This window comes from Cryptomeria japonica, chromosome 4 (assembly GCF_030272615.1).
Source record: "Cryptomeria japonica chromosome 4, Sugi_1.0, whole genome shotgun sequence".
Lineage (NCBI taxonomy): Eukaryota > Viridiplantae > Streptophyta > Pinopsida > Cupressales > Cupressaceae > Cryptomeria > Cryptomeria japonica.
The window spans coordinates 405233867-405522224 of NC_081408.1; the positions used below are offsets into that span (position 1 = coordinate 405233867).

The following is a 288358-nucleotide window of genomic DNA, read 5'->3' on the forward strand; positions in this document are numbered from 1 at the left end:
CCTTTGTGACAGTAATAACAAGCTTCTTTTTCACTTCTTCTATTGTCATTTTCCTTTGTGACAGTAATAACCTGCCTCTTGGATGTGATGGTAGTGGAACTTAACTATGTTCTATGTTGTTCTAAGTGGTTGTACCAAAATCATTATTGGGTTGTAGCTTTGTGTAATGATAGTGGATATTACTCATATGACTAGTTCACTGTTCTAGAGGAGTCTATCTCATTTGAATCTTATCTCTACGTTATTGGTGATTGCTAGGCAACCTTTATCGGGCTCTCATTGGTATTTTTGAAGATCTGCCCCTTAGAACATTTTCATTCATGAGTTTAGGTTGCAAATACTCCTTATTACTATGACTTAGACTGCGATCTTGTCCTTGTCAAATCTACACTAAGACTAGATATCCAAAAAGATTGTGAAGTTCTTCCTTGACACATTCATTTTTATTGCTTGCTTAGGTCTATAAATGGCCTTTTTGAACATTCATACTCTGTTTTTAAGATGCTCTTAGATTGGGCTTAATTATGTCTTCATCATTGCATCTACACTATTGTGGTAAGGGCTATGAATGTGCCTTCTCTTATGAGTTGTCACAAAGATTGTTTTCTTGAACTTTTAGAAGAGTCTTATTGTTTTCAAAAGATTGTCAGGTAGTCTTTATTGCCTCTCATAGATTGTTGAAACTGTCTTAGACCTTCCTTATTATATCAACTTCATGATCTGTGTTCTTTTACTCTAGACACCTTCCGCAATGAGTTCCAGTCACCACTCTTTGCTTCAAGACTATTGTTGTATGGTCTTGTTTTGATAGTCTTGTATGACTTGTGCTAAAAGACTTTGATTCTCTTTGACTGTGAATAGTATTGCCTTTACCCTTGCCATTTTACACATACTTTTTCACTGTACATTGTTCTTAACTGCTCATAATGTAGCAAGGTTTTGACTGTACTCACACTCTACAAAGGGGCACCTTAATATTTGATGATCGCATCTATGAAAACTCTTGATTTATATCATTGATGGATTGCTATTTTTCTTCATTCAGTGTCCCAGACCCTAGGCATCGTCAAACTGTTATGCCCCTCTTATTTGGAAGACTGTGATTTTGAATTAGCTCCATCATATTGTCTTCATAAACTTCAGGACTTATTGGCTACCACTATGATTGGTGATGTGACTGGTGACCCTTTTGATTTAGGTTGAATTCTAAACCCTATTTGACAATGGATGGCTTTTGTTGTGGCCGAGATCTCTAGGCTTTTTTGACAGTGATCTTGTGATGACTACTCATTTGCAAGGTTATTTCCCTTCAGACCTGCACTTATAGTCTCTATTGTTATAAAAGAACTTGTATATCATCTACTTACAGTCATAAAAAAGGTCCTTCATGATTTCTTTGTGGCTTGTTAGCATGGGTGATTTTCAATATGCTGCTATAAATCCTTTCTTAATAACAATGAAAAAGATCACTTTATTTCATACTTTGAACTGCATCTTTTTGAACTACATTTGTAACACCATATAATGCCTCTCCTTTTGGCACTACGTAGCTTACAGACTTGTGCCTTTTGATGCAACTCACTATTCCCGACTTTGATATATGTTATTGAAAGTATTCATTGTAAACTATCAAAGGCCTCTAATAAATGCATGTCCTGAGTGCTTTACCCTTCACTTATATCTACTCTATGGCTGGAACGTAGATTTTTCTTGTCAAAACTGTTAACCACTATAATGTTGATGCTCTTAGCACAACAATGATTGTCCTCCCTTTGATACCATGTGATGGTCATATGCAACAAGATTTGTATAAAATAATAACAACGGGAAAATCACAACGAACCTGTTATAAGTATCCCATGTTGCAATAACAGTTAAAGCGTAGAAGGCACATGGACACGAGCTGTCTCAAACCCTTGAAGTTTCTCTCTCAACATGCAACCTACCCCATTAGTGCTATTGTTATGCTACAAAGTGGCTCTGAAACAATCTTCCATTATGCTATCAATGCATCATGAAAGAAGCACTCTCAAAATAAAACACTCCCTCTCCTCTTTGTTGTGTGGATGATAGGGTTTGGTAAGGCAACTAATCCAAGTTAAGATTTTTCAAACAAAAGGCTAACTTCAATGGAAAGAGAAGCTAGTGCGTGCTCCTAGAACTTGAGATTGGGTTGGAACCGAGCTGCCTAGACCCGAAGTCCTACCCATACCTCTGGATCCAGAAGGATAAATACCTACCTTGACCTATCCTAACATGACACTAGCTAAGTAGCAATGTAAACCACACCTGCTTAGCCTATGCCCCTCTATGCCTTATTTTTATGCTCTGTATACGTTGTACGCTGTCAGCCCGTGCTTTGCGGCTTCTAACTGTTCCCGGGCGTGCAGATAAAAGTATGACAAGTCAAATAATTTTTTTTAAAGGGCCTTGTGCAGCGGGGGAAATATTTCCACCACGAGACTGCGGGGAGGGCCCCTTTAAATTTTTTACTTTTTAAATATATTTTATATTATTTTTAAAAAAATTTATTTAATAAGTTTCAATTATATTTTGAATAATTTTTAATATATTTTTTTTATAATTTTTTTTTTCAAATGAATATTAGTTTATTGGACATGTATTGATTTTTTATTTACTTATATACAATTAAAAAAATCAATATATTAAATTAAACCTTCATATTTTAATTCTAATCTTAAAGTTAAAATTTAATTTAATATTACAATTGAAATATGGGGATTTAATCATAGGTAATATATCATTTAAGATTAGGGTAGAGATATAATTAAGATTAGGGTTAAAATATAGGGGCTTAATTATGGTTAGAATATTATTTAAGATTCAGATTAAAATATAGTTTAAGATTAGGGTTAAATATCATTTATGATTAGGATTAAAATATAGTTTAAAATTATGGTTAAACCATAATTTTAAACTATATTTTAATCCTAATCATAACCATAATTTTAAACTATATTTTAATCCTAATCATAAATGATATTTAACCCTAATCTTAAACTATATTTTAATCCTAATCATAAATGATTTAACCCTAATCTTAAACCATAATTTTAAACTATATTTTAATCCTAATCATAAATGATATTTAACCCTAATCTTAAACTAGATTTTAATCCGAATCTTAAATAATATTCTAACCATAATTAAGCCCTTATATTTTAACCCTAATCTTAATTATATCTCTACCCTAATCTTAAATGATATTTTACCTATGATTAAATCCCCATATTTCAATTGTAATATTAAATTAAATTTTAACTTTAAGATTAGAATTAAAATATGAAGGTTTAATTTAATATATTGATTTTTTTAATTGTATATAATTAAATAAAAAATCAATACATGTCCAATAAACTAATATTCATTTGAAATATATATATATATATATAAAATTATTCAAAATATAATTGAAACTTATTAAATAAAATTAAAAAAAAATATATTAAAATATATTAAAAAAAGTAAAAAATTTAAAGGGGCCCTCCCCACAGTCCCGTGGTGGAAATATTTCCCCCGCTGCACAAGGCCCTGTAAAAAATTTATTTGACTTGTCATACTTTTATCTGGACGCTCGAGAACAGTTAGAAGCCATAGAGCACGGGCTGACAGCGTACAGTGTATACTGAACATAAAAATAAGGCATAGAGGGGCATAGGCTAAGCAAGTGCGGTTTACATTGTTGCTTAGCTAGTGCCTCCTAACACACCCCATTCTTTGTTCTCCTCACCCCATGTGAGGGCGAGTTTGCCTTAATACAACAATATTCCCTCCAAAAACCATTCAGTTGTACAAACATGAATATCTTGACCCCTTTGACTCAAGACCTTCACTTAAATATTACCTATGCAACATGGGCATAACAATATTTATGTTTTGACATTTAATGCTCTTGACAAAAACTATGCACCAATAGAAAGATTTCAATATGACAAAAAACATTTAATTGATCATGCAAAAATGACTAACAATAATATTCTAATTAAAAAACTACATATTTACATTTCAAAACATAAATATTTATTTAAGATTTTAAAATTATGACATTTACGGCTGGGTATTTAGAATAGTGGCTTATGCTTGCGGTACACAAATAATATACTAGCGCTTGCACCAAATAGAGGTGCAATGGTAAAGCCGATAGTAATATATACTAAAGTTTTGGAGTTATAAATATAATATAAGATATTTGTACAATGTACGACATAAATCATTATTTATCTAGAGGCTGAAATGTCTTTTTTCCATCTACATGTCATTTGAAGATATCGTTGCATGATATCTCCACTTATACATGAACCACTCTAAAATATTGTTGTATGACACTATAAGATATTGTTATATGACATAAGAAATTTTTTACAATGACATAAATCATTATTTGTCTAGAGGCTGAAATATATTTTTTCCATGTACATGTCATTTGAAGATATCATTGCATGATATCATTATTTGGTCTTGCAAGAAATTTCCTTGGGGATCTGCTCACACACATTGCACATTGAAACCCTCTTGTGCTTTGGACTTTTAAATAATAATCCATACACAAATAAGTGGAGTCTGCCTTAAAGGATAGCAAACAATTCTTAATTCTACAGTCGTTACAGGGCCTAGACATGCTTCACATTTGAAACAAATATTTTGTAATGTAATTGTCCCTATTTCATTTTTTTCTTTTTGGTTTGAAGTCATTGCAGAGGGCTGAAAGTCTTATGTCTTGTTTTGAATCTCGAACTCTTTGTTATAAGGCTGAAAACTTACTGTGTTTTGCTCTATATTTTATTTGGCACTATATGCTACTTAAGTCATAAACAATAATATAAAGCAAAATCCTTAAAATAAATCATATATATCAATTTTATTCTTTCATAAAAGAAAGTGAAACTCTTTGGGAATTTTAACTCGTAACATAATTTGGATCTATGATGGGTGGATTTGATTTTTTAGTAAGCTTTTATAAAGAATACTAACTTCATCAATAAATAAAAGGACACTTGATGTAACACCCAATGCTCACATGTTTTTAATGGAAATTGTCATTATGATTGAAGTCACGATTATAATAAAAAAATTGAAACACCCGAGCAAGAAATATGAATATGAGTATTTCATTTTTTTTCATGTTACATCTTTCTTACTAAGACATGAATCATAATTCAAACTTTTAAATTATAATTAAATTCTTGGTCTGGTACTATTGGCAAGCACAATTAAACTCAATCTCAATATATTGAAATTGTGATTATATTGAGTTCTTCATTAAATCAAGCCATGATTTGTTAACACGTAGTAGAATCATATTATATAGAAATTATTAGCATGTTGTTGAAACATATTAGTCTATAAAATTACTTAGTAATAAGTGTAAACTTTATCTTCTATCTTTAATAATTAATGCATACAATGTAATTTTAGATCATATGATAGTTTAGAACAAGTTATCTTTAAGGGGACGAGAGGAATGTAGTTAGCTTTAATGGTAAAAGTACCTAATAGTTTTCAAACTTTTGTTACATATACATCTACATAAGCCCTTTTTATTACTTAATGTTCCATTGATATATTTGAATCTATATTTAAATTGTATTTGTTTTTATATTTTTTTACTATTTTTAAAATTATTCTAAATTTTATGTTTTTTAGTTAAACATCTACTTTATATTTTTTAGTTAAGTATCTACTTTATGTTTTTATATCTATGTCTACATAAGCCTTTTTTATCACCTACTCTTTCTATCACCTACAATTGCATTGATCTATATTAATTTATCCCATGAAACTTCACAACAAAAGAAAAAAGCAAAAATTGAGAGTTCTCAAGTAACTAATGCTTACGCTCTAAGCTATCTAACATTTGGACAATATGGCTGGCACAATCCACCCAACTCTTTTCTCTTCCATGACTTTTCCAATAAGTAAATATAATAAGAAGCAATGGATGCCATTAGTAAAGAGTTTATATTTTCTTTTATAAAATCCAAAACTAATGTTGGTTCCCACTCTGCTTTTTATTTACTACTCATGCATAATTCTATTAAGTAATTTCATTAAGATAGTCCCAAACTACACAATTTGATTTTTTTGGTCTTTCTCAAATAGATTTTTTAAATAAATTTTTACATGAGTAATATATAGAATATAAAAAATATATTCTTTCATATACTATAAATTTTGATGGTATTTTTACAATGTAACTCCTTAAATATTTTTGTTATTTGTACAATATCATATCTTAAACTAAATTCATTTTTCTCATTAAATCCAAAAAAATATCAAATCTATCATTATGGGTGTAGAAAAAACTGTAGGACTTTAATTAGCTAGTTTTCGACTAGAGTTGCTCCTGTTTTCCTTATGTGTGATCTGCAACTGTCAGTCGATGGTATATTATATTCTAACATTTTCTAGAAGGTAAGGGCCAATACGAACTCAGAGTCCATTGGATCCCAAACAAAGAATGAAGAAGAGGCATAGGATGGAACCAAAGGCCTCATTGAATGCATCATCATAACTCTCCATCTCAATATGGCATTGCCAGTTGGATGCTAAGTTGGAAAGATGTAGTACTAAATCCTTTTCACAATCGATCTTAATGCCTATTTTTCTTTGATTAAAACCAAAGCCTTATACTCTTTGATCTTTTTTTGTTAATAAAAAATGAGAATTTTTTTTAGTGCTTTTATTCCAGAAAGATCAACTACTTCTGGATCTAGAAAACATGTGAGTGGAAATAAGGTTTTGTTTTTTTAGTAGCTCGTGTCGAGGCCAAAGCATGAATAGATTGGTTGCTCGATCTGAACCGACTCCCAAACTATCTATATGTACTAAACCTCTGTCTAACAAAGAGATAGATTTCCAGTGCCTTACTATACCGGCTAAAACAAGATAGAGAGGTTGATTCGTAAGGAGCAGGTCATTACTTTGCCTTTGCCCAGGCAGATTCGTTTGATCCAGCTGGCCCAGATATAGATATGGTTGAGCCAACACTCATAACAATGAGGAGTGTGGTCATTTTATTTCCACCCCGCTTTCCTTGATTCACTGAGAAGCGAAAGTCATCGTAACAAGGTTGTAGGGGAACCCGTGAGCTATCTGGTCATCAATTCTTTCAAATGGTATCCATCGTAAACACACATCTCATTTTCTAGCCTGTCGAAAGTTTAAGGAAACCGATCGGGCGTGGCTGCTGAAAGTTTAAGGAAACCGACCGAGCGTGGAACTTTTCTGATGTGCGTGAGACAATGCCGATGGGGTATGCCTGTTAGGATGAAGAACCAGATTTAAACAACAGAGAAAACATAATTATAAACACACAACACAAACAAATGAGACACACAGATTTATCGTGGTTTGACAATTACCTACGTCCACATTGAAGCAGGGGAATCAATAGATTAATAACCAATCCAGTTTACACACATACACAGCTACAAGCAGTTCCAGAAAAATTCACTCTACAAATGAAATACAATCAACTCTTAAAGAGCTTGCAAGGAGAAGTTGAAGAGCCAAGAGTTTTGGCAGCAAGATGAAGGAGTCCGTTGGACTTCACTCCAACAATCTCCCACTGAAGGCCAACAAACTACTGTAACAAGTAGATTCCCCCACTCAGTCCTGCAATCAGTTATTGGAAAGGCCGAGAGAAGCTCGACATAAATCATTAGTGAGCACATCAGTCGGATTCTTGTCAGTATGAATTTTATCTACATGAAACTTGCCTTCTTCGACCATATGGCGAACATAATGTCTGTGAACATCAACATGTTTTGACCGAGGTTGAGATGTTTGATGTTTAGTCATAAAGATGGCACTGCTATTATCACAAAACAAAGCAAAATCTGATTGTTAGAAACCCAACTCGCTGAACAAGAGTTGCAACCATACCATCTCTTTTGCTCCCTCAGAAAGAGCTATGTATTTAGCCTCCGCAGTCGATTGAGCAACTGTATGTTGCAATTTTGAAGCTCAACTAATCGCTGCCCCGACAAATGTGAAAGCATAACCTGAAGTAGACTTTCTTTTGTCTAAATCTCCGACAAAATTAGAATCAGTAAACCCTTGCAAAACTGCCTTGTCCTTTCCAAACCATAAACAAAAATCAGAAGTACCCTTGAGATACCGCAAAATATACTTGACCGCCTCCCAATGTGATTTGCTCAAATTAGCCATAAATCTGCTCACCACTCCCACGACACGAGCAATGTCCGAACGAGTAGACACCATAGTGTACATAAGGCTGCCAACTGCAGATTTGTATGAAATTTTGTCCATAAACTCCTTATCTTCTTGTGTTTTTGGACACAATTGAGAAGACAACTGAAAATGAGAGGCTAAGGGTACGCAAACAGACTTAGCATCTGCCATACCAAATCTGTCGAATACTCTTTTAATGTAATCTTGCTGAGATAGTTTGAGTTCTCTCTTTTTCCCATCCCGAAAAATAGTCATTCATAGAATCTTCTTTGCTGCCCCTAAATCTTTCATGGCAAATTCCTTTGCTAAGTGAGTTTCAAGTTTACTCACAATCTTCATGCTCGTGTCGGCCACTAGCATATCATCCACATAAAGGAGAAGTATGACAAATTTGCCATTAGGAAGCTTTTTAAAGTAGATACAAGGATCAGACTCGCTGCGAGTAAACTTGTGATTAATCATGAATTTGTCAAATTTAAGATACCATTGCTGGGGGGATTGCTTAAGCCCATAAAAACTGTGTTTCAATTTGCAATAGAGGTGTTCCTACCCCTTTTTAATGAACCCTTCCGGTTGATGCATAAATAGTTGCTTATCAAGATCACCATGGAGAAATGTCGTCTTCACATCCAATTGTTCAAGTTCAAGATCCCAGGTTGCAACTAAGCCCAATACTGCTCGGATGGTAGTCATTTTGACTATTGGCGAGAAAATTTCTTTGAAGTCGAGGTCTTGCTGCTGAGCATATCCCTTTACAACTAGTCTTGCTCGAAATCTTTTGCAACCACCAACTTCATCTTTGAGTTTATACACCCATTTATTTCTTAATGTCTTTCTGTCATGCGGAAGTGGCACCAAATCCCATGTCTGATTTTGCAATAGTGCGTTCATTTCTTCGCACATTGCAGCGTGCCAGTTATCACAATCTGCAATTTTACAAGCTTCTTTGTATGTTGCAGGCTCTGTTTGATCAGAGATTAGCAAAGTAGGTTCAACTTCTTCACAAAACAATAAATCATTGTTGTAGAAATTTGCAAGAGGTCGCCTCTGTCTGGTTGATTTCCTCAATCGATTCTCTGTTTGAGTAGTAGAATCATTCAATTTATGTGATCCCCGTTTATGCGAGTAGATATCATGCCCACTGTTAATTTCCCTGTCTGCAGGGCAATCAACAACCTATGGATTTTTCTCGACATTGGGTTCAGGCAAGTCGTGGGAGAATGGGCTCATAGAGATGTCTAGCTTTGCCTGCATTGGACGAGTGAGCAGGGAGAGAGGCCTATGAGAGAAGCAGGGTCCAACGGAGGAGGCTGCCACATCACCGTTGGCAGGGAAGCCATGCGGTGGTGGCATGAGCCCCGTGGATGCTTGTGAATGCGAGGCAGAATGTAGGGAGATCCCGTGGGGTGGAGGGCTCGTGGAGAGAGGGCCTGCGGGGAGCTCATGGGAAAAAATGTAGGGAGCTCACTGTGGCAAGTCACGTGAGGGATGTGGCAAGGAGGGCTGTCGTGAGGAATGTGGGGAGTATGTAGCATAACATGTAGGATGTGATGGAGTTGCAGACCACCGTGGAGAATGCCCAACCAATTGGGAATAATGTTAGACAAAATGCTCACCGTAAGGGTGATCTTCCATGTTTTCTGCGACATGAGTGCTATTTTGGGGAGGATGTGCTTTGTTCTGCAGACCCCCGATTTCAGAATTAAATGGAGAGCAGCCATTGTCAACACTCACTTCTTCATTCTTAGTCTGAGAATTGTATTCAATTGAGGTAGATCTCATAGGGGCTCCCACTGAATGAGAGACCAGAGGCAGAGTGTTGGTAGTCGAATTTTAAAACAAAGACATAGGGACATATTCTTTCTCTAATTTATTTGAATCTTGTAGCACGGGGAAGGAGGTCTCATGGAAAATTACATCCCTGTTACGAACAATCTTTTTATGAACTGGATCCCACAATCTAAACCCAAATTGCTCTTCGCCATACCCCACAAAAATACATTTCAGCGACTTTGGATTCAATTTGGTTCGCTTCTCCTTGGGTATATGCGAGAAGGCTTCACATCCAAACACATGAAGATGTGAGTATGAAATCCTGTTCCCTTGCCATTCCTCTTCCGGAATACCAAAATCCAATTTAGATGAGGGACTTCGGTTGATTAAATACACTATTGTGTTACACGGTTTTGCCCAAAATTCCTTGCCTAAACCTGCATTAGACAACATACATCGTGCCTTTTTAAGAATTGTTCTATTCATCCTCTCAGCTGCACCGTTTTTTTGAGGAGTGAAAGGAACAACCTTGATTCTTCTAATCCCATTATCAACACAAAAATCATCAAATTCATGTGAACAAAATTCTCCACCATTATCGGTTTGTAAACATTTAATCTTATGCCCAATCTGATTTTCAATTAAAGCTTTGAAAATTTTAAATTTTGAAAAGACTTTAGATTTCCTAGAAAGCATATAAATCCATACTTTTCTTGTACAATCATCAAGAAAGGTGACAAAACAGTTAGCTCCTCCAATGGAGGTTACCTCGGTAGGCCCAAAAACATCCGAGTATACAAGCTCTAGCGGTGTTGTCTTTGTATCGCACCCACCTTTCAAAAAACTGATTCTCTTTTGTTTGCCATAAAGACAATGTTCACAAAAGGCTAAGTCAACAAGTTTGAGGCCCGGAAGCCGATTTCTTATATGCATAACATGGAGTCCTTTCTTGCTAATGTGCCCAAGTCTTTGATGCCAAAGATCCGCTTTGCTGTCCTCAATCACCATTGCAACTCCCACTTCACCATGAGTCTTAAATATGTATAAACTACCCACTTTATTACCATTTGCAATCAACATGGTACCATGAGTTACCTTCCATGTATCCGAGAGAAAATTTACATTAAGACCTTGATCAAAGAGCTGTCCAACGGATATCAAATTCCGCTTCAATTTTGGGACATGACGAACATCTTTGAGCAACCATGTTTTACCACCTTCTAATGGCAGCAATACATCCCCCTTGCCTGTAATTTCACAAGCTTTGTTATCTCCTAAGAAAACATTTCCAAAATGACCTTCATGGTAGTTAATGAACGCTTCAAGACATGAGGTAGCATGATGGGAGGCACCAGAATCAAGCACCCATGAATCCGGAGTAGTGTCGATTATTGAAAGGAATAGAACACTATCATCTTTATTGTAGACTGTATTTGCTTCATTGTCGCGCACCCTCTCTCGTGCCCTTTTGAAGTTTCTACAGTCCTTCTTCACATGACCAACTTTGCCACAAAACCAACATTCACGATTTCTATTTCTAGACTTTGATCTCCTTGTTGATTTCGAATGTCTATGGTAATTATTTCTGCCTCTATCATGACTTCTACCTCTATTTTTGGTGCTGACCACCGTTAAGGCTTCACTGGATGAAGGTTCATCATTCTTTCTTCTCAAATCCTTGCTAAGAAGAGTAGCTGCTACATCATTAAAAACCAACTTATTTTCACTAGATATAGATGTGCTAACAGTTGTTACAACGCCATCCCAGCTGCTTAGCAAAGAACATAATAAAAGAGCAACTTTGCTCTCATCATCTTGTGTCATCTCCACCGAAGTCGCTTGACTAATCAATGTATTAAATTCATTGATGTGGTTTGCCACAGCACAACCTTCCTTCATTTTCAGTTTGTATAAGCGCTTCATGATAAACACTTTATTTGCAGTCGATGCCATTTCATACATGACTGTGAGTCTATCCCATACATCTTTTGTTGTTGCATCACCCGTGACATTGAAGAGGACATTGTTGGGCAACGAGAGAAATTTTTTTGCTCTTGCCTTCTTGTTTAATTTTTCCCATTCTTCATCAGCCATCGTAGTTGGCTTCTTCGATTTCCCTTTGAGTGAAAGGTCTTGCTTTATCAGCAAAGACTCCATCTGCACCTTCCATAACCCGAAGCTCTGACCAGAGAACTTCTCTATCTTCGCTTCTTCCATGATTATGGAATTTCAAACACCAAAATCTTAACAACGATCTAACCTCACTCTGATACCAATTGTTAGGATGAAGAAACAAATTTAAACAACAGAGAAAACAAAATTATAAACACACAACACAGACAAATGAGACACACAGATTTATCGTGGTTCGGCAATTGCCTACGCCCACATTAAAGCAGGGGAATCAATAGATTAATAACCAATATGATTTATACATATACACAACTGCAAACAGCTCTAGAAAATTTCACTCTACAAATGAAATACAATCAACTCTTAAAGAACTTGCAAGGAGAAGTTGAAGAGCCAAAAGTTTTAGCGGCAAGATGAAGCACGTTAGACTTCACTTCCAACAATACCTATCAACTAAATATTTGACGTGCAAGCGGGTACAATGGCATTGCTCACATCAGCATGTTAAATTCGAGAGCCGCTCATAAGGGTCCACCACAACTCCAGAAAAGCGCTCATTTGTAAAAATATCCTCGTCGAAGTTACATATCCATCACATTCTGCATTCAGTTGCGTGATGTTCTGAAAATCATCCCTCCAGCATATAGCAACTTTAGATTTATAAGCATGTCAGTCTGAAACCTGGAATATTACCGTGTTTAAGAAATCGAATAGGTAGTATACCACGCGCACCTTGAATATATTCGCTCTGATGAAATTTATAGGTTTCAAGGACTTGTTTGTTCAAAGTAATATGAGTAGTAATTTTTCGGAAAAGTAAGAATTTCAGCATAATTTTGATAAGAAATCAAGATTCTCGAGGTTTAAAGGTTTCAAATCTTGGAAAAATGGCGTCTTGGGCGGATGAGCCAGTGGCAGAAGAGAATGTGAGCGCTGCCCCTGTTGTGCGCACCTCTCGCGGCACATACGTACCTCCCCATTTGAGAAACCGTGCGGCCGCTCCAGCTGTTCCTTCTTCTTCTAGTCCAAGACCTCCTCAGCAGAGCCAGACCTGGAATCGAACGCGTAACGCTCCAGAGGCCCGGTCCCGCAGCGTTGGATGGGGAAACGATACATCTAGTAGCAGCGGATGGGGTCGCGGGGGCGAGCAAGAGCGCGAGGTCAATCCCTTTGGGGAGGAGGAACAGTTTGAGAATGACAGGAGTGAGAGTGGTACTGGAATTAACTTTGATGCCTACGAGGACATCCCCGTGGAGACGAGCGGAGACAACGTTCCGCCTCCTGTGAATACATTTGGAGAGATTGACTTGGGGGAGATTGTCAACGGCAATATTAACAAGTGTAATTATGTGAAGCCTACCCCCGTGCAGCGACATGCCATACCGATTGCTCTCGCTGGTAGGGATCTGATGGCCTGTGCTCAGACGGGATCCGGAAAGACAGCGGCCTTTTGTCTTCCCATAATTGCGGGCATTTTGAGAGGTCAACATCCGATTAAGCCCCGGAGCGTTCGCAACGCCTTTCCCCTCGCCCTTATTCTTTCTCCCACCAGAGAATTGGCTTCTCAAGTGAGTGCCCCTTTTCATTTATATTAACATGGTCCAATGCAGTTGTTTACTGAAAAAAATTCTAAGGTTCAGGTGGTGTCATATAGTTTTTGGTTAGCAGAGTACATGATTTAGAATTTTCTTTTACAACGGTCGAACAAATATAATATAGGATTTTTTTAGAAACTTCAGGTGTAGTTGGAGGGAGGGACTGAACCTATGCGGCTACTGCATAATCTCACATTTGACATATGGCTCCAAATTTTTTCTTCCTTTCTTTTAATATTTCCTTTCAGCCTTTACCACCAAAATCCAATGATAAAAAAAGTCACGGTTTGATAATTACTTTAAATAAGCAGGAAAATAAGAAATCATGGGACAACTGGGTTAAATAAAAACTCGTAAAATATTTGAACCGTGCTTGCCAAAAGAATTAACTAAGCCACTGCACGGGACCATGCCGTCACTTCTTGCATCTTATTTATGATGGGCCTATCTTGTTAGTAAATTGTTTTCTCTACTGTTCCTCTATTTTCTTCAAGCGATTACCCCGTTGTTAGCACAAATTCTTTTGCTGTTCAGCAGGGTCAGGGAGATTGTGATAAGGTGTAATTTCTAGGTCACACGGGTTGTTTTACGCTGCCAAATTGTGTATATCTGCTCTCTACAAGTTTTTCCAAAGTTGAGCTTTCAACCTGGAATTCCTAGTCAAATGATTGTATCCTCAGCTTCACTAGCACACAATCAAAATCAATCTGAGTTTTCAATTGAATTTTGCTTCGTGTTTTAGACTGATTCTGAAGGAGTGAAGTTCTAGGACATTTTTTAATACCAAACATAAACTAGTTCTACCTTTCCGTTTCCAAACTAAAAAGCATGCGTTTCAAATAAAATTCGTTCTATATTAAGACATGTCCTTTTGCTTATGGGCAGATTTTTTCCTTTTCTTTTTTGTGAAAAAGTAGTAAATTCACAAAAAACACTTTTAAAAGTTACTCTACTTAATTGTTGGATGATATTGGAATTAGAAGTATAGTTATTGGGCTTCAGTTTTATAGGTGGAATCCTTTCAAATGGAGCAGATGACGATATGATGTCTGTTTAGGCAGAAAACCATCTTGTATGATTCAGAAGTTGAGGCTAATTCTATGAGACTTCCATTAATCTTTGTGATATGGACCTTCTCATCTACAAATCTGTTTCAGTACAGTGAATGCATTTCGTGTGCTCTTTATTTCGAATGCCAAGCAATGTCAAAATGAAGTGTGTAAATATGGAAAATGTATTCTTTTCATCAGGGTTTATTTAATCCTGTTCATGACTTTATTCGTTAGATGGTTATTGTCTATCTATGGTCTCAGTGCGCTGCATCCATATCTGGAGAGGATAGGCCAAGAAATAGGTTTAAGTGAAATGTAGTTTTGCAACTGATCATGATCTGAAAGATGTTTCAGCATTGGCTATGGTTGCGAGATCTGTGGCAAATTATTATATTAATGACAAACTTGACAAATTGGACTGACAAATGGTTCACTTCATATCTTTAAAAGGAATTTATATTTGATATTTCTGAATTTTATGTATAACAACTCAGGGTGGTATGCTGCAGTGAAAAAGGGGAGGAAATAAATCTTATTCTGCTAGATATTAAGAATCCTTTTCAATGTATGTTTGTTGCACTTGCAAACATTAGGTATTTGCTAAAGGACTGTTGACTTCCATGCGCTTCTTGTTCATGCTACTATTATTCACTCTGCTTTTTGTGCTTTGCAGTTTGTACTATGAACAAATATATGGACAAGGCATAGTAGAAATGTTATCTTGTTGATTCTTTCTACTTTGTTTTATAAACTTGTGTATATACAAATAAAGACACATGAACTGATATAGTTGTAACTCATGGGATGGTGACATTATTTTGAAATGGTATTTGCTTCCTTCATGATATACACCTGAAAGCTCAAGACTGTAAAATTGTTGAAGTTTCAAGATTTGTTTTGCTTATGGGTGAGATCTACTTGTTTGTTTCCAGATACATCAAGAAGTTCGAAAATTTTCTTATCAAACTGGTCTTAAAGTGGTGGTTGCATATGGAGGTACTCCCATATATCAACAGGTTTGCCGATTTATATGCTTTCAGTATTTCAATAGATACATGTACTGAATGCTAGATATATCTGTTTTGATTTTCCAAGGGAACATGAAAATAAGTCAAACATGCAATTTTATTAGGAGGCAAGAGTTTTACACTATAATAGCAAGGTGTGGTTATGTTGTGTGGGCGTGTTTATGGAATCTTTAACTTTTAGTTTTTGCAACCTCTATCTAAATGATCATGTTTGTTGCTTCTAAATTGAAATCATCTCTCTATTTTCTTGTCAGATGTGTCAACTGTTAAGTTTCTGTATTTTCCTTTCTCCACCTATACTGGGTTGCCTTCTTTCCAAGTGTGTTTCATCTTCTTACTAAACATGCTGTTTTTCTGTCCTGTGAAATGTTTTCTCATTTATGTATTCTGTTCTACATAAACAAAGTAGCTATCTTTTCACCAAAATATAAAATGTCTAGAATCTGAAACACAAAATCACTATAAGCACCATTCAAGACTGCACTGATTTATAATTACAAGCTTAGTATGATGCGTCAAGCGAAGAGACATAGTATATTATTACACAGGTAATTGGTAAATAATTGAATGAATTAAATGAATGATCGAAAGATCAGTTATAGAGTTACAAGATCGATGTTTCCATAATGAAACAATCGATAACAGAAGCAAAATCAGAAACTTCTAATATTTACAATATCATACAATATTGACCATTAAATAAATAACTAAAGATATTATTCTAATACCCCTTAATGGTCAATTTGTCTACTACACCAAGGAGCCCCTTGAACTTAACAAACTTATCTGGATGTAGGGACTTGGTGAGAATATCTGCAGTCTGGTCCTCAGTAGGAACATATTGCAAATCCATGGATCCATCTTCAACAAGCTTGCGGATGAAGTGACAATGAAGCTTAACATGTTTGGTGCGCTCATGGAAGACTGGATTTTTGGCGTGTTTGAGCACCCCTTGATTGTCACAGAAGAGGGGTTTAGGACCTATTTGAGACACTTGGATGTTTGAAAGCATCCTTTGAAGCCAAATTGCCTCACAAGCTGCCTTGACTGTTCCTCGATATTCAGCATCTGTCGAGGAAAGAGCTACGACCTGCTGCTTCTTATTGACTGGTCCAAGTGACGGCACCTATGCCCAAATTGAAGACATACTTGAATGTGGACTTTCTGTCATCAACAGAGCCTGCCCAATCTGAGTCTGTGAAATTGATGTGTTTGGGATTTTTGGTTCGTCCATAAAGGATACCAAAGTTTGAAGTGCCCTTGACTTAGCGCAAGATTCGCCTTGCAGCAGCCCAATGATCTAATGTAGGAGCTGTCATGAAGTGGGATATGTAACTCACTGCATAGCTCAGATCAGGTCGAGTGGCGGTGAGATATATTAAATTGCCCACTAGTTGCTTGAAATCGGATTCATTCTCAACTGGAGAGTTGGATTTGGCCGACAACTTCAGACTTTTCTCCATAGGTGTAGATGCAAGTTTGCAGTCTTGCATTTGGAACTTGTCTAGCAGAGCTCTGCCATATTTAGACTGAGAGATGAAGATGCCATGAGACTGCTGCCAAACCTCAACACCTAGGCAGTAGTGTAGAAGCCCAAGGTCGGTCATGTCAAAAGACTGACATAAATTTTGCTTGATTCCCTGAATCAAAGATGCCGAATTGGTAGTGATGATCATATCATCAACTAATTTAACCAGAAGGATGATATCACTGCTAGTAGTCTTGACATACATATTTGAGTCAAAAGGACTCCTCTAGAAACCCTGATCTGTGAGGTACTTATCAATTTTCATGTACCATGCCTGAGGAGCCTGTTTTAGGCCATAGAGTGCTTTCACTAATTTCAGCACCTAGTGTTCTTTTTCGGCAACCTTGAATCCAAGAGGTTGTGTCATGCAGACCTCTTCCTGTAACTCACCATTCAGGAAGGCACTCTTGACGTCCATTTGATAGACCTTCTAGCCACATTGAGCTGCCATGGCTAGGACTAATCTGATGGTGCTCATCTAAGCTGTCGAAGCAAAGGTCTCCTTGTAATCAATCCCTTTGCGTTGAGAGAAGCCCTTGGCAATGAGATGAGCCTTGTACTTATCCAAAGTACCATAAGCCTTGTATTTGACTTTATAGACCCATTTGCATCCAATGGGTTTTTTCCCTGGAGGAAGATCTGATAGAACCCAAGTATTATTTTTCAGCAAGTTGTGGTGCTCGGTAGCCATAGCTTGTTCCCACTTAGGTATCCCTTTCGCCTCTGTGTATGTTTGAGGTTCATACACACTATGAGTGTTGGCCATGAGAGCAAAATTGACATAATCAGGATTTTTACTCTTCTTCCGAGCAGTTCTACCCTCGATGAGCTCATCATCATGAAGATTAGCAATTGTCTTAACTCACCATTTAGGCCGGAGAGTAGAAGTGCCAACATTGGATGTAGGAGGTGCAGCAGGATTAGGGTCATCAAACAGAAGATCAGATGAATCCTAAGGAAAGTCAGGTGGTGCAGCTGCATGTCTAGGTGATCTTGTAGGAGAAGGAACCGGTGTAGGTGTAGGAATTGGAATAGTTGGAGACCTCCCATTAGGTGGACCTAATGGAAGATGAACACCCAAGTTTGAAGCCTTCAATGGCTGATCCTCTGTAGGTCGGAGAGTAGAAGTGCCAACATTGGATGTAGGATTTCTTCAACCGGCATACAAAAATCTCATCATCATGTAAAAGATAACCCTCCGGTTGTTCCATATACACCTCTTCTTCAAGGTTACCATTCAAAAATGCAGATTTGACGTCCATTTGGTAGACCTTGTAACCTTTATAGGCAGAGAAAGCTAAAAACATTCTTATTGCCTCTAACCTAGCAACCGGTGCAAAGGTTTCTTCGAAGTCAATACCTTCCACTTGAGCATACCCTTTGCAAACTAGTCTTGCTTTATGTTAGATTATTTTGCCTTCTTCATTCATTTTGTTCCGGTAGACCCACTTGGTACCTATGACATTCTTGTCTGCCGGTCTAGGAACAAGTTCCCAAGTTTGATTTTTTTCAATTTGTTTTAGCTCTTCATCCATGGCATCTATCCACTTTTCAGTTTTGCTAGCTTCATCAAAAGTTTTGGGCTCAAGTTCTGTCATGAGGCAGAAATTTACCTGCTCATCATTCCGGGCTAGTCTCCTTCTGGTCTGCACACCTTCATTTTTATCTCCTATGATTTGTTCTTCCGGATGGTTCTTCTGCACATACCGGTTGGAGTTCTTGTTTGGTGCTTCTTCCACTGGTCCATTGTCAGATTGATTTTCATGCTCATCATCTAAAACATCAATATAGGGTGCCGATGCAGATTCTTTCTTATGTAGGTCTTCATCTATTCTCACATTTATACTATCGACCATTTTTCTCAATTTCTTGTTGTAGCATTTGTAGGCTTTTCTATTGGTTGAGTAACCCAAGAAGATTCCTTCATCACTCTAGGAATCAAAACTTCCTAATCCATCAACATCTCTCTTGATGAAACACTTACTTCCAAACACTCTGAAATGCTTGAGTGATGGTTTCCGGTCATACCATAACTCATAAGGAGTCATTCTACTGTTCACTCTTAGCTGTACCCAGTTTAATGTATAGACAACAGTATGAACTACTTCCTTCCAGTATGTATCCGATATGCTGGCCTCATTCAACATCGTTCCAACCATTTCCTTCACCGTCCTATTCTTCCTTTCTGCCACACCATTTTGTTGTGGTGTTCTTGCTGCTGAATATTGTCTACGGATTCCATGTTTCTCACAGTAGTCAATAAACTCATCTGAAGAATATTCTGCACCCTAGTCTGATCTTAAACGCTTTAACCTGTGTCCACTATCATTTTCAAAATCTTGAATCTTTCAAATGCTTGTGATTTTTCATGCAAAATGTCACCCAAGTCATCCTTGAGTAGTCATCAATGAATAGCATGAAGTATCTCTCATCGGTCAGAGCCCTTGTCCTTGTTGGTCCACACAAATCTGTATGTACTAACTCCAGAGGTCTTGAGGTATTATACTCTTTTGTTTTGCAACTCACTTTGATTTGCTTGCCTCTGATGCATTCATCATAGAAAGTACTTGCTGGTTTAGTTATTTGTGGAATATTTCTCACATACTGGTTTTTACTTATCTTCACCAAATTATCAAAATTCACATGACCTAATCTCCGATGCCACAACCAGCTTTCATCAACCTGTCCCATCATGCATTGGGACTCATAGCATTCCTTTAGATTGTAGACATTACCATCTGTCCTCTTTGCCTCTGCTACAACCTGATCGGTATGCTGCTTGCTTATCTGACAACCGGTAGAGTCAAATGTGAACTTGCATCCTTTGTCACACATCTGACTTACACTTAGCAGATTATGCTTTAGTCCTTCCACGTAGTACACATCATGAGCCTTGAGCTTTCCATCAATATTCAATGTACCATGGCCCATAATCTTGATAGAGGAGTTGTCACCAAACCGGACAGAACCACCATTCCAATCATCAAGCTTGATAAACTTTTTCTTGTTTCCGGTCATGTGATTTGAGCAGCCACTATCAACTACCCATAAATTCTTCCTTTCAGCATGTAGAACAGTTTGCACAATCAAGCTTGACTCTGTCTTGTTCTTCTCCTTCTCTATCCAAACCTGTTTCTCTTCTTTCTTCTGCTCTTCTGTCATCTTGTGTTCTGGTTTAGTCTCTATCTTCTGATCCGGTACTGTTTTCGTTTGCTCGTCAGTTCTCAGCTTACAATGCCTTGCTATGTGACCAAAATTTTGACACTTGTAACATTTTACATTAGCATTGAAAGATGTATCCAAAGCATTCTTGTAGGACATCTGCACATTTCTCCTACACTCATAACTCTTATGACCAAACTCATTGCAATTATAACATGTGACATTTGTACTTTGTAATGCAGCAAATGAGTTTCTACTCTCAAAACTGGGGTTGACATTCATTTTCCTACAATCTACCATTCTATGACCGAACTTATTACACCGGTGACAATAACCATGAAAGTTTGGAACATACCGGTTAGATTGCCTTGGTCCTGCAAATGATTGCCTCATCGGGGGTCTTCCTTTCATGCTGCTAACCCTGGTGAATCCTTCATGATCAATTCTTGCATTTCTCCTTGGATCTGCATGTTGGTGCATTGAGTATGACCCCTGGTTCATTGATTGTGTATACCGGTTTGTGTGGCGGTTCTTAACAACATCCGCATATGTCTTCTTACCGGTATCCTTGCTTACAGTGAATGTCTTCTTCTCTTCACCTTCATTTGAAGAAGTAAACAGTATCTCCTTATCGGATGTGTCTTTGCTGTTTGAACTTTGACCCTCTTCAAATCCTAAGCCACCGACATCTTTAGATTGCTTTTGTTTGCTCAACATCTTGTCTAAAGCTTCGGTGTTGCCTTCATATTTGCTTCTCGCTTTCATCTCTTCCTTGCTTTTCTCTAATTCCTTCCGGAGCTTCACAATTTCTTCTTCTAGGTTCTGATGCTCCTTCTCCTTTTTACTCAAGTCGGTACTAGAAACTTCACAGACCCTCTTGGCTTCTTCCAATTGAAGTTTTAGATTTGCAATAGTTTTCTTGGATTCTTCAAGAGATTTCTTCAACATCTCTTGTTTTTCAGCTGCAACCTTTTTCACCCTCTTCAGATCTCTCCTTGTTTTCTTCAGTTCTTCCAAGGTGCCGATGAGCTTTGCTTCAAGGTCTACTTCTCCTTCTTGCTCTTCTTCTTCTCCTTCTTCATGTACCGGAACCTCTTGGGCCATAAAAATGTTTGCTCTGACTTCATCTTCACTGCAACAGTCATCTGAGACACTCTCCTCATCTGTGGTATCATTTTCATGTGTGTAAAGACTGCTCTGCTTCCAATTGCCTCTTCTACCATGCCAATAGACATTTTTCTTCCTGTCCTTACCATATGATCTGCTACCACTTGATTGATCATCTTCATTCTTGTCACCATAGGGACATTTTGCAACAAAATGTCCAATCTTTCCACAGTTGAAACATTTCAGGGGCAGCTTGCCTTTGTATTTGCTTGAACATGTCTTGAGTCTTCTGACAAAGTTTGCCATGATATCATCAGAGTCTTCACTGGTTCCATCTTGAGCAGACTCTTCTTTTCATCTCTCATATTCAAACCGTCAAGCTATGCTCTCAATGTCTGCAACTTGGCTTCCTTGACTTTAGCATCGCCTTCAAACATTTTCTGCAACTTATCCCAAGTTGCTTTGGCAGATGAGCAATGCATGACCTTAACAAACTCATTATCAGATAACCCACTAAGAATAGCATTTTTAGCTTTAGCATTGTTCTCATATTCCTTCTTAGCATCTGGATCAGTATGGGGATTATTAGGGACTGTATACTCATTCACAACCGAAATCCATACATCATAGCCTAGAGAGGACAAATAGGTTTCCATTCTTCTACTCCAAAAGATATAGTTGACACCATCAAACATAGGGGCTTTTGAGGAGGCTGATTCATTTCTTGCCATTGTGAACACTTGACAGGATCTACCCAAGCTAGAGAACGCTTTAACAAAACAAGGTACCTATGCTCTGATACCAATTGTTGGACACAATGGATCACTGAGAGGGGTGTGAATCAGTGATTTAACACTTTTCGTCTTGGCAAGGATATACAGGTACTTTATGAAACAAACAGAGTGCTGACCGGTAAGCCAAACTATGCAAACTAATGTGTGTGAAAGGATTTGCTATAACATCAAAACAATTCAAACACAATAATGCATCACATAACAATAGATATACGAGGACAACCCAATGTGGGAAAAACCTCGGTGAGAATAGCTGCTGGAGATCTTCTGCTCCAATCTAGCCTCACAATATAACTAATTTGATTACAATTTTAGGGCACCAACCCAAGGAGCACCAACCCCTGATTAATGAGCACCGACTCAAAGGAGCACCAACCCTTGAACAATTAATAGGCTACAACCTAAAGGAGTTACAACCCCTGCACTAAGCACCTACTTAGTGAAGACAATATGAAGATTCAAATACAAAAATAAATTCCTTGCTGCAAATGAAGTTTTGCAACCCTTCAAGATTCTGCTCTACCGGTTTCAATCTTACCGGTCTGTGTAACCTCCACACGCACTGCAACACTTCCTTTATGCTCGTCCTTATTCTGTTGAAACTTCTCTTCCTCTGTCTGCTGGATTCACTTCACACTTGCTCACACTTTGTTAGGTTCTGTCATTGCCGGTTTGTTCTCTGCCGGTTCACACACCTTACTGGTTTCTCCTTCTACACACAGTCACTTAAGATTTCTTGTTTTACACTTAAGCAATCTTTTCTATCTCTCTTTCATTCACAAGTATAATCACATGTCATTCCGCAGCAGCAGTCTCATCTATTTAGACTTGTATATTTAAAAATAAGTTTTCCCACCAAAACAACTTCAAACTTTAGGCAGTTAGGGTTTCTTTCCTTCGACCAAATTTACATCAAATCTTATATGATCACCTGCTATGGGGAGATGCATCTGTACACGTTTTCATTCATCTAATGCATGTTTTCTAAAAATAGCAAACTTTACCCTGCTTTATGGCCTTGATCTTGGTCGACCTCATTTCATCCAGTTGTTTCTAACTGAAGGTCAATCTGCAATCGGATTTCGTGCCTCGATCACCATGCCAACAACTACCTGATCATTCTTTGTCGTCCATTCTTCCTTGAGCCGCAACAGTCAGATAATATCCCATGATTTGTGGATTTATCATTTAATGACCACCAACTGCATGGACAGCCATGTCGATGAACATTTTATCAACCTTTGCATGTTTGCCACCTCAGTTCCCCATGGCACACATCGACATACATTCAACTCATCGACAAAGAGTCGGTTCAATCCTAAACATCCCTACCGGTACAAACCCTTGTATCGGTACAAACCTTTACCGGTATGCCTAATGCACAGGACAACTACTTTTCTAGGAATCACATCATACTTATAGTTCATCTTGCCTTTCGGTATGTCTTCATGCCATTCGTTCCGTTCAGCTCAATGGGTGTTGTTGTGATTCATCTAACATTCCGCCTCTTCATCACAAACAGCCAGCCATCATATCGGTTAATACTTAGGCATGCCAACTCATTCCTGCATCTCACCTCATACCGGTGCCTTACCGGTTAATTCTCAGGCATGCCAACTCACTCCTGCATCTCATCTCATACGGGTGATATCATCTGTCAACACATAATCATACTTCTCTTCTTTCTGCCGGTTCTATGTTCTTCATATCGGGTTGACACACACTACCGGTAGCCTGCAATACCGGTTGACATTAATGACAACTCAATGCCAACAGGTAAATCATGCATTTGGGCCTTTTCTTGCATGTCAGCTCTTTACAAATCTATATGATCAACATATGTGTCACAGATATTAATGAGGGCCTTTTGAACATGACAAAGAGGCAAGGGCTATGTTACAGGATTCGTGCGTTAGGGTCTGGGTTTGGGTTCAGGGTTGGCCTTGGGTTCGCCCTAGGTTCAAGCCTAGTACCCGAGCTAAACCCTAGGGGAACTCGGGTCAAGCCTAGAGGAACCTGGGCATTTCCGGCACCATGGGCCTCCAAAAAAGGGCTCCACAAGTAAAAAAGGCACATTTAAAAACAAAAAACGCCCCCCAGCCTAATTTTTCCCTACCTTTCCTTCTTTTTGTCATTTCACCTCATTTTTTCAACACAAAATTTGCATTCTCACCATTTTTTTTTCTCCTAGCTGGTTTTGAAGGTTGCTGATTTAGATGCTACAATTGCACAGTTTACCCAAGTCTCTATACATGAGGCAACTTTGGCACTTGACATAGATGTAGCTAGTGGGAGTGGCAATTTAATGGATTGTGGTTCAAATGAAATTGAACCAAATGTTGACCTTGATGCTTCTAATGAATATGGATATTAAATATGGATTGCAATTTGAATTTTTATTGTGTAATGACATTTGGAGGATTGAATATTATCATTTTTGAAAATTATGAATATGATATTACGAGACATTAAAAAATTATTTTTTGGCAATTATGGATTTATGAGTATCACTCTTCTTATTGTTATCCCCGGGGGTTTTAGTCCTTGGCTCCACTCCAAAGACGTCGTGGGGATGGGGGACACCTTGGGGATGTTTCCAAGGCGTCCCGCCCCAAAAAAATTGAAAGCAAAACGTCCCTGATCGGTGGGGATGTCCTGGAAACGCAGTGGGTCCCGGGGACAGCCGGCCGTCCCCTTTTTTCCAGTGTTCGAAAAACATAAAAAACACCCAGCTTTAAAATATTTCTAAATGATGTTTGTGTCCTGCACACCCCTCTAACCCTACCATGAATAAACATAACACTCCATGAGTAGCATTTGACTTCATTTTTACATACAAAGAATTTTGCAGCCAAGTTAGAAAGACAAAGCTGCAGGGTTTGAAGTTGCTGTTGGAAAAACCAGCATTGATCAGAGGCAACGATCATATTTTCCATCATAATTTTCTACAGTATTTGACTTTTTTGACTTTGTCATTTTGACATTTATAGTACAAACTTGTATTACTATTTTTCAATTTTATATCATATGCACATTGACATGAATTATGGAAGCAATTAAATGTTAATTTGTTCGACTCTCATGTAAACTCTATTGTTGTGTTTTAAGGATTCTATAATGTATATGTCAATATGATGAATGCTTAATCAATATCATCATACGACTGTCCCCTTTGCCGTTCCCTGCCATCCCCAAATATGGCCTCAAAAAATCCTGTCCCGGAAATTTGGTGGAACATAGCAAAGAGGCAGGGTGCTTTGATGTAGAAATTTTATGTCTGGTTTTAGGAGGCATTTACTTATTAGACATGAATTTGAACATCTATATCTACCCAAGAATAGTTTGGGAAAAATGACACAACAATCCCCTTTATGCCTTTCTTTAGGGTTTCCTGTTTTTATATATAAACAAAAAGAAGTCAAACTGAAAAAATATCTACATGGTGTACTGAGAGTGATAAAATGCATTATCTGAACCCATAAGTGTGTCTTTGCTAATGTATCTCAAATATTTTCTCCAATCATCCTCTAAAGGTCCACACACGCCTAAATTAATTGTTTTTAATTTGAAGTCAAATGGGCAAAAGCTCACCTAGTGTGTGCATTTACCACGTTAGGTGAGCATTTATCACTGTCTTAAGTGGTGAAAGTGACAGTTTGGCATGCTGGCACCTCTGGAACGCCTTTTGGCCAAAAACATGAGTTTTTATAAATTCTCCAATTTTGTCTTTTTGATGCTCAATATGACTAGTAACATTTGGCCCTCCTGAGATATTATCTGAAGTCTGAACATGTATTGAGGAGAAAGCCACACAAATTCACTGACATATGAATGACGATATAGAAATGACAAATGAGATGAATAGAAAATGACTATGTACATATAAAATGGTAAAGGGGAAAAATTTGGTAAGGGCATAACACTTGTTCAAACTACAACCTCCTTATGAACCACTTACAGTTTGGAATAGATTTTAATAAATTACCTATTCCCAATTTTACAGTTTTTTCATTAAATCTTATGTTGAAGACATTGTTGTTTTTTAAACACAACTTGTAATGTCCCCTTGTGTTATTCTTTATGAGATAGGGAACAATTAACTCTATCGATCAATTGCAAGAGACTTCTTTCCTTGCAAATTTCAAATAATGCTTAAGGTAATAATAATAGAGGCTACTTGATTGCAAAATAATAGTTTATGATATCAATTAATGAATGATTGTCCTTATAAAATATAATTGATACCACTTATATTCAGATATTATATGATATATGTAAACAAATATCACTGCTATATCCGATATGGTACTTGGATATATGCAAAATGATCTTGAAATCTATATATATATATATATATATATATATGATCTGCAACTATAATCGAATTAGATGCTGCTGCCCCTGCTATAGCTTGAAGAATATGCAAGTTTGTGATATCCAATCTGCAGAGATGAAGAGAGAGTGCTGCTCTTTCTGATGTGTCACGGTGTATTGTGTGCTTTGAGTCTCCTTCTGATGATTATAGCAATAATGCGATGGAGCTGTGTCTGATTTGGCAATGGAACTATGCTGATAATGATTTTCAATCACTAACAGTGATTAGAGATGATTGCTGTCTCTGATTGTTACTTGAAACTTGTGCAATAATGGTGCTGTTTCTGATATACACTTGGAAGTATGCAACTGTACTGCCAAAGGCCATGAATGCTCAAGAGAGCAAATCCGTTAGGATACAAATAAAAGACAAGATAAATTCCAATGATGTCTGATTGATTGCGTTTGAACTACCTTATGTATATTGCATTATGGGAATGGTTACATTCTAAGAGACATGTCTCATCTTAATTAGGTCTCTCTATAATTAGATCGCACCTCCTCATAACCTAAGCAGATCGATTTGATATGCAAATCGTAACTTGTCATGCTTAAGGACTATTTGTTAAGTCTTAACTAATTGCCGCCATTCATTACTCCAAACGCACATGTTATCTTTGTCTTAGTTGATATCCTTTGGTTGTTATTTCTTAATCTCTGCTACATTAATTCAGATGGGTTGTCATTACTCATAAACTATTGCTTGGTCTAATTGCTTGAACATGGTTCATGGGAATTGATATTCCTTCTGCCTTATTTCAGTGATGATAATGATGTAGATATACTTATCAGGCTTAATCTTCCTTCAATGGATATTGGATCGGTTTAGTTGATGCCGTAGTCTGATTATCTTCCGTTGACATGGATTATCAGATCCTCTTACGCAATGATATGCTTCTTGTTAATGATGATACCTTGTCAAATATCATATGACAGCAATAATAAAGAACAGATGTATATGGTCGATGAGGTATGGATATGTATTGTCTTCATGATGAAGAGGGATTGGCATAAAAGATCTCCATGACTACTTGCGTATCACCAGCATTATGGTCACTGCTTTAGTATGGATCTGTAAAGCGGAAAAATCGAACCCTAGTCGTTCTCCCCTCCCCAACTCCAAGGAGAGAGAAGGGAGAGTCACTAGGGTTGATGGTTTTCACTTAGGAGAGACTTTACATTCAAAAGAGGGGTTGAAACCCACAAGATCCAATCCCACGCAATGCAAGATTGGACTCTATATGAGTTTCAAGGGTTGTGATAGCAAGGATACCCTCTTTTGTAAAGAATGTAGATAGAAAGATTGAACTAGGAATGCATGTAGAAGCAAGAAAGATTCACTTATAAATAGAGATAGGGATATGATATGAAGCTGCAGACCTGGAATTAGCAGTAAAATGTCGAGACGGTGCTGTCCTGCAAATTTGAGCAAAAGTTGACGGGACGATGGCGCCCGGCGTGCACACGGTCCTCCGAAAAATCCGCGAAACGAAGGGGGATCTGTTCGTCTCTGCACAAGGATTCCAGATCTTCAATTTCAGCCGCGTACCTGCAACCTACACACAGAAAAGAGAGGACGATTGGGGGGTTAGGGATGAGGGGTTTGCCCTTAGGTCAAACCCCGGTTTTGGAATTAACCAAGAAATGAGAAATGCTGTAAATGTAATGTAAAACAAGTACTAATACCTTGTTGTAAGGATGTTTGTATCCTTATATGCGAAGGTATAGATGTTGTTGTATGTTGTATGTTGTATGTTGTAGTATGTGATCTCCTCTTCAATGGTTGAATCCTTGTCTTGAATGCAACACTTAGCCTTGAATGGAGACTTAGAATGATCAATTGCTTGAAGGAATGCTTGAATGCTTGAATGTCGTTTTCGCGTCTTGTACACATATGTCCTTCCTCCCCAAAATGGGAGAGGAAATGTAGTTTATATACTTGTCAATTAGGGCTGATCGACTGATTTTCCCGACCTTAGGCCGACCAGGAAATGTTATTTTCCAATTTGCAAACAAAAAGGCCCGAAGTCCCATAGGAGACCGGGCCCAAAATAGGGCCAGGGACCAGGGCGTTGGGCGCCATGGTCCTGGGGGACCAGGGCGCTGGACGCCCTAGTCCTGAAGGACCAGGGCGCTGGGCGCTCTGGTCCCACCTCTCGGGACAGCAGGGTGCAAGGAGGGATCAAGCAGGGTGCTGGAAAAATGCAGTTTTTGATGTCATGAACAAGTTTCGGGGTCTCCATTCAGGTTTAGTGTTGCGTCGCCATCGTGAAGACCCAAATGCAGTCGAAATTGCAAGTGTCGCAATTTTAGGATGCTACATTTAGCCCCCACTTTAGCGGGAGTATAAGCGTATGCCAATACTTCCGGTAAAGTATAAGGAAACAACATTGAAAAACTTTCACCACGTCAAGGAGGCAAGATACACCAAGCCCCCAGTGGACTAAGAATCTTACGACTTCGATTGACAAAGTAAAAGGGAAGATCACGAGGGAGAACCATGACTGTCAGTAGTATGGTTCCCTCACTATGAGTCATGCAAGAAAGATATCAAAAATTTTCAAGTCAAAGCTAAATTTGTCAAGGAATTTTCAAGTATCTTGAAAAGATATGAACGGGATGTATGCCCCCCTACGTTAAAGTGATCGCACACGCCTCACCGGGGGTGATTGCTTTAAGGTAGTGATACATATAAGAAATGAGAAAGGAGCACGTTATCACAAGGATTTAGCCCCCAAGTGTGAGATAAGCCCAAGGATAATAAACACAAAACACAAAGCACAAGGTAACTTCGCTTTCCTCGGGGTCAGTATGCTGTATGATAATGCATGTGTATCATATGTATGTATGCATAATTGTTCTTCATTCCCCAATCAAGGAAGGTCACCTAGAAAAAGGGAACACGTGTCTTTTGAGTCAACATGAGAGAGACCAAAAGAGATCTCAATGCTTTGCATCGTCCTCAAGTAGACAACACTAAGGACAACAAATAGAAGAATGAGAATAACACATAGAAGAAGTAACAAAAGAGAGGAGGAGAGAATCTGCTATGCTAATGAAACTAGTCTAGCACGTCATCTACCCCCTGATCTTGCTGATCAATATTTCGGGAAGGCAGGAAACACGCTAGAGGAGGATCATCCAACACAGCAGATGGAGCTATCACAAGATCCAAACAAGGGCTATGTTCATGTTCCAAGCCACGTTGTTCTTGTCTAGGAGCTAGGATAAGTGCTTTAGAAAATTCGTTAGATAAATTGTTATCAACATCAACATATTCATATTCACTATCAGAATGAAGAGGAGTAACATTTTCATCATGAATAACATTTTCATCTATATCATCATCAAGATTTATAAAAATAGGATCTTTAACTCGCACCGGATCAAGACCATCATGCACCTTATGTTCAGGAGATTTCGGCTCAATCGTCGGCTGAGGAGAAAATGGAATAATACTGGCTGAAGGTGTTTTTGGGGATTGCAAAGTTTGAGAAGCAGCTGCCTGAGCTCTAAGACGACGCTTTCGTCGGCGTTCACGTGCAGAACGATTTCGTCTAGTCTTAGTAGGAAGTTGAGGAGAGTGAGGAGGAGGAATGTTCTCATCCTTTTCACTTGGGTGTTTAGGTTGTGGTCTCTTAAGTTGAACAATAGGAGAAGAGGAAGCTCTCTTCTCTCCATAAGAGGAAGGAGGAGGAACTGCTTCATATAAGGGAGGAATTTTTGGTTTAGGAAGGAGACCAAGTCCATCATGACGAGGAGGTATAGGTCTACTTTTAGGAAATTTATTAGATATAGGCATAGTCACATCCATAGGGATGGGTTGGGAATCTTCTTGAGGAAAGACATTAGTTTTATCTTAGAGATAGGATCATATCTTTTTTCCACTTTTGATAAGATTTGAAAAGATGATCACTTCGCGGTGGAAGAGATTGGAATTGTTTAGGCCAAAAGTAATCAATAGGAACGCTAGGAGTTTTTTCAGCTGGTTTAAAGAGACTATGATTGACAGTAACAACTTCACCATTATGGGGAAATTTCAAACACTTGTGAATAGGAGAAGCAATAGCTTTCATGGAAGATAGCCAAGGATAGCCTAGCTTCACACGAAATTGTTCGGATGATGGAATAATAGCAAAGTCCACATCAAGGGATTTGTTATGGACCTCAATAGGTAATGTAATAGAACCAATTGCAGGAGAAGAAAATGCATCAAATAGTTTCACAACCACATTTGTTTCATCATAGATCACTTGATTCAATTGCAAAGTAAAAAGAAATTCTTCAGTAATGATATTAACCATACAAGAAGGATCAATAAGCACCCCACGGCAAGGTGTATTCTTGACTTTTGCAACTATATATAAAGGACCATCAGGTGCCCTGATAGTTTCACTGGAATCAAAGGTGATGGAAGGTTCTTTAGGGATTTTCTGCTGCTCTACAAAGTTAATCACATTCGGAGTCATAGACACGAGATCATCAGGTGAGACAGAGGAATCAGTAGTATCAATCGCATTAGAGGTATGAGAAGGCAATGGATCAGTAAAATTCTGAAGATTTTGGTTAGGAGGAGCTACAGATGTATTGCCTTTATCATTCACTCCAGAAACAGAGATAGTATTATTATCAATCAAATCTTGAATTTTACCCTTTAAAGCAAAACATTTTTCAGTATCATGCCCAGGTTGACGATGAAATTGACAAAAAGATTTGTTATCAAAATAAGGTGAATTAATCTTTGCAGGATCAATTTGCCTTATAGGAGGAAGAGTAAGCACATTTTGTTCCAATAACTTATTCATAATACTATGCAATGATTCATTCAAAGGAGTAAACTTTCTTTCTTTCTTGAAAAACTTAGAAATAGGAGACACACCTGATGCTGCATTCACATTGTTGTTGATGATGTTTTCATTGAATTTAATGGACTCTCTGTTCGGTTTAAACTTCCCAAATGGTTGTTGACTACTATCACCCTTATCACTCGGAGCCATAGGATGTGATTGTTCCATTTGACTCATAGTCAGTTGATAATTGTGAAGAGTTGCGCACAACTGTTGGAAAGAAGTAAACTCAGAAAACAGGAGTTTTTCTCTAATGTCTTTTTGTAAATTAGAAATAAAGATTCTTTGAATATCATTGTCAGGTACTGGAAAAGAAATCTGAGCATACAAATGCTTATATCTACCAATGAAATCAGTCACTTTTTCTTTAACACCTTGTTTACAATGCATTAAATCAATCAAAGTAACTTTAGGACTTATATTGTTTTGAAATTGTTGAATGAAAGCATTTGCAAGTTGTTCGAAAAAAGTAATAGAATAGGAAGGCAACGAGCAATACCATTGTAGGGCTTTGTCTCTTAATGTTCTAGTAAACAGTTTTGCAAGCAACCTTTGGTCATAAGCAAAATCAGTACATATTGTTTGAAAGGTCTTAACATGTGTTAGAGGATCACCCTTACCATTATAAAGCTCCAAATGCGGAATTTCAACATGTTTAGGGGGAATAGCTCGAACAATGTCAAAAGAGAGTGGACTCGCAACATCAAATGTGGGCACACTAAACTTAGATTGATTCATAGAGGCAATTTGTTGCTGTAAAGAAGAGACAGTTTGTGCAAGATTGTTAATGGTCGCTTTAGTCGAAGAGTTCATATTAGACGTGTTAGATTGTGATGGAGGTGTTATGTTATTGAAAGAAGGTAGAGAGTAAGGTGGCGGGACACTATGATAGTTAGTCATAGGAGATGATTGGAAAGGAGGAACACTACAAGGAGGAATGGAATGATTAAACGAATTGCCCCCTTGCGTCATGTTCATTTGTGGTGATATAATAGGAACACTTATTGAGGGAATGAATGAAGAATTTGGATTGAATGAAGGAAGAGGGTTGATTGAAGAAGAGGGATTGCCCCCATGACTGGTGATCATAGGGGGAATATCTTGTGTTGAAGTAGTCATTATGTTTGATGTAAAAGTAGATATACTAGCAATAGGAGTTGTCAAAGGAATAGAATGATTAACTTGAGTAGGAGGTTGTGTATAACCTAAAGTTTCGGCACAACTTTTCATAGGCATCACATTTGAATCCACAATGTGTGCAATACCACGCAAAATATCAATTCCATTTTTATCACTTTGAAGCATATGTTTTAGACCCTCAATTAAAGGAAGAGCTTGACTATCAGGGTATTCTTGAGACATCCACTGTCGAAAATCATCAAATTGGTTATCCAATTTTGAAAGTTGTTCTACAGAAACCTCATGGAGAGCTTCTTCATCATTAAGAGGATTAGAGGAATTACCCATGTCCTCGTTAAAAAGACCATTCAAATTAGGTTCCATCTCCTCAGTAATTAAACCTTGGAAGGACTTAATTCTAAGGCTTCGTCTAACGGGAATAGTGTAAGTAGGGCTTATTGTTGTAAAACTCATGCACTAAAGAAAGAGAGAAGATTTTGAATTTTAGAGGTAGCAAATTTCAGTAAAACCAGCCAATCTTCTAGATGCAAGCTGTTAAATACAATCAGGACAATCTCCCGAAATTTCGGAAAAAATGTCCGGGATCGTGGCGCTCGGGGTGCACACGGTCCTCGCAACTTTTTTCGAAATTTGCAGGGATGAAAGTTATGATGATTTTACAGCTAACCTGAAAAAATTGAGTGATTTTACGATCTGTAGATAGGCCAAATTAAAGTTGCAATCTCAAAATTGAACCCTACCAAGATTGTCGAAAAATGCAAAATTTGAATTTTGAAAAAGAGAGGGAAACTGAAATTTTGAATTTTATGATTTTAGAGGGAATACCAAAAGCAATGCAAGTTTTGAAATTTGAAAGTTGACTCAATTTCACGCAAAATTCAATTTTGAAAGCGGAAATCAAGGTTGTTGTAATTAAGCACTTAATTTCAAAAGTCGCAAATTGCAAAAATTTGAATAAATCACTGAAATTTCGAATGAATGCTAACACACTTTTCAGATTTAGGGCAGTAAGAAACACAATTTTGACACAAATTTCAATTTCAACAATTTTTGAATGATTAGAAGCCTCAATCCAAGCAATCGCTAGACCAACTTTGACTGTAATTTTGAAAGTGTTAAAATTGATAAAATCAGCCAAAATTCTGGACTTTAGCAGAAAAACACAGTAAGATCTAGCTCCCGAAATTTCGGAAAAAAATGTCGGGGACGATGGCGCTCGGGGTGCACACGGTCCTCGCAACTTTTTTCCAAATTTTCAGGGATGAAAGATATTGTGATTTTATTGCGGAATCCAAAGTTACAGCTGATTTGGAGATGTTTTGATCAGTGAAATTGTCGGACAAAGGTTGAATCAAGAGGGTTTCAAAAATTAGGGTTTTGACACTTAACCACTTAATTTTCAAAATTAACGCACACATATGAATTGATAATTTGTAATAGAAGGGCAGATCTGAAACAAGCATTAACAACTAAACATTTCACAAGTTTAATTACTTAAAAAGAAAATTTAGGGTTTTTATGCAATTAACCTCTAAAATCTTGCAAAAGATCAAACATGGAAATGTAATCAAGGAATCCAATTTTCAGATCTAACTATGAATAATCAGAAAAGATGTTCACGTTGGGTTCACCAAAATGTAAAGCGGAAAAATCGAACCCTAGTCGTTCTCCCCTCCCCAACTCCAAGGAGAGAGAAGGGAGAGTCACTAGGGTTGATGGTTTTCACTTAGGAGAGACTTTACATTCAAAAGAGGGGTTGAAACCCACAAGATCCAATCCCACGCAATGCAAGATTGGATTCTATATGAGTTTCAAGGGTTGTGATAGCAAGGATACCCTCTTTTGTAAAGAATGTAGATAGAAAGATTGAACTAGGAATGCATGTAGAAGCAAGAAAGATTCACTTATAAATAGAGATAGGGATATGATATGAAGCTGCGGACCTGGAATTAGCAGTAAAATGTCGAGACGGTGCTGTCCTGCAAATTTGAGCAAAAGTTGACGGGACGATGGCGCTCGGCGTGCACACGGTCCTCCGAAAAATCTGCGAAACGAAGGGGGATCTGTTCGTCTCTGCACAAGGATTCCAGATCTTCAATTTCAGCCGCGTACCTGCAACCTACACACAGAAAAGAGAGGACGATTGGGGGGTTAGGGATGAGGGGTTTGCCCTTAGGTCAAACCCCGGTTTTGGAATTAACCAAGAAATGAGAAATGCTGTAAATGTAATGTAAAACAAGTACTAATACCTTGTTGTAAGGATGTTTGTATCCTTATATGCGAAGGTATAGATGTTGTTGTATGTTGTATGTTGTATGTTGTAGTATGTGATCTCCTCTTCAATGGTTGAATCCTTGTCTTGAATGCAACACTTAGCCTTGAATGGAGACTTAGAATGATCAATTGCTTGAAGGAATGCTTGAATGCTTGAATGTCGTTTTCGCGTCTTGTACACATATGTCCTTCCTCCCCAAAATGGGAGAGGAAATGTAGTTTATATACTTGTCAATTAGGGCTGATAGACTGATTTTCCCGACCTTAGGCCGACCAGGAAATGTTATTTTCCAATTTGCAAACAAAAAGGCCCGAAGTCCCATAGGAGACCGGGCCCAAAATAGGGCCAGGGACCAGGGCGCTGGGCGCCATGGTCCTGGGGGACCAGGGCGCTGGGCGCCCTAGTCCTGAAGGACCAGGGTGCTGGGCGCTCTGGTCCCACCTCTCGGGACAGCAGGGTGCAAGGAGGGATCAAGCAGGGTGCTGGAAAAATGCAGTTTTTGATGTCATGAACAAGTTTCGGGGTCTCCATTCAGGTTTAGTGTTGCGTCGCCATCGTGAAGACCCAAATGCAGTCGAAATTGCAAGTGCCGCAATTTTAGGACGCTACAGGATCATACCTCCTCCATGTTGTCTTGATGATGATGTTGAAATACCATCTTATGAGCATATTAGGTTATGCATATTTTGCTGGTTATGTTGATCATATTTGATCAATGCAATTAACGGTAGGGTCATGATCTTGTATGTGTAAGATGGGTTATTAGCAAGGTTATCATACTTGACATCATGATAGCTTGGTATGCTGTATGCTCTTAAAGCCTTCATTCCTAGATGGGTGGATAACATATCAAATCTCCTATTTGTTGATGGTGTTTTTGCGCACTATGCAACACAGGATAAAATACTAAGTATTCTATCCTCTCTTGAACAAAGATTCCCCAAATGCTGATCTGCGTGATCAAATGGGATGACTCCAAGGTTCCATATGTCAGGTCTTGACATGCTCTTGGATAGACTCAGTTGTTTGATGTAATATTGCTAGAATCTTAAGGTGGACTTACGTTGAATGCTTGAATGCTTTGAATGCCACTAGAATGTGGAAATTTCACTTGATTTAAAAAAAAAAGGAAAAAAGGTTAGGATTTAGGAAGCTGATTTAATTCTAGGAATGCAATAGCAATGGACAATCTTTGGTGAAACCCAACTAAGTCTTGCTTCAACATGTAGCGAACATCCCTACAAGGTTAGTGTGATCTTCTAAGGATAGCTTTATGATTTTCAAATCACCACTACAAGCATAGATACCATCAAGTTGATGCATATCAATGAAGAAGTAGCAATTAAAGTTAAGCTTAGCTAAGATGGATCCAGTTGACTACACAAGGCACTTTACAATCAACAAGGTTCTAGTAGTATGGATATACGAATTTCACCATTGATCATGCACAAAGTTCTTCCTTTCATCTAAACAACATGAAAATTAAATTGAGAAGTAGAGACCTTGCAAATTGTCGAATCAACATATAAAGTTCACCATATCTTCAATAAAATCAACATGCTTCTTACAACAATGTCTTGGCAACAATCTTTGTCTTCTCTTCCTACTCTACTCTAACACCTATCTGCTAATAAACTCTTAACTATCAACTATTATCTATTAACCTTTACAAATGAAAGAGTGGAGCCTTATATAGTGCTCTCTATACAATTGAGTGGCTAAGATTGATTCACAATTAATGGCCAAGATTGAAAGATAGTAACCCTAATTAGGGTTTGTTACACCCATTGCAAAGCATTTAATGCTTGACCAATGATAAAATTACATTTGATGGGACACATTTCCTTATTTGAAAATTCGACCAATAATGACGACGGTAGGTGCATCAAACTTTGTGCCCATGTGGTAGTTATTGTCTTTGATGGATGAGCTAGGTACATTAAATCTGGATACCTTATCTTAGAATGATGTGATTGGATAAGTGGTGACTAGGTGCCCCCTCAGCTTGCTTGATCTTTGTAACTAATCACAAGTTGTAGGTGAATGAAGCATATTTCTTGATACTCAACATTATCAAGCGTCTGATGTGATGATGACTTTGCTCAAATCGATCCTCTAACTTTGATTAACTCTTCTGAAATTGACTTCTGCCTTGATCAGTTGCATTCTCCTTGTCTTGTGTGACTTCGTCTTGGATATGTCTTTGATCTTCCTTCCCTTTCTTGATTACTCCTTTGTACTAGCAATGCTTCTTGGATTTCCGGAGGAACTTCAAGATTGTGAAAATTTCCTTCTTGAGTGCTTGATGTTGATCTAGACTCTTTGCCTTGATGTTGCCTGTAGAACTTGACTCTTTGCCCTGGACATGTCGAACTCCCCATGTTGCTAGCTTTGAATTTGTGATGATTTCCTTGGTGCTATCCACAACCTACTCTTTCATCTTCTTCTTTAGTCACCAGCAAAACAAACAAAAGACTATCAAACATACTTGATATATGCTGATTTTACAACTCTCTTTCATCTGATACTTTACTCTAAGTGGCCTGATTTTAGATCTTTCTCTTTCATCTGATACTTTACTCTAAGTGGCCTGATTTTAGATCTTTTGGAGGTTTGACTAAGTCCGAGTTTCTTGTAATCAGGTCTGATTTTCACTTTATATGCCTAATTTGATCAATTCGCTGATGTGGGAAGTCAATTCGCTGTTAAAAGTGATCAAGTTTGATGCCTCAAATGACGTTGCCGTAGTCTTGATGAAAATCTCCACCCATAAAGAATGAATTCGCCTTCTAGCAATGATAATCTTGACTGATATGTATGATTTGTATCGCTGCCTTTGTGAGCTTGCAATATCGATTGTGTGCGTTTGATTAAATGAAATGATCAAACATAACTTTATAGTTGCTTGATAGGGTGCGATGTCTCATCACAAGGCCGACTTGTGATCCAACATTAAATGATTTGCAATTAAAACAAGAGGCCGACTTGAATCCTTGATTCAAAATTTGAATAAAAACTTCTCTTTTGATATCGTGGGGCCCATTCAATGTATCTCAAAACGATTTTCCTTAAGTCATACATCTTTGGGAGCAATGACAATTGCTTATTTCTTTAAATTGCCTATTTCCTTTGCTTAAGGAAGTCCTTCATGTCTTGGTCGCTGATTTCCTTAGCCTAAGGAAGTAATTCCAATGCCCGATCGCTCATTTCCTTAGCCTAAGGAAGGATTTCCAATGCTTATGTCGTGCTTTAAAATGGTCAAAGAAAATCTCACTATTCCATAATTCGTGCCTTAGAAGCAATCAAAGGAAATCTTTAATCATTAGTCCGTGTTTTGATTGGTCAAAGAAAATTTTGATGTTGGTGTTTGAAATGGCATTGTTAATGCCTTGGAAACCTTGTTTATCTCCATCGTAAGATTGGTGGGGCCCATGTTCGAATTTTTGTCATTGATGTCTGAGCTTGTCAAGATGCTGATTATGCATTTTGGTCAAATTGATTTGTTTACGCTGTTTGAGCTCTCTGCCTTCTTGATTGAGGTGCCTGGTTGCTTGTATTCTTGTTTGAGCTGCTTACCTGCTTGCCTGGTTGAGCAGCTTGAGCTGCTTGCTTGGCTGTCTACTTGAGCTGTATGAGTGTCTGCATCAGCAAGTTGTGTATCCACGTGTCTTTGTCTGTAGTTGAATCAGAGTTTTTGCCACATCTTCTACTTGTGCCAAGTCAGGCAACTTGCCATGTCATCTTGTGTTTCCAGTTAAGGCGTCGAATTTATTGAAGGCATCGAATTTTTTTCACTTTTCGAATAATCTAGAAGGCGTGCTCCCAATATTGGTGGAAGACGTTATCGTGTTTTCTTTAAAAACTACTATGGCTGGGCATACAATTTCTTTTATTCTCTTGGCAGTATTTGTTTTTAAAGGCTGCGGCTATTTTTGTGGAGTTTGTGGTGATTTAAAAATCATTCCCAATATATTTAAAATACGAACTCAGAATTTTTTTTTTTGGTATGGCTGGAAGTGTTGAGCAGTTTTCTGTCAGAGATTTATTAGTGCTGGATGTTTTGTGTGGGTGGGAAATTAATTCGAAAATAGGGGAGTCTTTGTCAGATATCATATGGCATCATAAATAAATTATTTTCTTATCGGCAGGAATATAGAACATTTTTCTGAGTATTTCAGAGATGCAGGAAGTCGTGGGCGGCTCATTTTTTGTTATTCCTGAGCTGCCGTTTTTTGAATATGATTGTGCGTAGTGTGTAAATTTATGGTCTACATGGTTTGGCTGGAGCGAATATATGTGGAGCTGTTTCTGTTTGTATTTTATGGAGTCGTGGGGAATTTATCAGATGGTAGCATACTGAGGAAGAATTAATTAGAGAGACGTTTTTTTTTTCATACCTCTGTTGGCGTGGGTGATGTTTTGATGGGAGATTTAAAAAAAACGAATTCAATGTATGAAGGATGGGAACATGCTGTAGCAAACCCATATTGTTGAAATCGAAAAACTAAAGTATTTATTTTGCCATATGTATTGTATTTTTGAAGGTGTCGTACGCTCTGTTGGAGCCGTTTTCTCAATTCTGATATTTATGAATCCTTCTTAATTGATTAAGTGGCTTCAAATGATTCTTTTTTTGGTTGGACAAAAAGAGCTGAGCTTTTTTTTTGCTGTGGAGATAAGTGATAATGATCTTCTGAAAATTCTGTGTGTGTATTGGGTGCTGTGTAGAAGACTGGGAGTTATTGTGTTATGCAGAAGAATGGTTGATACTTGTCTTTAATGCTGGTGTTTTCTTTTTTTTCATGTTGTCTTCTGGAGCTCCCAAAATGATCGTGGCTGTTTCATATTAACTAAGGACTTTGAGCTGTTTGTGCTGGCACTGCATGTCGAGTGGTGGATGTGCCGTGAATCACAAGGGTGTTACTTCTTTCTGCAGAGTTGTGCTTTTCTGAAAATAATTAATGTTTGCTTTTGGTCAGCTGGCACATAGTTGTTAAAAAGGTCAAATTTACTTTTCTGAGGTAGTGTGTGTTTGAAGCAAGAAAGAGCTGCTGCAAATTGTTTTGGTGGTAGAGTTCTTTTTCTGATATCTGAGATTTCTTTCAGTTGGAGTGATGTTTGCTTAGTATTTCTTGAGGAGTGGCTGGTCTGAGAGTTTGATAGTTGTATTGGAGGGAGTTGGTGCTCTCGCTTGTATAAAGGGTGGAGCCTCTGCTGTACATGGTGCTGCGAGGAGAATTGGAGCTCTCCTTTTGATTGATACTTTGTAATTTGGGTTGGAGCCCATTTGAAGTTAATGAAAGTCTTTTAAAGCCGTGGTTTTTTTACTTGAAAGGGTTTTCCACGAGATATCTGGTGTTTTGACTTTGTGATTATTCTTGTTGTGTTTCTGCATCATTTTTTTTATAAAAAACTATTAAGTTTCTACAATACTGATTCAGCCCCCCTCCTCTCAGTATTGTCTGTGTGCTTCTCAGACCAAGCAATGCAATATGGTAGTTGGGGGGGGAAGTCAAAAACAATGAGGTGGAAGGGTGTGGTAAAGAAGGGATGAAGAGAGATGTGGTAAGGAATGCCACGGGGGTAAGGGAGGAAGTAGAAGGTGAATGGGGTAGGATGTGCGATAGGATAGTGTTGTGACGTATTCACACATCGCCCCATTGCAAATGGGGACCCCTGCTTTTTGCCTTCTGGGGTGTGTTTTCTAGGTCTTTTAGGGTTTTGTCTTTTAGCCTTTGCTTTTCGAGTGTCGCCAGGGGGATCACTAGGATGGCAGGCTCTGCTTGAGCCGAGGTGAGTCTTTGGGGCCCTAGAATTAGGGTTTCTTTGAGAGTCTTCCTTAGGGCCTGGTTTTGCTCTTGTTGCTAATTGTGTCTTGCTTGGTGAGTGAGTATCATCCTTGAAGGTCTGAGTTAGGTCGAGTTGGTGAGTGATGAAGTCTGGAATGTCCTGATCCTAAAATTGGCTAAGTCTGGAATGTCCTAATCTTGAAATTTGGCTAAGTCTGGAATGTCCCGATCTTGAAATTTGAGTAAGTCTGGAAAACTAAAGAATCCTCCAAAAATTAGATTTTGCAAATTAAATTCCTGGAGGTCCGAAACCACTCTCAAACATCCTAACAGTATATATGGAATATAACTTAAAATATTTCTTATACTTAAATGTTATATTCCATAAAATGATCTTGACGGAGAGTCCAAAATGTCAAATTTCGCTCCTGACCCTTCCAAAGGGTCCAAAGCGAAATTCTCCATAAGACATTCTACTTTGACCAAAACCTAGAACTAACGCATTCCTAGGCTTGAATGAAGGTAAAAACGCTTGTTTGAATGAAGAAATGTGAAAATGAAGTCAGGATCTTGGCCAAGAATAGGGATTTCGCTCCTGACCCTTCCAAAGGGTCCATAGCGAAAATCCTTGAAGACCTCAAATTCTCACTTATCAAGGCCAAATTTCTAGTTCCTAAGGCATGTTTGGAGGTATTTTTGAATGTTCTAGCCTTGTCAAGATTGAAAGATGAAGGATTTTAGTCAAGAAGATGAATTTCGCTCTTGACCCTTCCAGAGGGTCCAGAGCGAAATTCTTGAAAACACTCATTTTTCCTTTAGCAAGAGTCAAGACCAAGGTGGAGATGCATGAGGAAGGATCTATGTTTGCCTCCCAAAGAGGATGAAAATAGGAAAATTCAAGGATCCAACCCAAAACATGATTTTCGCTCCTGACCCTTCCAAAGGGTCCAGAGCGAAAATCTTTGTAGCTCTCATTTCCTTTCAAATTTTGACTAAGTGTTGGTTTCTAGGGCATGTTGGGGGATGAATTGGTATGTTCTTGCCTTGAGATGGAGTTGATTGATTTTGAAGAACAAGATTTCGGCCTAAAGGAGAATTTCGCTCCTGACCCTTCCAAAGGGTCCAGAGCGAAATTCATCATAAACTTCATTTGCTACCTTGGTTGACCTTGAAACCTTCTTCCTCAGGTGGAAAATGATCTAAGTTTGCTTCTTGAAGTGGTTTGAAGTTTGAAAAGTGAGTAATCTAGCCTAGAATGAGATTTTCGCTCTTGACCCTTCCAAAGGGTCCAGAGCGAAAATCTTCCTAAAGCTCATTTCCTCCCTAGTTTGACCAAATTTTGCTTTGCAGAGCATCTTGAAAGGAAGGATGGACGTGTTTGGACTCTGGAAATGTGTTAGAGCTTTGAAAAAATGAAGGATTCTAGCTAAGAAGGTGAATTTCGCTCCTGACCCTTCCAAAGGGTCCAGAGCGAAATTCCTTGCAAGCCTATTCTTTTGACCTTGTTTTGGCTTAAGACCTTATCCCTTGGGTGAAGAATGATGTCTAGTTGTCTTCTAGAGTGGATTGGAGTTGAAGAAATGGAGAATCAAGCCAAGAATGAGATTTTCGCTCCTGACCCTTCCAAAGGGTCCAAAGCGAAAATCCTCCTAGACCTCATTTCTTTCCTTATTTGACTAAAATTTGATGTCCAAGGCATGATGAGAAGGAGAATGAACATGATCTTGCCTTTGAGTGTTTGGTAGCTATGAAACTGAAGGATTTTAGCCAAGAAAGGAAATTTCGCTCCTGACCCTTCCAAAGGGTCCAGAGTGAAATTCCTTACAAGCCTACTTTTTGACCTTTCTTAGGCTTAAAACCTTGTTCCTAGGGCGAAGAGAGATGAGATTTTACCTTGCAATGAAGTTTCAAGTTGAAAGAATGATGATTTTTGGTCAAGAATGAGATTTTCGCTCCTGACCCTTCCAAAGGGTCCAGAGCGAATTTTCTCAAAACCTATCTTTTCCCTCAAATTTATGCCAAGTCTAGTGTGGGTCAAGATTAGAGGTGTCTTTAGGCATGTCCTTGAATGGTCAATAATTATCAAGTTTGAAGGAATTGAGCCAAATGATGAAAATCGCTCCTGACCCTTCCAAAGGGTCCAGGGCGAAAATTCTTCAAACACCTATTTTCCCTTGCAAAATCAAGTCAAACTTGGGTTGGATGAGAGAAGAGAGTTGTTTCCTTGCCTTGTGAGGTGAATTCAAGATGAAATGATGGATGAACATGCTAGAAAACTTGAAAATCGCTCCTGACCCTTCCAAAGGGTCCAGGGCGAAATTGTGCAAAACCTATCTTTTCCCTCAATTTTATGCTAAATCTAGTGTGGATCAGGATCAAAGAAGGCCTTAGGAATGACTTTGACTTATCAATGATTATCAAATTTGAAGGAATTGAGCCAAAAAGTGATTTTCTCTCCTGACCCTTCCAAAGGGTCTAGAGCGAAAATCTTAAAACCACCTATTTTCCTTGCAAGTCTAGTCAAATGTTAGGTTTTCATGGCTTGGATGGGTGCGAGGAGACATGTTCTTGCCTTTTGAAGTTAATTGGTGTTGAAAAATGAAGGAAATTAGCCCAAACCAAGGATTTCGCTCCTGACCCTTCCAAAGGGTCCAGAGCGAAAATCTTAGGATCACCTACTTTCTTTGCAAGACAAGTCAAAATTTTGATTTTTATGGCCTAGTTGGGAGTGAGGCAATGTTTCCTTAGTCTTGGAGGTGAATTCAAGTCGAAATGATGGAGGAATGAGCCTAAAACAAGATTTTCGCTCCTGACCCTTACAAAGGGTCTAGAGCGAAAATCCTAAAACCCATCATTTTCTCCAAAATTTGTGCCAAGCCAAGCCTAGACCCAGGCAAGATAAGCCCTTAAGATTGCCCTTGAATGGATTTTGGCCACCAAAAATGTAGATTTTGAGCTAAGACAAGGATTTCGCTCTTGACCCTTCCAAAGGGTCCAGAGCAAAATCCTAGAGAGGTCCTGTCCTGTTGGTGTCTGTTTTATCATCTACCAAACATTAGGATAGGATACCCGAAGGTATTCTATCCTCTCTTGAAAAATCACTACTGATTCCAAGGTCTATATGTGCGAACAAGCGACTTTAGTGGAATAGCTTCTTGGGTAGTGTATGCTGAAATTTTCAAGGGGGACTTACGTTTGACAAGTATTCTTTTGAACTGCTAGACTTAGATGGATTTAGCAATTTAGGCTCTTCTTTCTTTTTTTTTTTTGGGTTTTCTGGGATTTAGACTTTCAAAAGAAAGGGAAAAAGAGATAGGGTTCAGGAAGGCTAATCTAATCCTACGAATTCTGGAGACGGTATCAACTGGATGCTTTCGAGAAACCAAACCTTGCTTCGCCACACTAGGGACAACTACACAAGGCCGGTGCAATCTTCAATGGGTTGTGCTTATGATCGAGATGTTGGGATGCACAGGGGATGGGCTCAGACTAACTTTGCACGGTAGAATGGAAATCATCCATTTACCAAAAGTATGAGCGGAAATACACCATCAATTGATACTTATCAAATCCTTCATTCAAATTAACAACAATGAAAGCAAATCTAAGTTATTTCTAACTAAGTGTTGAGGCAATTGAAACCATGCAAATCATTCAAATAACAGAGATTACAAAGCAGCGCACATGCAATATATTATTTGGAAATGACCTCAAGCAACAATACATCAAAAACCTCACCCTCTCCAAATGAGAGGAGGTAGCCTTATATAGTTCTCAAAAATAAATGAACGGTCGAGATCAAACAGTGATCAAGGGCCCAGATTGAAGGCTATAAACCCTAATTAGGGTTTCCCAAAACTAACTACCCTCGACCAATTACATTTGGGACACTTGTCCTTCTTGCTAAAAATAAATCTTTAATGAAAATAGAAGGTTGTTACATTGTGACGTGTACCCTTCTAGAAGCTTCTGGATGAGTCAGGTTCATTGAACTTGGACATGCTGACTTGGAGTAATCTGATTGGTCGAAAAGATGACGAGACACCATCTCAACATGTTGGATGTCTTCCTTGAATTCTTCAATTTGTGTCAAGAAATTGTCTAAGTATGGAAATTTGATTCTTTCTTGTCACCATTTAATTCTACTTGGGAGCTTGTATTTTTCAATTCCTTCCGAAGATGAAATCCTTCAAGAAGTTGGAAGTTTATTTAACTTTTCCATATTTTCACCAAGTCTGAGAACTTTTCTTTCTTGATGCCTTGAGATTCTTTCAAGTGCCTCGAATTTGGAGGAGAAATCTCTTCGCAAAGTATTTCTCATACTTAGCCAAATTTTGTCCCTTTCTATGCTCGGACGAACCTTGCTTGTGGTCCCGTTTTCAATTCTGAAATTGCCCCGAAACTCCATTTGTGTTTTCTGTGATGATCTTGCCTTCAGTTGCCAATTTATGTTGCGTGGGAGGAGGGTTAAAAAGCTCTAGGTAACCCCTTGCAAATATGAAATGATGGGATCAAGTTGTTCAGGCATTCGCTGTGATCATGTCCTTCTTCTCGATACCCTGACATGCCTTCAACATTTCCCATACTTAGCCAAATTTTGGCTATCTTCATGCCCGGATGAACCCTACCTGTGAACTCCAACTGCGATCTCTATGATGATCCCGCTTCTATTTCCTCTTTGAAGTATGCCCTTACTAGGCTCTTCCTCTGAAGTTTGGAGGCTCCCTTCCTTAGCTTGTCCAGCCAGGAATGATTAACGATGGCATCGTACTCCTCCAAGTGGTCCTGATACAGACTGTCTGCTTCGTCCTTAGCCTTATACACTGTGTTGTGATACTCCGGGATCCTGAAGGCCTCTCTGATGGCCTCATCACTGATGTTCGCCAGTATCCTCCCATCAGGTGCGATGATGTCCTTGCTGGTGGGGTTGTAATGCTTGGCACACTCAATCACTAGTTCATTACACTACATGGTGGGAAGGAAGCCAGCAGCATGTACAATACTGCTCTTCATCATCTTTCGCGCAATGATGGTAGGCACAAGGTTGTCCAGACCAAACATTCGCTTCTTGAACTCCCTCAAATTGATGTGTCTGCGGTTGGTGTCGCCGATGTTCTTCCATTTTGAAGTCATCCTTGACTCTGGAGGAGCATCTTTATCTACCTGGAACTTCATGGTGTCTAAGACCTGCAGATGAATGATGAAAACTTCAAGTTAGAAAATTTCTGCAAAATTTCGAAAAAAATAATGGGGCCGCGAAATGGCTAAGTGTTGGAAAATTTTCCATTTTTCACTCTCATACTTAGCCACAAAAATTGAATTTTCACCTCCAGACCTCAGCCTTGAGGCCGGTTGAAGTCACCATCAAGTGTTAAAACTTTCAAAAATTTTCATACTCAACCAAAAATTTTTTAATTTTTTTTTTCAAAAAATTTTGAAAAAATATTTCTTAAGTTCTTGAAAATATTCAGAAAAATTCATAAATCTGCGTTATGAATCTGATTTCACCTTCGAATGTGCAGAAACAGGGCTAGAAATCTTCTTGAAAATATTCAGAAATTTTCAGCGAAGGTTAAATAATCTTCTCACGCCTTGATTGTCCTCCAAAAATCTGCGAAAAATCTGGTCTAAAGCGATTATCCAACTTCCAAAAATGTCAAAATCCTTGTCGAGATGATCTTCGAACTGAACTTTTACCAAGCTTTCCTTAGTAATTTTGAAGTTGTTGATGTAATAATGAAGTTAAAAATGAAGTATCTGTAAGCAAGGTTAAATTCTCAAGTAGAAACCTTTAAAAAAAATACTTCTAATTTCATCTCCAGTTCTTTCGGAAAGTTTTTGGTCATGTTTCCAATTTTGAAAATATCTTCCAAAAGTTTCTATTTTGGTTTATAAGTTCGAAATATTAATTAATCCTCCAATATTCTTCTCTGGAAACTTTCTATTTTGGTTGAGGTTGGAAAATATCTAACAATCCATGAATTTCCCTTTTTAGAAACTTTCCATTTTGACTTTCAAGTATGAAATCCTTGTTAATCTTCCAATATTCCATTTTGAAAAACTTTATATTTTTGTCTTCGAATTCGAAATTTTAGATGAGTTTTCTATGACATCATATTGATTGTGTTTGACTTTTCAATGCCCTGGTGAAATTTTTAAATTTTGAATTTCCAATTTTCTTGAATTTTGGCGCACTTTTGGATATTTTCCAAGGTATGGCGGACTTTAGCTAGAGCTCCTCCTTGGCCTCCATTATGGTGAAAATTTGGCTAAGGCATTGGGGCGGACTTTGACCCATGTTCCCACATGACCTCCATCAAAGTGGGGCGGACTTTAGGCTTAGCTCCACCATGGTCTCTTCAAACATGGTGGACTTGGGAGTGAGCTCCTCCATGGCCTCCTTAATGGGCGGACTTTGGTGGCGGCTCCCATCTTGGGCGGACTTTGGTGGCCTCTCCCCTTGTGAAGATCTTGGGCGGACTTTGGAGGTGTCTCATCTTGGGCGGACTTTGGTGGTGTCCCCAACTTGGGCGGACTTCTATCATCTCTCCCACCTTGGGTGGACTTTGGAGACACCTCCTGATGGCTCTCTAACCTATGGCGGAGTTTTAGACTTGGCTTCTCATCACTTGGCATGCTTGGGCAGACTTTAGGCTTCACTCCCACCTTGAGCGGACTTTGGAGACACCTCCTAGGGCGGACTTTAGGTATCCCTCCTCTTGGGCGGACTTCAAGCATCTCTCCCATCTTGGCGGAGTTTTGGTCTACCTCCCAACATGGCGGACTTTTAGACATCTCCAACATGGGCGGACTTCTAGACCTTTGCTCTTCAAGGCGGACTTTTGGAGGCTCTCAAGAGGGCGGACTATATATGAAATATAACATTTAAGTATAAGTGGTTTCTTATACTTTAAGTTATATTTCATATATATTGTCAGGATGTTTGAGAGTGGTTTTGGGCCTCTAGGACTAATAATGCAAAATCTAGTTTTTGGAGGATTCTCCAATTTTCCAGACTTAGTCAAATTTCAGGATTAGGATGACATTCCAAACTTAGCCAAATTTCATGACATTTCAGGATTAGGATGATTTTTCGAGCTGATTATCCTTTGAAGGTGCCATGACCCCCTAAAATATAGGAACTTAGCTTTTTGGGTCAAAACTTGAAAATTTTGGATCGCGGTCGAAGCAGGTCAGTGGTACAAGCGTAAACCCTAGGTTTGCATCCCGAAAAAGCAAAAAAGCCTAAAATCTAGGGATTTAGCTTTTTTAGATCAAAACTTGGAATTTTCGAGTTCCGGTTGAAGCTGGTCAGTGGTACAAATGTAAACCCTATGTTTGCATCCCGAAAAAGCAAAAAGCCTAAAATCTAGGGATTTAGCTTTTTAGGTCAAAACTTGGAATTTTCGAGTTCAGGTCGAAGTTGGTCAGTGGTACAAGTGTAAACCCTAGGTTTGCATCCCGAAAAAGCAAAAAGCCTAAAATCTAGGGATTTAGCTTTTTTAGGTCAAAACTTGGAATTTTCGAGTTTCGGTCGAAGCTAGTCAGTGGTACAAGTGTAAACCTTAGGTTTGCATCCCGAAAAAGTAAAAAGCCTAAAATCTAGGGATTTAGCTTTTTTAGGTCAAAACTTAGAATTTTCGAGTTTTGGTCGAAGCTGGTCAGTGGTACAAGTGTAAACCCTAGGTTTGCATCCCGAAAAAGCAAAAAGCAGACATCCCTAAAAAATAGGAAAAACTTTTTAAAAATAGCCATACCGGGGATCGGGCTGAAAATGCCAAAAACGAAACTTCTTAAAAAATAGGAAAAAGCAAAAAAGCAAACTTTCTAAAAATAGAAAGTTGTCCAAATTCATCCAAATCAATTGCGATCTTCGTCCTTTGGCCTCTCTAAGCACTCTGGTGGTGTTCACACTTCGGAATCACATAACTTGCAAAAACTAACTTTCAATCATCAGGGCCTGAAATGCTTGAACTGGACAAGGCTTGGTGAAACTGCAGCAAAAGGTCATAGGATACTAACAAAACCCCAGAAAGCAGGAAAAGAGAGGGTTCCCATTTGCAATGGGGCGATGTGTGAAAAAGGTCACAACATTTAGCGCCAACCCGAATAAATGTTCCTGAACATTCCTAAGATAAAACCCATTTCAAACTTAGAACCAAAAATTAATTATAGCTAACTTACCCGCCGGCTCATTGGGCATTCAAAAAGGAAAGAGGAATCCTAAACTGCATCAAGATCTTTCATCCTTAAATTATAAGTGTGTGCAAATGTGTTCTTTCCTGTCTCATAAGACCATTATGACTCTTCGGTTCCATCATGGCAAGTTGCATAATTTAAGTGCTTTGCCTTAATTCCAAAAGCATCCTTGGATAAAGCCTCGCTGCCAGCGAGCATCCATAGCCCCGGCGAGGTTATCTCTATAATCTCACGGAGATTGCTCTACTTTCGGCGATTTATACTTTGATTTGAGGGATACACCTATAGAGATTTCCGCACACCCAAAAGCCAAGTATTTTGATTTTCTTTCTTTTTCTTTCTTTTATTCTTTCTTTTTTTTTTACATATTTCGACACTTCGGCTTGCAAGCAATGAAGCTTACCATGGGCTTGAGCATTATAGTGGCGCTGAAGTAAGACTTTTGATGAATTTATTTATGTTTTCTTGCCATAACTTCCCTTTGGGAGACCAAAATGACTCTGAGAATTCTTTAAGTATATAAGATATAATGACTGAAAGACTCAGTGTCGAGATACAATTGATGATTCCCTTTCTAGTCAAATGCTCATCCTAACTTTGAGATACTTTAGAAACAATTAATCTAAAATTCAAAAGCTCTTCACAAATATTCATCAAAGGAATACCCCAAACATAACTTAGCGAGGTCAAGCCAATGTGTGTGTGTGTTAAGCAACATCACCCTTTCACCAATGGGAATCCTCCTTTATTACTAAACTAAAACATGCGGAAGTAGGCGAAAGAAAAACAACTAAGCTTAACAAAAGCAAACTATTCTGAAAAAAAAAAGGACAACTAAACTAAACACACAAAACAAAAGAAACCTACTCAAACTAAAAAAAATAAAATTAAGCGAACCACACTCAAAAGACCTAAGTATATACAACTCCTAGCATGTTTTCTCAGGACGTGTAGTAGCAACAAAGCAGCAGTCACAGTCTGAAGTTTTGCAAACTTATCTTTAAACTCGGAAAAATATTCTTTCACAGTACAAATTTGAAACTCAAGCAAAACTTCGGGAAAGATTAGTAACTGGGGTAATTCATCCAGACCATGATTAATCCATAAACAAGTTGTCTTTCCTGAATCTCTATAATCAAAATGATATTCTTTGTAGTCAATAGTAGGGAAAGATACAACCTGGTGGTCTTCATTTGCAGAAAGGAAATCTTGCTCATCATTCACTGATTCATCAGGAGGTCGAAGTTGATGGTGAACCATACCACTTGCATCTGAAATATGCATATCAACGTCACGTTCCAAACTGGGTGGAGTGCGGCGGGGATTAGATTCAAAAGGGAATTCGGAAATTTGGAATACTTCATGTGTTGGCCCCTTTTGAATCCCTAACACTGGATTGAGCCCCAACCCAAATTGTTCATCATCTTCTGCCTCTGTTACCATTACTTGTTCACCAGGTAGCGTTCCATTTGCTTCGATTTCATCTAGCAAGTCCTCCATAACTGTGAACATTGGATCAAGCGCCGACCCGAATTGCACTTCATATTCTGCTTCCATCTTGGTAGCCCATTGATCATCAAATATTCCATCTTGTCTTAAGCTGCGAATTTTCCCTTTAAGGCCTTCCGGGGATCAAGCAAATGTTGTCAAGTTGAGAGATAGATCCAATTGAGGGATTCAAGGGGAGACAAAGTGAGAAGAAAGGAATTGAGTGAGGGAAGACAAGCTAAGAATGAATTTCGCTCTTGACCCTTCCAAAGGGTCCAGAGCGAAATTCTTCAAATCAACTATTTTTTCCCTTGTATGAGGCCAAGACTTTGATTCTTAGGGCATGGTTGAGGATGGAAGGATGTTATTTAGCCTTGCAAGATAGATTGGAGTGAAGAAGATGAAGGATCAAGCTTAAAACTTGAATTTCGCTCCTGACCCTTCCAAAGGGTCCAGGGCGAAATTCATAAAATGTCCTTTTCCTTCAAGATTGAGCTAAGCCAAAACGGTGATCAAGGCAAATTGGACCTAAAGATGGCCATAGGCATGTGTTTCAATAGGTTTTGAGTCCAAGAGGTAAGGATTTTGAGCTAAAGAGTGGATTTCGCTCCTGACCCTTCCAAAGGGTCCAGAGCGAAATTCCCAAAATCACCTAGTTTGCCCATGAGGAAGGTCAAGTTGTGGATTCCTAGCCTTTGGTGAGGAGAAGGATAGTGTATGAAGGCATTTTGGAGTAGAGACATGGTGGAATTTGTCCAAAAATGCAAAATTCGCTCCTGACCCTTCCAGAGGGTCCAGGGCGAAATTCTTATAGGGCCTGTCCTTGGAAAGAGTCTTGAACTAACTTCATTTTAATATCTTTTGTTGATGATTTAAGGTGTGAAATACTATGTTGAAATGAATTTATTATGTCCTTAATCATCTTTTGATTTGTTTTTGTAGATGAAAGAAGATCAAGCCAAGACAAGGACGACCTTCTCCAGTCCAGCATCAACAAGGACGGCCTTCTCCAGTCCAACATCAACAAGGACGACCTTCTCCGGTCCAGCATCATCAGGGACGACATCTTCCAGTCCAGCATTTGAAGGAAAGGTACACCATCCATCCTGCACATCAAAGACAAAGGATGTTAAAGCAAGGGTTCATTGAAGAAGCAGACAGTTCTAGAAGAGTTAACTAAAGTTAGCTTCTCAGCATCATCAAATTGAATATCTACCAAGTTGCAAGTGTCAGACAAGGTGGCATCCCAGTCATCACTCCTCATGTCGGATTGGTCCACCCCAGCGTGTCCAGATTCAATGTACCTGGCTCATCAAAATGGCACAAACTTCGATGTACCTACCTTGGTTATCCATTGGTCGATTATTCCAGAGAAGACATGTGTCCAAATAATGCAATTATTTCATTGGTTAGAATTGAGTTTGTTGTAACAAACCCTAATTAGGGTTTTCATTGTAAAATCTTGGCCATTGATCTCAAGTTGATCTGAGCCATTGAATTGTATTGAGGGCACTATATAAGCCCTGGCTCCTCATTTGTAATGGCTAATGGTTAGCTAATAGACAATAGGGAGAAAATAGTTGATAGTCGGTGAATAGGTAGTAGAATAGCAGATAGAATAGCAATTAGAGTAGACTAGGAAGAGAAGACAAGACATTGTTGCCTTAATTGTAAAGGCTTCTTTTTCATTGAAGATATGGTGTCGTTTCGTTGCAATATGCATGGTCTCTTGTTGAATCTTCATTTTAGACGATAGATAATTAAATTGAATGAAAGAAGTCGTTGAATGCACCTGTGTGGAATCCGTATAATCCATACCACTAACCTCTTACTGATTGTAAGTGCGCTCTGCGTGGTCAACTGGCATAAAATGAGCTTAATCTCAAGTCGTCACACGTCTATTGTTCATGCATTAACTTGAATGATGATCAGTATCTGATGGTGTCCGATTTGAATATATTTGAAGCATCCCCCAGAAGATTGCACTGAGTTGGTGTTGAATTGTTCAACTTGATGGTGAGACCCAGCCCAGTAGGACTCCACCTAGTCGTTCATCCATCTTCTCGCATTCTAGGTAGTAGAGTAGATGTCCTGAACCCTGCATCTTTTGTCATTTGTTTGTCTTCTAGTTAGTTAATAGGACCTGTGATTCCAGCAAATCAGACGTTTAGGTCGTCAAGTGTAAGTCCCCTTGCGATTCCAGCAAAATCACATCATACCACAGAGAGCTTATCCACATGTAGAGATCCTAGATAACAGAACCTTGGAGTTACTCCGACTGATCCTTCAGCGAGATCTTCAGCAGTCGGGAACTTTGTTCAAGAGAGGATAAGATATTTTGGTATTTTATTCTGTGTTTGCATGTGCATAAAAAACACATCAACAGATAGGTGACGTAGTGGGTTCATAAAGGTAGCAAGGGATAAGGTAAAGATGGTAGGTGGAGGTGATAAGGAAGGTGTTGGGAAATAGGGAGGCATAAGGGATAAAGGGGTGTAGGCTAGTATAGGATCGGGTTATGGAGGGTGGAAAGGAAGGTGTGTTAGGATAGGTTTGGGGTAGTGGAAGGGTAAGCTAAGGGAAATAAGGGGGTAAGGAATGTGAGATGAGGGTTAGAGGGTGTAATAAATGGAAGTTGGGAGGTATAAGAGGTGGAAGATAGGTATGAAGTGGGGGTGATGGAAGGTAGTAAGAAGGATAAGGGATGAAAGGAAGAAAGGGTGCAGGGATGGGAAGTTGGGAAGTGGGAGGAAAGGAAGAATGGTGAAAGGAAGGAAGGGATAGATGATGTAGGTGAGGTAGTAATGGTAGGTGAAGGGTGAGGGAAGTAGAAATGGAAGGGGGGAAATGAGGGGAGATGGAAGCATGTGCTAAGGGAAGGAAGAGGGAAGTGAAAGGAAGGGTAGATGGAGGATGGGAGAAGGTGAAGTGGAAGGGATGAATGTCAAAGGAAGGATGAGAGGAAAGAAGGTGAAGAAAAGATGGAAGGAAATGGAAGTGGAAAGGGAGATGGAAAGGGGAGTGATCGGGCTTGTGCACCCATTGGCAGTGTTGGGAGAGGCAGGTCAGAGGCTTAGGAGGGCAAAGGAAGTATTGTCAATGCCCTGGTTGGACAAAGGAAGTGGTGGCAATGAAAGGAGATCTTCATGCCTTAGCCACATTTAGCATTTCATTTCCATTAAAGCAAGCAAAAGATGAAGATAATCGTGAATCATTCACTTCCTAAGCCATGAAAACTGACTGACCTCACTTAATCTAGAGAGAGAGACTTGATTTGATTAGCTTTTGACCACTTAAGATACTACACCTCTTCCAAATGAAAGGCTAATAGCTAAAAAACTCCACAACCATCCTAGAAAGCAGAAAAAAAGTAGGGGTCCCCATTTGCAATGGGGCGATGTGTGAAAACGTCACAACACTGTCTTCACTATTATATCTTCTGTATGTTTACTTGGTTCCTTGATAGGAAAATCGTGAAGTCTTATGAATAAGACAATTTTCCATAATGTCTCTCATGTTACAAATATACAACTACCTACTTGAACTATGTTCCATTTGTTGTTTTCCTAACTACTAGCTAATTGAAAGTGTTTCAAGGCTGCCACTCTTGATCACATAAGTGTTTAATTGCTTCTTATTGTAAGGTTAAAGATGGGGACATCACACAACTGCCCTGAATGAACCTTTTAAAGCCTGTCCTATGTATAAACATGGATTTAATATCACACAATTGATTAGTACTAATATTTACGTATGCAATGCATTTCACTTCTGAGCATGATAGTATTATGCACATAGAGAGGAGAGAATATATGTGTAATCTTATGTTGCATGAGTTCTGAAATGATGTTTTTGTGATGGTAGAACCAGAACTGATTTGATTTACTATTATAATTACATAGCTGGTTAAAAATTGGTAACCACAAAGTAAAAAACAAGCGAAACAGCTTGGTAGTACAAATTTATCTACTCTATCAATTGACAGGGCTTCTCTCCTACATTTTGGTTTTGTTTTGGGAGGTTCTTTAAAATAAAGTTGAATTGGAGATTGAAAGGATTTTTTATTACAACTTAGATGTTTCCTATGAGTGCTTCGGAATTTCCTGAACTAAATTTGCCATTTGTTAACACATTTTGGTCACCTTCTTATAGCTTATAAATTAATAATGGTTACTTAATATGTCACTCTGTACGGAACTAGAGCTTTGAATGTTCCCACCTAATGGATCCCTAGAGAGTGCATCCTAAATTTTCTCACTAGTTGTGCTAGCAGGTTTCTGCAATTATATGGGCACGACACATCTCGTCTTCTACCTGCTACAGTTTTTTAGGTATCTCCCTCTAGAACTATAACTAAACATTTGGGAGAGAAACTAGTAGATTACCAACAATTTCTATCGTATTGTGGCATCTCTTAAGCCCACCCTTTTTGGTAAACTCAAACAGAAGTTGCTCACAAACTGTGCCTGCTTTTATTTTTCTTTATACAGATGCTACTGTTTCTTTTCTATTGTTTTGGAAATTTCTAATTCCATGGGTTCATCACAGCCTCCAAAAAATTGGAGAGAAGTAGATGTTCCTTGTAGTGGACTAAATCTGGTTAACAAATTTGTTTTTAAATGTTATCAGTTACAGTGTTGATCTCGACTTTAGAAACTTCTACTTTCAGTAGGTCCATTAATTGATTGGAACATGCTATACAGATCCGTGAATTGGAGAGGGGGGTTGATATTGTGGTTGCAACTCCTGGACGTCTTGGAGATCTTCTTGAAAAGGGCAGATTATCATTATCCATGGTGCAGTTCTTGGCTCTAGATGAGGCAGATCGCATGCTCGATATGGGTTTTGAGCCACAAATTCGTAAAATTGTTCAACAAACAGATATGCCTTGTCCAGGCCAAAGGCAGACAATGCTTTTCAGTGCCACTTTTCCTAGGGAGATACAGGTACTTCTATATAATTTATTCCAACACATTCTTGAATTTGGTTAAAATGAAGCAGTTCAAGGCAAGCCTTTACTTGTGGATGTGATGATATTGTTAAATGTAGACGCTCTTGATACGTTATTGGTGTCAATTTGTATGCATAGTTTTAGATAATTAAATATGGAACACAGTTGATAATTGATAATTCAATGTCAATTGCCAAATGTTAAATATAAATAAAAATGGTTTATATTAATGCAACAGCACATGGACAATCAATATAAACCATCATATTGTTCTTCATTGAGACCATTGACATCATCAACTGGCTCATAAGAACCATAAGGGGTGCAAGTGCCACTTCTGCTTGCTGCCTTTTGTTGTGTATTGTTAATGACTTTAAAAAATCAGCTTTTAGGAGTCCATTTTTAAGATTTTAACCTTTTTCATTAAAATGTTGTTTTTTTGGTTTTTTGGGTGGGATCTCCATGGGTTCACCTAGGTCCCCTGGGTCTGTGGGTTCAGCTCCAGTATGTTAGAGTGTATCTGGGGGTCAAATCCACACATCCAGGGCATAAGCTTGGCTAAACATTGGCTGGGATCTATTCCTGGTCCAAACTAGGCTGAGTTTGGCTGGGGCTCTTATTGGACCTCGTAATAGGGATTAATAGTCTTCATATTAAAAACATGTGCTTTATTCTGCTTCATATCTGATGACCATTAAAATTCTTACTGTAATCAAATGGGGGCTATGTGCTAGAATTATTTACTATTGGATTTTAAACTCTTTTGAATAATTTGTGGGGGTTCAGTTTTTTCAAACATCATAATCTACTTTATGGCAGGGGTTGGCAGGGGATTTTCTATTGAATTATATATTTTTAGCTGTTGGAAGAGTTGGTTCCAGTACAGATCTGATTGTGCAGAGAGTAGAGTTTGTTCCAGATAATGATAAGCGAAGCTATCTAATGGATCTTCTTCATGCTCAAAAAGCCGAGGGAACTCATGGGAGGGTAGGTACAGTCAATATTGTAGCTGTTATTACTTAGAGCAACAAGTAGATCATATAATATTCTTGATGCTGAAGCCTAATAATTTCACTTGGTCAAATGTTCTATTTTCCTGTTCAAGCAGAGTGCTTTTTAAAATCTGACATTTGTTGAACTTGCGTTTTTTTTTTGATTTATTGAATAAAATGATGCTTCATGGAACACAGCAAGCATTGACCCTAGTGTTTGTGGAGACAAAAAGGGGAGCCGACTCATTGGAATATTGGCTATCATCCAACAATTTTCCTGCAACAAGTATCCATGGAGATAGATCTCAACAGGTTGGCTGATATCTCAATCTTTGTTGTTGATCTGTCAGAATCATATTTCTCATTTATTATGTTTGGAAGTCATTTTGTTTTGATCATTTCTATTATTTCTTCACAACTCTTCTTTGTGTGAGTAGTAGAGTCTTATTGATCTCATTTGCTATTGTTTATAGTGTGGAAACATTACGTTCCAATTGTCTATTATTGCATACAATATTGTTTTCTATAAATGATTTTCAGAACCGTTGTTATAATTTATCAAAGTGAATTTGTGTGCATTTCTTCTACAACACTACCTGCCACGTTCTATGTATTTTCTTTTAAGGAATTTCTGGCATGTTGTTAGGTTGCAGTTGTTGCTTTCCTGTAAGCAATATCTTGTTTGGATCCAGATAGATGGTGGTTTCCTCAGAGCAAGAACAATATGGATCCAGCTGATGGTTTTTCTAAGAAATGCCCTTTTTATAGTGCTCCTTCAGAAAATGCTTTATCCATTCGAATTTAAAAAAAAAGTTATTTACATAAATTTTGACATTCATGTCCTTCCATTTGATACATTTTCTTGCACACTGTTTCATTCTCACCATTTGAAGGGCTCTTAGATCCTTCTATGTTGAAAGGGGCAGAGTTATATATTGAATACACAGTGCCTGGTTTATGTTTCAAATGTTTAATTCTGCAACTTAGGCATTCTGTAAAATGTGTATTTGTTCTGGATATGCAAAGAATATTTGCCTCAATCTTTGGAGGTTGTTTTTACGAACCACTCAATTTAATTGGATTCATAAGTGATTTAGAGATAAGGTTCAAATTAGAGATGAACTATGGAAAAGGATGCTAATTAGTATAGCCTTTCTATTTGGTGGAAGAAATATTCTGCAATGCATTGTGTGCCATATAACAATGGATTCCATGTATTGTAGCATATATTTGAATTTTCAAGTATTTGATTACAAAATACTCTTGGTATAAACCTTAATTTTATTCTTCCTTGGAGGTACACAATTCTCTTTTTGTCCTTTATTCATTTCTTAATTGATCTTTACCTGGTATCAAAGCCACTGACCTAGTTTTTATCCTTTGCTTGTGGCTCGCACGGTCCCTTCTAAAGAGGTTTGCAATTTATGACATTCAGACATGGAGTATATGAGTCTGAAGAAGGCTTTCCTCTTTCAACAAGAGAGTGTGTAGAACATGGTTTCAATAATTTATGGAGTTAAGATTTGAAGTTCTATCGAGTGTTTTCTCTTCCTTTGTTGTTTTTGATTTGAGATTTGACTTATGATCCATTTAGATTCAATAATTGAAAAACATGCTGAAGCAATGCCAGCTTGTTTCAGATTCAATAATTGAAAAACATGCTGAATGCTGAAACTTTGTGTAGTGGTCATTCTGTTCTGTTGCAGTTTCAGATTTGACTCTGTATGTCCAGCTTGGGCAACATTGGGAAGCAGTTTGAAATTGCCTCGCTCTGTTTGGCTTGCAATTTAACCTGAAAACAGATCTCACTGTTATTTTTGTCCAGATTAAAATTTAACCTATCATACATATAGTTTCCATGCCAATTTTTCCTTATGCGACAGGTCATGATTCAACTTCTATATAATATATATGGGTGATGCCATGAACCATCCCTCAAAAAGTTATGTTTTGGGCTGATATTTAACATGATGGCAAATTGTTTTTATTTTAAATTTATAAGTTATTTTTTCTTCTGCCACTAGACCCAATTATTCACTGTATCAGTGTTATATCCAATCTATTGGTCAGGTTTATGTTAGCTAATATGTTGGGAGCCACTCAGTAGTAGTGCCAATGTTTTCCACTAAAAACAAACTATCAATTGACAACAAAACCATTGGAAGCTTTATCTCTGGTTCTGAAAGATCCCCAACCCACGCTGCTCTGATTTTTCTGAATTTACCAACTTGCTGATTGAAGGATTTTATGAGTGTTTTGACAGTTTTTGATGAGTTTGATTCTCACAAGGTATTTAGGGGTTTTTTGCTTGCTTCTTTGCCAATGAACAAACAAATGCAAATATATTGAAATAATAGATTAATAAATTATTTCAAAATTCTGATATTCATAACAGCAACACTAATACCAATTCGAATAATTTATTGCAACCAGAATAGTGAATAGCATACAAGGAGTCCCCATGCTAGCCTGAAAATGTGCTTTTTATTGATTGAATTGGTGAAATTGGCAATACAGGAGTACCCTGATGGTGACAATACCGCCAATGAGGTTTATTTGCATCAACTATAATGTTCAAAAACAATTATTGCAAGACTGGACAAATCTGCTGCTGATTCCTTCGGGCTCCCAGACAAGATCATTGAATTTAGCCAAGTTTCCTCAATAATTTGCTGATATCATCCACCTATGCTGTTTTAAGCTTGAAGAAATGATTTATTTGCTGATTGCTACTGCTAGCAATGAATTTCCAACCAATTCCAAACCCTAAACGATGCTGATTTATTTATTTTGACAACCTAGGTGCCTCCAAGGAGTATGGCCTACCCTAGGAAGCCACGTGGGAGTTGGAAATGAATATGGCAGCCTTCGATGGCCTCTAATCCCTGATCAATTCACTTTCACCAATCTGATAATGCTGCTACAGGATAAAAAGAAAATCACTAGGAAGGATAGATATACTTACCTGCTGGTGGTATGCCCAATACCACCATTGCTCAATCCTGTTAATCGATTGTGCCTCTGAAAAGTTTTCATTCCTCAAAGTTGCAAAGATGCTGAATTGAGTTGTAGAGCTCAATCTCCAAAAAATGATTGTAAAAATGATTCCAAGATGCTCAAAATGGCCTCCAACATGTTGATTTATTGGCCTCAAACCCTAATTCGTTTTTAGGGTTGCCTTGCATTTTTTTTTATTAATTTTTTTCTTTTCCTTATCTCCCTCAACCCCCTTAGGCTCCCTTATTAATAAAATTAAGTTAACTCATGTCTCCTAGGCATCATGGCACAAGGGGGCCCCAACTTATTACTTTATTATAATAATATAAAGTAACATTATAATTATTTATCAAAGTTGCATGGACACGGATACAGATACGACTATTTCTTGAGACCTCTCATTTTGAAACGGCGGGATACGACATTCATAAAAAACACTTACACATATTTAACACAATTTTCTAAGTTATTAAAGAAGATTTTCATTACAGCAAAAGCAATATGGACACATAATTGTGACATTCCAAAGTACTATATTTAAATATAGTTTTATTATTAAAGAAAAATTCAAATACATTAATAGTTTGGTAGAATCACATGCTATAAAAAATATCATCACTATTCTCCTAAAATTGGAGATCTACATCATCAAGATTTTTTGAAGAGTTAGGATAGTTGGATCGAGTGCGACCACCAACTAGACTCTCAGAACCCACTAAAGAATCACCAGAGGATCCTCCTACTATGTCAGAATTCTCAACATTGGGATTGAGATGTGTCAATGCATTTATGGATACATCAATGTCACTCATCTCAGGTTGTACATCCCAATGTCTACTAGGTCCTTTCATGTAGTCTGTGGAGGAATGCGACAAGAGACGAAGATTGGAATGCACATACACAAGGTCCTCTGCTTTGCTGGCTGCCAACCTATTTCGTTTCACAGAATGGATGAAGCCACATGTACTCCAATTCCTCTTAGATGCAGAAGAACTTGAAACCTGTAAAAAAAAGTTTATATTATAAGTTTTATAGACACACAATCAAATAAAAATTAAAATAAAATTAGAATATAATTCATATAAACCTAAACCTGTGATAGAAGTTTGATAGCGAACTTTGCAAATGTCTAGTCGTGGCACCATGGAAGTTCCACCACTTTATAGGGTCCATATCTTTTTTATCTGCCATAGCATCAACATCTACATAAGTTCCATCAGAGGATGAAAATGCCCCAAACTCATCTCGAATCTCCTTAGCAAGTTTAGGATTTGTAAACATTTTTTTGAAAGCTTTTTTATATCCTTTCACAACTTCAACATCCATATTTGGTGCTGCCCTATTTGGCAATGCTAACATATCAGCATGATAGTACTTGGGGTTCAAGGCATATGCCAAAAGTTGTGAAGGAGTTGTCATTTTATCCCATCACTTCTTGATTATCTCATATATTTGCTTATAAAACATTTCAGAGGGGTCTTGTTCTTTTGCTAGAATGATATCTCTAATTTTCTCCACCATTGTATCTATATGCAATCATAGATGTCACCCAATATTGGTTGATCGGTATCACAACGTCGAATGAGGGTGTATATTGGCTCAGTGAAAGATAGCAAGTAATCTATTTGGGCCCAACAATCATCATTGAGAATTAATGTTTTGATATTAGTTGCTCTATTTGTTTGAGATTGCCTCCAAATTGTCCAAACATCACTAATCACTATACTTTTCAAGGCTTGTTTGACATTGTGATGAACCCTTGCTGGTTCAATTCTTCAAACTGCTGTAACTCAATATTCTTTTTGTGATTTTGATTATTAGAGATGGTCTTTTAGAAGTAGACAAAATTTGCAAAAGGGGTTTCTTTAATTTTCAATACATATTGAAAGAATACATGAAATTAATCAACTGAAACAAGGAATTGGAGAATTTAGAAGCATATGCGTAGGTCCTTAGCCAATTTATTGAAATTAAAAGATTCAAACCAGCAACTTACAAAGTTCTGATTTTTATTTTGAAAACATATCAGATTTGCTCTTATTTAATAATAAGGCGCCAAAACAGTAAGAAGACGGCACCATTAAATGAGCAAGTTGTGTGTTTGGGAAAGAGACTTCCAAACCACAGAAGAATTATCAGCAATAATACCAAATAGAAAACCTACAACAAATCTGCCTTGTAAGAACCCAAATCTGCCCCAATTTGATTCAATTTGACTTCTGAATGAAGCCAACCAAGCTGCAACAATTCGATTGATCTTTCACAATCTCAAAGCTACTGAATTCTAAAGAATGCACGCTCTCCAAAATAGGTCCAAAGCATAGCCGCCATAGCCATGTGTTCAGAAGAAATGTCAAATGCTCAATATCAATGAATGAGGTCTAATTTTATCTTGGCCGCCTAAATATCCAAAAGGTGCGATTTTCAGCAATTAGGGTTTTAAAAATAATGACTTGCTTTTAGGATTCCCAACTTAATCCTAAAAGGGATGCCCAACTTAAGAGATATAGAATTTTCACTTAAATAAATTTAAGTGATGCACTTTATGATTTTATTTTAATATTTCATTAAAATATTGATTGCTTGCGAGAACCACTTAAAAATTCATATATCCTACATTATCGCTTAGAAACTAAATCCGTCAGAAGTTGGGGCCACAGTTCGCCATGCCAGTGAAAATAGGACCATGTCTATTTTTAGCAGTTTTTCCCTAAAAAAATAGGAAATCCTCATATGATGTCAGAAACTGATGAAACAAAGACCAGAACTGAACTCAACACTGAACTAGAAAAAATAGACTGACCACTCCTCAAGATACTGCATCACTGACCCCCTTATCCATACCTTGTTAGCCTACAAGGGTCCAAAAATAGGCTAACTCCTCAAACCACTGCCTGTGACTAGGACGGGGACATTACAGTCCGCCCTCCCCGAATGTGCTTGTCCTCAAGCAAACTCAAAGCTGGATGCTGTAAAATAGTATCACTCTCCCATGTAGCATCCTCTGCCGGCAAATCTTTCCACTCAACCAAATATTCGTTGATGACACGCCTCCGTAGATGACGCTCTCTGAAATCCAGAATGGCCTCAGGTACTATCGCTAACTTCCCCTCATCATCCAAGGGTGGTAAATCTGCAGAAGGAACTATGTGTTGTCCCAAAGCCTTCTTGAGGCGCGATACATGAAACACATTAGTACCCTACTGTCTGCCGGTAACTCCAACTCATAAGCCACCTCACCAACACGCCTGACAATCATGAATGGTCCATAGTAGTGTGGCTTGAGTTTATCTGCACTCTTCTTCCTCAGGGTGGACTGCCTATAGGGCTAAAGCATCAGATATACCATATCTTTAATCTCAAATGCTCGCTCAACCCTCTTCTGATCAACATATTGCTTCTGTTGATTCCGAGCCTTCTGGATGTTCTCACGAAGAGCTCTCATAATGTCCTGGTTCTCTTGTAACAGATGCCCAGCACTAGGCATTCTGCAATCGCTCAACAATAAATCCAGGAAACTCGGTGCATCATAACCATACAAGGCTCTGAAAGGTGTCATTTGAATAGTCATGTGGTGAGTGGAATTATAACAATACTTGCACAAGTGTAACCACTTCACCCAAGCCTTCTACTGCCCTGAAATGTAATTCTGCAGGTATCCTTCCACCCATTTGTTGATAATCTCTGTCTGACCATCAGTTTGGGGGTGGTAACTGGTACTCGGAGTGAGCTTTGTCCCGCAAAGTCTGAATAACTACTGCCTGAAGTGACCCGTGAACCTGTTGTCCCTATCATTGACAATACTCCGAGGTAAACCATGCAATCTGAATACCTCACGAAAGAAAAGATCGACCACATGTGCAGCTGAATAAGTAGTCGTGATCAGGAAGAATTGTGCATACTTAGTCAACCGATCAACTACCACATAAATGCTGTCTCTCCCTTGAGCTTTTGGCAAGCCCGTAATAAAGTCCATAGACACCCATTCCCACTTCCTGTTAGGAATAGGAAGTGGTTGAAGTAACTCTGTAGGAAAACTGTGCTCCTGCTTGTTTTGTTGGCAGACAAATTACTCTTTGATGTACTGAAGAACATCATACTTGAGACCCTTCCAAGCTGCCTATAGGTCTTAAAGTAACCGGAATGTCCAGCCATAGGTGAATCATGGAAAGCCCTCAATACTATGCGCTTCACTTTAGAACCTGGGACTAGAAATATCAACTCTTTGTAAATTATGAGGTCATTCAAAACAGAGCACCTGCTGTCCTGTACTGTACCATCAATAATACTAGAGGCCCATGGCTTCTTGGCATACTCTGCTATAATCAAGTGTTTCCAATCTTCAGAAACAGCTGCCATGGAGCTCAAATGGGGACGGCGAGATAAAGCATCAACAACAATGTTCTAAGTCCCTTTGACATAGGAGATGTCAAAATCATAAGACTATAATTTGCTGACCCACTTCCGTTGACGCTCATTTAGATCCCGCTGTCCAAGGAAATGCTTCAAGCTATTATGATCAGTTTTGACACAAAACTTGCTGCCAACTAAATATTGCCTGAACTTAGCCATTGCATGCATGATAGCCAACATTTTCTTATCATAAATACTATAGATTCTCTCAGGACCCCTAAGCTTTTTGCTCTCAAAAGCTATAGGATGACGATCTTGCATAATTATTGCACCAATACCCTCTCCACATGCATCACAATGACCTCAAAAGGTTTGGTAAAATCTGGTAAAGCAAGAATTGGACATGTAGTCATCAATTGCATGAACCATAGTTGGACTACTTGCGACTCGGCTTGACTCGCCAAGCCCCTGGGAAAAAAACTCGAGGAAAAGTCGGGAAAAACTCGACAACTTAAAAACACGCTTAAACTTTGTAAAAAATGCATTTTTTTTTGCAAAATTTAATGAGAAGATGCATCCAATGAGTCAATAAATGATAACACAAAAGAAACAAGCTGATTTTAGATATATTTAAATGCAAAGTGTCTACAAAATCGCATCCTCATGAGGAATGCTGATGGCTGGAAGCCTGGAAGCAAAATAGTAAATTACTAAATAGTTTTTGTAAAAACAAAATTAAATACATCGTTACAAATTACAATTACAACTTCCTCTTCCTAGCTCTAGCAAAAACTTGGGGAGAGGTAGAACTAGATGGTCTAGTCGTATAAGTCTGCTGTGGATGTGACTGTGCCTCCTCGCTCGGTATGGCTGACTGAGACTCATCCTCCATCTAGGATGAAGCTATGTCTCCACCTGCTTCTGGCACTAGCAATGAATCCTCATCCTCATCCTCTTCCTCCTCAATGTCATCCAGCCTGAAACCAAATCCACCCTCCTCCTCCATAGCCTGCCTCTCCAAATCAGTGATGGCAGTGTCAGAAAACAATGGAGGCTGCTCCTGTGATGTCCAATCACTGTAAGGATCTATATCATCCAAGTCAATTGGACCACCTTCTAGTTCCTCTACCTTCTTTATGTGCAATCGAAGATTATATTGCATGTAGACAAGGTCATTGAGCCGTTTCTGCGCTAACTTGCTCCTCTTCTTCGTGTGGATTGCTTCAAACAAGCTCCAATTGCGCTCACAATTGGATGAACTGCAAGGCTGACATAAGACTCTGAGGGCAAATTTTTTGAGATGTGGGGTGTTTCCACCCCAATTTTGCCACCAAGCATCTGCAAAATAAATAAAATGGAAAATTTAGAAAGCAAAGAGAAAAGAGAAAACATAATTTATCAATCATTTTAGTCTTTAGATCCCAAAATCCAAATGGCAAATGTTATACCTGGGGTTTAAGTGGTTCTTCCTCTCCTAGCCAGCTCTGAAGAGAATGGCTTCCTCATAATTTTGGAGCTCACTCACAATGAGATCTCTCTCCTCAACATCGGGTACCATCCTCTCAATGCATGTACTGAGGCCCTCCATGACTTCTCCATTCGAATCTGAGTAAGAACCCCCAAACCTAAAACGAGGGTTGAGGAAGTACCCTGTTGCATGAATGGGTTGGTGGAGCTGATTGTTCCACCTCCTATCAACAATTTCCCAAATGGGATCAAATTTGAGTCTATCCCCCTTGTAGTAATTTTTGATAGACTCCTTGGCCCTATCCATGGCCTCATAAAGATATCCCATTGGAGTTTTATCGCCATCCACCAAGTGAAGAACTCGAACCAAGGGCTCTGACACCTACAATTGAAAAATACAAACTACAAAAAGATTAAAATTTAAATAATGAAGTTACAAATTAGTAATGAGAGACTTGGATCAAGAATAACTAAAATTTAAACCTTCACAATCTCTGCAGCCCTTTGTGCAAATTGGCTGTCGAAGACTATGCATGCGACAACTTCTCCTTTAGGCTTCTTTGAATAAGGTGAGTTAAGCCATTCTCCACTCACAAACATTTGTTTCAAAGAAGTCAATGCAGCAAGAAGGCTTTGCAACGTTAGAAAATCGTTGCAAACCTTGTGACACCAGCTCTCACCAAATCTTTCCCTTGGGCGTGCTGTCTCATCAAATTTAGGACCCAAAGGTGATTGTAAATATATTTGGTGATCCTCCTTGCATCTTCCACAACTGGACTCACCCACTCAAGTTTTTCTATGTCCTCCAAAAGAAGGTCAAGGACATGTGCTGCACAAGGTGTCCAAAAAAGAGTGGGGTGCCTCTCTTGGAGGATTCTTTCTGCAAAAGAAGAATTTATTCTTAAGAAATATGCAACCATGTAAAACAAAGCCACAACAAATGAAAATATTGCTAATGCCTAAAGGTGATAATTTAAAAGGATTCTACCTGCTGACACATATGTTGTTGCATTATCTGTGATGATTTGCACCACATTCTCTACCCCCACCTCCATGACGATATGCTCCAACATTCTAGCCAATGTTTCTGCATTTTTCATCTTGCTGGAGGTATCAACAGATCTCAAGAACACTACATTCTCCTTGCAAGCAACCAAAAAAATGATGATGGTGCGGTTCTTGCCATCTGTCCACCCATCAGAAAGAATGGTGCAGCCATAATTTGCCCATTCAATTTTTTGATCCTCCATCACTTCTCTTGTCCTAGCAACTACATTTGTGAGTAACCTGTAAGTGCAAAGTGAAATTAGGTCTTAGTACACAATTTTGATTTAATAAACAAGAAATCTAAAAAATAATTAAAAATGAAATCAAGTGGACTATGTAGTAATTTACTAACCTCCTACTCAAATCCTTGCGAGAAGGGGCCTTGTACCCCTTTCCTGAAACTGTCACAGCAGTCACCAAATTCAGCCAATAAGCATTGTCCGCCACATTGAATGCAATGTTGTTGAAGTACCAAAAATCAGCTATTGCAATGTCAGTTTTTTCATGTACCTCCTTATTCCATCCAGTGGCCTCTAATGATGGTTGTGCTCCAGGTGTGTTCCTGGGCACAAAATAATCACCTATGGACCTTAATCGTGATGATGGAAGTGGAACAGTGCCAGATACTCTACTAGAGGAAGCAGAAGCAATGGGCGAGGTGATGGTGGGTTTGCGGATACGTGGGCCATGCCGAGAGCCCACTATGCCCTCAAGTGCTTCTTGTTCCTCTTCAAGGTCAATAGCAACACCTTGAGATTCAGCTATGGCTAATCTCATGGCTAGCTTTGCCCTCTCCCTTTGCAATTTCTTCTCTTCCCCAGCTGCAAGTAGGGCATTCATTTGTCTTTTTATTTCTTCATTGGTCCCAGGGCATGCTCTAGCATCATGCCTGTCTATTCCTGCAAGGTTGTATTTGAGGCGGTTGATGCCTCCATGAAGTATTTTCTCACACTTTATGCATATAATTGACCCAGGATGGGGTCCCTCATAGGCATACCTCCATGCCCCATCTCTAGCACCTCTAGGACGGGTGCCTATATATCCAGATGAGCATGGATCTAGTGGCCATTGCTCCCTTGCCATGATTAATGCTTACTTAACCTACACATACAAAGTGAAAAAAAAATTTAACATTGTAGTTAAACAATTTAGCAAACTATCTACATTAGTTTAAATAAATTTAGACATCATTCAAATCTTTTTAAAAAAAAAAGTAAGTTTTGAATTTTTTTTTGAAAACTAGATTCTTCAAAAAAATTGTGAAAATTCAACAAAATCTGTCAAATCTAGTGTTAAATCTTGTGCAAATAACTTAGAAATGATATAGACTATCTAGGAATCATTTCTAATCCATCCAAATGCAACAAAAAATAAACAATTTGTTTTAAAAAAACATAGAAAGAAAAAAAAAAACTTACCTGGGAATCTGATTTTCCCTTCAAATCCCCTTCAAATCCACTTGGAATCACTCAAAAATCACTCTAAATCACCTTGCAAGTCACTCCAAGTCAACTTCACCCTTCTCAACCCAAAACCCAATCGAAAAACAAAAAATGAATTATGTTTTTGCCGTTTTCGGCTAAGAGAAACAAGCAGGCAAGTTTTTGTCATGGACTCGCCGAGTTTTCTGGCGAGTAGAAGTAAAATCTACTCACCAGGCTCAAAAACTCGGCGAGAGTTTTCGGCAAGTGTTCCATCTATGGTATGAACTTCTCAAAACACTTTTGTGCTAGAGGTGTCCAAACAAATGTACCCTGTTTGTCAAATCAGTAAGTGGTGCGGCGTGCCATGAGAAACCACTAACAAACCGACAGTAGAAGGTACGTAAACCAACAAATCCCCTGAGCTGAGTCAAGGTCTCAGGTGTAGCCCAATCAACAATGGCACAAAGCTTATTCGGATCCATGCGAACTCCCTCTTTGCTGATTATGTGACTCAAATACAAAAGTTCTGCCATTCCCAATGCACACTTGCTTTCCTTGGCGTAAAAAGACTCCCTGTCAAGTATGCCTAAAACAGTATCCAAGTGAACCAGGTGCTCCTCCCAAGTTCTACTGTAAACCAAAATGTCATCAAAGAAAACCAGAACAAATCTCCTCAACTGAGACTGGAAGACCTTGTTCATAGTGGACTGAAAAGTAGCCGGTGGGTTGGTTAACCCAAAAGGCATAACCAAAAACTTAGTGTCCACAATGACATCTGAATGCAGTCTTCTCAATATCATGCTCCCTGACACTGATATGATGATAACCTGTCCTCAAGTCAATCTTAGAGAAATAACAAGCTCCGTGAAGCTCATCTAACAACTCATCGATGCGAGGAATGGGATACCTGTTCTTTACTGTCTTTCTATTCAAAATACGGTAATCAATGCACATTCTAAGTGTGCCATCTTTTTTCTTCACCAAAACAACTGATGAAGCGAAAGGAGACTTACTCGGCCTTATGTGTCCCATCGATAGAAGTTCTTTGATGGTCCTCATAATTTCATCTTTCAACCACTTGGGGTGCCGGTAGGGTGTAATCATGATGGACTTGGTGCCCTCTTCAAGCTCAATAATGTGCTCTATGCCTCCATCAGGAGGCCTACTAGGAGGCATGTCACTAAACACCTTTGTATGCTTGACTCTAAGCTCTTGAATATCTGAATGGTATAGTGTTTTATGCTACTCCCCATAAGTAGGCATTAGTTTACACTCTACTGCCTAATCCACCATGTCATGTTTGACAAGTCTCTCCATTCTTTTAAGAGTGATTAATTTTATGTTGCTGGCCTTGATAGCTTTAAGAACATGATTAGTCCTATCAATTTTGAATTTCATCTCCATATCTCTAAAGTTGAGTGTAAATTCACCTATTGCATAAAGCCATGTCATGCCAAGGACCACATCCATGTTTCCCATGTTAACCACATAAAAATCAGCGTTGAATTCATAATTATTGAGTTTCATGGGTAAGTCTGAAGTCATTCTATCACAAGTCAGCACATTACCATCAACAACTTTCACCCTGATGCCTTCAAACTCTTGAGTTTGAATCCCACGCTTCTCCACCAACCGTGCATCTATGAAATTATGAGTTACATCTGTATCAAGTAGAGAAATGACTCTTTGATCAGCCAAGAGTCCACACAACCTAAAAGATCCTTCTCCTTGCATGCTAGACATATGAGCTTCCCGTAGATCAAACTCTCCTTCATTTTGAACTCCCTTCTCTGAATTTTCAGTCTCTAAGTCATCTTGATTAGCTTGCTGGTCTGTGTTATTAGTCATGTTTTCTCCCTCATAAAACCACTCCATATTCCTATTTTGACCCTTAGGCTTGAGGGGACAATCATGGTTTTGATCATAAGGGCCCTTACAATGAAAACACAACTTCCTTCTACGCATTTCATCAAGTGTTTCCCTATCCAAAGGTGCTGCAAACTTCTTCCCTTGGTCCACATTTTCTGATTTCTTTTGATCAGACTTGCTGTCATTAAATGATGAGGACAGTTTTGAGTTGTTTGGAGTGAACTTACTACGAGGAGCGGTAAGTTCCATGCTACGTGCCTTCCTCATGGCTTCTTGCAAGGTAGGGGGATCAAAAGCCTTAATACAACCCTTCATAGGCTCATAAAGACCTTCAACAAAAAGAATGACCAACCTTCTCTCTAAGATGTTAGTTACCATAACAGAAAGCTTCTGAAATTCACTAATGTAAGATTCCAAGCTGCCCATTTGTTTCAGCTGAGCTAAATCTCTGAAATGCAACTCTGGATCTCTTTTATGAAAACGCTCAACCAATCTTGTCAGTGAATTCTTGGTATGTAGTAATAAGGTCATGATGCAAAGTCACCATCCCATGGTGCCACCAATCATGGGCTACCCCATCCAAATGCAAAGCTGCCAACTTAATAGCATCTTCTTCTGACATAGGACATAGGGTCAAGAAGGTATCCAACTTGCTAATCTAAGCTCTGGCTATAACTCTACCGCTGCCATCAAAAGTAGAAAGTATGAGGTTGTTGATTGCATATTTGAGATCATTAGTTTTGTTCCAAGGTTTCTGATTATTCCAATTCCTGTTATGATCTCTCTTCTAACTAATAAACCTGTCAAAGTTAAGGTGATCCTTAACTCTCTGTGGTAACCTATCCCACTCATCATGCATTGCCATGATATTGTCACCAAAAACCACATCATCTCTAGCTTTGGAATCAACCTCATCTTTAGGTTCAACTCTTACAAAATTGGGGCGTGTGGGTCTATCATATGTGTGTGTGTTAGTCACACTAGCTTTGTAGCGACCAACAATACTGCCATTCTCTTCTTGATTCTGATCATTACCTTTAGGTATGGAAAGTTGTTGTATGGCGGTAGTCAACTGTTGCAACACTGTTGCTACCTATTGTTGTCCAGTTGCTATACCTCTCATGACCTCCCTTGCCTCGTTGTCATCATTCTGTGTAGTGTTTCTGGTGGCTTCTTCATTTCTGCCACCCATATTTTCAATTCGGTGCTGGCCAAATTGATATTGGTTTGTAAACCGAATCTCCTGTAGGTATAAAACCTATGATGCCATAATTGTTGGTGATGCATAGAAAATCCCCTAACCCTCCAAGATGGCAGGATTAGAGTTCTGATACCACTGTGATGAACCCTTGCTGGTTCAATTCTTCAAATTGCTGTAATTCGATATTTTTTATGTGTTTTTTATTATTAGAGATGGTCTTTTAGAAATAGACAGAAGTTGCAAAAGGGGTTTCTTTAATTTTCAATACATATTGAAAGAATACATGAAATTAATCATCTGAAACAAGGAACTGGAGAATTTTGAAGCATACCCATAGGTCCTTAGCCATTTTATTGAAATTAAAATATTCAAACCAGCAACTTACAAAGTTCTGATTTTTTATTCTGAAAACATATCAGATCTGCTCTTATTTAATAATAATGTTAAGGATGTAGCCTCATTTGGATTGAAGCAAGCAATATATTATGAGTAAAATGATACCTACATATATATGTGGTTGAATAGAAATACATACATACATATACACACACATATATATATATATATATTTTATGAAAGTAACATTAACATATTATCATTTTATCCGATGACTTTCAAATCATATTCGATATTATTACTATCGAATTGTTATTGTTAAGCATGATAGTATTGAACGTGCTCAACAATAACAACGGTTGTGAAGCGCTATGGCTACGTAGGGTCATGACCCTACGTGGCATAAAACCACGTAGGGGTCATGCCTCTACGTAGACATAACCCTTCACCGATATACATATAACCAATGATATCGATGCTTGCTGGTAATGTAATCAATAACAATGGCAATTACGTTATACAACAAGTAGTCGATAATAGAATCAGTTATTATATATATCAGATATGCATTGAAAGAAAAGACTATTGTTTTCTCTATCACTGATCTATATTCCTTAACATGGTATCAGAGCCAAGTTGGTAGAGAAATAAATAAAAGATAGTGACATTTTTAATTAAAATTCAGACTTGCATTCAGAATCAAAGGAAGAACAATCATGGTGAACAGTGTTAGAGTGGAGGATAAACTCGAAGGCGCATCCAACTTTGTCTCATGGAAAATTCGAATAATAGCAATTCTTCAAGAACTTGAACTAGATGCATTCATAGAAGAAGACACAAAGATGCCCGAAGACGAACTAGAGAAAAAAACCTGAAAAAGACATAACAACAAGGCTAAGAAAATAATAATTGATGCTGTTAAAGATCACATTCTTCCAACCATATCAAAGCTAACTACAACTTATGATATGTTCAAGACCATTCAAAATACATATGAAATAAATAATGCAAGCAGATTGCTCACTTTAAAACAACAATTAATGCATATCAACATGAACAAAGGAGAAACGATCACATCCTGTTTCATGAGGATTTCAGAGTTGAAAGACCAATTGTCGACTACTGGAAATAATGTAGATGATATGGAGCTGTCTCTAATAGCACTTAAGGGATTACCATCCAGTTGGGAATCCTTTATTCAAGGCATTAGTGCTCGACCGACACTACCGAAATTCGATCAACTCAAGAACAATTGCACTCAAGAAGAATCTCGACTAATTACAAGAGAGATGGGTCCAAAAAAAGAGGGAGAAATTCAAGCACTACATGCTAACATAAGCAACAAAGGGAAGAAGAAGAAGTTCAAATGGAAGAGAGGAAATAATCACAAAAACAGAGACTTCTCCAAGATTCAATGCTACAGGTGTGATAAATTTGGACACACTCACAGGTTCTGCCCAGAAAGAAAGAAAGCCCAAGCAACCATAGCTGGAGTCAAGGAAGTAGAGAATCCTCTATTCTTCTTAGCCTTATCAAGCGAACTAAATTGAAACAAACATATGTGGATAATCGATAGCGGAGCATCACGACACATAACCGGATTTAGAGATCAATTCGAAACCTTTGAAGGGCACTCAACTGAAGAAGTTACAATAGGAGACAATTCTACCTATCCAGTGAAAGGAATTGGGACCTGCTCAATTCAATTAAGAACAGGAGTTACATTACAATTGAAAGATGTTCTTTTTGTACCGGGTATCAAAAGGAATTTGGTATCTATTTCAGGACTAGCTGATCAAGGATATCGCGTCACCTTCCATGAAGATAAAGTTCTACTTTGGCCTAAAAATTCTAACATAAAGAATGCTATTCCTATAGGATCTAGAGAGGGTAGTTATAATTAACTATGTAATACTCAAAAACAAGCACTAAATCAGGAAGTATGAAATTCTAATGAAATTTGGCATAGAAGATTAGGACATCTTCGATTTAGTGCCCTACCTTCTATAGGAAAGATCACCACATGATTACCCAATCTAAAATCTGATCATGTTGGAACTTGTAAAGGATGTGCTCTAGGGAAGAACTCAAAAGGGTCCTTTCCTTCAAGTGAACACAAATCAAAAGTTGTAATAGAACTTGTCCACACTGATTTGTGTGGTCAAATGTCATTACCATCACTAGGAGGATTTTTGTATTACGTGATATTTGTTGATGACTACTCTAGGAAAACTTGGATCTATTTCATAAAACTCAAAGAATCAAATGAAGTGTTATTGAAATTCAAAGAATTTAAAGCCTTAGTGGAAAATCAAACTGGGAAGAAAATAAAGACTCTAAGATCAGATAATGGGGGTGAATATATCTTTGAAAATTTTAAAGAATTCTACATTTCTGTTGGGATTAAGAGGGAGTGTACAATACCTTATAATCCTCAACAAAATGGAGTCGCAAAAAGGAAAAACAGAACCATCATCGAAGCCGCTAAAGCCATGATGCTTGATCAAAATCTACATATCTCATTTTGGGTTGAAGCCTCAAATACAGCTGTGTACATTCAAAACAGATGCCCTCATTCAATCTTAGAGAATATAACACCTGAAGAAGTCTTTACAGGGAATAAACCAGATTTAAGCCATCTAAGAATCTTTGGTTGTTACGTGTATATTCACGTTCCTAAAGAAAAGAGGACCAAACTAGAACCCTTCGGGAAGAAAGGCATATTTGTTGGCTACAGTGAAACCACTAAAGGATACAAAGTCTATATTCCAGGACGAAGATCCATTGAAATCAGTAGAGATGTCAAATTTGAAGAAGATGCTGCTTATAAACTCTCTCTAAGCGCAGAAGATGAGCAAACCACAAAATCAGATGAAAATCTTACAATTGAGAATCAGAGGGAGAACATCATAGAAGATCATGAACCTGAATCATCGAATTTTGAGAATGCTGAAAATCCTAACAACAAGAAAAGACCACTATGGGCAAGAAAGATGATTGAAGAAAATAATGTGGAACTTGATGAAATCTTCAGAGAGAATAAGAAAACAAGAAGTCAATCATGCTATGTTGCACTCATGACCGAGCTTACAAAATCTGAACCATCAAATGTTGAAGAGGCTTTAACATGTCAAGCTTGGAAAGATGCAATGATTGGGGAATACCAATCTATCTTAAAAAATGATGTCTGGGACATTGTACCTAAACCAAAAGACAAATCAGTTATCTCTTCAAAGTGGTTATTCAAAATCAAATATGCACCAGATGGTAGTATTGAAAAACACAAAGCCAGATTTGTTGCCAGGGGGTTTTCTCAAAAGGTTGGAATTGATTACGAAGAGACATTTGCTCTAGTTGCCCGATATACTTCTGTAAGAACCATTATTGCCATTGCAATGTCTAAAGGGTGGAAGATACATCAAATGGATGTAAATACTGCATTTTTGAATGGTGTTATTGAGGAAGAAGTATATATAGAACAACTCGAAGGCTTTGCTACACATGATATAAACCTCTATGTGTGTAAACTGAAAAAAGCTCTCTACGGCCTTAAGCAAGCTCCTAGGGCATGGTATGAAAGGATAGATAGTTATCTCTCCAAGCTAGGATATTCCAAAAATGAAGTAGATCCTAACATATACTTCAAAATATTGGATGGTGACATGTTAATACTTGTTCTCTATGTTGATGATTTGTTGATAACAGAAGAAGATCATGTTATTGCAAAATGCAAACAAGATCTTGTGGCTGAATTTGATATGAAGGATCTAGGTCTTCTACACTATTTTCTGGGTCTAGAAGTATGGCAAAAAGAGAATTATATTTTCCTAAATCAAGGAATTTACACCACTGATATCTTGACCAAATTTGGTATGATGGATTGTAAACCTCTATCCACTCCAATGGAAACAAATCTTCATAAGCTCAAAGGTGAAGCGGTAGATTCAGAACCTACAAATCCTACATACTATAGACAAATCATTGGATCTCTTATGTACCTGGTAAACACTCGCCCTGATATTTGTTACGCTACTAATGTGTTAAGTCATTTCATGTGCGAACCCAAGAAGATTCACCTAATGGCTGCTAAGCATATTTCGAGATACTTGCATGGTACTATTGGACTTGGCCTGAAGTATGAAAATGTTGAGATACAACTCCAAGGGTATTCTGATTCCGATTGGGCAGGCAGTTCCATTGATCGTAAAAGTACAATAGGGTGTCGTTTTAGTCTTGGATCGGTTATGATATCTTGGTTTAGCAAAAAACAGTCAGTAGTTGCTCAGAGTTCCACTGAAGCTGGATATATGGCTGCCTCCATGGGAGCTCGTGAAGAAGTGTGGTTAAGGAAATTGCTAGTTGGACTATTTGGGAAGCCCCTGAACCCCACTGTGATTCACTGTGATAATCAAAGCTGCATCAAACTTTTTGTAAATCCAGTTTTTCATAATCGATCCAAGCATATAGAAATCCCTTACCATTACATAAGAGATATGGTAGACAAAGATGTTATCTAATTGACCTACGTCAGTACTGAAGAGCAAAGTGCCGACATATTCAACAAACCTCTTGCAAAGTTGAAAGTGGAGTACTTTAGAGGTAAACTTGGTATGACTAAATTATAATTGAAATTTCTGATATTGAATCTCAGTCATATGTAATTTGATATATTCATGAATATCTTGGATGCAATATTGCATGTATGTGTTATGTCATGAAAGGTGACGATCATTCATGTGATGTATGTGTAAGATCGCTATTGTAAGGTGACGACCTCAACAATAGCCTGATCTGTTATCAAGATTGACTACATTAAGTTGCTGTCCCGGAATGTGCCAGAAATCTTGATACTAAATTTGTTATGTTGAGTTATTGATTTGTTGTCATTAAGTGTTGTTTCGAAATGTGTTGGAAATTATGATAATAATCATATCATGATTGACTACATTAATTTGCTGTCCCGGAATGTGCCGGATGTCATGATACTAAAATTATTGCACCTGTGATAATGACAATTTTACAGTTGTCACTAGGATCAAGGTTGTTATCTGATAAGACTTCATGTAGTTGTTGTCCCAGAGTGCTGGATATGAGATAATCCATATCTCCCTGAGATATGAAGTATTTCACTGGTAAGCATTACTGAGTGAATGTATATGCTCATGCCAAATGAATATATATCTAGAATGTTGTTCCGTAAACATAATTATGAAATTCAATCCTCTTTTGCTAAGAGGGAATGTTAAGGATGTAGCCTCATTCGGATTGAAGCAAGCAATATATTATGAGTAAAATGATACCTACATATGTGTGGTTGAATAGAAATACACACACACACACACACATACACACACACACATATATATATATAATGAAAGTAACATTAACATATTATCATTTTATCCGATGACTTTCAAATCATATTCGATATTATTACTATCGAATTGTTATTGTTAAGCACGATAGTATCGAACGTGCTTAACAATAACAATGGTTGTGAAGCGCTATGGCTACGTAGGGTCATGCCTCTACGTTGACATAACCCTTCACCGATATACATATAACCAATGATATCGATGCTTGCTGGTAATGTAATCAATAACATTGGCAATTGCGTTATACAACAAGCAGTCGATAATAGAATCAGTTATTATATATATCAGTTATACATGAAAGAAAAGACTATTGTTTTCTCTATCACTGATCTATATTCCTTAACAAATAAGACGCCCAAATAGTAAGAAGATGGTGCCAATAAATGATCAATCTGTGTTTGGGAAAGAGACTTCCAAACCATAGAAGAATTATCAAAAATAACAGCAAATAGAAAACCTACAACAAGTCTGCCTTGTAAGAACCCAAATCTACCCCAATTTGATTCAATTTGACATTTGAATGAGGCTAACCAAGCTGCAACAATTCGATTGATCTTTCACAATCTCAAAGCTACTGAATTTTGAAGAATGCATGCTCTCCAAAACAGGTCCAAACCCTAGCCGCCATAGCCAAGTGTTTAGAAGAAATGTCAAATGCTCAATATCAATGAATGAGGTCTAATTTTATCTTGGCTGCCTAAATACCCAAAAGGTGCGATTTTCAGCAATGGTTTTAAAAATAATAACTTGCTTTTAGGGTTCCCAACTTAACCCTAAAAGGGACACCCAACTTAGGAGATATAGAATTTTCACTTAAATAAATTTAAGTGATGCACTTTATGATTTAATTTTAATTTTTCATTAAAACATTAATTGTCTGCGAGAACCAATTAAAAATTCATATCTCCCTCATTATCGCTCAGAAACTAAATCCGTCTGAAACCGGGGCCACAGTTTGCCATACCAGTGAAAATAGGACCATGTCTATTTTTAGCAGTTTTTCCCTAAAAAAATAGGAAATTTTCATATGATGTCAGAAACTGATGAATCGAAGACCAAAACTGAACTCAACACTGAACTAGAACAAATAGACTGACCACTCCTCAAGATACTGCATCACTGACCCCCTTAGCCATACCTTGTTAGCCTACAAGGGTCCAAAAATAGGCTAACTCCTCAAACCACTGCCTGTGACTAGGATGGGGACATTATAGACATCCACAAGCCTTTTGAGAACAATGTAGTGTGTGGCAAAGCGTGTCTCAACCACCTTCATTTAAAATATAATAATTTTGAAAAACATATAAATCTTACAAATATTTCAAAAAAGATAAATAATAAAAAAAATGTATTTAAATTTTTGTAATACAAAAAAAAGTTTATCTTTAGTAACTCTAGCTTGGCGAATTGTCTATAAATGGCCTGCGACATGTGATGTTTACAAATAAACATCTGAATTTCTTTGGCTTCTTCATAAATCTTTTGTATCCATTGAAATTTGCCAATTTTTTGGAGCATCAAGTTCAAAGAATGAACTACACAAGGGGTCCACCAAATGTTTGGATACTTTGCTTCCACGACCAACCGTGCTGCTCTACATACTTTTGCATTATCTGTGATCATCTGAACAACATTTTCTGGCCCCACTGACTCAATTGCTTCAATTAGAATGTTGACAATAAATTGAGTATCTTTCTCTTCAGCATTGCATTCCATTGCTTTCAAAAACATTGGCCCCTTTGGGCTCATTGCAATCACATTGATTAGAGGCCTATTTCTAGTATCCTTCTGTCCATCACAAATGATAGAAACTCTTGAGGTTTTCCATGAAGCTTGAATCACTTTCAATTGTCTATCAATAATATCTTTTTCTTTAGCCAAAAGGGTGGTACGAACCTTCTCGTAGCTTGGACTTTTGTATCCTTTGGGGGCTTCATTAATTGACCTAACCATCTCTTGCCAATATGGAGAGCGAACCACATTAAATGAAATTCCAGTCGCATACAAACAACGTGCAATATTTTGATCTGTATCTTCTCTACTTTGCAATTAAATGCCTTTTCAAGAGGTCCTAAATTGATCCTCTTGTGACCAGTAGATGTTCCTGAAGCTGGATGCAAAGGGGATCGATTTAGATTTAGAGTTGACCTCTGATTTGATGTTTGAACCCGATTATCAACTTCATCCTGTTCTTTTTGATATTTTGCAATCTTCTTAGCTGACAATCCCTTCCTTGGAGTAACACCAAGATCTGGACCAGGGCATGGTTCACATCTATACCTTTTATGTGGTAAAGGTGCCCATGAACCCTCGTATACGAACCATTATAATCAATTAAACATTCATGACACCTCCATTAAAAACCTCCACCACCTTGAAATCTTTCAAGGATGGTAACATATTTCCACAATGGAGATTTAGCATTTGGTTTGATCCACTTGTCGTTTTCTGACGCTCCCACATCAAATGATGATGATGATGCCATGATTAAAATCTTGCAAAAAAATAATAAAAATATAAAATATAAAAACATATAAATTGAGTTTATAAAATACATTATAATTTATAATTTTAATTTGAGATTGTAATTTAAATAATTTATATATTCAATATTTACTATTCAAATTTAAGTTTACAAAAATATACAAACTAAAAATCTATAATTATATAGGCAATAATTTTTAAATTTAATCTAATTGATAATTAATTTAAAATAAATAAAATATATTTTTTTAAAAAGTGAATATATTATGTATATAACTATTATTTAATTTCATCAAAATTATATATTTGTATAATACATTTAAATTTTAATTTATTATGAATAAACTAAATATAAACATGAAAAAAATATTGCTTGACAAAATTGTATGTATTAGACTATTAACATAAAAAATATAAATATGATTATGATAATATAAATCTATAAAATTATTATATAATTAACATTATTCATCATAGTCATCTTTTAAATAAAAATATAATTATGATGAATATTGTAAACCTAAAATAATTTTATTAACTTACATTGTTCATCATAACCATATTTTTAATTTAAATAAAAATTATACTTCCAAATTAAACTTTTTATTTTTTGATCGGTAATTTTGTTATATTGATTTTCAAAAATAGCTACATTCAACCAGTGCCATTCAGATTTCAACATCAGCCCAAAATTTCAGTTCAAAAACCTATTGTGCAAAGTTCCAACTAGAAATAGAAGTAAAAATAGTACCGTGCAGTCATGCACAAAATATTACAGTGATCCAGAAATATTGTTTTTAAAAAAAAAACCATATAAGCATAAAACAAAAAAACAAGTTTTTGGCACCGTGATCGCTCAGTCCGAATCGCTTTGGTTCGGCTTCTTCACCTCCTCATCTGCAATCTCTGCCAAAGCTTTCCCTTTGGCTGCTTCAGTCTTCATCTTCGGATTGCAGTCCAGGTTCCCAAAGTCTGGGTCACCTTCGAGGCTAGCTAGGAACTGAACCGCTCTCCCCTCCTAGAAACGGTCACGAAGCTCTCTTCCCACCTCCATGCGCGCCACCACCTTGAGTGCCTTTAGGACCTCGTCTGTTCGTATCAACTTGACACAGAGCTTCATGGCCTCCCAGCCAATTCGAGCTCGTTCCCTGCATTGCTCCTTTAACCGATTCTCCGGTCCTCTGACAAACGGTAGTATCTCCTTCGCTGCCTCTCCTTCTCGGATACGAATTCCGGTCTGAGGGATTACCCATTCCAAGATGGAATCAAGATTAATCAAGTAGTCCCTGTCAACAAGCTTTTTCATTGTAAGCTTGACTTTCTCCACTCCGGGTTCAAATTCGCAAGCCCAGGCCATTATCAAAGAATAGACCTCCATGTTTGTCTTGTACCTAAAATGGATATGCACCAATTCCTCCCCCAGCATTAGCTGAGCCGCACTCCACAACTTTTTTTCGTTATATTTAAAAAGGCCTTGCATTCGTTTGTCCGACACCATCCCCAGAAAAGGGACCAATTTCTTCTCTGTTCTGAGAGTGAAATTAGCCTCCATTGGACCTGCTCAAACCCTGTTGATACAAAAAATAAACTGTAGAGACACAACAAACCTTCATTAATCCGGATTTTAACTAATACATTACTCAAAATTCAAAATAGTTATAAATCCGCCGTCGTTTGCGACGAGCCATCAATGCATAATCTGTGATATTAATGGAAAGATATTTCATGGCAGATTTACTGCCCACCGCCATTGTCTCGAACAACTACTTCGTGCTTTTGAGCTGCCACATTAATTACGATGCCTGTGATAGTGATTACTTGTCCTTTCTAGCTATCTTGCTAGCTTACTAGTTTGTGCTTCTCAGATTGCATTAAATCCACTTCCATATTCTGCCATTTCCCGACCACCACTTTGCCACTTGACTTGTCATGCCACATCCAATATTGGAGAGGAGGTCCACCACTGCATTGGCACCTCTCCTGACATGGGAGACCCGAAAATCCTCAAAAGAAGTGAGTTTTTCTCATATTATCTCCACCCAATGAGATAGTTTCCACGAGGGGGTGGTACCCTTCACTATTGCGTTGATCACCACTTGGGAATCCCCTTCCAGGTGCACTTTTGGTACTTTCATGTTTATGGCCATTAGTGCCGCCTGTGCTTCAGCTTTATTATTTGTCCCATTCTGAAGTCGTCGAGCTTCCTTGAATAGGATAACCCCTTTATCATTTCTTGCGACTACTCCCACTCCTGAGATTCCTAGGTTTCCCCTAGAAGCCCCATCAAAGTTTATTTTAATCCAGTCCTTAGTAGGCGGTTCCCATTTAGCCTCTTCTTTTGCTGATTCTGAAAGGGGATTAGCCCTCCAGGACCCATTAACGGGTTGGGCTTCCAAATTAAACTTTATACATTCTAAAAATTAAACTATTTTATTTCAATCTGTAAATTAAATTATAATATATGCTGACCCAATCATATTCGATATTTTTAAACAATGTAAAGTTAAACATTTAAATTTAAACTCTAAAAAAATCAAATCCAACTTTGAAAGCCTTAACAAAAATTAAAATACAATAGACGCAGAAGCTCGACACGGCACGATAGAAGCTCAACAAAGCTGAGGGAAAAAAACACAACAGGAAATCTATACTTGCCTGGATTAAGTATCTCCTTCGTGCCTAGTTGAAGTCACTCCTCTGTGCCTAGATGAAGTCGCTCCTCCTTGCCTGGATGCAATACTTGCCTCAAACCCTTGAAAATTTTTGGCGAAAATCCCCACCAACTTAGAATGCGTTAAGAATGCGTTCGGTAGGGTAATTTATAGGAGTTTTAGAGTATTGTTTTTATATTTTTAGAGATTTACTGTAGTTACATGCCGACTTTTTTATAGTATTTAACTGTAGTTATTCGCACTTGCGTTTCTATTATTAAAATTTTCACTATAGAACCAACTGGCAGCCGTATCCATCCGAATCCGACGCAGCTCAAATTAGGATTTTTTTTCAACGTGCCGATACGGTATCTAGCTCGTATCCGAGCCGTACCATTTCCGTATCCGTTTCAGGTTCGGGGATACGGGTATGCCTAGAGTGAAGCTGTCGTTTCCTGCAACTCTGTTATTTATTTATTCCAACCAACTTAGGAAATATCAAAATATTTCCTAAATTATTCATAAAATCCAAATCTAGACTCAGAACTAAATTTTGACTGAAGCATTGTGATCACTAATGCTGCGTGAGTCATGCAAGCCAACTGACAGTTCCTCCTAAAAAGTAGGGACTCACCCAAAAAAATAGGAACCTCGTTCCAAACTCCAGAAACTGCTCAAAAGGCTCTTGCTCTACTTCGTGGTCCCTTGGGTGGTCATCCAGTCAACTACCAGTTCTTCCTAAAAAATAGGAGACTTCCCTAAAAAGTAGGAACTGTCGTGTAAATGCTCAAAATGGCTCACAAAGCCTCTGCAAAGCTCTATGCCCCTCAGAATGAGTCCCCTAATCATCTGGTTGACCTACGGGAACTCGAGTGATAGGTCAACTCTCTGCTCATCTCTTGTCGCCTAGAAAGGGGACATTACAGGTTCATTCTCCATAGTAGCTAAAGGGACACATTTCCAATGACTGCAGATAGTAGTCAAAGCTTGATGTATTCTTAAGTTATCTTACAAATTAGTGGATCCAGAACATCCCATCAGGTGTGAAAATGAGTAATGGAGCAATGGGATGAATGCCAACTCATATATCAGAGGTTAAATATAAAAAATAAAAAATGAATACGTCCATCCTTTTAGATTTCCTTAAACCATTAAAGCACCCTGCAGCATCACTAATACAAAGTTCTTGTTGACTTTAAGGAAATATCCTGGTAAGATAAGAAATCTGCCAAGTTATTTTCAGTCTCCGTTAACAGGTTTTCAGTTTTCATAAATGAAAAAATGATCATGAGATTTGTTTCTACGTATAGCTTCTTTGCACTTCTTTTGACAACAATGTAGAGGGCATATATATGTTTTGTTGTTTTTTGGATAGCTGGCACATATGTTACTGAAATTCTCTCAAATGATCTGTCTGATGAGTCTCTTGATTGTTAACATTAACTTTTTTCATTTCCTGTCTCATCATGCTATTCCTAAGACATTCCTAAGACTTTATGGTATATTTAAAGCACTAGACTTGATAATTGATGATCTGATAAATACTCGCATGTGTAAATACTAAATGATTATTGCTAAATACGATAGTATGTTATGACGAATTGTGATAATTCAATAATAGTAATGCATGTGTCTTTGGGAAAACTAATCTCTCATCATGCAGTGAAGAAAGCAGGTAGCACATAGTAGAATAACCATTTTTGTCCTACAACTAAGAGTACCACTTCAAGCAGTTGAAGGACCACACGTCTGCAGTAGAGAAGATGGGACACCTGTAGCTGAAGACACCTGCATCCACTAGAACTAGGAACAATAGTAATAAATGTTGTCATGTAGTATGAGGAGAAACTCCACGATAGTTGATAATGGAAGACAACAATTTATTGCATACATCATGCCAACTATTTAAACATGCTAGCAATTTTGGTCTTCAATTATAAGCTAGAAAAGTTAAATTATGATTCTACTTTTGAAGTTTCCTATTTTGTGTCTTTATGATGATAATCCTCTTCCTATTCCTTATGAATGAGTGGACATTTGTAGTCTAGGAGTTCGATTTGACTAGAACAATTAGCATTAGTTAGTCAATATATTATAGAATATGCGGAAAAGAATGAGGCAACTCCATGGTTAAGCGCGATTGAGTTGGAGTAGTATTGAGATGGGTGGCCTCCCAGGAAGGCTCAATGCTTTACCTCTATGAGCATCACCTAGATGCAATGATCGCTAAGTGTTCCATTCATTCTCATGAGATATGGGTTCTTGTGAACCACTACTCATAAAACATGGGTCAATGAGTTTGACTCGAAAACTACATAGTTGAATCCTAATAGCAATATCACAATTTGACTTGTGGAAAATATCTCCTACTTATCAATTGATGAGCTATAGGGGCTCTATAATGAATGGTTCATAAGGTACAACACTTGCTGAAGGTTTTGCAAATGGGGCGCAAGCTAAGTGGGCTTAACTTTGGAGGAAAGTCCATGGTTAAGCGTTCTTGAGTTGGAGTAGTACTGGGATGGGTGACTTTTTGGGAAGGCCCAATGCTTCACCTCTATGAGCATCACCTAGATGCAATGAGTGCTAAGTGTTCCATTTATTCTCATGAGAGATGGGTTCTTGTGAACCACTATTCATGAAACATGGTCAATGAGCTTGACTTGAAAACTACATAGTCGAAACCTGATAACAATTCACAATTTAATAATAATTTATTAGCAATTAATATCTTTTTTTCTCGCACAACAAAAAAAATAGTTTTCTATCATTTAGTATTGAGTTGCATGTGTGTGAAGAGTTGATTGATAATCATGCAATTTAGTAGAGTGCAACTACCTATTGTGACCTTTTCACACATTGCCCCATTGCAAACAGGGAACCCCTCTTTCCTGCTTTCTGCGTTTTGTTAGTTTAGGGTTTTGGTAGCTTGGCTGACAATTTTGAGCTTTTAGTGTCTGAGTCTCGAGTTTGAAATGTGATCATGCCTAATTGCTATTAGGGTTTTGAAATTTCGTATAGGATCAAGTGTGTAAAATGTTAGATGTTTAAGTGATCCTAGATTTTTGTCTAAGTGTAGACTTATGGAGCGTAGACGTGTTTTAAACGTTCAAGTCGGTGATATTTTAGTGTTTGAGAGTTTTAAGGTCCTTTAGGGGTTGTTTTCTCGCTCCTAGGAGGCAATTCAAGTTGAATTTGCACTTTATCCCGATGAAATTCCTTTTGTCTCGCTCCAATTTTGGTAAGTTTGCCTAATTCCTGGTGCGTTTTATTGAAAAATTGAAGTGTCTAGATGATTTTGAGTGATTAAATCGTTAAATTCCTGATGAAAATCCATGCTTAAAGGGTCTAAACGTCAAAATTCTTGATGGGAGGTGCTTTCCCCCCACATTTCCAATGACCCATGATTTTCGCCACTCAAAATCTTGATGGGATATGAATTTCCATTGGATTTCCGATGGACCTCTTTTTTCCCCCATTCAGATTCCTGATGGAGGGCGATTTTCAACCAAGGAGGGTAAAATTTGACTAAGTGTTGGGAAATCCTCCCGATGACGCACGTTTTTCCCGTGGAGTGCAGATGACTTTGAAATTCATGTCTCTGATGCAGATCAATTTTCCACCAAGGCAGTTTTATGATCAAATTTTGAGGATTTTTATGCGGATAACTGTTCCTGATGCAGGGTGAATTTCCCCAAGGTAGTTTTGATGAGATTTTGATTTGGATGACTATCCAGATAGGGGTCGATTTTGCCCCAAGGTGAATTTTTGAACTTAAGTGATGAAAATGAATTGGATTTTTGACTTCAGATGGATGCCGATTTTCCCTTGGAGGCATTTTTGTGCAAATGTGATGAATTTTGATTGGGCTTTTTATCCCAAAGAGGGGCGGTTATCCCTCAGAGAACAATTTTAATAATTTTAATAAGTTTTAATTGGATTTTTAATCCAAATGTGGGGCGATTTTCCCCGAGGAGTCCAAAGTTAATTAAATTTTGAATTTTTTTAAATAAATGAGCCCCAAATTTAATTGTTTTTGCAATGATTAGCGATTATTAAAAAATAAAAAACAATTAATTAATGACCTACAACAATAATTAATTAAAAAAGCGCTTTCTAGAAGCAAGTCGATTTTCCCAAGCAGGCTATAAAAGAAAAAGTTTTATCCCAAATTGCTTGTGTGGTGAAAACTCAAGGAGAAAACAAGTTTAAAGGAGGGTGGCCAGCATTAAAATAATATTATACTTGCTAAGTGTTGCATCCAGATGGCTGATTTGGGCGATTTTTCCAGCTGGGCGAATTTTGTAAAATGTCATTTTGACACCATTGGAGTTGGAGTTTGTTTTTGAAGCTCACTTTTCTGCCTAATCAAACCTGGGCGATATTTTTTGGAGACCATTGGAGCAAGCTTGAGGGGCGATTTGCATACTTGGGCAATTTTTCAAGGGTGGCGCCATTTTTGGAGTTGGGTGATTTTTGTTTGGAGGTCAAATTCCTCCATTTTTGGGGCAATTTCTCCATGCTTGTTGGCTGCCATTGTTCTCAGACCTGAGTTTGTTGCCATTGCTGAAGGTGGTTTGACCTCCATTGCTGGCCGGAAACACAATTTTCAGACATTTTTTCACCTGCCAGCTATCCCACACTTAGACGATTTTTGTTGAAGACTGTTTTGAGGAGTTTTAAGAGCATTTACAGAGGTCACCATTGATGCTGTAGGTTTAAAACTCCCTTGTTGGAGGCTGTCCTCAGACCAAACTTCATTTCCAGCCCCCCTCATAGTTGGACGATTTCATTGGGGAAGCGTTTTTATGACATTTTATGGTCATTTTCTGAGTTTGCCATCATTGTTTGAGGTGCTGGTAAGTCTGAAACTTCATTTTTCAGACTTGTATTCAGACTGATTTTCTTTTACCAGCCCTATATTTATGCCCAGATTTGACTATTTTGACCTTGGGAAGGCTATTTTCATTAAACATTTGCATTGTATCTGGCTGCAACATAATTAAGTGACTGATTTTAAGTGTTGCAGGTTGCCTTCAGACTTACTGGCAGCCATTAGTGAGTTCGGAAAGGTGTCTTCAGACATTTTTAGAGTGAAAATCAGGTTTTTCACACCTTCCCTAAGACATTTCCAGATTTGGTATACTCCTTTGAACCTTAATTTTGATAAATTTTCTGAGTATGCTAATGTCTTCAGACTTAGTCAAGTCTGAAAATGGTGATTTCTAGAGGTTTTATGAGGGTTTTGACCCTGTTTTCAGAATTCGTTAGAAATGTAGATGAAATTCCCGATTTCCATTCCTACAAAGTGTTCAAATAATTAGAAATCAAAACTTATCTAATTCTGAAAATAGCTATGTAGATGAATTTTCCAAAGTTATTGACTTCCAACTTCGTACAAGTACAATGTCAAAATCCGGAATTGGAGTTCGGAAGGAGCAATTGAAGATGGTCCAAGAGGGATTCTATTCGGAATCCAAGTGGTCATCCAGATGGAAGGCGATCACAGACACGAACATGCACTTCCTGAATATGGAGCAGATGCGGCAAAGGATGTACGAAACAAGGAACCGAATTCCCTCTCCTACCAACGTGAATATCATGAGGAGTGGTATCTATCATGCCGTTGGATTTCCACAATCCATACAGTGCAACGAGTTGATCCTAGAATCCGCAAGGCATTACGATCCTCTATCTAGAATGATCAAGACTCCCAAATGGGTGACTATTGCCTACTTTGCTGAGGATGCTATTGCCGAAGTGTTTGGAATCCCATGCAGTCCAGACATGAAGGATAAGACAAAGGAGGAGTATGAGGCGAAGTATAAATCTAAGGTGGATGCATGCAAGACCATTGTAAACAAAGAGTGGATGATTGAGCCGAGACCTCATCATTCCAAGGCACCCAAGACACTCATGTGCACAAATTTGAAGGAGGAATATAGCGACTTGGTATTCCTACTTAACCGAGTGATGGGGATGCCACAAGGTGCATTATATGATGGATGGATGTTCTATTTTATCCAGGAGTGTCTGAGAGGAACGATGATCAATTGGTAAAAAATCATCAGTGACAATCTGGATTTCCAGTTGAGAAATGTGGAGAGATCCAAGTCATTCGCCATGACTGCTTACCTTGTGTATATACTTGCATGGTTTGTCACATACAAAGGATTGATATGCAGAGGTGAAGTCGGAAATGGACAAGGGCAATACGGGAGCTATGAATGCTATCCACAGTTGAGCATGTATAGAATTGAAAATTACAGGAGGGTAAATGATGCATTCACCATGTATATTACGAGGATGTTGCAAGGCGGAATCCACAAAAGGTTGTCCAAAGAGGCAACAAAATTAATTGAACAATATGGATCATGGTTCATACAGTTTCCCACTTTCACATACCTAAGGATTTAGAGATTCCAATCCGAACCTTACAAGCTTCCTAGGTATCCTACAGATAGAATGATCTTATTGGAAGTGGTGAGACAACTTCTGGAATATGGTTTCATTCAGAAGGAGAAGCATAGAACTGGGATGACTTTTCCTATTTCCATAGGAAAATCATTGGAGGTGTGCCAATTCGCTGCTGCAGCTAGTACGGTGATTGAAGAGATTGCATTTTATTGCCTTGGAACATACAAGAATAGAGAAAGATTTGATTCGCACAAGAAGGTTGGAAGGATCAGAGGAGATAGATTCATTCACAAGCAGGACATTGAAGATTATTGGGCCAACCTGATGGACGAGCAAGCAGTAAAGAGAAGAATGTGGTCCAGGATGTTCGTGGATTTCATGAGAAAGTGTGAACTCTTTCTCATTCCTGATCAAGTATTGGATGATAAGGATCACCCTCATCCACAATACGAAAATGAAATGAAGAGGTCTATCCTATTGCCTAGTCAGTCAGAGCAGGAGATGACAAATTTGAATGAATTGATGATAGAAGTCATAAGTTTCTCCAGAGGATGGGTAGACAAACAGATGAATAGATTAGTAGATATGGGTGTTACCTTCATATATGAGAAGATGAAATAAGAGGATTCTTCTTCTGAAGATGATCAAAGAACAGTTAGTGATATAAGGATTCATGTGGATGAAGAGAGTCAAGCTCCAAAGCGAAGGAAGAATACACTAGGAGAAACTAAGGCTAAGGGGAAGAAGATTGAAGAAGTAAAGAAGAAGAAACAAAAGCCAACCATTCCTTTATCTCTCCTCAGTTTCTCATCAATCAAGGAGATTGATATGCTTGAACAAAGTAGAGAATTTGAACAATGTTCCAACACGATGATTATACCAGATAATACTCAGGAGTTGCATGCCACAGCCACATCCACACCACCTAGTGAAGATGATGATCAACCAGGGTCTCCCACTGTCCTTTTGGAGGTTAGCTTGGGAAAGAATGTGTATGATTTAACTAAGGACAATGATGATGATGTTATCTTGACATTGAGGGAACTTGATCAGGAGATGTGTCTTGATGACGGGATGGAGATGATTGCTATTCCCGATTGGTTGATGAAGAGCATGGAGAAAAGTAAGAAGATGATAGAGGCGCAACCCATTGATGATTTTGATGACTACCTGTTGTGACCTTTTTCACACATCGCCCCATTGCAAATGGGGACCCTCTCTTTTCTTGCTTTCTAGGGTTTTTGTTAGTGTCCCGTGGCCTTCCGCTTCAGTTTTGCCAAGCCTTGCCCAGTTTTGAGTAGTTCAGGTCCTAAGGATTGAAAGTTAATTTTTGCAAACCATGTGATTCCAGAGTATGAACACCACCAAAGCGCTTAGAATGGCCAAAGGACGAAGATTGCAATTGATTTGGACGAATTTGGACAACTTTCTATTTTTAGAAAGTTTGCTTTTTTTGCTTTTTTCCTATTTTTTAGGAAGTTTCGTTTTTGGTGTTTTTAGCCCAATCCTCGATATGGCTATTTTTAGAAAGTTTTTTCCTACTTTTTAGGGATGTCTGCTTTTTGCTTTTTCAGAATGGGAATCTAGGGTTTGCACTGATGCCACTCACCTGCCGCGACCGAGACCCAAAATTTCCAGGTTTTGACCTAAAAAGCTAGTTCCCTACATTTTAGGGGTCATATTGCTTCAGATGGTTTCCCTAAGTATGGATTTCAAATTTCAAGTTAATCTGGTTAAATTTGGCTAAAATGTGAAATTTTGAAATTTTCCAAATTGTTTTCTAAATATGGCTAATGGATAAGGTTGAGCGTCATGACAGGTGTTCAGAAAGTCCGCCCAAGCAAAGGTCCGCTATGTTGGGGAGATGATCAAGGTTCGACATGATTGGAAGCCATCAAAGTCCGCCCTATGCCTTAGGTGGGGTCACCTTCAAAAAGTCTGCCATGTTTGAAAGGCTCCAAACTCCGCTCTATGATGGGGGTGATCAAAAGTCTGCCATGTTAAAGAGGCCACAAAGAGGGAGCTCTAAACTCCGCCATGCCTTGAGAAGCCTTCAAACTCCGCCCAAGAAAATAGATGCAACGTTGAAGGCCTTCCAAAGTCCGCCATGTAGAGATGTTCCTAAACTCCGCCTTGGGTAATTGTTGTGACCATTTCACACATCGCCCCATCGCAAATGGGGACCCCCTCTTTTTGCTTGTTTTTCGCTTGTTTTCGCTTTCGTTTTTAGGGTTTTGTTAGTCAGTTAGTTGTCTGGATTTAGGGCTAAGCCTTAGGGTTTTAAATTTTGCCTTTTCAAGCCAAAATCCAGTTATTTTCGAGAGCTTTTGAGCTTTCTTTTCTAGAATGCAAATTTTGAATGCAATGATTTCGCCAAAATGGTCTAATTTTCAATTGGAATGTTCATGCAGAGCTTAAACTTGTCTAAGTGTTGACCGTCAAATGTGAATTTTTGTCTGATTGAATATTTTGACCAAATTTTGACTTTTTTGAATTTTGATCCTAGGCATTGGAATTGATTTGTTTTCGCCTCGTGAAGTGTTAAAATGTGAAAAATCTTGTTATTTTGGCCTGTAGGAGCAAAATCGCTCCTGTCCCTCAGTGAAGGACGGGAGCTCATTTCCAAATATCTCATTGTCCTTGCAGAGTCCAGATAAAGTTTACGTTTGAAGTGATGGAGAACGACGAGACCTTTCCATTGAATATAAATTGAAGATTTTCGTGAGCACAGAAATGCCTCCAGGAGGAAAATCGCTCCTGTCCCTCAGTGAAGGACCGGAGCTACAATTCAAATTTCACCTTGTCCTTGCAAGATTTCGATGACTTAACAATTTGAAAGGGTCTAAAGGAAGATGCTTTGCCAAATGAATATAATTTGAGATGCAAAAAACGAAGGAAAATGACCTATATTGACTAAATCGCTCCTGTCCCTCTCCAAGGGACCAGGGCGAGATACCTTGTAGCTCTCGTCCCTCTCCCAGGGACCAGAGCGATTACCTTCATTTTGCAAAATCCAGACAAGGGTCAGGACAAGTTTACGTTCAAAAACAAGGGAAAACATGAGATGAGTACATTGAATATAAATTGAAGATTTTTGGGACGTCCATACCAGTGTTAAATGCCTAGTTCGCTCCTGTCCCTCAGGAAGGGACCAGAGCGATTTTTGATATAATTGCCTTTTTTGCAAAATTACAAACAATGTCAAGGCATGGGCGGATAGAGGGAAGAAGGACGAATCCGTTGAATATAAACTTAGAGCATGGCAAAGTGAGATGAAAGCCACAAGGGAAGGATCGCTCCTGTCCCTCTTCAAGGGACCAGGGCGATACAATGGTGATGATACGTCCCTCCAAAGTTCAAGGTCGTCCCTCCAAGGTTCAAGGCCGATCCAAGTCAGGACGAAGGGTGGCGAGGACATTTCAAGGCATTTCCATCAAGCGCAACGTTGCAAAGGTCATCACATGGAAGGATTTGCACTCTAAAGACCTAGATCGCTCTTGTCCCTCTCCAAGGGACCAGAGCGATATCTACATAATGGCGTAAATTTCAAAAGGCAAACAAGTTTCAAGTTACCAAGAGGGTCGAAAGGACATCATTCCACGCAACGAAGTTGATTGCAAGTTGGTACAAACAAGAACAAGCACATAATGATGAACTTCGCTCCTGTCCCTCAGGAAGGGACTAGAGCGATATTGATATATTAGATTAATCCATGCAAGATTTACGTAAAGACAAAGATACACAAGGTTACATATGCTCCAGGACATCGTTTGAAGATAATTTGCAAGAGTTTTAAACGTCCAAACATTGCTAATCGAGGTAAAAGTCTCCCATCGCTCCTGTCCTTTGGACAAGGACCAAGGCGATACTATCAAAACACTCACGTTCCTTCAAAGGTCAAAGCGAAGCGAGGTTAGGAAGTGCGAAGGACGACATTTGGAGGACATTGCAAAGAGGATCGAAGTTTAAAAGTCGCCAAGATCAAGGAGAAATAATGGATCGCTCCTGTCCCTCTCCAAGGGACAAGGGCGATGGTCCCTTTAATACATCCAAACACATAATGAAAGCAAATGGAAACAAGCGCAAAGGACACAAGCAATGATATTTCGAAGGTCAAAGATACAAGATGAACATGAAGACATGGAGATCGCTCCTGTCCCTCTCCAAGGGACAAGGGCGATGTTAGATAGAACACATGATATTTTTGAAAATCACGTTAAGACAAGGACGCACAAGGTTCTAAATGGCATCTGGAAGATAATACAAGGAAAGGATCGTACCAAAATGGAGAGTTTCAAGCAAAGAACTTAGGATCGCTCCTGTCCCTCTCCAAGGGACCAGGGCGATAATGGTCATGTGATGCATTCGCTCGCATAAGAAAGGCAATCAAATTCGAAGGACCACCAGATGATCGATTTGGGACGTGGAAATGAAGGAGTTGAACGTTGAAAACGCAAGAATCTAGACCAAAATCATGGATCGCTCCTGTCCCTCTTCAAGGGACCAGAGCGATGAGGTACGTCCCTTTATTTTCATATTTTTGGCGCCAAATTAAACAATTCAAATTTTCTTTAAATGCTAAATTAATTTAAAAAATTGAAAATCCATTTTTTATTGGCATTTAATATGGCGTTAACATTTATTAATTATTTTTGCCTTATTTAAAAATCGAAATTTGCAATTTAAAAACGCAAGGCATTAATAGTTAATTATTTAATTAATAAAAAATCAATTTGAGCGCTCATATATGGAGGTCGGCCTTGTTATGTCATTGCAAATCATTTAAAAAATGGTTTTGTTTTTATTAAGTCGGCCTAAGGGGTAAAGGATGCAAGCGCTATATAAGGGGGGTAGAATTATCATTTTCTACATCATTATTTTACCTTCCTTCATGCGAGTTGACAAGAGGCGAATATAGTGCGAGTTTCATTTATCCAAGGTGGCGAAGACACTCCAAAGGTGGTGCGAATTGTATTGAAGACCAAGGGTGGCGCGCTTAGACATTCCAAAGGTGGTGCGACTCCATTCCAAAGGTGGCGTAGACATTCCCAAGGTGGTGTGAGGCGTGCGAAGTGTGTTGAAGAGGTGCGAATTGCATTGAAGATCAAAGGTGGTGCGAATTCGAAGACCACACCAAGAGCGAATTTGAAGATCCATCCAAGACCACGCCTAAGGCGAATTTGCTAAAGACTTGGAGATTTATTTGTGCGAGTTTGAAGATCACATTCTCTCCAGAGGTGGCGAAATCAAATTTGAGGGGATCATATTGAAGATTATCTTTATACCTCAATTTTGCCTAGGCAAATTTTGTTTTTGCATTCTAGAGTTAGCTCTATATCGAGGTATGGCGATTTAATTATTATTGTTTTATTCATTCATCGTCATATTTCAAATTTTCAAATTTTGATTTTTTTAAATCTCTTAGCTCAATCGTTTATTTTAGGAAATGATAACTCTAGAGACTTATCATGAGGTTTCCTAAAATCTATCTCTCTTATCTACGTTATTTATTGCAAAATCTATTTCTTATAGTGAAATGTTGTGTAGGTATGGCGACCCCTAAGGCGGGAGCATCCACCAGTCGCTCGGCTCTCATGAAAGAAGATCAGAAGACCGAAGAAGTGGAGACCAAGATCGTGTCCAAGTGGAGCAACGTTGGAGATACAAACTTGGGAAATTTTAGCACGAAGAAGTTTCGAGAGGTCCCTTACATCGGCAAGCCATCACCTGTCGCCCGGAGAATAATAGAGAGTGGCATCATTAAGGCGGCCGGTTTTCCTCCAGCTATTCAGTGCCACGAGTTGATGATCGAGTGTGCCCGTCATTACAATCCACAGTCCAGGACAATTGTGTCCAATGAGGGAAACACTTTGGCGTACCTTTCAGAGGAGGCCATAAGTGAGGCCTTCCATCTTCCAGAGCACAGGGACATGATATACAAGAGCATTGAAGGAGCCAGATCAGTGTACGATGATGATCCAGATGCTTGCCTAAGCATAATCAATAAGAACTGGCTACTTAAGAGTCGTCCCCGTCTAAGCAAGGTACCGAACACACCGCATCGGATTGATTTCCAGGAGGAGTACAGAGATTTGATTACCATGCTCAACAGAGTTACAGGAGCACCTCATGCCTTCTATTTTGAGAAATGGATGTTTTATTTCATCCAGGTGATTGTTCAAGGAAAGGGTACAATACATTGGGCTAGGATAATTAGCCATTGCTTAGACGTACAGTTGAGAAGACTCAGGGCTACTAAGTCCTTCCACATGAGTTCATACGTCATCTATGCCTTAATCAGGAGCGTTGAGTACGCAGGACTACCTCACAGAGGAGTGATTGGAAGAGGACCCGACGAGGTCAGAGTTTGTGAATCCTATACCTACTTGCATCATCCACCAGGGAAGAACTACAAGTTAATCAATGATACTTTCACGATGAACGTCACCAGGACGTTGGAAGGAGGGATTCACAACAGATTATCTCAGGATGCCCAGGAGTTAATCAAGAGGTACGGTGCTTGGTTCATTCAGTTTCCCAAGTTCACTTACATTAGAGTGTATGGATGTCCTTTACCTCCATACATGTTGCCGAGGTACCCTACAGATAGAATTGTGTTACTTGAAGTAACAAGGCAATTGGCAGCATATGTGAAGGCATTCAGACACAGACATCAGAATGGAGTTCAGGTACCTATTATTTTGGGTAATTCAGTTGAGGTATGTCCCAATGTCTCAGCCATGGATGACGCAGAGAGGGAGTTAGCCTTGTATCCTTTTTCATCTTTTGCTTGGAGGAATAGTTTTGACCCTCATGGACATTTAGAGGAGACGGTCGGTAGAAGATTTAGATATGAGTACCAGATTGAAGATTTTATGATGAACCTCCTAGATGATCTCGAAGTGAAACGAAAGATACATTCTAGATTGCCTTTGGATTTCATCAGGAAATGTAAGATTTACAGAGTGGCCGACCAAGCTCAGGACAACGGCAGGCACATCCAATCTTCATATGATAGAGAAAGCAAAACAATAAGTTTGAATTGGAATGAGCCCGAGGCCGTGGATTTAGATGATTTGATGGCACCAGTCTTGTCTTGTACTCGCAGATGGGTAGACGTTCAGCATCAGAAATTGAGAGAACAAGGCATAGCTATGTCTTTTACTTTGGAAGAAAAGCCAGCCGAGGGTGGAGCCAGTGTTAGTGAAGGCAATCCTAATCCTAGGAATTCAGGAGAAGGTAACCTTCGATGCGCCAGTGAGGGCAATCTCCATCCGAGAGGATCAAAGAGAAAAGAGAGATCAGAAAAGAAAGAGCCTTCCAAGAAAAAGCTAGGTGCCGGCAAAGATCAAACACCAGGTACTTCTTCCAGACCAGAGGATAGAACAGTTCGAGTGGAAGAGTCCATGGAATCGATGGTACAGAATGACAGACAGGAGGAAGAACAGGCACAGCATGTTTCATCCGATGGATCCCTCCAAGACTATGATTTAGATAATGATAACGAAGTAACATCTCCTCCCAGACAAGAAGAAGTAGTACACAAAGAAATTCAAGTTCAAGAGACAAGATCAAATATCCCAGATTGGTTGAAGGAAAGATTGACTAAGGTGATCGTAATTGAGGACGAGGACAGTGCAATTGATCTAGAGAGCCTTGTTGGACGCTCACATATGACAACAGAGAAGAAGAAGGCTACAAAGATGTCCAAGATGATTCGAGATGAGACTGGATCTAGAAAACTGCAGATAGCTACACCGGCAGCAGACAAATATGAGGGTGAGATCCTAGCAGAAGACTATCATATACAGACTATTGAGTTGGGACCATCCACAGCAGAGCAGACTCTAGATGATGCCACCGACACATTTGAGGCATTGAAGGACAAGCTTAGAGAAGAAGTAGAAAAGAATAGAAAGCTTGAGAGAGAGGTCGGTGCATGGAGGACATATTTCAGTCACATCAATGAACCTTTGGGACGTCAGGATCCAGTTAGATCACCATTGCAGGCATTGCCCCTTCAATCAATCAATGAGGCAGAGAGATTCAGGAACCTGGTCCAGCGTACATGTGGTTGGATGGATAGATCTCACATGGTGGCCATTGAGTTTGTTACAAGGATGTCGAAGATCACCCATCAGGCTATCCAAGTTCTTGAGATAATCCACAGATTGATGGCAACAGTAGCTGCATTTGCCCATACCAAGGACGTTGTCATTCCTGTCTTGAAAGTTATAAGACACACATCCAGGAGAATTTTAGCACAAGAGAGGATCTTAGAAGGTGATTCTCACAGTTTGTTTCAGTGGTCAACCTTACTCCATATAAAGAGTGTTCTCTTTGAGGACATCAGTGTTAGATGTGGTCAAGTTGAGGAGGTGATCAATCCGATCCAGGACAGAGTATTTGAGGTACTTCGTACCATTCTTGGCAGAAGGATCGAGGTCGAGACAGATGTGGATTTACAAGAGTTTGAGGATAGAATCACGATCATCTTTCGCAAGGACGCAGATGTTACAGATGAGCAGTATGATCAGATGTATGCCACCATGCTCTTGATTGATAGAACAAAGGAACTTGAACCCACTTGGGACGCAGCTCTTCTAGATGCATTTGATCAGGTTATCCACTTAGAAGAGAGTATCAAGAATCTTCCCGAGATTCCAAGCACAGAAATCGAAGGAATCGTGGCAAAATTCATTGCATATGCTAAGAAAGAGAATTGGAAAGGGAATAAGATTCTAGATGAAAGGTTGTTACAGATGACATGACATCTTATTTCTCATTGGTTGATACCTCCTAGATTTTTGTGCCAAATTTAATATTTGGCTATGTATTTAATGTTGTTCAGTAAAAAGGAGGTCATTTGTAACAAACCCTAATTAGGGTTTAGGTGTCACGATCTTGTCCATTGATTTACTTTCAATCTGGACCTTTCATTGTAACTGGGGATGCTATTTATGCCCCCATTTTTCATTTCAATAGAATAGATGTAATAGAGTAAGAGAAGAATAGAAAAATAGTGAAATAGAGAGATTAGAAGTGTAAGCAATTTTATTTTGTAGCAAGATTGAGTCTTGAAGAGAGAAGTTCAAGCAATTGTTGTATATGATGACTTGGAAATCAATAAAATATTGAAGTTATGGTGTTTTGTTGCAAGTTTCTTGAGTTATCTTCATGGTTGTTGGATGTACTTGAATCACGCTCAATCAAAGTAGTTTGTTAATTTGAAAGACTAAGTGTGAGATTTGATATTTGGTAGGATTCGCAATCCAAACCACTAGCTTCTTGCTGATTGTAGGAACGCCTTGCGTGGTCGACTGGAAAACATTTTGAGTCCTTAACCTTCAAGCATTTTCGCATCTAGGATATGTACCTTCGTAGTAGTGTCCTTGGTCTTTGATGCATTGAACACCATCATTACCTTAGAAGATCGCACTAATTTCAGTTGAGTTGTTATCTTATGGCAAAATTGAAATTGGTTGAGTCTTGCCAAATCTCATTCATGCTAAGTCGTTCATAGGGTTAGGCTAGATTAGACTTTCTTAAACCCTGTCCCTTTTCCATTTTTTGAAAGTTCCTTTTAGATTAGTAAAATCTTCGAACCATTGAATCCGTAAGAAGCCTTGAAGGAAACAGCAAATCACATCATACCACTAAAAAGCTTGTCCACACGTGGAGACCCCACTAAAAGAACCTTGGAGTCCATCTAACTGATCCTTTTTGCAGATCTTCAGCAGTTAGAGACTATTTTCTCAAGAGAGGATAAGATGCCTGTCGGTATTTTATTCTGTGTATGATTGTGTACAAAATACACGTCAACAGTAATAAGCCCAAAAGTCCGCCTTGACTAGGATATGCATCAAAGTCCGCCCAAGGAGAAGCCTTCAAACTCTGCCCTCCAATGATGCTTTGAAAGTCCGCCTTGGTAGCCATAACTCCGCCCATGTTGAGTGTAGGAGGTGTTCAAAAGGTCCGCTCAACCATGACCAAGCTAAAGAAGCCTTCAAAGTCCGCCATTGTGGAGAGGTGTCCAAAGTCAGCCATATGTTGAGACCATTCCAAAGTCCGCCCTAGGAGATGCATCAAAGGTTCGCCTAAGGTGCTAAGTATGATGTTGAAGACCCTCTTAAAACTCCGCCCTATGCCTTGAAGAGGTACTGAAAGTCCGCCCAAGTTTGATAGAGAAAATGGTGGGGTCAAGAAAGTCTGCCCTCATGAGAAGTTGAAGCCCAAGCAAAGTCCGCCCTATGCCATGTTGGAGGTGTTCAAAAGGTCCGCCATGTGGGAGCCTTCCTAAACTCCGCCATGCCTTATGGAGTGGAAAACGTCTGCCTTGGTGGAGGTAGCATCTAAGTCTGCCCTATGTCGTAGTAGAAAGGCCGCCCATGAAAAGAGTTATAAAAAGTCCGCCCAAACATGAAGATGAGCCTCCAAAAGTTCACCCAAACATGAAAGTCAAACAAAGTCAATAGAATTTTGAGTGATGTCAGCAAATCTCCCAAGAAAATCGAACTCCTAATTGAATTAGAAAGTTGAACAAAAGGAGATTTCAAAGATTATTAAATTGGAAAGTCAAAATGAAAACTCAAAAACTAAAATTGGAAAGAAGATATTTTGCAAAATCAAGAGGATTTTCGAACCGAGTTCTAAATTAGAAACTTTGGAAGATATTCTTTTATGATCCTAGTTCGAATTAACCAACTGAAAACAAATTAGAAACTTGCATAATTGAAGTATTTTCGAACTAAAGAAGATGACAACACTTTCCCAAAATACGAGTTAGATTTAGAAATATGAGTTGGAAGATTTTGCGTGTTTCTAATTGAGAATTCAACTTTATTTACAAATACTTCATTTGTAACTTCATTTTTACACACCAAGAAGTTCGAAGTTCTTGAGGAGAGCATAATAAAGTGTTGGCAGTTTGGAGTTCATCTGGAGAAAATTTTGATATTGCTGGAAGTTGGACGAACTTCGTGAGGAAAGATTCACAGATTTTTGAGTGAAGCCAGCTGGTATAAGAAAGAATAGCTAATCCTTTCTGAGTGTTCTAAAGAATTTTCCAGCCTTACTTCAATCTATTCGAAGGTGAAGTTGAATTTATGATGCAGATTTGTGTATTTTCTTAGTATTTTCAGAGTTATGGAAAATGATTTTTAGTAAATTTATTCGAATTCCTAGTGGAGGAAAATCATTTTTTTTGACCAAGTATAAGAGAGTTTTGGAGTTATAACACTCGGTGTTGATTTACGATCACAACCATCCTTGAGATTGAAGGGTTTACAGATGAAAATTCAGTTTTTTTGGCAAAGTATGAGAATAAAATGAAATTTTCAAACACTTAGCCATTCGCAGCCCCCTTTATTTTCTTCAATTTACGAATCAATTCCTAACTCAGGTTTCATTGTCTGATTGCAGATTCTAGGCACTATGAAATTTCAAGTGGATAAAGACGCTCCTCCTGAGTCAAGGATGACTTCGAAGTGGAAAAATGTTAGCGACACCAACCTCGGACACATCAATCTGAGGGAATTTAAGAAGCGGATGTTTGGTCTGGACAACCTTGTGCCTACCACAACCGCACGAAAGATGATGAAGAGTGGCATTGTGCATGCTGCTGGTTTTCTTCCCACCATGCAGTGCACTGAACTAGTAGTTGAATGTGCTAAGCATTACAACCCCACCAGTAAAGACATTGTTGCGCTTGATGGAAGAGTGCTGGTGAACATCAGTGATGAGGCCATCAGAGAGGCCTTCAGGATCCCAGAGTATCACAACACGGTGTATGTGACAAAGGACGAAGTGGATAGCATGTATCAGGACCACTTGGAGTAGTATGACGCCATCGTCAACCATTCCTGGCTGGACAAGCCAAGGAAAGGCGCCTCCAAACTTCAAAGGAAGAGCTTAGTGAGAGCATACTTCAAGGAAGACATTGGAGACATGATCGTTCTGCTGAACAGAATAATGGGAAATCCTCAAGGTGCTCCATTCGAGCCTTGGATGTATTATTTCATTAATGAAATAATGAATGGAGTAAAGATGATAGACTGGGCCCAGATGATTAGCAACAACCTAGACAACCAGTTGAGGAACCTAGAAGCGAATAGGACCTTCTTCATGAGTTCGTACCTGTTTTATTCCTTGGCCAAAACCTACACATACATAGGTCTCACTTGTAAAGGAGAAGTAGGGAACAAAGAGAACCAGTTTCCAGTCTATGATTGCTATCCCCAGCTCCACATGGAGGAAAAGTTTCATTTTAAAAGAGTGAATGATACCTTCCTCATGCACATCACGCGGACGTTACAAGGTGGACTGCACCAAAGACTCTCTCAAGAGTCTATGGATTTCATCAGTCGATTCAGGTATTGGTATATCCAATATCCAAAGTTCACTTACCTTAGAATTCAGGGGTTCTTTGGGTCTCCCTATAAGCTTCCATCTTACCCTACCAATCGAGTTGTGTTACTCGAGGTTGTGAGGCAATTGGAGGTGTATATGGCGATTCAAAGGGATAAACAGAAGAAAGAGGAACTTCCTCTCTTACAATTGGTAATTGGCTGGAAACATGTCCATCGTCACAAGCTGCTGCGACTGCTGAGAAGGAGCTTGCCTGGTATCCCTTTTATCAGTACAAGGCAAGAAGGAATTTCAATCCATTCCACAGAATAAAGAGGGCCGAAGGAATGACATTTGAACACAAGGCTGATCTAGAAGATTATTGGGCTAACGCAGCCGATAGTTTCGAGATTAGGAAGAGATTTTGGTCAAGGATTCCTTTGAGCATGGTAAGAGCAACAGAGGTATTCAGAGTTGCTGACCAAGTAGAGGATAGCCTTGAGCTTCAGCAGCTGGGCTTTGAAAAGATCAAGAATGAACCACTAGTTTTGATAGATTGGGCAGAGGGAGAGAAATCAGACCTAGCAGACCTCATGAGGATGGTGGTTGAGTACTCTAGGTGGTGGACATCTGAAAGGACAAGGCAATTAAAGTCCAAAGGTGTGGCCTTGACCTATGAATTGATGGGAGTGGATGACTCTTTGTCCTCCAATCCTTGTACCTTTGCAGGTAATGCCCAGAATCCAGAAAGTGTTGGGTCTTGGAAGAGGAAGGAGTTAGTTGGAAGCTCCATAAAGGTCACAGGAAAGAAGATTGTAGGGGAAAGAATGGAGCCCAGTGAAGGCCAGTCCATCCTAAGTGCCGCTTCTATCGTACCTGATCAGAATGCAGTTGAGGAGTAGGAGATGGACATATGCATGGGTAATGATGAAGTAAGAGTGCCTTCTCCTTCGATTGAGGAAGTAATGAAGGAAGTTGTTAAAAGTCCGGACAAAGAGCAAATTGAAATGCCTACATCTCCCATAGTCTTCTTGGATGGTATAGCTGCAAACCCGGGAGGGATGGATGATGGATTTGACTAGAATATTGTAGAGCAATCAACTATCCCTGATTGGCTAAGGGAAAGAATAAAGGCTAAGGTCCCCAAGGAGGCCTGTTCTGAAGAAATCACAGCAGCATTTCTAGAGAGACAGTGCAAGATTCAAGACAGTCCAGATAGCGGTGCCTAAAGAAGGAAAAACTAGGGACAATGTCGCCGCAGATGATTACAAGATCACCACTATAGAGCTGGGTAAGCCCACCCAAGACCAAGAGGTCTAGTATTTCGATGACTCTTGTAATGCTCTGAAAGCAAGATTAGCTCAGGAGAGAGAGAAGAGAAAGAAAGTTGAGGAAGAAAACCAACAATGGAGAGAGTATGTTCTCCATCTTACCAGGCCACTTAATCATGAGATCTCGGTTACCCCTCCACAACCGCTTTAGCAGGAATCGATGAAGGATTTGAGGATATGAAGGGCACGTTCACACAGGCCAAGGAGTGGATTTTAGACGCTTCAGCACGTGCTGATATACTAGTAGAAAATTTAGTGTCAGCACATGAGTCGGCCTCTTCGTTGGTCAGCCGTATCCAGGATCTAGCTACCAATTGGGAGGACGTGGAGGAAATTCAAGATGAGATACTTCCGCATCTAAAAGTTATCCGAGGCTTGTCGAAGAGAAGTCTAGTGGATGTAGGTGTCATACAGGCTGGAGATAGGTATGACTTCAACACCTGGTACTATGCCTTGGTCACCTGGATTGAAGTTTTGAAGAAATCCGAGACCAAGTGCTTTGAGACAGAGGAGAGTGTTTGGGAGATTTTGAGCAACGTGTTTCATGTAGCGTCTGAGATCTGGAAGAAAGAGAGTATAAGGGAGAAGCATTTGCACGCAGAGAACCTGAGAGCCAGGATCCAGTCAAGCTTCTTCAAGGATTCAGAGATGATTGACAAGGGCGATCTTTCGAAGATTGCAAACTTTCTCTTCATCGATGAAAACTTTCTTGCCCAAGCGGTTGAGTGGGAAAGCATCCTCGCCACATGTACCGATGATGTGGACATCATCAACTTCTAGATTAGTAGTTTGCCAAGTGTCACTATGGAGGAGGTCAGGCTTATTGTGTCCAGGTACATAGAATTTGCGAAAGAGGAAAGTGGACGCTCACCTCAGTGAGATTAGCAGCTGTGCCACATGTCACTTTCTTATTCATTCAAGCTGATAGTGTTTTGGGAAACCCTAATTAGGGTTTATAGCTTTCAATCTTGGCCCTTGATCACTGTTTGATCTCGACCGTTCATTTATTTTTGAAAAACTATATAAGGCTACCTCCTCTCATTTGGAGAGTGTGAGGTTTTTGATGTATTGTTGCGTAAGGTCATTTCCAGATAATATATTGCATGTGCGCTTTCTCTTAAGGCTTTGTAATCCCTATTGTTTGAATGATTTGCATGGTTTCAATTTCCTCAACACTTAGTTAAAGTTAATTTAGATTTGCTTTCATTGTTGTTAATTTGAATGAAGGATTTGATAAGTGTTAATTGATGGTGTATCTCCGCTCATACTTTTGGTGAATGGATGATTTCCATTTCACCGTGCAAAGTTAGTCTGAGCCCATCCTCTGTGCATCCCAACATCTTAAGCATAAGCACAATCCATCGAAGATTGCACCGACTTTGTGTAGTTGTCCTTAGTGTGGCGAAGCAAGGTTTGGTTTCTCGAGAGCACCCAGTTGATACCGTCTCCGGAGTTCGTAGGATTAGATTAGCTTTCCTAAACCCTATCTCTTTTCTCCTTTTTGAAAGTCTAAATCCCAGAAAATCTAAAAAAAAAAGAGAGCCTAAAATTGCTAAATCCGTCTAAAGTCCAACAGTTCGAAGACATTTGGTAAACATAAGTCCCCCTTGAGATTTTCAGCATACACTACCCAAGAAGCTATTTCACTAAAGTCGCTTGTTTGCACATATAGACCTTGGAATCAATAGTGATTTTTCAGGAGAGGATAGAATACCTTCGGGTATCCTATTCTAATGTTTGGTAGAGGATAGAATACTTCAATTAGTTGGATTCTTTGAAGAAGAATCAAATGGATGATTTGGTTTCCTTGCTGATTCATGTCCATAATTCGCAGAAGCTTATGCTAGATAGGGATAACACTTTAGATGCTTGTTTCAATGCATTGGATGTGATTGATGTGTAGCAAGATGCTTTGCCTAGCATTTCCATGGAGGATGTAGATTCTGTATTGGCTAGATTCCTGGAATGCTGTGAGAGAGAGAGATGCAGGCCGAACTCTTCTAGAAGATTCCCTACTTGATGATTAGGCATTATTTCATTGAGCCATATGTTGGTGGCTCCATTTCTGATGTAAACCCTAATTAGGGCAACTTTAGGGCATTGTTGGCATGATCTTGGCCCTTGATTTTGATTTAATCTTGGCCATTCATTTCATTTGAGACTCTATACAAATCCCATTGCCTCTCATTTGTAAGAGAGTTTTTTGAGAATTGTTAGTATATGTTGCAAATTTGAATACAAATCATCGTTTGACTTGATGGTGATTTTTGTTCAAGTGTTGTGTGCATTTGAGGTTCTCATTGCCTCCTTAGATTAGAATTTGCTTTTAAGTATTTTAGATTGAATGAAGAATTTGTTGAATGCATTTTGTGTGGAATCCATTAGTCAATACCACTAGCCTCTTGTTGATTGTAAGTGTGCCTTGCATGGTCAACTGGAATTTATGCGCACTTAACTTCAATTGTTATACGTCTATTGTTATGCATTAACTTGAATGGTATCAATGTTTGATGGTAATGATTTGAACGTGTTTGAAATATACCTTAGATGATTGCACTGAGCTTGTGTCAAATTGTTCGATTTGATGGTGAGACCTCACCCAATAGGATTCTAGTGAATTATTCACCCTTTTCTTGCATTCTAGGTTTTAGAATAGAATTCCAAACCACTATTGCTTTTGCTCCTTTTTCTAGAAATCTTTGTTAGATTAGACCAAGAGCTGAATTGCAAAATCTTAAGCCGTCGACATACCTATTCCAAATCCTAATCTTTGAGAAATTCCCAAATTGAACAATTACGTAAGTCCCCGAGTGAAACAACATTATCACATCAAGCCATTGAGCTACCCACATGTCAAGAACTGACCTTAGAAACCTTGGAATCATTTTAGTTGATCAATCCTTTAGCATCTGAGGTGATTTTGTTCAAGAGGGTAAAATACTTTGGTATTTTATTCTGTGTTCGTATGTGCGTAAAATACACATCAACACTACCCAATCTAGTATCATATGTTAAATGATTAGTTAATGGTTGAGTAATTTATAACTGTCACATGCATCAACTATTGATTAATGTTAATTACAGAATCTTCAGCTATAGCAATAACCTATAGGATAATTGTAGCAGAATTTCTAAGTCCTTGATATGAATTTCTTTCCAGTTCAGTAAGTTCAATTGCTATACTTAGAGCTTGGTAGAAAATTCTTAGAACACCTTCAACTGTACATACAATACTGGCATCATCTGAGATATATGTCCTTGGTTTAACATTTAAATGCAATCCCTAATAAGATGATAATCTCTTGATAAAGGATAATTTAATCCATTGAGTTGAAGTGCATGACTCAGCTACTCCAGATTGCTAGTCAATAGCAGATAACATACATTTTTGGCACTGTTGATGAGGATGGTGCCAAGCTATGAGTCTCTGGGTTTTTGAAATTATTTCTTGTTTTCTTCGCATACAACTATCATTTCCAGCATTTACAACTATTGGACATCACTTCAAATACCAAATTTTCTATTAACACCATGCATGTAAGGTAGACATTGGCTCACAATCATTGCATGCAGAGAAGAAGAGAATCCTCTAGGAAAATTTCTTCCAGCTAACACTTCTCATGAAGTTATTCTTGTACTAGTGGAAGAAATTGAAGAAGGCTGGATGATTGGATCCTTGATTCGTGAAGCAAAACAACTTTGAGCTAATCTAGAAATACATTCAAGCCAAGGATCCAACAAACCACACCCTCAAGCTATTCCATTTGCCCTTAATGACACTTCCACACCACAATGTTAGATGCAAAAGGAGAGGACCCACCTGAAACCACTACTTTTTAGTATCCTAATTATGACCAGGTAGGATGAGTTGCCACAAAGAACATTCCCCGTTCTGCTCTTCCAATTTTTATGGCCTCATTACAAAATACCTAGACACTTTCTTGTTCAAATTTGATGTCTTTTGTAGGAGTGATGACTATACCACTGATGCACACTGATTGAAATTATTCCCAACCACACCGAAGGACTCTGCCTTGAGCTGTTTTATGGGATCAGGACAAAATCTAGTGGCTAATTGGCGAACCATGAAAGAAAAATTCCTTAAGAAGTACAAGGATTATGCAAAGGGGGAGACATGAGTGGAGATGACATTTTCAAGATGATCAGAAGGAAGATCAGCCTTTGGAAGATCATGTAGAGAGGTTTTTGTTTTGCCTTCAGAAGTATTAAGAGAATAGGCTATCTGATGACTCCTATAAGATAATTTTCTCAAGGGGAGTCAATGAAGATTGCCTGGATGCTCTAGATCTGATTAGAGGAGACATTTCTCAAGTCTCATGGGAGGACGTCTGCTAGATTTGCAGGAATTACTCAAGCTCCACCATGAAGAAGACACACAACCTGCGAGAAAATGACTACCAATACCAAGACAACTACAAGTGTCTTTAGGATGGAGCTTAGAAATCTTCTAAAAGACATGAAGCAAGACATAATCAACCACATGGTGACATAATTGGATACCCTACATGCCAAAAAGAAACATGAAGGAGAGGCGACATTAGTGGAATAGTGTCTCCACTGCTGCCATAAGAAGCAAGACTGCAAATGTGAAAGGGTGGCAAGTATTGTATACAAGCATGAACGTTTTGAGTTCAAGGCATTGGAGGATGGAGATAGTCAGGTATTCTACTTGGTATAACAAAAGCCATGGAGTCAAAGGCAAGTTACTCCTCAAGATCCCGTATCTTATAATGCTCCATTTTCAAATTCCTTCATAAATAATTCTTCTTGGTATAATCAACCCCTACAAGTTTGGTCAAATTATATGCCACCTGAATGGACACCTCCACAAGGAGTATGGCCCCAATAGCCATACTAACTACAAGTCCAAGATTAGCACCCACAACCATCTTAATCTGAATGGCAACAACTATGGTGGGGGAATCAATCTTGGCCTAATCCTAACATGAGTTATTTGCAACAACTGTAGGCCTTACCTCAACAACAAGCAATTCTGCCAAATCCTGCTACTTCTGCTTCATTTCACCCAAAGCAACACAGTTACCAGCTCAACTGCACCAAATTCTGACAATAAGCTCGTCCAATAGGCTTACTCTAATGACACACTTTATCATCTAACTTTAGCGGTTGAGATTAGCAACATGCAGCTCCTCTTAGGAAAGATGTTCTCCACTCTTACATCACCACTAATCATGGAGATTTACTTAGAAGAAGCTTCCGTCAATGCTAACCTGCAACCAAGTGATATAGACCAGCATCCTGAGCAAGAGGAAATTATCAGGAAGGAACCTCCATTTCTAGAAAGGTTGAATGCTAGGAAGTATGAACTTGAGCCTGGGTTTGATTTCTTAGGACATTAAAAAAATGTTTGTGTAAAAAATTTCTTGTTTCAATCCATAAGTGATGTTCCTATCTATAGAAAAATGTGAGGGAACTGTATTTAAAGAAGCTAGGGCGAAAATGAAAAGACCTGCAAACTGTTCAAGTAATTGGACGACTTGTGGACATCACATCAGGCATGGTAGTAGTTTCCATGTATACAACCCTGGTAGTGAGGTACTCAATGTGTACATTAACGGAACCCTTATGCATAATTGTAATATCCCCACAATTTTTTACAATTAATTTCCAAATACAACACAACAAGAACCCATTAAGGTTAGGAAATCGAAACGGAAATACAATAATGCTGAAATTGTAACCCTTCCATGTTTTGATAACCAAGTGCACAATATATGAAGGTGAGAGCATACGGTGTTGAGGGGATTGTTAGCTTCAAATAACTGAAATATTACAATGCTTGGGCAGCAAGTCAACCCCTTTCGCTTATACAACGGGTGACAAAAATACTGAAAATCACTTGATGGTAAACCAACCAAGGACAAGCCAAGAAACTGAAATAACAATCACTCAACCGCTTATCCACCAGGAGGACTGAGAATAAATTTAACAATCAACTCTATCACCTATGCAGCGGGAGGACAGTATTACAAATTTTAGACATAGGCGGCAAGCCAACCTCTTCCACTTATTCAGTGGGTTTTTTTTTTTTTCCTTTACAATCTAGAAGTAGCTGCTACTACTACTAAACAGCTTTACAAATAAGAGCATGAGATTTTTAAGATAAAGAACACTGTCCAACTCTGCAAACTGAAACTATGCACTCCCAAAGCCCACGGACAATCCTCACCAAGAACACATGTAATGTCCCCTATTGGAATGCTACTTGTTTCCCAATAGTTGCATACATCACTTAACATCATTATGTCTTAAATTAGGTTATTGAGATTAGAAGTATATATAATGCAATAAATAACTAATTAAATTTAGTGTTCCCTAACCCTATGGAAGATGGTGGAATTACTGTGCTATGGCACTTGGAAACAGTCTACGAGCGGGCTCCCTCAAGGTTTCTTAGGAACATATGTTTATGCCCATCTCAGGACTCTCCCTCAAGGCTTCAGAAATGTATGTCCTTACCCATCTTGGGATTTATCCATCTAGTGACCGAATTACTCCATCTTTCCCTACACAAACCAACCTATCCACACAAAGGCATTGGCGAAAGATCAAGGACTAGACCATTTAATATATTGGTCTTTCAAGTATTATGAATGCATAAGAAATTAAGTATGACTGTCATACATATTGCAATCTATATTGATATTACTATAAAATTCTGCATAAGAACATTATCAAGCTTCATATAATAAGCATGCATATTAAGCACATCCTCATGCATAGCACCAAGAACAAGGCTGTTACTGTTTGTAACTTAATAACAGTTCTGATCTGATCTGATCAATGGTGATATCACTGAAGGCTTTTGATTCCTTTCCTTTATATCTCTCAATGTAAATGAGAGGTCACACCTCTCATCATGTATGCCCTTTGGCAAGAGACACACCCTTCACCATTAGCACCCGTTGAAAGAGTGCAACTCTTCATTATTTATGCCCTTTGAAAGGGACACAACCTTTCACAATCAGATCTGCACTTTTTCTTAAAATCAGATCTGCACTTGTAATTCCCAAATAATATATTCCCTCTCAAATGAGATTCTCTTCTCCCTTTTATATCTCATGTTTGAGGGAGTCACAACTTTTTCATTTCATGTCTTTTGACCATTCATTAACTTAATTAAACTTTAATTATAATCTTTTATATTTTAATATTATTTTTATTTTTATTCTTTTGTATTTATTATTTATTATTAAATTATATTTCAAAGTGGGGGCATTACATATTTGGTTAGGTCGAAGGATTTACCTATAGAAGATGCCACATGGAAAGGAGAGTAGATTCTTTAGCACCCAAATCTACAATTGCTCGAGGACAAGCCATTTCAGGAACGGAGGACTATAATGTTCCTTTCTTCAGCTTAAGCATTTGAAACCTATAGGCTAATTTTGGGAATTAAAAAGGGAACATTTTAATTAAATACATTAAGTTGCTTTAAGCTAAGTTGCAGTGACTTTATTTAATTAATTTTTATAAAGTGACTTATGTCAACAATAAGAATAATATAAAGTCACTTTAAGGGGCAAAAAGGTTATTATTTTGATGAAGGTGAATTTAAATTATAACTTCTTGAAAGTTCCCATGCAAGTTATAAAAGAGGAATGAAGGAGCTCATTTTAACATCTTGGACATTTTATTTATCTCATTACAAAGTTTGGACTACATGTCCACCTTCAAACCAACCCTATAGGTATTTAGCTACAGAGATGCAAGATTTCTTCCTAGTGAAATCTATGGTGGATTCACACAAGATTCGAACTTATGCTTAACAAAGAAACAAGGGATTTGTTTGCAATCGCCAATATCAATTTTTCTAGGTATAAATTTATTGTGATTTGCAGGAAAAAATGTTATTGTGGTGTGAGCACTAGTGAAAAATCATAGATATAGTGTAATGTGTGCAACAAAAGAAAAAAAAACCCGGCAATTATAGTGCAGTGTGTGCAAGGGAAAAAGGTGATAAAAATCAAATATTAATTTATACTGAGTATCTCTACCCAGCCGTACACTTTTGGAAGGCCCTGTTGACGCTGTACTTGCATTGGGAACTATTTATTGAGGCAATGCTTGTAATAGATTCCTTAGAACATTTCAAGCCCTGCGGCAACCTATTATAGGCTCTACAAAGACTATCGCTTTCTTTGAAAATTGCTTTCCAAGTTTACAAGGTGTCGTACCATCACAAGGGGAAAATAGCATAGATTTATGACTGTCGTACAGCTTTATAGATGGTCAATATTACTGAATAGAAACTGAATAGACTGTGGAAAGCTCTTCTTAAAAAGGTCAGCAGTTTGGTACGTAAATATTGAAATTTATTTAATATCATTGTTGCTGTTTGAAAATTTTGAGCATAATATTTTGTATCAGCAGTACAAAGGAATATACATAAAAATCTCTGTTAAGTATTTCTATGCAATAGATTTGGTATGAATGTTGGTATCATTACTATAAACATTGGAATGTGATGTTAAAATGAATATCTAAAATATTTCATAATACAAGTTGAAACAAAAAACTAGAACAGCAGACTTGTAAACTGCTTAACAAAATGCCCATGCACCAAAACTAGTAATACTTGTATTTTGGTTTCAAAGTTTTGGTCAATATATTAGAATCCCATAGCCCAAATGGGAGGACTATATAAGCATAAGTGCCCTAGAGGCAAGTGAAAGTTGTATTAACTTGGTCCTCTAGTGCAATTCTAATATGGTTATAGCCACTAAAACATGATTCCTAAGAATCATGTAATGACCAGGTCTTCTATGATTCCTTTTGGCTTGAAAATTGAACTGTTTGCAAAAGTGTAATACTGTTAGGTAGACCGAAGGTCAACCAATTTAATATTTTGCATGGTTTCCTTGGTCATAACATTTATGGTTGCTTTTGGATCAAATTAAGTGTTATTGTAATGTCCCCTTTTTTAGCACTACGCTTTCTAGTGACTGTTAGCCTATCCTCGGATGCCTGTAGGCCAGTCAAATGCAAAATTAGGGTTTCCTATTTTCTAGTAGGATTCTTTGGTGTTTTTAGGGGTGTATATGTTGGAGTTTTACAGTTTTGATTCTAGATTCCTTCTGGGTTTTCAAAGAGCTTCAGGATGGTTCGACATGCATTTGCATCTGGTGACTTTTTCCGGACTTACTATTTTTAGTAAGTATGACTGCTGCTCAGAATGTGGTCAAAATCACTTTGGAAACACTTACTATTTTTAGCAGTATGCTATTTATAGTAAGTACTATTTTTTGCAGTATTATTTTTGGCAGGTTGCAGTGGTCCTGTTCAGAAGCTATTTCAGGCAGTGCAGTTTTCAGGGTCAGTTTGACCAGTTTTTCTTCCAACATTTTTGGAGCTTCTTTTGGGGTGATTTATACCTTAGGAAAAATATTTTACAAGTGAATTATTTATAAGGCATGATGGACGCCTTGGAAAGAAATATGTTAATTTTATGAAATAATTCACTTAATTGGATGCAATAACTCACTTTATGAATATTTCATAAAGTATATTTTTGCTACCTTGAGGGGGTCGATTTGATGAATTAAGAATTATTTTTAACTTAAGTTAAGTGGGCATCCCTTTTGGAGGAAATACATGATTAAAATAAAGGCAAATATTATTTTTGCTTGGGCGTCCAAAGTGGATGTAATTTCATTTCATTTCATGGCATTTTGGAGGGAGTTGAATTTGAATTTGGAGCTTTAAAAACTTATAAATAAGAGTGTTGGGCTCTTGTTTTGGTTATCCAAGAATTTTTATAACGAAATGTTGCTGAAATGCAGAGTGAAAGCTTCGGGGAACACTTACTTCTTAGCCATAGCTTGATTTCTTGCTTGCAATACAACAACTAGTCAAGCCAGAGACTGCTCTTCATTCGGAGGAGTGGATTGAAGATAATGTTGCAGATTTATGTATTAGTTTTCTGATCCTGGAGTGCTTTGTGTGGATTTTCAGTTTGCTGGTTTGGGTATGGCTGTAGCATATTTTCATTCGTATCTCTCTGCCTGTGCATATGTTCATTCTGGGTATTGGCTCATACTTCCTTTATGCCATGGGCGAATATATTTGTAAGTTTTTAGTGCCTAACTCCGAGTATTGAATTTTTAAATGCAAATCGAACTTCCTGTCTGGTTGTACCCTGCTGTAAGTGCCTTGGTTTGTGTGCATTATTGTTTGGAGTCTGTTTGGTGTGTTTTCTCAATTATGGCTTCATCTGTTTTGGGGTCTTTTCGTTGAGTGTGCAAGGAGTTATGATCATTTTGGTGAGTTTTAGGGTTGCTGGTCTGTGTTTTCCAGCGAGTGGGTTGCATATTAAAATCTGAAAATCAATAGTGTGGTGTGTGTTGTCATGTCCCCTCCTTGATCGTTATATATATCCTAAATGAGGCAAGTATTACCGTTAATTAATATAATGATTAACAATGAATGATTATTTGAAATTTATTTATTTATTAAATATTATATTTTTTTGCTCTGTAAAAAAGCCTAAGCCGTATTTTATTGATAAAGAATATTACAATCTCCGCTCAGTGCGGGCGCCGGTAGGAAAGAGCGGAGAGGAGAAAACCTCTGGCCTTGCCCGAGACCATCGGTCCAGTCAAACTAATAACATTTAAACTACATTTGACCTTTTATAGGTTCTACATTATGGCTTATGAAAAAGCCCTTCATGTGGAGAATCTTTGATTTACATGGGATAGTGTATTTCTGTCCAGCTTTCCAAGTTCCCTGTTGCCATATTAGTCACCTTCTGCTTATCCTGCAAAACAAATTTTAAAACCTTCTCCTGAAAAACAGATTTTCAGAACCTTCTTCTACAAAACCACTATGTTAACTGTTAGTGTCAAGAGAAGAATAAAGCCAATACTATTTCTGTACACTCTCTCCTACTGTTATTCTAGACTAGGTTTCTTTCCAAATAGGTCAACATCAGAAATTGTTGGTCCTACTTTGAAAGATTACCTAGTCTACAATAATTCTCAGAAGTAAAAGCATTGGTCAGCAAAGGGTTGATACTACCACAACCTCTATAGCCTGCACTTTAGATTCTTACTATGATAATCAAGATTTATGTCTCATTGAAGTATAGTTTTAACTATATTTTGATATTGTCATACAGTGAGTATCTTACCCTTCGCTATGCATATAATATCAAAGAAAATAAACAGTTCACTATGTATCATGAGCTAACTGTAGATCCTATCTGTTTATGCATAAGATTCATTATAATAGTAATAGCAAAAAAACTATGTAACTGTAGCTTAATCTTATTCCCTGTCATCTGCAACTTCCATACCAGAGGCCTGTGATTCGGTGGGGTTATCTGCCTGGAACAGTGTCCATCCTTCTTCTACCATATAACTCACCCACCATTCTCCTTTCGGTTCTTTGACCACTCCAAGCCATTGCTAAAGGAATGCAATGCTTCTTACAATCTCTGTTTGTCTGTGGCTGCAGAGTCTTTGGTCCTTATTACTGAATAGGTCTGTTGAATTCTACATTAAGCACCTCCCCCTTATCTATGGCTTCTGCCACCTTGGAGTAATCTTCCGGGCAAGGTGTTTGTAGATTATCATCCACACATTTTATCGCCATTTTCAGGTTATCCAAGTATTCTTCTTTGAAAATCAACCTGCATAATGTGACTGTTACTGCTTTTCCTTCTCCCATTGTAAGTAAAATTGCTGCAAACCCTGCTGGGATGCTACTGTTAACTCTTTTCCTATGTTCTGCAAGGATTATCTTATCACCCAGAATCCTTTTGGTCGCATGTATAACCAAATCATCCTCCGTTTTCAGGATAACCGACCATCTCTTGTTAGCAATTTCTCCTATGAAGGACATTTCCTGCTTCTCAGGGCAGAGACAAATACCGGAATCCATTTTAGGCAGAGCTAAGTGTTGTATGCCTATGCGAAGATATACTAGTTATGGCAACCGGTAAAATCGGTACTACAAATTGTGACCCCGGTTGTGCCAGGCTAGTCACATGAGGTTTACCTATCTGCCTTTCACTATGTTTTATGATTGCTTGGTGATAACTCTGACATATTCCCTTCCCCCAAAATGTCCTGCTGTATGCCTGCGGGAGTGATGATTATTGATTTGCCTTACTCCCTAGCATTGTCAGTGCATGATTGCTCAAACAATCGAGTAGTATTATCATGATGATTTCTGACTGTGTTTCATCATTTTTATATACTACATTGAGACATATATATATATATATATATATATATATATATTAGTTTGTGTGTAAAATTCCTTACTTATCTATGGACATATATCCAGTTCATCAGCAATATGTTTGTTTTTAGACATAGACACTAAGTTATTGACAGAACAATGAATAACGTTTCAACAGTGTTTTTTCCATTCATACAATCTCAGTCCTCCTTCTCACTTATTGGTATTTATTTACTGATAGAACAAACATTTATTATTCAAGGAATATATAAGTATATACATTAGTGCACCTGATACCCGTGCTAAACTGTAGAATGCCAATTCGCGTGCTGTTGATTATAAACTGTAGATACTTTTGTCATTCCCGCCTCGGGTATGATACGCTTGTTTGTCCGGTTTGCCAAGCACCACTAATCTGGAGCATGCCTCTCCACTGTATATACCACGTATCACGCACAACAACTATGTTCTTTTCCGTTTGCCACGCACCACTAGTCTGGTGTGTGCCCCTCCACTGTATATACCACGCACAACAACTATAATCTTCGTGAATTCTGGGCGAGCAAATGTAATCCCAATATCGGGTTCCTTGGATAACGATACTCCAATGATTTCAACTCCGTTACATCTCGACAGGGACACTTTCGCTATACATCGTTTACGTCCTTCTGTGACTCCACGGAAACCTTCGTGATTGCAGCAAGAATACGCCCGAAGTCTGGGTTCTTTTCGTTAACTTCCGGAAGTCTTCGGGAAGAGGGGAGTTGCGTCAGCCTTCTGGGAAACTTCTCCAGTCTGAGCGTATGTGCACGCAGATACTCACCTCTGCTACGCCTTGTCAATGGTTCAACGTTCCAATAGGCCAGTTATTGTTGGCGAAAGGAATTCTTGAATATGTTTGCAACCTCGCATATAATCAATCTATTCTTCTTACAATGTTTTGTATAACAATTCCCGTGTTTTCCCTCTTGGTGCTACCATCCTTTTATTCATCATCAATTGGTTAGGAATCTCGTAATAGTTAGGACTAATTACAGAGTTAAGTAAAATTAAAAGACATTCTTGTACATATTAATTATTATATAAACGAATGGGAATTTATATAAGATAATTAATACATTGTTTATACTTTCCTTTTATTGTTTTTTAGGGGACATGACAGTTTCCCCTGCCTCGTGTTGCTTGCCCTCAAGCAACTCCAAAACTCTTTCATTTTCCCAGGTAGCATCATCCCGAGGCAGATTTTTCCATTTGATGAAGTATTCTCTGATAGTTCTGTTCCGTAATTGTCTGTCCCGTGTTTCCAAGATTACTTCCGGAATCATTTCGAGCTCCCCTTCATCATTCAGAGGAGGTAAATCTTTGGACACTGACACTTGCTGTCCCAGAGCTTTCTTGAGACAAGACACATGAAATACATTGTTTATCTTACTATCCATTGGTAAATCAAGTTCATAAGCAACTGCACCAACCTTCCGTACTACCTGATAGGGACCAAGAAACCGAGGCTTTAGTTTTTCAGAGCCACTAAGTTTGAGAGTAGATTGCCGATAAGGTTGCAACCTGAGAAATACCAAATCTCCCACCGCAAAATGGCGTTCAACTCGCTTTTTATCTGCATAGATTTTCTGTTGATTCTGAGCACATTGCAGATTATCCTTAAGAGCTGTCAAAATATCTTGGCTTTCTTGAAGCCAATCACGAGTTCTAGGAACATTGCTCTGTTCAAAAGCAAGGTCGAGGAAAGAGGGTACATCATAGCCATATAATGCCTTGAAAGGAGACATACCAATTGACATATGAAAAGTAGTGTTATAACAATATTCACCCAGATATAACCAACGAACCCAAGCTTTCTGATGCCCGGATACATAATTACGAAGATAACCTTCAATCCACTTATTCACTATTTCTGTCTGTCCATCGGTTTGCGGATGATAACTGGTGCTATGATTCAACTCTGTACCTATCAACCTGAAAAGCTCCCCCCAAAATATGCTCAAAAATCAGCTATCTCTATCATTGATTATAGTTTTGGGTAAACCATGTAATCGGAACACCTCTCTGAAGAATAACTCTGCAACCTGGACTGCTGTAAATGCTGTTGTGATAGGGAAAAAGTGTGCAAATTTAGTTAATCTATCAACCACCACAAATATACAATCTTTACCTTGGGATTTCGGCAAACCTGTGATGAAATCCATGGATATACTTTCCCATTTCTGATCTGGTATAGGTAGTGGCTGTAATAAACCGGCAGGATATGTCTGTTTTGCTTTATTTTACTGGCAAGTGGTGCATTCTTTGACATAGCATAGGACATCGTTTTTTAAGCCTTTCCAAGTGAACCTTTCTCTCACCCGACGATATGTTTTGAAGTATCCTGGATGCCCTGCTAGAGGAAAGTCATGCATAGATTGAAGGATTTTCCCCTTTAACTTCGATCCTGGAGTTAAATAAATCCTGTCCTTGTAATAGGTAACATCATTAACAATTTTATATTTATCATCCTGTATATTACCATCTAGCAAATCACATGCAAAGGAATCCTTTGAATACTTGACCAACAATAAAGATTTCCAATCAGCTGTTACAACAGATAGAGCATTGACTTCAGGCCTTCTAGATAACGCATCGGCAACCACATTATTTTTACCTTTTACATATTCAATCTCAAAGTCATAAGCTTTAATTTTACTAATCCACTTCTGTTGCCTGTCATTCAAATCTTTTTGTCCCAAGAAATATCTCAAACTGTTATGGTCATTTTTCACCACAAATCTGCTACCAACCAAATACTGTCTAAATTTTGTCAATGCATGCATAATAGCCAACATTTCTTTATTATAGATGGAATATAATTTCTCAAGTTTATTAAGTTTCTTGCTTTCATAAACTATAGGATGTTTGTTTTGCATTAAGATTGCCCCTATTCCATCACCGGAAGCATCACATTCCAACACAAAAGGCTGATTAAAATCTGGAAGAGCAAGTACTGGGCAAGAACTCATTACCTCTTTGAGTTTCTCAAATACCTGTTGATCTTCTTCAGTCCATCTAAATGCCCCCTTTTTGGTAAGATCTGTCAAGGGTGCCCCAAGCTGTGAAAAACCTTTGACAAATCTCCTGTAATAATTGCATAAGCCAAAGAATCCCCTTAATTCTGTAAGGTTCTGTGGTGGTGGCCACTCCAAAATGGTTCTTATTTTTTCTTGATGGACCTGTACCCCTGTTGCACTGATCATATGCCCTAAATACAAAATTTCAGTCATTCCAAATTCACATTTAGAAGCTTTTGCATACAATGATTGTGATTCCATAATTCCAAGAATTATGTTAATATGTTTCAAATGCTCTTCCCAAGTTTTACTATAAATCAATATATCATCAAAGAATACCAGTAAAAATTTCCTTAACTGTTTATTAAAAATATGATTCATACAAGACTGAAATGTTGCTGGAGCATTTGTTAGACCAAACGGCATAACCAAGAATTCATAATGACCATAATGACAGCGGAAAGCAGTTTTATGAATGTCTTGTTCCCTTAATTTAATTTGATGGTATCCGGATCTCAAATCAATTTTAGAAAAATAAATAGCACCATGCAGTTCATCTAACAATTCATCGATCTGAGGAATTGGATACCTGTTCTTGATTGTTTTCTTGTTAAGAGCTTTGTAATCAATACACATTCGAAGAGTCGCATCCTTCTTTTTGACCAACACTACAGAGGATGCAAAAGGACTAGAACTAGGTCTGATGTGCCCCATATCCAATAACTCCTTAATTGCTTTTTCTATTTCATCCCTGAATGTTTTAGGGTGTCTATAAGGAGTAGTAATTACTGGTTTAGCACCTTCTTCTAATTCAATAGTATGTTCAAAACCTCTATCTGGTGGGACTCCTGGAGGAATATCACTGAAAACCAAATGATGTGAATCTAACACTGTTAATAGATCACCTTGATAAGATTTAGATTCAAAGCCCGATACCTTGTTGGAGATTAAACACTGTGCTGACCATGCTACATCTCCATGTTTGAAAATAGCTTCCATTCTTTTCGCACTGACGATCCTGGGCCCACTGTTAGACATACCACGAAGGACTACTTTCTTATCATCAATTTTAAAAGAGAATTCCATTCTTTTAAAGCTTTGTGTATATCTTTATTTGCGCATGAACCTATATATACCTTCCATTCTGCATGTAAATGTGTTGTGAATGTTACTAGGATTCTGTCTCAATTTTTGTTTGTGTATGGGTATCCATATCTGACTAACTGTTTGTTGATGATGTAGTACAGTTTATCCATCTGCCCCTAAATTGGCTAACTTATTTGCCAATGTGTTTGCTTCCCTGTAGATGTGATTGATCGTGTAGTCTGAGAAGCTTCCCAATAGTGATAGGGCTCTATCCAATAAGCTTCTGAGCTCCCAATTTGTCATTGTCTTGGTCCTTAATGCATTAACAATAATAGCCAAATCCCCTTCTATTTCTAATTTGGATATTTTTAATTGTTTGCATAAATTTAGACCTTCTATTAGGCTCAATATTTCTGCCTTATTGTTTGTGCCATGTCCTAGATATCGGGAGCTCGATCCAATACATATCCCTTCATGTGAGTGAATTATACATCCTGCCCCTGCCTCCCCTGGATTGCCTCTGGATGCTCGATCAAAATTGAGTTTGCACCATCCAATCTCCGAGGGCACCCATTTGCATGCTCTTCTATCCTTAGATTTATCTCTGTAACCTTTCCCAAAGAAAAGGGGGATTTTATTCCCCTTCCACTGCTTTCTAATATAGTTATCCCACTCTGTAAATGTCTTATCATGTTGTGGAATGGTCATGTTCCTATTATTGGAGGTTTCTATGATGGAGGCTTCTATTTTTGCTATCAGAATTTCTGCCTTCATTTCTTTTTCCTGAAAGATTCTCCTGTTTCTCTCCTTCCAAACCTCCTAGATTACTATTGCTGGACTGCATATCCATAGATTATGGAAGATGCTATTCCTTTTGATTAATGGCCAATTTTTGAGCCAGTCCTTTAGGTAAGGGATGATGGCACCTAACCAGCCTAATTGTGCCATCAGCCAATACCAGCATCTTTGTGTGTAGCTATAGGTTGTGAATATGTGGTCATTTGTTTCCTCATCTTTCTTGCATAAGACACAAATTGAGGGCCCTTCAAAACCTCTTAGTTTAAATTGTTCCGCAGTAAGTACTTTCCCCTGGAATGCCGCCCAGGCAAAGAAGCCGACTTTTGGGAGTCCAAATTTGTCCCAACAAATTGTGTTAGGGGTGTAGTCTTTGATAATGTTTGCCTCCTCCTATATGGCTCTAAAGCCATCTTTGTAGTTGTATTGTCCATTTGATTTTGACCATATAAGCTCATCCGACCCAGGTCTGAGTATTATTATTCTACCCTCTAGAATTTGTAGCAATTCTTGGTCTTTGTTGTCCACTAAGAATGGGGACATGTTCTTCCATTTCCATCCCATTGTCGATTTGGGTGCCAGTGTCATATAATCCTTTACATGGTTCCCCCATAAAGGTTTCATTTGGTTTTTAATGTCAGTTGTGTTCATTAGACTGTTAATTGAGGGGTAACCAACCCAGGAATCCTCCCAGAACAAGGCTGTTCTGCCATCATGAATATCCCAGGATAGGTGATTCACTATGAGTGACCGACTTTCTCTTATAAAGTTCCAGATTCTAGATCCCTTGGGACGATTTGTTTCCCTAGATTCTGCCTCTCTCTGGTTTTGTGACATGTATTTGCTCCTAAGGGTTCTGGCCCATTTTGCTTCTGAGGATGTATATATTCTCCATGCCAATTTTGCCCCTAAAGCCATATTTTGCCATAGTAATTTTCTTATTCCCGTGCCTCCATCTCTCTTTTCACGACATATCTTTTCCCATGATATTAGTTTCATTTTGTTTTTATCTTCTGCACCATTCCAGTAGAAATCTCTCATTATTTGAGTTAGTTTTTTATAAGTCCCTTTTGGGAGTGGTATACAAGATAGAAGATAGATAGGCATTGCTGCTAATACTATTTTTATGAGGGTTAATCTTCCTGCCCCTGTCAGCCATAAGGCTTTCCAGGATGCCAGCTTCTTCCTTACTTTTTCAATCAGGGGGTTCCAAAGTTTATTCGATCTGATGCCTTTGTCTAGGGGCATCCCTAAATATGTTAGTGGTAGATGTCCTATTTTGTATCCTAGATACGAAGCTATCCTGTATTCCTCTTGTGGTTCTGTTTTAAAGAAGAATATTTCTGATTTCTCTTTGTTTACCATCTCTCCTGAGGCCAGCCCATAAGACTGTAATATGTTTTTAATTTCCTTAGCTTCCTTTAGCTGTCCTTTTCCCAAAATTATTGTGTTGTCTGTAAACTGTTGATGGGTGCATGAGTCTACTCCACTCATGATCTGAATTCCTGACAGTTTGTTGGACCTCCGTGATGCCTTTGGACTCCTGCCAAGGGCTTCAGACATAATTATAAATAAGAATGGGGATAAAGGACCCCCTTGTCTGAGTCCTTTGGAAGTTTCAAAGAAGCCTTCCGGTTTCCCGTTTAGTAAGATAGAGAACCTAGGGTTTGATATACAGAAGTAAATCCAGTTTATCCATTGTTAAAGCCAAAGGCCTTCATGCAGTTGCATAGGAAGTAGCAGTTCACTTTGTCATAAGCCTTTTTAATGTCTAATTTTAGCAGCATATTAGGCTGCCCCTGGTTTTGGCAAGAGTGTATGGCTTCCTGGACAATAATAATCCCATCTAAAATTGGTCTGTTGGGTACAATGCTTGTTTGTTCTTATGATATTATGATAGGCAGTAATTTTTTTAATCTATTAGCCATGACTTTAGCTAGTAGCTTGTAGATCATGTTGCATAGAGAAATGGGTCTGAACTCATCCCATTTTGAGGGGTTCTCCTTCTTTGGGATTAAGGCCAGAAAGGTGTTATTAATTTCTTTTAGGAATCTCCCTGCATTGCGGGCAGATTCCAAGGTATTAGTTACCTTGTCCCCTAAGATGTGCCAACATTTGTGGAAGAAACTAGCAGGGAAGCCATCCGGACCAGGGGCTTTGTCTCCGTGAAATTGTGCCAGAGCTGTTTTAACTTCTTCGTGAGTGATTTTGGAGTTTAACATTTTGTTGTCATCCTCTATTATCAGTTTAGGTATGTTATTTGTTAAGATTCTATTGTTGGGGAGATCTGAGTGTTCCCAGTTGTTAAGGATGTTTTCAAAATACATAATTGCATCTTTTGCAATCTGATCTTGATCCATTATGATCTGATCGCTGTCATTGGTGATTTGGGTGATTTTGTTTGCTGTTCTTTTAATTTTAACACTGTTGTGAAATAATTTGGTGTTTTGATCCCCGTCTTCCAACCATGATTCTCGAGATTTCTCTTTCCTGTATATCTCTTCTCTGGCCAAAATGCCTTCATATTGACATAGGAGCCTTTTCTCAACTTCATATGTCTCAATGGTCATCCCATTTTGCATCACATCAGTGTTTATTGTCTCCAGTTCATTCTCAATTCTTGACTTTTCCTCAAAGATGTTTTTAAATTTCTCTTTGTTCCAATCTAATATCGTGTGCTTAATCTCTTTCAGCTTAGAGACCAGACAATACAATTTTGATCCTACAAAGATACTATCCTTCCACCACTTTTGTATGTTGGGAGGAAGTCTTCGTGTGTAAACCACATTCTCTCAAACTTGAAGGGATACCCCGTTTGCTTTGTTTCCCCCACAAGTTCTAAGCGTACTGGGTAGTGATCAGAGCCTGACCAAGGTAATACCGTAGTTTTTAGTTCTATATGGAAATCGGTTAGATCTCCTTTAAAGAAGAATCTATCGAGTGTTTCTGCGATGTTAGAAAATTCTTTTCTCCTGTTATTCCATGTGTGGAAACCAGTCTATGTTTTGATTTCGAATAAGTTATTGTTGTTTATCCAGTTAACGAAGTCTCTTTGTGATTGTTTAATGGTTGTTGTACCACCGATTTAATCCGATGAGTATAAGATAGTGTTGAAGTCACCACCTATGATGTGTTTTTCATCCTGCATATTTAAGTATTGTTCAATTTCTTGCCATACTAATCTTTTCTTTTCTATACAAATTGGGCCATAAACATTAATAATTATAAACTCAAGGTTTAGACTAAGGGTTCTGACTCTGCCAGCTATCCAATTTTGCATTTTGGATTGGCATGTGAATGCAACTGCACTTTTTCTCCACATTATACCTAGGCCCCCTGATGCCCCTGTAGATTCCATAGCTTCCATTTGCCATTGGGTGAATTTTTTGCGATAATTATTTATATCAGTCTTGCTTAGTTTTGTTTCTTGTATCAAGACTATATCCATGGCAGATTTCAGTATACTTCTCTTAATCAGTCTCTGTTTATTAGAGGCTCCCAAACCCCTAACATTCCAAGTGAGTATGTTTATACCTCTTCTAGGGGGTGGGGACATTTTCCTTGCCCCAACAGTGTTGTTATTTTGGCCCGCTCCTCCGCATCTCCATCCATCTTCCTTTTGTCTAAAAAAGACTTCCTACCTCTTTTGTTGCTCAGAGATTTTCCACAATCAGGAGTTGGTCTCTCACTTCCTGTCTGGAGGATACCTTTGTTTTGTGGATTGGTTAGGCTTCTGTCTACTATTCTGTTATTGTCTGTTACTTGCATATTGATTAGTTCCTTGATAATAAAATCTCTTTCCTTCATTTGCATTCAACCCTTCCACAACAGGGGAATCCTCCATAGTGGTGTAGGTTGTGGTTATATCTTCTTGGGCCTCCTCATTAGGGTTACCGGTCAGTAGGGGTGTTTTGGGGGGGGGATTGAACCTGTCCTATAATGGGGATGTTTTCATATTCTGCCAAATTTGATGGGGTATCGATGAGTATTTCATCTACATATTCTTCAGCTATTTTCCCCATTAGGTTTTCTATAACATTGTTCAGTTCTGCTTGGATTTGCTCATCATTATTACGAGCCCGAGTCTCTAAGGTTTTGTCATGACTGTTGCCCGAGACCTGGGTAGGAGGTGGAGTTGGGGTAGTCTCAATCCTTTGCTGACCAGTGTTTATAATAAAGCCACCCCTCTTATCATTAAATTGTATGTCTAATTTCCCATTTGAAGCTACAAATTTATCCAAAACTGTTGCTTGCGGCTTCTGTAAATTATGGTTTGACCTCTTGCAGAAGGCTAAATCTTTTGCTACTGGTCCATTATACCATACCGGTTTTAGAGTATATATGCCATCGATTGTTTCTAAGATTATATTTTTTAGGTCTCCCTTAGCTTTGTTGAATTCTATTAGCATTTTTTGTCTGAGCTATCCGACTAGTTTTTTTCTACAGCTCTGAATTTGCCCAGACTATCCCCAATTTCTATAAGGATTTTAGCATGCATTAATTCTACAGGAACATTGTGGATTTCTATCCATTTTGATTCCATTTCAAATTCAAAACTATTAGCATCAAATTTTGGTTGCCAATCAATGAAGTTAAAATTTATGCCTTTGAAAAAAACATAATCTTCATGCAGAAGCTTGGCCTTCATAGATTTATCATGGCATTCTATGTAAATTAAAGTTGTTTACTAGGGTTGTTATACTTACATGGCCATGGAATTTTGTTTTCCACCATTCCACAATTTCTTTGAGTGGCTGATTGTTCCCTCCCCATCTTGCAAAGAGACCGTGCCCTCTGCAATACTTGCTTAAATCCTTTGCTTCTGTAGGGTACTTGATTTTGATGGGCTCTGGGTCAAGATTTGTTGCCGCTAGGGCATCCTCATTTCTTACAACCTTGTATGGCGAGTTTCCCCGTTTCGAGACCGGAACTGATTTGGCGGATTTGGGGCCATGAAATGGCAATGCCCTTCCTCCATCCTTCACGGGTCTAACATAACCCTCCGTTCTGTTGGTAAATGGGCGCGTTATCTGTTGTGGCTTACGGATGGGCTGTCCAGGGCCTGAATTATTTGTTCGAGAGCCCAGTGGTATCTTATTTGCCTTGGTGGCGCAGTTGGGAATTTGTGAGGTGATGAGAATCACCCACATTTTTGGTTGCTCTGTCACCCTGGCTTCCCTCATCACTGCCGTAGCTGCTTTATTTCCCACTACCACAGGCCACAGATGGTTATGTGCAGAGATTTTCCTATCATATGGATGGTTGCCCGCCATTTCCCAGTTCCTGCCCTGGTATGGACGATGTTCGCCGTGGTGTTGATATGCATAATCTACGACCGCCCTAGCAGCCCATTGCCTTTCTGCCTTGATGGTCTTCTTACTCTTCATAGTTTCCCAGGGTTGTTCCTGCAGAGGGGAAACCCTACCAGATGTTGAGGCGACCCCAGCGTGTCTTCTCCCTCCATCGCTTGCTCGGTAATTCGCATGATTGCCAGATTGCAGATCCATTTTTATTTCCCAATATTTATTAAATATTATTATTTAATTAATATATATTAATATTTATTCTTGAAATGTTCAAATAAAAATAAATTAATATTATATTGTAAACATAATTTATATATTATAAACATTTGTTAAGAAATTAGAAACAATGGAGGGGTGATAAAGAAAAATAAACAAATAAGTATTATGACAATCTTCAAACAATAGTGACTATTTAAATTAAGGCTATGAACGTAATGATTGACAAATGTGCAAACCGAGTAAGCAAGAAACACAATTAGTATATTACAGTGGCAAACAATCAATATGTGGACCGGTTCATAATGATGGGCATATTATCATTGTTGTCAAAAGGATTTGCTAAACCATGAACACTGTTGAATCCATTGCACAATCACATTCAGATGTACATACAGTCCTAGTTGTTTATACATTCTAATGTACATACAGTCTGATATATACTCAGATCCTTATGCACAGATAACAGTAATAGACCATTATACAGAACTTGGAGGAATACATATATACAGTATATGCCCAGATACAGTCAGATAAAATATATATATATATATATATATATATATATATATATATAATCAAACCCTTATGATATACTTGGTATTATATATACTTGGAGTAATATACATATACAGCAAGCTACATGATGAGTAATATACATATACAAGCTACGGTGAACCAGCAACTCGCCATCCATTGTATTCATGTATTCATATATAGAATAAATATATACTAAGTCACCGAATTTATATGTATTGCGTGAGTAATGTATGACGGAATATCAGAATTTCTATGCGGTCAAAATAATAGACGGTATTAAAAGACTATGGTGAATCATGGTCATTAATAAGAATTTCTATTGGCAGATTAAAAGATTAATTTAATAATTAAATACAAACTATGAATCGTGGTCATACAAACATGATTTTTCAAACCCAAAAAAAAAGGCAAATACGACTTTTTGAAAAGTCGTGATCCTTCACAAAAGATACGATATGTATATTTAAGTGTGTGGAGTATGAGTAAGAAAAGGGAATTCTAAAAAAGCTTAGAGGAGAATAGAATTGTTATTACAGGCAGTAACATCTGCCTTCTTGGTGGCATGCATGGAGATGTGCTTAATACGTATGCTTGATATATGAAGCCTGATAATGTTATTATGAAGAATTTCATAATAATATTTATTTAGACTGCAATACGTATGACAGTCATTTAATTTCATTATTGTGGCAGACCAGATCTGAGACATGTCAGTTCTGTCTGCTCTTACAGCCAGAATTGTAATAACTAATGTTTCTAGGCAGTGGTGGTGTTAATAATTTATATAGTAGGTAATTAGCACATATATATATATATATATTCAAATCAGAATAAGGATAATAGATTTATATGTGATAATGATGTTAGCAAGATTTATATTGGCTTGATATATATATATATATATATATATATATATATACATATATACTTGATAATATTTTCTTAGATTATTTATATATGCGTGTCTTATCTCGTAATCAATCAAAGGAATGAATAGAGGAAGTATGTTAGGGAATTGCAGTTCACCGGTTCTCCCAAGCTAAGTAGGCCACCCCAAGGGATGGAATTGTCATAGTGGGACGTTCCTGCCTCTTGTGGGCTAAGAGGTGAGTTGTCATAGTGGGACGCTGCGCGGTCTTGGGCTTAGTTGGGTTGAGCAGTATACAGGCACCCTCACAAGGCTTTCCTACCAAACTAAACTATGATTGAATATGGGTAGAAAGACATGTTTATCATTCTATGTAAATATATTTACTATTAATCTATCTAATTATTTGTCTATTCCTAAGTTTATTGAGTGACTAGATGAAGTTACTCTTATATATTGCAAAAAAATAAAATGATAAACTATAGTGTATTACTAATTCAGGACAAAATTCAGGTAATCACAAGTTGGGGACATTACAAAATACTTTTGAATAATCCTCTTCTCGAGCTTCTTCTTCTTGAAATCAATAATGGATTCCAGAATCAGGATCAACTTGCCCTCCTCATCCAATGGTGCAACTCAGTAGAGGGTGTACTGCTGTCCTAGTGTTTTTTGAGGAGAGGCACATAGTACACCTTGTGTATATTAGTGTGCTTTGGTAGCTTTGGCTCATAGGCAACTTCTCCAATCCTTTGAGCAATCTTGTAAGGGCCATTGAACTTGGATTTCAATTTTTCTGCACCACTCTTCATAAGTGAGGACTATCTATAAATCGTAAATATACCATATCTCCAACTTTAAGCATCCTCTTTGTCTTGTGTCTATTTGCATACATTTTTTGTTGGTTTCGAGCCTGCTGGATATTCTCTTTCAAAGCCTTCATAAATTTTGATGTTCTTGAACCTAATCTCTGGTTTGAGGTTTTGCTATCTACAATAATTAAGTCCACAAAAGTGGTAGCATTATACCCGTACAAAGCCTTGAAAGGTGCAATGCCTATACTCATATGATAAGTGGTCTTATAAAAATGCTCACCTAGATAAAGCCTTTTGATGTCCAACCACATAATCCCTTAAGTATACGCTTCCATCCACTTGTTTACTATTTATGTCTGTCCATTTCTCTGTGGCTGTTAATTTGTGCTTGGTGTCAACTCTTTACCTACTGATTTGAAGAGCTCTTGCCAAAACACATTGAAAAATCTGCTGTGCCAATCACTGACAATGTTTCTAAGCAATTCATGGAGCCTAAACAACTCCCTAAAGAATAGGTCTGCCATCTGTGGTGCTGTAGTAACCCTACCAAGAAGTTTTGCTTATACACTTGTAATATCTTTGATTTTTAATTTACCCAAAATTTCATCAAACACTTTGGATCGAATAAGATATGAGTTAGTTTTGAGTGCAAACATTGAGAGTTGCTGCTTGTAGGGTTCTTAATCAGAATTTTATTATAAAATCATGGTATTGTCCATTGATTTCATAAGGACATTTCCTCATACAGTTTGGAAATCATAGATCAATCAATAAATCTGAATTCAGGAATTTAGAACAGCTGCAACAATTATTATATAGGAATTTTCACAAACAATTGTCATACTTGTAGATAGTCATTGACATTATACAAACACTCATTCACACATTCAATGGCTGATAGGAGTGTATTATGCATATACACAATAGGAAGAACAATTTGCTAACCTCAAATAGGAGCTGGTTGTTGATTAACATTCTTGGAGTCTCCTCTACAGTGTTCAACACAAAATGTTTCAGATATTACATCATAATTCTGCTGCTGGTAATATAGCAAACCTGCTGTAAGTACTCAGGGACACCAAATACCATGAATCTCCAAAATAAATTTCCTTACAAACCCATACCAAAACCTGGACTACTATATTGTAATTTTTGTGCATAAATGAACAATGCCCTTCATCAAATTCCAACTAGTATAATTTGAAAATGGATCGCTGCCTTATGACTGTCACATGTTCCTTCCAAAACAGTCACCAATCTCCGCAAAAGATCCACACTGCCCCCAAGGAATGGTGTGACCTGCTTACCACCACGCACAACTCTCTATTCTTCTTCAAATTGCTATACTTGTCTGTCTACAAGGGCTGCAATCAGAAAGCATTCATTCCCATGACTTTCCTAAGATTTCATTCAAACTTCCAACAATATACAATCAGCAACCTTTCTTAAAGTATGGCATACTGATTCAATCACTTGAGATTTTCAAATGTATGGCATTGAGAATAAAAGTCCATTTGAATATGTCTTTCCTATGTAAATTCAGAGAGATAAATATTATATTGTTTGTCGGTAAAGCTTTGATAAATTATGCAATCTTCAATCATTTGGCACCTGCGTGAAACCTTTTTGATTCCACCTGTAAATAGGCTAGGGTAGATGTAATGTCCCCTACTAGATATAGGCCTTTTCAACAACAATTACCTAATTTCATAACACTTCTGACTTAAATTAATTTGCTTGATTAGGAGACAATTTCCATTCTTAACTTGCTAACAGTATATCTGAAACAAATATTTACACAGTACTCAATGTAATTATCCTTGAATCTAATATCCTACTGCAATCAAGAATTCATAAATTTATAAATCAGAAATAGGGCTTGAGACTTACCTTGTATTAGAGGAGTGAAGACTTATAAAGATAACCTGCACCCACAAGGAAAGGCAAACACCTACAAGCATATCCATTCTTAACCAGTCATAATCTATTCTAAGGTAACAATAGAAAGAGTGGGTATACGAGACATGAAAGGTTTGCTTGGGTCCGTTGTCTACCAAGTCCAAGGAATGGTTGCTTCTAACCTCCTTGCTAGACTTGGCAGCCCATGTTGCTGTCCCTTCCAAGCCCATTACCCATACGGCAAGACATGAAAGGGTTGCTTGGGTCCGTTGTCTAACAAGTCCAAGGAATGTGTGCTTCTAACCTCCTTGCTAAACTTGGCGGTCCATGTTGCTGTCCCTTCCAAGCTCATTACCCATACACACATCATCTTGTGAGTCTGGCATAGAGAGTGTAATTGGTTACTTGAATCCAAGGGTTCTTATGACCACTTGTGAGCCTTCGTCACCACTGGATTACACCTCTATCTTCTTCCCACAAGATGCCACAAGCAGATTGGACCACTTCTTCAAGTGCATACGCCTCACATGTACTAATTCTATATAAATATTGCTACCGTATTTACAAACATAATCAGATATATAATTATTATACTATGCAAAACGGTCATAGCCACTATGCATCATTTAATCAGTAGCATTTAGATAAATAGTATGCAATGTGCCATATATAGGGAACGCATAACACAGTCCCCACTATGTGTTTGAGTCTACTGTTTATTCCATTAATTATTAATGTCCAAATCTGATCTTCTTCCCTCTTTCGATCCTTTGATCTGAGTGACTGCTTGGTGATATTCTGATTCAATAATCTCTACTGTGTATGCTTCTTCTGTTCTTTTCCTTAATCCCCATGCATACCACCAATTACAAGGATGTTACTGCCTGTTACTTAATAGCAGTTCTCATCTGATCTGATTGGTGGTGCTGTCATTGGAGGCTTTTGATTCCTTTCCTTTATATCTCTCAATGTGAGGGAGAGGTTACACCTCTTCATCATGTATGCCCTTTGGCAAGAGACATACCCTTTCACGATTAGCACCCTTTGAAAGAGTACGACTTGTCATTATTTCTGCCCTTTTAAAGGGACACAACCTTTCACAATCAGATCTGCACTTCTTATTTAAATCAAATCTGCACTTCTGATTCCCAAATTATCCCCCCTCAAATGAGGTTCTCTTCCCCTTTTTATATCTCATGTTTGAGGGGGTCACAACTTTTCATTTAATGTCTTTTGACCATTCATTAACTTAATTAATTAAATTTTAATTATATTTAATTATATATAATTATATTCTTTTATATTTTTATTTTAATTTTTAATATTTTCATTTTATTATTATTTATTATTAAATTCTATTTCAAAGTGGGGACATTACAGTAGATGTCTCACCATTGAATCTAGGTCTCTTAGGGTTTTCGCCCCTAGGGTTTTCTCTCACAGAAAGCTTCAAGTATCCACAAAATATAATAGAATTAAGCATATGCAAATGAGCTTCCAAATCACCTTTTATATTTTCCCAAAAAATCTTCTTGAAGGTACTTTTTAATTCCCACCTTAAAATAAATCAATAAAGCATATAAAACGCTTTTGTAAAGTCACTTTCTAATACTTATCCTTTTAAAACACCTAAGTCGGCTTTTCAAATTAATTAAAATAAAGTCACCTGGAAAAATATATTTAAAAGTCGCTTTTAAATTATAATTCATAGTTCTTTTCCCTCAACAAAAATGACTATATATTGTTTTGTTTTTGGTCCCTAGCTAAAGTCACTATGATAAAATATTCATCTTAATAATTAGTTAAATGCAAGTTGCCTAAAAATATTAATTCAAGACAACTTTATTTAATTAATTAAATTAGTATTGAGGCCAAAAAGGGGGGACATTATAGTTGCCTTATATTTTGATGATATGGCAAAGAAATGCACATACTTAGTCAACCTATACACCACCACATAAATGCAATCTCTATCCTGCACCTTAGGAAGCTCTATAATGAAATCTATTGATATATTCTCCCACTTTTGATGAGGATAGGTAGGGCTTGCAATAAACCTTCTGGAAAAGTATGTTCAAATTTATTGTGTTGGCAAACAACACACACCCGAATGTGCATGAGAACATCATCCTTCAACCCCTTCCATGCAAATTGCTCCTCTGCCTATAAGTTTTGAAGTACCCTTGATGCCCTACTAGTGGAGTATCATGAACAACTTTAATAATCTTTTCCTTCATTTTTTTAATTCAAGAACCAAATAGATTCTATCTTTGTAGTAGATGATGCCATCAATTACCTTATACCGAGCACCCTAAATCTTCCCATCCATAATCTCACATGCAAAAGTGTTTAGAGTACTCAACTAAAAAATGGGACTTCTAGTCTCCTGAAATCTTAGACAACACACAAAATGGGTTTCTTAGATAAGGCATCTACTACTACATTCTTCTTCCCATTACATGCCCAATATCAAAATCATAAGCTTGTAATTTGCTTACCCACTTTTGTTGCCTCTCATTCATGTTCTTATGTCCAAAGACGATTTCAAACTATTGTGATTAGTCCTTGCTATAGAATTCCCTCCAACTAGATACTGTTTGAACTTAGCTAAGGGGTGCATTATTGCGACCATCTCCTTGTCATATGTGGAGTAATCTCTCTCAACATCCCTGAGTGATGCAGAGGCTCGGGTCCATGACTAAAAACATCCCTTCATATCAGGTTCAAACACACATCAATTTCTTTTGTAGCAACACTCACCTAAAGACACCTCAAACACAGGTTCTCTCAAGCCACTAGGCTACACAAACCACCAAAAGTGAACATCAACTTCACAAATTCAATCCAATCCTTGGAATACATTTCATTAGGCCAATTACACATGTCTAAGGCCAACTTGAGACTCACAAACACTTAGACTTCACCAAACTCTTATATCCTATTCACACAAGCCACTTCCCTATGAGGACCCAACTTGTCCATAAACTCACCTCATAATGCCAAACTCTACAAGTCAACACCTTGAGAAACTTTGGAATGATACATGTGACATGAAAAGACCACACATGGTCACCAAGAACATAAACAAATCATATAATCGTTTTCTGCAACCTTCCTGTAGCAGCAATGACAGGAACTCACATAGACATGACAGTTTTTAGAAATTGACTCATTTGACCCTTCAAATCATAAGATGAATTTTTCTGGTAAAAAGGAAATTTGTTCATAACATCATAATCTATCCACACACCAAGTGGAAGGTCCTTATTCGACCATACATAGCTGTACCAACACATTTTCTAACTGCAGATCTGGAAAACCATTTTCTGAACAGGCTGCTTTCACAAAAATGATCATAACTTGCCCATTTTCCATGAAATTCAATCAGACTTGAAGCAAATGAAATTAGACTCAATATTCTTTCCATCCATGTGACATTTGCACCATAATCCTTCCATACAAAAGAGTACAAAGCTCTGCAACACACGGGAATCAGAGTTTCCCAGACTGTAGCATTGTCAAATCAGCATTTTGACATCATTTTGCACGTGCCAACCTTAACTTGAAACCCTGCAACTAAAAGAAGATGAAAATACATGCTATGTGCCTCCATTCCACCAAATATTAGCCTTTGATCAACGTGGAATGGAGGTTTATTACATTTTCAAAGTCACTGTTTACCCTACTAGGGTTTTTAACAGGTTTTACAAAAAATGGTATATCTCTTCCAAAACTTATGAAAAGAAATGAAACCAAAACCAAACTACTGGGGATTCACCCCTCTATCATTCTCAAGTGTTCTCAAATGCTAATAAATAAGTTTCCAAGAAGAAAAACAATTGATATCAGACTGTCATGTTGAGAATACTTGGAAAATTACAGGAAACCTCAAACTTTTATTGATTTACTTTTTTCAATACACACCGACTCCTCATGATTCGATCATCCCTGGTTTTATAAGCCTACAACCTCTTTTGACAGTTATAACTAAAATTTAAACCATCATAACCGTTAGGCTTCCCCTTTACAACCTTTTTGCAATTTTTGAAATGACAACTTTTGTCAACTTAACAACTTTTTTTGACAACTTTGCAAAACTTGACCAAATGACTTCAAATTGCTTGTTATCACCTTAGAGTCTTACACACACTAGAATAGGCTAAATAAGCCTTATTACATCATTTTCAACCTTGAGCATTTTCTATTCTTTGATCACATTTGACCTTCTTAGGACCTTATAGGTCTACATTGAACAAAATGGCTTAAATGCCTTACAATATGATTTATAACAACTGAAAGTGGTCTCTTGGACTTTATACATCATTAAAAATTTAAAACAACCTTAACACAACATTGAAAACAAAAACCAACATAAAAACTTTCATGAGGCCTTTCAGGGCCTAGGTGCTCCTACACCACTGAGTTTCCTGTTTTTATAAGCTACGGGGTGCTTATTCATAAGCACAACTCCAACTCTCTTTCCGAAACATCACACTTAAGCACAAAAGTTTGAGAGTAATTAGGAAGTGCCAAAATAGGAACAATTTCTCATTACCTCCTTAAGATGATCAAACGCTTATTGTGCTAATTTTGACCAAGAGAATGATTGTTTCTTTGTCACATTTGTGAGGGGTATAGTGAGTTGTGAAAACCCTTTCATGGACCTCTTGTAATAGCTGCACAATCCAAGGAAGCCTCTCAAGTGTCGTAATCTTGGGTGGATTCGAATGAAGAATGGCTTGGATCTTTCCCTGACACACCTTGACCCCATTGGTACCAATCACATGACCCAATTACAACACCTTTGTCATCCCAAATTCACATTTGGATGCCTTAGCAAACAAGCATTGTGCCTCCATGATGCCCAAAACCTCATCAATATAAGGTGGTCTTCCCAAGTTTTGCTATAAATCAAGATACCATCAAAGAGCATAAGCACAAACTTATGCAACTGTCTATTGAACACATGGCTCATGCAAGACTGGAAAGTAGTAGGATCATTAGTCAATCTGAAGGGCATAACCAGAAATTTGTAGTGTCCATAGTGACCACTGAAAGCTGTCTTATACTCTAATCTAATGATACCTAGACCAAAGATTAATCTTAGAGAAATATATTGCACCATGAAGTTCATCGATGAGATTGTTGATGTTGGGAATTTGATGTCAGTTTTAATTGTTTTCTTATTAAGTGCTTGATAATCAATGCACATCTTCATTGTCCCATCGTTCTTGACCAGCACTATGGAAGAAGAAAAAGGACTTGAACTAGGCCTAATGTGCTTCACATCAAGCAGCTCTTGAATTACTTTTTATCCTCTTGTATCTCTTTGGGTGATAGTAAGAGTAGTAATCATTAGCTTAGCTCCCTCCTCAAGCTCTATCACATGCTCAAATCCTCTCTTTGGTGGTCTATCTAGAAGAATATCGCTGAAAACCACGCTATGCTTGTCCATAATAGATTGAATATCGACATGATAAGCCTTCGTTTTATCCTAAGGATCTTTAGAAGAACTGAAACATTGGGCTAGCCACACAACATTGCGATGACAAAAGATGTTCTCCATCCTCATAGCTGTAACGATCCGGGATGCACTATTTGATATGCCACAAAGAACAACCTTCTTACTATTTGCCTTGAATTTCGATTCCATATTCTGAAAGTTCTGTGAATATCTTCCCAATGAGTGCAACCATTGAACCTCCAAAACAACAGTAATATCCTTGATTTCTACCACATAGAAATCATCTGCAATTGTATATTTTCCCAAGGCAATAACCAATTGGGGAACCCTCTTAGTGCAAGTCATGGTAAACCCGTCCATCACACTAGAACCCTCAAAATTCTCCATTTGTAGGCCTCTTGGCCTCCAAGACTTCATTTATGAAATTATGGGTTGCCCCACTGTCCATCAAGACTATAACTTGTTGCCCTTGTAAAACTCCTCTCACCCTAAAAAAATTATGCTTAGGATACTTGAAAATGTAGCAATAAAGCCTCCCTTAATACCCCCTGAAGTGTGTGTTGGTGGCAATATTGTACGAGAATAAAACTAGTTAATTAAGTTGTATTTGTCCTTGTTAGTTTGGTAACCGAGGGATGGTAGTTACGGGTGCGACGGTTGCCCCTCGCACCCCCTCGGTACCTTTATATACCTTGAAAGGTAACTTGTAAAGATACACATGATTATGAATGGAATAATATCTCTTATATTTGCGTGATCTTATCTGGTATTTATGGCATTGTTGTTTTGAATTGAGTATCTCATCTGTATGTTCTAAACCGTTCACCCAGAGGGTAAACATCCGGCGCTGTTGCCAAAATTTATCTGGAGCATGGGAGTATACTACATGGCACACGGATAATGGGACAACCATTGGCCGAAGGGACGAGTAGTAACCTGCACGAAGAACTTGAAGAACTATTCGATGGAGAACTAGCACTCATGAAGGATTTCTCCTGCATCCTCCAGGTGGCGATTGAAACACACGTACGAAGGGAAGCCACCACCGAGGATGTTCTAGAGGACGCTGTGTGGAGTGCGCTTGGTGTAAGCCCGACGGTAAATCAGTTGATGAGCAATTTGCCCAGCCTTCTGGCACAGGCATTTTTGGCTCTCCAAAGCCGTAGGGAAGAGACCCATTGGGAGAATCGACACCAGCAAATCCTACGGGAGTTTCATGAGCGCCAAGAGGAGCACAATGAAATTGACCGAGGGATGAATAATCCGTGAATGTGTACGGGCAAAGGAGAATAAAACAAGAATACCCCCACTGTAGTGACATACATTGTATACCAGGGATGAATTAATAAAAGTGTTCTTTTCAATATGATGCCTTGTTCTATTGCATTAAGAGAATTTAGAATTAATGCCCAATCTGCTAAATAAGGATAAAAACAAGAAGGAATACATAGGGGACTCTGAAGCCGCCCAATGAGCATTAATTCTCGAGCAACAAGCAGAATGTAGAAGGAGATTCAGGAGGATTGCCAAGGAAGGAAGCGGTGGAAATGGCAATAATGGCTCTGGTGAGGGCCAAGAGTCCGTGCTAATTGAAACCACGAGGAAACGGTTGTGGGATCTGTCCCTAACATTGGAAGAGATCGGTGACCGGAGTACGGTAGAGCCGTACATGCCATACAAAGGTGCCGAGACCAGGAGGGAAGACGAGACAAAGACCGAGAACAGAGAGGCGGAAGATATTGGTGTGACCGAAGGTGTCGGGATGACACAAGTTCACGGTAGTAGAAGCAATCTGTTCGGGGTAGGCTCATCACACCTTGGTAGTCAGAGCAACTTGGCGGGACCCAATAGACCAAATCTCGGAGTACCTTCGAGAGGACTAGTATCTGGAGGAGTTCCCAGAGGAAAGACCGGGCCGCCCCCAAGGAACATAATGGCGAATCGGTAGAAATTGCCGAAGTTCACCGGAGATGGGAAAGAAGACCCCGTACATGTGAAACAATTTGGTTGGCCAATGGCGTGGTCGACACGGCCTAATGGGTGGTGCAATTTTCCGCCACCCTACGAGGAGTATCCATCGATTGGTACTCGGATGCTAACAAAACCCAACTGACAACTTGGGATGCATTGCACAAAGCCTTCGAAAGGGAGTTTCGACTCAGAGATGATAATGAAATTGTAGCAGAAATCTTGAGCACCAAGCAAGGGAAAAGTGAGACCATCCGTGCATATAGCTGACGCCTCAAGGAATTGTTGGAGAGAATGGATAATCAGCCCGACGATGGGTTAAAGAAAAGGTGGTTTGTGGAGGGCCTAAAATCGTCACTCAGAAGAAAAATGAAAATTGTACCCCCCACATCCTACGACGATGCCTATAACCGGGCAATGGACCTGGAGAGTGAAGGGAAGACATCCAGGAAAAAGAAAGACATATCCTCAGAAGAGGAGGACTCCTCTGACGGAAGTAGCAGCGACGAGGGGTCGAGTAAAAAGGTACAAGCTCTTCAAAAAGATATGCACCACATGATGAAGGAATTCAAGAGCATGAAGGGAAGCACCAACAAAAATGAGGAAGTATGGTGCGCATAATGCAAGGAGGAAGGTCACACAAAAGGCTCGTCCAAAAAAGGCCTTCTGCGATATTTGCCAAGTGCTGGGACATTCTACCAAAGAATGTCCCTACAACATGAAGACACGCGGGAACCAAGTACTCTTCACCCAAGAGCAGCCGTCAGCGACGACAGGCACATCGCAACCTCAAGCCAACACCACGACATCATCTGGTGGGTACAAAAGTAACTGAAGGGGAGGAAGAGGCAACAATAATGACAACAATAATCGGAGTCGAATGCAGTATGATGCCAAGGGACGATCGATGATTTAGTGTCGGGTATGCAACCAGTGGGGATACTTTGCGCAGGATTGCAAGAAAGAGGAGGCATCACAACACTTGTGCAGATGGTGTGGTCCTGGAGACCACGATGAGACAAATTGCCCCAAGCCAGGGGTTAACCTCCTCAACATTGAAAAGATTGGTGAGAAAGAAGTACTGGTAATTACCCGCGCTCAGACCAAAAAGGCCACTTATCTAGAACCCCGTACGAAGGAGAGATTACGGGAAGCAAAAGCCAATATTGAGCGTGAGATGACGACCGAACGACGGAACAAAGAGGTGGTGAGTACATCATCCTGTACGGAAGCCGAAAATAACATAATTGGGCAAGGACTGCAGATGGAAGTGCCTATAAGGGTAAAGGACCTTCTAGAGACAATGCCGTAGTTGAGAACCGCCTTTTTTAGTTCCATACAAACCACTACGCAGGCACCTTCGCATGCTACATGGGCGGAAGTTCCGGTCAGCTCCTCGGCTGACCCAACGTTGTTGGCCTTAAATAGTGGTTGGCATCCTGCGGTAGTAGAGATGGGAATTCTCGGGGCTATCCTCAAAGACACCATCGTGGACGGAGGTTCGGGGGTGAATGTATTGCCAAAGGATACGTGGAAGAAGCTTGGGAAGCCAACACTATGGCCACCCACGTTCAACTTGGTAGGTGCAGAGCAGCACGACATCAAGCCACTCGGCAACCTGATGGCCCAGCCGGTGACCATCGGCACACAACCCTTCCTACTAGATTTTGTGGTAATCCCACTCAAGAAGAAGGGGTACGACGCCATCTTAGGGAGAGGGTGGCTGGTTACAGCAAAGGTGAACCACGACTGGAAGAACACCCTTTCCATGGAGAAAGGGGGGTGGAAGTACACCATTGATCTGAGGACCTAGGTTGTCGGTGAGGAACTTGCGTCATCTGACTCAGATTCGGAGGATTCAAAGAGATGGGAGTGGGACTCTTATGAAGGTAAAGACGAGAGGGAACCAAACGAGGAAGGAGTGCTTGAACTTGGTGGATGTTCAGAAGATGACACTTCCTCACTGAATGGACTCTTCTACTGGCAAATGGAAGACTATGAAGTGTTTCACCCTGCTTGTCACATGCTATAGATTGAGGAGAAGCCAGGCGAGGAGTTTCTGCCAGATTACACGGAGTACAAGGAGGGAGACGCCAAAGTAAATGATGTTCCGGCGTACGATTTTTCAAAGGATAGAACAATGCGGTACGAAGACCCCACCGTGAAGGAGACAAACTTAGGAGACACTGCCAACCCTCGAAATATTTGGGTAGGCGACGATTGGAGTCCGGTGCTGAAGGCCACAGCATTCAAATTCTTCTTGGAATACAAGGACGTATTCGCGTGGTCCTACAAGGATCTCAAGGGGGTCTCGCCAGAAATGTGTGTCCATCGAATACCATTGGTCCTGGGAGGCCAACTGGTACGGAAGAGGCTGTACCGAATGAATAAAAACTATGCTGCCAAAGTGAACGAAGAGATCGAACGGATGCTGGAGGCCGACATCATATTTCGGGTGGAGACAAGTGAGTGGGTCTCGCCAATTGTGATCTCACTCAAGAAGGCGGCCAACCAGATCCGCATTTGCGTGGATTTTCGGTGCCTCAACGCAGTCACCATCAAGGACCCGTTTCCCATACCCTTCACAGACAGTATCCTGGAGGAGGTGGCTGGCCATGAAATGTACTCATTTCTCGACGGCTTTTCAGGATACAACCAGATTTCGATAGCTGAGGAGGATAAGTTGAAGACCACCTTTGTGGTGGAGGATGGAGTCTATGCGTACAACCGGATGCCGTTCGGGTTGTGCAATGCACCCGCAACCTTCTAGAGGATAGTCCTTCACATCTTCAATAAGATGTCGGTGGGAAATTTTAAAGCCTTTTTGGATGACTGTTCAATTTTCAGTAGCGAAGACTCTCACTTGGTAGCACTAAGAGAGTGCATGGAGAGATGCTGGAGGGCGAGGCTCGCCTTAAATCCACGGAAATGCAGATTCATGGTACCACAAGGGAAGTTGCTGGGTCATATTGTTTGTAAAGATGGACTAAAAACTAACCGGGATAAGGTACGGGTAATTGTCAAAATGGAATCGCCCATTGATGTGACGGGAGTCAAGTCATTTTTGGGACACATCGGATATTACCGAAAGTTCATTAAGAACTTTGCCCAACTTTCATTTCCTTTGGACAAACTCACAAGGAATGGCGAACCGTACATATGGGAATCAGCGCAAGGGGAAGCATTCGATGAACTCAAGAGGAGATTGGTGGCAGCACCCATTCTGGCTTATCCAAACTGGGACTGAGAATTCCACGTACACGTGGATGCCTCGAACTATGCCATTGGGGCTACATTGGTGCAAGAAGGGGGACATGGGTTGGATCATCCCATCTACTTTGCCAGTCGGTTTATGTCGAAGGCCGAGAAGAACTATAGTACCATCGAGAGGGAAGCCCTCAGAATGGTCTATGCCGTACAGAAATTTCGACACTACTTGCTAGCGACACCCTTCACTTTCTATGTGGACCACCAAGCTTTGATGTACCTGGTAAACAAACCCATCATCCAAGGCAGGATAAGCAGGTGGCTACTACTCCTTCAGGAGTTCACGTTCACAATAATTGTACGGCCAAGCAAGAGCCATGTCATTGCTGACCAATTGTCCCGGATCAGGTCCAGGGAGCCGCTAGAGGGGGTGAATGACGACTTTCCAGATTCCCACCTGTTCAAGATTGCAGTACTACCACCATGGTATACTGCCATCGGGAAATATCTCTCCACCTTTGTATTCCCCCAAGGCATGCCACCGGGAGAACGAAGAAAACTCGTGTTGAGAAGCCGCACATTCTAGCTGATTAATGGTTTATTGTATAAAATGGGACCCGACGAGGTGTTACATCGATGTGTGATGGAGGAAGAGGTGCCAAGCGTCTTGATGGAGGCACATGAGGGGCCCGCGGGAGGCCATATGGGACCGGACACTACGGCAAGAAAGGTGTTGCTAGCAGGCTTCTGGTGGCCCACATTGTATAATGATGCGAGAGAATGGGTAGTAGGTTGTGATACGTGTCAAAGAGCGGGGAGGCCGCTGAAAAGGGATTTCATGCCCCTTAACCCTTCGCATCCTCAAGAACTATTCGAGCGCTAGGGGCTGGATTTTATTGGGCCACTCAAGGCTAGCCGCGCTAGGAGGTGTCGCTACATTGTGGTAGCCACGAAATATCTAACCAAGTGGGTTGAAGCGCGGGCCCTACATGACAACTCCGCCGTAAGTACAACAAGATTCATCTATGAGCAAGTTATTACACGATATGGGATCCCTATGCAGTTGACCAGTGACAGGGATGGACACTTTGTGAACCACGTTATCAAACTCCTCACTACTGAATTTAAGATTTTCCATTCATTGTCTAGCCCCTATTACCCGCAAGCCAATGGGCAGGCCGAGGCTACCAACAAGATTCTCGTGGGGGTAATCTATAAGTCTTGCGGTGTCAAGGGAGAAGACTGGGAAGAAAAATTACCTTCGGTCTTGTGGGCCTACCGCACAACCTACAAGGTGACCATCGGCCAGATTCCATTCCAACTCATGTACGAACAAGAAGCTGTCGTGCCAACGGAATTCATGGTGCCAAGCCTCCGCATTGCAGTGGAGAACAGACTCGGGGATATGGAGAGCCCAAGGGAGAGATTGTATGCCTTGAGCAAGCTGGATGAAAAAAGAATGATGGCACAATGGGCCACAAAGGCAGCCCAACAAAGACGGAAGGTCTGGCATGACAAGCATCTTAGGCGAATGAAGTTTACTCTGGGACAATTAGTGTTGAAATTCAATGGGAGGAACAAAATCAAACCTGGAAAATTTAAAGAACGATGGCTAGGCCCCTTCAAGGTACGCGAGGTCAATGCCAACGGGGCGATTAAGTTGTGTACGCTCGACGGGAAGGAGGTGCCAGACGCCGTCAATGGGTCGAAATTAAAACAGTATTACGAACAGAGGCGGGCGACCGATCTCGAATCAGCCGGAAGAAATAATCATTAGAGGAAAACCAAAAACAAAAACCGTACGGTCGTACGAGTCCGTACGACAGGTGACCGTACAGGAAAAAAAACCGAAAAAGTGCACCATACGGTGGCACTCACCGAACGGTGGGGCCCACGCGTCCACCGTGCGGTGGAGCCCGCGTGCCCACCGTGCGGTGGAGCACGACGTGCCCACCGTATGATGGAGCCCGCCTGCCTATCGTGCGGTGGAGCACGTGCCCCCGCGCACCTTATATACCCCGCACACACACAAACCTACCGTGCAACCCATAGGCCGTACAAACGGAGGAAGGAAATTGTGGAAGGAGAGCAGAACAGTAGGCCGTACACCGTACGTTGACATTTGGAAGGAAGTGACACGTGTAAGAGGGTTAAAAAACTATAAAAGCCGATTAAGGGAATTAATCGAGGATTAATGGACACAAACAGGAATAAGGCGGCAAGGAACATCAGAATCCAGTAAGGACACAGGCAAGCGAGTTTTGCCATCTTGTGTGCGTATTGCACGCAGCCTCGGGATGAGCAACACTCAAAAAAGCAAGAAGCATCATCCAAAAACCCAGTCGACAAAGGACAAGGAAGAGGTAACAGCGGACAATATTGTGTTTGAGGGTCTTAATGGAATAGACTGCAGGAATTGGTGGGCGAAGACACCTCACGACGACCTAATAAAGAAAAATCTTTGCCACGCACAGGTACATTGGGCGGTCCAAATGCCAGTTTTTTGCATAAAAGATTTTGAGGTAGTTTTGTGTGCCATGATTGGCACCTATGATAGACACTGCCACCAGTCTGTATTTGACTACTAGCACTAGCGGATAACTGTTTCCTTCACGACAAGCGAGTTCAGAAGGGTTTTTGGCATACCTGTGGTGAAAGGGAAAAAAATTGATACTTCGTAGAAAATCACTCCAGACGTTCGTGCCACCTTGCTACAGTTGATGTTGCGGGATAACCTCTCACAAGCATAAAAAGATAGCCTCAAAAGTGTTGGTAAAAGTAGGGGGGTCATGAAAGCATTTTTGGCGAAGGGAGTATGGAGATGCTTGCTGTCTATAGTAAAGAGTCGCCTTACAGGTGCCAACTGCGCGTTTGATATAGCTATCGCACAAATTGTGTTGATGAATGGGCTGCACAATGGAGTGATGTATGATTGGGCATCGCTGTTGGCGGATAGGATGGACGAATTCATGACCCTCCAGTATAAGAAATTTTACATGCCACATCACGCCATTGGGTTATTTCTTGATGTAGTCCGCACACACATTACCCCAGGGTCACAGCCATTGGAGCCACAGGGTCGTGTTGCACCGGACCAACCGCCTATATTTTACTGGTCGCATTTGGATGTCTTGGCACATGGCACTGAGGCACGTTTGGTCACTAAAAGGAAGAAGCCCGCCATGTTAGAAACACAGTTCGACACATAAGAGTTTGACGCAGAGGAGGATGCTGATAGCGGCAGGGAGGAATCCGCCCACACCTCCCAGGTGAGCGGAGGGAGTTTCTGGTTGGCAGGTAGAGGGGGTGACCAGTTGCCTGAAGAGGAGGTAATGGAATCGGTAGGCACAAAAGGGTCCGCACCAGCCAGTACTGCTCTAGCATCGCACTTGACTCGGGTCCAGTTTACACCAACATGCTTATCGGAGACTTGTCAGTTGGTGGTGCCACGGTCATTCGGGACAGTTAGCGTAGTCACCACGGTGCCAGTACCTAGCTTTAAGCAGCCTCAGGTGACGATCGCTATGACACTACTGAGGGTCGAGACCACAATAGGGATCGACTCTGGGGTGGCCTCAGTTCAACAGGATGGGCCGGGTATCTTGGCGGTTGTGGGGGCTTTCATGGAGCAGGATGTGCCGGGTGTGCCAGGTTATATGCAGGAGGTAATGATGGAAGCAGACACTCTCAAGGATGACCTCAGTGCTTGGTTGAGCCGCTACTAGCTCACACCCGTGGCACTTGTAGGCGAGGCCGCTCTATCTCCAGGCAGGGAGATGCATTCTCTCGATATCATTGATCTCGATGAAGGGAGTTCTCCCAGTAGTAGGGTGCTTCAAAGGGTTGCTTCACCCCCAACGGATGTAGTAACCAGTCCCTACAGAGAGGAGGGAGTGACTGTGGGAGTGTAGCAGGGTGTGGGAGAGTTTAAGCAGTTCATTGCCGAGATGACTCTAGGAGCGCAACGGCTTGTGACCTCTGCGAGACTCCAAGAGGATGCCGCCGTGGTCGAGCGGATGGAGAGGTTGTTGACTTTTGTCTGCACCGGATGCAGAGAAGAGTTTGTGAGGTGTTTTGAGTTTGTTGGGTGGCCTGAGACGGAGAACTTGGGGATGCTGGAGGCTTGGCGCCTCATTGAGGGGGTTGGCAAGACCCGGATGCAGTCCTTATTGAGAGAGGTGGACCAGGCCTTCCGAGAAGGCTATCTGGAGCTCCGAAGGACACAACATATGGCATCCACAACCGAGGCCTTGCGTGTAGCAGCAACAACGGCTCAGGAGGAGCTGGCTGCCAGGTTTCAGGAGGTTGAGGCTACATTGGCACAGACTCGGATAGCAATGGACGTTCTGGTAGCAGATAAGTCTATCTTGGTTATGCAGCTGGAAGAGGAAAGGGCATCCAGAGCTCTGTTAGAGACTCGATTGGTCAGTGCACTGGGGAGCGTCGACAAGAAGGATAAGGAGGTGTTGGAGGCAGCCTATATGGTTAAGACTGCAATGGAGAGGCAGATGGTGGCAGAACGAGATCTGAAGAGGACTGAACAGGTGTACGAGCTGCGTGGGCGATTGGCTTCCACCACTACACCACCACCGGTGCCTTCTTCATCAGGGACGCCCTCTGCACCCCGTTAGTTTTTGATTTTGGGTTCTGTTGTAGCAATGTATTCCCCATTTTGTTGTAAGTCGTCTGGAGATGACCTTTCTTTTTTGGGGGGGATGATGTTGGCGGCAATATTGTATGAGAATAAAACTAGTTAATTAAGTTGTATTTGTCCTTGTTAGTTCGGTAACCGAGGGATGGTAGTGACGGGTGCGACGGTTGCCCCTCGCACCCCCTCAGTACCTTTATATACCTTGGAAGGTAACTTGTAAAGACACACATGATTATGAATGGAATAATATCTCTTATATTTGCGTGATCTTATCTGGTATTTATAGCATTGTTGTTTTGCATTGAGTATCTCATATGTATATTCTAAACCATTCACCCAGAGGGTAAACAGTGTGCTCTGTATCAACCTATTCTTCCTTAGAGTCACTTTGCTCACTACTTGCCCCCTTTTCCACATTCTTTTCTTCGTTGTATGAGACCACCTCAATGTAATGTATTGCCTTTACCTAGGCACTTATGTCTTGGTTCCATGGTTTCTTAGAAAAGGAATATAATTTATTTCTTCTCAATTCATTTTTGGCCTCATTTGACAAGCTTGGCTTCTTGGGCCACTCCTTTTGGAAAGTTCTTTTATCTTTCTTTGCTGGAGGGAACTTATATTAGGATTTGGCCTTTGGAGTAGAAAAGTCCATGTTTCTAGTGTTCTTAATTGCATCCTAAAGAATGAGAGGATCAAAGGCCTTAATCCTACCATGCAGATGTTTCGATAACCCCTCAATGAAGAGCACTATCAACCTCCTCTTTGATACATTTGGAACCATAAAAACAAGCCCCTGAAAATCTGGGGTGTATGCATCAATAGTATTATAGTACTACTCTGCTTCAGCTATGCGAACTCCAACTTCTTTTGTAAATCATTAGCCATCAAATGTGGGAATAGAGGGCTTAACCAACTTCTTTTGTAAATCATGCCTATTAGAGCCTTTGTCTCTCTTAGGCTTTGTAGAGACATATCAACATGGAACTCATCACCTAATGGCTCATACTCCTGTAAACAATCTATAAAACTTTCTTCTACGTTCTACTGGTTTCCCCTTGTTTTAACATCATTATGCAAGTAATCATCAAGGGTATAGAAGTAGCCCCATTAGTAGCCCGGGAATGGTTGTTCACATTATTTTGTGTGACTAACTTTCCCATTGTCTCCCTAGTGCCATTGTTGCCTCCATTAGTCTGATTTGTGTTCATATGTTGCATCATTTGTGTTATTAGCTACAGTAGCTATTGTTGTGCTCTAGCAAAACCATTCAAAATTTGCATAGTACTGCCCTCATTGTTTTTACTTATATTGCCAATGTTTCCTGTAGCTCCTTCACCAAGCAAATCTGTAATAGAAACTTCCTCTTCAATTTCAGGCTGCTTTGGTAGATTGTTTGGCCTCCTAAAATAATATCTGTGAGAAACTCTTGGCTGCATAAGAAATGTTTGCTAACAAAAAGTGGCTCAAATCCCCACAGGCTGGCAGCTACTCTGCTCCGATACCACTGTAATATACTGACCAAAGTTTTAAAGCCAATAATAGCAAGTTTTACCAGTTTTGGTGCTCCGGCATTTTGTCAAATGGTTTGCAAGTCTGCTGTTCTGGTTTTTGTTTCAACTTGTATTGAGGAAATAGATATTCATTGTAACATCCCTTCCCAATCTTTATTGTAATTATAACAACATTCAGACAAAATTTATTTCAGAGAAATACTCTAACAAAGAATTTTATATATATTCCTTTGTATTTCTAATACAAAATATTATGCTCAAAAACTTCAAACTGCAAAAATGATATCAAATTAATTTCAATCTTTATATACCAAATTGTTGACCTTTTAAGATCACCTTTCCACAGTTAGGTTAGCTCCCAATCAGGAATATTGAAGATGTTTAAATCTGTATGACAGCCATAACTCCTCCGCTATTTTCCCCTTGTGATAATATGACACCTTGTAAACCTTGGATGACAATCTTCAAAGGTTGCGATAGTCTTTGTAGAGCCCATAATAGGCTACAACAGGGTTTGAAAAGTCCAAAGGACTTTATTACAAGCATTGCATATCTTAATAATAAATAGTTCCCAATATAAGTATGGCCTCACCAAGGTCCCCCAAAAGTGTACGGCTGGGTAGAGATACTCAGTATCAATTAATGTTTGTGTTTTATCACCTTTTCCCCTTGCACACACTACATTATTATTTCTGTTTTTTCTTCCTCTGCACACATTGCATATTATATCTTTTGAATTTTCACTAGTGCACACCACAATAATTTCTGTTCTTACTTCCCTTCCACACATTGCACTATATCTTTTGATTTTTCGCTAGTGCATACACCACAATAACAAATTTATGTAAGAATTTATACCTGGAAAAACTGATGTTGGCAGTTGCAAATAAATCCCTCGTTTCTCCGTCAAGCACAACTATGAAACCTGTGTGAATCCACCATAGATTTGACTAGGAAGAGTTCTTTTTATCTTTGAAGCCAAATGCAAATCACAAAAGAATTTATACCTGGAAAAACTGATGTTGGCAATTGCAAATAAATCCCTCGTTTCTCCGTCAAGCACAACTATGAAACCTGTGTGAATCCACCATAGATTTGACTAGGAAGAGTTCTTTTTATCTTTGAAGCCAAATGCCTCTAGGGTTTGAAGCTGAACTCATAGTCCAAACTTTGCAATAAGAGAAATAAAATGTCCAAGATGTTAAAATGAGCTTCTCCATTCCTCCTTTCTAACATCCTCGAGAACTTTTGAGAAGTTACAATTTTAAATTCATTGTTCTTAAAAATGACTTTATTCAATTTTTGTTGTTTACATAAGTCACTTCATAAAAATTAATTAAATGAGGTCATTCGCAACCTTAGCTTAAGGCAACTTAATTTAATTAATTAAAATATTCCTTTTTTAATTCTTCGAATTAGCCTATGGCAACAAAATAGGCTAATTAAATGCTCTCAAATACCTAAGCTGAAAAAGGGAACATTATAGTAGTGCCTCTGCCACATTCTACACCCTTGCATCTCCTTGCATTTGCATTATATCCCAAAAATTACGTTGGGGAGATAGTTTATTTGATTAGGAGAAGTTGAACAACACCACATAGAAATAGTGAAGTTGTTGAAGGATACAAGAAAGCATTTTGAATAATCTTCATAGATCCAAAAGTGGAGGATAAATGTTAGGAGTGACCCAGAGAAGCATAAATCCTCAAAAATCCCAATTTTTATGATTTTTAAAAAATATCCGGTCGAAATGATTTTTTCCCCAAAAAATCCTGATTTAATCAGCTGCATCTTCAATGATATTTAAAGGTTTAAAATCATGAAAAAATGCAAAAAAACTGCCTGAGAAATGCATTTACTATCCACCAACCTATCACGATACCCTAAACACACAAAATCGCTATTTAATTGGGTTTTTTCATTGATTTTTAGCATAGAACTGAGTGCTAGCTGTGTGGTTCACCATATTTCAGCAGGTTGCTGAGGCAAATCCAGGTAGGCAACCTTGAATGGATATATATTCATAATAGATGTTAAGGACGTTAAAATAGAGACACTTTCTTTGGTATGCTTATACATTTGATGTTAAGGATATCAACATGGAATGGTTAAGAGATGTGTTGTTGTTTTCTCAATATTCCACACTACTTTCATTTACCGTAGGCTTGTGGTAATTCTTTTCATGTATATAAATCCAAAGACACAATTTAGTGGGAAATAGTAGACAACATCGCAAATACTAAGGCTTCTGTCTGAGTTTTTAAACATATCTGAACTTTAAAGAGTATTTGCCAAAGTAAATATAGATAGCCAGACCAAACTGAAATAAAACTCTATTGGCTTGATATCAACCTAAAGAGGTTTTTTTCTTGGAATTCTTGTGATCTTGACTATTCAAAAGGATTTTAACATTTCAGTTGTCAACAATAATACCAAGGTGGATGTTCAAATCATCAAAAATCATCAAGGTTAGGTTAGGACAAATTTCCTTTTCAGATGCTAACAAAGTCTGATAATTTGGAGCTTCAATTTGACACTGGCCATCAAGTTTAAGGACAAGTGGAATGGGTAGTGACAATTGTATAATCAAGTGGGAAGAGAAGAATTTACACAATAGTACATAGACTTTGTGGAATTGGAAGCAGAATGGTTCCTATCAGAAAGATAAAATTCAGCTTATAGTGCTACAAAAAATGAATTGTAGCAATATTTTATATCGAAATGAACTTTGGCAATATTTATATGAAAATGAAGGATTGTTTTGGTTATATTTAAATTCCTATATATTCTATAGGCTTAATGCTCCGTTAATTGGTGAAATTCACTGCTTAAATGCATGCCCTGCAATTGTTAGGGAACTACATTCCATTTAGGCTCGTCATATGTATGAAGGTACAGAAAGCCTGCAAGGAGTACAATAGCAGTACATGAATACTTTAGAGATATAGTGTAGCATTCCATGCATTTTTAATAGGTATCAAGCAAACTAATACCTGCCTTGAGAGAAGTCATGCCCTAGTCTTGTGGGCTTATCTTAATCCCTCCTGAAGCAGGCCTCATATATTTTCTCTTTAACAATCCGGATAGATTTCAGTAGCAACTGTCCCATTGAAAAGGAATGTTCCTTGTGCTTTGATTTTTCATTGAAACTTGTACCTATAATCTCTCAAATTCTCAACTCAAATTCCATCAATGTTTTTATCTCCATCATCCACTTATATGCAAAATCAAGGAAAATTTGTTTGAATAATAATAGCTAAAATTGTGGTTCAAATAGTAGTTCTCTTCTTTTGTACTAGCAGTTTTTTATTATCTAATGGAAAAATATTTAACACTCCCTTTATTGTTTTACAATTCTGCTAAAATAGTTATCTATGAGAACATTTCAATATCATTTATGGTCTTTTGAGATGTGGTACTATGTTTCAAAAGCATTTTCTGTTACTCTAGTTGAGCTATTTGATTCAAAACCTATTAAGTTGAACTTTGCAACTGCTTACTTTGTCATATAATTTCCCTTTCACACTCTTTACATAGTTCTCTTTCACGCTGATTTAGAAATTAGAAGTACTATTAAATCACAAATATGAATCCATTAATTCCCGTTTTGTAATTTATTATGTTTGCTCAGCGAAGGAAAATTGTTTTTTCAATGACTTCCTTGAGCTTGAGGATTTTAAAATTTTGGAGGCCAACTTGGATAGTCATAAGGTTGAAGGACTTAGGAGAGGCTTTGAACTAGGACCTTCATCATCAGGACCTGCAACCCTCTAGCATAGCTCTATTTGTAGTAGCAAGTGTCATTGGCTACGTTTGACTTTTGGAACTTTGTACTTAGTTTATAGGTTGACTTTGTGCAAACTATATTGTAATTGAAATTTTGTCAATTGTAACCGTCTAACTATCATTTATGTCTATGAAGTGTTCTTTGTGCAACGCAATGTAATCAGTGATATGAACATAAACAACAAAATCCTATTTTCAACAATTCATGGGTTTAACTCTCTATTTTATTTGCTTTTCTCTGTATCTCTATGCTATGGAAATGCCTTTATTTTTTTAAGAAAAGTACTTAATGTCTTTTCTCTACAGTTTTTAACATTTTTTTTTAAATCCAATTTTTTCTGACTTTTACAAAAATCTTATACTTTTGGTTTGCCGATTTTTTTCTGAAACAATTTTTGCTGCTATCATTACATAGATAGATAAAATTTAAACCATATTTACTTAGAGATGGCAGACATGGATTCGGTTTGTGATGAGAATGACATTGTTTCAAAACCCTTGTATGTGGTTACTCATAGATGGTTATATTTTCAATCAATCAATAAAAACTTTAGTGCACTTCAGATATCTTAGATTGTTATACTTCAATCTTAGCTCTCTTTAAACTTTGATTAGAAAATTTTCTGCTACAAAAGAACTCATAACTTCTCATGAAAGAAATAAAATAGTGCGAGCATTTTTTTAGTTCTTTTAGCTCTTGCATCAGTTATCTGTACTTGACGAGAAAACCAAAAGAACTAATGTTATGTATATGATGTATCTAGCATATCTTTATAGGAAGTTTCCCATACTTTTTCGACAACTTCAAAGAGATTTATAAAGATGTGAATATTTTTCCTCTGAGGTCGTCTTATTTTCCCATGTGTCTCCAAATGTGGAAATATGTTTTGAGATGGGAGATGAGCACCAGAGGTCATGGTACAAGTCTTTGGATAGCTATAGATGTGACCATTAAATGGTAATGGGGTGTTCCAGTTTGTTAGATTTCATGAGAAACTTGATGTGGATGCAGTGGAATCCCATTGTGTGACATTAGCGTGCTTGGGTATTCTTATATTTAAAAATCATTACCTATAATGGCATTGCACTTACATCTCTGTAAAATGATGCAATCATTGACTGCTAGTTTTACTAGTCCTTAGAGTTTTGATTTAACTTTCTATTCCCCAAGCAAAACACATGACATAATAGATATCATGTGTTATGTTTTCATAAAAAAATTCATACGAAAATAGACATAATGTTCAAATCAAAACTTCAGAAAATTGCTACATTAGTCAATAAACTCGTGCTTCAAATGAAGGCATCAAAATTATGAAAGGTCGATCAAAATTGATAACATTAGTTGAGTAGAATTTGGGATGGCTCCTTGATCCTTTGGGTACTTAACATATGCATGAATCTTTGCCTTTATTAATCATGGCAGACATTGTCATACATCTGAAGGGTGTGATACTTAGACTAACCCAAATTAGTTGCAGCCATCAACATGGTAGCTATTTGTAACATTTATATTCATCATATTTATGTTTATTGTTTGGGCAAGACATGTTTAGTTGTCAAAACTCTTTCAAGCATTGGATTTGTAATAGTAGGTACTCATTGATGGTCCACTCCTCATTGATTGAAATATTTGATCCATTCCTGTTATACTCTTTTTCTATCAGAAGTTCTATATGCTGTTTTTTTTGGCTGAAACTGTTGTAAACTGTTCCAGGAGCGTGAGCTAGCTCTGAGATCTTTTAGGAGTGGAGCTACCCCTATTTTGGTTGCTACAGATGTTGCTGCCCGTGGCCTTGATATTCCACATGTTGCTCATGTGATTAATTTTGATTTGCCAAATGATATTGATGATTATGTTCACCGTATAGGGCGTACAGGTCGTGCAGGTAACCATGGTTTGGCAACTGCATTTTTTAATGAAAATAACCTTTCCCTGGCAAGACAACTAGCAGAACTCATGCAAGAATCAAACCAAGAAGTTCCTACATGGCTGTCAAATTATGCTTCAAGGTCAACATATGGAGGTGGAAGAAGTCGCCGATCTGGTGGAGGCAGGTTTGGTGGTCATGATTATCGAAGAGATGCTGGTAGGGGGGGCTGGTGATTATTTTGGAGCATTATATGCAACACAGGAAATGCATATGGAGTGTCACTAGGATATGGTTCTGGTATTGCCAGTGGCTGGGATTGATACACTGTATCTTTGCATTTGACTTAGAACTGTCTATATGTTCAGCTGGAAAGGTTGTCTTTCTTTTTTGCCTCAATGCTGGTCTTGGGTAAGTTTGCAGTGTGAAAAATTCTTGTCCATCTGGCATATAACACTTCAAAAATGTCCAAACATGCAACTAATTAGTGTATAAATAAATATAAGATTTTGATGCTAGTGGCTATCTAATGGTATCTGTAAACTAGAAATCACCTGGCAATTTACTGGGAGTGAATATGTAATTTGATAGACATTCCTGGAGGTAGCACCATCTGTATCAAATACATGAGCCACTCATTCTTGTGGATAGGGATTTATTTATTACTCCATGCATGAAATCACTGAGATAAAATGCAAAATTTCAAATGTACATGACCATATGATTCATTTTTTGTATATTGCCTTCCCAATTTCTTGGAAGGGCAACTGAAGAGAAAATTTATAATTATTGATTGGTGGAAAATTGTAAATGAGTTTTTCTTCCAGCCAGTTTCATAAGAGTCCCTACTTTTGTCCTGGTATTAATTCCCCATTATTTTGAATAATGTTTGGAATGATGTTCAAGAATAAACATTGGAAACCTGTAGATACTGGTGAGGGATTCTGGTTTAAATGGGGATGGATGCGTTGAATTTAAATTTGCAAAGTCTTGACTCTTCTCAGCTGTGTTATGTTATTTTTAGTAGACCTAACCACTATAGTACTAGGAAAAATTATAATGTTGAGTGGAATACAGATGATGAGTTAGTAATGCACATTCTACTGTTGTTTTTCCCCTAGTAAATCATGTAAATTAGTTGTTGGCAAATGCCATCGAGCAGTATATGCAAAATTCAGGTATATCATGTAGCCTAAGGCTTCAGGTGTGAAAATGAAGACATGCAGGAAATTGTTGACAGCTTAATGGAATGTATACTAAAATATACACCACAATGTATTGAGCAGGTATGCGATGGAGGAGAGGCAGCAATTAACTGCAGACGAAATCATATTAAGAAAGGTCAACATAAGTCTCCTTGTTATTTTGTGATTAAAGGTGATGTACCAAAGGCATCAATCAATGTATACAAAGTATATTAAGAAATATTAGCGAAGTGTACTTGTCAATTTGTGATCCAAGGTCCCCAACTTTACCATCAAAGGCCCAGAGTCAGCATTAATGACTCTGCTTAGAAAATAATAGGGCTTAATCGCTTTTAGTTCTAATAATCTTGGACTGAAGAACACCTTAAAAGCACATGCATGGGGTAACACTATTGCATGACACAAATGACATCCTTTTGTAAATCTAGGTGGCTGTTTAGAATACATGTTTACCAAATGCCAAGTAAAAAACATTGATTTTTATTCTCCTGGATCCTTCATTTCTAGCACTGGTATTTTATGTAAATCTCAGCTATATTATCACAGAATGTTTGAATTATTAATTACTTTTTGTCCTTTGCTACATGATTCTTTGGAATCCTCTGTTCCTGTTCTGTCTTGATAATGGCATGCTATAATGAAGAGAGAGTTGATCTTATAAGATCAAATAACCCAAAAATGTTATGACCAGATCATCCGGAACTTTAAATGCTATGAATACAGAGAACTTAATCCAATCAAACACTGCGCAGTGACATGCAACAGGTAAGTGGATATGGTCATTTATAAACATAATGTCATGTCAGCCTATCAAATAGCAAGGGCTAATAAATCCAAGTTTTTTTCAATCTGGTTTGCATTCTCAGTAGATTAAATTTTGTTACAGTTCAGGGTTGTGTTAGTAAATTTGTTATTTGATACATCCATCGTGGAACACTTAGGGTTTAATCCTTGCATTCATTTCAATCTGAATCTGGAACACATAGGGCTTAATATCCTTGTACTCATTCAGTCTCAAATTAAATCCTCCTTCAGCCACCAGGTCTAATAAGTATAATAATGAAAAACAAAATTTCCTCGTAATGTTAAATATGTCAATTCACATTATATCAGTGAAAGCCAAAATTTCTGTCATTCAAGATCTCAAGCCCCGTTACAAAATATAATTCTTGATTGTGAATATTGGTTCAAGCAAAGATATCTATTCCGAAGGCAGTCGAGTTCATTGTCAAAATACATGATTCATTTCAAGGTTTAAATTGTAAAATTTATATGCATTTGTATAGTGTATCAAATTTAATTTGGACTGGCTTTTGAGGTTGCACTCTTCAGGAAAATAGTTTTAGGAAGTTGTCAATAACTATAATGGATCTGTTTTATAGTTTTATCCATAGTTATAATAGTCTAAGTTTTGCATAAATCCAAGATTAGGATAATATGTCCAAGTCTCCAAAAATAGTTTCTTTCAAGTAGCTAGCCTATTATTAAGTTGAGCAGATTTTGTTTTATCACAAAAAAATATGATAGTGGTTGTGCAAAATGAAAGAAATTGAGGATGGTGATTCCTACTTGAATTATATAACTGAACTTTTCTTCATGACTATCTTGTTAAACAATGAGAGCAGATAAAATGAATTCGAAATAGAATTAAAGAATCAGAAAATAAACAAGACACATTACACTAGATTTATAGTGGTTCACCAATATGGTTACATTCACTTTCAAGCAGGGGAAAATTCTTATTAATATCACTGTTATTGATGTTTAATTTCAACAACATATATATATGGATGCATATTATGTTACCCACTTAAATTGGAAAATCTCCCAAGAAGAAATGAAGAGACAACTGGGAGAGGGAAAGGACAAAGAAGCTTGATGGTCCAAGATCGCTGAACTTCACACCCAACAATCTCCCAACTGAAGTCGAACCCATACAGTCACGGATTATATCCACAGTGTTTCCTCTTTTAATGTCACATTTTAACTAGGTCTGGAGAGGCTTTGCAAGAGTTACTCCAAATTCTATTCAAGAACACTCCGAATGAGTCTTTTCCAAGCTATTTCGGTTTCAACAAAACCTAGCAGCTAAGCATCTTCTGCTTCAAATCTCAATTTTTTTTTGAGAATTGTCTACATTGCTTTCTGACACAAGATTAACTCTACATCTTTTAATATCAACTTTGTAATGTTAATTATTTTCGTCCAACTTATCAAAACTCTCTTGTAAACTGACCCAAACATTAATTTTCATGACATTCTTTATCTGATCAACATTTAGACTTGTTTCCTCAGATCTCTTGACTTTTGCAGACCTGAGAATCCACTGAACATTGCAAAGTTTATACTTACCTTCCTCGTCCTTGATTGAATGCAGGTAGAAATGACCTTTAGCATCATAGAGAAGCCTAAAGTTCTCATTGGTCTTTGCAATAGACACAACATACCATGAATCCTACAGGGTAGCACTTATCAATTTTGACTTTTCCATCAACAATAGTGAGTCGTTGCATTACAATAAAGTTGACACCTTCCTCTTTTATTAGATCAACACAATGCTCCACAATATCAATCTTGTCTGTCTTCATATTAGGCACCCCATACTTCATTAGACGTCCAATTTGATCTGCCTGTTCATATACAGTAACGTAGTGCCCTCATTTATTGAGTTGGGCAGTTGCAGCCAGACCAGCTGGCCCACTTCCAACTACAACTACTTTTATTCCTGTATGTTTCACAGGTGGATGAGGAATCATTCATCCTTCTTGAAAAACTTTATTAATGATGGAACATTCAATACTTTTAATGGATATAAGATTTTCAATAATTTCCAGTACACATGCACCTTCACAGGGTCAGGGCATACATGCCTTGTGAACTCAAGAAAATTGTTTGGGATACTCATATCTATACATAAAGCCTGTAGTTCAAGCCAAACACTCTAGTTCCATGGATAAGCATCAACAGATTTTACAAGAACATCACGAGCTGATTTATCCTTCGTACACAATTCTAACAATATCTACTTCCACTGTAAGGGGTTGCATTCGGTATAGACAAACTTTTCTTCCCTGCACCCTAGTCATCCACATCATCTATCCTTGTGGCAGCGTAATTTCGCCTCATCATCTATCCTTGTGGCAGCGTAATTTCGCCTAGATGGAGGGTTTGAGGGCTTCTTGGATGCACTCCAATCATCAAAGCCATCAACCTATGATGCCACATGATTAGACCTCGGTGGGGCCAAAGGGGTCAATTTCTTAGAAACTGCCCAATCGTTCACCTCATCGGCTCGTGAGGGAATGTCCACCTCATCACTACAGATGGGTGGTTGACGATAATCATCATTCTCATCAAAAGGTCTCTTGGTCGAATCCCATTGTCCCCTACTGCCAGCGGTACTTCTATTTGGAAGCCCCACCTCAATGCTCCCACTCATTGATACAAATCTTCTCGCTCTCAGATTGCTCCAAAGCCCTCTTTTGAGTCACCAAGGCGTCACACAATGATAGAGATTGCATAGGCAATGAAAGAATCGGCATGGGATGAACAACTCCCACTTTAGTGTGACTCTTTACTACATACAAGGTGCCAAATTTGTTACCCCGAGCAATTACCAAAGCCCCTTTTGTTACTTTCTATCTATTGGATTCAAAAGTGACTTCACAACCTTGAGAATCTAGTTGTCTAGCTGAAATCAAATTTTGTTTGAGTTGGGGAACATATCTAACATCCTATAGCAACAAACTATTTCCCTTTTTTAGTTTTAGCAAAATATCCCCTTTGCCATTAACATCACAATATTTTTTATTTCTAAGAAAAACCTTACTGAAGTCACCGGTTTGTAGATTTTCGGAACACTCCTTGCACAAAGTGGCATGAAACGATGCTCCAGAATCAAGCATCGGTTGTAGTTTCTTTTGTGCTTAGAATAAGAACACATGTATTTTTTTGGTCTGCTACATTTGTTTCATCTTTTTTAAGCTGATTTTTAGCTTTCTTGTAAGACCAACAATTCTTTTTAATGTGGCCTTGCTTGCAACAATACCAACAACTAATATCTCTTCCTCCAGATTTGGATTTTGATGTTTCTTGTGATTTTCCACAACCTCTTGGACTCTTCCCTCTTTCTTTTGATCTTTCACTATCTTCTACATTCAAAATATTATCCAATGTTGGAGTTTCATCCGTGCTCTTCTTTCACATTTATTTGATTATAATTACACCAACAACATCATTAAATTTCAATGCATATGAACTAGAAACAACTTACTAACTACTATAATCAAGCTATTCCAACTTTCTCACAAAAAACACAAAATTAAGAGAGCCAAAACCTCTTCATCAAAATTTACTTTTACAAAAGATACTGACTGGTAACAATATTAAATTTATTTAAATGGTTTGCTATAGACCCACCTTCAACCATTTTCATATTAAACAATTGCTTCATTAGAAATACCTTATTCGATGTTGAGGGCTTTTCATACAATTTATCCGATATACTTATCAAACAAACAGTTGTTACTTTAGATATGTTAAATGCTATAGTTGGAGATAAGCACTGCCAAATGATTCTCAATGCTTTTCTATCCAGAATATCCAAATCTTCATCTAACATAGCTGTTGGTTTCTTTCTGTCGCCACAAATCTTTCCGATACAAATAATCGTCCATCTACATCTTCCATAATTGATAGTTGTGGCCATTGAACCTTTTGACCTTTCCTTCTTGAAACGACATTGCTCTCACTCAAACTTGAATCTCTCCTGTCAAATGATCGAATACAACTGCTATAATACCAATCGTTAAACAATTAAGAGCAGATAAAATAAATTTGAAACACGATTAAAGAATCAGAAAATTAAACAAGATACATAACACCAGATTTATAATAGTTCACCAATATGATTACATCCACTTTCAAGAAGAAAAAACTCCTATTAATATCATGCTACAACAATATATAAATGCATAGTACATTATCTACTTAAATTGAAAAATCTTTCGAAAATAATAAAAAAGACAATTGAAGAGAGAAAAAACAAAGATACTGGATGGTCCAAAACCATCGGACTTCACAGCCAACATATCTGGGAAAGCTACTAAGTTGCTTAACTGATCTAATCAAAACTTTAAAAAGAAAATATAATGTAGCAATCGTCACAAAAATGTAGGCCTTCTGTAACCAAATTCTAATTCATCTCTATTTGAGGGCAAATCAAAGCTCCTTGAAGTTTCCTCCATGAACGTCGCTGTCCCATCCTTTTCCATAATCTTGATGTTTAAAAAATGTGCCATAGACCAAAGACTGTTGCCATGTATATATCCTATCTTCTCGGTTTATCCATAAATGCAATGATCAGAAGCAACTATTTCATTATTGATCTGATTTCTTATCTAAATTAAGTGAGCTTTGAATTATCGACAAAATCTTGATGCCATTCTTATAAGTAATCTTCTACAAATCATAATAGGAATGAACATTTCCATTTCTTTATAATGTCTCAATTTAGGAAACTTAGAAGATTCCAAGCATGCAATACAAACATCTAAAAAGAGAAAATTTGTTTTTGTTTTTATCAGTTTAGGTTAAACGATCGTTCAACACTTTTAAATTAGACAAGAGGTTTTATCTGTTATTTATTGAAAACTAATAATTCTAACAATCAGTTAAACATATATTTTGAAATCACAAGTAAAAAAAAACCGAATTGAATTATATTAATCTAGAAAACTATGAATCAAGTATGGAGGATCACAAACAAAGCTATACATTTTTTATAATAAAATTGTGTACAAGACTTATATTAATTACTAGATTTTATTCAATTCACAAGACAAACTTAGCAATAAGCCAAAGAACAAAAGTTTTAGTAACAAACATGCTTATTATAAAATTAAATGTGAATAATATTTATGTATAAGGATTACAATCTATTCTATGAAAACTAAAATAAAAGTTTATTGAAGTTTCTAAGCTAATAATAGTTCTCAAGGATGAGAAAGACGAAGTGATGTTTTGGAAATCAGCTAACAAATGTTCTATGTAGATTTTTTGTTTGTGGGGAATTTTAATCTCCATGATCAAATTACCATTTGTGGCTATCTTCATTCTAGATTCACATTTAGACTTGCTTTCCTTTGAATAATCAATAATGGTGGAAAGAGTAGTAAAAATGATTTGGGAGGAAGACACTATTCTTCCCTTCCTTTTAACCATTGATTTTACCCAGTTTGAAACACCTTTCTCCTATTCTTACATAATTTGGGGCTTTAATAAGGAAAAAATATCATTGACAGGGGGAGAAGGAACATGATGTATGGTATGGTGGAACTTGCAAATGAGGTGGAGACAAAACAAGAGAAAAAATGTGGGATTCTTGTTGAATGGATGTCAAAGCAACACTCATAGTAATAGTAGAACACGACCTAATGAGTGATGGAGAATGATATCTAGAAGTATGAGAAGTAGGGAGAAATAAAGGATAAGTTACAATCAAGTATCCATGCCTTGATTGAATCATGGGAAAAGTTCCTACACTCTTCTTTAGCAAATAACCTTAAGTTGCCAATATTTAGGTTTGGTTTAGGGTTATATGTCATCAACTATCTTATATTTTCCTTTTTCTTTAATGCCTTAATATCTTTTTCCTTTTGCAACAATGGTATATATCACTATTCCTGAGGAAGATAAATGATACATGTCCACTAGTTGCAACTCTAAAATAAAACTTTATCGTCCACTACTCGTAAAATGTCTTCTTGCTATTTTTGATTTCATAAGAAGAGTCTACTTCAACTCAAAATGACCTTTGCTCTTACCTAATTCGAAGGAGTATCATTTTTCCTAATTTATAGAAAAAGTCGTTGATCAATGCCATTATCCACAAACTAAGGAGAAATAATTTCAGATTCATGTTTGAAATACTATCTACAACCTCTAGAGGTATATTGGGAAAACATTTGTGAGAATTTGCCAAGATCAAGAGGCAATGGAAAGCACAAATAAGAGAGAACAAAATAGATGATAGGAATAAACTGTATTCTATCAAGATGAAAATATTGATCAACTGGATCATCAATCGTTACATACAATGAATATGAGCCTGCTTATATAAGCAAGGCTATATGGATATGTGAGCGAGCACACAAACATGACATGTGGCTCAATAAAAAACAAGGGTAGGTAGGAAATAGGTGTGGTAGGTAGCAGAAACAATATAATATTCCACATGAGGTGGATCACCCACTGAATGTGGAATGAAACAACAAGATAAGACCACAAAAGGTGGAAATTCTCCTACACACACTATCTCAATGTGGCACAAACACCCAAGTGTCTCATACCCAAACTACTATGATATGCATGTACCTAAGTAAACTTAAGTAAGGCGTAATATTATCCAACATGAATAATTAATTATACCAACACCCCCCCTTAAGTGCAACTTAGGGGAATGCACTTAAGTCTACAATGCAACTAAGCAATGCAAGATGGTTCCTGACTACTAGGCCATGTTAGGTACCCATGTACAAATGCAAATGCATGCACATCAATGCAATGAAATCTCTCAAAAAGCAGGGAAAGAGAGAAAAACCCTCCCCCAAAAGAGAGAGAACTCTCAAAGAAGTATGTGAGGAACAAAACCCCATGTGAGGAAAAAGTCCCCCCATATGAGAGAAGAAAAAGAGAGACTAGATAGCCCCCCCTCAATGTAGAATTTGCACCAATGATAGAAGCTCGATGATGTATGAACAAATTGCTCCACGAACGTCGAACAACATTCCTCCCCATAAGAAGAAACAAAATCAAAGGTGTATCCATGAAGTCTCCCCAATCATGAAGGGAAGAGGTAGGAAAAAAACTCATGATGAATGGAATCTCTAAAAACTGCTCAAGTGTCCCCATGTCGATGCTGAAAGATACCCCCTCCAAAGGTGGTCAACTACTCCACACTGCTGAAAAAGGCACTCCAAGATCTAGTGGAGAAGAATGTAGAACAATATCCAAAGACTCACATGTCTCCTCACAACATAAATAGACCTCCTCCAATTGCTGTACAAAAGTATCCACAATCATGTCAACCTCAAAAGAATGATCATGTAGAGAATGCACAAGAGGGTCAGAGTGTTCCCTCGCAACAATCGAAGAAGGATCATCTTCATCAAAGAGAAGATGAATGCCATCAATGATGTCTCCCAAATCTGCAATGTAGGACTCCACAAACAAACCTGCAACATCTGTCAAGTAGTCATCCCAATCATCTGAAGCTGGAAGACATGAAATATCCTGCTGCACTGAATCACAAGAAGGCAAAACCGTCGCACTAGTTGCATCATTAGGTGCAATAGGTGATGTGATATCAATAGGAGGAGATGAAATGCAAGGCTCAAGAATGGGTCACATGTGAGAATCCCCAAGTTCAAGTACCCAAAGTTCTCCTCAAAATATGGATCATCAACTTAGGAAGATTCAACCTCATCAATAGGACCAAAATGTGAAAAAGAGTACAACCGAGATGCATTATCAACCACCCCAGTCACAATGATAGCTCTAGTCTCCAAGTCTCTAATGATAATTGAATCAGGTGTGAACTCCACAGTTTTTCTAGTTGCCCCATGTGTGATTTGATAGATGGAAAGAAGATTGTTTGTCAAGTGGGGTACACACAACACATCATTGAAGGAGTTATCCCCAATGGCAATAGATCCTTTCCCAATCACATCCATGTATGTACGATTGCCCATCAAAATCTGCGGCATGTGACAAGACTCAAATGAAGAGAACATAGACTGCAAAGATGCCATATGATGAGAAGCCCCTGAATCTAGAAGTCATTTCCCTGAATCATGACTTGTAGTAGCACAAAGAGCTTGTCCCTTTCCTTTATCCGTCCCAAAAGAGTGATCCTTTCCTTTATCCTTGGAAGAAGAAGCCGATGTAGACATTCTATAAGGTAGGTTGATTTTGTTCTTCTCAAGAAGAGTCTTCAACTCATCAATATCCTTCTTGTGACAATAATGTTCATCATGTCCTCACTTCTTGCAATATGCACAAAAAAGATTGTCCTTATAGGATTTCCTCTTAGGTGAGAATGTAGAATCACCTTGTTGTGGAGAGGATGATCGTGCTCCATCTTGTTGGGGTTTTGACTTAGGTTGCTTTTGATTCTTGCCTTTCCCTTGATTGCTTTGATTCCCTTTGTTAGCCACCAAAGCTTGTGACTTTGAAGATTTGAGAATCCCCATCTTGGTCAACCTAGATTGCTCAAGAATCAACATCTCTGTGAATGAATCAAATGAGGGAGAAGTATATGAGGAACCTTGAGCTAACCTATGGGTGTGAAAGCTAGATACAAAGGCTACATACTTTGAAGGAAGCTTTACCAACAAGTTATAAACCATTTGAGCATCCTTTTTGTCAATTCCACAATCCTTTAGCTTTGCTCTTAGCTCAATTGCTTTTGTGACATAATCTTGGATTGTATCAAAATCCTTGGAATCTAAAGTTATGACTTCACTATCAAGCTTGTAGCCCTTAATTTCATCAACTCGACCATACAATTTCTCATAGATATCCCAAGCCTCTTTAATTGTAGTACACTTATCAATGTGAAAAATTAGGTCATCTAATACATACTTTCTAAGAGTTCCAAGTGCCATAACATTCTTAGTGAGCCATTCAATTTGAGCATTAGGATCAGGTGGTGCTGTAATAGTTTCATTTACATAATGAATGAGTCCTTTTTCCATTAGTTTACTCCATGCCTTAATCTTCCATGATGCATAATTATGAGGAGTTAAAAGTGGAAATTTAGGAGAACCCATAGCACCAAAATGAAAAAACACAACATAGAGAGAGTCACAATCACACAAGACACCCCCCCGCAAAAAAATAAAAAATAAAAAAAAATGATGATTTGACACTTTATACTTAGTGCGTATATAATGGGCCACTTGCAAAACAAAGCAAGGTGGACTTTTGATTTCAATTTTACAACTGCCTCAAATAGGCTATAAGAGACTCCATCAAATACTTACAAGTGATCTAAACTGAGATCCAAGCAAAATACAAGTACCAAATAGGCCAAAAATGACCAAATACTAAAAGTACAATTTCTACTCAAAATCATTGCAAACTAATGGTAGATTATAAAAGCAAATGAAAAAATTATGCACTTTCGAAAAAATGACACCTGAAAAGGAGTCCATATGAGTTCGAACGAAGCCTCCAAAGTTGTAAAAATTGGGATTTCACGATTTCAAAACCAACCTGTATCCAAAAATTAGAAAAATCCTACACCACTGTACAGATCACAAAATTCTACCCCAAAACAAAAAAAATTTCTCAAAAAAAGGAGTCCGGATGAGTGAGATATCACTATTTGAAAATTGCCTGCAAAATTATAATTTCTGGAAAATTTCCGCCGCAGCTTCAAACTTCAAATGCCTCTAGATTTGGCCTCTGAAGTCCGATTTGGATGAAACAAAAGACAAAACTAACTTCCTTGGACCTCCTCAATCCAATGGTGACCTCACATTTGACCCATCAAGCTTCAATAATAACCTACAATAGAAAGCTCCAAAATACACAACCCCAAATAGCATCAAATTTCTCTCAATTGGCAAACCAATGGCACTCTAATGGCTCTGATACCATGTGAGAATTTTTCAAGATCAAGAGGCAATGGAAAACACAAATCAGAGAGAACAAAATAGATGATATGGATAAACTGTATTCTATCAAGATGAAAATACTGATCAACTGGATCATCAATCTTTACATACAATGAATATGAGCCTGCTTATATAGGCAAGACTATATGGATATGTGAGCACACAAACATGACATGTGGCTCAATAATAAACAAGGGTAGGTAGGAAATAGGTGTGGTAGGTAGGAGAAACAATATAATATTCCACATGAGGTGGATCACCCACTGAACGTGGAATGTAACAACAAGATAAAACCACAAAAGGTGGAAATTCTCCTACACACACTATCCCAATGTGGCACAAACACCCAAGTGTCTCATACCCAAACTACTATGATATGCATGTACCTAAGTAAACTTAAGTAAGGTGTAATAATATCCAACGTGAATAATTAATTACACCAACAAAATTTGATAGTTAGATGACTAAAATTCCTTCATTAAACATTAAACTCATCTATATAGTTGGCCCAATAATCATCAATTTTTTGGAAGATGCCTATATTTGCATCCTTGTCTATTATCCTTATTACTATTTGTATCATATGTATGTTACTCCTAGAAAAGTATAAAATTGAATTTGGTAATTTTCACTATCGAGGATTTTGGATTCCATAACTCTTGCATTTGTGGAAAGAAAGTTGGATTGGAAACCAAAGATCAAATTTTGTCACTCTTTGAATATAAAATGCACCTCTAAAACTTATTCCAAGTAGTCCATGAAGAAACTGTCACTTGGTTATTTTCTAAATGCTCTAATGTATGGGAATTGAAAATGTACTAATTTACCTAAAATGGAAATTTATCACCTTAGTGTCCTCTAAAATTCATACACACATTTGATCATCCATTTTCCATGTTAAATGAATAAGGAAAGCACTGTTCAACGTATTGTAATGTTTGAGAGATTCCACCTATGTCAATTATGAAAAATATCTTAAGATATGTTTGCTGGCAAGATCCAATTATGCTCAACATTGTAATGCCCCTCTTTGTGCCATGAGGTAGATAATATATGAAGTTAGTTGGAATTTGTGAGTTTGCTTAAATTTTGTCTATTGTTTATCCAAACTCACACTAATCATATAATCTAGTCAAAATACGCCTCTCCTTCACATATATGAGGACGAACATTCATGATCTGAAAATGTTTACTTCCTCCTTCTTTGTGACATGGTTTGACAAAGTGACCATAATGGAGAATCCATCTTCAAACCTGTATCTTTTCAAAAAATTTGACATGCAGGATTTCTTTGCCAATAGGTTTTGGCCACTCTAACATGCTACTTTCCCATTCTTTTGTACCCCTCATGATCAACATTCCATGTTTCCTCCTAGTTTAGCAAGGTGAATGTGATTTGTATTTCCTTAAGATCAAGCTTGCAAAGGACTTGACCATTCATTGAACTTATTTGTTGCTTTTTCATGATCATAATGGTTTACACACAAGGTAATGCATTCATAAGTTTCATCATATGGGAAAGGAACTTGCTTGAACAAGATCATTTATCATAAGATTTTGCACCACCTTATTTCTTTTTTTTGTTCATCAAGTTCAACTTATCCATGCTGAAATGACATAATTTTCATGGATCTTTGAGAATTCATCAACCAAAATAGATACCATCTTGACATATTGAGAAGAATACCACATCTTAGAAAACTAGTGCTTGTTGATTTTGTTTGCTTCAATTTAAAAACAAAACAACTTTTCATTACTCTTCAAACATGTTGAAAATATAACAAAGTTTAGGCACTTTGATGTAGTGGATCAACCAAGACTTGAGGATAATGAGATATGAGAATTTAGACAATGTCTTCATTACTACTTTAATGAATTATTTATTTTTGGTATTAATTCCTCTTGTATTGACTCATCTTCTTGAACAACCTAGCAATCAATGTACACCCTACTTCCTTTAACTTTAGACAATCGATGAACTTGTTTCTTGAGATTGGCATGGCTCTAGTCTACTCTTTGTAATCTCCCTTTCATAGAAATGAGGTTGTTGGTGTTTCAATTATCAATGATCTCCTTGAAACATCTCTCCTTTGACTTACACATCATGCATAACATAGTTTTGTATTATATTGATTTATTGGTATCATGAGATGACTTCAACACCACTCTCCTCATCATGAGATTTAGGAACATCTAGGTCAAAAGATGGGTGACCCTTCATTGCCCAAAAATAGTCACAATTCAATTTTTATTTTCTCATATTTTGATGTTTGATTTGCATGTTTTTCATTGATGTGCCTTTTCAAGGTTATGGATTAAAGACATGTCTTAGTTTTCGTAGTCTAAAAAATAAAATCATTGTCATTGTTTATGCAATTTAATTAATTATTTTTGGTTTGGTAACATGCCTTCCTTTTGTGGACCCTTCTTTGTTGTTTCTCCTATTCTCTCCAACCTTTGGTGGCTGACGTATCGCTTGGTCAACATTTTGATCCTTCTATTGAAAGTCTCACCAAGGTGATTTCCCCTCTTGATCCCGCTTGTGATGGTGTTCCAAGTGATAGTGTTGCTTGTACTGTTTTTAGTCGATGGAGGAGAGATTGTTCTCCTCCTCTCAAACTCTTCCCTGAGTTGTGGGTGAATTTTCTCGACACCCTTGATGTGGTTTACTACCTATCCTACTAGAGTGCCGAAAGTGGACTATTTGGGCTTTTGCTGTCAATGATCTGCTCTTGATCAATCATAAGTGCCCTGTTTGGTTTGTCTTTGTATAAAGTCAACACCCTTATTTTCTCTTTTTTTAATAAAAAACGTGCCTTCTTTGTTTGATCTCGAATTTTCTAATTGGGGCTACATGACCTTTCTTTGTTGAGATATTATTATTTATGGTATTATTTGTTCTTACCACAGGCACAAATACTTATATATTTACTGGGTTTTATAGTCGGTAACAAATGAACAAATGAGATGGTAGAATCAATCTAGTTTTATTAGATTTTATAATGCACATTTTTCTCAAATCTCTTATAAAATATTAAAATTAAATTATCTACCATATTACTAGATTAAGGTTGTGAATTGTGTGATGTAAGCTATGTAATCTTTTAACTTTTTGTTTTTACCAAATAATAGTACAAACTTATTTCCATGCCACTTTTTATTGTCTTATTTGATAAATGACATTATTTTTATTCAAAAGTTTGTGGATCAATGAATACAATTTATTTATTTAACCCTAGTTGAGTCAATTTTAAATGCTTGAAAAAGTAAAAATAGAGAAATATGAGAAAATGTGATTAAAATAATTAACAATCAAATAATTAACAATTGACTTCTATTAGTTTAAGACATTTTTAAAATTAACAACAATAAAAATAATATTTAGTAAAGGTTAATGAATAATTATATGCTTTAATCTATGTTATGTCTATTTTGCATATAGAATCTATAGTCTACATTTAATTTTTTATTTTAATAATTATAAAAATATTATTTATCTTTCCTTTTAATGATTCATGTTTATAATAATAACTGTTATTTATAATATTTTTTAATAAAATACACATCTAATCCAATAAATTTTATTTATTAAATCAAATTTCAACTCTTATTAATTCTAATGTATTAACACTATTATATACATAATACAAATTCAAAATAAATTATATGAAAACAAAATTTTACTATAAAAAAATTAAATTTTAATTAATTTTATTTCCTCAAATAATATTCTTAATATCTATTTATCAAACACAATAAAATTCATTCCACTACAACATTAACAATACTAGTCTTATTCCTGTAATTTGCATTGTCTGTGTGGTAGGTGTTATGCCCATGCGTATAATTGTTTTGTCTGGATTCATTTCCTTTCTTTTCTTGCTTCGTCACTTTCCTTCTATTCTTGGTTAGTCACGAGATAGAGAAACTTATATTCCTTTTGACTCACCATATTTCATTGTCCACGTTCCTCTTTGTTGGGCATCATCACTCACTTTCTAACAAATATTAGGTATTCCTCCATGTTGGGTACGTCGACTTCTCTTTTATTGGGTCATGCCTTGAATTGTGCTGACTTAAGCCTCCCATGTTTGCTCATGTTTTGTGAGGACTTATCCATTCAAGTGTATGACGGTCATGGCAATGGGGGAGTGTACTAAACAAATCATCTTACTCTCCAACTCAGAATGGAGAAACGAAGAGAAGGTTAAGTAGAGAGATAAAAGGGGTGTCTTTGTAGGAGGGCTAGTGTAAGGGCCTATTATATGTGTGCAAGAGTGTGAGGTGTGAGATTGTGATGATTATAATTTATGATTTTATTGAAGATTCGAAGAAAATTGTAAGTCTTTGTTGTTAGATCATATATTTGTAAGATAAGTACATGATCTAAATTTTGATTATTATTGTATCTATAATGTATATTTGGATTAAGTATAAGTTGTCGTCATGTCTTAACTTAATTGATTAGTGTATGTAAGTGATAGGGTGTGTGGCTTCTAAGATTAGCTTCCCTTTGTTGAGTTCTTAATCCTAGACTACATAATTCTATTGTTGATCATATTGATTCCTTATCAACTTCTATGATACGGTTGTGTTATCAATGTGTGATTTTCAATCTAAATTAGTATTCTCATCATTAATTTTTACTTAGTCTTAAGGACCATAAAAGATATATATGATTTGGTCAGGTCCCTTAAAGCCCCATATCATCATGTTGTTTCATCTCAATATGCTTGAAAGTTGTCACGTGCTATCATGTTAAGTCCTCTTTTATGCTTACTCTTAGTTATTTTGCATTGACCTACTTTGGTTTCTATTAAAAGTTCCTTTATTACTTGTATCATGTGTACATACTTGGTAAAGGTTGTGAAAGCTAGTCTTCCATGTCCAACGCATTTAGGCTAGTCAAATAATATGAGTGAATGTGATGCAGAGCCAGACAACAAACTAGGTGATAACCTTCTCTCACCCACAACTACTATGTCCAAATCAAGTTGTTTTGTTTGTTCAAGGTGTCAAACAACACACCTACCAAGTTCTCAACTCACACAACAATTTGTGTCACTGGATCCATAAAGTACATACTTGGTAAAGGTTGTGAAAGCTAGTCTTCCATGTCCAACGCATTTAGGCTAGTCAAATAATATGAGTGAATGTGATGCAGAGCCAGACAACAAACTAGGTGATAACCTTCTCTCACCCACAACTACTATGTCCAAATCAAGTTGTTTTGTTTGTTCAAGGTGTCAAACAACACAACTACCAAGTTCTCAACTCACACAACAATTTGTGTCACTGGATCCATAAAGGATTAGTATCTTCCGATACCGGTGGGATGAAAACACTCTACCCTTGTGTGAATGGTAGAAAACATTTTGGTACCGGTGGGATGGAAACCTAATGGATTTTGTCTATTGGTGGTCCAACCAACACAAAACATCCATAAGATCTGACTGTCAAATGTGTTAGGGGGTACTTGTCTCACAAGTGTCCTATTTGTCTAGTAGCCCTACCGGTTGAGTTCTCCACACACAACTTAATAAAATTTCAAAGGACAAGACAAGCTAAGGCAAATTCAGATACGTTTTATCAAGTTACACAATTCCCCAAAAGCTTAGACCCTAAACCCAAGTTTGAAAGGTCTATATCCTTACTATCCTTCCAGACCTAATTAAGCCAATTAGGCCTAATTTACAAAGCAAGTACCCCTTGAATTAGTCCACCGACTAAAATAACACTTCTGCATGGTGGGGTAAGGTGTCAAACAACCAAATCCAAGGTTTCAGGACTTGATCCCATCTTCTTTGTCTACTGCAAGTGATTTTCACTTCTTTAGTTCAGGCGGTCACATAGAGATGCCCACCTAGGGTCAATTCAATCTCTTCGGGATTGGAGCCTCCCTGCAAACCAACACCAAAATATTATGGTACAATGGCCCCTCTAACATTTTCTCATGGGCTTTTTGGTCCTCTGGTGAAAATGTCAGATCAAGGGCATCTTTACAGTGAAACCCTAGGTGCTGGCAGGGTTTGTGACCAGTCTGGATAGGGTTTGATGGATCTCTACAACTCGATTGTTACAAGAACTCAAACTTGATTCAAATGAAAAGGTAAGAGACTCCCCTAACTCATCCCATCGGTTTCAGGCATCCACCAATCCGTACCGATCATAAATGAACATCAAACACACAGAATTTCAGGAAACTCCAAGTATATTGTATTGCTCCAAAACTCCAAAACATCATCAATTTCAACAACTTAAACAACAACAACCCTAGAATTGATCCAAGTGGGCCTAATATAGCCTCCCTAATAGTTTCCAACCACTTTTTCAAACTTTGGAACTGTTGGAGGATTAGTTACCCCCTTTTACAATATTTCACAATGACAACAAAAGTTGTCAACTTGCACTTTTCAAATTTGGCGACTCCAAGGTGCATTCGGCCTATTCCAAGGATTAGTCTGATGTTTCTAAGACCAATATTTTTTCTCCTGACTCATGCCTAGATTCCTACTAACCCACATGGTCATTTGTCCATGGTGGCTTATAAAATGCAACCATGGCAATGCCTGACATCAATTGGGTCTTATTGACTCACAAACCTACCAACCTACTACATATGATGCCAATGTGACAAGGTCATTACATTTTCACCTCATGGGTGATATTAGACTCTTTAGGCTTCATTTGTGTTTTTGGGTGCTCCTGCACTAGAATGAGAGGGAACATATTTTGAATATTGGAGTGAGGGAGTGGTCAAGTTAGTGCTAGCTAACTTTAGGGTTTTCTGATTGCTATCTTTATGCTTTACTTGAAATAGTTGGTTCTCTTTTATATGGTATGTGGAAGAAGCCATGAATGGCTTCTAACACCTAGCTACTCATTCAAGGAATGAAGACCCATGTTGAGAAATGCCATCAATTTTTATAGGAAGGACATTTAGTCTTCAAGCTTGGAAATTGTTATCTTTTCAAGAGAGCTTAAGTTTGATAAGGTTTCTATCAGGATCTTCATACAAGGTCATTGTTATAGGAGCTTTGCAATATTGTAAGAAATGCATGTCCAAAATCTTCATCTTCTTTTTGTTCATCTAAGTATCACATGGAATTTGTATATAAAATATAGAAAATAATGACAGTGATGTTGAAGAATAGATGACATTGTTGATTAAAAATCCATTAAAAGATCATGATACAAGGGCTTTTATTGAAAAGAGGTGTTTATGCTTGAGACCATGGAAACCTTGTGAATGAACATGAGTAAGCAATCTAGAAGAAATTCAAAAAGACAATCAATAGTGATCATGAAGAAACCTTACAAGGATAGCATTTATAAGTTCAATCTAAACAAAATGATGACTAGTCATATGCCTTTCTTGGAACCCTATGATGGTAAATCTTAGCAAATTGAGTAAACAATGACTAATGCTTAAGACAAGACCTATGAATGGAAAGAGCATGGTGGGCAATAAATTTAAAACCAAGTACAATGAAGACAAAACATGCATGAATAAGGAATCAAAGGACCATAAGATAATCTTATAATGGTTGATAAAATTAGGGCAAGTCTAACATTATTTTGACAAAGCATGAAAATAATCCTCTAATGTTTAAGGGTATGCCATGACTGTGTTTCAAGGATACAATGATGGGGTGGGGGGGGGGGGGGGGTGGTTATTGCTATGACATTGAGGAAATGACTATGTAGGGGTTGCATATATTCATAATGATAATGTTTTAAGGGCACCATAGGAAGAACAATGAATAAAAAGAGTCATGATAGTCATATGGGTATGTGCAAGATCATGGTGGGCCAAACTAGGCTCTTAAGTGGCGATGGAAATTCAGAAAAAAAAAAAGTTAGGCAACTTGATGTAAAAATTTGAATAAGTTATCAACATTATTTCAAAACTATGTAAGAATATAATCTATAGAAAATTGAATGTAGTTTCTAAGCTACTAGTCGTTTTCTGGAAAAAAATAAAATCTATTTGGCAAAAAATTGAAATTTCAAAGCAACATTACTAAAATTTTAGGAAAAAGATAAGCAGTATGTGTTTGTTTGACCATCCTAACCACAATCAAATCATAATAATTTTTTTAAAAGATTTTAGATATAATTAGAAGACTCGTGTACGAATGTGACACATATTTTTTTGTAATTTTTTTCGAAGGAAATGATTAATTATGAATTTTTTAGTACAAATTTTTAAAAATATAAGAAACTCGTATGTATGACCACCATAACTTGGTCAAAACTTTATAAAATTCATTTTTTGAAAATCCTATAATATGTGAAGCAGAGAATGTGACAGATGTTTTGGATTCGAAAAATGTGATGTCGTTTGAAATTTATAGATGTTTTTCAATCAACCTATCAATCAATACTTTAGTTGTAATTCAAATAGAAAATGAATAATAATTATTTATTAAATTCAAAATAAGGCATAATTTATATTGGTGGAAAGCTGAGAATGTCCTTAAAAAACCCTTTTCGTTTCGTCAATTTCGGGTAAAAAAAGTCATTAGCCACATTGGCGAAGTCCAAAAAAGTAAGGAAAACTCCTAAACATGTTTTTTGTGTTGACTTTCCAAGTTTGGCATGTCCTAGCCAAATCCCAAAGCAATCTAGAGGAAAATCGCAAGCCTATAGATTTTTGTCAAAGGTAACATATATCAGATATATTCGTAGGTAATAGGTATCCAATATTATTAGATATCTGACATTATTTGATGTCAGATTTTTTTTAGTTTATTTCTATAAATATAATATATAATATATAATATATTATAATCTCTTATACAATTATGTATAATATATAATATATTATATTACTATTATGTATAATATTTAAAATATTATTTTTATATATTTTATTTAATATATAAATATTTATATATTACTAATATATATAATATAATATAATTAATGATAATAATATTTATATTAAAAAACTTATATATATCCTGATATAACATTTTATATTAAATAAATTATGTTTCCCTAGATCCCTCGTATAATCTCCCATTTGGACACTTTTTCCCTCTAGCTACAAGTCTCTCTCTTGCTGTCCCTAACACCTTATACACTTATTTGTACCCAAATCTCTCCTCCTATCTATCGTACTTCTCTCTCTCTCTCTCTCTCTCTCTCTCTCTCTCTCTCTCTCTCTCTCTCTCTCTCTCTCTCTCTCTCTCTCTCTCTCTCTCTCTCTCTATTATTCGATATTCGATACCTCTGACTTGTGAAATGATTAGATATCGGATATGATAGGATATCAAATATTATCTGATATCTAATACTTAGGCCACATAAAAGAGGACAGTGGGTCATTTTGAGCATTCTAATAGTCCCTACATTCTTTTTGTAGGCTACAAACACAAGTTTTCAAATAGTAAGAGACAAAATTTTGTTTTTTTGAGAATCTTTGACACAAATTTGTCATTAGCAATCATTTTTAAGCATCTTTGTGGAGGTGTAATGGGGAGCAGTAGTCATCGAAAGCAAAAACACAAAAGAAAAATTTCAAAAGACCAAATTGAAGTATATAGACAAAGAGATAGAGAAAGTCATAGGAAGAGAAGACAAGGTATGTCAAATATTGGTGAAGGTGAGGCCTTTGCTCCACCTGTAAGTGTTATTTCAAGTGAAGATGAAATTGAATATGCAAGTGTTGAGCATGATATTGAAAATGAAAATGAAAATGTAGAGATTGATATTGAAAATGTTGAACATGATATTCAAATTGGGAATGAAAATGTTGAAATTGATATTCAAAATGTTCAACTTGATATTGAATTTGGAAATGAAAATGTGGGAATTGATACTGAAAATGTTCAACATCAGCTTGAATATGAAAATGTTGACAATGAAACTGGAAATGTTGGAATTTACATTGAAGGTGAAAATGTTGGAATTGACATTAAAGGTGAAAATTTTGATCCAAGTGAACATTATGTATCACCAAATTACATGAGAAATGAAGACCTTTGTGTGGAAGAAAGACAAATTCCAAATTCAAGACCTTCAAGAACCCTAAAATGGTTACTTGAAATTGATGAGAACATTATAGACAATCTTGAAGGCAAGAGGTCAATACGAACCGTTTGATTGTGGGCTACACAACTTTTCAACAAATATTTTAGCAATAAGATATTGATTGAGCAATGCCAAATTTTTGTACAATTGTTGAAGATTTGTGTGAACAAGAGATGGAGAAAAAATCTATTATTGTCAAAAATCTTTTTAATTCTCTCAATTCTATTGGAAATAATAGCAAGAAAAAAGATAAGAGAGCTTCTTGGAGAGTGATTACAACCTCCGTAGTAATCCATCATTTGAGAAAGGCTCTCTTTATGAGACAAACTTGTGTTGATTTCAACATAAATTGTAAAGCTTGATGAGCTAAAATAATAGCTCTTTTATTTCTATGACTGATAAGTTTTTCATATGTTTTAAGTTGCATATTGGGATAGTGTTTAAGTCATGCGATGTATTAGAGTTTTGATTATGTGCATTATGAATGTAAGCCAAACCCATTGAACCCTGTATTGTTTTGACTTAATATTCCTGTAGCTATGCGGATTATTATAGGTAATATCATGTGTGGATGTATAAATGTTATTATTAATGGAAATAGATATACATGTATGCTTGTATGTTCTAACCTTTAAAGCAGGAGTAAATAAGTTGCTGCAGAAGTGGTTGTTTTAAGCCAGATGGAGAGTCATGTCATGAAAATAGTTGGAGACATTTCAGGGCAGTTGAACATTTAAAACAACAGAGAGGATGGTGTGCAAAAGAATGGCCAAAGGAATAGCGAGGCAATACCAGATTCATTTATGTTTGTCTCCAGCAAGCATCAATCTAGTAACCACCGCCATGCTATATTCTTGGTTGCGGTTTAGTTAAGTTCCACGTTTTTTGTGGATTAACCTCTTCTTCTTGTAGTCATAAATATTTCCGCTTGATTTCATGGGCATGATCTAAGTAGTAGGAAGTTTGTCATAGCTTTCTTATAAATAAAGACTTGCACCTCTTCTTAGAGGTTAGACAACATTTTTCAGAATTAGAAGCATTTCTCTTATCCCATGTATTTTATCGACTTTTGGAAATAATGAATAAAAGCTATGTTATTCTGAGTATATAGAATCATTTTGAAGTCTGGATACACTCATCCAAGGGGCCCCACTTGGTGAGTATTCCCGTGTGATTGTTAGATTAAGTTTCCTGTTTATTGCAGTAGATGTTCTAGCAACTGACTATTTCTGCAGCCACTGGAACCAGATCCTGTGATTATTCCTACAACCAAAGCAGGCAGAGTAATTCTTGTTTGTCATCTCTGAACTTAGTTAGTAGTTATTTAGCTAGAATCTTTTGTTAATGTTAAGATTTCCTGTAGCCATTCAGTTTTCATATTTTTGCTTGTTTATTTTGGATAGACTTAGTTGCTGCAGTAGTGCAGAATGACTATCACAGGAACTTAGTGCATATACAATGCAAACCCATTTCAAGTAATACGTCCCTGGGTTGACAAGTAAATGAACTTTAGTCATGGAGATGATAGCTACTCAGAATGGATGACCAATCTTTGGGTTAAGACTTTAGCTCTAGTTATTGTTCTTATTGGCTAGGCAAACATTTTTGGCGCCATTGTCGGGGATGGTGTCTGTTACCCCATATTTGACATACCCAAAATTTGAACTTCAAATTGGTCCCAATGTTGAATGAAGGAACAAATATGTGTCTATGCGTAATGAGTGAGCATGCGATCCAAGGTTGTCGTTCTTAACCTACATTGTCATCAATCATAAATATATCAGTTAGAATGGATGAATTTTGAAAATTACAAAGAATTGAGGAAAATCATTTTGTGAACATATCCTAAGCATCGTTGTGTGTCATATGACCAATTTTTGCTTGAACCCAGTTCACAGTTTGCCATATTTTAAACTTTCAAATTTTGATGTTCCTCGCTTTAAATCAATTAAAATCCCACACCCGAGGTATCATCATGAGGAATAAATGATGGTATATTATTATCCTCCTACCTTCAAGGAGTGTTTTGAATTTCAGAGCCTAACTCCTTACCAATTGAAAGTTTTGGCCATTTTTCCTAAATCGAGGCATTAAAGTCTTAGGGGAAATATTTGAATTATTCTTTTAAAAATGATTCAAATATTTTTAATTGTTTTCAATATATTCCTCATTTTGATATTTTTGAAGAGAAAGGGAAATCAAAAATCCTTATGTAGGTTCAGATGGAATAAATCTTTTTCTCAAACCCCTTAATTGCTTAAAAATTTCAAAATTCTAACCTTAATAGGTTAAAAATGCTCAAAAAGTGAGCAAGTCTAACCTATTGCTTTGAAAAGTCAAAATTATAACATTAATAGGTTAAAAATGCTAAAAAAGTGAGCAATCCTAACCTATTATGCTCACTTTCTCACAAATCCTAACTTTCTAACCTCCCTTGCTCAAAAAGCTTAAGTTGAGAAAAGAAAACCTCCAAGAAAAGACAATTGAGGGAGTGTCGGTTGATCTATCACTAGTGAATGTGCAAGTTTGAATCCTAGCATACAACCCTGCATACCTTCATGTCCCGTAAGAAGCAGGTTGACCATCAAAATAAAAAGATTGCACGGAGGTAGAAGATCCAAGCTAAAGAAATATACAGTGCCAGCAGAGGTTAAGATGAATATTTATCCAATGTTACAATTACCCCGAACTGACATGCATGCAAAATATGGAATCACTTCACACTCATGCACAAAATGAATTTATAGAACATGGTTGAGAATATTTCAAGTGATTGTGATCGGTTGGTGTAAGACAAAAACTCTACATCTACATCCTCATCAATACACAACCTATGGCAAATAATGCAGAAGGCATGCGATATGTTTGATAATACGACTCATAGAGATGTCATCACATGGCACAAAGATTGGAGCCAAAGAGTGGTATTTACCGATTTGACAGAGGGCTCTAAAGACGTGTCAATCTCATGGAATACGATAACAACAACATGGTGACACAAATTGGATTTGCGGAAAGGCTTTGGAAGCTTTCAATAAATGTAACTGGCAACACAAAATCTCATATTAATGTAAAGTTGATAAAATTGATTTGGCAAATAAAGATGGCAGAGTCGCAGTTGCAATTGAACTGCTTGACATGTATGCAGATTGTGGAGACATAGACTACACACGCTAACTGCTTGACATAATGTGGGATGTGCACACACGTGAACAGTTTATCAAAATATCTCAAAAGATTTCATCTCAAGGGATGCGTGACTGATATGCATAAAATGGACATGTTGAAAGGGCTTCAGATATTTTCAAATATATGCAACTGGTAGGCATTAAAACCAATTCCAATAACCTTTGCATCCATCCTCCTTCTCCCTGTGGGAGAATTTTGGTTTGAAAATATAATTGAAAGTGTTTAGGTGAAATACATGTTAATGTGGAACCATAGACAATGTTGTTGAATTGTTTGACATAATGATCGAAATGAAATGACATCTAATTGAGTTCAATTGAGACATTTCCTCCACAAGGCATCAATAGGAATTAAGGATTACTTGCATATTCTCTATAATCTGCACATTGATTATGTGCACTGATACAATTGTAAAATGTGAAGTTGGGGAGCATAGACAACACAGTGAACTGTTTGATAGAATGCCTTGAGAAGATGTCATCCCAAGAAATGCGGTGGTTGGAAGGTTGACACGAAACGAAAAATGTATGAACCTCCCTCAAAGCATAAAAAGATAAAGGATATATGCAAGATGTTATAGGGTTGTCCTCATCTGGGTTGAAATACATGTAAACTGCGGAAGCAAAAATAAAGTATGCGAAATATCCAACCAAGCCCATCAGATAAATTTGGTCTCAACAAATTCTACGAATGCATATTCACAAAGATGGGAGAAGACAGATCAAAGTCGAGGCTTTGATATCAATTCATCATTCACCATGGATAATATCAATATATCATTTTCAAAGCATTTTGCCTTCAAGATGTTGCAAAAGGCCTAAGGAAGAGGTTTGTTCGTTGTAGTTGATGAGAAGTTGGAATATATGTTCTAAAAAGAAAGTTGTTGGTGAATGAAAATTTCATTACGTAAATGATCAAAGTGTCAACTTGTGAGTATGAGCAGCAACCAAAGTAAGTGCAATTCATAGGTGTAAGGCTAAACTTGATCCAATCTCTATTGCCATAGTATTTAGATTGCCTTTCAAAGATCAATTCACAAAGGTGGATAGAGAGTATGCAAATAGTTATTTTGTCAATAATGAAACCCAGTGTTTGAATAATATAGCTAGAAAATGGTTGGCAAAACCAAGAAGAGGGAAAACACGGTTTCCTAAGATAATACACAGGTCTCTGCTGATGGAGGATATACCAAACATGGTTATTTTCTTGAACCGGGTCATAGGAAATAAGGATTGAAATGAATTAGAGGGTGGATGTTTTTGTTCATCAATATCATCTGTGAAGGCATACAGTTTATTAATTAGGCTGAGATTATTAGTAATAATCTTTGTGATCAACTACTCAAATTGAGAGAATTATAATTTCTATATGACATCATATCTCTTTTATGCCATTACAGGGATGAAGAAATGACCAGGGTTGAATGTTGAAGGAATTTATGAGGATGCAACTCAGATTTATAATTATCATTTGCAGCTGCAGTTGGAGGCAAGACATCATCACTTCAGGCGGGTTAATGATTCCTTTACTATGTTGACAATAAGAGAACTACAAGGTAATATTGGACTCAGAATATCTCTAGAAGCAGCAACATTGGTACAGAAGTATGGTAGTTACTTCATATAGTTTCCAAAGTTCACATATATCCAGATAGGATGTTATGATGGCTGCCCTCTCATGTTGTCTAGCTTTGTTGAAGATAAGTTGATCCTGATTGAGGTGTGCAGGCAGATTGTACATGTCTACAAAATTTGCTAGAATAAAATAAAAATCATTATCTCTTTTCCCATTGGACTCGGTTATTACAACTATGAGAGCAACTTAGATGCTTAAAGTATCAATAGGTCCATAACAAAAATTCACTTGTACCCTTATGATATGAGGTTATGTAGCAGGAGAGTTGGAACTTGGTGCCGGATTTGAGCATTTTCCTAATATAGAAGATGGCAAGACTGAAGACGATTTTGAAGTACAAAAAAGGGATTGGATCAGGTTTTCTGTCAAGCAGATAGTTGATTACAAAATTGAAATAAATGTGAATGGCATTGAGGATGATGAATCTGATTTGATCGATGCTTTTTATTTTGAGAGAATTCAACTTCTTCCTCTTCCACCCATTCATTGGTCAATTTTAGAGATAAGAAGCATCCAAGAAAGATCAGCCTATGTGGTTCTAAGGACACTTGATGGTGCAGGAGCACCCTCCAAAGGGCTCCCACCATTTGTTTTTGTTGGTGTTATGCTTCTTTTGAAGCCATTGTATATAAAATAAAGAGCCATGTGCTCATTGGTCCTAGTTAGGGTCCTAGTTGAGGTCCTAGGGTCATGAGTCAAAGTTGAGTTTTTTGGGAAATAGAGGGTATGTGTGCCTTTGAGGTGTTTAGGGGTCCTTCATAGCATGGTGGTGTCTTTAGGTTTTCCCAATGTGGGTCTAGGAGTCAAGAAAAGCAACATTGGGAAAGTTGCTCAAAAGTTGCATGACAACTTTTTAAAGTTGTCAAGCAACTTTTCCACCATGAGGTCAAAATATTTAATGTAGCGTGGAAAACCCTAATATGGGCACATAGACTGAGGCAAAGGTTCTATAAGTATTTTCAAACCCTAATTTAAAGGGTTGGATGTCAGACATTGTACGGCCCAAGCAAACTAACTGACTGTGACTGCAATTTTGTTGCCAGTCAGCACAAATGGAGTAAAGGAAGAGTGTTAAAGGATTGATTTGCATGAAAAAATATGTGGAGTGTCTTGTATGGTGTACTTAATCTAATTTTGAGCATTTAGATTAGGTTTTTATTTGTAAGGGAGATGTGTTAGTAATTATTTTGTGAATTTGCTCCTTACTGTCCAGTTTTGGACTAGTTTGTGTAAATGGCTGCATAACTCCATTCCCCGTTGTGGAACCACCTTGAAACCATGGGGAATGAGAGTGAAAACATTGTACTATAGTTCAATGCAAGCAGGGCCCTTGAAAATGCAAGGAAGCCATTCAAAGACCCATTCCTAGGCGAGACTGGACAATGCCTGGCTAGGAAGGGTTAAATTGCAGAGGTCTTGGAGAGCAAGGAAGGTCAGAGGAGGAGGCACCCTTTGGAGGAGTTGAAGAGGGGTGAGTGAAGAACCATTGGTTTTAAGGAGGAGCTTCCACCAATCTAGAAAAGGTGGTAAGAGCATCAAACCCACACTATGACCCTGGCAGGCCTAAAAACCCTCCTAAAAGCCCTTAAAAACCTTAAAATCCACCTAAGGCAGTGTACGGACACTTGGAGGCCTAAAACCTAGAAAATCCTTGATTCCTTGCCAAATGAATAGTAGGTCTTTTTGGAAGTTTCACAAGCAAGTGCATCGTTTGTGAGAGGGAGCCCTAAAGGACTGGGTAGGAGGCCTAATTGGTCATAATCCTTGTAGCCCTATTTTGTAGGCAAAACACAAAATAGTGAAATCGGTAAGGGATTGGAAGCTTGAAACCTCTTGGGGGAACATGAATGGGTGGAAAAACCATGAATTAGACCTGACCTAACCTTGCTAAGACCTAGGAAGGTGTGGAACAATCCTGACCCTTATTGGCCTAAGTAAGGGTTTCTTGAATCTCATGAGTAGGTGAGACCTTAAGAGTAGATTTTCAACTTTTTGGTGGGTGGATTGGGCATGGTTAGGGGATTCCACAAGAAAGGGGAGTCCGAGAGACCCTAGGGTGTGGTTAGAACACCTGGTGATCCAAGGAAAGGATCCAAGAGCATAGACTAGGCTAGTCTATCCCAAACCCCAATCCATCAGATTGGTATCAGAGCAAGTAAAAGGTTTGGTGGACCGTGTATGTCTCTGTATTCTAGTGAATTAGTAGGGGAAAGCACAATGGTCACTAATGCAGAGCTAGCTGGAGAGGTAGAAGAGCAGAAGGAGAAGAATAGACTCCTTGAAGAAGCTATGAGTGAGATAAGGGATAAGTTGCAAGAAGTGGTGGATCAGAGGACACAAGGACCTTGGGGTGAAGACACCAAGGATAAAGGCAAGAAAACCATTGACATAGATGACATTATACCTGAACCAGATCCCTTGTTCAATGAAGAACCTTTTGTAAAGGCTATTAAGGCCTTGAACACCAAAGCTTTTGAAGGATTGCCACATTTCAGTGGAAGGATGGACATTGACACTGTCATGGAATGGATTGAGGGTATGGAAAACCACTTTGAGTGTGAGGGAGTGATAGAGGCTCAAAAGGTTAAGGTTGCTAAATCAAGATTAAGGGGAGCAACTTTGACATGGTGGAAGTACCTGCAAGAAGAGAGAGTTAGCATGGGGAAGCTACCTATTGCCAATTGGACGATCATGGTGAGTAAGATCAAGGAGAACTACTTACCAGAGGATTATGAAGTCCAACTTCATAAGAAGAGTCAGGGTTTGAAGCAAAAAGACCTTGATGTGACCTCCTACACTGAAGAATTTCAAAAACTTTATCTTAGATCCAAAGTCCAAGAAGATGAATCTATTAAGGTGGCTAGGTATCTAAGCGGCCTAAAGTGGAATATTCAAGAGGAGATAAGCCTATGGACTCCTACCACTATCCAAAAGTGTCATTAGCTTGCTGCCAAGGTATAAGAGAGGAACAAAAGGAAAGGAGACTCCAATAACAGGGGTAGAGGCAGAGGTAGAGAGCAAATGAATCACCGAGGTGGTTACCAAAGCAAGTCAAATGAGCAGAGGAACCAAGGAGAAGCCAAGTTGACTGAACATGGTAGTGACACCAATCTCAGAGGAGGACATTTTAGAGGAAGAGGTGCACAAGGTGGTCCAAGTAGGGGTAGAGGTACCGGCAGAGGTAACTCCTACTTTGCAACTATGAAGTGTTACAACTATGGACAATTGGGACACCCGACATATAGATGCCCTGACAAGCCTACATCATCAAACAGTGGAAAGAGGGTTGCTTATGCACATGAAGACTCTTCAAGCAGCAAGACACCGGATGTGGACCAAATTGAATCAGAAATTGGTGAGAATCTAATGGTCAATAGGATTTTGATCAGACAACCGGTTAAGGAGGAACCCAAACATAGGAGAGCATTGTTTAGGGTGAGATGCAAAGTTCTTGGTAAAGTGTGCAAGGTGATAGTTGATTCAGGCTCAATTGACAACATCATATCAGAAGAGGCAGTTAGGAAGTTGAAACTCACAAGAATACCCCACACTAGCCCTTACAAGGTGACTTGGTTGAACAAAGGACAAAGTGTGCTTGTCAATGAACAGACTTGGGTAGAGTTTGCTATTGGAGGATATAAGGATAAGATCCTTTGTGATGTGTTGCCTATGGATGCTTGTCATCTGCTGCTAGGAAGACCTTGGCAATTTGATAGGAAGGTGATCTATGATGGAGAGGAGAACTCCATATCATTCAAGAAGGATAGAAAGACCTTCAAGATTCAGTCCTTGATAGAGAATGAAGAGGGAACTTCAAGAACCCCTAGTGTCTTATTGGCTACTGGTAAAGAGTTATTAGACTTGCTACATGAGGAGGAGATAGTGAAGTGTGCCATCTTTGTGAAACCAAAGGAGGAAGAAGACAAGTTGCAGGCAGAAGTACCCAAGGAGGTGAAGCAAATGTTACAAGAGTATCAAGACATAGTGAGTGATGGAGCACCTGTAACACTCCCACCAAGAAGGTCTATAAGCCATCAAATAGACTTTGTTCCTGTGCATCCCTACCTAACAAAGCTGCATATAAGCTCACACCTGATCAAAACAAGGAGGTAGCAAGGCAAGTGTAGGAGTTATTGGACCAAGGATTAATTAAGAAAAGCATTAGCCCATGTGTAGTTCTGGTAGTGCTAGCATCCAAAAAAGGAGGTAAGTGGAGACTTTGCACTGATTCAAGGGCAATGAATAGGATCACCATAAGGTATAGGTTTCCTATTCCTAGAATAGAGGATTTGATGGACTGTTTAGGAGGTGCTATGTATTTTACCAAGTTGGACCTTAAAAGTGGTTATCACCAGATTAGAATCAAGGAGGGTGATGAGTGGAAGACTGCTTTCAAGACCACAAAAGGATTGTATGAATGGCTTGTGATGCCATTTGGACTCACCAACACCCAAAGCACCTTCATGAGGTTGATGAATAAGGTGTTAAAAGATTTCACAGGCAGGTTTGTGGTGGTGTACCTAGATGACATTCTCATCTATAGCAGAACCAAAGAGGAGCACCTTGAGCATTTGAGGTTAGTCTTAGAGAGGTTGCATGAGGAGAAGTTATCCATCAACCTAGAGAAGTGTGACTTCTTGAAGCAAGAGCTAGTCTACTTAGGATCCAAGCAAAGTGGAGGCAATCTTGAATTGGCTTGCACCTAGAACAGGGACTGAAGTTAGGAGTTTCCATGGTTTAGCCCAATTCTATAGGAAGTTTGTGAGGAACTTCAGTGGCATATGTGCACCAGTCCTTGACACCATAAAAGGAGGCCTTAAAACTAAGTTTAAATGGACTGAGCAGGCTGACAAAGCATTTTAATTGTTGAAGCAAGAAGTAGCCACAAAACCTATCCTTCTCCTACCTACTTTTGATAAGCTATTCACATTGGAGTGTGATGCAAGTGGAATTGCAGTAGGGGGTGTATTGATTCAAGAGGGAAGACTTGTGGCATTTTTCAGTGAGAAGCTTAATGAAGCAAAGAAGAAGTACTCAGCCTATGACCTAGAGTTGTATGCATTAGTGCAGTCTCTAAAGAAATGGAGGCATTACCTACTTCCAAAGGAATTTGTGGTGTTCATAGACAACCAGGCATTGAGTTACATTAACACTCAAGAGAATCTTAGCAACATGCATTTGAAATGGATGGAATACCTCCAATCCTTCACCTTCACCATCAAGCATAAAAAGGGGCAACTCAACAAGGTGGCAGATGCTTTAAGCAGGAAGTTATTGAAAGTTCAAGAACTACAGTTGCAAAGCATAGGAATAGAAGGTTTCAAGGACCTCTATGAAGAAGATGAAGACTTCTCATCAGCTTACAAGGTTTGCAAGGAGTTTGAGAACCATTTCCATGGTGAGTATGCAGATTACACTCTCCAAAATGGTCTCTTGTTCAAGGGTAATCAGTTGTGTGTGCCAAGAGGATTCATGAGGGAAAACATCATCCAAGAGAAACACAATGGTAGTTTAAGTGGACACTTTGGAGTCAACAAAACCTTGGATCTAGTATAGAGGTACTACTATTGGCCAAGTTGCTAAGAGATGTAAAGAGGTATGTGGAGCAATGTGGTGTGTGTCAAAGAGAAAAAGGAGGATCAAGCAATGCTGGTCTCTATCAACCATTACCGGTCCCTAATAGGCCTTGGAAATGTATAAGCATGGACTTTGTAGTAGGACTTCCCAAGACAAAGACATGTATGGACAACATCTATGTGGTAGTAGATAGATTTTCCAAGATGAGCCATTTCATTCCATGTAAAACTACACATGATGCTAGCTATGTTGCACATCTCTTATTTAAGGAGCTTGTTAGGATTCATGGACTCCCTTTAAGCATTATTTCAGACAGGGACAACAAGTTCATGGGTCATTTTTGGCAAACATTATGGAGGAGACTTGGAACTAATCTCTCATTTAGCTCAGCTTACCATCCACAAACTGATGGTCAAACTGAAGTCATCAATAGGGTGTTAGGCAACTTGTTGAGGCATTTAACTAAGGAGTATGGGAAGACATGGGATCTAATCATTCCTCAAGTAGAGTATGCATATAATGATAGTGTGAATAGGACCACTGGAAAGAGTCCATTTGAGGTGGTCTATGGTAGGCATCCAAGAGGAGTGTGTGAACTTAGGGAACTTGGTTCTATGGAGATGAAGAGTGGGCAAGTAGAGGACTTCACTCAAACCATCAAGGAAGTCCAAGAGCAGGTTAAGAAAGCCATCCTTGAATCCACTCAAAAACTGAAGGCCAAAATGGATGAGAGAAGGAGAGAGGTTCAGTTCAAGGGGGGTGACTATGTGATGGTCCATTTGAGCAAAGCTAGGATGCAAAGTGGTAAGCCTACCAAACTGCAAATGAAGAGGGTAGGACCTTGTAGAATTCTGGAAAAATATGATGAGAACGCTTATAAGGTTGAAATTCCTTCAGATTTAGCCATTTCACCAATCTTCAATGTTGTTGACCTGATCATGTACAAGGGTGAGATAGAAGGGCAGATTGAGAACCAAGCCAAGGTACTACAAGACTTGGATGTGAATGCCTTACCTCAAGTGAAGCAGCCTATAGCAGAAGAGATCTTGGAGTCAAGGGTGAAGAAGTCTACTAGACACCAGGTCTACATGGAGCACTTAGTGAAATGGGTAGGCCAACCTGTATCTGAAGCTACTTGGGTGGAGGAGAGCAAGTTCAAGAAGCTTCGCATTGATCCGGCTCTTCTCACTCCCCTAATTTCTTAGTTTGTTGTAGAGGGGGAGTATGGTGTAGGAGCACCCTCCAAAGGGCTCCCACCATTTGTTTTTGTTGGTGTTATGCTTCTTTTGAAGCCATTGTATATAAAATAAAGAGCCATGTGCTCATTGGTCCTAGTTATGGTCCTAGTTGAGGTCCTAGGGTCATGAGTCAAAGTTGAGTTTTTTGGGAAATAGAGGGTATGTGTGCCTTTGAGGTGTTTAGGGGTTTTAGGGGTCCTTCATAGAATGGTGGTGTCCTTAGGTTTTCCCAATGTGGGTCTAGGAGTCAAGAAAAGCAACATTGGGAAAGTTGCTCAAAAGTTGCATGACAACTTTTAAAAGTTGTCAAGCAACTTTTCCACCATGAGGTCAAAATCTTTAATGTAGCATGGAAAAACCTAATATGGGCACATAGACTGAGGAAAATGTGCTATAATTATTTTCAAACCCTAAGTTAAAGGTTTGGATGCCAGACATTATATGGCCCAAGCAAACTGATTGACTGTGACTGCAATTTTGTTGCTAGTCGGCACAAATGGAGTAAAGGAAGAGTGTTAAAGGATTGATTTGCATGCAAAACTATGTGGAGTGTCTTGTATGGTGTAATTACTCTCATTTTTAGAATTTAGATTAGGTTTTGATTTGTAACGGAGATGTGTTAGTAATTATTTTGTGAATTTGCTCCTTACTGTCCAGTTTTGGACTGGCTTGTGTAAATGGCTGCATAACTCCATTCCCCATTATGGAACCACCATGAATCCATGGGGAATGAGAGTGAAGACCTTGTACTATACTTAAATTCAAGAAGGGCCCTTGAAAATGCAAGGAAGCCATTCAAAGACCCATTTCTAGGCGAGACTAGACAGTGCCCGGCTAGGAAGGGTTAAATTGCAGAGGTCTTGGAGAGCAAGGAAGGTCAGAGGAGGAGACACCCTTTGGAGGAGTTGAAGAGGGGTGAGTGAAGCACAATTGGTGTGAAGGAGGAGCTTCCACCAATCCAGACAAGGTGGCAAGAGCATCAAACCCACACTGTGACCCTTGTAGGCCTAAAAACCCTCCTAAAAGCCCTTAAAAACCTTAAAATCCACCTAGGGCAGTGTACGGACACTTGGAGGCCTAAAACCTAGAAAATACTTGAGTCCTTTCCAAATGAATAGCAAGTCTTTTGGGAAGTTTCACAGGCAATTGCATCATTTGTGAGAGGGAGCCCTAAAGGACCGGGTAGGAGGCCTAATTGGTCATAATCCTTGTAGCCCTATTTTGTAGGCAAAACACAAAATAGTGAAATCCGTAAGCGATTGGAAGCTTGAAACCTCTTGGGGGAACATGAATGGGTGGAAAAACCATGAATTAGACCTGACCTAACCTTGCTAAGACCTAGGAAGGTGTGGAACAAGCCTGACCCTTATTGGCCTAAGTAAGGGTTTCTTGAATCTCATGAGTAGGTGAGACCTTAAGAGTAGATTTTCAACTTGTTGGTGGGTGGATTGGGCATGGTCAAGGGATTCCACAAGCAGGGTGAGTCCTAGAGACCCTAGGATGTGGTTAGAACACCTGGTGATCCAAGGAAAGGATCCAAGAGCATAGACTAGGCTAGTCTATCCCAAACCCCAACCCATCAGTTAAAAGTAAGAGGATTGAGGCTACACCAACCAGACCTTCACATAAAGATAATACTTCAAAAGATAGAAGTGGAGCACAAGGAAGTTCTTCTATTCCAACTAATTCGCAAAGGTCAAACCTAGTTTTGAGTCTACACCAAAATATATCCAAGGGAGGTGATGATGGAGAAGATACAGAAAAAGGGAAGGATCTTGGAAGGGCATGTGAAGTTAGTTCTATCATTAAGAAAAAAGAGGTCAAAGATAAAAGTAAAGACAATGAATCTTGCCCAGGAGCTAGAAGTTGAGTTGGAAAGTATGTCGCCTCAACATCCTCCCAGCATTGATAATCAAAAAATTCCCTTTGTTTCACCTTCTATCATTATTTCATCACCACAACATGATGTTTTTGAACTTCATGAAGAAGTTGAAAAAAATGATGTACATACTGAAGTTCAATCTCCACTCTTTCCAAATAATACAACATCTTTAACCTCGACATTTTGGAATAATCAAGAATCATTGCCATCATCTTCATCATCTTGGTTACAAAAGAGCTTGCAGAATAAGAAGAGAACTGTTCAATTGATAGCTGCTAGTTTTGATACAGTTGCAAATGCACTTCACAAGATGACCACACCCAAGAAAACAAAAGTTGCATCCAAATTGGGAATTAGTCCTTCATCAGGAAATTTATGTGTTGAGGTAGCCCAGCCTATTGTTGAAAAAGATGTAAGTGAAGATAGCGAGACAAATTTTAATATGACACTGGTAGATCTAGGACCTACAACACATGAGGGAGGTGTTCATAATTTTCAAATTTCAGTAGCTATTCTTGTTGACAAAGACAACAAGGATAAGGAAACAAGGGATCAACTAAAGAAATAGATACATGTTCTTTCATCCTATATCAAATCCCTTGTGGATTCTTCAGATACACAGTTGGAGTTAGCATCAATTTATGCATTAATGCACGCTGAAGGAATTATTGGAAAGAAGGTGATTGAAAATATACATAAATGCAGGAGACATAGTAGAATGTCAGAGGAATGGATTAATCAAATGAATTCAAAGACATTAGACTTCATTGAAAAAGCCAAGGATGTTCACATGAAACTTGATGTACAGGAATAGGAAATTGCTACAAAATTGAAGAATACCAAAGAACAAGAAATGTCTTGGTTGAATACTCTGAAATAATTCTAAAGAATAGCTAAAACAACTATGGATGTACTCATCACTAAGAAAGTCTTCTCTCATGAAGAAGAAAATCAATCCAGTACATGGTGCAAGAGTATAAGTTGGAAATTGGAGAATATAAAGCAATGCCTGGGTGAGTATAAAAAACTCTTGGTAACTTGTGAACAAACAAAAATGAAGGTAATGGAGGACAAAATGAACATTATTGGTGATATATCAGTAAAGGAGCAATTTCAGCAAATGGACAGTCAAGTGCTCTTAAACAAGTTTCATGATAAAATCAATACTGAATTAGCAGATGTGCAGGTTTCAGATGCAGATAGAATGAAGAGACTCAGTGTTATTTCAGTTGCCTTAGATGCTTGTGACATGCCTTCATATTATCATGATTTGATTGACATTCAAGATGGCCAAGCTACTTCCAAATTGAAGATGAACAATGTGATCATTCCCAGATACAAGTTCATGGTAGATGCTCTCAAAGCATACAGGTTGTTCAAGACTAAAATTCAGCAGGACCAAGTAATTAGCCAACATACTTCTCAATGATATTGAGAATTAATATCATGCTTTTATCTTTGTATATTCTGTTTTGTTGTGTTTTGATTAGTTAGTCTCAAGTTTTGTTTTCAGTCTTATTGTATAAATTGAGATTTTCTATCTCATGGAGTCAAAAGTTAGAAGGTTGACTTTTTCTGCGCATAAATGTTTAAGTTACTAACTCATTGTAATTTACGCAGAAAAGAGTTATTTATTAACTTAGGATTGAAGTTGGTTATGAGGTAGTTACTCATGAGAGGTTATACATACTGGAAAGATAGATTGTAGAAGGACTTTTTGGACTTTGTGAGTTTTGGGACAACTAAAATTGTGTATTTTATAACTCCATCTTTTGAATACAAAGCAAATTGGAAGTGTTTCCATAATTGTTAAGTATTCATTTTCTCAATGTTATGTAACTATCACGTGATATTGAAATAACAAGCTTGCAAATTAATTTCCTAGTTTCATGAGGACAATGGTCATATGACATTATAGACTTCTTTGGTATCTTTGGAGTATATAGGTGTCATGCAAACCTTAATGCTTCATTTCACTACCTTCTTATGCGTGGTCTAGAGTTGACAGTGATAAGGTTAGAAATCACTGAAATCTAAATGACAATCGTATGTTTGTTGTGTAGATTTCTTTAAATTTCATTTATATTTATTTTTCCCTTTTCATTTTCAAGTTAATTATATTCAATAATACAAATACCCCTATAATACGAGGGAACTACCCCTCTCAAACCCAAAGGAAGATTTGTTTCCAAAGAACAATCTATCCAACTGTTGGGAACCTTTTCTTTGTCACTCCTCCATTGGGCATATAGTAGAACATTTCGAAGTCACAGATTTGTTTACCAACAGATTTTTGGCGACTCTCCTGGGGATCGAAACAAGAAGATGACTGCCTTGATATTTTCTTTGTTTTTCTCGCCTTGAAGAAAGATGGTTCTTCTGTATGAAAATGTGTTACCTGTGTTGCAACCGAATCTTGATTGGGTTCATGCTGAACAAGAAAATATAATTTCCCAGTTGGATACTTTATCCTGGAGAAATAGAAGAAGTTGGGTTGAATACAAAAGAGTGAGCTTAATTCTAGAAGACAAAACAAGACAAGCTAGAAATCCGGTGGTGGTGTTTGAAAGAGAAGCTGAAAGATTTCCTCTTGTATTCTTAGCAATAAATCTAGTCATTCAACCCAACTAACTTCAAATTCAAAGACAACCCAGAACATAAGATATTGTGTTTTGTGACTAGTTATGGTCTTGACTTGTCATAATCCACCTGTCTTGCAGCCAAATCTTAACTAGGTTCAAGACAAACAAGAAGATGTGATATCACAGTTCAATAGGCTCACTTGGAAATATCGTAAAAGTGATCAAGAATATCAACAAGTACATCAAGTGTTGGTTGAAGAAGCAGAGTTTGGTAAGCTTCTTAGGAAGGTGTGTCCTCGACAGGAGTTGATTGTCATTGAAAGAATTGTTGTAATTCCAAGGCACAATAGGAAAAACATTCAACACGTGCAAGATCAACATGAGAAAGATAATCAATAAGCACACTAGCAAGCAAGAGATACACTAGAGGTGATAGAAGGAAGGGTATCATTGATCCCGATTTTGCTGAACTAGACAAGATCAACTTTTCCACACCTTTGACAACTTATAAAAAGAAAGTTAAGTCTACTAGTAGACCTTCTTCACCAAAGAAAGAAAGTACATATTCCCCATCTTTTCAAGCTTTGACCTTACTTCCTCCTCTTGTTATTGACTTTGTACAACCAATCATGCAACAAAATCTTCAACCAATCATGCAACAAAATCTTCAACCAGTCCCATGGGGTGCAACCATAGGTCCTTTAGCTTTGGGAAATCTATTGCATGACTTGCCAATAGGTTCAAGGAAGCATCTGCCTAAATTTTCAGGAGATGGAAATGTTTCCACAAAAGATCATATCAGTGCTTTCTTTACTGCATGTGCGGTCCTTGGGGTTCAGTACAAAGATGTTTTTGTTTGACTTTTTATTGAAACTCTAATTGATGCTGCAAATGAATGGTTTAACCAGCTCCTAGCTAGTTCCATTAATAATTGGGTGACTCTGATACAAAGATTTGAAGATAGGTTCAAGACTATTGATGATGGGTACTTGCTTCTTGTCCAATTGACTCAGATGAAAAAATAAGTGCATGAACCTATGAGAGAATTTGTGGCATGATTCAACAAACTTGTCAATAGACTTGTAGTTGATAAGAGGCCCATAGAGGAAAACCAAAGGTGTTTCTTCATTAATGCACAACCTCCTGACATAAGTTGCCAAATAAGGAGAGGACAAGTTGCTGATCTTGTAGCAGCGCAAAATTTAGCTATTGAAGTTGAAGATGACTTATTGAGTGCAGGAAAGTGGAATAAAGAATTGCAAAAAGGAAAAACGCAATAAGTCAACCCTGCAACCACAGACCCAATGGTTCAAAAGTTAGACAATTATTTTCTCCAATTGAAGAAACAGTTGCCTCAAAATCCACCACCTTTATATCAAGATATTCCTAGGAGGAATTATATTCCTTACCAACAAAATCGGCAACAAAAGCTTCCCGCTCCAACACCAAGGTTGGCTATTGAACATCCATCCACAAGTAATCACCAAACTACTGCAATGTGTGATTTTCATCTCACAATAGATCATGATGGAGCTTCATGTCCCGAGATGATTAAGTTTATGCATATGAATCGGACCAAAATATTGAAGAATATATTGAAGATGAATTTGATCAACAGTTTGGTCCATCTACTGTTAACTTTTTAGAATACGAGTCTGGTGAGGAAGATGAGAAAGACAGTGACATAAATAATCATTGTTTTAATGTCTTCACAAAGAATTGGCGCTAGAAACTAGAGGAAATGCTAAACCTACTACAAAAGATAAATAAGTGGAGGATATTCCTAAGCGAATCCTATCCAGGAAGCAAAACAAAGAAGAATCAGGATAGTCAAGAAAAGATGAAAAATATGTTGATCATGGGGAACCTTCTCTTGAAGATTCTTTTGATTTTATAGAACATGTTAAAAAGACCAAAGTGAAAATTTCTCAATTTGAGTATCTCAAGAAGAACCCGCAACAATTGGACAAATTGGTGCATTATATCAAAAAAGATTTCAAGCAGTCTCATTCAGATGTACATCAAGAATCAAGTGAGATCCTTGATGGTAATTATCAAAAGGATTTTATTTCAAAAGGATCATCCCTTGTTGCCACCTCCTTTTTTGATAAGCCAGATCCTTTCTATATATCTTTGTATATAGTCGGTTGTAAGTTAAGTAATTCCATCACTGATTCTGGTGCATCGGACAATGTAATGCCTTCCAAAGTTGCTCATGCATTAGGACTGTGTTTGAACAAACCAACCAGTAAAGTGTTTTCAATAGAGTCTAAACAAGTTCCCCTTGTCGAATAGATCAAAGATGCTCAAGTTGCTTTAGTTGCTCACCCTCAAAAGAAGTTTAAAGTTAATATTTTGGTTGCTGATATCCCAACAAGTTATGGTATGCTCTTAACTCGTAGTTTTTGCAAAGACTTGGGTGGTGAAATTCAAATAGATTGGTCACATGCCTTGATACCTCTTGGTAACAAGAATGTCAAATTAGATCCCGAGCGTAAGGCAAAGTATACAGTTCTCAAGTTTGACGATCCAAGGGCAGAGATATTGTATGTTGAAGCCGGTCCGGGTACTTATATGTTATCATCAAAAGAAGAGAATATTCTTGAAATCCTAGTTCCTGATATATCTTTAGAACTTTGAAAAATGCAATTTGATGGAAGCTCTTCATCTTCCAGTTCAGGCGCGGGAGTGGTGCTGTTTTCCCCTCTAGATGAAAATTTTCTTAAAGCTTACAAGCTCGCATTTGATACTACAAACATTACTGCAGTGTATGAGGCTCTTCTCTTATGGCTGGATTTTGCTAAGGAGAAAGGGATAAAAAATTTGCAATTCATGGGAGATGCTGAATTGATTGTTAATCAAGTAAAGAATAGATACCAGAGCAAGAACAAGAGGCTAAAATCATATCGAAATAAAGTGTGGGATGATATTGAAGGTTTTGACACTTTTTCCATACAAGTCATTCCAAGAGAGTAGAATACAAAGGCGGATTCTCTTGCCGTCTCAAATTCTTTATTACTTCCTCATCCTGAGTTTGAGAAGGATGTTTATGTAGTAGAGATGATCTATTGACCCAGTGTGCCAGATAATAATCAGAATTGGCAAGTCTTTGATGATGACAAACATATCATCTCATTCTTGGAAGGAAGCATAAATTTTTCCAATTTGTCTTTTGATGAGAGTCAACCTTCGACAAGTCAACATATTACTAAAGAAGAGGAGAAAGGACTTGAAATTCTGCAGCTTAAAGGTAATACCATTCCTAAAGGCTTGGTATATGTTGAAAGTCTATTTAACAAGCAAGATCAATTTGTAAAGAAGAAAGATGAATAAAAGCCCTTGGGATCTTCAGATGTTGAGAAGGTGGACATAGGTTTCAAAAATGATCCTAAAGTTGTTTTGATTGGAAAATGCCGTACCCACAAGGAGAGGAAGATACTAATTGATTTATTGACTAGATACATTGATGTCTTTGCCTAGTGCTATGATGATCTCAAAGAGTTTATGAACAAAGAATTCAAGCATCATATTTCTCTCAAACATAATTCAACTCCATCAGGCAAAAGCAAAGGCAATTCAATCAAAAGATAGTAGATGCAATTTTTGTAGAAGTGGATAAAATGTTGAAGGCTAAAATAATTTGTCCAATTCACCATTCTACGTGGGTTGCAAACATAGTTCCTATCAGAAAGAAGAATAACAAGATCAAAATTTGTGTTGATTTTCGCAACCTAAATCAAGCATCCCTCAAGGATAATTATCCTCTTCCAGTTATGGATCATCTTCTTCAAACTGTTTCTGGATCTGAAATGATGTCCATACTTGATGGTTTTTCTGGTTACAATCAAGAGGATTAGCATAAGACCACCTTTACCACTCCGGGGGGGACTTTTTCTTACAACTGAATGACTTTCAGTTTGATTAATGGTGGTGCCACTTTTCAACGTGCGATGGATCTCTCTTTTGGTGACTTAAGAAACAAGATTATTGTTGTCTACTTGGATGACTTGACTATCTTCTCCAAGAAATGAGAGGAGCACGCTTATCATCTGGAGTGCGTGTTACAGTGATGTAGGCAACAAGGAATCTCCTTGAATTCAAAGAATTAAATTTTTTAAGTGACCGAAGGGAAGTTTTTGGGTCACATTGTTTCAAAGGAAGGTATCCACATTGAACCTGAGCGAGTCAAATCTATTCGACAGTTGTCGTTACCTTCTAGAAATCCTGGAGATCGCTCGTTCTTTGGCCAAATCAATTCCATAAGAAAGTTCATCCCATATTTTTTCTGAGATTACAAAATCAATTGTTGAGATGATGAAAGGCAATGTGGTATTCAAATGGTCAGAGGAGGGAAAGAGAGCTTTCAATCAAATAAAGTCATCTATAGCAGATGTTGCTATGTTGATGTATCCGGATTCATCAAGGATTTTAATATTTATTGTTATGCTTCAGATTCTACATTATTCATAATCTTGACTCAACATCATAATGATAATATCAAGGGACCAATTTCTTTCATGAGTATTCCTTTGAAGAAGCACGAGCTGAAATATTCTCCGGTTGAAAAGACAGCCTATGCAGTGGTGAAGGCTATGAAGCAGTTCCGTTTCTATGTTTTGAATTCTCACTGTAATGTATATGTTCCATACTGCAATGAAGACAATCCTCACCCAACAAGAAATTAGAATGAGCAAGAGAGCTTCTTGGATTGCGAAGGTTTAGGAGTATGATATTGACATCAAACCTACTAAGGTTGTCTGAGGGCGGGGATTATGCAAGTTGTTGGCTGAAAATACTTCAGAAGGAAAGGTTATTCAAGAATCCAAATTTCCATTAGTTTTGTTTGTCAGCACCACAGATGATTGGTTCTCTAGCATAGCATACTTTCTCACTTATGGAGAGTGCCCAACTCATCTCACCCCTAAGGAGAAAAGGACCATCAATTTGAAGGCGACCAAATATATTATCCGGGGTGATGTCCTATACAAAAAGGGAATCGGTGGTACTTATCTAAGGTGTGTGGATAAAGAACAGAGAGAAGCTTATTCAATTCTTCCATAATGAAGCATGTGGTGGACATTTCTCTTCTTCAGTGACAATGTTCAAGATACTAAGAAATTGCTACTATTGGCCTAGATATTCAAGGATGCCGATGAGTGGGTAAAGAAATGCGATACATGCCAACAATTCAAAGGGAAAGTAAAACTTGTTTCTCTACCATTAAAGTTGGTGATCATCGAAGAGCCATTCTAGCAATGGGGTTTGGATTTCATTGGCCCTATTCATCCTCATTCCAATGCAAATCACACTCACATCTTGGTAGCTACAAACTATTTCACTAAGTGGGTCGAGGCTGTTCCAGTGAAGAAAACAACATCAAAGGTAGTTTATGATTTTATCAAGCAAAACATCTTGGTGAGATTTGGAGTCCCGCACAAGATTGTCACTGATAATGCTACCAATTTCTCTTCTCATAAAATATCAGCTTTTTGTTACAAATATGGAATCATTCTCTCTCATGTGTTCGACTATTACCCTTAGGTAAATGGTCAAGTTGAAGCCAATAATAAGAATATCATTACCATTCTTCACAAGTTAGTTGATGAAAACCAAAGAACATGGCATAAACATCTATATGAGGCACTATGTGCTAATCATACCACAAAAAAGAGGGCTATCAAGTTATCTCCTTTTAAAATAGTTTTTGGTACAGAGGCAAGGTTTCCTATTCCTTTGGAGTTAGCTTTTCTCAAATTACAAGAAATTTTGGAGAATTATGAATTCGAAGATGCATTAGAAAAATGAGTGTTGTACTTGACCAAGATGGAGCAGCAAAGGGAAGTGGTAGTGGATAAAATCAGAGAACACCAAATGCGAGTTAAAGAATTGTTTGACAAGAGAGAAAGAGAAAGATAATTTTAAGTTGGTGATCTAATTTTGTTATGGGATAAGTGGAGAGAGCCAAAAGGAATGCATGGAAAGTTTGAGTCGCTTTGGAGAGGGCCTTTTCAGATCAGACAAGTTTGCGGTGAAAATTCATTCTACTTGGCCTATATGGATGGAACACACTTGCCCCTTCCTTATAGCGGGCAACATTTGAAACTCTATAATAATTAGGGTGGATTGTCCTTCATCCATGTACATAGGTTAAATAGGTGCTTGTCTTTGTCCCAGTTTTGGTTTGTTGTGGAGGTTTTCTTTCCTCCTTGTTTTTTTCCTTCTAGTCCTTTGCATGTTTTATCTTTCATCCCTCATGATTCTATCCCAATGGATAGTGCACTAGCCTGTGAAACCAAAGATTTTGGGTTCGTCCTACGTCCTTTGCAGTCCTTGTCCCCAGTCAGAGCCAGCTATTACCCCATATTTGACATACCCAAAATTTGAACTTTAAATTGGTCCCAACGTTTAATTAAGGCACAAATATGTGTGCGAGGATGTGATCCAAGGTTGTCATTCTTAACCTACATTTTCATCAATCATAAATATGTTAGTCAAAATGTGAAAAATGGATGAATTTTGAAAATTACAAATAATTGAGGAAAATTGTTTTGTGAACATATCCTAAGCATTGTTTTGTGTCATATGACCAATTTTTGCTTGAACCCAGTTCACATTTTGCCATATTTTAAACTTTCAAATTTTGATGTTCCTCACTTTAAATCAATTAAAATACCACACCCAAGGTATCTTAATGAGGAATAAATGATGGTATATTCTTATCCTCCTACCTTGAAGGTGTGTTTCGAATTTTGAATCCTAACTCCTTACCAATTGAAAGTTGTGGCCATTTTTCCTAAATCGAGGCATTAAAGTCTTATGGGAAATATTTGAATTACTTTTAAAAATGATTCAAATATTTTAAATTGTTTTCAATATATCCCTCATTTTGATATTTTTGAAGAAAAATAGCAATCAAAAGACCTTATGTAGTTTTGGATGGAATAAATCTTTTTCTCAAAGCCCTTAATTGCTTAAAAATTTCAAAATTCTAACCTTAATAGGTTAAAAATGCTCAAAAAAGAGCAAGCCTAACCTATTGCTTTGAAAAGTCAAAATTCTAACCTTAATAGGTTAAAATTGCTCAAAAAGTGAGCAATCCTAACCTATTATGCTCACTTCTTCACAAATTCTAACTTTTTAACCTCCCTTGCTCAAAAAGCTTAAATTGAGAAAAGAAAATCTCCAAGAATAGACAATTAAGCGAGTGTCGGTTGTTCTATCACTAGTGAATGTGCAAGTTTGAATCCTAGCATACGATCCCGCATACCTTCATGTCCTATAAGCAACATGTTGACCATCAGCATAAAGAGATTGCACAGAGGTAGCAGATCCAAGCTAAAGAAATATACAGTGCTAGCAAAGGTTAAGATGAATATTTATCCAATGTTACAATTGCCACAAACCGACATGCATGCAAAATATGGAATCACTTCACACTCATGCACAAAATGAATTTGAAGAACATGCTTGAGAATCTTTCAAGTGAATGTGATCAGTTGGTGTAAGACAAAAACTCTACATCTACATCCTCATCAATACACAACCTATGGCAAAGAATGCAGAAGGCATGCGATATGTTTGATAATATGACCCATCATCACATGGCACAAAGATTGCAGCCAAAGTGTGACATTTAATGATTTGACAGAGGGCTCTAAAGAGGTTTCAATCCCATGGAATGATAATTAAAGCATGGTGACACAAAATGGATTTGTGGAAAGGATTTGGAAGCTTTCACTAAATGTAACTGACAACACAAAATCTCATATTAATGTAAAGTTGGTAAAATCAGTTTGGCAAATAAAGATGACATAGTCGTAGTTGCAATTGAACTACTTAACATTTATGCAGATTGTGGAGACATAGACTACACACGCTAACTACTTGACATAATGTGGGATGTGCACATGTGTGAACTGTTTGTCAAAATGTCTCAAGAGATTTCATCTCACAAGATGCGTGACTGATATGCATAAAATGGACATGTTGAAAGGGCTTCAGATACTTTCAAATATATGCAACCGGTAGCCATTGAAACCAATTCAAATAACCTTTGTGTCCATCCTCCTTGTCCATGTGGGAGAATTTTGATTTGAGAATATAATTGAAAGTGTTCAGGTGACATACATGTTAATGTGGAACAATAGACAATGTTATTGAATTGTTTGACATAATGATCGAAATTAAATGGCATCTAATTTAGTTCAACTGAGACATTTCCTCCCTAAGAAATCGATAGGAATTAAGGATTACTTTGCATATTCTCTATAATCTGCATATTGATTATGTGCACTGATACGATTGCAAAATGTGAAGGCGGGGAACATAGACAACACACATGACTTGTTTGACAGAATGCCATGAGAAGATGTCATCCCAAGAAATGTGATGGTTGGAAGGTTGACATGAAATGGAAAATGTATGAACCTCCCTAAAAGCATAAAAAGATGAAGGATATATGTAATATGTTATAGGGTTGTCCTCATTTGGGTTGAAATAATTGAAAACTATGGAAGCAAAAATAAAGTATGCGAAATATTCAACCAAGCCCATCAAATAAATTTGGTCTCAACAAATGCTATGAATGCATATTCACAAAGATGGGAGAAGATAGATCAAAGTCAAGGATTTGATATCAATTCATCATTCACCATGGATAATATCAATATATCATTTTCAAAGAATTTTTCCTTCAAGATGTTGCAAAAGGCCTAAGGAAGAGGTTTGTTCATTATAGTTGATGATAACTTGGAATATATGTTCTAAAAAGAAAGTTGTTGGTGAATGAAAATTTCATTATGTAAATGATCAAAGTGTCAACTTGTGAGTATGAGCAGCAACCAAAGTAAGTACAATTCATAGCTGTAAGGCCAAATCACGCTTAATGTTCATATAAATATGGAAGCTCTATAAGGAATATGAACACTCATCAAAATTATTGAATGAAAGATTTTATTAGATGAAATATGTGTTATGTTGGCAAGCTGAAGTGAGTGTTGTAGTTAGTTATAAGCATCATCAAAATAGGGCTAACTTGGTGATTATTCTCTGGTCATAATGAAGTATAAGCTTCATTGCCCCAATTACGCACCCATTCTCAAATGTATGCTTCCAAACATTGGTGATACGAAATTGGGAAATGTGAATGTTTTGGATTTTTGTAAATCAATGGAAAAGAAAGACAAAAATTTGATAGCTCAAAGGTTGCTAGATAGTGGAATGGCACATGCGATAGGGTACCCCACATCAATTCAATGCTTGAAATTAGTTTTGGAATGCGTGAAAGCATTTAATCTGGAGACAAAGGAAATTAGGACAACAAAAGGTAATGTAGTGGCTAAACTTGATCCAATCTCTATTGCCATAGTATTCAGATTGCCTTTCAGAGACCAATTCACATAAGTGGACAAAGAGTATGCAGATAGTTATTTCGTCAAAAATAAAGCCCAGTGTTTGAATAATATAGCTAGAAAATGGTTGGCAAAACCAAGAAGAGGGAAAACATAGCTTCCTAAGATAATACACAAGTCTCTATTGATGGAGGATATAGCAAACATGGTTATTTTATTGAACTTGGTCACAGGAAATGAGGATTCAAATGACTTGGAGGGGTGGATGTTTTTGTTCATCAATATCATCTTTGAAGGCATACAATTTATTAATTGGGCTAAGATTATTAGTAATAATCTTGGTGATCAGCTACTCAAATTGAGAAAGAATTATAATTTCTATATGACATCATATCTATTGTATGCCATTGCTAGGATGAAGAAATAGCCAGGGTTGAATGTTGAAGGCATTTATGATGATGCAACTCAGATTTATAATTATCATCCACAACTACAGTTGGAGGAAAGCTATCATCACTTCACCTAGGTTAATGATGCCTTTACTATGTTGATAGTAAGAGAACTACAGGGTAATATTGGACTCAGAATATCTCCAGAAGTAGGAACATTGGTACAGAAGTATGGTAGTTACTTCATACAGTTTTTGAAGTTCACATACATCCAGATAGGAGGTTATGATGGCTGCCCTCTCATGTTGCTGATGTTTGTTTAAGATAAGTTGATCCTTATTGAGGTGTGTAGGCAGATTGCATGGGTCAACAAAATTTGCCAGAATAAAAGAAAAAGCATTATCTCTTTTCCCATTGGAATCGATTATTACAACTGTGAGAGCAAATCAGATTTTCAAAGTATCAAGAGGTCCATGGAAAAAATTCACTTGTACCCTTATGATATGAGGTTTCCTTTTGATAGCAAAGGGTATGCCACAAGAGAGTTGGAACTTGGTGCCGGATTTGAGCATTTTCCTAATATAGAAGATTTCTGGCAAGACTGTGAAGATGATTTTGAGGTACAAAAAAGGTATTGGATGAGGTTTTCTATCAAGAAGATAGTTGATTACAGAATTGAAATAAATGTGAATGGGATTAAGGATGATGAATCTGATTTGGTCAATGGTTTTTATTTTGAGAGGATTCAACTTCTTCCTCTTCCACCCATTAATTTGTCACTTTCAGAGATAAGAAGCATCCAGGAAAAATCAGCCTATGTGGTTCAAAGGACACTTGAATGGGTTAAAAGTAAGAGGATTGAGGCTACAACAACCAGACATTCACATAAAGATAATACTTCAAAATATAGAAGTGGAGCACAAGGAATTTCTTCTATTCCAACTAATTCACAAAAGTCAAACCCAGTTGTGAGTCTACACCAAAATATATTCAATGGAGGTGATGATGGAGAAGATCCAGAAAAAGGGAAGGATCTTGCAAAGGCATGTGAAGTTCATTTTGTCATTAAGAAAAAGAGGTCAAAGATTTAAAAATAAAAAGACAATGAATCTTTCCCAGGAGCTAGAAGCTGAGTTGGAAAGTATGTCGCCTCAACATCCTCCCAGTATTGATAATCAACAAATTCCCTCTGTTTCACCTTCTATCATTATTTCATCACCACAACATGATGATTTTTCAATTCATGAAGAAGTTGAAATAAATGATGTCCATACTAAAGTTCAATCTCCACTCTTTCCAAACAATCCAACATCTTTAACCTTGACATTTGTGAATAATAAAGAATCATTGCCATCATCTTCATCATTTTGGTTACAACAGAGCTTGCAGAATAAGAAGAGAACTGTTCAGTTGATAGCTCCTAGTTTTGATGCAGTTGCAAATGCACTTCATAGGACGACCACACCCAAGAAAACAAAAGTTGCATCTAGATTGGGAATTAGTCCTTCATCAGGAAATTTATGTGTTTAGGTAGCCTAGCCTATTGTTGAAAAAGATGTAAGTCAAGCTAGTGAGACAAATTTTAATATGAAACGGGTAGATCTAGGACCTACAACACATGAGGGAGTTGTTCATAATTTTCAAATTTCAGTAGCTATTCTTGTTGACAAAGCAAACAAGGATAGGGAAACAAAGGATCAACTAAAGAAACAAATACAAGTTCTTTCATCTTATATCAAATCCATTGTGGATTCCAGATACACAGTTGGAGTTAGCATCAACTTTGACATTAATGCATGCTGAAGGAATTATTGGAAAGAAGGTGATTGAAGATATACATAAATGAAGGAGAAATAGTAGAATGTTAGAGGAATGGATTAATCAAATGAAGTCAGAGACATTAGAATTCATTGAAAAAGCCAAGGATGTTCACATGAAACTTGATGTACATTAACAAGAAATTGCTACAGAATTGAAGAATGCCAAAGAACAAGAAATGTCTTCGCAGGATACTCTGAAAGAATTCCAAAGACTAGCTAAAACAAATATGGATGTACTCATCGCTGAAAAATTCTTCTCTCATAAAGAAGAAAATCAATCCAGTACATGGTGCAAGAGTATAAGTTGGAAATTGGAGAATATCAAGCAATGCCTGGGTGAGTATCAAAAACTCTTGGTAACTTGTGAACAAATAAAAATGAAGGTAATAGAGGACACAATGAACATTATTGGTGATATATTAGTAAAGGAGCAATTTCAGAAAATGGACAGTCAAGTGCTCTTAACCAAGTTTCATGATAGAATCAATACTGAATTAGCAGATGTGTGGGTTTTAGATGCAGATTGAATGAAGAGATTCAATGTTATTTCAGTTGCTTTAGATGCTTGTGACATGCCTTCATATTATCATAATTTGATTGACATTCAAGATGGCCAAGCTACTGCCAAATTGAAGATGAACAATATGATCATTCCCAGATACAAGTTCATGGTAGATGATCTCAAAGCATATAGGTTGTTCAAAACTAAAATTCAGTAGGATCAAGTAATCAACCATCATACTTCTCCATGATATTGTGAATTAATATCATGCTTTTATCTTTGTATATTCTCTTTTGTTGTGTTTTGATTAGTTAGTCTCAAGTTTTATTTTTAGTCTTATTGTATAAATTGAGATTTTTTATCTCATGGAGTCAAAGGTTAGATGGTTGACTTTTTTTGTGCATAAATGTTTGTTATTAACTCATTGTAATTTACGCAGAAAAGAGTTAGTTATTAACTCATGATTAAAGTTGGTTATGAGGTAGTTACTCATGAGAGGTTATAAATACTGGAAAGATAGATTGTAGAAGGTCTTTTTGGACTTTGTGAGTTTTGGGACAGTTAAAATTTTGGATTGTATAACTCCATCTTTTGAATAAAAAGAAAATTGGAAGTGTTTCCATGATTGCTAAGTATTCATTTGCTCAATGTTATATCGTGTGATATTGAAATAACAAGCTTGCAAATTACTTTCCCAGTTTCATGAAGAAAATGGTCATATGAAATTATAGGCTTCTTTGGTATCTTTGGAGTATATAGGTGTCATGCAAACTTTAATGCTTCATTTCACTACCTTCTTATGCGTGGTCTAGAGTTGATAGTGATAAGGTTAGAAATCAATGAAATCTGAATGACAATCGTATGTTTGTTGTGTAGATTTCTTTAAATTTCATTTATAGTTATTTTTCCCTTTTCCTTTTGAAGTTAATTATATTCAAAAATATAAATACCCCTATCATACGAGGGAGATGCCACTCTCAAACCTAGGGGAAGATCGTGTCCAAAGAATGATCTATCCAACTATTGGGAACCTTTTCTTTGTCACTCCTCCATTGGGCATATAGTAGAAGATTTCGAAGTGACAGATCTGTTTACCAACAATCTCAAACTAAGAACCTGTCATAGTTATGAATTTTTAAGTTTTCAGTATAGTTGGTTTTGATAGCTCAGTTTGTTTTAAGTAATTCTTATGAATTTGCATGCATAGACAAAGAAGAGATGCTCAAAGTAGATTCCTTCCTAACTGTCCTGATCATACAAGACTCAATCCATATGAAGCATCAGATGTAAACCCTTTTGTTGTACTTTACCAAGCCTTAGATAATTTGAACCCGCTTGAATTTGAACTTTTTGAGAACAACCTTCATTTCCTCTTTGGATCTCATGAAGAGGACCCTTGTCTGGTAACTCCTCCTCAAATACCAATGCAAGGAAATCCACCCCTTGATGGGAATAACCCACCTCCACCTATGAACCCAATATTTGAGTTCCCCATTTCTGATTTGCATGATAATGCTAATCTCAAGAACATTCCAGCTTCTTGTCTTCCTAAATTTTATGGACTGCTGACAAAGGACCCTGATACTTTCTTGTTTGAATTGTATCTCCTTTGTAGGAGTTATGATTACACTATAGATGCCCATAGACTCAAAATATTTCTTGCCACTTAAAAGAATCAACTTTGAGATGGTTATGAGTCTAGGGAGTAGTACAATCACTACATGGGATAAGATGAAACAGTTGTTTCTTGTGAAATATAAAGATTACCTGTAGAGGGACTGGCCGCCATGGGGATGATATCTTTAGAATGACATAAAGGGAGGATGAAAGTCTAGAAGAATATTTGGAGAGATTTGTATTCAGTGTCAAGAAGTCCAAGCATGGTACTTTAAATGAAGATTCTCTCAAGTTGATATTTCTGAGGGGAATCAGTGACGAATGCACAGATGCTTTAGACCTTATGGGAGGTGGTGATATAACTCAATCAACATGGAATGACATTGGTCAAATTTGTCAGAAGTATTCCAGATCTTCTTCTAAGAAGAATAGGTGTTACAAGCTGGGAATTTCTTCATCAACATCCAGTAATGGAGTTTTACGAATGGAGCTCATTCATCTTTTGAAGGATTTTAAGGAGGATATCATCAACAATATGGCTACTCAGTTAGACACACTTCAAGCTAAGAAGAAGCAAGAGGAAGCTGATGCAATTCTCGTAGAATTCTGTCCACATTGTAGACAAAAGAAAAGAGATTGTAGATGTAAGATTGTTGCAAATCTTGAAGTTCCCGATTTCAAGACAATATAAGGATATGATGAATAAATATTTTACATTTCTCAAAGAAGACCAAATTTTCCAAGACAAGGTATGCCTCCTGATCCACTTTCTTTTTTTGGTTATAGTGGAAATTCGTATGCACAAAATAATCAATGGCAACCTCCATATGCTCAAAATTTTGGAAATTATCAAAATTGGTATAATCCTCAATGCCAAGGGCAAAATTTTTCCAATCAAACTCCACATTGGCAACAACCACAAGGAAATTGGTCTCAATCTTAGGGACCATGGCAACCATTCCAAGGGAATTGGCAACCTACTCCTCAATGGAGAGGAGGTCAGCAATGGATGGATTAGTCTTTTGGTTATCAACAACCTCAACAACAGCCTCAATAGTCTCAACAACTTGCTATAATGCCCCCTCCTGCTACTAATACCATTCCACCTAAACCCACACAACTACCCACTTAACCCATGCCAAATCCTAATAGCAATTCTTAGTAACAACAACAAGTTTATTCAGTTGATCCTAATCAATACCCAACTTATTCTCTTTCTATAAGTGATATTCACCTTAGATCCGGGGCAACTTGCCTAACTTGTCCCCTCCAATTATAACTGAAGTACAAAAGGAAAAGGAAATATCTAGCCCAACAACCCAAATTCCTCAGAGTTAGCAAATACCCCCATTTCCTCAAAGGTTGCAAGATGAAGAGATTCCTTAGGAAGAGGATATAAATTTTGATATCATTGATCAGCTGATACACATATGTGTTAAGATTCCATTATTTTAGGCTATTAAAGATGTCCCTATCTATGGTAAAGCAATTAAAGAGGCATTTTTATGGAAACCTGGCAAGAAGAAAAAGGATCCACAAACAGTGCATGTAATGGGTCAACCGACTGATATTATGTTGGGAAAAGTTTCAATTCCTAAATATTCTGACCCCGGTAGTTCTATTATGAAAATAGTCATCAATGACACTCAGATAAAGAATGCCTTAATAGATTTTGGAGCAAAAATCAATGTAATGACAAGAGACATTATGCAAAAAATTAACATAACCAGTCTCAGGCCTACTCCTATGGTCCTACAGCTTGCTGACACTTCCACGGTTCGGCTTGATGGTATGATTGAAGATGTTGTCATTACTTTGGACTCCTGGGAATACTTGACAAATTTTATGATCTTGTCTCCTAAGGCTACATTGGGGGGATATCCAGTTATCTTAGGGAGACCTTGGACTGCTACAGTCGATGCATGTATTGGATGTTGATCAGGGGACATGACTATTTTTGATGGAAATACTACTAAAACTCTAGCTCTGTATTCACCTGCTCAGCCCCAACTTGATCAAGAACAGGTTGTTTGGCCTAACATGGGGAAAGAATTAGAAGAGGAAGTTAACTCTATCAATCATCTTATGATTATTAATAGAGAATCATTCATATGACTCCAGGATGATGATTTTATCCTTTCTAAAATTCTAGCAAATCAGTATAATCTGGAGCAGCAGTCACAGGAGTTAACATCAAGTATTACAATATTAGATTTTCCTCCATCCACTGACATATTGCATAACTTGTTGCCACATGAAGTCTACACTTCTTATCTTTCTGACGTGGCTTTGGTTGATCTTACTATCAAGGTGGAAGTTGATCCAAATAAATGTTTGAATATCAAAAATCAACTCATAGAAACTCAAAGGATAACACTGGTTGAATTGCTCAAATGTCATCAACACGCTTTTGCATGGGATTACAAAGATATGCAAGGAATTGATCCTATGATTTGTACACACCATATTTATATCAAAGAAGACTGTAGACCGCTCAAACAAGCACAAAGAAGAATCAATCCTGCATTAAGGGAGATAGTTAAAGAGGAACTACAAAAATTATTAAATAATGGATTTATCTATCCTATATCAGATAGTCAATGGGTGTTTCCTCTAGTCATATTTCCAAAGAAAGGAGGTAAATGATGGGTATGTGTATATTACAGAGCATTGAACTTGGCAACTAGGAAGGATCATTTTCCATTACCATTTGTGGATCAAGTATTAGATTCCTTGGCAGGGAAGTGATACTTTTTATTCTTGGATGGATTCAGTGGCTACAACTAGATTCAAATTTCTCCCGAGGGAGAATTTAAAGAAAGTTTTATAGAGGTGTGCAGATTACAATTTATCCTTGAATAGTGAAAAATGCTTTATGATGATGCAGGAAGGCATAGTTCTTGGTCATGATATTTCTATAACTAGAATATAGGTTGACCCAGCCAAAATTGAAGTCATTCAAAACCTTCCTATTCCCACAAAGCAAAAAGATGTCCGAAGTTTTCTTGGTCATGCTGGATATTATCGAAGATTTATTAAGGACTTTAGTAAAATTACAGGACCTTTATATTGTCTTTTGACTAAAGATATGGAGTTTGATTGGACTCACGCATGCCATGAAGCTTTTTTGAATCTCAAACATGCCTTGACTCAAGCACCAGTGCTCAAGGGCCCAAATTGGTCATTATATTTTCATATTCATATAGATGCGTTAGATTATGCTATAGGAGCAATTTTGGGATAGAAGATGGACAATTTGGAGAGTGTAATTTATTTTATTAGCAAAAAAATGCAGGGACCTGAGCTTAATTATACTGTCACTGAAAAGGAGATGTTGGCAGTAATATATGCACTTAACAAATTCAGGTATTATATCAAAGGATATCAAATCTATGTGCATACTAATCATACAACAATCAAATATCTCATGAACAAGCCTTCAATTACAGGAAGATTGGCTCAATAGTCACTATTGATGCATGAATTTGATATTACACTTGTTGATTAACCGGGTAAAGCTAATGTAGTTGCGGATTATCTTTCTAGGCTTCAATTGCAGGATAATCCTGAAGCTATAGATGATGCTTTCCCAGATGAACATTTGTTCTTGATAAAAGCCCACACTCCCTGGTATGCCGATATTGGAAATTATTTGGCTGCTAATAAGATTCCTTCTCATTTTTGTCCTAAAGAAAGAAGGTTGCTAGTTGAGAAAAGCTTTAATTTCTCTTGGATTGTTGATTATTTATTTTATACTGGACCTGACCAAGTATTAAGAAGGTGTGTCAGAGAGGATGAAACATATGATATTATTCATGCATGTCATGATGAGCCATGTGGAGGAAATTTTGCTTCTAAAAGAACAACACTTAAGATCCTTAACATAGGATATTATTGGCCAACTTTGTATAAAGATGCAACTCAATATACTAGAAAATGTGATAGATGCCAACGAATGGGTAGGCCTACCAGATCTGATGAAATGCCATTGTATCCCCTAATATTTGTTGCACCATTTGACAAATGGGGATTGGATTTTGTTGGACCAATTGATCCTCCTTCAAATAGGAAATCCTATATTCTAGTATGCACAGATTATGTTACAAAATGGGTGGAAGTAAGAGCAATGACACATGCAAGAGATAATAAGGTAGCTGAATTTCTCTATGAGGAAATATTTATCAGATATGGAGTACCAAGAGAGATTGTTTTAGATCAAGGACCACAATTTACTTCCACATTAATTGCAGCATTGGTTAATCAATATAATATCAAACACAAGAAGTCTACTCCATACCATCCTTAGCCAAATGGTCAGGTAGAGGTTACAAATAGGGATTTAGAAGCTATTCTTACCAAGACAACAACTCTTCATAGGAAAGATTGGTTAAATGGACTTCCTAAAGCCATTTGGGCATACTGAACAACATGGAAGACAACAATTGGTTTTACACCTTTTGAAATAGTGTATGGAAAAACAACCATGATGCCCATTGAGTTTGAGCATAAAACTCTTAGGACATCTCTACAATTGAATATGACTCTCTCAGAAGCACATCAAGACCTCATCATGCAATTGAATGCTTTAGATGAGCCGAGAAAGATGGTTGTCTAGCATACAAAAAATATTCAACATCAACGAGCTAAATGACATGATAAATATATCAAAGAGACAAAATTTAAATTTGGAGATCGGGCATTGTTGTATGATTCCAGATATAAGGATACAATGGGGAAGCTACAGACATGTTGGCTGGGCCCATATGAGATTGATGAAGTATTTCAAAATGGAGAAGTTTGGTTGGCAACAGTAGACCCAGTCAAATTCAAAATTTTGGTCAATGGTCATCGGTACGCCTTTATCATAAGCCTACAACAAAACAAGAGTTCCTGCAATAATTTGACAACCAAGTGCAGACCACAGCTCCTGCAGCTTCTGCAGGGGACCTTCTTGGCATAGTTCCTGCAACCTCTGCAGTGGACCTTCTTGGTCCCGAGTCTTAAAATTCCTCTTGCATGCATTCATAATAACTATTTCCATACTTTATGGAAAACCGTTCATCCACTTCACATCACCTCATCTCATATTGTGAATAGCTAATCATTTTATTGCAACATTAATTAGTACGACTAAAGGTGTGTATTATTTATTTTTCTTTTAATTATGCATTTATTCTTTCGTTATGATTATTACCTGATATGATTCACATAATCCACCTACCCTTCCCTCTGTCCTTTTTTACATGTGTGGACACGTGTCATCTTAAGTTGGGGAGTGGTTTATGGTTCTATTTACGACTTTGTAATTATGTGTCCTTGTGCATGATGTGTTTTAATTTTCTTCACGTCATTTTTGAATGTGAAAGCCTATAGAATGAGTGAGTATACCTTTCCTACCGCCATAGTTGATAAAAGGTACTGAAGAATAAATAAAAGATTAAGGGGCATGAATTTTCAAAATCATGCAGGATATTTTAGCCTTTCATTTTGCTATGACGATATTCATTTGTTGTGGTGATTGTTTTTGAATGTCAAGTTAGCCATGGGAGGAGCCCCTATTCGTCATGAGCCTGTGATTCATGAAACTTTTCTACAGGACAACCAATGTGAACATTATTTCTAGACCTATGGATGGATCAACTATATTTTAAAATTGACAGATTTTAATGAGGATATTGTACAGGAATTTATGCGCACATTCAGTGAAGGGGAGGCTTATATCAAAGGGTTACGGGTCATAGACACATAGTAGAGAATAGCCAAAATCACTGGGTTGCCGCAGGATGGAGAACTATTTTATGAGGCAAAATATGCAAGAAGTGCAAGGGCAGAGTTTACTGACCCATCTAATGGACCTTTGAGTGTGGACAAGCAAGGAACTAAGCGAACATCTCTTCCAAGAGAATGGCCACAGGTTGCATTTTATGTAATGAAATATAAAACATGTGATGGTAGGTACTCCAATCTGCATTCTATTCATTTTAAATTATTGAGTCATCTGAGGCATGGTCGAAGGATGAATATTCTAAATTTCTTGTATCATCTTATCTCTATCAGTGCAAAGGAAACACAGAGGGGTAGTATCTATTCAGTTAGTCATCATGGATTAATCAAACTATTGGTAAAACGGTCTCTTAGAGATATCTCAAAGATGTCATGGGGAGAGTTTGAGGATATCGAGCAATTTGGGGAAGAAGACATTCCTGCTGCAGAAGAAATTGCATTTCAAGATGAAAATATGGGAGAACCCTCGTCTCCTAGGGTTTATGCAGTAGCCAAACCTCCTATTTCCAAAGAAGCTTTGCTTGGTGCAGAAGCAACAATAGTTGAGCCAAATATTGAGCATCCCTCCACTCAAACTCAAATTGGAGCTGCATCTTGTAAAAGGAAAGGTAAAGAAAAAGAAAAAGATGATGCAGGGGAAGAAACCGTGGAACGACCTCAAGAAGCACAGGTTCTCCTGCAGCTAAAAAATGAAAAATGAAGGAGAATTTTCCTGTAGCAGAACCTCTTGCAGCCACTCACGAAATGCCATTAAGAAGGAGACATCAGGTTAAATGAATAAATCAAGCAATAGGAGATGCGAGTGAGGTTATTTATGTGGAAACATCAGAATTAGGGCATGAAAGTCAGAAAGAGGGTCAACCACAGGAAGGGCATGAAGCAGAAAGAATATCAAATTCGGCACAAGTAGCAGAGAAATTTGAAGAACCAGGTGACAAGATCTCGAGCCCTCAGGTAACTACTAATAGGATCCCTCCATGTCTCACTAGCTTATCCATTGCACTCACATTTTATAGACAGTGGGAGATAGAAAAGGCTAGGATACAGGGGATAATTGATAAGCAACATAAAGAAATTGAAAAGAGGGACAACCAAATTGTTGAGTTACAAACCAAAGTAGATATTGTAGCAAACATGGTTCTCGAGTTAATGTAGTGTAGGGCTCCCCTAAGAGTTTATGCTTTATATTTGTAGGAACAATAGCTATGTTTTAAACTTAATCACATTGTTAGGGATCTTAGCCCTTCTTTGAATACTCTGCGGGAGTTTTATAGTGTTTACCAAAACTCTCCTACAACCGTTAAGAATTTGTTATGTGAATTTTATTTGCATAATTATGCTGTCTCTTTTGACAATGAATGGAATCCCTTGCTATATATTGGTGATATTTAGTTAAAAGCATTGATGTCCTGGATACAAAATGAAATTAGTATGGGAATAGAGGCTAGAATGCACAAGAAATTGGAGCTTGATTGCCCACTACCACCCAAAGTTGACGCTAAAAGCCCACGTCATATGTACTATGACTGGCAAAAGTTGTTGACTAGACCTGATATTAGAAGCCAAGTTTTACCATTGAGAGGAAGTATTTTAGGAGTATGAAAATTTGGTTGGAACTGAAAATCAAGCTGCAATTGAATATCTGGCTTAGCATTGTAACAGTCTTCCAGAGGACCTAAAGCAGGGTGAACCCCATTCATTTCCCAATTATCATGCATCCACACAAAGAGCTCCCAAGTATATCCACTTTGGCAGGACAAAAAGCAATAATTGGCTACCTATGATATTTCAACTACCTATCCTTATGTGGCCATTGATGGGATGCAGAGCTACAGATAAACCTTATGATGAGGCCGCAGAGCAAGCTAGGTGGGATAGGATGGAAAATATGAAATAATTTTATTGGAACTTGGCTACAGGAGGCACAAAACAAGGTACCATAGGTGATTTACGAGTCAGTGCCCGAGTAAGGAATTTTCCTCTAGCTGGAGGACCATCAAGACATTAAGTTGGGGATCAAATAATGAGCTAAAATAATAGCTCTTTTATTTATATGACTGATAATTTTTTCATATGTTTTAAGTTGCATATTGGGATAGCGTTTAAGTCATGCGATGTATTAGAGTTTTGATTATGTGCATTCTACATGTTAGCCAAACCCACTGAACCCTGTATTGTTTTGACTTAATATTCCTGTAGCTATGCAGATTATTATAGGTAATATCATGTGTGGATGTATAAATGTTATGATTAATGGAATATATATATATATATATATATATATATATATATATATATATATATATATATATATATATATATATATATATATATATATATATGTATGCTTGTATGTTCTAACCTTTAATGCATGAGTAAATAAGTTGTTGTAGAAGCGGTTGTTTTAAGCTAGATGGAGAGTCACGTCATGAAAATAGTTGGAGACATTTCAGGGCGGTTGAACATTTAAAACAACAAAGAGGATGGTTTGCAAAAGAATCGGCGAAGGAATAGTGAGGCAATACCAGATTCATTTATGTTTTATTTCCAGCAAGCATCAATCTAGTAACCACCACCATGCTATATTCTTGGTCGCGGTTCAGTTAAGTTCCACGTTTTTTGTGGATTAACTTCTTCTCCTTGTAGTCATAAATGTTTCCGCCTAATTTCATGGGAATGATCTAATTAGTAGGAAGTTTATTATAACTTTCTTATAAATAAAGACCAGCACCTCTTCTCAGAGGTTAGACAATATTTTTTAGAATTAGAAGCATTTCTCTTATCCCATGTATTGTATCGACTTTTGGAAATAATGAATAAAAGCTAGGTTATTCCGAGTATACAGAATATTTTTGAAGTCTGGATACACTCATCCAAGGGGGACCACTTGGTGATTATTCCTATATGATTGTTAGATTAATTTTACTTTTTGTTGCAGTAGATGTTCTAGCAACTGACTGTTCCTGCAGCCACTGGAACCGGATCCTGTGACTATTCCTGCAGCCAAAGTAGACAGAGTAATTCCTGTTTGTCAGCTCTGAACTTAGTTAATAGTTATTTAGCTAGATTCTTTTGTTAATGTTAAGATTTCCTGTAGCCATTCAGTTGTCATATTTTTGCTTGTTTATTTTGGATAGACTTAGTTGATGCAGTGGTGCAAAATGACTATCATAGTAACTTAGTGCATATACAATAAACCCATTTCAAGTAATACGTCCCTAGGTTGAAAAGTAAATGAAATTTAGTCATGGAGATGATAGCTACTCATAATGGATGACCAATCTTTGGGTTAAGACTCTAGCTCTAGTTATTGTTCTTATTGGCTAGGCAAACAAAGTTTTGGATAGATCGCTTGCAAGAAGAGAAAGACTTGACATTTTTCTTCAAAATGATACATGGGCTTTTGGTGGGAGGCTTCCACGTGTTGATAAGAAGTTGATCAATAATGTAAAGGAGGAAATTTAACAAATTTGGCACCCTAACTCTAGAGTATCACCCAATGTAAATGATGTTTTAAAGTTAAGAATTAACAATCGAGACCACACATCGCATCCTAAACATTTCTTGGAATCAAGCCAAACAATGTTCAATTTTTTTTGTGAAACACATCCATCTTTGCTAATATCACAAAGGGATTTTGAATCTTGGAAACCATTTTATTGTGTACATCTTAAGATTCGTAATACTTGTTGCAAATACCATGTAGAGTTTTAAATGTGCTAGGAACTATTATACTATATTCATTCGACTTTGCATACTAATGAAATGTTGCAAGAGTGTAGTGCAATGCAACTTTCAAAATCATCATGAGACTTGCAAGATCTATTTTTATGTCCTAGAGATGATGGCTATTTTTCTATAAAAATAATTGTTTAAATGAGAAGTGCTCATAATTTGGTGGCTTGTCAAAATTTGTTTTGTACTTTCATGAAGGCAACGAACACAAACTTGGAAAGAATATTGTTGAGAAAATAGACCATGTATATAAACATTATTACTTAATACTATCTCTTATAAATATTCGTTTAAAATAAAATGTACTATGAAATTACAAGTTAAGTTTTACCACTATATTGTTAGTGTATGATCCATGAATCTCCTCATCTCTAGCATGCAAGGACTCCCCAGGGTATGCTCCAGTCCCTATCATCTCATCTGGTGCACCAACTATATCATGGACCCCATAATCAAATGTGTCTTTGGGATGATCAAGAAGCTATCCAAGAGAACCTAAGAATACACGCTTGCACATATTGCAAGTATACAACACACAAATATGTGGACCCGAGGATGATGTGTCAGTGCCACCCTATTCACTGCTAGCATCAAGGTCATGTGGTTGAGCTAGTGCCATACTCTAAGAAACCAAAAGGCCACTCAAAGAGTGAATAGTTGATATAGTCTATGATGCCACATCTACAATAATATCTGGAGGTTGTACTAGAGGTGGGTGAGCAATGTGAGGAGGGGGAACATATGGACTTTATACTATTTGAACTGCCCCGGGTCTATCCTAGGACATACCTCCACCCAAGCCCTATAAATATTTTATGTCAAAGTACTTGACATGCTTACCTAACATAAACTCAGCATATAATTTCTTAATGAAATAAAAAATCACATAGAGATTGTTGTTGGGTGGTCTATCAAAAACCATCCAGCAACGATCCCAAAAGTTATTTTGGATATCATCATTCACACACCATTTTATGGAAATTTTTGGTTTCTTAACATCAACAAGTTGTTCAGTGTGGGGATTAACAAATAGGGTGGCTATTTAGGCTTTTAATATTTCAAGGTTCTTCACCACATCATAGGACAGCCCATCCACATATTGTTCCCTCATGCCATCTTGCCACAAAAGAACAACATTGTGCTTAATGGTGAGGGTTTCTAAATTATAGATTATTGATCATATATTGGCTATCATCAGGGATAAACGGGGGATCCTACTATATACCTCCTAAATCTGTTAGCATTATATTATATGTTGTCATTGATGTCAAATCACGTGGTTTGGTTAGGTCCGAATGTGGTATATTAAGCAGTAGTGGAAGATACGTATGTATGTGATGTTGATGGTCGTTTGGTGATTTCTCAGAAGACTTCGCTTATCAGAAGATGTGTTGTTGATGCTACTTAGTGCTATTTATGGCTTAGGATTGATCTAGAAGTCGAGGATTTTTTGTCTAGTCATTGAGGTTGTGTAATGGAAATTGTACAGCATGTGGATAATGTTTTAGGATCAGATTTGGTGATGTATGTAACGTGTTGCCGAGTTCGATGAGGAACACTGTGTTATGGTCCACTTCTCATTCCTTCCCACCATAGAATGATTAGTTCTGATCTATTTTAGATCACTGTCTTGGCCGACTTAGAGGATTATGTTTTTTCGAAGACAATATATGTAGGAGTGTAATTGGATGAGTTGATATGCTTTTGTTGATATTTTTGTGTCAACCTTAGCCATGCAGATAACTGATCTGAGAAATCTTTAATGGCTAAAACCCTGCTAAAATATCTAAGGCCTAACCCCTAAACCCTTAAGGATTTTTGTCTTAAAACCTTTCTTGGCCTTATTTCTTTTTGATCATTGACTAGATAGGGTAGTCAAGCTCACTTAATTCTATCGACTAAAGGGTTCTCTTTTCATCTTGGGACTGGTCTATTTTTACCTGCTACCATTGCCGCATGGGGAACTTCCCCTTTTGTTCCCCCCATGATATTGAGATAAAAAATTTGGTTATCATTGTATTGCAGTGGTCAAAAGAAATGTTACATTTGACCTTGTGATACAATGATGTGGTAATGTGATAGACAAAGGGTTTTCACAATTTCACGATGATCAAGGTTGACCGTTGGTTCAAGGCTATGAAATTGTGATGCCAGAGTTCAAGAATAAATGTTTTGATCATTTCAGTGCAAGGAAGGCTCATGGTGGGGTCCTCTTTGCAAAACGGTGATAAGGCCATTGGTGGTTCAAGTTAAGTTTATTGTTATTGTTTCGTGAAAAGGGAGACTCCTGGTGGGGTATCATCTGCAATATAATGATGTAGACTTTGGCGGTAAGGTTAAAGAAGAGGTTTTTGCCATTTTGTGATGAGGGGAAGGTGTTGGTAGGGTCCACCTTGTGAAACCGCAGAGTGGTATAAAGAAAAAAGATAGTTATCATTGTTTCACGACGATTAAGGTTAACCGCCTAGTTAGGGTTGCAAAACAATGATGAACAACTGTATGTAAAGTGAATATTCATATCATGGAGTCGTAGCGGTTATAGCTAACCACTGCTTGACCCCTATGATATGATGATTAGTGTTCGCCGAATAAAAGGTTTTCATTGTTTCGCGACAATTAATGCAAAGAGGTTATCTCAAGTTGCAAAATATTGATGTGGTAGAATTATGAGGAAGTTTTTCATTGTTTCACATTGGTCAAAAGCAAAAGGTTTTTTTTGGCTATGATATAGTGACAAGGCTAGCAATCAGGTTCATGAGGCCAACTGATTTAACTATTAAACTCGATCGTCCAATTTCACTTAAGAGGGAGATCGACGACCCTATTCTAAACACTTTTTGGGCCCTTTTGGAGGCCTCATGATGTGACCTCAGTCATCCATCCATGCATGAGGAGGATGATCTTGTGGCTTGAATTCAAATATGAGGTGGACTTCAAAATTCAAATAACTGTGCAGGGTAGTTGCCGACTTAAATGGCCAAAAATCAGTTTCTGACCTGTTGGTGGTCCAAATCAGATCTGATCCATCTCCAACCACTTTCAGAGTCTCGAGGGATGATTTCCATTACTTTGATATGCTCTGCAGATGCTTCTCTCAGCCACCCATGCTCATTTATTGAAGACAAAAGACTTTTGGGTTCGACAAAAGCCATTCAAATGCCATCCCAATGGAGAGATCTCCCTATTTTTAGGGATTGTTGCTTTTTCCTAGTTTTGGGAGATATCTTCAGGCATGCAAACATCATATCACCTATCCAATCCGATTCTCCTCTCATTTTATAACCTAATCCTAACTGGTTAGGGTTTCTAAACCTAGTGTTCTATCTTAGTTATGTCTTAACTACAAAGGCAATTTTGTAACCTCTTTTGAGGATCTTCTCTCTTTTTTCTCTTACAAAATTCTCTTTTCCTGCAATTGTAAATTTACCTTTCCTTTGCATCAATTAAACTAGTCTATTTTACCTCTTTCAAAGTTCATTTACCTTATGCAGATATGCTTTGCCTTTGTTATGATCTCATATATGTCTTAGGAGCTGATTAAGAATAGGAAACTATGTATGCTTTGGGGAAGCTTGATTGACGTTTTGTGTAGTTATAAGTAGGGAGAAGTATCATTTCAATCTAGGTGTATCACCTCATTTTCCCTTTCAACATTTCTTCTCCCCTTTTCCCCTCTCAGATCATTATAATAGGTTTTACAAGTGTTGGGTTAGTCCAACACTGCACTTTGATTGATAATGAAGCCGACCTTCTCCAAAGATTCAACCTCATATTATGCAAGGTCCCACACTTGGAGGTTGTTTCCATGTTTCACAAGGTGTTGAGCACAAGTGTTCAACAAGGGTGCAAACTTTTGTGACAATAGTTTCTGGTACGCTTGGTGGGACAAGTCTTTAAAAACATTTAAGAAAAATCCTTCACTAGATAGTTCCAATCCAAGTCATCAGTCATACCAGAGTTTCAAGAATGCCCTGTGGGACATAATTTCAACTTATGCTAGAGATTCAGTGTTGTTCTTAGCATTCTATCCTTTGGAGGTAGTTACCATAAATAACTGGGCAACTCTGACGATAGATCCACTCTCTTGTTCGTGACCTATTGCTGATTTCATGCCAAGAACTCAAACAATAGCGTCTTCTAGAGGTATTTTCCAGTATTTTAAACTTTCAAGTTCTAGTTCTAGAAGAAGGAGTTGACTTTTCGTATCACCAGTAAGGGGTATTGAAATAGTTATATCTACACCCTTTAGGTCTCATTCTACTCCTCCACTCACAAGACCATCATAGTCAAAAGGCCTTGGTATTCATATCAATAGGTCATTATTTCCTATGGCTATTCCTAGAAATCATGCTTTGGTCACCTTTAATGGGGGCAATCCTCTAGTTTGAGTCCAAAAATATGACACACCAGTAGCTACCTTAAAGGTTATCCCTTTTTCACTGGTGAAAAATCTATTACCCCTACTAAGCATATTCAAGATGTTGCTAGCATCTGCACTATTTTTATGTAACTGAGGATGATGTAGTAATTAGACTCCTTGCATCATCTTTTAATTGTAAAGATTTACAATAGCATAGGGGATTACCTTCTAGCTCTATCCACAACAAGGATGAGTTAGGTGAGAAATTATTTAAGCATTATGAGGATAAGAGTGATCACTTTTCCTTGGTAGAATAATTGACTACTATCAAGAGAGAACCTCATGAATTCATGGGATATTTCAACTATAGATTCTAGAAGACTTGGGATAGGATCCTTGCTTTGCTCAAGCTGTCTTCCAATCATGCCTTCTTATACTTCCTTAGGGCTCTCGATAGTGACATTTCCACAAGGGTACAATCAATGGGAGGAGAAAACCTACTAGATACATTTTCTCTAGCCATAAGGGTAGAATATTGTTTAAAACAGGCAGGAAAGATAGCTCCTAGACCTCCAATGCCCTTATTCCCGGAGGCTCCTACACAACAACCTATTTTAGCGCCTCTTCGAGTAACATCTACAAGTCAAAAACTCACACATGCTCCTACCTCATCATCTTCAAAGATTCAGGAGATTAAGGCCATGATGCAGAGATTTGGAAATGAGCTAGTTACAATTAAAAGACAACAGTCTCAGGCTAGCAGATCCTATCAAGCACAAAATCAGAAGTACCAATAGAATAGGTCAAACTTTCAAGAGTAGAACCAATGGAGTAATGTCAGGCCCTTGAATAGTTTGAACCATGTAGCTATAAGTACCTCAAAGGCATTAGTCCCAATGCAGAGCAATCTTGCTCAAGAGAAATAATGGTGTATTTCATGCAATCAATCTCATAACCAGATTGCTTGCCAAAATTGAGAGCTCTCTCAGGGTTTAGTAGCACACAATGAACCAACTACTTCAAGACGAAAATTTCATGATTATCTAGCCTATGCATAGGGAGATTCTACCCTTATGAACTGGTAGGAGGTATATTTTTGTAGCGTTAATGAAATAAACAGTGACTCTGTGGCTAATAACACTAGGTCAAAGAGGAGGGCAATAGACTGATGCATTTTCTATGAAATACCAAGCTTCAAAATTTTATACACAAACCATAACTCCAAAGACACCAAATAAGATAACTACTCCAATCAAAGATCAGAATAATAAGGAGCAGGAGCAACCCAAAGTTTCTATAATAACAAGACATGCTCCTATTAATGCTAAGGGTCCTACAAAGGCTGTGGTCCCCTTCAAAATTGTAGAACAAATGAAGAAGGCTAGCCTCAATGTTTCCATGTGGGATGCACTTTCCATTCCATCTCAAAGAGATCTGCTCCAAGAGACCTTGAAGGATATCAATGGCACAAGAGGAACAACAAGAGATTATAACTCATCCGCTCCAACAAGTCTAGTGCAACCTTTGGAGGTAGAAAATTAAAAAAAGATAAGTAATCCACCCCCTTTCTATGCCTCTTTGATTATAGGAGATAACTTAGTGGATAATTTTATGATATATTTAGGGGCTAGTAGCTCAGTCATGTTTAAGAATGTGGCTGACCACCTAGGTATCAAGTATAAGCCTATCACTAGGGGAGTTATGCAGCTTGATGGCACTTCAATTGAGACTATGGGGGTAATTAAAGATTTGAGTTTAACCCTACATGCATGCCTTGGTTGTAGTGTCTTACAAGACATTTTAGTCATTGACCTACCTTCTTTCTTCGCCATTTGTTTATCAAGGAAGTTCACTACCAAGGTAAGAGGCTATCTATCCTCAAGTGGGTCTCATATGTTATTTAGAACAAGATATGGTAAAAAGGTTACCATAAAGGAAAAGCCTATTGCAATAGACCATATTGAGCCCTACATTCCAAGCTCTATAAATATGAATTGTACTCTCTATGATGCAAAAGAGGACGTATTAATCAGGGAACCTGCTAATCTTGTAGAGGAGGTCCCTGGTTGCCTTCTTGATGAGTGGAATAATGCTTTTCAATTTGACCCAATTGATAAGGTCATTGATACAGGTCTTGGCACCTACTGCATTCATGAGGAAGACACCTTTGTTCCCAATCTCACTAAGGAATGCAATGATTTCAATGGATTGTGGCACATGTTTTTTGATGGTTCAAGAAACAAAAATGGTGCAGGGACTGGTGTATTTCTCATCTCTCCTAATGAGGAGAAATATTATTTTGCATTCAGGCTTCATTTTAGTTGCACAAACAATGTGGTTGAATATGAAGCATTGATCTTAGGTCTTCAAACAACACAAAGAAGAGGGATACAATCCTTACATGCACATGGAGACAGTGAGTTGGTTATTAATCAATTCAAATCTCAAAGTACAACTAAAAACAACCTTCTTAAATCTTACAAATATAGAGTCTGGGACTTAAATGGAAGGATTTGATGCCTTCAACATATCTAGTGCCCCTAGAAATCAGAACAAACAAGCTAATAGGCTGGCAACAGTTGGCGCTCAACATGAAATACCAACTTAGGTTTCAGCCAAGAAGGAGCAACAAGTCAGAATTGAGGTGAGGTTTGTTGTACCTGATAATCAAGTTAGTTGGCAAGTTTCTGACCCAGATTAGTAGATTGTCAATTTCTTACAAGAGGAGGCAGAGTTCTCAAACAAGAACCAATCGCTACTGTAAAATCAGTATGGAGATTGTTATCAGTAATTGGGTGGTGTTGTAATTTTCTTGAAATCTCTGAAGGTTTCTACGAATTTTCAATGTTCCTAGTCTGCAAGTCAATAGCTTCTAAGGGTTTTGGGTTAATAATTTTAAATTAAAAAAAACCCTTTATGTCTCTTGTCCTAAGGAAAGGTCTTTTTAATTGTTACCTTTCTCACCACTTACCAGAAGGGTCTTTATGTCATTGAAAGGGGCCATTTAAGTCTTAAAGACTAGACGGGTTTCATTTTTATTAATGTTGGAGCACTTTATTTTTCCTAAGTCCTAAGTCAAACCTTTAATGCTTGTATCGGGTTCTTAAAAGTCGAGCAGATCAAAGAGATCCAATGGTGGTCGTAAGACTACGATGTGAAGTTGCATGTTGAATAGTCTTCGTGACTCAACGACAAGCCGTCAGTGGCGGGGCCGGGTGGAGATCTAGCGGTTGAAGCAATGGCGGTCAAGTAGTGAAAAAATCTTAAGGTTTGAATGATAAGGAGTTGATCCAATGGTAGTCGTGAGACTGTGATGGAGAGATGCAAGTTTTTTACCCATCGCAACTCAGCGACTAAAGGCAGATAGATGAAGTATGGTGGGTCCTCTTCGCAAGACCTAAGAGATTAAAGGGCATGTTAGATTTGAGTGATTTAATGATTGTCGCTAGACGGCGATGGAGGGTTGCGAGTTCTTTACTCTTTGCGGATCATCGACTAAGGAAAAAAGTGCACTAAAGAAATCTTTTGGTCCATTGGAGCGAAAAGTTTAAAATTCAAACAAATTAATTGCAGAGCGTGTGGCTTGGTTTATAAGAATTAATGTTGATTTGCTGCCAAGGTTGCTCCATAAATCTTGCTTTCTGATATTTTGTTTGTAAAAGGATTTCACGAAGGGTTTGCAGAGACAAATTATGAAGCTTCTGTGAGTTTCCTGGTGACAAGTAAGTTGTTATGTGGCTGCTATATTTGCAATTTTGCTCTTGTGTGTCGGCATTGTCTGGTTTTGGGAAATTCAAAGGGGTTTTTTTGAATCAAAAGGTTAAAATAAGATAAACCCTAAATTATCAAAATGGCACCACGGTGGGAGTTCAAAGGGAAAGTAGATTATCAGGAAAGGGATATTTGTGATGATTTTTTAGAATAGTTGGTTCAGTCTACGAATAGTTCTACCAAGCAGAAAGAACTTGTGCCCAAATCTCCTTGCTTAAAAATTGGTGATGGTTTGTTTGACAAAGGATATTGGTTAAGAGATCCCCAGATAGGCATGTTTGGTTTAGGTCTGTTCAGAGTAGAGTTTGGTAAGTGAAATGCACCTGCTCCTACAAACAACATATGGCAATTAGATTTCAGGAATTTGGTGGTCCTTGGAGTTTTTATGGATGTTGACTTGTTGACCCAAATTGCCAAGAATTATGACTCTATTACCAGAATTGTTAGGAATGTAAGTGGAAGCCCTTTGATTGAAGTTACAGCTGATGAGATTAGAAGGTTTTTCCGGCTAAATGAATCTTCAAGTCATCTAGAGCCGATTGATTTTGAAATGTTAAGGAAGGTCTATGATACTCAAAAAGACCATCTTAGAGGTGGACCAATGAGGGAATTCTCTGCAAAAATAGGAGGGCTAACATTGGTAGGGCCCAATACAGTTGAACCTTTCCCTATGAATTTTTTCACTTTGAGGACTAAAGAATATATTGGTCTCTGTGTCATATTTTTGGAGAGGATGCAGAAAATGCTATGCCAACGCATTATATGCTAATGATGGCACAAGTTATCAATCCATCTATAGTAGTAGCTTATGACTTCGCACCTTATCTAGAAAATGTGATCCATGAGGGTTTGATTGGGATTAATAATGCTAAGGTGGATATACCTTTTGGTTGGTATTCTTAGTTAATGCATATGTTCTTGTTCAAGGGTGTAGATTATTTTGTAGAGGGTATGGACTTACTGAGAGTCAAAGATGGTGAAGACATGCTAGTGCAATTATGGAGTGCAGATCTATCCTGGGATAGAGAAGATGCTAGTTACTTAAAGTTTGACAGATGTTTTGCATCAAAGTTAAGAATTGTCTTGTGTCAAGAGAACCCCAGGATCCCAAAAATTCTTCTTGAATTTATCAGACCCAAGGAATTTGCTGAAGATATCAAAATTGTGCACAATTGGGGTGATATAATTTTGTATCCTAGTTCTACTATTTTTAGAGTGTATGGCTTTAGGGGAACTCCTTATTTGCTCCCTTATTAGGTCCCCTTGAAAATAGGTATTGCTGAGATCATAAGGTGGATTGGGGGTCTGTAGGAAGCATAATTGACAAATAAGGGCAGAGGAACAATTTTTCCAACCATTACCATGGCACACCAATTTGTGATTACTAAAGGGGGTTGGCTGCATTTTGATGAGTTCTTCAAGCCCTACAGATTGGCAACAACAGTTGCAAGATTTGCTGACCCAGAGGATTTTTTCAATGGTATGTTCAAAATGAAGGTCAGGTGTGGTGCAAAAGTTCATCAATTCCACTTTCCCGAGGATTTGATAAGGAATGAGTTTAATTGGGTAGACCAAGAGGTGAAGAAAGAAAAATGGCTGGTATATAAGAAAACTCTTGACTTTGTCCAATATTTTGATAAAAGTTATGATCCACTGAAGAGATTCCATCCATTTGGGGAAAAGGTAAAGTTTTTAATAGAGTATTTTGAGGATACCATGCAAACTCTAAATGAGAAGAAAGATGCAGTGATAAAGGCAGACCCTGAAAAGGCCAAACTCATCTTGAACGAACCTATTTTTGCTAAGATCATTCCTCTTGGTGAATATGTAATGTATAGGAAATCAGGCTATAATGTGGTAATGCCTAGGAAGGATGAGCCTTCTACATCAAAGGGCAAAAGGCCAATGGAGGATGCTCCTGAGTCCCAGACTTCCCCAAAGAGGTAGAGATTTGAGGAAGAGGCACAACCAAGTAAAGCTATGTATTCACCTTCCCAATCCCCATTACCTATAGGTGATGAGCAGGTCGTAGCTGAGCAACTAATGCAATTAGGAAGATTGGGACAAATTTCTTTCACTTATGGAGAATTGCAAGAGGGAGTGCCAGAGGAGCCGTCGGGTGCTAAAATGGATCTAACTATTGAGGAATTTGTTGTGAGAGAATTGGATACTGTTATAAAATAGGCATGTGATGAGTTTTTGGCCAATGATAATTTTGTGAAGTTAGGAGTCTTTTTGCACTTTGTTTGGTGAAAGCATATGGATCAATTTAAGGAGAGATGTGGAAAAAGGAAAGTTGAGCAACCAAATAAAGTTCCATATTTTATTGAAGTAGAAATAAAATAAGAAATACTAAAGGAATTTGAATTGATTACCCCAGATGAGGGGAGAAAATTAGTTGAAAGTGCTGGAGTGTTGATTCTCCCAGAATGGGATATAACAGATGTTGTGGATTTTGACGCAGTAAGAAAAGAAACCAAACCCCTGGAGGGGATCACCTATATTAATGACCATGCAACTCTTGTAATGTGGTCATTAAAAAGATAAGAGAATAGAAAAGGGGGTGAATCCTCAAGGTCTGATTGCTCAAGGGGGATGATAGTGAAGAGGGTTAAAGATATAGGTGTAAGAGAAGTTGATGGCATGCCTTTAGAGTCTGCTAAATTTAGTATGGTAGTGGCCGAGAAGGAGGCAAAGGAAAAGGCAGATCTTTAGACAAAGTTAGAAGTAGTTCTCATGGCTTACAATGATGCAAAGCTTGAAATCACTTCTAGGGACAAAACAATTGTAGAATTGAAAGATAGATTGGAAGGACAACAACAAAAGGGTGAGTCCTCCCAATTGATGATTGCCTCTTCTCCTGCCAGGCCCCCTCCTTCTAGTCCTATCATTGAATTTCCTCCTTCCCCCATGACTTCTGGCTTTCAGTCAACAGACAGTGCTCAAGATGAAATTGAAAAGTTAAAGCATGTGTATACACCTAAAAATGGTTTGAAGATAATTAATTAAATAAGCAATTATTTAATTAATCTCTCCTTCCCAATTTAATTGAATTCACTAAGCAATTTGATTAAATTTCACTTTTCATCTACTTATTAATAAATCTAAGGATTTATTTAATAGGTTCATTTCACCCCTTTAATTAATTAATTCAAATTAATTAATTCCCTCCATCAAAATTATTTCTTCTAAATCCTAATTAATTAAAACAAATCAAATTCATGAGTTGTTGAGATTAATTAGCCTTTTCATATTATTTCAATTTTTAAATTTAAATTCTCCTAACTTCTACCACTCCTAAACCTAACCATTCCTAAACCTAACCCATTCTACCTACCACCATGTCCCCTTTCATCCAACACCTTCTAGAACCTTTGTGACACTTGTCACTAAGTGTTCCCTTTCATCCTACTCCTTCTAGAAGCCTCTTGACACTTGTCACCATAGAGATGACAGATTTTCCCTTTAATCCAACTCCTTCTTTTAATTAATTAGGGGATTTAGAAGAAATGATTTTGGTGGAGGGAATTAATTAATTAAAGGGGATGAAATGAAATGAACCTATTAAATAAATCCTTAGATTTATTAATAAGTAGATGAAAAGGAAATTTAATAAAATTGCTTAGTAAATTTGATTAAATTGGGAAGGAGGATTAATTAAATAATTGCTTATTTAATTAATTATCTTTAGACCATTTTTAGGTGTATACATTTTGCCCCTCTTTGAAGTGAGGTGCGATGACACATTGATTCAAAGAATAATCTCATTTTGATGATGGTGTTGGTTTGATAGGATGCCCCAGCTCTAGATTGCTAAATTTCGGTATGATGATGCCCCCTTGGGAGATCAATTGAGATAACTGATCTTTGGAGTTTTGCAAGATTAATATCCTGATAGATTTGATTTGATTTCTGTAACTGTGGTTGATGAAAATGCGAGTTCTTCGATTAGCTTGATTGCTTATATTGATAACATTGAAAAATCTTGATTGATTAGATTCAGTCTGGTTTCAGGAAGGATTCATCCATATACAAGAGAGAAAGGTGTGGCACCTATCGGTGTGTGGATACTAGTGTGGTAGGCCCATAGAGCAAGGTTTAGTTGAATATGCCAATCTTTCCCAGCATCATTCACTATCTTTTTGAGGATTTTTAGAATAGTTTTGTTAGATGCTTCTACAATATGGTGTGGATAATATGGTGTGGAGAATTTGTGCTGGATTTTGTAGGTTGCCTAAGGATTCAACAAAAACTTTGTGTATTCTTTAAGATTTTTTAGGCACATTTCAATTTGGGCTTAAAGAAATGAACTATCATGTCTTGTGTGTCTTTGATGATAGGCGAGTATGCTCTCACCTTTCTTAGGTGATCAGAAAGCTAGACTCATCTTTTTCTTTCATTAGTGCATCTCTTTAGCAGGCCTACCCTCTCGAGGAGTTATTAACTCTTAGCCCTTAAGGTCCGTGAGAGGGGAACGACCTAAGTGGGAACGACTAACGCCAAGTAATCCAACCCACTATAAAATAAATGTATTTTTGATTAAAATCAAAGAAACGGTAGTGCTTGAGAATAACTCTCCTCCGTACCTTCGGGTATATCAAACCTTGGTTTTCAAGGCTGGGAGACCTCTTAATTGAGTTTATACCCTGACACACCGAACATATCACTTACTAGTGCCGGTTAAAATAGAAGCTACCCGATTCACCTCCAAAAGGGTGATAATCTTTGTGCAAGAGAGATAGTAACTCTCCCAAGACACTTTCCATATCGTGCCCCCATTAGCATTTGGAGTCGGATAATACAACATTGAGAATCCATTGCGTGAGACTCAACGGTCGTATTCTGATTAGCTATTGGGTGTATACCTAAGTCAGCAAGCAAAGGTTTTCATTCTCAGCCAACTTCCTTAGGGTTTAGCTTGATTGGAGTCATTTATCACATCATGTGTCTGCTGTGTATTCATCCCTAAATTGAAAAATTAGACACTTAAAACTGGAAAACCAAAGTAAAACATCAAAATTCACTGATCAAAACTCAAACAAACAAACACTTTATACACCTGTCGTACAAGTCAAGATATCCTATCATACAAGTCAAGATATTCTATCGTACTGCTTGATCTTTTGTCATACATGTCAAGGTTCTATGTCGTACAAAACACTGCTTTACACATGAAGTCACTAGTTTGTTGTTCTATTTTGTATCTCTTATCGTTCTATGCTGAATAATTTGTCGCACGAAACTCTGCATCTATCAGTCCAAAGCTATGTCCTGCATGCCTGTTGTAGACACCTAAAATTGTCATGTCTAATTAAATAAATATTTTATTTATTTAATTATTTTAAGCCTAATTATTTGATTAATTAAATAAATCTTTATTTATTTAATTAATTCATTTATCCTCTTCTAGCCTTATTTCTCATTTAAATAAATACATTTATTAATTTAAATTATCCTTTTCCTAAATTAAATAAATATCTTATTTATTTAATTGATTTCACTTCTTCTATTAGTTAAATGAATCTTTATTTATTTAATTAATTCATTAACCTTTTCTACCCATGACACATTTCATTCATCTCTTAATTCATACACTACCTACCCCTTTCATTATTTTATTATTTCTTTTACCTACCCTCTAATCATAGCCGACCTCCTTTTACACCTCTCAATCTTATCCCTCCATTTCATATTGTGTCTTCTATATAAGGAGATGCTTCCTTCATTATCAAACCCTGGCTAACCACTTGATCAATTTGACTACTTGGCATATGCGATCCTACTTGCAACCACATTCCGTTCTTTGTTGAGCTCTTGTGCACATAAAATCTGAGAGCAAATATATCAAGCAAGATCAATGGAGATAGGAAGAATGGAGATCCAAACCCTATTGGACATGTGATGGTATAATCTTTGTGATTTCATTTGATTTGCATTGTCTTAGGTAATCTTCATATGTTATGGTGGATCTTTGTTGTTGTTAGGCTAGGGTTTTGTTGTTGAATTCATTTAGCCTTTCAATATCGTTATTATTGTTTATCCATTTTCACCATATACATTTTGGCACACCCGGTGGGACTCTTGTCCCTTTGCATTTAACATCCTTGTTGCAAATTTTGTGTTTTGAAGTTGTAGATCTAACATTTTCGACAACATTTTGATATTTTCGCATCTGCATACTTTCGGATCGCATTTTTGATTTTCTGCCACGTCTGTGACATCTAGAATCGCGTCTATATCCTCGACAGTATTTTATTTTGCAGATCCTGAAAACCGTGTCTGTGTTCCTTAGTCACATCTACGGTGTTTTTAGACGCGTTTGTGTCTAGAAGTCGTGTCTAGGTTCTGGAGCCGCGTCTGTGTCTCACAGAGGCGCGTCTGCGTCAGAGAGTCATGTTTGCGTCAGAGAATTGCATCTGTGTCGAAGGTAACCGTGTCCGTGTGCATTGGTTTCATTTTTTGAGTTTATTGATTTAGTTTTGGGTCTTGCATTTAATGTTTCAGATTCGGTTTATTTTGAGCTAACATTTTCAGATCTAGCTAACGAAATTGGTGCAGCTTGTCTTGAAAGCAAAATTGTTTGGTTGAAGGCCCCTATTTTCACAAAGTCTTTTGGATTTAAAATTTACCTAACTTGTGTGCTTGCAGGAAGGGGTGATTATTTCAAACAATCCAAACTACTAATAAATCTTTGTTGCAGGTCCTTGGCAAGGGTTTTTGGATTTTTATTGTGTGCTTTGTTTTCAATAGAATAGCAAACACTTCAATTGGTGCACTAAAATTGAATCATTGTCTTTTGTGTCTTGAGTAATAGGCTCTTTTTGTTTAATCTTTAGAGGGCCTGTCTTCCCGTGTGGTCATTAGGACTACTAGTGAGAAGAGAACGACCCAAGTGGTAGCAAAAGAAAAGCCATCTTCTTCCAAACCACTATAAATAACTGTATTCATGGTGAAAACTATGAATAACGTGTGCTGATTAGTTCATACCGACACACTGTCTCCCCATAAACCTGTTTGATCAAATTTATTTGATCAATTGTAGGGTGTAACCCTTACTGGCTGGGAGCCTTCTGTATTTATAGTGCTGAAAGTGCCACATGTATGGCCACACGAGCGGATACCCTTACTAGCACCTTTTTGTTTTAGAAGCCCAAATCCTTCTAGTTGTTGAGGCAGGAGGTCGGACCTCTTGTAGCGGCCTACACACATACAGTTCTTAGTAGAGATACAAAGTTCACCACGGGGAGTTTTCATGGGGACTGATGCTTGGATGACCCGAGAAGTGAGTGCCGAGGGTGGAGCCAGTGATGTCATACATCTAAGTATCCGCTCTGAATAGCGTAGCCTCGGGGGTAAAACCCCATGTGGGATCAACAACTATTGTCTTGGCTAGCCATAAGAATTGTGCTTGACTTATTTTAAACATTCAAAACATTTAAGACCAAACAACGAAACATTGTGTCTTCAAGTGTATGCAAAACAATTTTTTTTTTTTCAAACAACACACTTTTTGGAGTCATTTTGAGTCTAGACACTTGCAAACATTGAGTCTTCATCAACACTGTGTCCTCTTGTCACGAAAAACAGTCAAACAGTTAGATTTGGTGACAACAAAAATGACTTCATAGACTGGAAAAAATTGCACAAATTTTGCAGAAATGTGTCTGTGTTAGATATAATAGCATCTGTGTTGTATAACCACATTTGTGAAGGGCAGAAACGTGTCTGTGTTTCCAGAATCAACAGTGCACTTTACAAAAATCTTAGAAATGTGTCTATGTTAAATAGAACCACGTCTGTGTCAGGAAACCACGTTTGTGTAGTATACAGGAGCGTCTATGTTCAGAATTGAAAAAACTTTTACAGTCTAGCAAACAAACACAGTCAGTTTCGGAATTCTTGAGCTTCCTAGGTCATTTCTCCAGGGTTCATTTAGCATTCAACCTGTCTTTGGGTCTCACAAAGTCCATCATTGCTTTACACCTCACATTACATTCACATTTGTCTCAACTTGAGTCAAAAGGTCACTTGCTTGTCCTCATCATACTTTGTCAACACACTACATACAACAACACTTTGCTAAGTGGTCCCTCATCAAGGTCTATCACCTTTGGGTCTCATTTGGTTTTACTTAGAGTCAAGGACAACTTACCTCATCAAGAGAAACTATTCTCTCTTTGGAAGTCACACCTACTCTACTACATACATACTTGGTCTAACACTTTGGACATTGCAAATACACCTTAGATTCATTTACATTCCATCCAACTCTTGGTCTTCCATACTTTTTCCATTTTCATCTAGTCTAACACATCTTGGTCAATACCTAGTTCATGGTTGAAACCCGTCTTAAAAAATCTAGGAGAGAAACTAAAGAGGCTCAAGAGTCTACAAACATGAGTGTCTATGAGTATGACAATGATGTCTTTTTCAATACCGATCATAACACATTACCTGACATGGATGCCTATAGAAACATTCCAAATGTTGAGCACATGGACACTACAAACAATAATGATACACACAATGACAATATGGACAACTTTTTCGTACATTCAACAGATGTGGAAGAATCCATTATGGACCCCCGTTTCAATCGATTGATTGAGGAAATAATGAGGAGAGATAGACAATACTTCTTACAAATGATGGCACAAAGTGGAGCCAAGATCCCTCATGATTTTGACATGTTTCAAATAATGGAAAATAGACCTTTGCAACAAACTCACTCCAACATGGATCAAAGGAGGCCTAATAGTGGAGGCAATAGAGGACCACATATGGTACCTGAATCACCATCATCTTTGTTTCAAAAACCAGAGGCCCCACATACACATGGTCAAGCATATGATAGTCACCTTTGCAGACCATTATGGAAGTCTTATGTAGAAAGATATGCTCAATCACATACCAATGCTAAGGATCAACCACCAAAGCAATTGGATATTCAAAGGCATGCTCAAAATTTGGACACAAGGAAACCCCGTGTCAAATTTGGGGGCAACACATTAGAACATGACATGCCTGTAGAGTATGGTATACATGGACAAAATAGATATGGTGTTCCTCAACATGAATCTATACCAAGTGGTCCATATATGCAACATCACTATAGACCTCCTCCATATGAACAATTGTATGATCAATATCATCCATATATGCAACATGCTCCTCCTCCAATTGGTGCCTCAAGCATGGGGTATGGTCCAAGAAGTCAATCTCCACCTAAGAGCAATTTGGAGCAACAAATTAGGGACTTACAAAAGAAAATGGAGGACATAAATACACCGAAACCAACTTACACAATGAGAGACATATGTCCTTATCCATTTGACAAGAGCATTCCAATGCCTCCTTTTCCTACACACTTTGTGACGCCTAAATTTGATAAGTATAGAGGAAAAGGGGATCCTAAGGCACATATAAGACAGTTTTTCACAACTTGCATTGATGTAGCAGCAGAAGAGACATATTTGATGAGATTATTCCCACAAAGCCTAGGTGATCAAGCTATGGAGTGGTTCTCCCAACTTCCACCTGGAATTAAGTCATGGGGTGACTTAGCAGAGGCATTTATTCAACATTTCTCCTACAATATAGAGACAGACATATCAGTCACTACTTTGTGCAACACCAAGCAAAAAGATGGAGAGTCTTTTGCATCATTTTTACAAAGATGGAGAAATCTAGCTAGCAGATGCTCTTGTGAAATTCCACAAAAACAAATGGTGGAGATGTTCACCCAGAATGTTAACAAAGACATTGGCTATGACTTAAGGAAAGCTTGTTTGTCCACCTTCAAGGATGTCATTGAAAAAGGCTTAGCAACAAAGAAGGTCCTAATTGAACAAGGAGTCATTAAGATATTCAAGGAAAACAAAGATGACTTTAAAGGAAAAGACAAGCCAAGATTTTGGAACAAAAACAAGAACACAGTCAATGATGGTGTTATTGATGCCAATACATTGCGACCCAAATTCATTTTTTTGGGATCAAGTTCTACAAACAATTAAGTGAATACTCAAACAACTTCTAGATCACGAAGGAAGTACACTCCATTAGGAGAACCACTTGAGTCAGTTTTCAAGAAGCTAGTTGCAAACAAGGTAATCACAGTTCCAGATTTTCCTCCATATGAACCAAAGATTAAACCAAATTGGTGGAATGATGATGAGTATTATGAATTTCATAAGAGCAAGGGTCATAAGACAGGAAATTATCATCAACTGAAAAACATCATACAAGATCTCATTGATAGGGGTGACATTGAGATTGAAGGGCACTCATCCAATCAAGAACATGAAATGTTTAAGGAACCATTCCCAAAACATGACAAGGGAAAAGCTAAAGCCACAGATGACCAAACCAACTATACCAGAGCAACCTATAACTATGATTCAACTATCAATCACATTTCGATGGACAATTACGTCTCTACCATTATCATCAAGGACAAAAACCCTGAGAATTCCACCCGGAGACCCAAAATTGTCCTGAAAGGTGTTGGATCTTCTTCCGAACCTATCTCTGAATGTCATGTTACAACCCATCGAGGTAAATTCACTATGCAAGGTGCTCCAGCCAAAAACACCACTTCTTCATCAACCAAGCCTGAGTATGACCTTGTAGAACAGTTAGGGAAGACACCCACGCTCATCTCCATACTTGAACTCTTACGCATATCCCCCGCACATAAGGCCATTCTTGACAAAGCTTTGAGAGACACTGTCATTCCTACTGATCTGAATGTGGACCAGTTTCAAGCCATGGTGGGATACCTTTCCATTCCACATTCCCTTACATTCACAAAAGCCGATGACGCCTCCATAAGTCAGCCACATAATGCACCTTTACACATTGAAGCCTTCATACACAAACATACAATTAAACGAGTCCTGATAGATGGAGGAGCTGGTCTAAACATTTGTACATTGAGCACAATTAAACAATTGGGATATTCTGATAAAGCTGTGAATTCTACAAACAAAATCACCATCAAGGCATATGATGATGAAGAGCGTTCATCTAAGGGCATAGTCACCTTACCTCTCAGAGTTGGGCCAGTTACGAAGGATGTGGTTTGTCAAGTCCTAGATCTAGATCTCACTTACAACATATTGCTAGGACGTCCTTGGATTCATGAAATGAGGGCAGTCCCATCTACATATCACCAATGCATTAAGTTTCCTCACAATGGAGTGGAGGTAATAGTTAACGGTGATCCTAATCCATTCATATACTGCAATAACCTGAGATCAAAAACTGAGACCATCATTCCCAGTAATCGCGAAGCTGTTCCTTCTTCGGCATACATTGATCCTGAGTCATTAAAACCTTCAACATCAAAACAAGGTGAGCTTAAAGGCAAATTTCAGGACAAGGGCATGGGGGAATACACTTTAAATCAGACCATGTACTTACAACAAGCTGTGAGTTCACCAAAAGAATATGGAAGACCACATCCTAACAAGCAAGTATCCATCATTGTACTCAAATGGGACCCTACTACCTTTCAAAGATGGGGCAAACTGGAAGAGGAAGACTTATACAAAATGCTATACAAAGACATTGAAGATGATACACAAGATCACATCAGTCTACCATGTTAGAAATATGGCAAAGGTTTCAAGAGCCTACAAAAATTCGGGTATGATGGAAAAAGCCCTCTTGGGTTACAAAAGGAAGGCATCATTGAACCTTTACAACCTGAATTGACTTTCAAAAAGGAACGCTTGAAGGGACTTGGTTTCCTAACTTCCAAGGTCCACACTCAAAGGATAGAAGAAGCCCTATAAATCAAAGCTGCCAAAATTCAACAAGAGGATCGCTATTCCACAGATTCCAACGAATGGGAATGGGGTTCAAACAAATATTCCAGTGACTACGAGCTCACCGAGACATTCAAAGAGCCAGATGAACCCACAGAAGAAGAGGAATTTTATAAAAGATTCAAAGTTGGTCAACAAACAACCCATGAGGATTCCACACAGTCCTTGTCTCAAGGTCCTAGGTTGAAATCACATAGGATGAGAACACCTGTCACAGAATGCGCTACTAGTGATGATAATTTGGATTCATTCACGATCGAGACTGATGAGGAGAGTGCCATCGATGACCTCGATAATTAACTTGACATACCCAAATATAACTGCATCTTCACTCTTAGCCCCACTAACTTTGAAGACATTAAAGGCCTTTCCCTTGTTCACCACCAACTCATTGATTGGGATCATGAAGGACCTGCACAGTTTGACACATTCCAAAATGATGAGGCTTTTATTGACTATCTTGGCATACGAGATGATCTTCCCCATGGGGACCATAAAGTGGGATACACTATAGAACTCAATAGCGTGGCATATTTTGGTGAGGGCATCGGACCTTCCAGTCGCAAAAATGTGAAAATAAGAACAAACCAAGGGTCTTATGGCGAAAACCACATTGTGGCGCTATTTGACCCTATAAAAGTAAAAAGAAAGGACGTATCGGAGGGCGAAAACCTCTCTGAGGCACCCGAAGATGGAAGGCTCGACATTCTCCCAGCATTATATGAGGAAAAGTCATCCATGTTGGTAGAGGAGACTATCAAAACAAACATTGGTACAGAAGAGGTTCCACACAACATATTCCTAGCTCAATCATTGACGGAGTTAGAAAGGTCAAAATTCATAAGTTTCTTCAAAGAATGACATATCAACTTTGCCTGGTCATACGCTGATATGCCTAGATTGGATCCAGATTTGGTAATGCATCATTTGACAGTTAAACCGGGGGCAAAACTAGTGAAACAGAAATTAAGAAAGATGCATCCACAAGTCGCATTATTGGTCAAAGCAGAGCTTGAGAAATTATTGGATGTCAGATTCATACACCCAATTGATTATCTTGAATGGATCTCCAACTTAGTGCCTATCAGTAAACCAAATCGCAGCATCAGAATATGTACAGATTTCAGAGACATCAACAAAGCTTGTCCTAAGGATGACTTCCCATAACCAAATATTGACTTGATTGTCGATCTCACATTAGGTCATGAAATGTTATCATTGATGGATGGATTCTCTGGTTATAATCAAATAAAGATCGCATCTGAAGATCAACACAAAACATCATTTACTTGTCCTTGGGGAACCTTCTGCTGGAATGTCATTCCCTTCGAGCTAAAAAATGCAGGCGCTACATATCAAAGAGCCATGACTACTATCTTTCACGATCTCATGTGGAAGATTATGTCGACAACCTCTTGGGCAAATCAATAGACAGAAATAAACATTTGGACATACTTTCAGTCATCTTTGATTGGTTGGAAAAATACAAAGTAAGATTAAACCCAAGAAATGTGTCTTTGGAGTAACCTCCGGGAAGCTCCTAGGATTCATTGTATCAAAAAGAGGAATCGAAGCTGATCCAACAAAAGTCAAGGCCATCCTAGAGATGCAACCACCAAGAAATATCAGTCAACTTCAGTCTTTACAAGGGAGACTCCAATCCATACGAAGATTCATAGCGCAACTTGCAGATAAGTGTAATCCTTTTCAGCACTTGTTACATAAAAACATCAAATTCAAATGGGATGATAACTGTCAACAGGATTTCCAAACACTCAAAGATTATCTTCTAAATCTGCCAGTTCTGATGCCACCAGTTCCAGATCAGCCTCTGTTACTATACATATCAGCTACTCCAACAACACTGGGGGCACTCTTAGCACAACAAATTGCTGAGGGCAAAGAAAAAGCAGTATACTATATCAATCGCACATTGGTGGGATATGAGCTAAACTACACACCAATTGAGCATGCATGTCTCGCCGTGGTCTTTGCTTCGCAGAAATTATGACATTACATGCTCACTCATAAGACTAAGTTGGTTGCAAGAATCGATCCATTGAAATACCTTCTCAATAAAGCAACACTTATTGGGCGACTAGCCAAATGGGTAATGATCCTGAGTGAATTTGACATCGAGTATGTGGACAGAAAAGCAATAAAAGGACAAGCCATCGCGGATCAATTAACAGATGCTCCCATGATAGATGATGTTCCTCTAAGTTTAGAATTTCCAGATGAATCCATTTTAACAATGTCACATGCAAAGCCATGGCAACTGTACTTCGACGGCTCATACACACAGAATGGGGCAGGAGCTGGCATCCTCTTTATAACTCCTCAAGGGGATTATATACCAAAATCATACCGCTTATCATTTCCTTGCACTAATAATATAGTGGAATATGAGGCATTAACAACTGGATTACGGATTGCAGTTCAGTGGACGATCCAGGAACTTCATGTTTTTGGGGACTCTCAACTTGTAATCCGTCAAGCAACTGATGATTACCAAACAAAGGATGAAAAATTAATGCCTTACAAACAAATGGTGGATGACCTGAAACAACATTTCACAAAGATAGACTTTGAGCAGATACCAAGAGAGCAGAATCGAGCCGCAGATGCCATGGCTACAATTGCTTCACTGATCGATCTACCTCCAAATGAGACCCGCTATGAGTTCTTGGTGGATAACCTTTTGGTTCCTTCATATGAAATCATTCCTATTGAGATGATATGTGTTGTCGGTCCTGAGTCCCAATTATATGGTTCCATTTTCACATACCTTTGTGACAATACCCTACCTCCTGATCTATCAAATAATGAATGTCGCACTTTCATTCGCCAATCCTCTCGATATGTCATTTTAACTGATATCCTATACCGGCAAGGTCTAGATGGCACTCTTCTTATATGTTTAGAAAGCGACAAAGCTCAGATTGCGTTACGTGAAGTACAGGAAAGGATATGTGGTCCACATGCTAGTGGTCCTACCTTAGCCAAAAAACTCATAAGGACTGGATATTACTGGCCCAATATGGAAAAAGACTCATATCAGTTTGTCAAGAAATGTAAGCAATGTCAAATTCATGGAGACCTCATCCATGCACCAGCACAAGAACTTCAACCAATTGCGTCTCCTTGGCCCTTTTGTCAGTGGGGACTCGATCTCATAGAAAAGATTCACCCTCCTTCTTCCAATGGTCATAAATTCATTATCACTGCCACAGAGTATTTCACAAAATGGATTGAAGCCGTGCCCCTCACACAAGTCACTAGAAAATAGATTGCTACGTTCATCCTCAACTATATCATTTGCCGATATGGTATTCCTGTTTCCATTATCACTGATAATGGGTGTCCCTTCAAAAATCAGGATGTTCATGAACTCTATGACCGCTTCCATATTTCCCATCTTTTCTCTACGCCATATTACCCCCAAGGTAATGGTCAAGCTGAGGTGTCTAATAAGACAATCCTTAAAATCCTAAAAAAGACAGTCGACGATGCTGGCCGTAATTGGCATATCTAGCTTAATCCTGCACTTTGGGCATACCACACAAGTGTCCACACACCTATAGGAGCTACACTCTATTCACTTGTCTACGGCGCTGAAGCCATCTTGCCTATTGAGGTTGAGCTACCCTCTTTACGAGTCTCTTTGTAAAACATTATCAGTGATGAAGACTATAGGGTCTCTCGCTTACAAGAACTTGAACTACTGGATGAACAAAGACAAAACTGCTTTTAATCATCTCAAGGCTTACCAACAATGAATGAGTCACAACTACAATCACAAGGTCAAGCCTCGCACATTTGAGGTAGGTGATTTGGTTCTTAGAGAAAACCCCAAAAATCAGCAAGACAGAGAGAAGAAGGGAAAGTTTGAACCAAACTGGCTTGGTCCTTACATCATCACAGCAGCATATGGATCTGGTGCATATCAGCTCTCAACCATAGAGGGTGAACCTTTGGAGGATCCTATCAATAGCATGTACGTTCACAGGTTTTACACATAGCTCTTCAGAGTATCCTAATTCAAAAAATACAAAAAAAAAAAAAAATTCAAAAAAAATAAAAATAAATAAAAAATTATAAAACAAAAAAAAATCGTTACTTGGTGAAAACCTGGCAAACAGGCGTCTTGTGACACAAAAAACATTGAAAAATCGAAAAAAGTAAAGAGAAATAATTTCGTCCAACAGTGAAAACCACTTCGGTGGCGCCCTGATAAGTACCATGGTGAAAACTGGGTCACCAGTGCCATGCGTAGAGACATTGCTCCTCCCTCCTTCAGGATTCACTTTCATCCTTTCACTTTGCACACACGCACAACCTATCTGTTCATAATAAACTTACCCATTCGCGTCATGGCTTGTTATTGATCTACCCAAGATTGGTTAGCCATTCATAATAAACCTCCATTTTCACTCCCTTTCCATCCATAATAAATCAGATCCTATCTGTGGCTAAGGCAAATCCTACATCTAGTGAGGGGTGTGGAACTGAGAACATCACATGTTTCGAGGAGTACAGTTTCTTCCAGCTTCCTTCAGTCTATCCGCGCACAATCTGCAATAAAGCAATATTTGCATCACAGATCCACAATAAAGTTTCATATTCTCCACAATAAAGTATCAGTTTCATGGATTCAGTCAGTTTCAGATGAGACACAACAGCAACAATGGGCTTCAACAAATCAAATCTTTCAACAGACTCAGACAGCATATGGTTCAGTGCTATCTATCCTTTTTGTGAAAGTAAACATTGTGACCACAATAAAATAAGACTTATACAAGTGACAAGAGTCATTAAACTTGAGGATTATAGTGGATGTTGGTGTCGAGTCTTGGTTTTCTTTTGATTTTATCTTTTGGTGACATGTTTTTTAGCTTTTCCAGGATGTCTCTAACTAGAGATTTTATCTCCAGGATGGGGTATCGTCACCTATTTTCCTTTTGTTGTCTGTGGATTGTCTCTTAGTAATGCTATGACTTGTCCAAGGATATGAGGACACTGTGAGTCTAGTGTGAACTGGGGCATTCCTTGTTTGTGATTGTCTTATCTCCATGCAAATGGGTACAATGACTTTCAGGGTCGAACATATGCCTCGATTGTCATAACCTACTTGCCATAATAAAGCTCAATGATGATAACGTACAAGAAGCTCTTTCACTTTCATATCTTTTGTCTTCCATCCCCCTTTCTTGATTGACTTCCATTGTCCTTCTCGAGTCCACGTAGCCTGCTATCACATGACTGAGTATAATGACACACCAAAAACATTTGCATTTCATGTAGTTGCACTTGCATTACCACATATAAGCATTTCATACATACATATAGATATCACAACTGCATCACATCCTGCACACAACACCTGTTAGCACAATTTACATTTGCATTATCATATTCATTTGCATTACATACATTCACATTTGCATCATGTATACACATATAAAACATAAAAGAACAAAAATATTGCATTTCATTATGTACATATTTGCATCCATATCATAAGCATCACATAAGAACATCTCATCACATAAGTACACATGCATATAGCTATCGCAAAGATGAATCATCTCATATATATATAAATCAAAAGTGTCATGATACAATGATGTCAAAATCATATGGCTACAATCACCTGCATGTGTCTACATCATCATACAAAATGGTACAATACTGATACATAGGGAGCCCTCTACGGCTATGATGAACTCCCTCCCTCAGAACCGCCTAGCCTCGACAGAATCTGAGCCCCCGAAGGACCTGCCCCAAGATCATCCCTCCTGTCCTCTCTATCTGGTGGTGGTGGAGGACCCATAACCCCACCACTAGACGCCTATCTCCTTTGGCTCCCTCCCATAGCTATCGTTGTCCACGATGGTCTATGGAAGCTCCTCACCCGCTGATCAGCTAGCACCACACCATAATAGAGATCCTACCAGTAGCCTATCTCCTCCCCTGCCCACAGGACATAGGCATATCTAGCCCCTATGTCCTCTGCCGCCTGCCTCCCAGCCCTCAGTGCTGTCTCAGCCTCTGTGTAGTGCTGAATGGCCTGGTCCCGCTCTCTCTCAGTATCTCTGAGCCACCTCCTGAGTCTATCCCTCTCCCTCTCTAGGTCCTGGATCTCATCTGCCTGTCCCTGGCAGATCTCCCTCAGCTCAGTCAGCTCATCCTCCTCTGCCTCAGCCCCTTGTGGCTCTACCTATGGCTCCCCTTGTACGGGTGCCTACCCCTGTGCCTGTGCCTGTACTGGTGGCAGTACCTATACCTATCCTTGTACTTGTCCCTGTCCCTGCACCTATCTGGGACCCTGTACTGCTGGCACCTATAGCGGTAATCCACCGTGACCCCTCACCACCCAAGCCTGCCTGTCCTCTCCACCCTCTCTCCACGGTGCCACCCTCCTCTCTCCAACTGCCCCCCTCCTCCTCCTCCATCGACCTTTACCCCCATCATCTCCATCATCATCACCATCTCCACCACCATCTCCATCTAGTAGCTCTCCTGGATCCGTCAGGCGTGGGAATGGATGCTCGGCCCAATATGCTGTGTACTCTGCATCCATGCCAACATCCTCGATCTCTGGCCATATATCCCAAGGTAGGGGCATCATCTCTACTAGCTGTGTAACAGCCTGATCATATGATAGTAATGGCCCAAACTGCGCCTGATCCCTGACAGTCCGTACATACATGCCTGAACCTCGTGGCATCCGCTGGATCCTGCCAAACTACTTGCCCACCCTGTCCACTAGTTGCCTCTCTAGTACATAGGGCATCCACCCAATCAGATACCTGCTTTGGAAGGTGTAGGTTAGCTCTACTGCATCATCCTCCCACTGTTCATATCCCAGGTACGACCTCCATATAACCATATCAATGTCATCAATAACCCGCCACCAGTGCTCTAACCTGCCAATCCGTGGCTGCGAGGTGATCATGTCGTACAAATGCACGAAACCGCGTCCATGACCTCTGCCCCTAAAGTGTATTGGTCTCATCACTGATAGATGCTCATAGGCCCACACCTGTAACAATGTGACCCCACAACCCAATCCCACTGACCCATGGTACACAAACTGATGTAGCTCATAATATAAGTGCGCTAGCACGCATGGTCCCTAGGCATATCTGGTGTGTTGTGTCACCAGTGTCTCCAATTCACCTCCCCAGCCCACAGCCAACCCTCGTGTCGCTCTATTCGGACACAAGAACCCACTTATCACTCCTCCTATCACTACTGGTAGTGCCAATCCTGTCTGTGTCATGGTATCCCATGCCACATGCCTTGCCCTCATCTCCAGTCCTGGGTCCTGGAACACTCGTCTTAGGGCCTCCCTGTCTCCATCCTGATTGTAGGGAATCAACTCCCCATCGATTGGTATCCTCAAAATCCTGTATACATCCTCCAGGGTGACTGTCATCTCACCCATCGGCAAATGAAAGGTGCAAGTCTCGGAGTGCCACCTCTCCGCCAGTGCAGTCAACAGTCACATGTTCGCCCAAAACTCAGGCACATACAGAATATGTCTCAGACCCATAGCCTCAATAGCAGCTCTATCCTCGAACATCAAATCAGGTCGCAATCTCTGCGTCGATGGGAATCTCTCCCGTGACTCCAACATAGGCAAATACTCCTGCAGTCAAGCAAATCAATCATATCAGTCATAGTGGCATTCCCTGTTCATCACAAAATGCTACTTTTTATCTAAGTGCATATGGTACTCTATCCTAGTGACACTCCCTGTTCATCACAAGGTGTTGCTTCTATCCTAGTGGTACTCCCTATTCATCACAAAGTACTATGTGTTTAGCACTCCTTGTTCATCACAACGTGCTGCTCACATTTGCACTCCCTGTTCATCACAAAGTGCTCCTCACATTTGCACTCCCTGTTCATCACAAAGTGTTGCTCATATTTTAGTACTCCCTGTTCATCACAAAGTACTATATCTTGGTACTCACTGTTCATCACAAAGTGCCTTGATCTATCTTATCCTAGGGCCTATGCTTGAGTGAATCCTCTTGAGTAGTTTCCTAATTGGCAACGTATGTTCTATCACAGAATTGTCAATCCTAGCCCTATTTGCTATCCTAGTTTTCCCTAGAGGACCTGCTTGAGTGTATCCTCTCAGCAGCTTATCCAATCGACAACGTATGTTCATCATAGAATTGCCGATTTGACCTAGAAGACACAAATTCACATTTTTGGACACAAACGCGCTTTCCTGACATAAACACACTTGCAGACTGCATAAACGTGCCTGTTTTACACAGACGCGCCTGAAGCACACAGACGTGCCTATGCTCTGCATAGACGCACTTGGACGACACAAATGTGCCTGCCTAGCATAGACGCGGCCGCATTTTGCACAGACGTGCCTGGCACAAACACAGACGTGTCTAGCGAGCATAGACATGCCTAGCACCAACGTACACGCACCTGGACGTTTTTGACATTTTTTGGACCTTAACCTAGAGCGCATTTATTACCCTATCTAGCATGCATTAATGACAACAATAAATGCAACAAAGTACGAGGAGGTTTTGTGGTACTTACCGGCTCTCCTGCATCTGCTGGCCTCTGGAATCGGTAAACGCGATCGAATCTATGAACAAAAGCCATCGCTGTTGACTACTGCTGCTCTATTTCTCTCTTCACTCTAATCTCTTGTGGATGTGTGGATGACAATGAGGATGTATTTTCCTTCGTGGTCTATCTTATAGACTACCCTAGCCCTAGCCCTCATTTCCTGAGTTAGTCTTCTTTATCCCGTGACTCTGTCACTTTATCCGGTCAGTTTGTTCTCTCCCTTTCTTTCTTATCGAGAGATTGTCTGTGATCTTTCCAGACATTTTAATCCAATCTCTCGAGGGGGCATATCATTCCCATCTTGGGGCAACTCTGTATCAGTTCATCTTATCTTCTTTGAAACAACGCGACAAGCCGCATTGTCTCAAAGAGGGGCAAAATGTAGACACCTAAAATTGTCATGTCTAATTAAATAAATATTTTATTTATTTAATTATTTTAAGCCTAATTCTTCTATTAATTAAATAAATCTTTATTTATTTAATTAATTCATTTATCCTCTTCTAGCCTTATTTCTCATTTAAATAAATACATTTATTTATTTAAATTATCCTTTTCCTAAATTAAATAAATATCTTATTTTTTAAATTGATCTCACTTCTTCTATTAGTTAAATGAATCTTTATTTATTTAATTAATTCATTAACCTTTTCTACCCATGACACATGTCATTCATCTCTTAATTCATACACTACCTACCCCTTTCATTATTTTATTATTTCTTTTACCTACCCTCTAATCATAGCCGACCTCCTTTTACACCTCTCAATCTTATCCCTCCATTTCATATTGTGTCTTCTATATAAGGAGATTCTTCCTTCATTATCAAACCCTGGCTAACCACTTGATCAATTTGACTACTTGGCATATGCGATCCTACTTGCAACCACATTCCATTCTTTGTTGAGCTCTTGTGCACATAAAATCTGAGAGCAAATATATCAAGCAAGATCAATGGAGATAGGAAGAATGGAGATCCAAACCCTATTGGACATGTGATAGTATAATCTTTGTGATTTCATTTGATTTGCATTGTCTTAGGTAATCTTCATATGTTATGGTGGATCTTTGTTGTTGTTAGGCTAGGGTTTTGTGGTTGAATTCATTTAGCCTTTCAATATCGTTATTATTGTTTATCCATTTTCACCATATACACTTGTTTTAGATTTATCATTTTTGCCTGATCAATTTACAGTAAGCATAAACACCTGCTATTTGTCAATCCGTGCTTAGATTGTCTGCTTGGTTTGCTTGGTCGAGTTATCATCCATCAAAATCAAACTCTAGAAGATAAACACCCCAAGATTTTCAAAGTGCTCACCCCCAACACATTCAAGATCTAAACATCTCAAAGTGCATTATCACCCCCTTTGGTAAACTGATCAATCAAACATAGTTTCTCATCAGGATCATTCATCCTTTACCACGAAACTAAAATGTTTAGTTAGGATAACCTTGCCCCACATTGTAGGATAGATCATTCCCACTAGACTTGGTTCTTATCAAATCATCACCATTGCACTCTTAAACCGAAGATCGAAAACTTGCAAACTTTTAAACACTTGAATCCTCTTTTAGTGTCATATCATTCTATTTCCTTGACATTGACCGTTGATCACTTATCAAAACAACTTTTAGACAATCAAACCCTTGAAACAAAAACAAAAACATTTAAAATAGCTGAAAATCATATCAACATGACATACCAAAGAAAAACACAAGAAGAAAACATGACAAGCCAACATATCAGAGAAATCAAACAAGTTCAAAATCCAACTATGTTAAAACCTCACAAGGATTTAAATACATCTCAAAAGAAAAGTGGCTCTTTTATGCACCTCTTAAAGAATCCCTAAAGGATTTGGCTAAAGAAGATCAAAATCGTACACCTATGTCTAGCAATGATCCATCCATCCATAAGCAAATTGACTCTCCAAAGGCATCTATTCCTACACCTCCTGAAAGCTTGCAAGAACCTTCCATAGCATCCTTTCCAAATAGTGCATCCAAAGCTAAAGTTCCCCAAGGGATGATATCCAGGATTGCCATCAAACCTATTTCAGAGGATCCTATTCAAAGCTCATCTCCTTCATATCAAAGCATTAATTCATTACAAAATCCTGATAACACTTCCTTGCAAATTGAAGTCCTCACTCATAGAACGCTTGTTAAACGTGTCCTAATAGATGGGGGAGTTGGCTTGAACATTTGCTCTATGAATCTTGTCCGTGCTCTAGGATATTTAGAAGATGCAGTTGATGTCTGAAAAAGGATCACTATAAAAGCCTATAATGAAGAAGAGCATTCATTTAAAGGAATGGTGATATTACCCATCACAGTGGGACCTTTGCAAAAAGATACAACATGCCAAGTTGTGGACTTGGACCTACCATATAACATACTCTTGGGAGGACCATGGATACATGATATATAAGCTATTACATCAAAATGTCATCAATGCCTGAAATTTCCCTACAATGGGTAGGAAATCACAATATCAACAGACTCAAATCTAGTGCAGTGTTGTAATAATCTGAAATCAGCTCAAGAGATCACAATTTCACATAACAGAGAGGCAACACCTTCAAGCACACAATTCAAGGAACAATCATTTGCATCGATTTTGTCAAACTTGGAAGAACAAATGCAGCTGAAAGATCAAGGGAACATAGAATATTTGCTATCATGGACAAACAAACAAGAGCAACTTCAAATTGAAAGGGAAGAAGAAGATGTAGTTTACACGTATGCAGGACAAATGTTAGGAACTAGCCCACTTGAATCAGAATCACATGCGACTGACATGGACTTAACCAAGGACAATCAGGATTTTCTTATGCGAGGTCATTCTAACGAGAGTACCATTCTAGACATGGAAATACATACTGAAAGCTCTAACATCTCTATCATGATCCCCAATATCTTTGACATAATCCAACCTGAAGATCCTTTATCCTTAAGCTATCCTGAACTTATGGACTGGGAAAATGAAGGATATACTACTATTGATACCTTTCCAAATGACCATGCCATATCCTTATATCTTAATGAAATCAAACCCACAACAACTTTCACTAGGGATTTTGCTAACGTATCTTTGAGTCAAGTGGGTGTTAAATCTCCTAGTCGCAAAAGTAAAAATAAAGAAAACAATATCAAGTCTAATGCTGAAAACCATTTCTTGGCAACATTAGATTAGAAAAAAGTAAAAACAAAGGACGCATCGAATGGTGAAAACCTCCTTGAGGCAGAAGAAGATGGGAGATTTGACACCTTACCTGAAGTTTATCAAGAGAAGTTATCTATCATAATATCACTAGCAAAGGCAGTTATCATTGGCACAACTGATTTACATCCAACAATCTCTCTATCAGAACTAGCAAGGAAAAAATACTTGAAACCTTTTAAAAGATGGAAAGTCAATTTTACCTATTCATATACAGATGTTCCAGGGTTTGATCCACATCTTACAATACATCACCCAAATATCAGTCCAAGAGAAAGCATCAATAAAGGAACACACCATGGATCAGGAGCAGGAATTCTATTCATCACGCCACACGGGCATACAATCCCGAAAGCATACAAATTAAACTTTCCGTGTACAAACAATATAGCAGAGTATGAAGCATTGGTAATAGGTATCAAAATGGCTGTAGAATGGAACATAACACAACTTCAGGTCTTTGGAGACTCTCAGCTTGTCATTAATCAAATCAATGATGACTATCAAACAAAAGATGACAAACTCATGCCTTACAAAAAGATGGTGGATGATATCAAGAAATACTTTGTCCAAATCACTTTTGAACAGATTCCAAGAAATGACAACAAAGCAGCAGACGCCATGGCTACACTTTCTTCTCTATTGTAGACACAAGAAAATAAACAACGTTATGAATTCCTGGTTGAAGAGTTGTTTCATCCCACCTTTAATTGTCCTAATTCCCAAACGATCTGTCAACTTATTGGACACAATTCCTCCCGCTATGGCCAAACTTACACATACTTGAAAGACAATATCTTACCTCCTGACTTATCAAAAAACCAAAAGAGAAACTTTATTTGCCAATCCTCTCATTTTACTCTCGTCACGGATATCCTGTTTAAACGAGGTCCAGATGGTACTCTCTTAAGATGTCTCGAACAAGAAGAATCTGAGAAGGCCTTAAAAGAAGTCCATAATGGAATTTGTGGCACTCATTCAAGTGGTCTTACCCTTTTGAAAAAACTCATACGCTTGGGCTACTATTGGCCGACTATGGAACGAGATTCTTTTAAGATAGCAAGAACATGCAAACAATGTCAAATCCATGGGAACTTGATCCATGCACCAACACAAGAACTACATGCTTTAGAAACATCTTGGCCTTTTTGTCAATGGGGACTTGATCTAGTAGGAAAGATAAATCCTTCCTCATCTAATGGACACAAATTCATTCTTGTAGCTACAAAATATTTTACAAAATGGATTGAAGTGACACCTCTCATAAATATCACAGGAAAACAAATTGTTGCATTTATCTTTAATTACATCATCTATCGCTATGGAATACCAATGACCATTATCATTGATAATGGACGACCATTCAAAAATCAAGATGTACAAGAGCTATGTGAGAAGTTCAAAATCCAACACAAATTCTCCACACCATATTATCCACAGGGAAATGGGTAGGCAGAAGCATCTAACAAAACTATTCTGAAAATCCTTAAAAAGACAGTGAACGATGTCGGGAAAGATTGGCATATTCAACTAAACCCTGCTCTATGGGCCTACCGCACCAGTATCCGCACACTGATAGGTGCCACACCTTTCTCTCTTGTATATGGATCAGAAGCCATATTGCCAATCGAAGTAGAGATACCTTCTCTACGTGTATCACTAAAAGGTCTCATCCCAAATGAAGAACAAAGAGTATCTAGACTGCAAGAGTTAGAATTGATCCATGAACACAGACATAATGTCTTTGATCATCTAAAGGTATATCAACAAAGAATGTGCCAGAGCTATAATCACAAGGTCAAACCCTAAATCTTTCAAGTTAGAGAACTAGTGCTAAAGGAAAATCCACGCAACTAGGCAGATCGAGAAAAGAAAGGAAAATTTGAACCAAACTGGTTAGGTCCGTTTGTGGTCACAACCGTATTTGGATCAGGAGCATATCACCTATCAACATAGGATGGAGATCAACTTTAAGAACCTATCAATAACATGCACCTGAAGAAATTCTATGTCTCAAAAATGAAAAAAAATAAAAATAAAGTGAAAAAATCTGAAAAAATAAAAAACAGTGAAAAATCAGAAAAATAAAAAACAGTGAAAAAAAAAATCAAAAAAGTGAAAAAGCAGAAAAAAAAAAAATCCAGAAAAAGTGCAATAAAAACAGATGGTGAAAACCTAGCAAATAAGTGCTATCTGTCTGCTAGCTCTTCCATCTATTAGTTCATGCATCTGTCTGCTTGCATTCATCTTCCATCAGTGCTATACATGACCATCAAAAGCCTTTATACATACGTAAGCATCCCAGGTGGCTTCTTTCCATGACTTTGTTTCTAGACTTGGGGCAAAATCCTACACCTAGTTGGGGGCAAAAACTCTTGATCATTTTGAGCTTAATCAAACAAGTAGAAAAAACAGTTAGACAACTCTTATCAAGCGAAAATTGAGACACATCCAACGTTGAACACAAGATCAAACCATCAACTATCAAGATATCACAAAATCAATCTAAGCACATCACACACTTTTCAGTGGATAATATCTTTTTGAATAATGATTGTAACATGATTGTTCAACTTTTCTATATTGCTTTTCACTATCATGATTTCTGAGTGACTCCAAGATGTCATTGACTAGAGGAACAAGGAAGGAACATGATATTTTTCTTGTCTGTTGTCTGAAAATTAATCATTAATATGTGCAAATTTGTCTCGGGACATGATCATCGAAGTATAATTGAAGACATTTCCAATTTGAGTATTGAAATGATACTGCCTATTTTATGCAAGCAACACTCAGGTCATCTCGGTTCAATTATACCTCGATGTTTGTGTTAACTTTCTATATCAAAATCCAAGAAAGTAGTGCTCAGGTCATCATGGTTTAATTATACCATCGATGTTTGCACTCACTTCCCATATTTCAAAAGCTCAATGATGACAAAAATGCAAAATAATCCAGTGACTAGACTGGTCATAGCTTCGCGTTCCATTGCATTTTCATTTGCATTTTAGCTTGCATTTCATTCTTGCATGGGATCCTACCAGCTCCTTTTATCCAAGGTTAAATCTATCGCAGGAATCATCAAAGTATCATCACAAGTGTATACGCAATCAGAATAATGACTCATATCTCTTCATATATGGTTGACCCAGCAAAAATCTTATGCTATCTCTCTCAACAGAATAAAAAAACCATAGCTAATTGACTTATTGCCTCCTAGTAAATGCGAGTATGAAAAATGCTCTTAGATCTGATTATGCGTATTCCAGTGACTTGACTACACCTAGATGGAGGATTTGAAAGATGAAAATGCATGATCTTAGCAAGAATAACATGATTAAGCTAAGATTTAAGCTAAAATTGAGCACGATAACATTGTTAAAACTGATAAACTATAAGCTAGATGCCTATAATAACAATGCATAAGATGAGAATGAGATGGATGCAATCATGATATGAAATTGGGACCCTTTGAGCTCCAAAATGAGGTCTATTTATAGGATTTTCCAAGGCTAGGGGTGAGGTGGTAGGAATCAACGGTCAAGATTGATCTGAAGATATCAATGGTTAAATTGGAGGAGGTTGGCAAAGGGGGTTGGATTAAAGGGAACATCTATCATCTCTATGGTGACAAGTGTCAAGAGGCTTCTAGAAGGGTTGGATGAAAGGGAACACTTAGTGACAAGTGTCACAAGGTTCTAGAAGATGTTGGATGAAAGGGGACATGGTGGTAGGTAGAATGGGTTAGGTTTAGGAGTGGTAGAAGTTAGGAGAATTTGAATTTAAAAATTCAAATAACAAAGAAAAGGCTAATTAATCTCAACAACTCATGGATTTGATTTGTTTTAATTAATTAGGATTTAGAAGAAATGATTTTGGATGGAGGGAATTAATTAATCAAAGGGGATGAAATGAACCTGTTTAATAAATCCTTAGATTTATTGATAAGTAGATAAAAGGGGAAATTTAATCAAATTTCAAGTGGGCGAACTAGTGCTAAAGGAAAATCCACGCAACCAGGCAGATCGAGAAAAGAAAGGAAAATTTGAACCAAACTGGTTAGGTCCATTTGTGGTCACAATAGTATTTGGGCCAGGAGCATATCAACTATCAACACAAGATGACGATCAACTCGAAGAACCTATCAATAGCATGCACCTAAAGAAATTCTATGTCTGAAAAATCAGAAAAATCAAAAACAGTGAAAGATCAGAAAAATAAAAATGGTGAAAAATCAGAAAAATAAAAAACAGTGAAAAAGCAAAAAAAATCAAAATCAAAATAAAAAACAGTGAAAAAGTAGAAAAATCCTAAAAAAGTGAAAAAGCATAAAATCCAAAAAAAATCAAATATCAGAAGAAGTGCAATAAAAATAGATGGTGAAAACCTGGCAAACAGGCACTATCTGTCAGCTAGCTCTTCCATCTATAAGTTCATGAATCTTCCCCCTTGCATTCATGCATTTTCCATCAACACTGACCATCATAAGCATTTGTACATATGTAGACATCCTAGGTGGCTTCTTGCCATGGTTTGGATCATTGGATATATCATAACAACTTTGTTTCTAGGCTTGGGGCAAAATCCTGCACCAAGCTGGGGGCAAAAACTCTTGATCATTTTGAGCTTAATCAAATAGGTAGAACAAACAATTAGACAACTCTTATTGAGCAAAAACTGAGACACATCCAAAATTGAACACAAGATCAAACTATCAACTATCAAGCTATCACGAAGTCAATCAAAGCACATCAAACACTTTTTAGTGGAATAATATCTTTTGGATAATGATTTTAACATGATTGTTCAAATTTTCTATATTGCAATTCGCTATCATGATTTCTGAGTGACTCCAGGATTTCACTGACTAGAGGAACAAGGAAGAAACGTGATATTTTTCTTCTCTGCTGTCTTAAAATTAATCATTAATATGTGCAAATTTGTCTCAGGACATAATCATCAGAATATCATTGAAGACATTTCTGATTTGCATATTGAAATGATTAATATAGCCTGTTTTAAGGAAACAACACTCAGGTCATCTTGGTTCAATTATACCTTGATGCTTGTGTTAACTTGCTATATCAAAATCCAAGAAAGTAGTGCTTAAGTCATCATGGTTTAATTATACCATTGATGTTTGCACTCACTTCCCATATTTCAAAAGCTCAATGATGACAAAAATGCAAAATAATCCAGTGACTGGTCCGGTCATAGCTTTGCATTCCATTGCATTTTCATTTGCATTTTAGCTTATATTTCATTCTTGCATGGGATCTTACAAGCTCGTTTTATCCAAGGTTAAATCTATCACATGAATCATCAAAGTATCATCACAAGTGTATACACAATTAGACTAATGACTCATTTCTCTCATGACATTATCAACCTAGCCCAAATCTTATGCTATCTCTCTCAATGAAATCAACATCAGCATATCCAAAAACATTCTGCAATCTTGCTATCAACAAATTGTCAGCTCTTTATCTATCAACCTTATCAAATCAAATCAATCAATCAAACCTAATCAATTCTATCATGTCTTATACAGGATGAATCCTTCCTGAAACCAGATGATCTGATTCTGATTCATGTCTTATACAGGATGTATCCTTCCTGAAACCAGACGTTCTGATCATGTCTTATACAGGATGAATCCTTCCTGAAACCAAATGCTTTGATCATCATTGTCTTATATAGGATGAATCCTTCCTGAAACCAGACTGAATCTATTCAATCAAGATTTTTCAATCTTATCGATCTAAGCAATCAAGCTAATCGAAGACCTCGCATTTTCATCAAACCATAGTTGCAGAAATCAAATCAAATCTATCGGGATATCAATCTCGCAAAAACTCCAAAGATCAATTATCTCAATCGATCTCTCGAGGGGGCATCATCATACCGTGATTTAACAATCAAGAGCTGGGGCATCCTATCAAATCAATATCAGCATCAAAATGAGATTATTCTTTGAATCAACGTGTCATCACACCTCGCTTCAAAGAGGGGCAAAATGTATACACCTAAAAATGGTCTAAAGATAATTAATTAAATAAGTAATTATTTAATTAATCTCTCCTTCCCAATTTAATTGAATTCACTAAGCAATTTGATTAAATTTCACTTTTCATCTACTTATTAATAAATCTAAGGATTTATTTAATAGGTTCATTTCACCCCTTTAATTAATTAATTCCCTCCATCAAAATCATTTCTTCTAAATCCTAATTAATTAAAAAAAATCAAATTCATGAGTTGTTGATATTATTTAGCCTTTTCATATTATTTGAATTTTTAAATTCAAATTCTCCTAACTTCTACCACTCCTAAACCTAACCCATTCTACCTACCACCATGTCCCCTTTCATCCAACATCTTCTAGAACCTTTGTGACACTTGTCACTAAGTGTTCCCTTTCATCGTACTCCTTCTAGAAGCCTCTTGATACTTGTCATCATAGAGATGACAAATGTTCCCTTTAATCCAACCCCCTTTGCCATCCTCCTCCAATTTAACCATTGATATCTTCAGATCAATCTTGACCGTTGATTCTTGCCACATCACCCCTAGCCTTGGAAAATCCTATAAATAGACCTCATTTTGGAGCAATATGGGTCCCAATTTCATGTCCCAATTTCATATCATTTTTGCATATCATTTGATCCCCTCTCATTCTCATCTTATGCATTGTTATTATAGGCATCTAGCTTATAGTTTATCATCTTTAGCAATGTTATCATGCTTAATTTTAGCTTAATTGCATCTTCATTCTAGTTCATTTTCTAGAATAATCATGAAATCATATAGCTTAATCATGCTATTCTTGCTAGATCATGCATTTGCATCATTCAAATCCTCCATCTAAGTGTAGTCAAGTCACTGGAATATGCATAATCAAATCTGAGAGCATTTTCATACTCGCATTTACTAGGAGGCAATAAGTTGATTAGCTATGGTTTTGTCTTTCTTTGATTTAAATCTTCTAACCATGCTTGTAATGATTTATTGAGTGCATTTTGGTTGCAGGTACAGGTACACTTCAGAGAGCACGATAGCAGGCTCATTCAATATTGGTAAAGAAGTATGAAGAAAAAGTCAAAGACACTATTTTGAAATTTGCTAATACTGTGCCAGTAGCAATTGTATATTTGAACATGAAAAGAATAATGAACCTCTTGGATTATTTGAAGGAGGAAAAGGCTACTTTGGAGCCAGTCTTAGACAAGTGGATTGCAAGAGAAGTAGACTTAGAGTCAATAGATTTATTGTCTCAAGAAGAAGTAGATGTTGATGATGTAATTAAGTCTACTTATGAATTAGTCAAAGACTTGTCTAGGTTTGCAGCTGAAAGAACAGACATTGAAAAAAATGCAGGTTTATTCCGACAAGAATATGCCAAGGAAAAGTACGAATTGTTTCCTGGAGGTTTCCTAGGTGCCAACAAGATGAAAGACAAGGAAGTGTGGATTGAGGAGCTAAGTCATAGACTGTATCAAAGGATAAATAATATCATAAATATGGATAATACCTTTTTGTTTATTCAAACTATTGAGGAAATTGAGAAGGCAAAATCATATTTTGGCTTTTTAAAAAATGAAGTTAAACAATTAAGGATGAAACAAAAAAGTTTGAATAAACAAAGGCTTAAGATTATCAACTTTCCTTGGCCCAATGATGAGACGTTCAAAGTATGGGAAAGCAAGTACATTTTGAAAGAGACAGGAGAATAAGAAGGTCCCACTAATGCTCCAGCATGTGATAGTTCATTGGCATCCTGAAGCAATTTTCTTTTTGTAACAAATTTTGGGTATTTGGAACCTCAAAGATTTCAAAATATCTTAAGACAAAGGCGCCACGTGTTAGGAACTTGCCCTTTTTTCCGTTTTCCAGCTGGATGATGAATCAGTTATAGAAGTACGCATTCCAAAAGATGCTATGCTTCTCCCTCAAGTGCAGTCTTTTAATCAGTGTAACTTTTGGAGGGAATAGTTGTCAGTATAGGAATATTCTTCTAGGGAAGTTCGAAGCTTGTTGCATCCAAAATTATATAAAAGGATACCAGGACTACCTAGAAAGAGATCACAAAAATTTTGTAGTGAAGCTCTGGCGAAATATACACAGACTATGTTTTTGGAATTTGGAATCATTCTTATATCTTTGTAGTCTTTGATGAAGGAATAATAATATACAATCACAATATTTAGAGCTCAGATCTGTGTTGTCTTTATGTTTGCATGTTGGTTTTCATTTTTAATTAGATAATCAAGGATTGTCTAATTAGATTATTTGTAAGGCAATTAATGGGAATGTTTTAAGTGTTTTTCTCAAGGAGGAAAATTAAATATACTTAATTCATCTTCATTGATATCAGTATATTCACATGAATTTGATGACTAGGTCTAGTACAGATTGGAAGGTTGTGTATGTTAGGCATATACAGATTTAATAGATCAAAAATAGTGGTATGTATATAAATTATGTTGTCAGATTTCAGTCTAGTTTTTGATGACTCTGATGCTTGGATAAGGCACTGGTTTAAATTGCTAGTATTTGTGAGATCTTTGTGGTCCCATATAATCAAAACAAATGTTTCATTCATGTTTGGTTACACTAAATTGAAGGAGTTTGCAGAAATTTGCACTGGTTTTTTGTAAACCATTTGCTAGGTTGTGAGAAAATAGTCACAATTAGGTTCACTCGCCTAAGGTTTGTAAAGCTTGTAGTGTAGGAGGTTTTTTCCTTGTAAACCTCATTGATGTTGTCTTGTTTCCTATTCTTGTTGTTCTCTTCTTGTGTAAACAAAGGCATAATTTGTGAAGAGAAAAAAAAGTAGTCAGAAATCGAGACCAACAGAGATCAGGTTATGCATCTTTGTTCAAATAAGCTGCCCAAAGGACTAATCACCTTGGACGGAATCTTCAATTTGGATGATCAAATGAAGGGGAGGGCTATGAATTTGGCTGCAAGAAAGGGAGATTACAAATCCATATCAGTGGTTGATGAGAAAGCTCTCAACTTGGGAAAGGTATGTTCTAAAATAGACCAAGAGGTCTTTCTCAATCGTTGTAAAAAACATAATGATGCATTTTTTTTAATCTCTGAGGATCTAAAAGGGTTTGACCCTAGTTTATCCTAGCATACCATAGAGCTAGATCCAAATGCAAAGTCTATTAGGTAAAAGAAAAGACCAATAAACCCCAAGGTTGAGCGCTTGAGGAGAAAAGAGTTATCCAAGATCATAGAATCTAATATGATTTTTCCAATTAAACATTCTTCTTGGGTAGCTAATCTTGTTCTAGTTAGGAATAAGAATGGAGAAATAAGATTATGTGTATACTTTAGAGACCTCAATAGAGCCTCCCTTGAGGACCATTATCTCCTTCCTTCCATGGAACAAATTTTAGCTAAGGTCAGTGGCCTAGAGAGATTTTCTTTTTTGGATGGATATTCAAGATACAATAAGATCCTAGTCCAAGAGTTAGACCAATTTATAACTGCATTTACTACTAAATGAGGCACCTATACCTATTGTAAGATGCCATTCGGACTAACCAATGCAAGTGCCATTTTCCAAAGGGCTATGGATATACCCTTTAGAGGAGTATTAACAGAGTTTGTGCTAGTATATATTGATGATATAACTATGTACTCCAAGCATTTAGCATATCATTTTGGTCACCTTGAGACAGTATTCAAAAAATGCAGAGAATATGGCGTGTGCTTGAATCCTAATAAATGTGTATTTCCCACCGATTAGAGCAAATTGTTAGGACACATTGTATCAAAGGATAGTTTGGCCATAGATCCAGAGAGGGTGGAGGCCATTTTATCTCTCCGCCTCCCAAGTCACAAAAATGGTTTGCAAAGTTTCTTTGGTAAGATGAACTTTTTAAGAAGTTTTATTCCAAACCTGGTTGCCATGGTTAAGCCTCTCACAACCATGGTGAAGAAGGATATTATTTTCAAATAGATGTGGGAAGGAAAAGATGGTTTTGATTAGATCAAACAAGCAATTGCTTAGGCTCCCACCCTGGTAAATCATAATTATGATAAAGAATTCATCCTCTACACTTTGGGAGGAGAAGCAAGTATCTCAGCTGTCTTAACACAACTAAATGATGATGGGGTAGAGCAGCCCACTGCCTTTTTTAATGAGGGCCTGAAAGATTATGAGCTTAAATATAGCTATGTGAAAAAATAGGTCATCACAATTGTTCAAGCATTAAAGAAATTCAGACATATGCTCTCTAATAACCGGATTCAGCTCCTAGTGTCGCATAAAAGTGTGAAAGATTTCCTCTTGAATAAGGATATTGGTGAAAAGAGAGCTAGATGGATCACTAAGGTCATGGAATATGACCTTAGTATCAAAATCACCAGGTTGGTAAGAGGCAAGGGCCTATGTGAACAATTTGTTTCGTCTTTTAACAAAGATCCAAAGGTTGCCCTTGTGCTGCAGGAGGAGGAATAACTAACTAACAATGAAGATGAACAAACTAGTTGGTTTGATGACATGACTGTCTTCTTGAGGGATCGTAGTTACCCTCCTAATTTTGACAAAACTAAAAGAAGATATTTCAGACTTCAGTCCATCCCTTATGCATTAATGGAGGCTATTTTATTCAAAAGAGACCTTAATGGAGTCTTACAGAGATGTATCAAAGAAGATCAGGTCAACAGAATGTTAGAAGAATTTCATGATGGCCCCTCAAGTGGCCATATTTTTGCAAGGACCACTGCCATAAAAATAATCAAGGAAGACTATTATTGGCCATCCTTATTTAGAGATGCACACAAGTGGATGAGGCAGTGAAAGGGGAGTGCCCTATTCTCAAGTAAATGAAGGTTGGCTGCCCTTCCTCTACATCCAATTCAGACAGATCAACTTTTTGCTCAATGGGGCCTAGAATTTATTTACCCAATCAACCCCCTGTCAAGTGCAAGCCATAAGTGGATTTTGGCCGTCATGGATTACTTCACAAGGTGGATAGAGGCAGTAGCTCTAAAGGATGCAATTGAAAGTTCAGTGGTTCAATTCCTAGAGGGAATTGTGTCCAGTTTTGGTGCCCCTTCCACTATTATATCTAATAACGCCAAAGATTTTGTTTGAGATCGGATTAGTTTATTGGTAGTTCAACATGATGTATATTTGAAGACGCCATCAAAATACTAAACCCAAGGGAAAAGCCTAGCTGATTCCTTAAATAAGAACCTTATTAGAGTCATCAAGAGAACTTTAGATGACAATGAAAGGTCTTGGCATCTGAAGTTAGGGACAACCCTATGGGTTGATAGAACTATACGTAAGAGAGAAATTGGTAATTCACCCTTCATGTTAGTATATGGAAGGGAAGAAAAGCTTCTCTTATCTCTTGAATTACCCTCTCTTGATTTAGCACACCAGCTAGAGCTCTTGGAGAATGATGCCATAATAGTTAGATATACAATTCTAATGGAGTTGAAAAAAACCATAAAAAGGGCCATGTAGACCCTCAATATCCATCAGGGACGGGTAAATTTTTTTTCTAACAAAAGGGCCAATTATAGGACCTTTAGAGTTGGTGAGCTTGTCCTAAAGTGGGATGCAAACTGAGATAAACCAGGTAGGCACTCCAATTTTGATGCAATTGGAGTGGCCCATATATCATCACTAGCTGCAAGGAGGCAAATTATTTCCACCTATCTAGGCTTAATGGTGAAACCCTTCCTATTGCAGTCAACAACATCCAACTCAAGGCTTGTGCTTAAGATGATTTTTTTGGCCCTTGAAAATACTAGTCCACGCCCATCTCTCCAAAAAGTGCACGTGCATAGGCCATTCTTCCCTAGAATGAAAAACTTTGGTTTTTTGCAGATTGCAGGGGCAGAGGTTTATCTTCCTTTTTTAGTCTTGACTCTGTACCCAATGGATCTCCTATGATATTGATCATGTGCCAAGTAGGAATTCCATCCCCTCTAAGTCATCATAAAAGTTGATCATTTTTGTGTCAACCTTAGCCATGTAGATAACTGATTGAGAAATATTTAATGGCTAAAACCCTGCTAAAATATCTAAGGCCTAACCCCTAAACCCTTAAGGATTTTTTCCTTAAAACCTTTCTCGTCCTTATTTCTTTTTCATCATTGATTGAATAGGGTCGGTCAAGCTCACTTAAGTCTATTGGCTAAAGGGTTCTCTTTTCATCTTGGGAGCGGTCTCTTTTTACCTGCTACCAGCTGACAGAGGTTCTTTAAGCTTATCACAATATCACTGTGTGGGGAACTTCCCCTTTTGTCCCCCCTACGATATTTGTGATAACTTTTTTGGTTATCATTATATCATAGTCATCAAAAGCAATGTTACATCCGACCTTGCTACACAATGATGTAGTCATGTAATAGATAAAGGGTTTTTGCAGTTTCATGACAGTCAAGGTTGACCACCGGTTCAAGGATGCGGAACTGCGATGTTGGGGTTTGGGTATAAAGGTTTTCACTATTTTTCTATGAGGAAGGCTCATGGTGAGGTCCTCTTTGTGAAATGGCGATAAGGCCATTGGTGGTGAAAGTTAAGTTTGTTTTCGCTATTTTGCGGAAAGGAAGACTCATGGTGGGGTCCCCTTTGGGAAATGGCGAGAAGGCCATTGGTGGTGAAAGTTAAGTTTGTTTTCTCTATTTTGGGAAAAGGAAGACTCATGGTGCGGTGAAAATTATGAGGAAGGATTTCATTGTTTCACATCAGTTAGAAGAAAAAGGGTTTCTTTGGCTGCGATATAACGATAAGGCTAGCGATGAGGCTCGTGAGGCTAGTTGATTTAACTATTAATCTCGACCATCCAATTTCCCTTAAGGGGGAGATTGATGACCCTATTTTAAACACTTTTGGGGCCCTTTTTGAGGCCTCATGGCATGATCTTAGTCGTTCATCTATGCCAGATATGAGGTGGACATTAAAATTAAAATAGCTGTGCAGTGTGGTTACCAACTTAAATTGTCACAAATTAGTTTCTGACATGTTGGTGGCCCAAATCAGATTTGTCCATCTCGAACAACTTTTAGAGGTCTGAGGGACAATCACCATTACTCCGATATGCTCTACAAATGCTTCTGTCAGCCGCCCATGCTCATTTATTGAAGATAAAAGACTTTTGGGTCCAACAAAAGCCATTCAGATGCCATCCCAATGCAAATATCTCCCTATTTTTTAGGGATGGTTTCTTTTTCCCAATTTTGGATATATCTTCAGGCATGCAAACATCAGATCACTTGTCTGATCCAATTATCCTTTCATTTTGTAACCTAACCCTAGCTGGTTAGGGTTTCTAATGTTGGCATTATACACTCATATGAGAAAGGTTGATGTTTTCATTGATGGCAACAAAGTGGCAACAGGGTTCAACAAGGTTTCACAGGTTCAATTGGCAACATAATTCACCTACCAACATGGGAAGATACAACAAGTCTTATTCACATCGGCATCCAGTTTACACTGGCAACAAATCATACCGACATCCAAAGCCGAGTTGGCAATAATATTGTTTATGTAATGTAAATTGTAATTGTATGGCCGACATGATGTATTGTAAAGACTCATATATGTATGATATCTTGTAGGTCATTTAAAAAAAAGTAGGTAATTAAATGTGTGTATGTAAGCGGTATATGTAATAAGATAGGGATATGATACCGGATAATTGTATATGCACTTTGATGTGTTTATCTTGAGAGCGAATAAGAAGCAAAGCAGAGCGAAGACTATTCTGTGTAAGTAGAATGATTTACCAACAAGGTTTTTGGCAGAGGTATCAGACAAAGCTTAAATCGGTATTGAATCTAGCATTGCAGATGCAATTTTGAAGTAGTACATTGTTATTGGATTTAACCATCCAATTGTGTAGTCAGTGGGACTCCATTTTTGTTGTTGAGAAATGAGCTCTAGGTAGTTGGCCTTCCTGAATGTGCAGGCCCCTATTGTACTAAGTAAAATTTATTCATATTGGCCAGTGAGTAAATATTGTGGGTCACAAATCCCACTGAGGTTTTTCCCTTACTGGGTTTCCTCGCTAAAATATCTATGTTATGGTGTGCATTGATGCTGATTCTTTTGTTTCTCTTTACTGCATTATTATTTTCTTACCAGGATATTAATTTCAATTATAGTGTTGCAAATAAGTTTAAATCTTTCATCTACCGGTCAGACACCGATTCACGCCCCCCTCTCAGTGTCTTTGGGATTAACCAAGTATCTAACAATTGGTATCAGAGCCTGGTCCTCTATTTGTAGAAGCCTAATAACTTGAGGAAGATTCTGAAACCGGTACCGATGGAAAGTCTGAGACAAAAGTTGGAAGAGGCTCTTGAAGATTTTGATGCAGAAAAATTGAAGAATATCAAATTGGAAGATGAACTCAGATCTGCTCAGGAATTCATCAAAGCACTTCAAGAAAACCTGGTCATAGCATAGAATAAGAGAAAAGAATTACATGTGTAACTGAAAAAAGAAGATGACGAAGAAAAAGAAACTCTCAGAGATATTGCAGAGAAATTGAGACAAGAGAACAATAACATGAAGAATGAGATGTAAGATTTAACCATGAGACTATGTAAGGATATTGAAGATAGAAAGAAGAATGAGGAAAATTTGGTTAGATGACTTAATGAAAGATCAAATGAATCTCTAAGGCTTAGTTATGAAAATGATATGCTTAAAATAGAGTTGATTCATATGCAACATGACAAAGAGGAACTTACGAGACAAGCTAGCACTCTGGAAGGTGAGTTGGTCACTTAAATGAACACAAGGACAAATTCAAAAATAGTTTAGACAAGCTTGATAATATGTTGAAAAGTCAGAAACCTGATGGAGAAATAGTTGGACTTGGATTTGAACATGGAGAAAGTTCTGGAACTGCAAACAATCATGATCACATCAAACTGGTAAGGCAACCCAATGCTTATATATTCAATGGAAAATGTTTTAATTGCAACAAATTTGGTCATAGAGCAAATCAATGCAGATTTAGGAATAATCAAAATACAAACTTATCCATCGGTCAATGATCCAAATGCAATAAACATGGTCATAACTCAAACAATTGTAGAATGAATGTAAAATGCTATGCTTGTGGTATATTTGGACATCTATCTAATCAATGCATAACTCAAACCGGGCAAGGTTATGGAAAAGATATTCAAAGAAATAATGTAACTTGTTATGCATATAACAAGATTGGGCATATTGCAAGATTTTGCAGAAGCAAGAATGTACCGACAAACAATAGAGGATCTAATGACAAAGGCAAGGAAAAAGTGAATGAAATCAAGCAAGAATTCTTTAAACAATGGGTCAAGAAGAGAGATCAGAGAAATGATGAATTTGGCTCTGCACTAGCAGAACAGAGCAATCCTGCACCGATAGGAGATTCTTCATCTAACTAAGGAATAATCCTTAGGGGTAAGGAAACTAATTTAAGATCATGCATTTTACCCTCAGATGGTGGTAAGAAGTCATAATTCTTCTTTACTGACACATATGTTGAGTATTCACTTAACTGACGAAGCATTTAATGTGGTTGTTAAGTTAACTTTTTGGTTATAAAGCATTGAAATCTCTCATTTCAACTTACCAAGCATTCAAGTATTCAAAGAGCGCAGAAGTTGAACACCGACATTCAAGAAGTGAAGCAACAAATAATTTTCAGGGCATTCAAGGTTTTCACTTAAAAGGTATTTATTTTACGACATGGCTTCTTCATCTTCTATTCCTGAATTCATTGCAAACCCTACTATTGTGGAAAACATCAAGCATCCTAGACCACTCTTTAAGATAATCCCTAAGATAGCTAAGTTGGATGACTCCATTGGCGCATTTTCAAAAATCTCGAAGGGAGTTGCATTTGTTGAAGACCCTAGGGCATACATTCACTATAACATTGAAGATTTAGGGTCTGGGGATTTAAAGAACATGTTCATGAATGTTATCATAGACAAACAAGGTGTAGTCAAACTAGAACACAAGCTTGTGGAAGATTTAGGGTTCGTTGACATCCTTCACATGCTTGAATTTTCAGATGAGACTATCTGATATGTTCTTAGTAGAATTCACGGTGAATTTTTATGGCTAGACTCAATTTTCAAAATCACTAAGGAAGCAATTAGGGTTGTTACTGGTTTACCTTCTACTAGCACTAGGCCTGAAAAGAAAAAGAAAATTCCAAACAAAGAGGTTATGAACTTAACCGGTGCTACATTAGATAATAGATCACTCAGGGTTAGTGATATAACTGATAACAATGTCAAATATGCAAGTATGGTTATTGGATACAAAGTTGCTCATACTAATAGGTTGAATTTTGTTTCCAGACTATGCATTCATAGTGCTTATGAGATGGTAAAGAACAATTCTCAAATTGATATTTGTGAGTGGTTGAAAGATGAACTGTTAGAAAATTTGGATAAGATCAAAGGTGATAAGAAGGGAACTTTCAAATTTGGGAATTTGATTATATGTTTAATGCTATATTTCTCAAAGGAGATTCCCGGTATAGGCCACAAAGACTTTGCCTATGATATTTATGTTGGAAAATAGTTGAAGGAGGCAATTACTGGCATGGGATTAGATGGTAACAAGTAGGTAAAAGAATACTTCAAGGACTTTCAAGCTAAAATGAAGCAAAGGGAAAGAATCCCTTAGCATATTGTTGATAAATATGACAAACAAATGTGTTTTGTTATTAAGAGAGATGAAGTATGGATGGAGGTAGTTAGACCTAGAACTGTCTGGGTAACTGAGATGGGTTATGAAGTGGATTCAAACATTCTGGAATCTTATGAATATCTTTTGCAATGCTGAAACTAATGAAAAAGATGTTGAAATTCAGAAGCAAAGGAAGAAAAGAGATAAAATATTGAAAGATGCTTCGAAGTTTGTTGAAGTTGTTACTAAGGGATTGTTGAAACTTGATCCGATGAGTGGTGTTGCTACACAAGAAACAAAATTAGAACAACAACTGGTAGCACATATTTCTCCTGTGGCTACCTCATTTGACTCTGATAATGACAAGGCTGGAAAATTCAAAAGGGTGGATAGGAAGAAGAGAAAATCCTCACCGGCACCTGCTCCATCACCGAAGAAAACAAAGATTCTAAGAAAGAAACAACAGGCTGTGAGAGAGCCCAGTGGTCCCATGAAGAAGGTCAGAAAGAAGAAACCAAAACAAAAGGTATCTGATACTCTTTCACTGGAAGAGCTTGTAAATGAAATAACCCAGGATGACAATCTTGGAAATGTTAGTAAGTTTTATCATTCTTTCAAAGATCCTGATAAGGATACCATTAAGGAGAGCATAATTTTGAACTTAGATATATATAAGAAAGTTCTTATTGAAGTAATTGTTGTTATCCCTAATGACTTATATCTGAGACTTGAAGCTAAAATAATGTCTACTATGGAATTGGATAAGAAATTGAAGGTTGAAGCACTATTGGTTGTTCATCCATTCAAATCTAGACAAGAAATTGATGAACTAATAGTTGAAGCTAATAAAACTATTTTTGTAAGTGGTCACCAACAAGTAAGCCTCATGACCGATAGAGTAAAGGAAATAGTAGATGAGACATCAAATAAATGGGATATTTTCTTTGTGGAGAAAGAGAAAAGAGAAGAAAAAGAAAGACAAAAGGTCAACAAATATTTTACTAAGGTATACCAAAAAGGAGATAAAGGAAAGAATAAGGTTGGCAATATACCTGACTTCACAATAAAAGATAACTTACCCCCATCGGCAGTAGTAGAGGCACTGACAAAAATGCAAAATCAGCCTGAAAAGATGTCGAAGGAAGTAAAAGAAGATGATATTGATCCCGAGTCAAAAATTCTATTCACGATGAATTTTGACACTCAGGACATGAATATTATAATGGATAAGGAAATTGCTGAGGAAAAGAAATCAGAATCTATCACAGTTGACACTCAATAGAATGTTGAGATACCGACAGAAAAAGAACAAGAAAAAACAAAATCTGAACTGGCGAAGAATAAGAATGAGAGTAAGGATGAGAATAAGGAAGTGGTTAAGGTGGCTGAACAGGTATCTGGAGAAGAGAAGAAACTTAATGCAGAACCTAGCACTTCTCCCAGTACTTCTACTGTGGACTTCAGACTGACAACTGTCACTGATGTATTATTGGATTCTATAAAGAAGACAACTGAATGCAATGCCTCAACATTTAAGGCTATTGATGACTCTCTACCGATTTTGCAAATGATTGCACCGACGTGCAAGGTAGATCATGTTGTTGGCTCAATAGGTAAATTGGACACATTGTCCAAATTCATTTCTTCTAACATTCACTTTAGATAAAATAAATAAGGAAAATATTCAAGAAAGAGAAAATAAAGAAAAGGAAGAACTCTTTGATAAAATAATAAAGGATTGTAATCAGCATATTGATTCATTACTACCAGCATTGAATTCCACTATTTTGGAATATAAGTAATTGTACAGGGAAGCTTGCAAACCTCATCATTTAACTAAAAATATTGATGATCAAATAAGGAAAACTCAGAAAGAGATTGATGACATTGCAGATAACATGATTGGTTCTTCAGAACTAACATCAGTTTTGGATCAATAAATGGCTATTCATGAAGAGAAAATTGAAAATTTGGAAAAAGAAAAGGCAAGGTTGAAGATGAAAACCCGAGAGTTAAAGAATAAACTTGGTCCAAGATTGGATAGTCTATTAACACACCAGAATGAACTATCCAAGGCAACAATTCAAGGAGTAAGATCACCGGAACAACAAATGCATTATCTTACCAAGATGATCAGGAAGACAAAGACAATAATTTTTGACAGTACAAAATTCCTGCAGGGTCTTAACTTAGTTTTGGCGGATATTTTTCAGATTGTACATAACCGACTATAGGTGTATAGGTGTCATTGATGTCAAAGGGGGAGTGGTATAGTGAGAAATGTACAGAGTAACGGATGGTGACAAGTGAACAAAAGGAGATCATTTGCTCAGGGGGAGCACTTTCAGTTTTGGATTTCAGTTTTTGATTTTTCTCATGAGTATTGCCATCAATGCCAAAGGGGGAGATTGTTGGCATTATACACTCAAATGAGAAAGGTTGATGTTGTCATTGATGGAAAAAAAGTGGCAACAGGGTTCAAAGAGGCTTCACAGGTTCAACCGGCAACAGACTTCACCTACCAACATCGATAGATACAACAAGTCTTATTCACATCGGCATCCAGTTTACACCAGCAACAGATCATACCGACATCCAAAGATGACTTGGCAATAATAATATTTATGTAATGTAAATTGTAATTGTATGGCCAACATGATGTATTGTAAAGACTCGTATATGTATGAGATCTTGTAGGTCATTTGAAAAGAAGTAGGTAATAAAATGTGTGTATGTAAGCGGTATATGTGATAAGATAGGGATATGATACCGGATAATTGTATATGCACTTTGATGTGTTTATCTTGAGAGAAAATAAGAAGCAGAGCAGAGCGAAGACTATTCTGTGTAAGTAGAATCATTTACAAGAAAGGTTTTTGATAGAGTTATCAGACAGAGCTTAAACCGGTACTGAATCTAGCATTCCAGATGCTATTTTGAAACAGTACATTGTTATTAGATTTAACCATCCAATTGTGTAGTCAGTGGGACTCCTTTTTTGTTGTTGAGTAGTGAGCTCTAGGTAGTTGGCCTTCCTGCATATGTAGGCCCCTATTATACTAAGTAATATTTATTCATATTGGCCAGTGAGTAAATATTGTGGGTCATAAATCCCACTGAGGTTTTTCCCTTACTGGGTTTCCTCGCCAAAATATTTGTGTTATGGTGTGCATTGATGTTGATTCTTTTGTTTCTCTTTACTGCATTATTGTTTTCTTACTGGTATATTAATTTCAATTATAGTATTACAAACAAGTTTAAATCTTTCATCTATCGGTCAGACACTGATTCACCCCCCCCCTCTCAGTGTCTTTCGGATTAACCAAGTATCTAACATCTGAACCCTATGTTCTATTTGAGTTATGCCAAAACTAAAAAGGCAATTTTGTAACCTCTTTTGAGAATCTTCTCTCTTTTTTCTCTTAGAGAATTTTATTTTCTTGCAACTTTAAATTTACCTTTCCTTTACATCAATTAAACTAGTTTGGTTTACCTCTTTCCAACTTTATTTACCTTGTGCAAATTTGCTTTGCCTTTGTTATGAATTTATTTTCTTATTAGTTTTGTCTGATTTGTATGTTGTATCAACTCTTCTTATAGGAACTATCCATGGATGTTTTAGTCCCTCTCAGTTCTTCATTAAGCTTTGACCTCATATACGTCTTATGAGCTAATTAAGAATAGGAAACTATGTATGATTTGGGGTTGCTTCATTGATGTTTTTTGTAGTTATAGGTAGGGATAAGTATCATTTCAATCTAGGTGCATCATGTCATTTTTCCTTCTAGCTTTATCCCTCTCAGATCATTAGAATAGGTTTTACAAGTGTTGGGTTAGTTCAACACTGCACTTTGATTGATAAGGAAGTCAACCTTCTTCAGAGATTCAACCTCATATTGCACAAGGTCCCACACTTGAAGGTTGTTTCCATGTTTCACAAGTGTTCAACAAGGGTGAAAATTTTTGTGACAACAAATTTTTGTGTTGAAGAAATGTGAGATTGAAAGAATCCAGTTGATGTGCAAGTGTTGTGTTGCAGATTGTTACTGGAAGTAGTTCCGACAGAGAAGACTATGTTTCAAGTGGTGGATTCTCTTTTATCTCTCTCTCTTCAGCAGTGAGCCTTTTTTTGGGTTAGTGAGTGTTAGGATTCCCACAGATACTGAGAGGGGGGGGGTGAATCAGTATCTGATCAGTTAGAGAAATTTCTTAACTTAAAACATGTTGAGCATATTAATACTGTATACCAATAAACATAAAGTAATGCAATAAATAGAGATAACAACAACCACATGAAAAGCACACCATAACACAATATTTTAACGAGGAAAACCAGTGTGGGAAAAACCTCGGTGGGATTTGTGACCCACAATATTCACTTACTGGCAAATAAGAGAATATTACTGCTACAATAGGGGCCTGCACATGCAGGAAGGCCAAGTTCCTAGAGCTCACTACTCAAATGGAAAATAAGAAGTCTCACTGACTTACAAAATGGATTATATAAATCTAGTGTCTTGTACTGCTTCAAAATAGCATCTATAATGCCAGATCTAGTACAGGTTTCTGCTCTGCTTCTTACATAAACCCTTAACCTATAATTTGCATAATAGGTCTGCCTTATTTCACCTATTTATTTTCTTTCATGTGTCACAAAATGTTCTACAATGATCTCTCTTATATAAGAGTAATTTTACAACTTGCCAAGTCGGCTTACAATGATTTTACATTAATAAACAAAATATATTACAACAAAAATCCTATCGGCCTCTATGCCTGTATGCTTCCTTTCACTGCCGGTGCTGGTGATCTGAGTGCCAGTGTAGAGTTTGATCTTGCTAGTGCCAGTGGAATGCCTTGCTAGTGTCATGAGATTGTAAGGCTTCCATCAATGACAAAACCTTCAATCACCTACAATGTCTCATTTGAGTGTGCATTTGCCAACAATCTCCCCCTTTGGCATTGATGGCAACACTCATGAGAAAATTCAAAAAGTGTAGTCCAAAAATATGTTACAAAAAATGTGTGAACTCCCCCTGAGCAGATGAGTCTTTAGCTAATTATTTTCTCATACCACTACTCCCCCTTTGGCATCAATGACAAAGGTTGTCAAAGTGTCAATAGAGTATGGTTTCCTGTCTCAACCTTGTAGCCGGGTGGTTACAATTTGAAAAAGATTCGCCAAAACCAAATTTAGGCTTTCAAGAAACTTTTTACTATCTTTTATTGTTGCCTTTGTTCTTTGAACTGTACCGGTGAGGTGTTGCATTTGCTCTGCTGGTGTTTTCTATCCTTGAACTAATGCATTAGATATTTCTTTCCTTAAACCTGCAAGGTAGTCCAACTTTGGACTTAATCTCCATTTCAGATCCTTAGCCTTACTTTTTATTTTCTCCTTTTCTCTTTCTAGATTTAGTAACTCTTCCTCAAAACCTGTTATCTTTTGCTCAAAAATTGATAATGAATCTGATGAATTAATAAAATTGTCAGCTAGCTTATTAATTTCCTCTTGTATCTTGTTCATTTTCTTGTCTATGTCAACTGTCAAAAAGTTTGTCTTACAAGTGTCTCTGTACAAAGTTTTGAACTCCTTAAGTGTGCTGCACAGTTTTGGTAGAAGTGTGTCAAACTGCCTTGTATACTTCTTTATTTGTTCCTCAAAGAATTTTTCTTTTTCTTTTTCTAACCTCTCTTTGAATGCTTCTTCTTTTATTTTCTCAACCGTCACTGTGTTGTCAGTAATATACTTAGACAAAGTGTCGAGTTGACTCAAAGAATCCTTATTATCTACATTGCATTTTGGAGCTATCATCTTCAAAATTGGAATTGTGTCATCTATAGCTTTATATGCCTATCAACTATAATCTATTATTCTCTTTATAGAATCTAAAAGAACTTCAGTTACATTTGTTGATTTAGCTCCTGCATTTGAAGGGTCAACACTCTGAATTCCGCCAGTGGGAGCAATATCCTTGCTTGTAGTGACCTCTGGTAGGTCAGTCTGTGTTTCCATTTCCTTAAGAAAAGGTTTTTGTTGTTCTTCTGTTGCCGGTGGCACTGTTTCCACATGAACCTATTGCTGAGAGGGATCTTGTTGCTCTATGTTACCATTTGTCAGTTTTCCTTGTGTGTTATCTGTAGCTAGGAAATCGGAAATCATCAAAGCAAAGGTCAAATTAAGCTCAATCACAAAAGCAGATTGCAATGATCAATCCTAACACACTCAATAAAGACATGAAAATGAAACATTCAAAACTAAAGAATAAGCAAACCAGATGCAGATTTGAATGCTTCCTTCATGCGGCTCCATTGTCCTTCTTTCTTCTCCAAATAGCTTTGTTGTGGATCTCACCTACTAGTGCATGATCATGATATGAAAGCAAGTAGACAAGATGATTTCTCAAGAGTACTCGAAGCGTGATTGATTCGACAAAGTAATTCAAAACAAACGATTATTAGATGGGGATCCGGGGCCTTGATTGAAGAAAATCATCCAATTTATAGAAAAATTGAAGAAATGATCAAATTAGCATGATAATGATTCAAATGGAAATTGCAAATCAATATGACAAATTATGACAAATTATGCACTTTCTATGCAAAATTGATTGATTGATGATTATGACAAAATTATGACAAATTGCTATGCAAGGATTTATGACAAGATTTTGAAATAGAAATAGACATTTAGGAATTTAGGAGAAATTAGAAAATTAAGTTAGAAATGATGACTTGGAAATTAGGAAATTGATGCAAATTAGGTAAATTAATTAATAATTTCTCATTAATTAATTAATTTACAAAAATAGGAGGAATTAATTAGCCAATTAAATAAACATTTAATTGTGACAAGAAGACTTAGGATAAATAAATAAATTATTTAACCTAGAGGGAAAATGGAGAGAAAATGACAAACAAGGTTAAATTAGAAATGCAAGGATGACAATTAGGTCTTGATATAAAATTGATTTGATGTCGATTTGACCATGATTTTGAATTGATTTGATTGATAAATAATTGAGATTGATTGACAAATTGACCAATATTGATAAAGAGACCAAATTGATATGCGCCAATTGACATGATTGAAGAGGACAAGGATCAATGACGAATCGATCGTAAAATGACGAGATTGATAAGGACGAGGATCGATGACAAATCGATCTCAAAATGATAAGATTGATAAGAGGACAAAACCCTAATTCAAAAGCGATAAAAATGAGGAATGCAGAAGAGGGACTCGATGCTCGCAAATGATAAAAACCAAGTGTGTGACATAGGAGAAATGTTAATGCGATGCAAAAACCTAAAATGAAGCAATGTGCAAATGTTAAAGTATGATCCCGCAAGCGTTGACCATTTGAATGCTTCTTCTTTTATTTTCTCAACCGTCACTGTGTTGTCAGTAATATACTTAGACAAAGTGTCGAGTTGACTCAAAGAATCCTTATTATCTACATTGCATTTTGGAGCTATCATCTTCAAAATTGGAATTGTGTCATCTATAGCTTTATATGCCTATGAACTATAATCTATTATTCTCTTTATAGAATCTAAAAGAACTTCAGTTACATTTGTTGATTTAGCTCCTACATTTGAAGGGTCAACACTCTGAATTCCGCCAGTGGGAACAATATCCTTGCTTGTAGTGACCTCTGGTAGGTCAGTCTGTGTTTCCATTTCCTTAAGCAAAGGTTTTTGTTGTTCTTCTATTGCCGGTGGCACTGTTTCCACATGAACCTATTGCTGAGAGGGATCCTGTTGCTCTATGTTACCATTTGTCAGTTTTCCTTGTGTGTTATCTATTTCATTATTTACCGGTGGCTCACTAGCCATATTTGTCTTACCGGTTGTGTCCTTGTCTATCATAATGTTGAATTTTTGAGTATCAACATCAACTGTGTATAGTACCTCAGAATTAGGATTTGTATCCTCTTGTGATACATCCATACTCTCACCAGCCGGTTGATCTTTAGTTGTTGTTACCGGTGGAGTAACCAGAGGTGGTGGGGATAAATTATCTCTTATTTTGATGCTTGGAGGTCCACCGGCCTTTCCTTTTCCCTTATCCTTGTCTTTCTGATATACCTTGATTGGTTTAGGGTTTCTATTCTCTTCCTGTTTTTCTTTCTCAACAAGGAATATATCCCATGCATTTTAGGTTTCTTTTGTAACCTCATTTACTCTTCCAACCATTAGTGCAATATGTCGGTGTGTAGTAGAGAATACTGACCAGTTAACCTCTGCAATTAGATCATCTATTTCTTTCAGAGAGTTGATTGGGTAGACAACAAGTAATTTTTCAACTTTTATTTTCTTGTCAAGCTCTACAACAGCTTGTCTTCTTGCTTCCAGTCTCTTGAATAGTTCATCTGGTAGTTCATCTACAACTTGCATCAAGAACTTGTAGATATCCAAGTGTAAATAACACTATTTTCAACCTTTTCTTTATCATCAACTGATAGTGAGTCATATAGTTTGTTGATGTTTTTAAGTTTTCCTTCTTCTGTGATTTCATCCAATAGTCTGTCAATCGGAGTAATATTTTGTTGAGTCCTTTTCTTTGGTGTCAACTTCTTCTTCTTAGGAGTAGACTTCTTGACCGGGGGCCTCACTGCCTGTTGCTTTTGCCTGGTTCTTCTAGGTGAAGGAGTGGATACCGGTGAAGTTTCCCTTTTCCTTAAAAATCTTTTAAATGCTGCAGGCATATCACTCTCTAAAGAAGTAGCTACCGGTGAAAGGTGAATTTCAGGCTGCAGTGCTTCTAACTCATCTTCAGTGATGCCAGTTTTCTTGAGTACATCTTCCTTTATAGCCTTTTCCCGTCGGATCCCCTTCTTACTGTTGCCTCAACCTTCTTTACATTTTTCTTTGATTGGATCTATTTTTCAATGGTTTCAGCACTACTAAATACCTCTTCCTTAGGTTCCTTGGGTGCTTGCAAAAGGGCTTTTGCATATGTTTCAATGATGTGGTCATCAGTCTCATAACCCATTTCAGTAACCGAAATTGTTCTTGGGATAACTACTTCCATCCATATCTCATCCTTCTTGATGAAAAAACATATCTCATCCTTGTATTTATTTACAATTTCCTGTGACAGTCTGACTCTAGCATTCATCCGGGCCTTCAATGCTAGAAAATACTCATTGATATTCTTCTCTTTGTTTTCACCCATATTGTTTAATAAGTCAGATAACTATTTCCCTACCGGTATGTCAAATCCAAGGTTCTTGTTGCCTATACCGGACACCTATTTTGTTATATGTAGCATTAAACATACAAGTAAATTGCCAAACTTAAATGTCTATTTCTTATCCTTCTTGATCTTTCCTAAATTGTCAATAAGTTCATCCTTTAACCATTCACATACATCAATTTTCACATTATCTTTAACCATATCATGAGCACTTTTTATGCATAAGTAGGAAACTGAGTTAAGTCTGTTTGCATGAGTTGTTTTGTAACCTAGAATCATGCTAATGAATCTCACATTTATGTCAGTTACATCATTCACCCTTAAAGACCTTTTGTCAGATGTTGCACCTGTTAGGTTCATTACCAGGTCATTTGAGACCTTCTTTGTCTTGTTTGGTCTGTTACTAGTGGAAGGTAACCCTGTTATAGCTTTCACAGTTTCCTTGGTAATTTTATGAACCGAATCTAGCTAAAAGAATGCACCATGTACCTTGCTCAATACTATCCTAATAACTTCCTTAGGGAAATCCGGAATGCTGAGGATTTCAGTGAATCCTAGGGTTTCAATAATTTTGTGTTTAGGTTTCACATTACCAGAATCATCACATATAACAATTTTGTACATGTTCTTGATTTCCTTATCACCTAATTCTTCTATATGGCAATGGATGTACATTCTAGGGTCTTCTGCAAAAACAACTCCTTTGGGGATTTGGGAAAATGCACCAACATTATCATCCTTTTCAGCTATCTCAGGAACTAGCTGAAATACGGGCCTAGGGCATTTGATTACCTCGACTATAGTAGGGTTTGCTATGAATTCAGGTATAGAAGAGGATGCCATGATTATAAATACATGTTTCTGCCTTTGGAAAGATTGATTGCTGAAATGCTTTGCCTCTTTTCTCGAAATGCCTTAGCTCTAGAAATTTCACGCTCTTTGAATGTTTGAATGCTCGGTGAATTAAAATGGAGCCAAAATCACTAATTTATAATGTTAATTTTCCAACTACCACATTTAATGCATGTCGGTTAAGTAGCCACTTAACTTTATTTGCCGGTATAGAAGTGATTTCTACTTCTCACCATCAACTGAGGGAATAATAGCATATTTTACATTTGATTTCTAAACCCTCAAAGGAATTTTCTTCAATTAGATGAAGAGACTCTTGCTGGTGGAGTGTTGCTAGGTTCTACCGGTGGAGGAGTATTCCCAACACCATTTAGGTCAGACTTTCTAATCCATTGTTTTGAGAATTCTTGCTTAACTTCTTCAACTTTTTCTTTTCCTTTCAAATTGGAACCTTTGTTGTCTACCGGTGACGCCTTACTTCGGCAAAATTTTGCAATATGTTCAATCTTGTTACTAGCATAACAAGTCACATTATTTTTCTGAATAGCCTTCCCATAACCTATGCCGGTTTGTGTTCTACTTTGATTAGATAAGTGTCCAAATCTTCCACAAACATAACATCTTACATTCATTCTGTGATTTTCAGAGTTATGACCAATTTTGTTGCATTTTGAACATTGACCGGTGGGTGCATTGGTATTCTGATTACTTCTAGATCTACATTGATTTTCTCTATGACCATACTTGTTACAGTTAAAGCATTTGCCATTGAATTTATAAGCAATAGGTTGTCTTACCGGTTTGCTATGATCCTGTGTGTTTGCAATACCAGAGCTTTCTCCAACTTCAAAGCCAATTCCACAAGTGTCACCTTTAGGTTTTCAATTCTTCAGAAAGTTACCAAGTTCTTCTGAGCTTTTCTTGAATTTCTCTTTATGCTGATTTGCAGTATCTAGTTCTCTTTCTAAGACTTCTTTCTGCCTCATCAGTTCATTTGAGTCATTCTATGTGTGCATCAGATCTGTCTTCAACAAATCATTTTCATAGCTAAGTCTTGTGTTTTCATTTGCAGCATCACTTAGTCTTCTAGTCAAATCTTCTTCATTCTTCTTCATATCTTCAATTTCCTTACAAAATCTCATAGTCATGTCCTGCATCTCATTCTTTGTTGTCATGTTCTCTTGCTTCAGCTTGTTTATCATATCATTAAGAGTTTCCTTTTCATCATTCTCAAATTGCATCTTTTCACAAAGTTCTCTTCTCTTGTTTTTTGCAATAGTAAGATTTTCTTGAAGTGCTTGAATAATATCCTGAGCTTATTTTAGATCATCTTCAAGTTTGATATTTTTCAATTTTTCTCCATCATAGTCTGAGAGAGCTGCTTCAAGTTGCTTCATCAAGTTTTCCATCTCTACCGGTGTCAAGATCTTCCTCAAGTTGTTAGGCTTCTGAAAATAGAGGACCAGGCTCTGATACCAATTGTTAGGATTCCCATAGATAGTGAGAGGGGGGGTGAATCAGTATATGACTGGTTAGAGAAATTTCTTAACTTAAAACATGTTGAACATATTAATACTGTATACCGGTAAATAGAAAGTAATACAATAAACAGAGATGACAACAACCACATGAAAAGCACACCATAACACAATATTTTAATGAGGAAACCCAGTGTGGGAAAAACCTCGGTGGGATTTGTGACCCACAATATTCACTTACTGGCCAATAAGAGAATATTACTGCTACAATAGGGGCCTGCACATGTAGGAAGGCCAAGTGCCTAGAGCTCACTGCTCAAATACAAAATAGGAAGTCTCACTGACTTACAAAATGAATTATATAAATCTAGTGTCTTGTACTGCTTCAAAATAGCATCTATAATGCTAGATCCAGTACCGGTTTCTGCTCTGCTTCTTACATAAACTCTTAACCTATAATTCGCATAATAGGTCTTCCTTATTTCGCCTATTTTTTTTTTCATGTGTCACAAAATGTTCTACAATGATCTCTCTTATATAAGAGTCATTTTACAACTTTCCAAGTCGGCTTACAATAATTTTACAATAATAAACAAAATATATTACAACAAAAATCCCGTCGGCCTCTGTGCCGGTATGCTTCCTTTCACTGTCGGTGTCAGTGGTTTGAGTGCCAGTGTAGAGTCTGATCTTGCTAGTGCTAGTGGAATGCCTTGCCGGTGTCATGAGATTGTAAGGTTGCCATCAATGACAAAACCTTCAATCACCTACAATGTCTCATTGGAGTGTGCATTTGCCAACAGTGAGCCCTTTGACAGCGAGCCTTTCTCGGTAGTGAGTCATCCTTTGTAAAAATAATCTTAACCTATGTTTCTATATTGAGAATTAGAATTCTCAGTGGTTTTTCCCTTCTTGGGTTTTCCACGTATATTTTGGTGTTCTATGTGTCTGATCTGTTATGTTCACATGCTTTCATGCTTTATCTGGTTTGATTAATTATTCTAATTATTCCAAAACTATGAATAAGAGTTTAAGGAAATTTTTTATCGTCAACTAATTCACCCCCCCTCTCAATTGCCCGGATATTCATCAAAATGCTCCTCAATTGAATCAAATTTTGACCAATTAAATCATGAATTGAGGGGGGTTTGGTGGTGGAGAGTTTGGTGATTGTGGAGGTTGTGGGTTTTCATTGTTGTTAGCCATATTACCTGATTGAAGTTGAAAATTTATATAATTAATAAATTTTCAACAACAAAGTGTATTTCAAATAAAAAGCTAATTTATAACAAAAAAATGGAAAAACAAATTAAAAAATGCAAATCAATGATAAAAAATGAAGGAATACAAAAAAAAATCCATACCTAATGCTAGTAAATGATTAAAATTTATAGTAGAAATCAAATATCAAATATCAGATTGCTAGACACCATCAAAATCAAGTTCACCATGGGTGAAAATGACCCTCTACAGACATTGTTCAAGTATATAATACTCATAGGTATTGGATATTTGATACCTTTTTTAACGTTTCCATCTATTAATATATAATAATATATATTAACAATATATATTTCTTGTTGGAATCGGGAATCACTGAGAGGTGGAGTGAATCAGTGATCTACCGGTTTGGAAATTTTCTGACTTAACTTTGAACCATGAAACTGAAATGCAGAAACATAAAGAAACCAACCACAAAATCATAACATTGAGATTTTTATGTGGAAACCCAATGGGAAAAACCACGGTGGGATTTGAACCCACAATATTATTCTACTATGGCTAGCAACAAAATAATATTACAATATGGGGAATGCACTTGCATTTAGGCACACTGCCTAGAGCTTACAACTCAGTTAAAAAAAGGGCTACAACCCCTGAAGGCTCACTTCCTTGCTGACTAATTACAATGATGGATTACAACAAATGAACTCCAAAATAGCATCTATAATGCCTGGATGAGTTCCGGTTAAGTGCCAAATTCATTGACTATATCACCTCTGCTAGTCTTCTCTATTCTGTCATTTTCACTGTCTCAGTTAGCTACCAGATCAATAATGTGCACGTGAAACTGTGCTACAAAGGATTCTTGATCACCACTTACTGAAATACAATCATACCATATATCAAAAAGATATTCTGCATCGGTCTTATATATTCGTAATCACAAAATAGATCATTCATCAAGTCGACCTGCTAATGTAATGTGTAGTCCTATGTTAGCTTGACTAGATCACCAAAGATAAATGTGTATCACCAAATTGATGATAAATTATTGTCTCTATGTCGGCCCAATCATCCCATACACGATTCATAACACTACAATCATCGAAAAGCTTTTAGATCAAAACTGCTCTATTCAACCTGAAATACCAGTTAACTTGCTACCGGTTGACGTCCACTTCCAGATATCAAGATTTGTGATTACCGGATGGGAATATCATGAAGAGTTTCCATCAATGACAACCCTAAACCATTAATCAAGAATCAGAAGCCACCAGATGAGTGTCAATTGTCAACAATCTCCCCCTTTGGCATTGATGGCAACACTCCTGAAAAATAGCTAAGTGTTGAAAACCTGTACATCAGATCAAAAGAATTTCTAAGTCTCCCCCTTAGACAAAGCATTCTGAAACCTACAATTACACTCTTCTTCTATACATTTTTCACCTTTATCCTCCCCCTTTGACAACAATGCCAAAGATGGGGTGTTGTCCAAAACTTATATATGAGGATACCTGCCAGAGACTTTACAAGTACTTAAAGACACCAACAAAAATGGTCTTCAAAAATCATGGGTGAGTGTCCCACCCACTCTTCAAGCTATCAAAAATTGTGATGAATGCACTAAATGTATATGTATGAATCTCTACCTCCTTTTGTTCAGATGGAATAGGTTGTCCCATAACCTTCATACAATCAACCTTATTTCTCAACATGGTGTCCAACTAGGGGGAAATCAAATTCTAGAGTTCACTAGTTCTTCTCAAAATTCTATCCTTGTCCACATTAAAGCTCGAGATTTGATCAATTAGAGCCAATATCCACCCTTCTACATTGCTGGTCAAAGCTACATTAGGGTCAAAATACTATGAGATACCAGCAAGTTTACCCTGGAAAACACTTATTTTCTTGTCTATGTCTACTATAAACTTTGGCAAAATTAGACAAGACATATATATTTTTCCACCTTTTGATAATGCATCTGAAATAGTCTGCAAACTTTCATTCAATCTATCTCTATCATTTTCTATCATTCTTTGAAATGTTTGCATTCTTACCTCCTTATATCTATCTAATAGTCACTTCTTAGTATACTTCTCCAAAGAATCAAAATTGGTATTTACATTATAAATAAATAGAAGTAATTTACTAGAGGGGATAGAATTAGGATCTATCTATACACTCGGAGCCACCTTCTGTAACACATCAACATACATCAAAATGATATTTTTGTCTTCGAACTCTACTTTGACCAGATCCTGATTGGCCTGAGCTTGAACAACTACTGCAAGCATCAACTTCTTTGCAGGTGACATTTGTCCAAGATTTAGAGGAGCATCTAAATTGATAGAGATTTGAGGTGGGATCCTTGTGACTAGAGGAGTTTCAATTGCCGGATCAACAACTCCTTTTCCCTTGTCTACCTTAACATCCTTTATCTCTTCTTTCTCAAGTTACTTTTTAGCTCCATCACCTTTATCTTGTGCACCAGTGTTGCCACTTGGTGTAGTATCATCCTTTTGAATCTCAGGGACTGCAAAACTATCTACCACCAGAGGATTATCACCCATCTCAGCATCAAGGGTTGTGTTGCCTTGATCTTTTAGATGTCCCTCAGTCCGAGTTTCATCCATGTGATCATGAAAAACACCTTCTTTTACTTCCAACTGAGAAGACTTAACTGCATCTTTATACAAAGGATCATTCTTCATGATTCTTCTCCATATATCTTCAGTTTCCTTTCTCACTTCTTCCATCTTCCCAATCATCAACCTGTTAACCCTATTTTTGCTTATGAATTATTTCTTGTTAGCTTCCTCAATTAACCTTTTGGCCTCATCATGGGATACACAGGTGCAAAAATTTATCAATTCTCTTTCCTTCATTTCTTTATCAATTTTACTAGTTGTTAGCCTCCTTGCATCAAAAATGTTGTATAGATCCTTAGGGATGCTCCACTCTAGCTCAATCAAAGATTTACTAAAGTTATGTAAGTACATAACAACAACTTCTTCAACTTTTCTCTGATCAACCTGATCTAAATTTTTATAATACACTCCAATATTCTTTAAATTTCCATCAATATTTATCTCATTAATCAATTGGTCTGTTGTCAATAGAGGAACAAACATATATTTACCTTGTTGATCACCCAACTCAAGATCTTTGTCAAGTTGAGTTCTGGTCTTCCTTCCTTTCTTGGATCTTTCGGTAGGGGCAAGTTCAAATTTTGCTTTCTTTCTTTGCTGGGCCCCACTAGACTACGACTTCCTCACCACCCTTGCAAATTCACCTTTCTTATTAGCCTTGCCTTCTTCCTCATCTGACTCAGTCTCAAAGGCCACTAGAGATACAACAACATAAGTTCCCTTAGGTTTCTCCTTTTTATTCAAAACTCCTTTTCCGGATGGGCTCTATCCTGAAGATGGTGCTACTAGAGTAGAGGCAAAATTGGTTTCTTTTGGTTGAGCTTTAGAGGGAACTGGGTCAGCCTTAGGCTTCTTAGTTTCATCTTTAGCCTCCATCTGTGCATGTTTCTCTCTAGCCCGCTTCACCTCCTCTCGAGTGAATCCCATCTGAACTGTTACTTCCTCTGCCATCTTGGATACTTTTCTCTTCCTAGAAGGTACATTGAACTGCTTGTGCAACTCAAGGTCCTTCTCCTTAAAAGTGCCAAACCTTCCTTCCTTTTCATCTACCGGCCCGACTCAACATGTGTTGAGCATAGACATCTATAGTAGTTGCATCAACTTCATAACCCATAGGAAGAATTCACACAGTCCTTGGTTCAACTACTTCCATTAAACATTGGTCCTTATCAACCATGAAGCAAATTGTTTTCTCAAATTTCTCTTCTATTTCCTTCGGGATTCTTTCTCTACTCTTCAGTGTGTCTTGAAAAGTTTTGAAAGAAACCCACAGAGTAGATATCCTCATTGTGGCATCACCAATCCCCATAATCCCTTCCTAGATTTGCATTGCAACTAACTTATCATAGGCCCATTGGACCTTTCCTTGAACATCGGGGATGTCATTCATGAAGTAGAAAGCCAAACAGATGATAAGGGTTCCAAAATTAAAGGTGTGCTTCTTGTCTTGTTTAATTTTCCTCAAATTACTTAGCAAATCATTCAAGAGAACCATACATAAGTCATACCTCTTGTCTTCCTTCAACATCAGATAGGTAAAGTATATGGTTGTACCAGAGATAGAGTTTTGTCTTCTTGACTGGTATACTTTATATCCAACCACCATTGATGCAAACTTGAGAACTAGTGACAGAAATCATAGTGTTGTTTGATATTTTCCTCAGGCTAGGAACTTCACCAGATGCGCTTAGACAAGTCACGACCTGGATTGCTTGCTTGGTGATTTCGTGAGGCTTATCCAACCACATAAATTCTTCATGAATTCTGCTGAGTATGAACCAGATCCATTCTTTCTCATCAAAAGTCAAAAAAATGTACGAACTGAGAGAAACCCTTGGTTTGTAAATGTTGATATTCTGGCTTGAGGTTTCCCAAGTTGTCCGCCAGATTCTTGTTGTATAGGGTTAACATGTTTTCACTCCCAAGTTCATCAAAATCATAGTGGATATATGCCCTTATGTCCTCAGTGTTAAGAACGTCATAGGGTATAGAGGAAAACACTCCTTCGGGATCATCCTCGACTGATTTGAAAGGATTCTTCTTGAAAAAGGGTCGAGCTATATCCTTGATCTCCACAACCAATAGGTTAGCAATTTCAGAAACTGGAGCCATTGAAAACTTAGGGTTTTGTGGAAACTGATAGATAAATACCTTAATTCACAATCGGGAACATGAATTCTCTTAGGATCATTGAAATCATTGTTTAGATCACCAAATCACTTTTCTCTCCATCTCTACACTATTATCTTGATTGCATTGTGATGAATAAACCTTTAAAATGCCATTTTAACCTTCGAAAACCTAATTCTGCAACCGGTTACCTTGATTTTCATGGAGTCACTTACCGAAGCATCAAATATTCACTGAAACTTCTAGATAACATCTACATGTATAATTTAACCCTTCTACAACCTTCCAGAATCGATTGCAGATCACCAAAGAGGGGGTTCTTAGAATCTGCATGAAAAGTTCCCCTTAAGGCATAAAGCCTAGTTACCAGACGAAGATCATGCACCAGATTTGGGTGCAGATCCATTGTCTGCTTTGGATTCATCTTTTCTTACCCACATCTTCTCATGCTTGTTTCTGATCTCTTCTACCTTTTTCTTCCCCTTCTCATCTGATTTGTTCTTGTCTACTAGAACACAATTCTTACTTCTGTAATATTTTTCAATGTGACCGGTTTTATTGCATGAACGACAAACAACATTTTGCATTGGTCTGAAGTTCATTTGGTTTGGTCTCATCCTGCACCAGTTAGAAATATGTCCAAACATCCCACAACATCTCTTGTTTTGAAAGTTATTCATTACTTCTCTACACATATTTGACTTGTGACCATAGTTATTGCATATGAAACACTAAACAGTAAAGGTAGGACCATTGTTCATATTGTTTATTCTATTATTCATCCCACTTCTGTATTGATTCGTCATATGACAAAATTTATTGCAAGTAAAGCATCTACGATTGAATTTATGAGCATTAGGTTGTCTTATCAGAGGACTCTTTCTCTTCTTTTGATTAGGTTTTGCATTACTTTGTCCAGATCTGGAGGATTCACCTTTCTCAAATCCAAGTCCTCGCATGTCCTTTCCATGTCTCTGACTTTCTAGCATCTCATCAAGCCTTGCTGAGATGGGACAAAATTTGTCTTTGTATTCATTTGTAGTAGCAATTTCATCTCTTAGAGCAACAATCTGTCTTTCAAGTTCTTGACCATTGTTCCTTGGTTGTGTCAGTTCTAGCTTCAACTAGTCATTCTCATAGGTAAGCCTAAAGAATTCATGTGCTCTTTCCTTCAATGATTGAGTCAAATTCTCTTCATTCTTCTTTCGGTCCTTAATCTCCTTAGTCATCCTCATCACAATGGATTGCATCTCATTATTTAATGCAACATTATCTCTCTCAAGCTTGTTAGCTTCATCAACTTTACCCTGCTTTTCCATGATTTGATCTTCTTTCTCCTTCAACTTGCCCATCAATTCATTCCTCTTGTCTCTTGGAGTGTTCACTTGATCTTTCGAGTAACTAATGAAATCTTTAGATACATTCAGATTCCTCTTCAAAGATCTTATTTCATTTCTTGTTGTATCAATATCTTCAAGAGCCACACAAAGTTGTCTCTACAAACCAGAATCCATTGATTCAATCTCCCAGACCTTCCTCAAGCAGTTAGGCCTCCTTAGAGGAACTAGGCTCTAATACCAATTGTTGGAATCATGGATCACTGAGAGGAGGGGGGGGGGGTGAATTAGTGATCTACCGATTTGGAAATTTTTTGACTTAACTTTGAACCACCAGAAGCATACACATGAAACTGAAATGCAGAAACATAATGGAACCAACCACAAAATCATAACACCAGGATTTTTACGTGGAAACCAAAATGGGATTTGAACCCATAATATTATTCCACTATGGCTAGGAGAAAAACAATATTACAATATGGGGAATGCACTTGCATTCAACCACACTACCTAGTGCTTACAACTCATTTACAATAAGGGCTACAACCTCAGAAGGATCATTGCCTTACTGATTAATTACAATGATGAATTACAACAAATTAACTCCAAAATAGTATCTACAATACCTGGACGAGTTCCACTTAAGTGCTAAATTCATTGACTGTATCAACTTTGCTTTTCTTGTCTATTCTGTCATGTTCTTTGTCTCAGTCAGCTAATAGATCAAGAATGCGCATGTGAAACTGCACTACAAAGGATTCTCTATCACCACTCGCTTGCATACAATCATACCATATATCAAAAAGATCTTCTGCGCCGGTCTTATATATCCATAATCACAAAATAGATCATTCATCAAGTCATCCTGCTAATGTAACATGTAGTCATATGTCGGCTTGATCGGATCATGAAAGATAAATGCAGCTCACAAAACTGATGATAAAATGTTGTCTCTATGTCGGCCCAATCATCCCATACACGATTCATAACACCGCAATCACCAGAAATCTTCCGGATCAAAACTGCTCTGTTCAACCTGAAATACCAATTAACTGGCTACCGTTTGACGTCTACTTCTAGATATCAAGATTTATGATTACCGAATGGGAATCTCATGAAGTTTCCATCAATGACAACCCTAAACCATTAATCAAGAATCAGAAGCCACTGGATGAGTGTCAATTGCCAACATTAATAATAATACTATTAATATATTATATAATATATAATATATTATAATATTAATGAGGATGACCCCACATTGCAACGGTTAGCTGTGAGCCTCCTACATGGGAGGTCTTGGGTTCGAGTCTACTTGATTGGTTCTTAGCTCCAGGGAAAAGCCAAAAATACCACTTTGGCTATGACTTATCAATTTTTTTTTTATAATATTAATATATATAATATATATTATTATATATTAATATTATAATATATTATATATTTGATGAGGCTTGTTTTATGCATGTTTATTACAAACATTTCATGATGTTTTAAGACTTTTGTTTTAATACCCTTAGGGATATATACTTTGTGGTAGTGTCATTTTGAGTTAATATGCTGAACATATCGTTATACCCTAAAAATCCTTATGGTGGTGTTATAATAGTTTAATGATATGATATAAATATATCTTTATCTTTGGATGATATTAAATGTTGTGTTTTAAGTAATCATGAATGTGTTAAATTTTTGGTACATTAACCTTGATGATGCAGCTAGCTGAAAGAAGTCCTATCTTTCGGAGGTGGGATTTAAAGCTATCAGTAAAAGGTGGCAATGTTTTGAAGGAGAAAGCAGGAAGAATTCAAGACTGTTATAATATAGATACCAGTTGTTTGTGTCATCTAAAAAATTCAAGGACTAGCCAGGAGGGCGGTCGCTCTTCCATTTAATTGCCATGTTTGTTGATGGAGCAAATTTAGGAAATGTTGTAATGAATGCAAATTCAGGACAAATTTCTACTCTATTTTGGTCTTCTTTGCTTCTTAGATTTTATGTTTCAATAAAAGTCCTCCTCCTATATACTAGGAGTGGAGAGGTTGTTATGGAAGATTGTTAGGATTCAATCTTTATATAAAATCTCCTTAGTCTTCTTAATAAGTTAGTTGGAATTATGTTTATGTCTTTGTAATGATCAAGTATTTCTGAGAAGAATACAGTTCAATTTTTATTTGGTTCATTATCTAATGTGGTTGTGAGAGATTAGAAATCTAATTATGTACTTACTAGTTCAAAAGACTCATCTAAGGGGGGCCACTTGGTGAGGATTCTGCACATTTACTTTCTGCACTTTCATTTTCAATGTTATCTTTATTCTATTTTCAGCAAACTGTTTGTTGTCTGCTCCTGCAGCCACTAAACTATAATTCTGTGACTGTTCCTGTAGTTAAGGTAGAGCAGAGTAGTTGTTTATAATAAGCAGTAGGATCTCTTTGCACTACCATATAGTTAGTACTAAATTCCTTTTGTGAAGGTTCATTCTAGTATTTCATATGTTCAAATTTAGAAAGAATGTATCTCTTAGAAGATCTTAGTGCACAAACTGTGCTATCCTATTTCAAGTTAAACATCCTTGGGTTGATAAGATAAATGAACCTTAATGATGGGGTCTGATAGCTGCTCAATAAAGAATGCATGTCTCTGAGTTAGGATGTAGTACCTAGTTATTCATCCATTATTTAGGACCAAAATTTTTGGCTCCATTGTCGGGGACAGTGTCAAGCTATGGGTCTATAGGAGTATAGGGTTTCATTTGTTAACTGTTGTTAGAGTAGAATTTCCCCTTTTAGATTAGATTCAGTTATAACAATGCCATTTTCACTTATGCAGGCTCAATGATATTTAAAATATACCTCTATGCATAGAAGAAGAGATTCTCTTGGGAGATTCCTTCCAAATCAAGATCAGCTTGAGGAGTATCTAGTTGTGGACCAACATATTTAACCAAAAATTAATCCCTTTGCACAACTTTTTTCTGACATGAAAAATGATGCCTTAGAAAATCTCCTCCCTCCACCGAAACAACCTTTAGTAGAGAATCCTTTTGTTGCACTCATAGTCTACCAGGGCAATATGGCAGGACATGTTGGTGGTGCTAATCCACCTCTAGCTCTTGATTTAACCTTCAAATTTCCTATTCCACCCCAAAGAGCTAATGCCAATTTGAAGAACATTCCTCCCACTACTCTTCCATATTTTTATGGCCATGTTACAAGATACATAGATACTTTTATTTTTAAGTTTGATGTGCTATGTAGGAGCTATGATTATACCACAAATGCACACAGACTCAATTTAGTTCCCTCCACTTTGAAGGATTCTTCTCTTCGTTGGTTTATGTCCTAGGAGAAGATTCTATAATTCACTAGGATATTACATGAAGGAAAAGTTTCTGACAAAATACAAGTAGTATTGCAAGGGGAGTGATATTTGGGGAGATGATATATTCCAAATGCAACAGAAGGAGGATGAGTCTTTGGAAGATTATGTTGAAAGGTTCCTCTTTAGTTTGAATAAATCAAATCATAACCAACTAAGTTTAGACTCTCAAAAAATGGCTTTTCTAAGAGGAATAAATGAAGAATGTATATATGCTTGGGATCTAATGGGAGGTGGTGACGTCACTCAGGCAACTTGGGATGACATTAAGAGACTTTACCAAAATTACTCCAAAGTTGCAATGAGACAGTTGGAGGTTACAAGCCTTCATCAAATAAATCTGACTCAGGAGTATCAAGGATGGAATTGAGCAATTTAATGAAAGATTTCAAATAAGATATTATCAACAATATGGCTACACAGATAGACACTCTCCAAGAAAAGAAAAAGAATGAGGAAGCAGAGGCAATGCTAGATAAATTTTGTCCTCATTGTAGACAAAGAAAGAAGGACTGTAGATGCAAGAAGGTGGGAAGCATAGAAAGAAAATCTATGCAACCAGAATTCTACCCATTAGAGGATGATGAAGGTCAATTTTTTTATGTAGCATAAAGGAGGCCATGGGCTCCAAGACAAGGTATGCCTCAAGATAGTTTATCTTTTAATGGTCCATATTATTATGCACCCAACAATCAATGGAAATCCCAATACCCTCACAATTTTGGTAACTATGACACACAATAATGGAATTACCAGCAAAATCCTTGGTCTAATCCTCAAAATCAATAGCAGCCACTAGGGAATTGGTAACAACCACAATAGTGAAGAGGATTACAATAGCCTAACTAGCCAACTAGTTACCTACAACCCAGTCAATCGGACAATCAACCAACCATTATGCCTCTTGCCACCACAAATGCTACTACACCTTTAGCCACTTAAATACCATCTTAGCCTACTCCTAATCCCAATAATAAGCCACAACAACAAGTTTATTATGTATATCTCAATCCATATCCTCCATATGATGTAAGCCATACGTGATACACCTCCGATTAGGGACAACCTTTCCATCACCTGCTACTCCTTTAATCACAAAAATACCTATTGAAGAAGAGGACCAGGTAGATACCAACTTGACCTCACCTAGTGGTCCTATCCAATAAAATCAACAAAGTATTCTTGGCCAAAGCCCAATCAAAAATTCAGAACCCCCATTTCCACAAAGACTAGTCCCAACAAAAATTATGTTAGAGCCAACCTTTAATTTCTTGGATCATCTCAAACATGTATGTATCAAAATACCCTTATTCCAAGCAAACAAATATGTGCCAATATATACTAAAGCTATTAGGGATGCATGTCTTAAGATGCTAGGTAAAAAAATGAAACACCCAACAATAGTCCATGTGATGGGTACATTGGTTGATATAGTGTAAGGCAAAGTAATAATGCCCAAATATTTAAACCCTGATAGTCCAATTGTTGTAGTAACCATAAATGGAATAGAAATCCAGAATGCATTCATTGATCTAGGAGATGCTATCAATGTGATGACTAAAGACATCATGCAACACCTTAAAATCTTATAAATATTAGGCCCACTTGTATTGTTCTCCAATTAGCAGATAACTAAATTGTCAAGCTAGATGGAGTTATGGAGGATATTGTTGTAACTCTGCATTATTGGGAGTATCTAGTTGACTTCATGATCTTATCTCCTAAAGCTACCTTAGGAGGATATCTAATAATCTTGGGAAGGTCATGGCTAGCCAGTACAAATGCCTATATAGGATGTAGATAAGAAGATGTGAATATTTCCAATGGAGATAGTACTAAGAAACTTGTCCTCTATCCTCTGGCTCAATCACATGATGAATCAGATAGGCTAGTTTGGCCAGACCTAGGTGAAAAACAAGAGGAAGTGAATTCTTTGGTAAAGTTAATGATGATTGATAGGATTCCTTCCCTGTAAATACAAGATGAAGATCAAGTACTATCTAAAGTGTTAAACAGTGAGTGTGAACTAGAAACTGAAGCAGAAGGCAACCCAAACCATTGCGCATACCCATTGTAGCCATTATTCCCTACATCTAATCTAGCCACATCTCAGTTGCTCCAGCCACATACAGATGCATTTTATTAGGATTATATTGATAAGAAAGGGTTAGATCCAAAACTATGTACACATAGGATATATATTAAAGAGGATAGTAGGCCAGTTAGACAACCACAAAGGAGGGTAAATCCCACAGTCAAGGAAATTGTTAAGATAGAGTTACAAACGTTGTTAGACGTAGGTTTTATCTACCCAGTTTCATATAGTGAATGGGTATCCCCTTTGGTAATTGTTCTAAAAAGAGGTAAATGGAGATTTTGTGTGGACTATAAGGAATTTAACAAAGCAACCAAGAAGGATCACTTTCCACTACCCTTTATTGATTGTCCTAGATTCTCTAGCCAGGAAGAAATACTTCTCCTTTCTTGATGGTTTTAGTGGTTATAATCAAATTAAAATAGTAGTAGAGGATTAGGAGAAGACTACATTTACTTACCCATGGGGAACCTATGCATATTTTGTTCTACCATTTGGTCTATGTAATGCACCAACTACTTTTCAGAGAGTAGTCTTGATTATTTTCTTAGATATTTCAATAATTGCATGCAGATTTATATGGATGAATTTACTACCAATGGAGAAGAATTTCAAGAGGCATTGGATAACCTGGCTAAATTTCTACGAAGATGTAAAGATAATAACCTCTCATTAAACAATGATAAATGTTTTCTCATAATGCAAGAAGGGGTAGTCTTAGGACATTATATTTCTACTCAAGGAATTCAAGTTGACCTTGCCAAAATTGAGGTAATCAAAAGTCCTCTAACTCCCATCAAACAAAAATATGTGAGAATTTTTCTTGGTCATGCTGGTTATTATAGAAGATTTATCAATAATTTTAGCACAATAGCAGGTCCAGTGTATGGGTTATTACTAAAGGGTGCAGATTTTCAATGGACACCAACTTGTGATAAAGAATTTCAAGATCTTAAGATTGTTCTCACTCAAGAACCACTTCTTAAAGGAGCCAAATGGACCCTTCCATTTCACACATATATATAGATTCTTTTGAGTATGCAGTTGGAGTAGTAACGGGACAGAAAGATGGAAATATGAAAAATGCAGTCTATTACATCAACAAATATCTTCAAGGTGTAGAACTAATTTATATAGTTATAGAGAAGAAAATGTTAGTTGTCATCTATGCCCTCAATAAATTCAGGTATTATATTATAGAATACCAAGTATTTTTTTATACGAATCACACAATCATAAAATATCTCATGAATAAACCAATTATCTCATGCATACTTGCTAGATGGTTACTACTCATGCAAGAATTTGATATTACTATCATAGACAAGCCTGGGAAAGCAAATGTACTAGCATACTTTTTATCTAGGCTAACACATCAGCCAGAAGAACTTGCCATTGATGATTCCTTTCTAGATGAACATCTATTTGCCATTAATGTTCATAGACCATTGTATGCTGATATAGAAAATTACTTGGTAGCTAGAAAAATTCCATCATATTTTTCACCAAAGGAAAAGAGAGTTCTGATAGAAAAGAGTTTTTCATTTACCTGGGTCTTAGGATGCTTGTTTTACATAGGGCTAGATAATGTGATGAGAAGATGCATTAGAGAAGATGAAACCTATGACATCCTACATGTTTGCCATGATGAGCCATGTAAGGGCATTTTGTTGCCAAGAGGACATCCATGAAAATAATCAATACAGGATACTAGAACTATATGAGGAAATGTGATATATGTCAAAGAATGGAATGACCAACCAGTTCTGATGAAATGGCTTTACACCGTCAAGTTGTTGTTACCCCTTTTGATAAATGGGGCATGGATTTTATAGGTCCAATTGGCCCACCTTCTAATGGTAAGTCATACATATTAGTGTGCACTGATTATCTAACAAAATGGGTTGAAGTAATATAGTTGCAGAGTTTTTGTATGAAGAAATATTCACCAAATATAGGGTTCTCAAAGAAATTGTTACAGACCAAGAAGCACAGTTCACATCCAATTTGATAACACCAATCGTAGAGGAGTATAATATTTGGCATAAGAAATCTACACCTTACCATCCACAGGCCAATGGGAAAGGTGAGGTTACTAACAAGGAAATTGAAGCCATTTTGACAAAGACAATAGCACTTCATAGAAAGGATTGGGAAAACAACTTACGAGAAGTAGTTTGGGCCTATAGGACTTCCTAGAAAATTACTACAAGCTTTACCCCTTTTGAATTAGTATATGGCAAAACAACAATGATGCTAGTGCAATTTGAGCAAAAGAACTCAAAACAACATTCAACCTTGGGATGGATTTATCAACAACACAACAAGACATAATATTCCTACTTAATGTCTTAGATGAATTAAGACAAACAACTCTTCGACATACTACCTTACTCTAACAATAGTGCACAAAGTGGCATGATCGATACATCAAAACTAAAATATTTCACGTAGGAGATTGGGCCCTATTGTATAATTCAAGATATAAGGATAATCTAGGCGAATTGCAAACCAGATGGCATGGCCCATGCAAAATTCTAGAAGTTTATTCAAATGGATTGGTCAAATTAGCCACAATCAACAATGCCAATTTCAAACTTCTGGTAAATGGACATCGTCTGCACCTTTACAACAATCCAACAAAAAGAGAAGAGTTCATGCAATAACTTATGGAATTCAAAAATCCCGCTCTTCTTGCAACACCACATGGTTGTCCTCTAGACCCACCCCATGTTTAAAATACCCACAACATATCATAATAAAGATTCCATTTCCACGTGGAGTCCCTCTACCCATTCCCATTCCACGTCACCTCCATTTCATCCACTTCTCCCATCTTTTATTGTCATCTCACCCATCATATTGTGACAATGCAACCTTTTCCACATGTTTAGTTTACATGTGCAAAGCATCACATCTACACGCCATGATATCTTTCATCAGTCGAGTAAGTCTTACATCTTTCACTTCATGATTATTTCACTCATAGTTATGTATTGACTTTTAAATAATAGTATATTTAATATTACATTCATCGCCCTTAATACTCTCACATGTGTGGACACCTACATCTATTTAAGTTGGGGGGAGTCTAGTTTCATGAATATCTGCCACATGTTACTTTGGGTTAGTTTTCACTAAGTCTAAACCATCAAATCAGGAAACTTCAATTTGAAATAAGGCTACATGATATTTTTTTATTCCTTTTGCCATATTTGGTCCTTTATTCTTCTCATTGTACTTTGGAATTATGTGAAACTTCTAGCATAAGCCTATTCAAGTCATATTCCCTTCACAATTTGAGCTCA

The 288358-nt window shown here is 37.7% G+C and overlaps 1 protein-coding gene across 2 annotated transcripts; it reads left to right on the forward strand.

Moving 5' to 3' along the window:
- Nucleotides 1-12641: 12641 nt before the first annotated feature.
- Nucleotides 12642-152739, forward strand: LOC131074692 (DEAD-box ATP-dependent RNA helicase 37). Of its 2 annotated transcripts, none has more exons than XM_058011377.2 (6): nucleotides 12642-13688; nucleotides 15700-15783; nucleotides 55202-55444; nucleotides 56269-56436; nucleotides 56640-56753; nucleotides 152295-152739. In XM_058011377.2, exons 1-6 carry the CDS (start codon nucleotides 13008-13010, stop codon nucleotides 152427-152429), a joined length of 1425 nt encoding a protein of 474 aa, XP_057867360.1. In that variant the 5' UTR covers nucleotides 12642-13007; the 3' UTR covers nucleotides 152430-152739. The 2 variants fall into 2 exon arrangements, with proteins under 2 accessions (XP_057867360.1, XP_057867359.1); XM_058011376.2 differs by lacking the exon at nucleotides 152295-152739 and adding an exon at nucleotides 150855-151834 and having other exon boundaries at nucleotides 12645-13688.
- Nucleotides 152740-288358: the final 135619 nt, after the last annotated feature.

Excerpts from the sequence above, each read along its gene's own strand:
- LOC131074692 (XM_058011376.2), top strand. The coding sequence starts at position 13,008 with ATGGCGTCTTGGGCGGATGAGCCAGTGGCAGAAGAGAATGTGAGCGCT. Across the intron at positions 13,689-15,699 it reads CCAGAGAATTGGCTTCTCAA|ATACATCAAGAAGTTCGAAA; the intron begins GTGAGTGCCCCT and ends GTTTGTTTCCAG. Across the intron at positions 56,754-150,854 it reads ATGGAGATAGATCTCAACAG|GAGCGTGAGCTAGCTCTGAG; the intron begins GTTGGCTGATAT and ends AAACTGTTCCAG.